The 288,358-nt window shown below is 40.6% G+C and overlaps 8 protein-coding genes and 2 pseudogenes across 16 annotated transcripts; 5 read left to right on the forward strand and 5 right to left on the reverse strand.

Moving 5' to 3' along the window:
• Positions 1 to 3,251: 3,251 nt before the first annotated feature.
• Positions 3,252 to 11,853, reverse strand: wdr20a (WD repeat domain 20a). Its single transcript, XM_088354837.1, has 3 exons — positions 11,574 to 11,853; positions 5,945 to 6,127; positions 3,252 to 4,860 (listed from the first exon to the last, which is right to left on the reverse strand). Exons 1-3 carry the CDS (start codon positions 11,820 to 11,822, stop codon positions 3,556 to 3,558), a joined length of 1,737 nt encoding a protein of 578 aa, XP_088210963.1. The 5' UTR covers positions 11,823 to 11,853; the 3' UTR covers positions 3,252 to 3,555.
• Positions 11,854 to 15,205: 3,352 nt separating this feature from the next.
• Positions 15,206 to 19,508, forward strand: LOC148352015 (uncharacterized). The gene is made up of 5 exons (XM_088354524.1): positions 15,206 to 15,260; positions 15,383 to 15,426; positions 15,483 to 15,557; positions 17,436 to 17,513; positions 18,956 to 19,508. The coding sequence occupies exons 2-5, from the start codon at positions 15,400 to 15,402 to the stop codon at positions 19,355 to 19,357; spliced, it is 582 nt and encodes a 193-aa protein (XP_088210650.1). The 5' UTR covers positions 15,206 to 15,260; positions 15,383 to 15,399; the 3' UTR covers positions 19,358 to 19,508.
• Positions 19,509 to 23,337: 3,829 nt separating this feature from the next.
• dync1h1 (dynein, cytoplasmic 1, heavy chain 1) lies at positions 23,338 to 58,776 on the reverse strand. The gene is made up of 77 exons (XM_088355179.1): positions 58,453 to 58,776; positions 56,500 to 56,587; positions 56,213 to 56,386; positions 55,858 to 56,113; positions 55,473 to 55,659; positions 54,982 to 55,253; positions 54,414 to 54,641; positions 52,204 to 52,857; positions 51,029 to 51,451; positions 50,772 to 50,951; positions 50,014 to 50,163; positions 49,792 to 49,938; positions 49,572 to 49,712; positions 49,315 to 49,491; positions 49,122 to 49,232; positions 48,914 to 49,033; positions 48,592 to 48,831; positions 48,358 to 48,513; positions 48,175 to 48,288; positions 47,983 to 48,093; positions 47,697 to 47,906; positions 47,227 to 47,373; positions 46,978 to 47,144; positions 46,723 to 46,896; positions 45,795 to 46,149; positions 45,500 to 45,694; positions 44,541 to 44,823; positions 44,358 to 44,458; positions 43,090 to 43,249; positions 42,762 to 43,002; positions 42,508 to 42,691; positions 42,208 to 42,420; positions 41,408 to 41,646; positions 40,934 to 41,090; positions 40,632 to 40,856; positions 40,306 to 40,536; positions 39,771 to 39,911; positions 39,431 to 39,664; positions 39,114 to 39,320; positions 38,899 to 39,020; positions 38,656 to 38,821; positions 38,332 to 38,495; positions 38,110 to 38,239; positions 37,910 to 38,043; positions 37,699 to 37,813; positions 37,449 to 37,610; positions 37,159 to 37,373; positions 36,884 to 37,088; positions 36,629 to 36,802; positions 36,432 to 36,551; positions 36,234 to 36,354; positions 35,805 to 36,000; positions 34,993 to 35,110; positions 34,695 to 34,910; positions 33,717 to 33,929; positions 33,433 to 33,560; positions 33,153 to 33,306; positions 32,899 to 33,045; positions 32,556 to 32,706; positions 32,228 to 32,481; positions 32,019 to 32,153; positions 31,862 to 31,956; positions 31,572 to 31,746; positions 31,418 to 31,493; positions 31,183 to 31,343; positions 30,769 to 30,880; positions 30,347 to 30,531; positions 30,044 to 30,157; positions 29,516 to 29,686; positions 29,217 to 29,434; positions 29,020 to 29,123; positions 26,395 to 26,603; positions 26,126 to 26,279; positions 24,846 to 24,988; positions 24,607 to 24,775; positions 23,827 to 23,951; positions 23,338 to 23,765 (listed from the first exon to the last, which is right to left on the reverse strand). The coding sequence occupies exons 1-77, from the start codon at positions 58,697 to 58,699 to the stop codon at positions 23,637 to 23,639; spliced, it is 13,920 nt and encodes a 4,639-aa protein (XP_088211305.1). The 5' UTR covers positions 58,700 to 58,776; the 3' UTR covers positions 23,338 to 23,636.
• A 3,184-nt stretch (positions 58,777 to 61,960) lies between these two features.
• Positions 61,961 to 70,324, reverse strand: tmem30b (transmembrane protein 30B). 3 transcript variants are annotated; one of them, XM_088354075.1, is made up of 8 exons: positions 70,240 to 70,324; positions 69,777 to 69,969; positions 68,488 to 68,595; positions 68,048 to 68,155; positions 67,881 to 67,971; positions 67,664 to 67,801; positions 66,118 to 66,324; positions 61,961 to 62,573 (listed from the first exon to the last, which is right to left on the reverse strand). In XM_088354075.1, the coding sequence occupies exons 2-8, from the start codon at positions 69,963 to 69,965 to the stop codon at positions 62,395 to 62,397; spliced, it is 1,020 nt and encodes a 339-aa protein (XP_088210201.1). In that variant the 5' UTR covers positions 69,966 to 69,969; positions 70,240 to 70,324; the 3' UTR covers positions 61,961 to 62,394. The 3 variants fall into 3 exon arrangements, with proteins under 3 accessions (XP_088210201.1, XP_088210203.1, XP_088210200.1); XM_088354077.1 differs by having other exon boundaries at positions 70,246 to 70,266; XM_088354074.1 differs by having other exon boundaries at positions 70,175 to 70,266.
• Positions 65,312 to 65,458, forward strand: LOC148352018 (U2 spliceosomal RNA; annotated as a pseudogene).
• Positions 70,325 to 70,892: 568 nt separating the features above from the next.
• kdm1a (lysine (K)-specific demethylase 1a) lies at positions 70,893 to 91,840 on the forward strand. 4 transcript variants are annotated; one of them, XM_088354657.1, is made up of 22 exons: positions 70,893 to 70,966; positions 71,465 to 71,501; positions 73,478 to 73,774; positions 73,883 to 74,048; positions 74,822 to 74,955; positions 75,960 to 76,038; positions 76,117 to 76,209; positions 76,953 to 77,059; positions 77,129 to 77,210; positions 77,306 to 77,400; positions 77,916 to 77,933; positions 79,122 to 79,264; positions 79,681 to 79,771; positions 79,874 to 80,008; positions 82,423 to 82,496; positions 83,998 to 84,109; positions 84,162 to 84,294; positions 84,364 to 84,551; positions 86,970 to 87,084; positions 89,200 to 89,327; positions 89,392 to 89,538; positions 91,388 to 91,840. In XM_088354657.1, the coding sequence occupies exons 2-22, from the start codon at positions 71,472 to 71,474 to the stop codon at positions 91,589 to 91,591; spliced, it is 2,571 nt and encodes an 856-aa protein (XP_088210783.1). In that variant the 5' UTR covers positions 70,893 to 70,966; positions 71,465 to 71,471; the 3' UTR covers positions 91,592 to 91,840. The 4 variants fall into 4 exon arrangements, with proteins under 4 accessions (XP_088210783.1, XP_088210782.1, XP_088210784.1 ...); XM_088354656.1 differs by having other exon boundaries at positions 73,478 to 73,773; positions 73,879 to 74,048; XM_088354658.1 differs by having other exon boundaries at positions 73,478 to 73,773; positions 73,879 to 74,048; positions 74,831 to 74,955.
• Positions 91,841 to 96,992: 5,152 nt separating this feature from the next.
• Positions 96,993 to 206,021, reverse strand: luzp1 (leucine zipper protein 1). Of its 2 annotated transcripts, none has more exons than XM_088354446.1 (8): positions 205,709 to 206,021; positions 154,760 to 154,817; positions 121,133 to 121,452; positions 117,527 to 119,627; positions 114,861 to 115,381; positions 114,640 to 114,786; positions 100,030 to 100,229; positions 96,993 to 97,833 (listed from the first exon to the last, which is right to left on the reverse strand). In XM_088354446.1, the coding sequence occupies exons 3-7, from the start codon at positions 121,253 to 121,255 to the stop codon at positions 100,038 to 100,040; spliced, it is 3,084 nt and encodes a 1,027-aa protein (XP_088210572.1). In that variant the 5' UTR covers positions 121,256 to 121,452; positions 154,760 to 154,817; positions 205,709 to 206,021; the 3' UTR covers positions 96,993 to 97,833; positions 100,030 to 100,037. The 2 variants fall into 2 exon arrangements, with proteins under 2 accessions (XP_088210572.1, XP_088210571.1); XM_088354445.1 differs by having other exon boundaries at positions 96,993 to 97,836; positions 205,709 to 206,020.
• On the forward strand, positions 188,319 to 188,464 carry LOC148352021 (U2 spliceosomal RNA; annotated as a pseudogene).
• Positions 205,247 to 220,586, forward strand: ptafr (platelet-activating factor receptor). 3 transcript variants are annotated; one of them, XM_088354448.1, is made up of 5 exons: positions 205,247 to 205,430; positions 207,829 to 207,914; positions 216,046 to 216,204; positions 216,552 to 216,597; positions 219,069 to 220,586. In XM_088354448.1, the coding sequence occupies exons 4-5, from the start codon at positions 216,583 to 216,585 to the stop codon at positions 220,221 to 220,223; spliced, it is 1,170 nt and encodes a 389-aa protein (XP_088210574.1). In that variant the 5' UTR covers positions 205,247 to 205,430; positions 207,829 to 207,914; positions 216,046 to 216,204; positions 216,552 to 216,582; the 3' UTR covers positions 220,224 to 220,586. The 3 variants fall into 3 exon arrangements, with proteins under 3 accessions (XP_088210574.1, XP_088210573.1, XP_088210575.1); XM_088354447.1 differs by having other exon boundaries at positions 216,056 to 216,204; XM_088354449.1 differs by lacking the exon at positions 216,046 to 216,204.
• Positions 220,587 to 222,150: 1,564 nt separating this feature from the next.
• On the reverse strand, positions 222,151 to 226,873 carry LOC148352023 (uncharacterized). The gene is made up of 5 exons (XM_088354450.1): positions 226,758 to 226,873; positions 226,643 to 226,696; positions 223,804 to 223,932; positions 223,684 to 223,714; positions 222,151 to 222,295 (listed from the first exon to the last, which is right to left on the reverse strand). Exons 1-5 carry the CDS (start codon positions 226,801 to 226,803, stop codon positions 222,169 to 222,171), a joined length of 387 nt encoding a protein of 128 aa, XP_088210576.1. The 5' UTR covers positions 226,804 to 226,873; the 3' UTR covers positions 222,151 to 222,168.
• Between the last annotated feature and the right edge of the window lie 61,485 nt (positions 226,874 to 288,358).

A 288,358-nucleotide genomic window follows, 5' to 3' on the forward strand; every position in this document is an offset into this window, starting at 1 on the left:
GGACCAAAAACTATTTTTTCGGGGTGCGCCCTATAACCCGGCGCGCCTTATAGTGCGGAAAATACGGTATTTATATCCAATTGTATCTATTTAGGAATCAAATTTCATGGACCAATAACTGCACTAGAAACATTCATGTATCCGTACATATTTTTAATTATTTTTCAATCTCCATAGATAATCTGCAAAATTAAAATATTAAATATCCAATTTTAATATTCTGAAACATATAACCCCGACGCTCTGAACCCCAACTCTTAACCATCACTTTTTAACCCAAATTCTCAAACCTTAATTGTCTTAACCTTCTTACCATGACCCTACTGTCTAACACAAACCTAAACTAGTTAACCCTAATTCTTTAAACCCTATCCCTATTAACACTCACGCTTAACCCGACCCTTTTACCCAAACCTAAACAAGTTAACACTAATTCTTTAAACCCTATACCTATTAACACTCACGCTTAACCCCACCCTCTTACCCTAACCCAAAACTAAACTAGTTAACCCTAATTCTTTAAACCTGAACCCCATTAACAGTCACACTTAGCCCCACCTTCTTACCCTAACCCAAACTAGTTAACCCTAATTTTTTAAACCCTATCCCTGTTAACACTCACGCTTAACCCCACCCTCTTACCCTAACCTAAACTAGTCACCCCTAATTCTTTGAACCCTAACCCTATTAACACTCCTACTTAACCCCACCCTCTTACCCTAACCATTTAAACCTAACCCTATAAATTGTAACCCGAACCCATTTAACCCGAATTCTCAACCTCTTAACTTCAAGCCTTAACTTCAACCCTCTAAAACCTAAACACATTAACTGTAACCCGTACCCAAACCATTTAACCCTAATCCTCTAAACCCTAGTACCTCTAAACCATAACCTTCTAACACAAAACTTGAACCCTCGCACTCTTAACCCTAATGCATAACTCTCTAAACCCTCCGACCCAAACCTCGAATCCTAACCCTCTAACACTCAGCCTAAACCTAACCCTAAAATGTACAGGCTTGAGTGCTTTTATAATGTTTTACAAAATAAATTAATGTTGAAAATAATCATCGAATGAGCAAAATTATCGTCTGATCACTGACTCCCCCAAAAATTCAGGAAACTGCAGTCAATAATTACGCTGACTGATAAATCGCCACTCTCCTAACGAATTACAATGGTACTTTTGTTCCAATCCAAGACTCAAGGTTGGGAAACATTGCTCTTATTGAGTCCCGTAATGAAAACCATGTGAAATAAACAAAACTAAACCTGCAGAGGAAGTGAAGAGCAGCATCAAACTGTGGCTTGCGCAGATTTTTTTCTTTAGCAGCAGGTATTTTGTCTTTATTTTGGCGTATAAAACGGTTCCACAGTCTTTGTTTAGGGAGGACAAAAAACCCTGGGAAAAGAGAAACAAAAACGCATTTTGGAGACAAAAAAAAAATGATGAGACCTCCAACGCCAAATTAAAAGACTGTACCTTGATTTACTGTGGCGGGGGTTCACCGTACGACTCGATTGCAAAGGACCGATTGTCGGATGTCTTAGAATCACCTGAGCGATTATTTTTGCGGCGAGGAGCGGGATTTTGTTTTCAAGCCGGGAAAATCTTTAACACAGTGATGGACTTAATAAGGTTTCGCTACCACAGGAACGAAGATTTGAGGGAAGAAAAGTGATTTCAGCTTGACTTGAAGACACTTATGGGCCTCTTTTTTTCCCTGCTTAAAGAAAAAACAGGATGGCACGTGAACTCCATTCGCCTTTCACAAAGTGACAATCCTTTCATTTGCGCAATGTCATCAGATAAAATAAACTGCATTTTTATGTGAATGGTATGTCATTATCTGTGCCATGAGAAATTATGTTTTCAATGTGAAAAAAAGAAAGAATTGACCTTCCCTTTGATCTGTTTGATGGAATGATGGGAGTACTTTTTTAAACTTGGAGAAAATATGATTGAAATGAGCAAAGAGAATGATGAAGCAGTGATTCCCAAACACAAAGTGGATATTTTTGGACTAAGAGAAGAGTTGAAGCTGCCTTACCTTGAAAGTAAATGGCTTAAACACGAATGAAACTGTTAAAGTATCTTTAAAGCTTTACCAACCTCAGGAGTTCAAGCACCTGTACAATTTTAACTCGCAGGTTAAACACCTTCAAAGCTCTAACTCAGGAGTTTAGCATCTATGTGCAGCAGCTTTACTTACCTCATGAGGTAAAGCACCGGTAAAGCTTTAACTTAGGTGTTAAGTATCTTTATTACCCTCATGAGTTAAAGCACATTTAAATATTTAATATTTAAAGAGAGAACACCTTAAAGTTAAAGCTTTATCCTCAAGAGATAAAGCACCTTTAGAGCTTTAACTCAGACGTCAAGTGTATTTAACTCAGGATTGACAGCTTTAACATTGACAGCACTCAAATTTAAGACTTCTGGTTCCGTTAAGGGTCGTCACTGTACTTCGATTTGATTCAAAAAAAATACTTGACAGTTTGTGTTAAAGTGATTCTGAAATGTATGTATGTATCGGTCCATTAATTCATACATCGGACAATTCATCCCCGCCGATTTCCTTAACTGGAGGATCTTGCATATCATGTTGTTTTTTTGTATATAAAAATCGGAATGAAGGACTTTTTGAAGGATTTGTGAATGGCAGGAAGATAGTTCTAACGTAAATTTACGAACTTGAGGATCATACTTTAAACCAGTGGTCCGCAAGCTTTTCTGTACGACAGACCGATTTAAAGACCATATTCTCGTGGCCTGGCTTAATAATTAGTAATAATAATATAAATATTAAGCCAAAATCTGCTATTTAATTACTATACCACCAGGGATTCAGATGGTATTAGTAAAGGCATTTGATTTCATCTAATCTGAACACTTTTACTCACGGTACCACGTTGTACGTTGTTTTGGCTGAACTCTCTCCCATAATACTCTATTACAACGTTGTGAAACGTGTCACCGAGTAAGAATAGTGTGATGAGAGAAAATCTAATGCTTTTCCCATTGTCATCTTCAATCCTAATGGTCTATGATTAGGTTTTGCCACTCTGCTGTTTCAGTTCCCGTTGCATCCACCGCTTGGCAAATTAGGTCGGGGAACTTTGTTGACGGATCAATCATGGCTCAATTACGGTGATGTACTAACGTATAATCTCAGGGTAACGTGCACACAAACCTTGAAGATTTTTTGGGGTGGTGAAAAATGAATGAATCCAGTATAAGCAAAACATAAGGCAACTTATTTTTCATTCTGTGCGTCCCAATACCAAACACCCACAGCCCAATGGTTGCAGACCACTGCTTTACACTATGATAGCAAAATAAAGCAATTATTTCAAACATGTTTAAAGTGTGGGAGTGGTCCATGGTCTGCTGATATAAAATAGTTGGGAAGCACTGCACAGACAGAAAATAACAAAACATCTTTCATGATTTGGCATAAGAGCAGCTGCAGGGAGGCCTTAGTGATATGCGACTCGTATTCGAAATTTGCTACACGCTCGTCAGTCTGACCCGCCGGGACGTGCCCCGGGTTAAAATGAACTCACCACTTTTCCCGGCCTGGCCCACGTGCAAATAAACCCCTCCTGACAAGCGGTCACTAAACAATCCTCTAAAAAAATGAGCACAGTCAGCCTTTCGTGCGCTATCTTTTTACAAATGAGCGGCTCCAGCAGCGGGACGTCCTCCATGCGCGGGCACAGCGCCGTGCCGAGCGTTTTGGCGGCGTCCGCTTTACTCTTGCTCAGCACGTTGAGCTTGTCGCTGCTCTTGCTGCTGATGTGGCCCATGCTGTGATTGCGCTTGTGGTCCTTTTCCTGATGGCGCTCCTTGCGCTCGTGCAGCGATAGCGTGGCGAACTTGCTGACACCGGACGCTAGCGCGCCGTCCATGATGCCGGGTTTGTTGGAGTTATTCGTCGCTGTGTTGATGCCGCTGGAAGTCGTGGAATGGGGGAGGCTGTTGGAACGAGGCAGGGAGACGGGATTCGCGCCGGTGGTGCCGTTAGTGTTGGAAGAGAGGATGGTGGAACCCTGCGGCGGCACAGCGGCGTTCATTACGTTTGTGTGCGTCCGTGTCCGTGAAAGGGGCAGATGCGGGAAGAGGATGTCCTCTGTGAGGTCCCACAAGCAGAGTTGAGTGTCCTGGCCCACCGAACTGAAGCGGTACGTGACGCTTACGGGCCGGCTTTCGGCAGAGTTGCGTTTGGAAAGGCGAGATTGCGTGCTATTGGCGCGATCCCGCCCCGGCTCGCCCGCCGGCTCCTGAAAATCCTCGTCGCTTCCGCTGAACTCCAGCGGCTCGCTCTCCTCCACGCTGGTGGTATAGTGGTCAAACGCCACCACGCTGACCCACGACTTGTGGCCGTGGCCGCGGGCGATCACCCGGCAGTCCAAGAAGGACCAGACGGTCACCAAATCGTCCTCGCCGCCCGCCACGATGTACTTGCCGTCGGGGCTCCAGCACACGCACAGCAAACCGCCAAAGTAACTTTTCATGGTGCCGTGCAGCTCCACCGCGTCAAAGTTAAAGACACGCAGGAAGCCGTCCTGGCTGGCGCACGCCAGGAACTTTCCGTCGGGCGAGAAGGCGAACTCGTTGAGGGCCCCCTCGCCCACAGTCCATTTGAGCAGGGGGTTGCGCGTGGATTTGCTTTTGCATGTGTGCACAGAGTAGCTGTCCCCTTGCTTAAGGATTTGGTAGTGTGGCGCTGCAGTGCCGCAGGCGTGCTCCACGTTGTAAAGGTACATATTGCCGCTAGCGTGCGACACCAGGAAGAGGCTATCAGAGCCCGGCACCCATTTGACACACGTCACCCGGGACTTGTCGATTAGTCTCTGTTGGGACATACAACAAAGACAACACCGAAACATCACAAATCTTTTGTTTTATTTTATAAGCTGCGATTCAACACCACACCAACAATATATGTTACAATAGGCTCGCTTGCTGACATTCACGTCTATTCCCTTCAATGGGAGTGAGTTACGGGGTTCATACAACTTTTTCATGGCCATTCAAGCACTTTTTAAGCACTTTCAAAGACAATATTCCAATTTCTCCTGTACCTTTAAAGGAATAAATTAGGTGTGAATCGAGTATTTTACAGGGCCACAAATATATCTGCAATTTACATAAGTGATTTTAATTCTTGCGTGGGCATTTATCAAGACATATGATTTTTAGATATTGAGTAAATTGTGATTTTTTTTTTTAGATAAAATCTTTCACCATATAGGTTTTGGGTAAAAATGACAGGAATACATAGCTTAAATTTTCAGGTGCAAGAAGTTCTTCCCATTACAATTTACCACTAAGAAATGATACCTTAAATTTTTTGCATGGCCCATAATAAATGTCCATAATTTGTAATCCTTGCACAAATACACACTTCACAGGGCACTATGAAGTTGTAGCCTTCATCTGTACTTTTAGGCGCGAGCAGTAGTGGGCGCTAATGCCTCATAGGATAATGCCATGCACACTAATGATTTGATTTATTTCACATCAGACCCAGGCCACTTTAAATGTGGTCATAAATCCGATTTATTTATATATATATATATATATATATATATATGATTTTTTGGGATGCAACTCCCGTGTGAACACTCAAGACGGATTAATGCTACCTGCATGTCATATGCATTGCTAGATACGCTCTGTTGTTAACATCCATGAGTACTTCCGCAAACACTGAGCGCATTGCGTGTGACATCACGCGGCTTCTTCCGCGCATGCAGGACACTTGCGGCGTTTACACAGGAGATCGCATACAAGTCGCATTTAGTAAGAAATGTGGACAATCTGACTAAAAAAAACAGATTTTACAAAAACACCAGAATTGAACATTAAGCTCTGAAATGTGAACCTAGCATTTGTCATCATAGAACTAAACGTGACAAAATTGATTTTTCCCACCTCCTCATTGAAGAGCTTGCTGGTCTCCTTCTTGATTGGGTCAATGAGCTGGACCTGCCCGGCGGAGAAGCCCACGAGTAGTGAAACGCTCTCGGCCGTGGCCGTCAGGTGGTTAAAGTCGTGGCAGGTGGGCTGTGTCCCCTTGTAGATGCGCTTGTCGATGGGCTTGCTCAGGTCCGCTGCCTACACAGGGAAAATGAAAGCAATACTCGTCACAGGGAAAAGCTGAACCTGATCAATGAATAAATAAGTCAAGTCATGTTTATTTGTATAGCCCTTAATGATAAAAAGTCTCAAAGAGCTGCAAAGATCACCATTACAACATCCCCTGATCTGAAACATACATGGGGGCAATAAAAAACTCAAAGACCTCAGGACGAGAAAAATGAAGAAACCTTGAGAAGGGGCGTCACATGAGGTAATCCCCTTCCAGAATGACCAGGCTGCAATGGAGGTTGCAAGTGTATCAACAGACAATGCAGAGACATCTAATCAACATCAAATATAGGTAATAACAGAATGTCCAGTTGACTGCTTTCTGACACAAAATCTAGACTGATGCAGCAGGTTCTATATGCTGGCGTACATCAGGTCCAACTGCCAGTATGATAGCTTGAAATGCATACCAGGCTCAACCTTTTCCTTCAAAGACAAGACGACCAGAGTATGAGGTCAAACATCACTCATAAGCTATAGAATGTAAATATAAGTGTGTCTTAAGCATTATTTAAACACTTCTACCGAGGTTGCAGAATGAATCTTAAATGGCAAAGCATTCCACAGCAGTGGGGCCCGAATGCAGAACGCCTGTTAACCTGAGGATTTCTTCTCTTAAAGTCACTAGTAGACCAGAATTTGAGCAAAGGCTCATCACAGGAACATAGGGGAGCAATCCATCCATCCATAATCTACAGCGCTTATCCTCAGTAGGGTCACGGGGGTGCTGGAGCCCATCCCAGCTATCTTCTGGCAGTGGCCAGGGACACCCTGAACTGGTTGCCAGCCAGTTGCAGAGCCATAGGGAGCAATGAAATCAGAAAGATATGGGAGGGCAAGTCCATGTAAAATTATGCGTGTTACCAACAGAACCTTCCTTTGGCAGTAATAACTGTAATGACAAAATATTGTTATGAGCACCAGAACGACAAAATATAGACATCGCAGAAAGTGAATATGATTTTGGGTGTGTTTATTATAGGAAATTACGTCACTTCCAAACATACAAGTGCTCCAATACTGAACGGCACACATGCCTTGGCTAAGAAACAGACATCACTCATTCTTATCAAGTGCCATTATCTTAGCTGTATACACTATTAATGATAAGAAATCCAAATAATCCTAAAACTACTGATGCAACTACATTGGGCAAACATAACGCCATTTATGACCGAAGAGGTCTCTTAGTAGCACGTGTAAAACAAATTCTTGGCAGTGATCATCTTCTAAAGTAGTACCTTACATTAAAATACACTTTGTATATGCATAATACAGAAAAATAGCACATTGGGTCTTGATTAGGACACTCGTTTGCCAACTTGTTTGGGCATCTTTTAATCTTAATTAACAAACACCAAAGCTGTCAATCTTGATGAAACCATCATTCAAACCCGAGCAGGAGTGGGACAAAAAACAAAAATAACAAAACAAATCTCAAATCTGATCGCTAAAGTTCAGAAGTCCGTACAATCACAACAGCCTGAGCCATGTGACCAGTGATGGCCAAGATCTCCAGTGGCTCATAGTTAGGAGACATAATCAAGTTGTTCCATTACTTCTATAGAAAATCTAAATACAGTAATTTCCATGAGGAACGTAAATGCTTAGAATCGTTTTAACAAGTAGTGCCAACTGATTGAATGTGATTTTATTTTTTTCTATCGGGTCGATGATGTCTAATACGGCCATTATCGTATAACATTATGGAAAATAAAACTATCACAGATTGATAGTCATGTTTCAAGGCACCCACAGGTTTGACCTTTCTGTGAGGTATGGCAAACAGGCTGGATCAATAATGCTTAAGAATCTCTGTGACCTTTAAGTTCAAAGTTTATCAGCCACATGTTGCAGTAGGAATTTACGCAAGAGCTGTGGAGTCGCAGACAATGCTTAAGACTGTTTCAAACTCCCCCAAGAACGCTTCATCCGAAATCACTGAGAGTGATCAAGGCGGACAAGCCTTTTTTTTTTAACACGAAATTTAAATGCAAATGTAAAAGCCAACATTTATCGGAATTTAATTACAAGAATTTAAACTGGAAATACTTGTTAGACTTAAATGAAAATTGTTGCAGTATTAGTATTGTTCACATGTCGCTGCCCGTCAATCCTGAGCTCAGCCCGCACAGAAAATAAACGACGACTAAATGATGAAGGTGCTGTATCTGAGTCAGATCAGGAGGCTTCTCCTGCTACTGGTAACCATGCAAACCAGTACTATCAGTTTCATGTGGGGAGGGAAGAGAAACTACCCCAAAAAACGGGCCTGGAGAGAAATGGGCCCCGCCAGGCTGTACTTGCTCAAGACACACCACAGGAAGTGGTGCCCCTACGACCCACTTTAAGGGATCGCTCAACTTTGTAAGAGATACAATAAGTGCTTATCAAAGCTGAATTGAAAGTTGTTTTTTTAGTGATAGCTAACTGCAGTCAAATTAATAAATACCTTATCGTTGCTGTGATGCAAAAAGGAAACATTTTTTTGTAATTATGGAATTCTTATGAAACGTATAAGTTGAAAAAAAAAATGTATAAAGACCAAAAAAAATTAAGTTATGTATTTTTCACGACATCGACAATATTAAATAAATGACCTGGATAGAGGTATCGATTATTTTGAGTAATAGTCAACTTAAAAAGTATAGCTAGAGCTTAAATTAAAAATGCAAATTTATACTATTTTGCATGAATATGCGGGTCTAAAACAATGATTTTAAACTATGTGAACTCGTCTGGTGTGTTTTAGATAGATAGATAGATAGATAGATAGATAGATAGATAGATAGATAGATAGATACTTTGTTCATCCCCGAAGGGAAATTCACATTTCCAGCAGCATCCCTGAGCTGAGAACAATCGAGAACAATCGAAAATAACACGGGAGCTGCTGGAGTGGCTGCCATTCGTGACGGCGCCGGAAGAAAAGATTCAATTTGAATCATGTACAAACAAACAAACAATTGAATCATGTACAAACAAACAAACAAACAAAATATTCATGTTTCAATAAGTGGAGTGTTAATAAAATGGGGGGAAAATAATTTCTGATACTGATATAACCAGGTAAAACTAATTTTAAGTTACCTGTCATAAAATTAGTGATAATTTTTGCCAGACAGATCATTGTTATAGAGTATCTGGGCGGTTTTCTGGAAAACTGCAGAATACTTTTTTTCCCCTGCCCACTGCCCGGAGATGGCTGGGATGGGCTCCAGCCCCCCCGCGACCCTAATGAGGATAAGCGGTACGGCTGATGAAATGAGATGAGACTTTTTTTCCCATATGCAGTGGGAAGCAGTAGATAGTTATTTTTGATAATGATCTGATGCAGAGATAGATATAAAAAAACGAAGGGAACCTATTTTGTTTGGAGATTACATCTGAGTGTACTGTTCCAGCCCATAACTTTGTCCTATTAAAAGTAATTTTTTTCAGGGTCGTTTTATATAGGAGGAAAAAAACTAAACATGTATTTTTAAAAATAATAATTCTGGCAGACGATTGAAGTGTATCTTTTCCAATTTTACTATAACACAAATTTTAAAAAATCTAATAAAACTAGAAAAACGCTAAAATTGAACAAAATTAGTTGCCAACATTTTTTCTTTGTACTCAAACTTAAAGAGTTAATTTAGCCCACCCCATTTCCAACATGGCGACTAAATTAAAGAAAGGAAAAAGGAAAGTTGACCGTGCAGGCACCCGCTTCCAGGACAAGTGGAAATCCAAAACTACTGCGTCTGCTTAATTTGCCAATGAACTTTGGCTGTTTTCAAAGAATACATTATCAAGAGCCACTGCCAGACAAAACCTGCAGGTTGCGACAAACTAACTGAAAACGGGCGGCAGTAGCTCAGGAGGTAAAACGTTCGTCTTGGGATGAAGAGGCCGAAGTTCGATTCCTGGCTCCTCTGAGTTATATGTCAAAGTGTCCTTGGGCAAGACACTGAATTCCCCCGTTGAGCAGGTAGTTGCTATCAGTCAGTTAGTGAGTGTAAAAGGGAAAGTGTGAAGCACATTGTTAAGTGCTTTGGGAGGTCTTCATTGACATGAAAAGCGCTATATAAATGCAGAACAAATGCAAAAAATACAAATGCTGAATGCCGTGAAAAGGTGAAGCAACTGGAATATGTTTTAACGACACACCAGCGTTTGTTTTTTTTACACAAAACCCTGCGAGTCAAATGAAAACGCTACAAGAGCGAGCTAACGGAAACGGAAGAGCAGCTTCAGCGACAGACTGCTGTCACAGTCTTGTTCCACGGACAGACTGAGATCATTTCTTCCTCATGCCATGAAGTTCTTTAACTCCACCCGAGGGAGTAAAAGCCCACATTAAACCCCACCTCCACATTTGCATATTAGCCTTTTTTGATTACAGTGTGTATTTTATGTAGCACTATTTAAATACTCTATATCAACACGTGGGCAGCACGGCGGCGCAGTGGTTATCGCGCGTGCGGCACAGTTCTAAGGTCTCGGGAACCTCGTGTGTGGGTTCAAATCCAGCTACCGGACCTCCTGTGCGGAGTTTGTTTGTTCTCCCCGTGCTTGCGTGGTTTTCCTCCGGGCACTCCAGTTTCCTCCCACATTCCAAAGACATGCATTTCAGGTGGATTGGCCGGTCCAAATTGTCCCATGGTGTGAATGAGCGAGCGAGTTGTCTATCCCTGTGTGCCCTGCGATTGGCTGGCAACCAGTTCAGGGTGTCCCCTGCCAACTGCCCGATGATTGCTGGGATGGGCTAGGGCACCCCCGCGACCCTACTGGATAAGCGGTGCAGCTGATGAGACGAGATGAGATATCAACACGTTATATTGGGTATTTCTGTATTCGATTTATTTCATTTTATTATTAGTGTGAATTTCCCTACGGGGATGAATAAAGTAATTATCTATGAGGGTGCGACACTGCTCGCCAACGTTTTACGGAGGGGGGGGGGTGAACTTATTAAAGATTGTTCAAAGAAGGACAAGCTGAAAACCAAATCTGGCCCGCTTTTCTGAAAAGTTGGATACCCCTGACCCATTTAGCAGAGACGTCAAAGCGTCTTTAGACGTATTTTAGACGTCTTTTATACCTAAAAACTCCCATGACAGCTAATTTGACACCTGTCAGAATATGGAGCGTAGACAGGTGGTACAGAACCGCTCAGTCTCGTACGAACCCACAAACATCTCACAGATACTTTAAATACTAAATTCGAATGTTTATAGCAACATAAGGGTTTTTAAAGCGTAATTGACCTCGAAATAGGCAAAGTCAGACGAATTGCTAAGTTGCTAGCTTCGAGCTAAGAAACCCTCTCGGTTCCGTTCCAAAGTCCCACAAGCCCACCAGAGTGGAGCATAGAGTCCGGGTGAAGGAGCCCGGGGTTCGGATTGAAGTGACCGTATAGGAAGCGAACCTTTCGGACGCCTTTGTAGATGTAGAAGTAGAGCTCCCGGCCCACATTGAAGCAGATGCGGTCGCCGTTGCCCGACTGGTCGTTGACGTTGACGAAGGAGACCTTGACGGGGTTGGAGCCCTGCGAGTTGAAAGGCACTCTGTTGGGGCGGCTGTATTCGGAATGCGTGAGGAGCTTGTAGACGCCTTCCCGGGTGGTGAACTGAGTTTTGATTTCGTTCATCTCCTTCCCTCCTCCCTCCGCCGCCATCTTTGAAAGGAGCCTTCATCCCTTTCCTCTTGGCCGGATGTGACGTCACGAGGAGGGTGGAACGCTGGACTTTACATATAAATGGGAAGTAATCCCTCGACTTTTGCGGTGAACCGTTCCAAAATCACCCGTGTTAAGTGAATATCCGTGAAGTATAAACCATACTCAACTTTATCGGAAAATTACAATACTCAGGGTTGGGTAGGGTTACTTTAACTGGATTACTTTCAATTACTATTGGATTACTCCAATACCAAATATGCTAATAAAAGAGAAAAGAAACTAAATATGAATAAAATGACTAACTTTTGTGCAGGCTTGGGGAGTAACGGAATACATGGAACGGCAAAAATGATGTGGGCAAGCTGTTTGGATTTATTTTCATTTTGTTTCTGTCGCATTTTATGTTAGTTTTGCCGGAGATCAAAGAGATCAGAGCCAGGAGAGAAAGCTTACCACGTGTTGTGAGTCATAATTTTATTCATATTTAGTTTCTTTTGTCTTTTATTAGCATATTTGGTATTGGAGTAATCCAAAAGTAATTGAAAGTAATCCAGTTAAAGTAACCCTACCCAACCCTGAGAATACTTTGCTAAAGTTTTTTATTTATTTGTGATGCAATTAAAAAAGGACAAAAGTGTCATACATTTATAAATCTATAGAGAACAATCCTGTCATATGGAGAAATATAAGTATTGAAGGATTTCATACATTTGACTATAAAGGATTTTATACGATCGAATACAAATTACATTTCAAGTCAAGTTAAGTCAAATTTATTTATATAGCCCTTAATCACAAAAATGTCTCAAAGGACTGCACAGGATTATAATGACACAATTACCTGATTTAATGCAAAAGATGTTGTTTACAGGGACGGTGGGATCGGGACGTAAGGCTGATAAGATAATCAGCACATCCAGACGCAGAAAGGCCCTGATGACGTAGAACCACTCGGTGTTGTTTTGAGTATTCCAGACATCGCGACGCTTTTTGACGAGATGGTGAAGCCCAGGGGGGCTTCCTTGGCACTCCCATGGGAGGAGTCGGCACGCCATTATGAGGGGAGAAGATGGCCAATAGGAGAGAGCTAAAGGACTTGAGAAAAAGGCTTCCCACAGACGCCAACGACACTAATTCGGCCGTTTTCGATGGAGTACACTTAGTTAAATTGTTAATGAAATTAAATCTGCCCCCGTGTGAAAATGTCGGCTGTATTGTTCATCTTTTCCCTAAAGAAGCGAGCGCGCATAAACTGTTGGGTGAATGTAGGTTGTGTTTGGTTAATGGAGTCAGATAACTTTCTTTCTTCCGCTCCCTTTCTTTCCCCCTCTCTCACGACTTCTCTTTTTATCTCTTTTGTTTCTCACACTCTCTCCCTCTTTCTCTTCGTCCCGACTTCTCTCCTTTTCCCTGCCTCTTTCTCTTATATCTTTATCTCTCTTTTTCTTTCTCTTTAATCTACTAGTCCGGCCCCTGACAGAATGTTTGTTCTATCGTGTGGCCCCCGAGTTAAAATGAGTTTGACACCCCTGCCCTAGTGGGAGGTGGCTAGAGTCAAGAGCACACTCATATTCACCAAACATTCTTCCCCCTTTGCTCATCCCAAACTGACACCGAACATAAGCCCACAGAACAACAAAGAGTGAGTTGCTGTGCCATGCAACCCTTCATCAGCAGAGAGGCCCGACAGCACACATTGGTTTACCCCCTCCGCATTATATGCGTCATTCTTAAGTAATCTTCGCCATTCACAACTATCCCTAGTACGCACTCTTGCATCCATTATTTTAACCTACATCGCATCCAGAGCACGTTTCACCCCATCCATCCAACTATATTTGGGCCTTCCTCTCCTTCTATTTCCCACCCTTTCTACACTACATACTCTTTTAGTGAAACAGCCTTCATCCATTCTTTCCATATGTCCAAAACATCTCAAAACATTTTCATCAACCCTCTCAGCAAACTCTCACCACACCAATCTTTCTCACTTCGTCGTGTCACGCCACACATACTACACAAACATATGGTTTCAAAGACAGTAATCCAATTTACTCTAAAACTCTGGGCTATACATAACTGTCCACACTTTCATACAATCATCATTTGCATCCATTCGCAGATCTCTACATCATACCTGTCAACCTGTACGTTTTTGCCGTACAAAGTATGTTTATTATGCATTTTAAGACGTGTACTACGTAAAAGGAAATCTGTACGAAAAAACGCAAATTTGTCAAAGATTGGTACCATCCGGTATACACCGACTATCACGAAACAGCAAATCAATCAAGTCAAACGAGTTCGAGTTGTGTAGTGAAAGGAAGTCTGTCTTTTTAGAGAACCAGCTTTTTCGGCTCAACTCATTAAAGAGAACCGGCTCTCAAACGGCTCACTGGCAATGGGGCGGCAGTAGCTCAGGAGGTAGAGCGCTCGTCTTGGGATCAAGGGATCCCAGTACGAATCCCGGCTCGTCCTTGTTACATGTTGAAGTGTCCTTGGGTAAGACACTGAACCCCTAATACCCCCAATAAGCAGGTTAGCGCCTTACATGGCTGCAAGGCCGCTATTGGGAAATGTGGAGCACATTGTAAAGCGCTAGAGACAATATAAATGCAGATCATTTCATTTTTCATTTCATATCATTTCATGATGCATTATGTTACGAATGTTTATGTTGTATAAAGAAGTTAAGAAAAAAAAGGAAGTATAAAAGGAGAAAATGAAAAAAGACAGGTTTGTGGTTATCCCTTTAATCAGTACATTACCAACAATAATTGAATGCAGAAAATGATTTCATAATTTGAATAAGAAAATTTATTATTCTACTTAAATAAATTTGCATGTATTTTTTCCTTCTACAGTGAACGTCCAAGCTACTTCATTTTTGAACTTTTTTTAAGAATACACCTCAGTCTTGTCGAGCACAACAAAATGTGAATTAATAATATATATGATATAACGAAACACATGTACAACACAACATGTGAAACTACATAAATAAACACGTTTGAAAAAAAGATGGTGTAAGATTATTTTGTATTTTGTAAGGGAAAATATGACAGTTTGTATGGGCATGGAGCCCTGAAGTTTGACAGGTACGCTACATTGAAACAATCCGCTCAGCACTCCTGTTGCCTTGCACCTAGTCTGTTAATGCAATGTATAAAAAAATGCCAATTATCAAACAAACAATCAAACAAATAAAATCAGGAACTAAAGGTGTATGTTGTGTAATGTATTAAAAAAGATTTGGTGGCATTTGTAATCAGGAAAAGGAAAATAATTACCCGTTAGAAAAGGCGTAAGTGAATTGGTGACGTCATGTTTTACGACACTTTCGAAATTACGGCTTAATTTTCAAACGAGTTTCCCGGCAAAGCATTAACACTTTCCGCGTGGTTTACAGACGAAAACGAACACTTTTAAATCCAGGTAAAACTTTTTAACACCTGTGATTATTTTTAGTTTTACGACCCTGCCATTTTTTAAAAGACTTTTGAAACTCTGATATATTTTCAATTTTTTTTAATTATTATTATTTGTACTTGATTTAGACCTCAGCGAAATCATCATGGAGCAGCTTGCCTTCAAATACAAGGTCAATACTTTTAATTAAAATGTATTTTTATAGTAACAAACTCTTTGTGATTTCAGGAAATGTGTAAAGTGGAATCCAGCACCGATTCCGAATCTGAAATTAGTCCAAGGTGGTCCGACACAAGCACGATGGTACTTTTTATGTCACACTAAATGTTTATAAATAATGTCTGTCTTTGACAATAATGATATATATTTCATAATTCATAATTCATATTTTTTTACACAGCGTTTTCATTTTTTTAAAATTTATTCGTTTAGAAATAAAAAGATAAGCTCGTTTGTTTCCGTGTTTTGCATCAGAACGCTAGCATCACAACTCATGTAGGCTATAAAAGAACATTTATGAAGACAATCAAAAAAAAATACAATAGTTTGCACAATGGAAACAATGCTGAAAAGAGCAAGAGGAAAATGAGCTGCAGTTTTAAATATGTCCTCTCGATGTCGCCAGAGCCAGGCGCCACTCACAGAGACACTCTAGCTGTGATTATTTTCCCCTTTCTCTCTCGTCTGACCTTTTCTCGTTCTTTGTCTCTTCCCCTTCTTTTTATCTCCCTTTCCCTCATTTTTTTTCTTATCTTTCTGTCTTTCTCTTTTTCTTTCCCTTTCTTCTCCCTTTCTCTTTTTCAATGTCTTTCTCTCATTGTCTCCCCTTCTCTCCCTTTGTTCTCTCTCTTCTCCCTTTCGCTCTTTGGTGTCTTCTCCTTTGCTCTCTGCTTTCTCCCTTTCTTTTCTCTTTTGTTGTGTCTTTTTCCCTCATTCTCCCTCCTCATCTCCCTCATTCTCGCTCTCTCTTTCGCTTTTTCTATCTTCCCCTCTAATTTTTTCTTTCCCTTTCTTTCTCTGTACTTTTATTTGTTTCATTCTTTGTCTTTTTTATTCTTTTTCTTTTCCTTTCTTTTTCTCTCTCTTTCAATCACTTTCGCTCTCCCCTTTTCTGTTTCTCTCTTTTCTCTCTTTCAGTCTTTCTCTCATTGCCTCTTTCTCTCCCTTTCTCTGTTTTCTCCGTTCCGTTATTTCTTTTTTCTATTTTGGTCCCTTTCTCTGTCTTTGCCCCTCTTTCTCTATCTTTTTCTCTCCATCTTACTCTCTGTCTCTCCTTCTCTGTGGCTCTCCTCTTTCTCTAAATATTTCTTTCTTTCCCTGTCTTTCTCTTTATTTACCCTTTTTCTCTTTCTTTTTCTCTTTTATTCTCTGTCTTTTTCCTTTTCTCTTTTTATCCTCCCTTTCTTTCTCTCTTTCTCTCCCTTTTTGTCTCCACTTCTCACACTTTCTTTCTCTTCCTTTACCTTTAATTATTTCTCTTTCTTTTTTTTCTCTTCCTCTCCCTTGCTTTCTTTCTCTCACTCCCTCTCTCTTTCTTTGATCTACTCGTCTGGCCCCTGTGAGACTGGTTTTCCCACCACGTGGCCCCCAAGCTCAAAATAAGTTTGACACCCCTGTTTTATACCATGATAACAGCCATTTGTTAGAAATGCTAGTTATGATCAAGTGCTTTAAATCAGGAAATACATTTTCTGTTTCTGAGGGTCCCCCATATAAACCCCTCCCTCCTTTCTGGCAAGATTACAGTCCAGGAATCCATGAAACCTTGGAAAAAATGCATTTGAAATTTATGAGATCGGATCGGAAGTAACACAACCTAACAAACATCTCTCCCATTCTTCTTTGTTATAAAAATACTAAAAGGTAAAATGGTCTGCATTTATATAGCGCTTTTCAAGTCAATGAGGACCTCCCAAAGCGCTTTACAATGTGCTTCACACTTACCCATTCACACACACACTCACACACCGATAGCGACCATATAGCCATGCAAGGCGGCTATTGGTGTGTGAGTGCTTATTGGGGGCGTCAGGGATACAGTGTCTTGCCCAAGGACACTTCGACATAATACACGGAGGAGCCGGGAATCGAACCTGCGACCTCTTGATCCCAAGACGAGCGCTCTACCTCCTGAGGTAATGCCGTACTAAATACGTACTAAGTATGCACATTTTGTGGCAGGAATGTGTAAGCAGTGCACCCGAGAGTGGAACCTCAAGACGGGCCTTGCCGAATGGACGCCGGGATTGTTACGCTTTGGTAAGCAAAATGCCTTTAAAGGGGCAGTGTGTATTATTTGTCACTTACATGTTGTTGTATGGGGTGGGCAAACTACAGCCCGCCAGGCTTTTTCATCTGGATGATCAAAATTTAATCATGGTAAATGAAACAGTAATTGAAGTAGGTTATTAGCAATATTTGTGTGTCTACAATAAAAATACAACAGAAATGCAATAAAAGTACTGTACATCCCCCCAAAAAATAATACTGCAAATATATGACAAAAATCTACGATGGAAATACTAAAGAAATACTCCAGAAAAAATCTACATAAGTACTACAGGAATACTATTATCAAAGTACTTCAAAAATTCTATTGCATAAATACCACTACAGTTAAACTGTAATGCAAAGTACTACTACATAAATATTAGGACAGACATACTACAAATACACTGACGAAAAAAATATCATGACAGAAACACTACAAAAATAGGACGACAGTAATACTACAAAATACTGCAGGTATACCACAAAAATCTATCGAATAACTACAAAAAAAAACTATTGTGAAAGTACTTTAAAAATACTACTACATACATACCACTGTAGTAATACTATAATGCAAAAATGATACTACAAAAATATGACAGAAATAGTACAAAAATATTACTGCAGAAATATTACAACAGAAACACTAACAAAATACAACTACAGTAATACTACAAAATACAATAGATATACATCAGAAAAATCTGATATGAAAATACTAAATACGACAAAAATACTACTATGGAAATACTTCAAACATAATTCTACAGAAATACGACAACAATACCACTACAGTTATACTACTACTACATTAATATTAGGACAGATATACTACAAATATACTGGTGAAAAAATGTTATGACAGAAACACTACAAAAATACAACGACAGTAATACTGCAAAAATACCACAAAAAATCTACTATGGAATAACTACAAAAATACTCCAGAAGAAAACTACAGGAATACTATTATGAAAGACCATTGTTGTTTGATGCAGGGATTCCAGTTGTTTTTTTAATTTTTAAAGTTGAGCGGTATAAGGTTTGAATTTTAAATGAGTTAAAAGTTCACTGGAAATTAAAAATAAATGATAATAAATGAAAAAATATTCAAAATTACAGTATATTAACAAAAAATTTTATTAATTGTTTGCTTATCACATTATTGTTGGTTATAAACTCAAACCTGTCTTTTCCTGATTATTTTCGTCCTTATTTTTTTTTCCTTATCTTTTGTTTTTTCTTCTAATTTGACATTTGTTTCCAGCCTTTTTTTCATTTTCCATTTTTGTCCCCTGGTGACGCCCCTGATAAAGCCTCTTTGAACTCAGTCGGGCGTCGTAAACACATATTTCATAAAGAAAATATTCAGCTTTTTAAAGACACCTCAAACGACGCACCCCACCTTTAAAGTTTTATCCCAATTGCAGTTTTTGGATCCGTACGACGGGAGCTCCGAGGATTCCGACGAGACCAACACGGATCCCGGTCTTCGGAACGGGCGGGCCAGGATGAGAGGAAAACCGGGACGGGGCCGGTTCTTTTTTCGCAGCGGGCACTCGATCCTTCAACCTCCCGCAACCGCGGAAGAAGCCGGAGTGACGCCTGAAAACGTGGGGAACCCCGACTTTTGGTTGTACGAGTTGAGTAGTGGCCAAGCAGCATCTGCAGCAAGCGTTCAGGACTACCAAGTTCCTGAAGGAGGTCCAAAGACCTCCACCGCCCCGTGTAATCTCCACCTGGTGGTCAAAAGAAAGCTTGCCGCCGTGGCGATTGACGGTTTGGACCTGGGACCAAGAAAGAGGCAGTACGTGGTCAGCACGGAAGGCTAATCGAGAGGTTCTGCGACAGAAGCGTATATTTGACATTTGCACCAAACTTTATTGCACTTCATCACTTTTTTGTTGTTTTTCCAAAAATACATCATTGTTTGACATGCAAAACACTGTATTCTTTGTAAACTGTTGGGTCGCGGTCCTCCGCCTCGGCAAAAAATAAATGCCGGTCATTTACACTCCTCGACAGTAGGTGGCGATAATGCCCTCAAATGCGAGTGGACATCCGCTATATCGCACCGCAGGAAAATGCTGGTAAAGTTTGAGCAGAGCCAAAGCTGAGAACATGTAAGATATGTATTTTTCTGTGAAGACAAAGCTACCTATGTCAAGAGTTTTTGATTTCATTAAAAATCTATTATTTAACCACTAGCTGTCACTGTATTGCATAGTGCAACTGATAAGTGTTAAAAAGCACAAGGAAGAATTCAAACTTCAAACATACAGTAATTCTAGGCAAGGCATATTTATTTGTATAGCCCACAAAAAGTCTCAAAGGGCTGTACAGAGCACGACAGTACTCACTTTATATTGTACTGTTGAGAAGAAAAGACTTGAAGTCCATGTTGCCTATTTGACCAGTTATCTCAAGTTGTGAGTTGTATTTATTTTTTATCTATTTTCACTGCAGTGTTAAATGCAATTTACATTGTTTAGAACTGTTTACTTTTGTTGTCAAAATAATTGAAGTACAGTGGAATATGTCTACTTGAGCAGTTGTCAGACTACAGAAATACTACAAAAAATACCACCAGTTGTATCATGTTATTGTATTACGACATAAATATTAGGATGGACATACTTTACTACATACTGCTGAAAATTTTATGAAAAAAATAACAAACACAGTAGTACTGCAAATATACCACAAAAATCTATCAAATAACCCCCCCCCCCCAAAAAAAATCCAGGAATACTATTATAAAAGTACTACAAAAATACCTGAGACATGTTTTGGTATTTTGGGTAGGCCTATACAAAATGTCAAGAGAAGAAAAAAATAGAGTTAAAAACAAAGGAATGAAACGAGAGAAAAAAACGCCTTTTTCGTCATTAAATTAAAAGCTGCCCTATATAATGCACATATACACATACAATCTAAAGTGACATAGAATTTTAAAGTAGTGCAATTACGAATATGCGGAAAAAAAGATGAAAGACAAAGAAGACAGGCTTGTGTGTTGCTGCAGCAAGATGACAATTTGAAGATCGTTTTCTTCTTTATGTTGTGTCTTTTACAGGGATCAGAATTTTCCGCGGATCCGCGGATTTCCGCTGTTTTTGAACCCCAAAGGTCATTCCCGTAAATCGTCTAAATTCGATGAGAAAATATTTTGGGGGGGTGAGGTATGATACGTGACTGTTTCATCACCCCAAGTTAGCAGTTAGAGATCGCGAGAAAAATCGACAAAAAGAAGCGCAGCGCATTAGATCTATAACACAAAACAAATAGATCGACTCCTACCATTGGTCGATAGGTTCGCTGATAACCAATCAGCGGAGCTTTTGTTCAGAGCATTGGCTTTCTCAAACATGGCGCTCCTTCCGGTCTTTTCAAACGGTGAAATGAGTGTTTGAAAAAGTAAATATGAAAATACTAAGAAAATAAGACGAGGCTTTTGTCTCCGAGATTGATAAAGGAATCAATAAATTTAAGTGGTCATGGCTGGAGAAGACTGTCACAGTAAACGGTAAAATCGGCGCAAAGATCGAGGAAGTTACAGAAACTTTGAGCCAGTTCATCGCAAAGTGTGATGTTCCAGGGAAAGCAAAGTGTCTATACTGTGTCGATCTGATCAATTATGGTACGCGATGTTGTGTGGCACTGATCGATCATGCTAAAATGAACAAGCACAAAGCAAATATAGCTTGCCGGCGATCACATTATGCACTCAGATCCGCATTTAAAATCGGCAGTGAAACTAACAGTAACACCACCGGTTCAACATTATTGGCCGTTCCAAATCCTTCCACTTCAAATACTAGCAGCAGTCAACCACTGGTTCCCCTGTGTGACAGAAAATCCCAATCTGAGGTATTTATAAAATTTGTTATAAACATGATTAAAATAAATTATTTTGTATCATCATGATCATGTTCAATATTACAAATGCTTTTAATGTCAATATATTATTATTATTTAAATTTATATATATATAAAATACATGGTTTCTGTTTTGTTGGATTTAATTCTTTCTAGTGTAATTTTCATATAGCAAATAAGATAAATGCTGTTGGCTTCAGGGGGGCTTCGCCCCCCACCAGGCTCCGCCCTGGACCTGGCCGGGGCCTGCGGCCCCTGGCTATTTCACCTGAAAATGAAAATCTCCATTCTGATCCCTGCTTTTAGAGTTTGAATTAAAATGTAAAATCTATATTAAAATATATAAGAAATTATAGAATGTTGAATGTAAGGTCTTGGGAACCTTCTGTGTGAGTTCAAATCCAGCTACCGGACTTACTGCGGAGTTAGTATGTTCTCCCCGTGCTTGCGTGGGTTTCCTCCGGGCACTCCGGTTTCCTCCCACATTCCAAAGACATGCATTTCAGGTGGATTGGCCGGTCCAAATTGTCCCTAGGTGTGAATGAGCGAGTGAGTTGTCTTTCCCTGTGTGTCCTGCGATTGGCTGGCAACCAGTTCAGGGTGTGCCCTGACCACTGCCCGATGATTGCTGGGATGGGCTCCAGCACCCCCGCGACCCTACTCAGGATAAGCGGTGCAGCTAATGAGATGAGAATATTTCCTCGATTGCAGTCATACAAGACTGCAGAATAACCTAGCGTTTCTTTTAAAGTAACAGTGTGCACACCACTAGAAAGGAGCAGAGTTGTGTTCTTTAGAAGACTCGCAACCGAAGCTGGATATATACCACTTGGCAAAATTACTTACATCCAGATTTTCTCGCGTGAGCAAGGATAAATTTCAGCCAGCAACAGGACATAAAAGTGGGTGGTAATCCTCACCAGCAATGACAAAAGACAGCAAGCTGGATACACCCGGAGCAGCTGATAAGAGCATATAGCTGGAGTTGGATAGAGCTGGTGTAGGTGGCTAACTTAAGCGTCTTGTGTGAGAAGCTACTTCAAAGGACAAAGCAAGCTTTACCTAAAAGAAGCCGTTAACAATTGCTGTCAACAGAAAGCCATAGTCTGCAGCTGAGTGGCTAGAGAAGGAACCTGTGGAAAATGCCTTCATTATGGGAATCTTCGACCATCACATACAGGGATAAGCAGTGGAAATTGGCCTTTAGGTGCTTAAAACACCGCAGGGACAAGCTACCTTTGCAAAATGGCCTTTCGGGCTAATGTAATCATAATAAATTTGACTTCAAAGCGCCTTTCAATACACCCAGGGTGGCTGTAAACAGAATATCAAACAACAAAAAGCACGCAAGTAATACCAAATAAAGTTAAAAAACAGGGACGGCATGTGAAGCAAATAATTATGAATAGACCTCTCTAAAGAGGTGTTCGAGTCTGGATTCATACGCGGAAAGGGTGACTGAATTCCAGAGGTCAGGTGGTAATGAGTTCCAGAGCTGGTGGGCAGAGCAGCTGAAAGCTCTGCTCCCCATGGACCTGAAACGGTAGATACAGTGAGATGGAGGGAGGAGGAATATCTGAATATGCGGGGTAGCGTAGTAGTAAATGACTGCCAAAAGGGTCAGCTTCAAGTTGTGCAATACAATTACAAACTTATAAGTCTGTCTGTGAAGCAGTACATTGGTTTTGCCTATTAGAATCAATATTGTAATTTTACACTACTAAAGGTTACTATATTCTACTCCCTGGTCCCTTGCATACATACATACATACATTATTTCAACCATTAGTAAAGCTCATGAAAGAGTATAGAATTGGAATATTTTACAATAGCTTTTTCTGTTTGAGATACAAAAACACCAATTCAAATTAAGAATCACAACTGGAGCATGAATTGAGTAGTCTCTTTAAAAAAATAATTGCAGAATCCCACACATTTTTGCACTTCTCATTTTAATCAAGCAAGCTTTCTTCATTTCCAAATACAACATACCTGTTCGTTCATATAAAACTTGTTCCTTCAGCCAAAATATCCTCTTTTCAAGCGTCACATACCAACTAACAACTTCCTCCGAACCTTCTCAAGTACTTGCAAAGTAATGTATACATTATCTACGATTACTCCTGGTTCACAATTGATTCTGAGCTAACTAAATAGGTTGTTAAGAAGTGCATACACATGATTAAATGTTAGGTTAAATAGCGGGTGATTTCAGACATCTTGTAGGATCGATTAATCTGTACACAAGACGGCCACGCCGCGCTCATAGAAGCTGTGAGGGTCCTCCTTGGTGGCGATGTCGAAGTCCACCGTGAAGATGAGGTCGGACCTGGTGAAGTTCAGGTAAACGGGCAGCGTGACCTGAGAGAAGGAAAAACACAGAAGTGTCAGCACAGGGATAGATAGACGGCATTTTTCTCACCGTGTGTCTCTTTTCTCCATCGCCTTGCTTGATCCAGCGGAGCTGTGTGAGGGGCAGCTCGGTAGAGATGGACGTGGACAGGGACAGCTTGTTATTGCCGCATGTCGCCCCCTGCAGTTTGAGCCCTACGGTGCACAATATGTTGGTGTTAGGTTAAACTAGTAAAGCAAAAATGCTCATGTAAATTGATATAAACCACTCTGAATGGAGCAACTGGATTCTCAAGGTTAAGGTTGTAACACTTTTGGCACCATCTTAAGCCACAGTATGAGTCATTTTTCGCAAAAAGATAAAAAATAGAAACCCAAACTACGGCCTGCTGTTTTTCAAAGCAATGAATCTATTTATTAAGATACTTTTAGTGACCCTGTTGTTGGTGATAGGAATGAGTGGAGAGGTGTTGTGAATGGATAGTGGGATGTTGGACGCATTCTCAGGGATGGGCAGGGCACCCGTATGATGCGGCAGGGGTAAACCAGTGAAAGCTGTCAGGCCCTGCTGTTGAACAGAAGAGTGTGTTGCGTCACTCTGACCCGAGTGACATGGCCGCTTTCTTTTGTCTGGAGGGACGAAAGCATGACCAGCTTGGGTGCCGATGTGCTTATCTTGTTTGGGTGTTTGGACATTTGGGTTATCCATGGTCAAATTTTTGGTGTTTTTTCCTTTTTTCTGGTTTTTGTATATGTGTGTGTCCTGCTGTCAGTCTCCCTCTCGAGTAATATGACCAAGGTAGATTGATAGAAAGTTTCTTTATGCAAATGAAAAAAAAAAAAGTCAGACCTTTAATGCCGAAGCTGCAAGCGTCGAGTGTGGCGCCCTGGGCGTTGGTGACGTTGACCTCCAGACAAAGCTCCTCTAGAGACCAGCTGTTGGCTTGGGCAACATACTGCCGGGTGGCAGTGATGTAGGCCTCGGGCACAAACAGGCTCCCCAGGCAAACGTGGATGTTCTGGGAAGCGTTTATGTTGGGTTGATAACTCTTGTGGTTTAGAATCTTAACTTGTGACACGACATCATACCTTCAGTTCCTTAGCGCCTCCGCTAGCCGCGCCTTGCGAGATTTGCTGCAGCTGTTTGATGCGCTCGCTGAAGTCGGCCACCCACTGGATGACGGTCATCGAAACCGGCACGGTGTAGCGGCACCAGCTGCGAGGGAGGATGCCTGCAGTCAGGAAACAAGACAAAGATTGTTTAGAGGAGATCTTAGATTAACAAAAGAAAAAAAACTAAAGATCAAGGGAAAAAAATTACCAAAATCTTGCCTATGCATTTTTTTGTCATTTGTTCAGATGATACTCTGTACTCTGTATACAGGCAGTCACATATGTCCTTGATATTTGTCCACATTTCACATGCAGGAAAGTATTTAAAATTAAACCAGGGGTGGGCAAACTACTGCCTGTGGACAACATACAGCCCCGTATGACTTTTTAATCCCGCCTGCTGAACAAAAACCTTTTAAAAAAAGTTAAAACAAATACAAATATGATTTGGTTCCAGTGTGTCTTTGTGGTTCCCTCCTCCATAAACTTTCTTTTCATAAAATGAAAACAAACAACACTAATGTATATGTAATTTTTAATATCAATTTTTTTTATCGTGCATTTATCTGTATTTGCAATTGTTTTTTTATGCATTTATTTATCAAGATATTTGTCAAATGTCATGGAAAAGAAAAACAATGAATTTTATAACATTTGGTGCTTAAAGGGGCCATGATATTATCAAATGGTCTTAATAAACAAATGTAACGTAGATATAAACATATGCATGTTTATTTTTCGATAACACATTATAAAAATAGGATATCTATTCTCCCAATGTATTAACATCGTATCAAATTGAGACTATAGGAAGATAAAAAAAAAAAAACAATCTAATCACTTCATTTTTTGTCTTCAACTGGCTGCTCTGCCAAATATTTTAAAAGAAAATAAAAACAATATTTTATCCATATTCCAAATAACTAAAAACCTTAATTGAGTTTCGTTTTAATTGAATTTTTAATGCCGACTCAGAATTTCTGTCACTTAAAAATCAGTTATTTGCACATTTGAATGAAACCTCAATCGACAGGCACACTCTAGTTTGGATACCACTTTCACTCATAGCAATATTAATTTATATTCATTTATTTCAATTATTGCATGGGTATGATCACCTTTGAGTAATGTTTTTATAATAAATCATATTTGTAATAATTTTGAGTTATACCTGTGACAGTTTATAACTAATTCAACTTGTATTCTCTTATTTTGAATGGTGTGTGTGTGTCTAAGGGAAAAACCATGTAGATTACCTTTGACCAAGTCACTGATCAGAGTGCGCAAGTAGTTAGTCTGCTTCTTCTTGCCCTGGCACACTAGCACCACATCAGACAGATCCTGACGCACCTCCTGAAGCATCTTGCCGCCCATCTTCACCTCACGCTCAAAGAAGCGGAAAAGCGGGTCCTAGCGAGCGGGATTAGAACCAAGTTGTAAGAAACACCTCAGGGACAATTCCTTCAGGAGCTTTACCTCGTTGCCCTACGAGTGAAAACCAAAACTGCGAGTTGCGTTCTTTTACCTTGATGTTCTCCACCGTGCGTTTGAGGGGATTGACGGTTTGAGGCATGAGCTGCAGCCAGTTGGCGGCAGTGGAATGGAGTGTCCTCATCCAGGCTGGCTGTGCGTCGGTGGTGGACGAAGTGCGTTCCTTCTTCTCCGTCTCGTAGGCGAGGTCATCCTCATCCTCCAACATCTGCATTTTCAGCATCTTACCCATCATGTCAGTGCCTGCGCAGCCCAGCCAGGAAAAGGAGGTGGAAGTGAGCAGGGGGGAAAGGGGGGACACAAGAGCACGGGTGGGGGGGATAAATTAATAAGTGGAAAACAAAGCTCTTCTCCGTGATGGCTCCGGGGTAGCTTCAGTTTTGACAACAAACAAATAAGGATTACATGACAAGGCTTCAGGCAAGACATTTATTTTGTGTAACATTGAAAAGTGATTCTTCCATTTTCTGTGACTGACACAAAATAAAGTGACAGTGTCTAATAGTTAGCCACTAGAGGTTGTTGATGCTTGGAATACAGCAAAAGCGTGTGCATTGGAACAAAAAACTACAGAAGCTTGAAAGATATCAAATGGCAAAATTTAGAAGCCTGCTTCCATAATTTCCTGCATGAGGATTAATTTCAACCAATGATATGACATTAATTCAGTGTTAATATACCGAATGGTAAAAATAAACCTGGAGCAGCTCAAAAGAGCTAGTAGCTGGAGTTGTTCAGCGCTAGTGTATGCAGCTAACTACTTTGAGGGCAATTCAACTAAAAAAAGCCAGTAAAAAGATTGTAAGAGTGAACTGTATTTACAGCTAACAATCGCGTCTAGTGAGCCATAGCTTAAAGCCCAGTGGTAACATATTTTACTCCATCCCTTTTAAACTTTATAAACATTGTACGCCATGATTGCAAAGAAAACTTCATTGGCATGTTATGTTAAAGACAATAAAGACAATCTTGAAACATGAGTGGCTAGAGAAGGAAACAGAGATAAGTGGAATATGCTTGAATGACAGAACTCTGCAAACATCATATGCAGGGCTCAGCTGTGGAAGACAAGTGGCCGTTAAGTGCTAAAAGCACCACCGGGATAAGCTATCTTTGCAAAATTCAGGCTTCCACAGTAGAAGGATGTCAACTTTTTCAAGTCTAGAACTGTAATTACAAATCTCTAATCCTCAAAGAGTTTGACTACAAAAAAGCTTATTTATGAGAAGTATTTTGATTATTTGAATTCATTTTATTATTAGGCAGCACGGCAGCGCAGTGGTTAGCGCGTCCGCACCACAGTTCTGAGGTTATGAGATCAACCCTTCCTGTGTGGAGTTTACATGTTCTCCCTGTGCTTGTGTGAGTTTCCCCCAGGCACTACGGTTTCCTCCCACATTCCAAAAACATGCATGTCAGGTTAATTGGCCGGTCCAAATTGTCCCTAGGTGTGAATGAGCGAGCAAATTGTCTGTCTGTCTGCTCTGGACTGGCTGGCACCCAGTCCAGGGTGTCCCCTGCCAACTGCCTGAACATGGCTGGGATGGGCTCCAGATCTCCCGTGACCCTACTGAGGATAAGCGGTGCAGATAATATTATTTTTTTCAACGAATTAAGTGTTTTTGCACCATTTGGGGCTGCTACATTATACACACTGAGGCTTTAATATTAAAATACAAGTTGTACACAGAGTCAGGTATTACCTTAAAAAAGGAGGGTTGGGGGAAAGCATTTGCAGTGCGAGAAGGGGAGCTCACTTAATTATGAGGCACACCGATTTCGTAATTTCGAATTTGAATGAGATTGAAAGAGTGCAGAAAACCTGTCATACTTTCCAGCACCTCATTCAATGTGTACCAGTTCAACCCGCTTTTAACTCACTGCTAGAAATGTCTACCTAATAACAAGTGAGCTTATATTGAGGGTAGGTGAGGGGATGATTACTCAGCAAAGCGACATGTTGGCTCTGAAAAAACAGCTGCTGGAGGGTGAGGATACACACTCCTTTAAACTTGTAAATAAGATTAGAGGGGAACAAACTGCGCGACGACAATATAAAAGAGCTGCCGGATGGCTACAACACGATGACAGGACGCTGTTAAGTGCAATCATCCCTCCTGCTTGGATTATGAAGTAGTCAGTGAATATTAATACACTGGAAATAGAAAGGAGATGGTTAATGAATTGTTGTGTGAAAATGGTAGAAATTAGGGATGCACTGAATTCGCTGCCAAAAGTGACCAAATGTACATTTTTAGTTTTGGCCGAAAGACACAAATCTAACAAAAAAAAAGATAAGAGTTTATGTATCAATTTGTTGTCTAAATGTCTTTTTTGTGTTTTATGAGAATATAATATGTGAAAAACTTTAAAAAAGCATCCAGTGATATACCCGTAAGTAAATAGATAACTTAACTTGGATAGATTTCTATGTTTAATATTTGGTTTTGGTCCCAAATCTTCCTTTCAGTGCATCCCTAGCAGAAATGCAATTCAAGTTTTCATATTAGCAACAGATCAAATGAGGGCCCTAGACAAAAATGATTCAACTCATTGTTTTCTAAACTGTGTTAACAAGGCACAGCAAAATGTTAGAAAAGTGCATTTGTGGCATCCTAGTGTCGTTATTAGATCAAATGAATAGAGTGCTGCAGCATACCCTGAGTGGTGAGCAAGACTTTTTCTGCATTGCTGGGCAATCCCAGCCAAGAAGGAGTCTGAGTGTCTGGAAGCATCTCTACCCAGTGCATAAACTCCTCACGCCTACAGGAAAAAAAATGGAGAAAAATACCCCATCACATACGGGCAACGGCAAACATGCAGAGACGGTTCAGAAATGTGTGCACAATGACTGACCGAATGCCATCAGGCATCTTGATGTCTTTGTGACCATCCACCTTAAGCGCCAGTTTGAATTCGCTGTCGAAGCTTCCCTTGGTGAAGATGCGATCCAGGAAAGTGTTGAGCAGACGCTGGTCGAATTCGTTGTCGATGCGGCCACCGTAGATGGATTGCGCCATCAGGGTCTTTAGCGCAGCCCAAGGGATCTTGTCTGGGGCGATGTTTTGACGACCCTGCAGATGTAACGGTGAGGTTTTAGATCCTGTACGAAGAGATAATCTTACGGAGAAAGCCCTTCATGCATCTCCACCAACTTTTGCTGTGTCATCGAGCCAGGTATCGACAGTATCACAGGCAGAGCGAAGGTCCGACTCCCCAAACTCGTACTTCTTGGACCATCCAAGTGGTGCGTAGCGCAAACGTTCTTGGATAACGGCGTGGAACCAGGCTAGCAAGAAGTACAGCCGGGCACGCTCATTGGGAGCCTGTGGAAAAATAAAGGGAAAAAAATTTAATGAATACAAATGAAATCAGATTTAATGGTCATTTGTACCAATACTCGATAGCTGTTTTTTTACTGATACTGATAAAATACAGCCTCTGGAGAACTACTCAAGGACTATATTTTTTTATTGCGCGCTATAGTTAGGGGGGAAAAAGGCAAAACACATGCAAAAACACAATTAATTTGTTGTTGTTGTATTTACAATTACAACAACATGATATAGCTAACAGGCAATAACTGTGACTCTAAGTTGTCTGTTATCAGTTCAATTATCTACCCGATAATAAGCATGCATCCCAAGAAATTAGGAAGTGTTTAAAATGTGTGAATGTGGTACCTTGCACATGCGAGCAACTGGGATGCTGCTGAAGGTGCGCAACATGTTGGCCTTGACACCAGGAGGGGGCTCGAACACAAAGATACGACCGGCACGTAGCAGATTCACAGGAACCTAACAGAGGAGAAATATGGATGTAATGGATAAATCTTAAGTTGCTTGCACCGTCTTCTGTTCAAATCTATGAGAAGGCAGAAATCACTGTTGACTGTAAAAGCCAAATAGCTAGATTGAGATATCCAGTAAGCTTAAACATTTCACTTCCATGTATATTTCATAGTCAACAGTGGCTGAGTGTGATACCTTGGGATTGATCTCCATGGTCAAGAAAAGCCTAAAGCTGGCATGAGGCTGCATGGAATGAAGCTTCTTCTCCAGCTGCATCAGCCAGCCAGGGGCAAGGTGGACGTTCTCCAACATCACCCACCTGCCCGATTTGACGGCAGTGTTGATGTCTCTGTCGGCCTTGTTAAAGCCCTCGGCCGAACCTGATGAAACGTGGCAATCGGCGTCAATTCATTCAAAAAAGGACAATATTGACTTCTTTCAAATCTGATTTGCTTTGATAAAAAGCAATCAAGTGTGAAGTCAGAAGACTACGCTGGGTGAAGATCGCGAGCAACTTTTGAGTGATAGGTGTAAATGACAAGAATTCAAATGCTTGATGCAAGATGTGTTTTTTCAATCAGTGAAACACCACAAAGCGTGTACAGTATAGCCCTTACCAATAGAAATGGAAGTGATTTGCTTGTTCTGCTCGGCAGCCAAATCTCGAACCAGGCCGCTGGCATCGTAACCCGGGACAGAGCACATGAGCACTGGTGTGCTAGGCTTCACCTGTACAAAAAAAACATCCCAAAAATCAACACGATAGACATAGTACAACTATTATTGAGCGGTGTTCTAGCTTTCAAACCTAATATATTCCAGGTTGACGGTCGAGGTCTGAAACTATTTTTCCAAAAGAAATAATGGTAAACTCATTAATCTGTTATCATAGGCTCTACTTGGTCGCATTCTTGGCTGGATGCGGGTCGTTCAAAATCTGAAGTTTTATCAAAAGCAATTGTTCGCGAACATTTTGGAGGGTGAAGGCATTCGAAAGCTGAAGCACTATTGTCCTTGGAAAGTATGAGTACCTCAGTATCCACGATGTTAGCCAGGTCAATAGGCTGCTCGATGATGCTCATGAAAGCTTCTCCCAGCACCTTTGCCACAAAGATGTGTGACATAGCCAGCAGACGGTCTGGACGGAAGGTCTGGATCAACAGCAACTGATGCACTGCTTGGCCAATAGGAGCTGGGAATGAAGGGAGAATTTTAAGTACACACAAAGTAACTCATTTGAACAAGAGCTTGTGTTGCAATATTTACTGGATTGCTTCTCCTCCGCCCACAGGTAGGGAACAGCAAGTTCTGGAGTGTTACTCTCCAACCACATAAAGATTTGCTGAGGTGACAAAAACCAGAAACCATCACTTAAAAACACAGAATAAATTCCACAAGAGAAATGAAACTTCTTCCTCACCTCATCAGACTGAATTTTAGTCACTAAGTCCTTGAATGCTGGGACGCGACCCAAGCGGACCATGGCCTCACTCTGCTCTGTGGTCAGACCCTTTACTTTGGGCAGGGATGTGCCAGTAAGCACAATTTCATTGCCACGAAGGAAGTGTTGGAACTCTGCATCGTACGAGGGCTCGCTGAGAAGAAGAGATTAGCACCATCAGGGGATATTTAGCTTTTAAATTGAAACAGCAGAAAGCTATAGCATGCTAGTGTTATTACCGTTATTAATTGTATATTAGTAGTACTGACCTGGTCATTCCCTTGAGGCTGATCTTAGCCAGAAGCATAGCAAATGTGATGTGGTCTTGGTGAAGCATTCCTCTTGCAATCCTGTTGAATGCCACCTAGAAATACAAACATTCCATGTATTTTGGAAACAAGAAGTTGGATTCTTTTAACGCTGTACCTGGAAGAGGTCTTTAGTGATGACAGCGAGTCTTTGCGTATGATCACTGATGTTCTTGAGGTTAGTGTTTTCATACAGTACGGTGTGGTATGTGTCCAGGAAAAAGTGCAAGGAATATTGGTAGAGGAAGTGGATCTGGAAAAACAAAACACCACAGTTGTATCTAGGATGCGTTAAATGTTAGTAAGAGACTGAGGCCATGTTCAGACCTGGTTGAGAGCTTCCATGGTGAAATAGATGCTGCTGCAAGCTGAAGACAAGGACAGATACTGCTGCGACACTGCCTCCACCTCAGCCATGATTATATCTGTCTCCTCCACCTTCCTGGTCACCTCTGCAGCTTCCTTCTTTAAGTTTTCTAGCGTGGTGATGATGGTGTCGTCGTCCAAGATCCGTCCCTTTACCTCGTTGAGGGCCTGCAGGAGGGATTTCTCCAGCTGTCGCAGACGAAGCTGGAACTCACCTAAATGACCAAAACAGAAGTATGTTTGTATATTTTTCGAAAGCCCATGTTTGCTACTTGATGCAGTCGTGTACCCTGCAGTTTAAGGAGGTCTGAGCGTTTCTCGTCCACGTCGGGCCTTTCTGCTTTGAGCACCTCGTTGAGACACTGGCTCTGCAGGCTGCTGCGAGTCACCGTGAAATTGACAAATGTCACACGGGAACATAAGTCCGGTGGGAACTCGACCTGTTTTGGGGGTAAAAAAACTGATAAGAATCATGTTTGGAGAAACCCTGCAGAAAAACAGGATTTTATGAGATAAATAATTAGCTAAAGACAGCGATAGCTAGCGAGACTCATAAGCAGAGCAATAGCCAGGTAGAGAGCACGATCGTAAAGGAGCTATGATTTTGTCATGACTGTATTAAGCATCCTTACTGTTGGATCTCGCGTGGAGAGGAAGATGACAAATGAAGGTGACAGATCGATATCCTGGTCTCCTAAAGTAATAAGGACGCGGCCGCCGGTTCGGCGAACTTCCCGGTTCAACACTGGGTTCAGGATTGGGTCATAACTTTCAACGTCCTTCAAAAACAATAATAACACAAATTAAAAGATAAAATGAATTAAAATTATGATGCCAGCATCAACCTAACCAAAAACACCTACAATTAATCCCTCAATGGTAATACCTGAACCAGCAGCGGGTTTCCAAAACGCAGAGCACTCTCCAAGTTCTTCCTGAATGCGTCGTCCAAGAAGCTGGTGCGGGTAATCTTGCGGTCTTTATACTCATTCATAATGAACTCCGTGGCTTGGCCAGATGGGTCAATGATCAACGGGTACCTGGTGAAAGATATTAGGATTATATTTTTTTCAATTGTGGTGGGTACACACACACACACACACACACACACACACACACACACACACACACACACACACAAACAGATTTCAATTTTTGAAACTGACCTGTTGAATCTCTTGAGCATGATGGCATTTTCTGTACAGAGATCATCCGCTGGAAGAGAGTTGGCCTGCCAGCGGAGTCTCTCGTCCGCATTGGAGAGGTACTCAGTTCTGGCAATGTCGGTACGGAACTGAGAAACAAAAATGTATGTGATAGGGCATGTTTACTACAACCCATATTTGAAGACATCAAGTTAAGAGAAATACAAACGTTCAATTGTTTTAAATAAGGTAATTACTTCAAGTTTCTCAAATGATATCACCTCGTGCATGTTCCAAGACCATACCTGTATATTGGCTTGCTGCAAGTGATGAGACCAAGTCGTGAACAAGTTCTGCCTCATCTGTTGCTCAAAGTAGCCAGCGTACGTGATGAAGGCCGCCGAAAGCAGACAATCTCCGGCAATGGTAGACATCTGGTTCTTGAATGTCTCGCTCGTCTTTTCCCAGCGCTCCCTTTCTGCTGAGAGACTCTTTAGGAGGGCCGTGCTGCGGTTCACCTAAAGGATTTTAAAAATTACAATTAATAAAAGAACGGGCAGACCAGGAAGGGGGCTGACACATATTTAGGGGGATGCGCCATATTTCTGGTTTCGTCCAAAAGAGAAAGTAATACTGAAACGATGATATGATACATCACTTCTAAGGAGAGGCGAGCCATCTGAAGCTGGCTTTTATTTAGGGGTGAGCGCGTGCACGATGCGGCTGCTTATCTTTTAATTTTGCACACAGAAAGGAAAGATGGAGGTAAAAAAATGAGCTCTTTCAAGCTTTAACCAATAAGATACTATCCACAAAGTTTTTGTCTCTCTAGGTTAATGTTTACATGCCAACACTACAGGGCTAACTTACTTTTTTTGCATTAGACTGCTCTTACTTCTGCAGAGTCATCACCATCATTGTCAATTCCCTGATACTCCTGTTTTCTTGTCAATATCACTCCCTCCTGTTAATTGAAATCTAAATTACCCAAAAAGAGATTTTTTTCTTTTCTGTTCCACTTTGTTGTCTGCCTGGATTTTATTTAAATACTTAACTGCCTCATTTTTTTAATATTATAATTTAAGAAGTGAGATACCTAAAATTGTTATCCAGTAATATGCCTGTTTTGTCAAATAAAATTATGTACCTTTTATAGCAAGTCAGAGCAAACAATTTTTCTTACCAGTGTTTCCTTTTTGTTTTTTAGCCGAGCGTGTGACATTTTCGAATCTGGCCGCATATTTTGATTTTGGTGGGTTGTTAAAATTAAATATATACATCACCTTGGCCTCAACAGCAGCCAGGTCAGCCTTGATAGCCTGGGCCTCAGAGATAAGGACGGCATACTCCTCCTTGTAGCGGGCGATGCTAGCCTCCAGGTCGCGGATCATCTGCTCCACCTCTTCTGCTTTTGTCTTGTTGTCCGTGGCGTCGTCTTCCAGCTTCTGGAGTTCGTTACGAAGGGGCTCCACACGTTTCAGCATGTCGGCATAGTTGAGCTAAAGAAAGACAGTGATCTTATATTAAGGACACATTTCTTTAAGCCGGTCTTGTTAAAATCAATACTTTTGTTTTTATTACCTGAGCAATGGCCCATTTCACCATAGGCCCACAAGCAAGCGAGGCACGGTTGACTTGGTCGTAATTATAGCCTGGGTTGGACATGTAGTTCTTCTTCATCTTTTCACGGATGGAGTCACTAAACAAAAAAATAAAACAGTGGGTTTGAGACCAACTTATCACAAAATAAAGTAAGTAACATCTCCATAAATAGTAGCCGTTCGTGTTTAACAACTCAACCACAGAAGGTACTTTCATTTATTGAAACATATTTACCATAACTTTAAGAGTAGAAACCACTATTTGAAGATAGTCTATAGAAATCACAAACTATTGGAAAAGTACGCAAATTAGCGTAATATTCTTAGGAGGATGAGCACATGAAATAAAATACTGAGGTGGATTATCTCAGTTTTTCATTCATAATTTCCCACATTTTTATTTGAATGATATCACTTGATTTGGGTGCTGATTGACTGATTGTGTTCATCTGAGAAGAGCTGGACAGACGCAAGGACACCGATCTGTACCTCATTTCCTCAGAGGAAAAGTTGACTATGCTGCTGATGAAATTATCCCTGATAATAACTTGTCTGATTTTTTTCCAATCACTCGTCTCCTCGCCAAGCAAAAGACAGATGGACTCCAGGGCCAGTTTGACTGCTGCAGGGGGATTGGTCATAGTCCGCATTTCTACTAGATGTTGTCGTTTAATTGAGCTCACAGCTAGATAGATGAAATGTGCGTGTGTGTTTGGAAAGGAAGGGAGGGGAACAAGGGGAGAAATAAAAGAGATAACAGTTTAGGGAAGTTTCAATAAAATCTTTTTTCACCTGATCTCATCAGCAGAAAAGTTAACAATCGTGGGAATGAAGTTCTCCTTCATGATGATGGAGCGGATTTGCTTCCAGTCTGTAGTGCTCTCGCCCAGGAGCAAGCAGATGGACTCCAGGGCCAGTTTGACTGCCGCAGGGGGGTTGGCCATGGAACGCACCTCCACCAGGTGCTGCTTCTTAATGGACTTAACGGCTAATGATATCACATGTACAGTAATGTGAATTAAAATAAAATAAAAAGTGAGGATGGAGATAACCATTAGAACAGTGATTACCAACCACAGATTTTACTTTAGGGAATTAACCATATTTTACTCAATTGAAACAAAAAATAATATTACCCACAAATAGTTCAACTTTAGTTCATACCCACCCTCGCCTATGTGCTTGAAGTGTAAGTGCAATGACAAGGTGAACTACACATACCATTCTGTGCCTCAATGACAGCTGGCTCCACCTGGTCTAAGTCTTGTTTAACGCTCAGCTGTTTATCCTTTATCACTTCCTGCTGCTTGTACACAGCTTCCTGGATCTCCTGGCTCATCACCTAGAATCAAGAGGAGTCAAGATATCAGATATTGACCATTTATTACACAGATTAACATTAGAGTTTCTTAATTTGACCTTTTTCTTCTCAGCCTCCTGCTGGTCTTTAATCATTTTTTTCAGTTTATCATTGGCAGCGTCGTTCTTGGCTTCAAGCTCCTGGCTCTTGATTCGAAGGTCTCGACGAAGCTCCTCGACCTTCAAATGAAAACATGCCATTAACATTGCACAGACAAGAACAATAACTAACTTGTAAATTTGAAGAGACTTCTTACCTGATCGACCGTTTCCTTGATTTTACGGAGACCGACGTTGAGATGCATCTGTTGCTCCTCCAGCTCACTGCGTTTCTCGTTGAACAAGTTAGCATACTGGTTGATGAAGTCCAAGTAGTGACGGGGAGTGATGGCCATTGTGTGACCACCTCGCTTAGCCAGACGGTTGTTGGCCTGTGTCAAGTGTAATGCAGTAAAGTAACTCCTTTTGCCTGCTCGTGTATGTAGTAGGAGACAAATTAAGCTATTGCTTACCTGGTGAAGTGTCTGGTGTACAAATACACAGCCATTGACTATGGCCTCCCTGTGAGACGGTGGCTGGGGAAGTTTGTCATAGACAATGGGCATGTAGTCCGGGACCTTGTAGTTGGGTTTCTCCAGGTCCATTTTGCTGGTAAACTCCTTGCCCACCTGGTAAAGAGCCTCAGTGGACCAGTCTCCAAACCAGTTCAGCACACACCTAAGGCAAGTATTTATCATTATACATGAATCACCAAAGTGCATTTATTAACATATTTAAATCAGTATACCTGTTGAAGAGGGCTGGAGATGTGGCAGCCCTGTCCTTCAGACCCTCTGATGAGGGGTTCATGGTGAAAACAACATGGAGGTTTCTTATAACCTGGCTGGTAAACCACTTGTAGAGCTCCTCGTGGGTGTCCAGCATCAGCCCCTCCTTCTGAGCACCCTCTTTACACTGTGTCATTAGGGTGGCATACTCGTCTCCCTCAAACAAACCAGGAACCTGTGGATTTCATCTCGTTAGGTAATCAAAAATAAAACACAAAGAAATGTCATCAGTGTTGCAAATGGATGTTACCTCTCCATTAGCCAGCAGGGTGTTCATTCTCTCAAGGAAGCCAGAATCCAACACATTGGACTCGTCCATGATAAAGGCGATCTTTTCATTTTTACAACCGGAGCGACGCAGGACAGTACGTAAATCCTCGTCAAAGTCCTCGCCAGTATATTTCCTATGCACCTGAATTCACAAAACATTTTATATGAACACAATCATACATATATATATTATTATACAACTTCTGAAAAAAAAGTAATCTTGTGTAAACCTTGATTTGGTAAACGCTAAGTCCGTTCATCCAGGCAACAAAGCGAGACAGAGTCGTCTTCCCTGCTCCACTCACACCAATAAGTAGGAGATGTCCCTGTGGCTGGCGGAAGATTCTGGAAAATAAAAGTTAAATAGTCCAAAGTGGATTCTATTGCACTTTGGTGAAATGAAGGCCTTTCTAATAAATTATAAAAAGGTAGCTCACTCACCTATCAATTCTCAAAACATGGTCTAACACCTCATTGAACAGGACAAGCGGAACATCCAGCTCCTCCTCATAGAAGACCTTGAGACGGGCCTTCACATAGTCCCTCAGTTCCTCTTGCTCCACTGGGATATAGTCCTAAATTTCCCCAAAAGATATTTCTGTTGCCGTGTCTCATTCCCAAAAATATATCAACCTGTTTACCTTTGAAAGCCAGTTGCTGTAGAGGATGGGTCTATTGAGAGCCTTTTCTTTGTCAATGTTGGGGAAGTGTTTGAGAGCAACTATATCAATATTTTCATCCGTCCACCTTCTCTCATCATCACCAACCAGCCTAAAAACAAATGGGTTAAGAAATGTGAAGAGTTCAAAAACTGACTTAAGGAGAAAAACAAACGCATGGAATACATTTTTACGACAACTAACCTATCCTGGAAGAGGCGCAGAGCCTCATGAGCCCATATGCGGATAAGTCCCTCCACTGGGAGGGTCTCAAGTGGTCGCAAGGCCTCGAAAATACCCCTAACCCAGCGGGTCATCTCTCTTGGAGAGTAGATATAGTGAGGTTGTGTGTCCTGGGTGAAGCGCTCCTGAAAACAGACACATTAAAAAAGTGAGTATTTTGGGTTCTATCGTTTGCTGGTTAAACAGACAATAAAGTAGACCCTCAAAATATGCCCTTAATTTGTTTTGAAGTTTTTAAGGCAGGGTTGCCACATCCCCAGAGGTCGATTGTACTTTGTAGCTTACCTGAGACATGGTGTAGAACTCAACCATGGCAGCTGTTAGAGGCTCTGCATAGGTGCGTAAAGATGGGATGAGGCGCAGCATTGCACGGTTGAATGTGCCATAAATCTGAGTAAGAGAAGCTGGGCCAGGGTAATCGACATATACCACAGGAACATGACGGAGGAACCTATAAACAATGGAGACTTTTTGCTTTAAAATTTTGTTCAGGTGGCAAAGTACAGGGAAAAAAACCCTTATTAATACCTATGTGTGAGAGGTTTTCGGCCAGGATCTGTGGGCGGGTTACAAGCACCCACGAACTGAATCCTCTCGAGTTTGACCCAAGTCTGGTCTGAGGTGCGGTAAAACCCTCCATGTTCCACCATCTTCAAAAATTACCATGACACCAGGGCCGTTAACAGTGGGATAAATATGAATTGTTCTTCTACCTTGCTTTAATAGCAAATTTATTTTTGTACCTGTCTTAAGAAGGAAATGACTCGTTGTGTGCCGTATTTGTCCATGTCCGGAAGATTGATCTCGTCACAGAACAACACCAACCATTTGCCGAGCTGCACGGGCGCAAGGACCACGCCATTGGGAGTACGACGGTATTCACAGTAGTGGTCAAAGGTTTTGAGCAGCAGTTCTGGTGTAGTGGCGCTGGAGAAGTTCAAACCAACAACCTGGAAAATAAATAAAAATGTTCATTACGGTTACGGGTCCATTGGAAAATGTATGTGCATCACCAAGGAATGTGTGCACATTTCTTCACTGTAATAGGACAGACTCTCACCTCCATATCGGGCAGGGCCCTGAGGGCGCTGAAAAGTGTCATGGTCTTTCCAGAGCCGGGGGGTCCACACAGAACAAGTGGTTTGTGTTCAGCAAGCCAAGTGTAGAGCAAAGCTTCATGGCGAACGGTGTCCAAGGTTGGAACCACCACATCCGGGGAGGCCACTTTGTGGGTTTCTACCTCGATCTGGGGAACCTTGCCCTGCCAAGACTGCCACTCACCCGTGATAGAAACCTGAACAGAAAGAAAAGCGAGTGAATATTCATCTATGAATAGGGAACACTTAACATTGATTTGATGTGATAGGGGTGGACCTCAAAAGGGATTTTTGCATCTTTACCTCATAGTCAATGATGGGGATGTTAGGAGCAGTGGGAAGGGGCACTGTAGTAATACGACGGATGTATTCTCCAAGCTCGGCTCTCATCTTGAGACGGCCGTCGCCGGAGAACGACCAGAGAATGGCGTAGATCAAATATTTCTGTCAATAAAAATCCATATTTAGTGTTAAATCACGGTTGTATCAATCCATATATAGTGCAAGTCTATGCTTCTTGTAAACTGACAAAACAACGCAATGGAGCACGCCTTTGAAGCAAGGAGCAAACAAGCACAGTATTTGAATTAATGTCAAAAGTTAAATGCAGAAACAACGTCCATTTGCGTATCGACGTCGCTAGTGCTTGCTCCCTTGATGGGATTGCTCGCAAATAGCATGTATACAGGGTTATTTGTTTTTATACTGAACATGTTAACAATTCTTTTGGATGTTCTAATGAGAACCCAGGAAACAGAGGCAGTTTTCCGATTGGTTCGACTTTACAAATCACGGTATGAAAAAGAAACACTATTTTTCAAATTGATGGATAACAAACCTGCATATATCTCTCAAGCTGATCAATCGGCATTGGGAAGTCAGGGTGGTTGTTGTTGTAGAGTGCCACGTTACGACAAGCCTGGTGTAGCATGGAACACAGAGATCCCAAGCAACGCAAACGGGTAAAATCCATGATGTGCTCAATCTTGGAAGCATGCTCCAAAGCCTTGATGACCAGGCCGGTGGAGGTGAAGTACGGCTGCAGGATAGTGGCAGCATCACGCTGGATCTGTCAGTCAAGGGAGGCGTCAGTGAAAGCTTATATTGGACAAGGAAAATTTAGTAAAAGTAACCATCAAAAATATCGTAAAATCACAGAATTACCTGCAACATTGGTGATGCAGTCTCCTCTTCCTCCTCCGTGCCTATCCTATTTCTCTGAGCTTCATCCTCTCCCTCGTCCAGGGGGATGCTGCGGAAGCGTGCCAGGAAGTTGTTGAAGATCATATCTGTGCTGAGCACATCCTCGCTGAACCACACCATACCACAGCGGGAGACTGTGGCTAGTGTGGCATACTTTAGGTCCTGGACCTCAAACATCACGCGCACCTTGAGAGAATGCAGGACGATTAAAATCAGCTTCAAATGGCAGTGAAAAAAGAAAAGCCAAAAAGAATCTCTGTTACATTTGGTGGCAGGCTCAGACGTTCTCCGTTGGGCAGTGTGAGCAGCTTATTGTCGTCCAAGACTGAGTTGAGATTTTCAACCCACTCGGGGTCAACGTCTCCGTCAAAGATGATCCACTGGCGCTTCTGCAACTCTCCTCTTACGTTGTCAATGATCCTAGATTAAAAGACGCAGAAAATCCCTTAGATCTGATCATCACTTACAAATGACAAGCATAAATTTAGGTCTACGAGTGTGCCTATCTCTCTTACTCTTGAATTGCATTTGACTAAGGCAGAGGTAGTGAGAAAACAGGGCTAATCCATTGAGACCATGATGGCCATAATAATGATCATTATTGACATGATCATCAAGCGACTGGCTGCAAACTTAAGTGAAGATTTGTGCATCAAATATGTTCCACCAGGCTAGTCATTGTTTTGCGGACTTCCTGCAACCTAACCAAACATTTGATTATGAACACACACACTCACTTTCGGAGGATGTGCGTAAACAAGCCGTCCGTCCATTCACGTGTGTTGGGATCCAGAGTTCCATACAAGTGGTCCTTACTTATGGCTTTGGGGTCAATGATGTGAGCCACGCCCTCAACACCCTCCAATCTTTCTAGTGCCTTGAGGAGCACCCTCCACGCCATGGTCTTTCCGCTCCCTGAAGGTCCCACCATCATGAGACCATGGTTGATCTGTGTGATCTGGTACAGCTGCAGTACCTAAAAAAAAATTTAAATTACATAATTTCAGAATACAACCACCAAGGATTTTAATACAGTTATTATAAATTTATTCGATTAAAATATTTTTCAGTCGCTAGTATTTATTTAATTTGGGACTTTTGGATGCCAATAGCCGTCTTTGCAAGAAACCGTTGAAAACGCGGACAGTGTCCGACCATAATTGTGATTAGAATTTATTTTTACTTCCCCTAAGTGTTTGTTTTATGATGGTTACACAACAGACAGTGTCATTATATTAAAATATACTGCTTCCCATTAAACCACTGTGAGGCTAGATGTCTGTTGCATATGAGGGTAACTTTGGCAAACAATGTGATAGGATCTGCCAAACGGACAAGAGAGTAAGTACAGTTACCGCTCCCCCCACATGCATTAATCAAACTTGAGTTGTGTGGTCTTTGTTGGTTCTGAATTGAAGAGGGGACGACCGCAGGCATTTCTCTGAGAATTGCTCTGTTTTGACCCAAGTTTGTGCATTGATTCCCTAATACCAAGGCTAGAACACTAACAAAGTACAGCCAATAGTTCTGCACTTACCTTCTCCACCCACATGCTGCCCACATCGTCACCGTCACCATAGGTGAGATACATCTCCCTGCAGACCTTTTTCAACTCCTCCCTCAGTGCAGTCATCTCGCCACGCATGTATTGAACACCAGGGAAGACGTCAGACAGAAGGCTGAACAGAAGAGGAATGTCTTCTGCCACCAGTTTGGGAACCATGGTCTCACACACACTCTGAATGAGAATCTACAAGAGAAGCAAAGAGACTGACATCAACACTGATATCATAATTGGTACTTTAGCTGGAAAAGCTGGGAAAAATAACACCCTCACCTCTTGTTCAGGGAGGTTCTCTGCAATATCATTCTCGTCAACAACCTCCCCGCGTTCAAGCTTCTCCCTTTTGATTCTCTGGATACGTTCACGCTTGACATTACCAGCGCTTATAAGCACGCTTTTCAGAGCTCGGAGCCCGAAATCATAGTGACTCTGGGATGACAGTTGCTCATCACAAAGCCTGAAATGCAAGGGGGAAATTAATAACAGAGTTCTTTGGAATGGGATTTGAAAAAAAAAGCTTTTCTTACTTGAAGAAGGGAACGATCTTCTTGGCGAGGATTTCGGCTGTGCGAAAGCCTTGGGAATAGAGCATGACCTGGGCGATGAGCTGGCGATCTGGCTTGGTCATGGCCAAGCTACGGAAAAGCTTTTTCAAGTTGTCGGGCAGGTTTGAGCGCCCTGCGTAGCCGGGATTCATGGTGATGAAGACGGCCATGTCTGGGCTCACCTTCACCTGCTTATTGAGGAGTTCAGTGGTGACAGGCACACCTAGAATGAAGACAAGAAATAGGCTTTATAGCTGTCCGAATTCAAGCTGTCTCCATTCTTCATTATGAGTTATGGATTTTTACATACTCCTGTCTCTGTTGGGGTTGCTGTGTTCCCTCAAGGCCACTTGGATGTATTGGACTTGCTGGGAGACGGCAGACAGCATTCTCTCTTCCAGACGATTGAACTCGTCAAAGCAGCCCCAAGCACCAACCTGACATAATCCCACAAAGATACGACCCATGGCCTAAAAAGAAGAAGAGGAAAAAAGTTTGTGTTTAATACCATATACATTTACCATATTTCCGCACTATAAGGCGCACCGGGTTATAGGGCGCAACCCCAAAAAAATAGTTTTTAGTCCTATATTTTCCATACATAAGGCGCACCGGATATTAAGGCGCTACAATGGGAACGTCGACAAAACAGTCCGATAGTTCAGTCAAACTTATTACGCCCTTAACATTCCGAAAGCTTGCAAAAAAGCAAATACGTGTCTCAGACATGTACGGAAACAGTGTCTGTACGATGTCACCAATCACTCAAATGCATCGTTCCAAATATCATTCGGAAGGTTAAAGTCTTGGGATTCAAGAAATGCCAAACATTTCTTAGTTTCCATTTTATTTTTTGCTGGCAACTGTGTGGACAGCAAAGTAAGAATTTTATTGTGCAGGGAAACGGGGTTCTTTACTGTGCATATGACAATAAACACTGTGAATTGAATTTAGTTTAAAAATAGACTCATCACAGAAACATCAAGATCGTTCCAAAACAAGATACCAGGAAAATATAAAGCCGCATAGCTCACCTAAATTCTCTTGCAGCCATCACGTTCAATAATGATACGTAACCATGGTCTTCTTACAACCGTGAGTGTAGTAAATCCAGGAGAGTAAAATATTTACAAATACAGATTAGTAAAAAATGTTTTCTCTATGCCGTAGTGCAACCCAACGTGTGATTCACATTTCACCCCTTTAGCCTATGCGAGCCTGTAAATGATAAAAAGGATACGCCCCCTTTACCTCCGAATAACTTTAGCCAATAGTGACTGATTCAAATGATGATTGACACATTGGTTAGGAAATGAAACGCCGGTATATAAATCACAGCATACACCGCGGGCTTCTTCGCCTTCGGGGGAAAATCTAGTCGGCGGCTGCTTGCCTTAGTTGCAAGACCTTGCGACCTAATATTGATCCATATATAAGGCGCACTATATTATAAGGCACATGGTCAGCTTTTGAAAAAAATAAAGGCTTTTAGGTGCGCCTTATAGTGCGGAAAATACGGTAAGTAAAAAAACTAATGCTTTATTAATTTTCATGTTAGTTAAACAGTTCGGAACATACCTGGAAGTCAAACGTCTCATCGCAGTTGAAGACCAAGACAAAGCGACCAAGCTGGTGTCCCAAAGCTTTCACAGACTCTGTCTTTCCTGTACCAGCAGGACCTACAAAAGAACAGATCAATTGAGATCAGTTGAATTTCAGCTGTAAATAAATGCATTTCATCAAAATAAAAGGAAAACAAACCAAAGGGTGAGCCTCCGAGGCGAGCCTCCAGCGCTTGTGTCATGGTCAGGTAGCAACGGTCCGTCAGCGGTGTCTGGACCAGCTTATCCTGGACTCCCAAGTATTCGAAACCGTAGTTGAACTTGGCGTTGGCCATCTGGATGGACAGCTGCTGCAAAGCATCTGTTTGCTTGGGGTCGAAGTAGAAGCGCATTTGGCTGAGCCACTCAAAGGACTTGGGGTTGTCGATCTTGTTCTTGATCATGGCCCTGGTTACGTCACGTTGGTGCACCAGCTCGGTGATCTGAGGGAAGCAAAAGGGGGCAGGAAATAAATCCATTTCCATTATAAATTTGTTACCATAGTAGCTCCTAGGGATAATGCGACCCCACCTTAAAACCTTCTTACTATATGGTTGGGATTAAGATGGTTTCAGCCCCTTGTTACAGCATTTTCCCTTACTATAAGACATTAACGACTACTTATTTTGTGTGCTCAAATGAGTTGAAAAAATTCAAACATTTAGCTGTTCCTGTGTAGGACAAGTTATGTCTCCAAGATGCCAGTCTGCTATTGGTTGATGTCGTAAGATGCTGGTCTGCCATTGGTTTGTGTCACGACATTAAAAAAAGCTACTGAAAAAATTCTCACAATACTGTTTGGCTTTCTTAATTTTGAAATCTCGTGTGCTTTGTAAAGAGGTTGCAACGTTTTCTTTACATGTTATTTAAATCATTAACACTTGGAAGTAAGTTGTGTTTACTATACCTCATTTTGTTATTTTAACATTTTTATCTGGGGTACCGGGTGCCAAGATCACACCAAAATATGGCAATTTCCCATTGTAATACAATCCCCACCTCACGATGGATTCATGTTGTATCACGTGAGGCTACTGTATATGGATTTTGTAAAAGGTATGCGACAGAAATTTAGAAATGTCAAAGTCAATTTTTTTTTAATGTGTATTAATTGCTCACCAGATGTTCTAGTTTTCTCCTGCGAAGTGGTGGTTGCTCCATCAGCACAGTGTCAGCCAGCACGTTAAGCGTGGCCTCCACATTCGACAGCACACCCTGAACAGGGCTCATATCCCCACCACCCGAAACTGTGGTCAAGGCTGACTCGATATTTTCAGACCAGGCAATCTGAGTGGACAGCACAACCAACTGGGCCTGTGGAGATCAAAAAATACAGACGCATAAAATATTTGACAATCCATTAATGTCGAAAATTCTATTTCTAACAAATCATTCAAACAGAACAATATCGAACCTGATAACGATCAATCCAAGTGATATACTGGTTGAGGTCAATAGCTGTTCCCTTGTTGAATCCCGTGACCTCTGTGACGGACTCAGCCAGCAGTTTGGCAAGCGTCACCCTCATTTCCTTTTCCACCAGTGTGAGCCATTCATTAATTTTGGGGTGCTCGGTGATGGAGACGGGCGTCTTGTAGACTACTTCCTCGCCCTCGCGGGATGATATTCCCAACACTTCTGTGTTGTCATCATTCAGCAAGATGCTGGAGACGCCGGCAAACATCTTCTTGAAATGCTTTTGCAGTTTGGCCACGTTTTTGCTGTTGCCAATGATCTCCAGCAAATCCTCATCTCCCACAAAGTAGAATCTGCAATGGACATTACATTTAAGCAAAACTGAGGCATGTCAGTAAAAGGTTTAACAGGTCAAATTATATTTTGTCGTCATCTTTTTTATTTAGTCGTCACGCGGGTTGGACTTGTGGGTTTATACAATTTGTGAAAAAAATTGAATGCACTTATTGACTACAAACAGAAGAGGTGCTGTTGATACAGTCAACTGGTTTGCTATGTGAAGAAGTGCTACATGGCATCAATTTGGAAAAATAACCATTAAAATAATACTGCTAAATTGTATTTTCCAATCTATGATCCATTTTTCCATCTCTTCACCTATCTAAAAATGCTAACCTACTTGCTAAACTCATGCTAAACTCAGTTAAGCAAAACATATTGCTTTGGTCTGTGTTGTTTTTAGCATAATCTTTTTACCTACTGGATGTAGGTGAAATTGCAGGAACTATTTAATCAACAGCCTAGCCAGATTCACACTAATCGATTAAAAAATGTTAGTTCCCATTTGTAGCTCTGCCATTTGTATGGTGCTTCATTATGATAAAAGACGACTTACACCTGATCAAAGACCAGTAGAGTGAGTTTACCTTGGAAACGAGGATCTTTCCCTCTCCAAGTATTCTCCAAGTGCTTTCTGGATTTTTCCAAGAAGGTCAGCAAGTCTTTCCAATGACCTTTGTACCCCTTGGATGTTCAGCACATCCATCACCAGAGGAGACTTGGTCACTTTCTTCATCAGAGCCAAGAACTCAGTGCTGATACTGTAAAATCAAACTTACACGAGTCAGCCTTCATTTATGCTGGTAGCCATGGGTATGAAATGAAGGTGGTGAATCAAAAACCTCTGGAATCTCTGCGTTTCGACAGGAAGCAGGTGTTTGATGTCGGCACTGCCTGTGAAGATGCCCTCAAGGTAAACCCATCGACGTTGGACGTCGATCCAAACGTCGAACAGAGCCATAATGCGATTCAGTTTGTCTTCCCAGCTCAGCGCGTCTTCCTCAAACACCTGAGGTGGGAGGAATAAAACAACAAAAAAGAATAATAATGTTATGTTAGAAGTTTAGGAGACAGAATAACTAAAATATTACCTTGTAGTATGGAGACAACTTCATTGCAGACACGCTATTGATGTGTTCTTTGACTTTGTTAAAGAGGTCATCCCAGCCTCTTATCAGTCGACACTTGTTCTGGTAATTAACCAAGTCAAGCTCATAGGAGTTCCACACCTCGCGGATCTGCAGACAAGCCAAAGCAAGTCAAACCCAACAAACCTCAAAGTACAGTAAACCCCCAGGTAACAGTGTCCCCACCTTATGAGACTTATTTTTCTAAAATGTTATTTAATCATATGCATTTATATGCAGATATTTTACACATAAGTAGTACTTACTATACATCATTTTGAATCTAGTAATTTTATCTGTGGTTCAGACCTAAATACCATAGGTTTTTATCCACTCCTATACGGCAATTTGACTTTGCAATCCCCACCTCATAACAGATTTCAACTATATACCAGGGGTATTTTGTACTGAACAATTGACAAATGCAGGTTCACCTGTTTGAGGAACTCTTCCAGAGCCATCTCTCCCTGGGCCACCAGGAGCACATCTTTCACAACCATCTCATTCTTCTGCAAATCCACATCCCAAATCTGACCCAAGGTCAATTCCGACAGCACCCAGTTGACGTGAAGACGCTTCATCAGCTGCTTCCAGTGGCGGTCTTTCAGAGCCTCAGACTTCAGCTCTATCACCAACATGTTAACCTGTTAAAAACAACTAGGTTAAATATGTAATTGTATTTTTCATAGTGTAAATTTAAGGTGGAAGAACTTTTTTGACCTTGAGATATCCCTTCAGAAGCCTCTGGACAAACTCATAGGAAGCATACTGTCGAAGTCTTGCTTGGAAATTCTTCAGTTGGTTCAGAAGCCCATCTAGATTCTGACGTAGCTACAAACACGTATCAATGAACTTGTCAGTGCTACGATGTTCTTTGTTTACAGGGCTTTTGAATTAAAATTTATTTATTACCTTGCGAGGTTGAACAGACACCCATGGCTGCTCCTTCATCTGGTCAATTTGCTCCCACACCTTGGAGAGCTCAGACCACACCTCCTTCAGGTCATGCAACTCTTCCAGTGCAACCTGCAACAGAAAGAACAATTTAGCTGGTCACCAAAAAAAAGGTGCTTTTGGAGATTTTCTTTTTCTTACTTGAACCCTCTCCTCACTGCCGCTTAGCAGACCGGTGTCAGTGAGCTCCAGGGCTTCTTTTGCACGGGCACACTTCTCTCGTTCAACCTTTAGACGACCGAAGTTACCTTCATAGATGGTTAGAGACTGAAGAGCCTCCTCAGGGCGGAGGTTACCCTGGGACAGACAGAGAGTAAATTAATTAAAAAAAAAAAAGACTGTTGGGTGTCGTCTCAATAGTCAATAAAATCTTACAGCGACTGGTTTTGTCTTTTCCCAGTCATTGAGCAGATCAGTAGTGCGGTTTTCCACAGCTTTGTCCTCCTGGACGATCTTCATCTGCAGGTTGGCCACCTGTTGCTGGATTGCAGTGTCTTTGCGCTTCATGATGTCACTGAAAGCTCCCCATTCACCCTCAATGTTATCAATGTACAGCCATGATGGAGGGAACTGGAATCTCTGTTTTTCGAGCAAGCGCTGCCCATTGCGGAACAACTGCAAACCCACAAAGAACAACAATTGAAGCCAATCCCCATCAGGCTGTCACGACAAACCGTACGTTCAACTGTCTACTTACGTCCACATTTTTCTCAAACTGCTTGATTTTGCGTTTTAGAGTCTGGACATATGTGATGAAGTTGACTGCATCCGACGTACTCGCTGTGTCCACAGAATGTTGTTCCAGGTCTTGACGGGACTAAAAGGACAAAAGAAAACCCCGTTGTAAATATGGATATTGTAATTTCTGTCTTTGCAATCCAAACAAAGGTGTAATTTAGGGTTACCTTAGAGATTTGGGCATGGAAGTCCTGCATGTTTTGACCAAGCATCTGGCCAAACTTGCTGAGGACCTCTTTGTGCCATGAGTCATATTTCAAATTTACCTTTGACTGTACCTGTAAAGTGCATGAAAAAAACGGATTATATCTGGAATATTTAAGCATTTAAGAAAATGTCACACAAAACTGTTGTCCCTACTTTTCCATAGTCAATAACCGCTGGTCCAAACTCTTTTCGGGTTTCTGCATTGTCGAAGGTCCCACGTGCTTTACGTATCTGGACGAGAAGGGCTTGCCACTTGTTGAGGTCCTCACCCAAACGATTATAGATGTTCTCAGCTTGCATGTCCCACAAACACTGGTACTGGAGCCACACCTAGATAAATGTGAGCACAATTGAAAATGTGAATACAATTAGTTTGAGTTCTCACATGACTCAGGCCAAGGAACACTTACCTTCACGTACTGCTCAACCTCGCCAACTATGTCTTCAACTGCATTGTAGGCCTCTTCCAAGGCGACTGGCCCATCTGGCATCCTGGTCAGGGCATTGCGGTAGAATTTCTCCTCCTCGGATAACTCATAGTGTACCCCAACCTAGTGAAGATAAATTCAATTAATAATGTGAAATTTTTAACTGGCTTCAGTGGGGACATATATCAATAATGTTCCATGCCTGGTATCTCTGGCTTTGGATTCTTGGAAGAGAAAGAATAACCATCTTCCAAGAAAACATCTCTTGGTAGAGCTTGTAGCGGCAGTCTTCAATGGGTGGATTCAGGTAGATGACCTGGTTGGTGATCCTCAGCTCATGGACGACATTCTAGAGAAATTATTTTTTTATGTACGCCGACCTTAACAACAATTTTAGAATGAAATAACTGTTTGTGATACAGACCTTGATTTTGGGCTCACCACCTGGTTTATGACTGACTTGAGGAGCCTCTGTGTCCATGTCGACGTCAGCTTTGTCCTCCACTTGGCCACGGAGAACCTGGGTCCAGGCTTTGAGTCCGGCTTGCAGACGTACACCCAGGATACGCTCAATCTTAAAAAAATAAATTCAGAAGTTAAATTAAGGAGCAATGAAATGTAATTTCTCCCTGAACCTGCATGGGCTTTGTCTAAGTACAGTACACCCCTGGGGTATGGTGTCCTCGCCTCACAGGGTTTTCATTTTACAGGGTGGAATAAGATGCTTTCTCAGCCCCTCTTTATGGCATCAACAAGAAATCAATTCGGTTTCATGCTTAATCTGCTGTTACCATCTCCTCCCCCTCATTGCATCCGCCCGTTACTCCACTCAACAAGGTCAAATAACACTAGATGTAAAGAAAAATATGTTTTCTTTTCAGGTATATTTATTATTTTTTTTAAGTATATGCATGTATATTTTACATAAGTAGTACTTATGAAATATTGTTTGGTCTATTTATTGTTTTCATCAGGTGCACAGGGGGTCCAGACCTACCTAACATAGCTTTCTATCCCCCAGATGTGCAATTTCACATTGCAAACCCCACCTAATAACAGATTTGTGTTGTATCACAGGGGTCTACTGTACTCCATTTAAAATCTTAATTCCCAAAAAATGCATGTAACACTTTTGAGATGCAAGTTCCTCTGTATTAGCCTGCATTAATAGAATCAACCTACCTCAATGTCGAGCTTATTGACCCAGATTGGTAAATTGGAGTAGGAGTGTAAGTTAAGATCATCAACGGCTTTTTGGACACGGTTGAGAATGTCCGAGAAGGTCTTGTGGTCAAACATACATGTATCCAGGGAACGGACCTCTAGATCTATTTTTTCTTCAATCAGCAAAAGGTCATCCACCTAGAAACAACGGATGGTAAATATTAATAACTCAATCAATCTGATTGTTTTTTTATATATCAAAAACTAGTCTGAACCTTCTCCTGAAAGTTGAAGACAGTCTCAGCCAGCCTCTGGACATAGGGATCGAGCTTGTAGGACTCCCAGACCAGAGTGATACCCTCTGTAATGAGGGCTTGGACCTCTTTCTTCAACCCTGCCACTAGTAAAGAGATGGAGGATCTTTCCTCAACTTTCTCGCAAGTGCGCTCATATGTGCGCACGCTTTCGATCAAGGAGATGGCGAATGGGTAAAGCTGGTTAGCTTGATGGGCTTTGTTGACAATAGCCAGGGGCACACGGAAGCTCAGCCACTTGAGGTTGCGCACTTCTTTGGACAGAGTGATGATCTCTGGGAGGAAGTTGACTTTGAGTTTCAGCATGTTTCCCGTGCGACCTCGAGCGCGGGTGCTTTCGATGGTAAAGATGCGGCCGGACACTCCAAGATTACGCTGTTGCACCTAGAGAGAGAGAGAGAGAGAGAAAGGTAAAAAGAATGATTTAGAAAAAAGGGAAAAGTTGAGCTCCGACTACCAGATGTGGCTTACTATTTTAGCTTCAATCCTCGAGGCTATTTTTAAGAGTAGTAGATTTCAATTTTTAAGTGCCTGAACATTTTTAAAAAAACTTTGTTAGCATTTTTTGGATCAGTGTTCTTTTAATTAACATACAATAATTTAAAAAAAACAAAAACATGCATGACTTAATTTATTTATTTACTAATACCCAAAAGTATAATAAATTATTTAAGTAACGTTTGGGATCAATCTTTTTACTTTCCCGATTTAACCAATTGCAGATCACAGAATTTAGTTTTGCTTGAAAAACCATGTGTAATATTTAGTGTCTTCTAGTGGTACAAAAAACCTGTAGTCAAAATAAAATATTGATTTCAATAATAGGCAACTATACCTAGACTACCATACCAATGTTCATTGCAATATATATAACAGGTGGAGAAATTTGTATTTCTTTCACATAGCGGAATCCATACATAATAGTTGCCGCCATGTTTGTCTGGCATCCTGCTGTTAAGCTGTGCTCATTTGGAACTACTTTTCGTTCACATTAGACAATGCAGTGCCATCTAGCGGTCAGATATTACATAATGTACCATTATGGTTAGGTTGAATTTACATTCTGTTAGTGGCTGGAAGTATTTTTGTTTTGTTTTTTAATCATATGTATGCAATATCACACACTGACTCTGTACCTTCCGTGCCCAGTCGTCAAAAATCTCTTGAGTGTTGAGCTTGGCCCTGAAGCTATCCCCGTCCTGCTTCAGCTTGAGTCCCTCCACGTGGTTTTCCCAGCCCTTGCCAAGAACATCTTCTACTCTCTTCATGTAGGCCGTCAACTGGCGGTCGATCTGCTTGGCCCATATAATGGAGCCCGACACGGGAGGCAAGTCTCGCACGTGGCTCATCTTGCATGCCTGGCTCTGCGGGTATTGCACCTTGAACTTGTCATGCAACGACTCTATGTCATCCTTTACGCGCTGAATAAGCTGCGTCTGGTACTCTCGGATGGCGCCGCGGATGTGTGGGCGCACAAAAAGCGCATTGAAGCGGGAGAAGATGCGGAACATCTCATTAGCGTTCTTGGCGGTACCCAGCTGGTCGCGCAGGCGGGCGGTGATGCGGGTCTCCACGCGGTCAATGCGCTCGTCATAGCGCTTCATGGCGGCTTCCCAAGCTTCCGTGCCCTCCTTCGACACATCCAGGCCGTCCACTTCTTTCACGTTCTCGTAGGCCAGGTTGACCTCCTCGATGGCGTTGGCGTCGGCTGCGTCAAAAAGAACTCCCGCTACCTTCATGTCTTGAGGCTCCACTGTCTCTCCCGGGGCATGTTGGGGCACTGCGGAGATCTGGAGATGCACAGTGTAACATAAAGTTATATCATTCAATGATCAATGTCAATTCACAGGAGTCAAAATTTAAGAGCTTGACCACCACTACAACCTCAGAAATTAGGTGCATAATTAACTCTTAGTGCCATAACGTATAAATACGTTTCCAGAAGCATTGTCCATGATGGGCAAAACATGAAAAAAATGTGTTTTATTTACAAAAAAGTATTATAAAAGCTTTGGTCCTGCTCATCAGAAATTACTAAGACTCTGTAAATGATTACTGTATGATAAATTGCCACAAGATAGCTGGAGTGCCTTTGATTTTTGTAAACAAATCGAGACGAACCAATTCCTCGTGTTGCTTTGCTTCCTCTAGCCAGAGATTGAGAGTGTGCGGTCAGTCTCGAGTGACTCAAAACATGTGATCACGTCATTGGAAACATTGGGGGCTAAAAAGTTCATGCATCGTTTAGTGTTCCTGTAATAAATTGTTATTTTGCAAGCACTGTGCACTTTTGTTTATGGAAAGAATTGTTTAGGTATCGGAGGTATCACAAATGCAAAAAAAGCACTGAAGTGAAAGTTCTGCTTGAAATGCATCCTTTCACAAAAAGCTGTTTTCCTCAGAAGTTTTCTGGAAAACGAGTAATTTCAAGAACTTAGCAACTGTTGTTTACTTAAGAATGGTAAAATCTAGAAAAACATTTTTTATCTAATGAAAGATGGTTCTCGCTTTCTCTCGATGTAAAGTATATACCTATATAGCTACAGGACACAATTTTCTGTAGCCCTTTAAAACTCAGTCAAAATGGCAAAGATTGGCTGGCTACAGCACTTCCCATTTAAGAAAAACGTCTGCGATTGAATGAATTAATACTAACAAACTGCGTCACAGTGGGGAATGCTTAGTGTACCACAACACACAAAAGAGCCTTAATGTAATCAACACAGCCCCAGAATATCAATGGCTGCTCTCTGCCCAGTCTAGAGTACATTACTGGGTTGCACTACCGCACAAAGCCAACATTATTAAAGACTCCTCCCCGCGCTAAACAAGCACACATGACTAAGAAAATATCTTGCATATGTTGGGGAAAACGTAAATTTATAACTTAATCTTTATCCTTATTTTTGCACTCTTTGGTTCATCTGATGGTGCATCAGACTATGAAGGACATTAAGTAAATTGTATAGGGTAATGTGTTCATGGTTTATGTCGTCAATAAATGATTTTAATCATGGCCGTACATATTCAACTATGTTTGTCACTTACAATGCTTAGTTTGAGCTGAGAAAAGTTAAAGAACATTTTTGTTTTTTTTTACAAAATGTCAATAAACAATTAGGTGCGCACTATACACGAATACTGTACTTTGTATATATTAACTTGAATCCTAATATGCTTTTTATAAATCTCATTTTTTAAAATTTTCTTTTTTACAGGTTTATCCTGGAACGCCACGTTTAATCATCTCTTAAACAATGTGAACCATGTTGTAATCAACGACAATAAAGAGAATTCCAACCTTAATTCCGATTTTCTTGGGGAAAAATAACCAGAAAACGCTTACCTGAGGTCTCAGGACACGGACAATGACGGCCCTCAGCTGCTCATGCTGCCTCCTGAAACGCCTCATGTGATCCAGACGCGAATAGAGCTTCTTGTGGGCGGGACTAAGGCGCCACACCATCTTCAAGTTTTCCTCTCGCTTCCTCTTTACTATGTCCCTCAGGAGAACCTGGAGTTTCTCATACTCATCTTCCCAGGTCTGGAATACTTCGAAGCAAGCCACCATCACCTGGAGAAGAAGACAACAATGAGCTCTTGTGTGTAAACCATTTGTTTTGCCTTCATAAAATATTATTTATTATATTCAAGCTTAAGCAACAAATATGTTAGTGACACCATGTGCTATGTTGGTGTTTTTTAAGATTAGTTACTCGGTGTTTCTTTTTTTTAATTTGAGTGTTTTGCTTACAGTGCTTCAAAAAATATGTGCGCAACCAAAGTGAAAAGGATCCAAGCTAGAAATTCTGCTTTGCCGAAATACATTAGTATAGTCAGGATTAATGCCTTTGCTATTCGGGTAAAATGAGAAGTGCAGACTTGGTCTCCATTTATATAGTTCTGTTCAATACCTTTTCAAATTCTTCATAGGCAACATGCATGAGTTTTCTGGTGCCCAACACTTTCAAAAGCTGCAAGCTCAAATCCCTGGAGATTGCTTCGACCAGACGCAGGGCTCTCTGGATGGGGTACTTGGTGTTTCGGATCTTCTTCAGGTGGGTGAAAATGGCCATCAGGGCTTGGCGAATCTTGTCCAGTTCAGAAGCGGAAAGCAGGTCATTGAGTGGGAAATCTTTCATGAGAGGGTTGTAGTCATTGACAGTTTCTACTGCCTGTTTCAGACCTGCAAATGAAGGACAAATATGATGAGCATAAGAGGAAAAGGTAAATTTGAAGTACATTGTTCACTGCTCCTGGAACCTTATTAAAAGTATGGCTTTCCTATATTTGCTTTTATTTGACTTTTTCCTTTATTTTCTTCATCATCTTCTTTGGCCTCCATATACCAATACAAAGCAATCATTGGAACCAATCTAATCCATGTAACTGGTTATCAACTCACCGGTGTCCGTGTCAAAACTAACGGTAGCGTGGAAACGTTTGCCATGCTTAAGGATGTCTAGCGTGAGCAGAACTTCTGGGCTCTCCCTCTTTTCCTGGATCCTGTTTAGAGCACGCTCCAGATTGAGCCAGAAACTAATTTCCTGCAGAGCTGTACCTGATGCTGGGTCACGGTCAAGCTTTGTCACCTGGTGCAAATGGCAAAGAAATGAGGGAAACTTAGTTTAGCAGGTAGATAAAATATTCCTTGTATGTTTCGCTGTTAAATTGTAAAAAACCCCAAATACAGTGAGACACTTTTAGCTAGCATCAACACCAATTTTGCCTATGTTTTTCTAATGAAAAGTATAATGGATTTTCTGTACATTGCCTGGTTAGTGTCTTACTTTCTGAATCTCCCTGATCCAGCGGTTGACTCCAGATTGCAGCTGGTTCAAAAAGGTAGGGTCCTCTACTTTATCCCCAAAGTCAGTGACTTTCGGCTTCTCCCCACGTTCATAACACTGCTTGGCAATGTTGGTGATGATGGGGTGGATGAGTAGACTGATCTCTGGAATCTCAATGTTCTGCTGCAAGTGTAGGAGGCCCATCTCCAGCTCAGCGATCTTTTTCTCTACGGATGGCGCCATTTTATCCCCGTCCCTGCATAGGAACCAAAGCAAGAGTGTGGAAAACGTCAGCTGAAGCTTCGTCAAACGCAATTAGGAGGATTTCTTTTCTTTCTTTTTTTTTTTTTTTTACCTGTCTGCCTTTCCAGACTCGCGGATGTAAGATTTGAAGAAGGGAGCAACAGCATTGCTGATGAATGAGTGAAGAGTCTCATAGGGTGAATCCTCGCTCAAGGTCAGGACCCTGACTTGGGTCGATATTGGTTTGTCGGCATCAATGACACCTGTCCTCTTGATGAGGGCCAAGCTGGAGGAGGGACATATTAGGTTACATATTTAGTATATTTTCTCTTTATGATTTATGTATAACCACAGCGTGAAACACTTATAATCCTGTTTCTGGTCGAAATTGGGCTTTACCTATTGGACTTAAGCCCATAGTGTATGTCAATGCTGATGTTGTAAGTGATGCATTCCTTATCTTCCTCTCCTTCATCACCAACATCCTCTGAGGAAAAAAAAGAACCGCTGTAAACTATTTATAGGCTTTCATTTTGAATATACAGGGATCAGAATGGAGATTTTCATTTTCAGCTGAAATAGCCAGCGTCCAGGAATAAACCAGGGCGGAGCCCCCCCCCACCGCCACCCCCCCCCCCCCCCCAAAAAAAACCTGGGTTTTAGGCAATTTACTTGTCCAAAACCATGCTTATATTTATCATTTAAGTAACATTTTTAGAAGATTAAAATAATTTGCCCACATAACTGATTTTTTTGTAAATACTGCAAGATAAGTTCAAATGCAGTGCAGTCCCTGCAGCTTGTGCGACGATGCGGCCAATTTTTCTAACGGCCGCCAGGGTGCGCCAGAGCAATAAAGGAAAGAGTGAGACAGTCGGATTTTGAATTTGTTTGCTACGCAAGAGAAAAAGTGAAAAAGTCGGAATGCCTTTGGGGTTCAAAAACAGCGGAAATCCGCGGATCCGCGGAAAATTCTGATCCCTGAATATAACAACAACCTAGCCGGAAGGAAATTGAATATAATGTCTTCATTGATCGATGTTTACTCACACGGTAGAAGCATGACTTGCATGAAGCAAAGATGATTTTTTTCATTTCTACTAGATGCAGGGTTTTAAAGTTAAATTTAAAGGGCAGTTGTGCAGATATATTTTGCTTATGGATGCAAACTCGTTTCTGACACACCCCAAGAGAGAGAACAATGATGTCCATTTAAAATAAATCCATCATTTTCTGTTTATCTGGGGTTGCAACCTCAGCAGGGAAACCCAGTCCTTCCTGTCCCCAGCCATTTCAGTCTTGCTCATTTGACAGAATCCTGTGAGTTTCCCAAGCTAGCCAAAAGACATAGCCTTTCGAGCATGGCCTGGGTCATCCCTGCAGCATCCTAGCAGGGTGGTTATTGTCCGGGCCTGTAACAGCTCTACACCCTCTGCAGGGTCCTGAAGGGTTATCTGATCCAGGTTGTTCAGACCCTGGATGGAGATAGTTTTGGCATGGATGGCCAAATTAGAGCAATGTTTTTTTCTCCCCACCAATATAACGTGACCACTTAAAAAAATGCACCGTGTCCCCTCCAATGCCAAGACCAAACCTCTGCCCTTGGGTCCTTTTAAGACTGGAATTTGGTCTGCATTGCCGTACTTAAAAAAAAACGCTGTTGGTGAAACTGTTGACTCACCATGTTGTCTTCACTACAAGACATTGGCTCACAATTAATTTGCAATGAATGCAATGTGCGATAGAATTTCCATTGTTTTTTTCTCACATGATAGCCTGCTTGTCCTGGAAAGGGAATTACCTCATGGGTGGTTCTTTTTCAGGGTTTCTCTTTTTTTTTTTTCATACTGTTTTTTTGTTTCCATGCCCAGGATTGAGATCAGGAGATGTTCTAACTACAATTCAGTGGGTCTGTACATCTCTTTGGTATTCTCTGGGAATAAGGGCTTTAAAAAAAATCGACTTAACTTGGTAGAAGACACGAGCATGGTTTGCATAAAGCAAAATTATTTTCACATTTCTATTTCGTGCAGGGTTTTATATTCACATTTAAAGGGCGGGGATTGCAGATCAAGTGGATGCAAACGTATTGCTGGCACGCCCCAAGCAAGGGAACGGATGACCAATCAAATCAACACCGTTGACTCATTTTTGTTTTCACTGCATGAAAATGGCTCAAAATCTAGGCAGGATGCTCTAAAATTTGCATTGTTGCGCCTCAAATAGTGAATGCATGACAATCCGATTTTTTTCCCCCATAAAAACATTATGCATGCTGACGCCTGCTTGCTGTAGCATGGCTAACAGGTTTAGCCGCCCAGGGATGACGATTTTGATATATATTTGTTTTACCTTTAAGTGCGCTTCTCTCCACCAAAATAGTGTGGACTTGAGGGTCGGCCAAAAATTTCCGCATCTGCTCCACGGTGCTTTTCTCCTCCAGCGAGTTTTCCAGAGAGGCCGGGGCCTCGCCGCCATCTTCCAGGAGGAGCGGGACCAGCTTGCGGATGTGTTTCTGGAGAACCGAGGCGTCCGCCACTGTTTGGACGGCGGATACCTCCATGGAGCCGCTGTTATCCTCGCCACCGCCGTCTGACATCCTGCGAAGCGGTCTGCGACCACCGGTAAAACGCCAAACGCAGAACAAAAGAAATTCGCCCGGCTGGAATAGAGTCCAGCGAGAAACTGGGTGCTGCCGCTGTCAAATCACCCCACCTCGGATGTCTTATTTCAGAGTGATGGATTGTGGTACTTGTAGTTCAAAAAGGCAATCTTTACAAATATCTTTTACCTCTAAAACTAAATTACCCAGAATGCAACAAAGCGACACCGCTGTCTTCGTAGACGCGTATGACCGCTAGAGGGAAGAAGGGAGATGCCTCGTTTTTTATTTAGCGCAAATACTGTAACTGTGTCATCACTTTTTTATTTATATAACTATCAAAATCTTTTTAGTTGTATGTAACGTATCCGTTTGCCCCCTGTCATTTTTATTTATAATTCATTTTTTTCCAGATTGTTGGTGAAATTTGATTTAGTTATCAACGCCACATTGCAGTGACATATTTGTATGTTAGGGTCAATGTTCCCTGTAATTTTACTTACGGGTCTGAGCATTCACACAAAGTCGGTGAGCAACGCTTGAAACAACAGTGAGCAACCATAATCCCAAGTGTGGCAAGATAATTAATTATCAAACATGTCCAAAACTTGACATCAAGTTACATTTTGCTGAGTTTCCGGCGATGCAAAATTATTTTTCTCTTTTGAATGAATTGAGTCGTGTACTATTGCAAAGGTTGTACGGCCTACAAACGTCGTTTGTTCTTACAATTCTTTCACAAGATATCCATTTCTTTTTATTTCCTGACATATTTTGTCACATAATATTAACATTTTTGGGGGCTTATTTAGTCAGTTGTAAAATACAGAATTGTACTTAATCACATTTTTTCTTAGAGCACAGGTGTCAAACAGGCGGCCCGTGGGCCAGATCAGGCCCGCTAAGGGATTGAATCCGGCCCGCGAGACAACACTCAGAGAAGCGCAAGAGAAAAACAAGCTGCAGGTTGAAATATGTCCACTTGATGTTGCCAAAGAAAGGTGCCTCAAACAAAGACACTACTAGTATTTCTTTTTCTCTCCCTCCCTCTCTCTCTCCCTCTTTTCCACCCCTTTTCTCCCACTCTCTGTCTCTTTCTCTCTCTGTGTATCTCTTTTTGTCTTCCTTTGTTGCTCTTTGTTTTTTTCTCTCTGTGTGTCTTTTTAACTTCTTTTGCTCTCACTTCCTTTTTTCCTTTTCTCTCTTTTCCCTTTCTCTCTTCCTACCCTTCTCGCTTTCTTTTCTCTTTTCTCTCCTTCCGTCTTTCTATTTCTCTTTGGATTTCTTTCTTCCGCTCCCTTTCTTTCCCCCTCTCTCACAACTTCTCTTTTTATCTATTTTGTTTCTCACGCTCTCTCCCTCTCTCTGATTGTCCCGCCCTCTCTCCTTTTCCCTCCCTCTTTCTCTTATTTCTTTATCTCTCTCTTTCTTTCTCTTTAATCTACTAGTCCGGCCCCCGACAGAATGTTTGTTCTATCGTGTGGCCCCCGAGTTAAATTGAGTTTGACACCCCTGTCTTAGAGGGAACACTGGTTAGGGTACCTGTATACTGTATGCGCTTTGTTCAATAAAGCATAAAAAACCTTATATTACTTTTTCTTCTTTTTTCCGTGTTTTTTTCTACTTTTTTTTTATTCCTTTAAAAAAAATCTTATTGTGTTTATTTTTTCCGAGCTGTTACTTTTTTCTTTTTGTTCTTACCTTTTTCCTACATTTCTTTCTTTTCATTTTTTATGGCTTTTTTTCTAAATTTGTCCTTCTTTTTTTCTCTTCCTTTTGTTTCTTTTTTTCTCAGCTTTTCACTACTTTTTCATTTTGGTATTTTTTTCTTTTTTGTTCTATTCCCCCCTTCCTTTAAGTCATTTTGTGCATAATTTTACGTAATATTTGGTCATGTTGGGATTAAAGAAGCAAAAACAACCTGAAGAGCCGTTTAGGACCCGAAAGAGCCGGTTCCTTTTAGTGAGCCGAGCCGAAGAAGCCGGTTCTCGACAAACTTTACTGACTTTATTTTTCAACTTCGTTCGACATTGACTTCAAAATACCGCATTTAGGACACAACGTCAGAAGAACCCATGTATTTTTACCTTCATGTACTGTAACTTGGACTTAAGTCGCTTCTTAATTAGTAATTTTGAGCCCTCATTTTTGTGCGCTGGCTAGATTTTCTTGTGCGCTGAGAATGTGCGAGCAATGCGCAATTACGCACGGGCGCAGCTTAGAGGGACCACTGGTTAGGGTACCTGTATACTGTATGCGCTTTGTTCAATAAAGCATAAAAAACATTACATTATATGTACTTCATAGTTTTTTTTTTATATCAATGACTCTACAAGACTGTCTCGTAGCATTAGAATATTAAGATAAAGTTCTTTATTTTCTAAAACACAATTAAAAAATAAAAGTGTCATACATTCTGGTAGCTTTTATGGAGTATTTTACATATTGAATTTAGCTTATTAAGGCTTATAGCTGACTAATATTCATTTTTATGAAAGAGTAATATTTTTAGAAATTATATCAGTTTTTGGCATCGTTAATCCGAATTTTGTGTTCAGACTAGAGAAGGAACAAGTGATAAAATTACTATTTCGGCTTGACTTCCCCTTTAACACATTTGGTTGAATAATACACATTTTAACTTCAAGTGCTCTGAAGAAAATGCTATTGAACATCCCAAATCTTTACAGAATATATGTGTATATATTGATGTGTATTATATTGAAAATCTCTACCTGGGATGCAGTTAACATTATCAAAACAATAAAAGACTTGCAATTTTTCAGTTGATCTATAATGAATCGAGAATTTGTGATTTCCCTTCAATTACAGTAAATAAAGGACTTTACCCTAATTTTTTGAGACAGTCCTCTAGAATTTACAGAAAATGCTAAGAGAAAAACAGTGTCAAAACAAGAATGAGAGAAACACAAAACAGAAATACAAAATACAAAGAGATAAAAAAATACAGAAAGACAAGAGACATTAAAAAAGACAAAAAGACATTGAGAAAAAGACGGCAAGACAGATAAGAAACAAAAAAGACAAAACGACAAAAACAAAATAGTAAAAATACAAAAATGAAAGACACAAAAACAAGAAGAGTCAAAAAGACACTATGGCAGCAAAAAAAGAGAAATATGAAAAAGACGGAAAAAAAATATAGTCAAACACAGACAGAAGTAAAACAAAATTTAGATCTAAACTGTGCATTTTTTGTGAAATTATACAAGTACACACATCAGATTTCTTTTGCAATTTTTATTTTACAAAACACAAAAAAATATATGTTAACAAACCTTGCAAGTCCCAAGTAATATTGGATTCAATATATTTTATTACCAGTGGACCGCATGGAATTAAATTTTTCAGTACATTTTGATAATGAAGAATTCTATGGTGTAAAAATGAACTACAAAAAAAAAAAAAGTCAAGAAAAACAAAATTCAAAAAACAGCGCAAGGCAAATACATTGTCCCTAGATGCAAATCGTTCATGTGCAATTTATGTGACTTTCGTAATTTTACTTCCTTTGGTCGCTTTGTTTCTATAAAGTACAATTAGATGCTGCTCCTAAACACTTTTAAAAATATCATGAAGGGCTTCCTAAAATTTTCCTCACGCAGAGCCACACCTTAACGTCTCTCACATGTCCAATTCTTTAAAATATTTTACTCAAAAGCAGGCCTGGCTCAGTCCTCCTCTGGGAACTTGAATTTAGCATAAACGATGAGCATGACCACCGACATCACCACGCAGAGCGTCCCGATCACCAGGTAGGCGATACCAAGGAACTCGTTCTTGCCCCCCATCCACGACACGTTGCTGAACACCGCCTTCTTTCTGCCGTCGAAGGCCAGCACTGGGTAATCTGTGAGAAATAATGGTTAAGGAAATACAGAAGACCCCCGGGATACGACAGGAATTTGTTGTGAAGTGGGGATTGCAAAGCGAAATTGATGTATAGCGGGGAATAGAAACCTATGGTAATGCATTCCAAACCCTAAGTGCCCTAGGTAAAAATATCTAAAAAACAAAATGGTGGTTCATGTGTCCACTTTGTATTTCTTTAAAATTGCAAGCTTCGTTTCCACAGTTATTATGTATTTGCTTCTTCCTTTAGCATCACTTGCAATAAATAAGGAAGAGCTTCTTCTCAAGAACCATAACCACCTACAGCGTCCTTGTGCAGAGTTTACCATACATCATTAATATATTGTTGCAGCACCGCGGCGCAGTTCTGAGGTCATGAGATCGAACCTCATGTGTGGAGTTTGCATGTTCTCCCCGTGCTTGTGTGGGTTTCCTCCGGGCACTGCGGTTTTCTCCCACATTCCAAGAACATGCATGTTAGGTTAATTGGCTGGTCCAAATTGTCCCTAGGTGTGAATGGGCGTGCAAATTGTCTGTCCCTGTGTGCCCTGCGACTGGCTGGGAAACCAGTCCAGGGTGTCCCCTGCCCACTGCCCGAGGAATGGGTGCGATGGGCTCCAGCACCCCCACGACCCTACTGAGGATAAGCGGTGCGGATAATGGATGGATAATATATTGTTTTAAAAAGGTGCTGTCCGGAGTTTGAAACTGTTTTACTCTCTACCGCCATCTCCTGGCTTAAAGTCATGACAGCAGCTTATTCATCAAGTACAGTGGGACCTCGCTACTTCGCACTTCGACGTTCGCGGATTCAGAGCTTTGTGGGCCTAAAAAAATAATAATAATAAAATAAAATAATAATAAAAAATAAAAAAATATATTTTTAAATTTTTTTTAAGCATTTTTGAATGGGCGGCGCTACTTCGTGGTTCCACGTTTGCGGGTTCAGAGCTTCGCAGGTCTAAAAAAATAATAATAATAGAATAAAATAATTAAACGAAATTTTTTTTTTTTAAGGTGCGCTGCTACTTCGCGGATTTTCACTTATCGCGGGTGGTTTTGGTCCCCATTAACCGCGATAACCGAGGTCCCGCTGTACTTGCATTTCTTAGACGCGCTCGAATAAAGTATTTTTTGTTCCTCTTTTTGGGGGTTTAAGTTGGTGTTCGGATTGCATATGGAACAAACCTTTTCTTACTTTTACTCCATAGTTTTATGACTTCTTATCAAGTATTTGGGAATGCAATAGAATTTGCGGTTGGTGTTGTATAGTGGGGAAAATGCCTTAAAGAAGGTCAGAAAAAAATTCTTATTCCAAACCATGAAGTCAAAATGTATAAGGCACAGATGCCATATCCCTAGTGTATTTAATTATATCAAGATGGAAAAAAATAATATAAATGTTTCTACTTCAAGGACTTCACAGCTTTCATTTGGGGGCGCTGAATCCTGGGCCTCTACTGTACTATGAGGGGGGGGAACACAGCTTATAAACTAGAATAAAATTGCTTATATCATCTATACATTTAGTTGTTCCATTTGAAATAAATTGTAATTGCACTTCCACTGAATTAGGGGGCAGTACCAAAAAAAGATTTCAGAATACTCTCCGTCATAAAAAAACAAATTTGTATGAGCTCAACAGATTTCCGTAATTATTCAATGAGTGTTTAAAAACGAAAAAAAACAGCATTGACTATCTTGTCAGACAGGTTAGGCTCACCTGTTTGCTACTCTGACAAATCACGTGATACTTCCAGGCTTCTGTCTATTTTGGGTATCAATAAATACCCTGATCTATATGACCACTTTTATTACAAACTTACCCTTTTGAAGCTGAGAACTACATTTTGTTCCTGATTAGCACAAAGTGCAATAGAAATGTAAGTAACTACTATGTTACGACTATGTTATTACCATGTTATTGTTAGAAGTAAGGTTGAATTAGGCCCAGTCAACCACTAAAACAACTGCCTTGTATAAAGGACACAGAGTTATTTACCTTTATAAAAAGTAGGCCATTTTTAAAATAATTTGGAAATAAGAATCTAATTCAAGACACTGAATGTGTTCATGATTTCTCATGCCAGTTATAGATCAAATTTCCCAAAAAATCACAATGACCCATGACTGGTGAGCTATTTTCAGAACCAGTCTGCGGGCTGCTCCGATACTCTTGAGGGAGGGCTACCTGGAGCCCCCAGGCCCCACATTGGTGACCCCTGTTATACAACTATTGTACTGTACTCACTCAAGTCTACGTGTGATTTAGGCAAGTGGTCAGCAACCTTTTCTGTGCCATGGTTTAATGTCTGATTTTACTCCCGCAGCCAGGCCCACCAAGAACATAAGTAGTAATAATAATACTACTAATAATAATGCTGCTAACCACATCCACGATAGTGATAATAAGTCTAAATCCACTATGTTAGCACTAAATCCCCACAGATCTAAATGACATGGGAAAAGGCACTAGATTTGATCCCATAGTCACACTATTTTTACTCACAGTACAATATTTTCTCGTCTTTTTATGTTGAAGAGGCATGTGATTGGTCAATTGTTGTATAATAGTTGTTTAGGCTCAACTCATTCCCATAATGCTCCATTACGGTGCCACATTATAGAGCGTTGTAATGGAGAAAAAAGGGTTACATACACCTTTTTCATGGCCAAATTCAAGCACATTTTAAGGACTTGTAAAGCCATTTTTTCCCAGTACCATTAAACGAAAACATTAATTGTGAATCATGTGTCTGAATATAGAACAATAAACCTTAGAGTTCTAGCATTTTTGCAATTCGGAGATGGAATAAGAGCTTGCTCTATCCACTCCACGCATCGGCCCGGTATTGCAGTACTTCCGGGAACAGTGCTTTCGCACTGATCGCTTCATGGCTCTGTGGCTAGGACCTTGACTCGGTCTCTTGGCTGAGAACAAGTGTCTCGGCCCGTGGCTTTGTAGTGAATTATGAATAGACAGATAATGGATAATTGATAACGAATATAGAACAATAACCCTTACAAAATGAATAAAATGACTAAATTTTGTGCAGGCTTGGGGAGTAACGGAATACATGAAACAGCAAAAATGATGTTGGCAAGCTGTTTGGATTTATTTTCATTTTGTTTCTGTCGCATTTTATGTTCGTTTTGCCGGAGATCAAAGAGATCAAAGCCAGGAGAGAAAGCTTACCACGTGTTGTGAGTCATAATTTTATTCATATTTAGTTTCTTTTGTCTTTTATTAGCATATTTGGTATTGGAGTAATCCAAAAGTAAATGAAAGTAATCAAGTTAAAGTAACCCTACCCAACCCTGTTCGTGTCGCATGATTCAAATGCTATAATTTACCAAGACAAAACCGCAAATTTTAAAGTTATTACTCGTAAAAAAAAAAAAGATATTGAGTTTATACACAAATAAATAAGGAATAAAGCAAGGGGCCACTTTTTTCCCTTTCTGTGCAACCCGGCACCGGTCCAGGCCCCGGTGGTTGCCGACCACTAATTTAGGCAAAAATTTGAAATGCAAAAGGATACTGTAAGAGATTTCAAGAGTGTAGTTTCCCGCCGGTAGTCCATTGGAGTAGTCCCCTTCGGTGATTCGCCGGTAGAGTTTGCGGAAATCCGGCAAGGCCGCCCTTCTCATCCACACCAAAAAGTCTTGGTTGATGAAGCCGTTGTTGGCCGGGTCCGAGGTATCCAGCTCGTAAGCTGGTCTCGGCCAGAACGGAGGCTTCACAGTGTCTGAATGCCCAAAGAAAAACAAAAAAAAAACAACTTTTTGATCACAAAGATTATTCCTCGAAAAAAATGGAGCTAAAAGTGCAGAGGATGCCCAGGTTACAGCGTGCCTAACTTACGATGTTTTTGCGTTATGATATGGAATATGGTGTTTTTTTCTGCATTCTCTCCGCCAAAGGACAAGGCAATCGACAAGTCATAATGGCGGTTTATTTCTCGAAAAAACGTATACAGTAATCCCTCGTTATGTTCCAAAAAGATAGATAGATAGATAGATAGATCCAGTTAGAAAAAGAACCAGTTCTAGGTGTAATCCATCAAGTACAAACCTTTATCTTTTACAATTAGTCAAGAATTAAATATTAAACACTAAAACCAAAGAACAAACCCTTTTTCCAGGCTCAAGCATGTTTTTAACAAGAGTCCTGTATAAGCGTTTTTTATTGATTTTCAAAAACGCCGACTGTACCGTCAAGTAATAAACAGGGATCCTGTTTAGCCAATCAGAATGCAGACACAACGGATGAAACTGTGAAAAATAAAGCGCGTTATAGCAAGGGATTACTGTATATACATTTTTCAATTTGAGACACCCGGGTCATGGTATTCCTTGTTTCACGATCACAATAAGAAATCGGATATTTTTGGACCCTTTGTTTTAACATTTTTCCACGCTGTTAAAAACTGTAAAAATGTAAACTTTGCAGTGTACATGCATATGACTGTGCAAATCACATGCCTCATACGTCACTGAGATGCCTGTCTGCTATTGATCAACTTCATTTTAGATTCTAGTGTGCTATTAATCTGCAGCGTCATGAAAATACCAATAGGCTGTTGGCTGAACAACCTCCCACAATACCTTTCTAACCGTTCAGTTCAGAATCTCATTTAACAAACGTCGATTTGTTCAGCTATGGGTCCAAAAACTTACAGTGAGGTTAACGGAGAAGAAAAAAGATGGTAACAATAAAAACAAAGCTTGTGATTATAAAGAAATACAAACAAGGCACACAAATAGCTACCCTCACTCAGAAATATGGTCGTAACCAATCGTCAATTATTAAGAATCCGGAAGCAATTAAAGCAATACAGTCGTCTAAGGGAAATCCTTGCAAGTCAAAGTTTTAAAATTAGTTTAAATGTTCCAGCTGTCTCCTACCTCTTTTGCGTCCACCCACTACTCCACTGTACCAGCTCAAGTCACATCCCACTAAAGGTAAATACATGTATTTTTTCCCTTTACCTTTGTATTAATTCATTGATTCACTTTACAATCGCCACCCTAGAATGGATTCACATCATATCCCGGGAGTCTACTTTTACATGTCGGCGCACTAACCATTAAATGCATTCCTCAGTGGCGTGACACCTGGGTTCCTAAACTTAATGTTGTAATCAGTCCACCAAGAGATCCCCTTCCCATCCAAGGGAACCTCCTTTCTCTGGCCGTTCACGATCTGAAACAATGTGAATGTGTCTAAGGGGAACAAAAGGAAAATCAGAACGTAAAAGAAAGCTTTAAACAAAAATTAGTAAATGAGATGAAACGCTCGTACCGTTGAACATGCTGTTTGCTATGGAGCCACATGGCACAACCGGTTTGTTGTTGCCGTCAAATCGATAGGGGGCGCATTGGTCAAAGGGTTCCTTCAGGGAAAAAAAACACCTAAATTATAAAACAAAAACATGACATATAGAATTGCTAACTGGACATTAACCTGACCTTGAAGTAGGACACATCTCCATATAGCTGGCCATCGTCTCTAGAGACTCCATATCTTCTGTAGTTCTGAAAGTAGTTGCTCAAGCCATAATAAAAGAACACCGGCCCCTTTAAAACAGCACAAAAATGGGTGCGAAGGAGATTTTAGACATGGTGTAAATGTAATCCTGTGCAGTCTTTTGAGACATCTTGTAATTGACTTTACTTGACTTGTTTATGTCATTTACTTTTCACATAATATTTCATTTAGCAGTATTTGCGTAGTACTTTTCAGACACTGAAATGCAGACCAAATTGCTGTGCAAAACATTCAATGTACAATACAAAAACTTGCAAAAGCGGCAGGCTTGTAATAATCCTCTTTTATGGGGAATCCCAGAGAGCAGGGAATTACAGTTATCTAAAAGAGAGGAGATGGGTTGTATGTCACATTAAGGCACCTCAAAAAGGCTGCTGATTGAGAACTGCAGTGTGCAAACACAATCCTTAATGTTAGGATCCGAACACCTGAAACAAGGCGAATTCTGTTCCACACCCGTGTAGTCAAGCTAGAGGGGGAGAGAAAAAAAAATCTCAATTATTGATGTCTGGAAAGGTCAAGAAGGGTTTTATCTTCAAAGCATGTGCTGGGTCCATGTCGACGTTTTGAGTATGGTATATAGGAAGTACTACTTATGATTAGATGACATTATAAATTAATATACTTGGAAAGTAAAAGTAAATTTGTATTTTCTATTTCTTGTGACATGTGTTGAGCTGGTAAAGTGGAGTTAATGGGTGAATGCAAAGGGGAAGAAAAGGCAGATTAAAATTAAAACTGATTTTAAACCATATTTCATGCCCTTAGAACATTTCTTTGCTTTAATCATCTCTTCATTTTTAATAGTCCAGATTGTCAATTGATTACAGCCATGCAACTTATTTCTTGATGATAGCAAGCTAGGTTCACCTAGTTATCATGTTTTGATTCTCCTTTAGCACCACTCCAAGCTTTGGACTCATGGTGAATAATTACGATACAAAAAAAATATATTTGTGAAGCACACAAGTTTCTGAACTGAATGAGGAAAAGAATAGCATTGTGGGAGGTAGTTTAGCCAAAATATCTGTGTTATCATGATGCCGTGAAACAAAGCAATAGCACTCCAGAATTTTATACAATGTCAATCAATAGAAGACAGGCATCTTACAGGTAATTAGACACGAACACCACAAAGTTTTTGGGTCACGAAAAATCTTTTTTTGTGATGTCGTATAGTCGAGAAAAATGCCCTAAAGAAGGGCTGAGAATTTCTTTTTTATTTATTCCGCAAGGTAAAGTGAAAACATCATGAGGAAGGTAAGTTGTGACCTGGGGGTCTACTGTATTGTGTGTTCAAACATTTTTTGAGCAATCGCACAATTTCGAGATCAGACAAACTGATTATATGCTCCAGGGCTTTTACAGAAAGGGTATATCAAGTAGTTTACGGTGTCTAGGTACGAAAGGTGAAACACCTGATCGGATGACAACTTGTTGTTTTTCATTAAATACAGGTCTATATTATTTATTGCCCTTAACCTTTTCCATTTATCTATTCGTCAAAATGCCGTCAAAACTAAAGTTCACGAATCAATTTTGTATTTGCATCCTCTTCAAATGTCGCCTGTAATCCAACATGGCCGCCAATTTAAACTCACATGACTATTGGAAGCTTCTGTTATTACAAGAATAAAAATTCTAGCGTACCTCAAGTACTTTGATGCTGCGTGAGGTAATTAAAAGGGCAACACCGATTCCAATAAATGCCAAACCGATGAGGACAAAACCAGGGATGACAATACCAGCAGACAACATGGGCTGCCAAGCAGGTAGTCTTTGCTGAGTGAAGGCGGTGTTGTCAGGCCGGTTGGCCTGATCATTCTCTTCCTTGACCATTTTTCTACAAGAAAAGACATTCGTTTTCTTTTGTGATTTCAAATAATACGTGGTTTCGTCTTTTAGTATTATTATTATTTTAGTTCAGTCTAAGGATCCGCAACTGAAGAACAGCGACTTCCTGTACCTGTGCCAATAATTCAATGAACCAAGCAATAAACATTTCAGGAGACAATATGTTGATGGAAAAAATGTTGGAGGTTACTTACAGTGATGTCTGAAACAGCAAAAATAACCCGACTTTTTTGTAGCAAGCGTTTTACACACGTCTCACCTTTACCTGTCTTCTTCCTTCTTGTTTTCCGCCCCTCCTGTTATTTCCGAGTTATGACGTCACGCTAGCTGGTATGCGCATGCGCAGTGTTTGAAAGAAAAGGAAAAAACATTAAAGTAGAATATAATTTATTATATTGTATCATAACATTGTATGCAACAAAATTCGACATGGCACTCTCGGGTAGAACAAGTAATATAAAGGCTTTTAAAGAGAACAAAGATAAAAGATGAATAGGCAAAAAAATAATGATTATTACAACATAGTGCTCAGAAAAACGGGCCTAAGTTATAATAATAATAATAATGCTAATAATAATAATACAATGAAGAAGAATGGTGCACTGTAACTACAGTGCAATGAAAATAAGTGCAATAACATTTAGCAGCAGCGATTAAACAACATATATAATTCACAAGGTATATACTGTATACAGTGTTTATATATATATATAAAGAGAGAGAGGGAAAGCCTATAAATGAGTGTGTATTTTAACAGTAAAAGTAATTGGAATAATAGTAGTAAAAAGTGAAACTATTAATAAAAGCTGTCACGTTCAACACATAGCAAAATTCCAGATTCATTTTTGATTGATCAAAAATTTGGCCAATCAAATCAATGAAAACGACCGGCATTGTCCATTCAGCGTACAGTTTTTTTTTCCTGAAAGCAGGTTGGGTTGAAGTGCACTGCAGTCTTTGTGTTGACATCTGCGGAGGACCGTGAGGTATTTTTTTTTAGATATTTACAATATTTTTATTCTCAAATTAAAACCAATATGTGATATTTAATGTGTTTTAAAAGAGCCAACATGTTATTTGTAGAACTTAGTTCTCATTTTTGAAAATCACACCTGCTACTACGTGATGATAGCCGGGGCTCATTGTTAGCAGCTAATGTAGCATGCTAATATACTTGGGAACGTAATTATCCTCGTTTTATGAACTTTAAGCTATTTAATGAAGTGGTTGATTTTACACATTTAATTTCGTAATTATTAATTTAATGTCAACGAGGTGATGAAGGTGGGTTTTGGGATACGTTACGTATGTCTATCTAAAATACATTATGCAAGCAATGCCTGCAGTGATCGCTAGCTAGCTTACTGGCTGTAATGGACACTTGGACTTAAATGCATTCAAATGAGTCCATTTTTCAGCAGAATCATGAATGCTTTGTGAGGCAACATATGTTTGTAACTGTTATTCTGTCCTTATTTCTTCAGTGTTTGAATGGATATAACCAGGTGCACGGAGAAATGGGTAAAACAAGACAATGTTATTGTGCCATCGTGCATTCATTTTTCACAAGCTCATGACACCCACGCACGATTAACGCCACTAAATTCATCCAGTCTTATTGGGAATGTTTGGTGGCACCCTTGGTTGGTTGTTAGCATGTAATAACATGAGAATTGACAGGATCTTAAAAGTTTATTCTGATGACACTGGAGCATATGCATCCCTTCACGATGTAGATGTTGCGCGTGCAATAGTGTGTTATTTTATCTTAGCCGATCACGCAGTCACAAGTTATCATCTTCATTTTTTTGTTTTATTGTGCAGTGAACCCATATTAAATCAAGTAAAAAATGCTTGTAAGTCCTGTAGTGTTTCACTCCCGTGGTAACGTTCTGAGTTTTAAACAATTTCTGATCTTCTATGACCACTTAAATCTAGAAAATCTGGAAGTCCGTCGCCTAGTTTCCTCCTGCCTACTTTAGTTTATGAACGCCTATTATATTGTGATCAAACTACTTTGATATAAAACATACTACAGTTGTCCGTATTGTCATTGACTGCAAGGTGTCATACATAGTTTATGCCAAAATTAAACGTCTAACTGTGTGATCAACATGTAATAAAAGTCTTAAAAAGGATGAAAGAAGAATATTAGGATTGATTTATACAATTTACAATGTAGTAGTTGTAGACTGGCCTAAAATATATGTACATCAAGAAATAGTGCCATTTTTTAAGCAGCAACATTGTGCAAAAAATGAATAAAGAAATATTACTATAAACATTTCGATACTTTCGAGGCTTCACGGGTTCTTTGGGGCACCAATGAGGACACAACTTCCTTCACTGTTGAGGGATCCTGGCCTGTTTTTAGGTTGTTGGCACCAGTCCATTCCTTTATGTTGTCCAACTGTTTCTTTTTTGGTCTTCCTCTCTTTCTGCCCCCCTGGACTGTACCTTGGAGAATTATCTTGGCCAGTCCTGATGATCTTCTTGTGTGATTATACCACTAACGTCTTTTTCTGTCTACAGTTGACAACAGTTCTTTATAGGGTCCAATGTGCCCCCTGATTGTGTTGCGCACCGTTTCATTTGTCTCATGGGCTATGTAGCTGGTGTCTTAAAATTTCCTATTGCATTGCATCACCATGGCCTGGATTTCCTTTTCCAGTTTTGCTGTGAGAGTTCATGTCTCGTAGAGGGATATGGCAGTAACCAGCACTTGCATTAGTCTGACCTGTGATTTCACTGCTGTTGTTGTCCCTCCAGATGGGTTTAAGTCTGGCAAATTCGGCTTTGGTTTGAGCTATCCTGGCTAGGATATCTGGATTTGACCCTTTTTCTGATATGATAGCTCCAAGGTACTTAAAATTGGAGACAGGTTCAAGCTGTTGATGGTGATGTTTGTGGTAATACCTTGGGGGTTGTTGGTCATTACTTTTGTTTATTTTTTATGTGCTGAATTCCATCCCATACTAGGTTGATACTTTGTCCAGGTGATTGATCAGATCTCCGAGTTCCCTTTCTTCTCCTGCCAGTCTGGCAATGGCATCAGCAAAACGGAGTTTAGTAACATTGTGTCCCCTGACTGTACCTTCAGGTTGTTGGTCCAGGGGCTTCGTTGATGATCCTTTCCAGAAGGATGTTGAACAAAGTTGCAGAGAGAATGTCTCACACGACTGTGGTTTGAAACAACGCTCCAATTGTTCCATCAATCAGTACCTTACTGTTGGAATTAGGAGACAGCTGTTCAACGGTCTGAATTAGTCAGGCCCGGGGTGATCCAAGTCGTTAAAAATGTTGTTCTGACTGGGCAGATGGCATCCAAAGATTTTCTCGGCTGTGTCGATGACTCTCTGTAAAGTTCTTTTGTAACAATATTTGTCTACCTCAATTGAGAATGACAAACGGCTGGGGTTCACTGCACAACCACTTGGTGCATTTAAACTTTGATAAAAAAATGAAACTCAGGAATCAAAGGCTATCTTTAACACCAGGAGAGGCCTCCAACATCCTCCATCATGTTGTCAAGTAAGAAATCAGACGCCGGGTCGTCGTCATCCTCTTCATCTTCCGCGGGTGCGGCCGGAGGAGATCGGGCCCCGGGTTCTGAATCCCAGGGAGCTGCTTCCGCTTCAGCCGCGGGTCCAATGGACATAAAAAAGAAAGAGAGGTCATCTCCAAGCGGTGAGTCGGGGGGAGCCCCTCCGCCTCACCAGGGCGGAGGAGGCCCTGGTGCGCTGGACCCAGACTCGGCCGAAGTCCGGCGGACGAGCCGACGCAAGCGGCATAAGGTAAACATCTTAGAATTTTACTGGTGGGCTTCAACAATGGCGTTTTGGAAGCGGCGTGTTTCAGAATGGCGGGTTTTAATGATGCTTTTATTGTGCCTACTGTTGCAGGTGGAGTACCGCGAGATGGACGAGAGCCTGGCCAATCTGTCTGAGGACGAATATTACTCTGAGGAGGAGAGGAACGCCAAGGCGGAGAAGGAGCGCAAGCAGGTCGTTCCACCACCGGCCCCTCCGCCTGAAGAGGAGAATGACAGCGAACCTGAGGAACCATCTGGTGAGTTTCTGCTAATATCGCACTGCAGAAACAAGGAATTAGAGTGCAGCAAGTGGTAGCATTTCAACCAGTTTTTTTCTCTTGGGGTCACATAATGACAAATCAATATTTATTTCTGTAGCACTTTTCATGGAACAAATTTTAACCCATAGAGTTCTACAAGAACATGTAATGTACAAAATAAAAATCCAACAACCACAAACACATACACAGAATGGCTAAACAAATTAATAACTATATATAGGATACACGTGTCACTAGATGACATTATTTGTATGTATTGTATAAATTAAACTATTTTAATTGTTTTATTGTTTAAAGGTTATTTGAAAAAAACTTGAATCTACAAACTTAGTTTCAAGTATTTTACAAAAATGGCCAATTATGTGAAATAAAAGTTTATTTAAAAAAGGTGTAAATGTGTAATTGGAAAACATGGACATATTCATTTATTGTAAGTCAACAAGGACAGCAAATATATTGTTCGCATCGATCATTTTTGCAAAATGCTGAAACTATGTAAAGAAAAAAGTTGCCTCAAAATTGTAACCATTAACATGCCTATTAGAATATATAAAAATGTACATTTAGTCTATAAAATGCCTTTTTTTGGGAGCAAACAACCTTTTTAGTTCTTACTTGTGGCCATATATGATTCCCAGGCCATAGTTTTGACACCCGTGATGTAACCCTTTTTTAAAACCAGAAAAAAACATGTGCTGTCAATATTCTCGTAAAGATAATAAGCATTAACAGACTATGTCTATAATCAGGTGTGGAAGGCGCTGCTTTTCAGAGTCGCCTCCCCCACGACCGCATGACCTCCCAGGAGGCTGCCTGCTTCCCTGACATCATCAGCGGACCACAGCAGACACAGAAGGTTTTTCTCTACATCCGCAACCGGACAGTAAGTAATCACTATTGTGACACTTGCTGTGTGTGCCATAGAATTTCGTGAGACCCTGGTGGGTGCACAGAAGAAATTGTTGTACATTTCAAGATCAAACACATCGATCTGGTGCATTTTTAGAGCAAAATCAAGAATCTAGATCAGATTAATGTGTGCCCTTGTAAACTATTGAATCATAAATACACTAGTTATGAAAGGCAATGACACAGCAAACAATTCATACCCACAAAGCACGGTAAACAAGACAGGTGTTTAAATCTGCTCTTCTTCTAATAAGCCTAAAAATAATTAGTGTTGTCCGATGCCTCACTATTTTAAGGTATTGTATCGGCGAGTAAACAGACCAAATCACTGATATGAGTTTTAAATTTAACTAAAGTTCATACCTGTATTGGTGATTTGAAAGCAATAAATACCAGTACCGCTGCTTTTGTGATTGCTGCTATGACAGGTTACTGATTCTTCTTCGATGGCGGATGTTATTGTAACACGCAATGTATGAGCTACAGATAAAGCCCGTGTCCACCAAAGTGTTTTTCTGCTCTGAGCAAATTTTTCAATGGCAGCGCCACATTTTTACTCTCGATTTAAAACGCTGTCTGTGCATCGGGGCGCTGGGTAGGTTTGGTATGCAGTAGGCTCTGCGCTGTTATTTTTTTCTAGTCACAGAGAGTTAAAAAAGGTTCAACTTGGGGAAAACGCGACACTCGTCAATGTCACATTTTACCCAGCCGTCTAATCATCGTGCAGACGGGGCGGGACAAACACTGGAACAACCAAATGTCATCACAGGGAGAAGGGCTAACTGACCAACCATGACGTTTGGAATCATTTGTATAATGAGAAATTTTAAAAATTATTTTGATTAATTTCACATTAATATATCTTTTTTAATACGCATTTCTGAGACCCTGGCAGGACCAGTTAAATGCTAACGGGCAGCCAGAATCTACCTATGTATAGGAAACACTGACTTGAAAACGTTGCTGTGTTCAACCCAGCTCCAACTGTGGCTGGACAACCCCAAGATCCAACTAACTTTCGAAACCACCGCACAGCAGCTTGAAGCCCCGTACAACAGTAAGACACCTCAAAAATAAAACCTATTCATTATGTGACGCTATCAGTTTTGAATAAAGCTTTTTTGTCAACTCACAGGCGACGCCGTGCTGGTCCACAGAATACACAGCTACCTCGAACGGCACGGACTTATCAACTTTGGCATTTACAAGAGGGTCAAGCCTTTGCCAAGTGAGTTGAAAAATAATAATTGTAAACAATACAATCTTTACAATAAAGAGAACAAAATGATTTTTCGGTAAGTTCTTTCAATGTATTTTTTTAGCTAAATGTCCGGGACTCAAGTGAAGCTATTTTGCAACGAAATATGAGAAAAAAGAATGATTTTTTTTTTTAGCTAATTTATTAGGCTTTGTAGGCTTATTTTGCATAGGAAAAAATATTTAACAAAAATTAATTTTAGCTGAAAATAGTATACAGTGCTAGAAGTCCGTTTGGAAATATATTTAGAATTTAAAATCATATCTCATTAGTTTATATGGTAAAACGAATACAAAAACACTGTCCCAAATAAATACAGTATTTTCTGGAATATATGGCGCACACAAAGACCATAAATTTTCCAGACATTCGAATGTGTGCCTTTAAAACTGAAAGTACAGTAAATAAAATTGGAACTGCTTCTACAAATGGTGACTATTTATGAATGAATCAAGCTAGCTTAATTGTGAAATTTTATCTTTTTGTACATATACTTATATATGAAACAGATATATATTTAGGGTGCGCCTTGTAGTCCGGAAAATACAGTATCTATGCAGCATTAAGTTACTTAACAAAAATAACAAAGAGTTTTTACACCTACACATTTCAAATTGCACATGTTTGGATTCTAGGAGAAACACTTTAACTTAAATATTACTATATTTTACATTGTTATGCCCCACCCATCTATTATCTGTACTTCTTTACAGCCAAAAAGACTGGAAAGGTGATTGTGATCGGCGGAGGCGTGTCCGGCCTGGGTGCCGCCCGCCAACTGCAAAGCTTCGGAATGGATGTCACCGTATTAGAAGCCAGGGTGTGTTTGCCACTCAATGAATCTGATGTTTTGGGTTTGTATTTTATTTGTTTGCTATCTTGTTGGTAGGACCGTGTCGGAGGCAGGGTGGCCACATTTAGGAAGGGAAACTATGTTGCAGATCTGGGCGCCATGGTGGTAACGGGCTTGGGTATGTGTTTCTTCAACCACATTTTTTTCCACCTGTAGAGTGTGCTTTTTAACTGTTTTAAAAAATTGCGCCACGTGGTCTGTGCACTTGTTCAGGGGGAAATCCCATGGCCGTGGTCAGTAAACAGGTTAACATGGAGCTGGCCAAAATCAAACAGAAGTGTCCGCTGTATGAAGCCAATGGCCAGGCTGTGAGTACTATGTGAAAAGTGACTAGAAATGCATACGTGCAATCAATTACCATGATTTGCATTTCCTTGTACAGTGGCATTTGTTTCTAAAGCATTGTGTGCAGTCATTAAATCTGTAAAGCCCTAGAGTGCATTGTACAGAGACCCCTAGTGGGGTAAAAATAAGACATTAATTTAAATAGGCATGTACACTACACACATGATTTCTTTTAAGACTGATAGTTTTAGAAATTTGGAATTATTCTGTTACACAATTTGAGACGCCATTAGGCCCCTGACTTGCTATTTCTTAAGCACATCTATGAAAAAAATCAAGGGTTTTATTTCACTTCCAGAGCAGAAGCAAAAACATCTGTCTAATATTATCAAGTCTTCTCTAAGACGACAGTAATGGGATGTCTAGGTCAAAGGCTTTTGAGCTTTCACAAATGAAATAAATGCATGTTTTCCTTATGTTGACTTAATATTTTTTCTTTCCTCCCCTCTCTCTTTGGACCACCACTGACCAACTGAAGGGAGAACGGTGCACTAGTGTATGTATTAGTTTACTTGCATAATTATTTCATGTCCTGAATATCATTGGGGAAGCAAAAACATTTTCTTTCTCATTCTGCTGGCTTTTTTTTAGAATTATTAGCCCAATTAAATGGGAATACCAGTTACTGATTGTTATTGTGTTGGTTGAAAGTAAAATATCTTTGTTGTGACCATCTGCGGAGCGGGGCTCTGTCCCTGCAGTGTTTATGTTAAAAATGACTTTGCATGTTCCTATTTGAGTAGACCTCCGGGATTCGACAATAATGCGTTCACGGGGATCGTACTTTAAAATTCTCTTATAGTGGAGGATAGAAACCTGACGTAATTTGCTAATGCGAGCAAACGTCGTTTCTATGGTATCGTGTTGTTGCTTTTCCCCTTGGCATCACTGCAAGTCTTGGATGATCCTGATATTCACAAATGGAAAGGCTTCGTGGGAGGTAGTTCAGCTAATAGCATTTAGGCTTTTCGTGATACCGTGACGCAACACAATAGAAGACTAGCATTTTATATGACGTCGACCATTAGCAGAGAGGGATGTTAGTGACGTAAATTACTATCCTACGCAAGAACACAAGCTTGAATTTTATAACGTTTTTGGGCATGCCAAATAATTGGTTGCTGATGTCGTATAGCGGGAAAATGCAGTAAAGAGGAGCTGAAAAAACATCTCATTCCACACCGTAAAGAGAAAATGTTGTACGATGGGGATTCCGTATCCCGGGGGTAAACCGTATTTATAATTACATTTTGAATGATTATCTACATGGCCGCACGGCGCGCAGTGGTTGGCGTACGTGCGGCACAGTATTGAGGTCATGAGATCAAACCTTTGCATGTTCTCCCCGTGCTTGAGTGGGTTTGCTCCGGGCACTCCAGTTTCCTTCCACATTCCAAAAACATGCATGTCAGGTTAATATGCCGGTCCAAATTGTCCCTAGGTGTGAATGAGCGAGTGAGTTGTCTGTCTCTGTGTGCCCTGTGACTGTCTGGCAACCAGTTCAGTGTGTCCCCTGCCCACTGCCCGATGGCTGGGATGGGCTCCAGCTCCCCCGCGACCCTACTGAGGATTAGCGGTTCAGATAATGGATGGATGGATGAATATCTACATCCCTTTAAAATTATATCATGTTTGGCAACGGTTACCAACCATGCTGTTATTTATAACTATTTTGCATGTTTAGGTGCCCAAAGAGAAAGACGAGATGGTGGAACAGGAATTCAACAGACTGCTGGAAGCCACCTCTTTTCTTAGCCACCAGCTGGACTTTAATTTCCTCAACAACAAGCCCGTCTCCCTGGGGCAGGCCCTGGAGGTGGTCATACAGTGAGTACAGCCAAATTGATTTGATTTCAAACTAGATTGGATTAAAGTAGCTGAGACTGGGAACAGAGGGAGTTCTATGACCTTGCTACTTTTTGAAAATGTCTAATCTTTTAAATCTCTTGGAATATTTTTTGTATTATCACATCAAAGTAAAAAACGGGTGTATTTCATTCTAAAGTAGACACTGGGAGAAAAGAAAAAACTGATGACGATTTTCATCTCTTGGACTTGGAAACTACTTCTATGACACGCGATGAAAATTCTTGTGGCTGGGTGCAAAAAGGCTTTATAAGAGATGGATATCATTACAGCCTTGGTAACAAGCAGACAATTGACAGCATACGTGTTCTAATTTGTCAACCTCATAAAATTAACGTTTTCCAAATACTAATAGATATCAAATGATTTTTCTGTAGGCTGCAAGAGAAGCATGTCAAAGATGAGCAAATCGAACACTGGAACAAGATCGTGAAGACACAAGAAGAGCTCAGAGATCTTCTCAATAAAGTGGGCAGCTTCCCCGCAAATACACCTTGAAATCATTTCAAGAACTGAAATACGACGCTTACCTTATTTATTTACGTATTCATTTCTTTTTCTCCTGTCCAGATGGTGTCCACCAAGGAACGCGTGAAGGAGCTCCATCAGCAGTTTAAAGAGGCCAGTGAAGTCAAACCTCCACGGGACATCACTGCGGAGTTCCTGGTGAAGAGCAAGCACAGAGACTTGACGACGCTTTGCAAAGTGAGACGACAAAAACATTTTACTCTTAAACTTCAAAAAGATTTCATTCTTATAGCCCTGGTGTGAATTCTATAGTGACCTCTAGTGTTGTAAAAATACTACGTTATTGATTAAGATAATAGTCAAAAACCCATGTACACTGGAGATTAGAGAACATTTTAGAAACAATTGTGATTCTGGGAGAAAAAAAAGCCATCTTCACTGCTCAACAGTTTAAGTACATTTTGTAGTGTGTATCCCATGCTACTACAATGCTTTGTCACAAAATGGTTCAGGCACTTAAAAAATAACCCACATATTTTGCCAAAAATGCACTGATTAAAATTAGCGAACACTTTCAGGTGCCTCCCACTTAATGGCGCTAATCTAGAGCATGGTGCTTATATCTGCGATTATCTGCAGACCCCTATTTAACTGGCATTCTAACTACCAGTTTCACTGACTCTGCAAGATGGTGGGCCGTTTTAAAGTGACTGAAAGCCCTCGGCAGCAGGTTGTCCAGATGAAAACGAAAGGGATGACCCCATCAGCCATCGCAAGACAAGTTGATCATTCCAAATCTGTGATTTCAAGAATATTGAATGTCTACAAAACTACAAATTCATGCGAGTCGCCCAATAAGGCTGGTCATCCACGAAAGACAAATTTAAAAGAGGACAAATCATTGCAGCTGGATTGCTTGCTAGTTCAATGCTGAACATGGTAAGGATCTGTCTCGCTATACAGTGTCTCGCTGTTTAAGAGCATTTGGACTGAAGGCCCACACTGCAGTGATCAAATCTCTCATTAGCAAAAAAAAAAAAAAAAATCAAAAAACTAGACTGATCTTTGCTGAGGAGCATGTCGTCTAAACAAAGGAGAACTGGTTCAGCGTTTACCTTAGTAATGAAAGCAAATTTAATTTGTTTGGGTCTGATAGGAAGCATTAGTTTCGGCGACACATTGGAGAAAGACTAAACCCAAAGTTTGTAAAAAAAAAAAAAAAAGTCAGTAAAAGGTGGAGGAGGAGGTGTCATGGTTTGGGGCATATTTTTTGCAGCAGGCGTCGGGCCTTTTATACTAAACATGGCTGAGTGAATGCAAATGTATATCAGAACCGTCTTCAACAGCACATGGTTTCTTACCAATCAACCTGCAGTCTTCATGCAGGACAATGTTCCATGTCACACAGCAAAACGGGTAAAGAATTTCCTTAAAGTCCTGATCCTAACCCAATAGAGAACCAATGGAAAAAAATTATTGGTGACAAAGTTATGGTCAAGAAACTCGCTTCAATCACCGAACTGTGGAGGAGGCTGGAAGAAGAATACCCAAAATTACACCAGAGCAGTGTGAGAGACTAATGGCACATGTTAGATTAATAATAGCAGATGTAAATCACAGATATATTTGTGGCTCTGGAAAAATGCATGATTCTCATTGGATTTTTTTGTAATTTTGATATTACTCGATAAATAAGAAAATTGGTTTCGAAAATTCTTAGAGTGCTTGAATTTGGCCATGAACAAGGTGTAAGAACCTTACGCTTACACCAGCTCTTACCATTCCCAGCAATTGCCTCTTTCCAGCTTCTCTGGGTGAATCGGATGTCTTCTGTCATCACTAGCAAGGATTAACACCAGCTTTCATGTTGTCTGAAATTCATTTTTGCAAGAAATTATGAACATAGGCCTCCTGAACTTTGTCATCTGGTATCTTTAAGGCTTCCGTAGTTTTTCTTTATCAAACGCACATGCTTCAGCTCTGTTCTCAGCAAAACCGACATCTAGCGGTAAATTATTATACACTGTCACTTTAAATCATTTCAAAATTTACCTCCGTAGACCTCAAACATCCAGCGAAAGGGTTCATAAACTCACAGCAACTCAATATTGAGTTGCTACGGCAACTTGCACTTTTGACGGAAGACTTTGAGATGCGCCTGTGGGAATTTTTCGTCTGCTCGGCGCTTGTTAAAAAGCGGCGACGGATTCCTCAGCGAAATCCAAACTCAGACGTCTGAGCCAAGGCTTCAATTACATTGTTCCGGTCAAGGAGCGAACACGAGCTGGCTTTTCTAAGCGACCATTGTGGCTTTACATGCGTTGGAGGCTACTTTAAGGCCAAATTAGATTTGCTAAAGATTGTAATTGGTAGCAGTGGATATATTTACTGACCGGACATTATCTTACTAACTCAGGCGGACTATGTTTAAGTGGTTTTATCCTTTCAATGGATGTATTATTAGCAGCAGTAGTAGGAATTTTATTTTGGAGGCGTGTGCAGACAAATCACTTCTGCGGGTGTTTTAAAAGAAAGACCTTTTAGATGGTGTCTAAAACATTCCTATACTGGCCTGCAACTCATTTTTTTGGGTGTGTGATACAAAATATGGCAAACTAGGGGAACAAAAATGTTTTTTGTGCTTTGCGCAGGAGTACGATGAGCTGCAGGAGCAGCAGGGGAAGTTGGAGGAGAAGCTCCAGGAGTTGGAGGCCAACCCACCTAGGTATTTATGTGTGTTTTTCTTCCTCTCTGTTTTTGTTTGTCGGCTTATCAGTTTAAACGTGCACATTAAATATTGTTTCTTGACAAAACGATAATATCTAATGGGAAAAAATCCTTATACAGTAGTATAATTCTTAAAAACTTATTTTTCTAGCATCATTAATTATTATTTGATAAAAAGGAGGAATTCTGTTTTAAAAATTAGCTCAATTATCTGAGGAAAAAAGTTTTTTTATGAATTAAATGTGTTTTACAATAATTTTGATTTATTTTCCAATTTTTTTAAATAGATATAATTATTTATAATATTTCTTAATTTTGAGAATAATTTTCTTTTATAATTTAAATGAAAAGAGCATCTATAAATTATAAGTAAAAAAAATAATACAATGCTGATATAATCTTTTTTCAGAAACATGACCATTTAAAAAATAGTTTGATATTACAAGTATGTTATTTATTTTTCTTGTAAAATAGGATACATAATGCTTAAACTGAAAAATAAATGATCTGTTATAAAAATATATTTTTTTTACCAATTATATTTATTTGGCTATGGTTTTGGCTTTTCTCTTATTCGTTTTATTTTCAAAAATATATACTTATGAAATACTTAAAATTAGCTCAATTATCTGAGGAAAAAAGTTGGTTTTTATGAATTATATTTGTTTTACAATCATTTTGATTTATTTTCCAATATTTTACAATAAACAGAATTATTTATAATATTTCTTAATTTTAAGAAGAATTTTCTTTTATATTTCAAATGAAAAGAGCATCTATAAAATATAAATTAAAAAAATACTGAAATAATATATTTTTTCGAAATATAGATAGATAGATAGATAGATAGATAGATACTTTATTCATCCCCGAAGGGAAATTCATGACTATATTAACAAAAATAGTTTGGTATTAAAACTATGTTTATTATTTATTTTTCTTGTATAAAACTTTTTGTACAAATTGTATTTAATTGTTTATAGTTTTGGCTTTTCTCTCATTTTTATTTAAAAATACATATAAAATACTTAAAATTTAAAAAATGAAACGCCGCAGTTTGGTAAAAAATTCCATCGAAATAAATGACTTTTTTTTTTTTTTTTGCCTCATAAGACGTAAAATTTGTTCTATTTTAGTAAAAAAAATGTGACTAAACAGAAAATTAAGATTAAAATCTAAAATAGATTACATAAAATATGTAAAAAGTTAAAAAATCAAATATTCTGATTTTTCAGTGTTATTTTTCCAATTTTAAGGTGTAAAATAAAATATTCAGAAAACTAATCCTTGAATTTAGCAAAATAATCTGTGTGGGTACAAGATATACATACAGTATATACAGTAATATATAATGTATACATACAGTATATATTTGTTTTACACTCTCAAGTCAACGTTCATATAGAAATTGTATATTTAATTATAGATTTAATATTAGGAGAAGGAAAAAAAAATCTTTAAAAAATATTTTAAACCGTGTTCCTATCTTTGGCCTGCAGTGACGTCTACCTGTCGTCCAGAGATCGTCAAATCCTGGACTGGCACTTTGCCAATTTGGAGTTTGCCAATGCCACACCCCTCTCGACCCTTTCGCTCAAACACTGGGATCAGGTAGGCTTTTTGTTTCGGACCTCAAACAGCTTGGCTTACACCCCTTTTGCAGGACGACGACTTCGAGTTTACCGGCAGCCACCTGACTGTCCGAAACGGCTACTCGTGCGTGCCGGTGGCGCTTGCCGAAGGTTTGGACATCAAACTCAACACGGCCGTGCGGCAGGTTCGATACACGGCGTCCGGTAAGTGACCGACGCCTCCAAATATTTACAAAATGCCAACGTTTTTACATGCCAAATCCCACTCTGCAGGCTGCGAGGTGATTGCCGTAAACACTCGCTCGGCCACGCAGACCTTCATTTACAAGTGCGACGCCGTGCTGTGCACGTTGCCGCTGGGCGTGCTGAAGCAGCAGCCGCCCGCCGTGCAGTTTGTGCCGCCACTGCCTGAGTGGAAGACCTCCGCCATACAGAGGATGGGCTTCGGAAATCTCAATAAGGTAAGTGGAGAAAGTGCAGGGAGTTGGAAAGAGAGCGGACGTTGCGTTCCCTTTTTATTAAAACGGTTATACCCATCAATTTATGAGCTGGTAATATGTGACCTAGTTAAATCTAGTAGTGGAGCACAAGAAATGAAATCTCCATTGTTCTGAACAATTATCAATTCCGGACAATTAACCCAACCAGCAAATATTTAAATTAACTTGTAGTACTGTATTTTCCAGAGTGCAAGCTTCTCCGGAGTATAAGTGGCACCAGTCAAAAAAATGCATAATTAACCATTTATTGACCAAGTATCATAAATAAATAAATAATAATAATACAGGTCGCTTAGAATTTTTATTGTTATTTTGGCCATGATGGGTCAGAAATCAGAGTGATTAATTCTGGCCATTTTCTCCAGAACAACCCAAACTTTAAATATCTGGCAATATTGATCATAAATATCCGCAGGATATGATTATCTTTTTGGTGCCATTTTTTTCAGCCCCTCTTAGATGACCAGCATTGTTTAAATAATCAACACAGTCCTATAGCGCTCTCTTCCGTTTTTTTTTCTTGCAGTGAAGATAACTTGTGAAATAATATACCAGTAAGAACAATTTAAAACTCAATGATATAATAATGTGTTCATTTTACATATAAGTTGGCAGTTGTACCCCTGGCCTATGAAAAATTACAACTTCTAGTCCGGAAAATATGATTCATGCAAAATTTGCGGACAAGAATAAATCATTAAGTTATTTGACGGAAAAAAAAAAAGGTCACATAATAAACTGCTACCAGTAGTTTGTGATAGTTACCCTCCAAATTATGACAGGTCTATTGTTTGACAATGAGCACCAATTCAAACGTTCAAAATGAACCTAACTATAAAGTGACAGTGTGGAATCATTCATCACCAGAGGTCGATGTATCTTAGAATGGAGCTGTGTCATTTCGAAAAAAGATACCACTCTGCAAAATTCTGAAGCATACTTCCTTATTTTCATATGTGACCAACAACAAATTTCAGCCAGCAACAGTACATAAAAGCCGCTGTTACTCCTAGCCAGCAACAATAAAAGAAGAGTTTGCTGGATACACGCAGAGTAGCTGAAAACGTTTGCACCTAGCATAGGAGAAGCTACCAGAAAAGCCAGTAAAAGATTGCAAGAGACTCTTAATCATTAAACCCAGTGATGGAACATAGCCTGCAGCCGAGTGGCTAGAGAAGGAAACGGTGAGAAAAAAATCTGAAGATGCCTGGAAAACGGGGATTTGTGTCCATCACAAGCAGGGCTCAGTACTGGAAAGCAAGTGAGACTAAGGAACGAAGAAGGAGCAGCTAACCATAGCAGTGAGCCATAACCTGCAGCCAAGTGGTTAACATGAGTGGCTAGAGAATGAAACAGTGGGGAAAAGGTAGAAGATGCTTGAAAAATAAGGCTAGTGGCCTTTGCAAGCAGATCTCAGCACTGGAAAGCAAGTAAAATTGAAGGTCAAAGAAGTAGCAGCTAACAATTACAATAGCTGTGAGCCATTACCTGCAGCCAAGTGGTTAATATGAGTGGCTAGAGAAGGAAACAGCGGGAATAAAGTGAGAGATGTCTGCAAACGGGACTCCGCGACCATCAGAAGTAGGCCTCAGCACTGGAAAGCAAGTGACACTGAAGAATGAAGGGGGAGCAGCTAACAATAACTATAGCTGCAGCCAAGTGACTAACATAAGTGGCTAGAGAAGGAAATCGTTTTTTTTTTTTAAACAAAAGCCTAAATGGTGGGATTCTGTGACCATCACATGTAGGACTCGGCGGTTTGTTTGCTTATTTAAATCAATAATATTTTATGTAAATGATTAAAGAATTTTTACACCACTCGGAGTCTCTATATACACACTGGGGCTTTAAAGGGAAACCCAATTTAGGTTATCATTATTTACTTTACAGTGAGTATGTCGTGCCCCAATTAGTCCAAAAACTACATTGTGTTGTGTATTGCAAATGGTTTTAGCCTTCCTATAGATTGTAGGATTTAGACTGCAAAAGAAATACTTTGTATCCCATGTCATCACTTGAGCATCATTTTGCTGCAGTGTCCTTTTGACCTTGAAGGGCTGAATGTGTATACAGACCTATTTCATCCTTAGATTGCCATTTTTGTTGCACTAAATTTCTCCTTAATCTAAAAGTAAGAGAATAAGTGCATCACTACTGCAATAAGGGAAGTGGAGTGTCCTCTGCTGCCCTGCCGCAGTGCCCAATGACGCAGTGGACTGCAGAGTCACTTTCCTCCAGCAGAGGGCGCTTACACAAAACCTTCTTTTCTTTCCCTGGAGTGTGCCATGTCTGATCTTGTTACATATAATGTTTCAACAGATTGATATCAATGACAATAAAGACAATTGTATTCTATTTTATTCCTTAATGTGTCTGCAGGTGGTGCTGTGCTTTGACCGGGTCTTCTGGGACCCCAGCGTTAACCTCTTTGGTCATGTGGGCTCCACCACCGCCAGCCGGGGGGAGCTATTCCTTTTTTGGAACCTCTATAAAGGTAAAAACAAAAAATATGTATTTGTAATATATATATATATATTCATACATTAAAAAAAAAAAGTGGGGTAATCCATAATATTCAGCTTGTGCAATCACGACATCCTGTACACAAACTGAGCCATGCAACTGATCTTAAGCTCTCCCATTCCTTGCGCACGTAACAAAATGATGCAGAGGAGACTAAGTATTTCCACTACTACATCGAAAAATCATTATGCATAAAGGATATAAATCTTTATAACAAGTAGTGTCGGCTGATTGAATATTTTAGTATGGATGTAGGTGACTAATTAGCAGGTATATATTTCCTATCAGGACAAAAACTGATGTCAATTAAGGCTGTAGTCAGTCCAATAACTGTCATTGTGCACTCCAATTTAGTTAATAACTAGTGTAAGCATATGTAATAATTTTTTCATATGGTAACAGCAATCACTTTGTCGTTTGCGCAAGGGATGGGAGAGCTTAAGATCAGTCGTATAGCTCTGCCTGTGTACGAGCTGTTGCGATTGTATGGGCTTCTGAATTTTAGTCAGTAAAGTATATTGAGTTTTGTTTTGAGAATGCTTTAGTTGTACACCTGTGTATATGCCAATCAATATTGACTGATGCGCTAGTTGATCAAGAATCAGGACACAAAGTGTTACTTTCCTGTACTAGACATTTCCCCACTGGTTCTGCCAAGATCACAACCTTACTCTATAGGGACATCCATTTTGTCCGTCCATTTCAAGTCGAGGCACATTTATTTGTGACACCCTTAATCATAAAATGTTTCAGAGGTCCTCCCAGGCTACAATGACGCCATCCCCTGATCTGAAACCGACATGCGGGCAAGGGAAAATTCAAAAACCTCAGAATGAGGGGAAAATTAAAACCTTGAGAAGTGGTAATCCCCCCCCTCTAGGATGACCAGGCTGCAAGAGATGTTGCATTGGATAACAATACACAAAATGTAGTGAACATCAATACAAATAAAACATAGGTAATATTTAAAACAGTTCACAACGCAGCTTCCAATCTCAGCTGGCTGGTCGATGCAGATGATCACATGCTTCAGGTGCTGGTCCGCTGACTCATTCTTATTCATTCATTCATCTGCACATTTATGTGAGTCACTCATTGACTTTCAAATTGGTTATTTCACAGCCAGCCTACTTCAATGGAAAAAACATGGAGAATTGATGTCTCAAACTGTCAATGACAAAAAATTCAGAACAGACTTTTGACGTCTTTAGCCCAGGGTTCGTACGGGTGCTTGAAATCATCGAAAATGCTTGAGCTTTAATCTTTTCAAGGCCTGGAAAAAGTTTGAAATTTGGGTGAAGTCTTTAAAATTGTTGCCATTACCATGTTTCTCTGGAGCGTGACTCTACGGATCATGCTATAAACAGGGATCAGAATGGAGATTTTCATTTTCAGCTGAAATAGCCAGGGTCCAGGAATAAAGCAGGGCGGAAGTTACAAAGTGGTGAAAATTACAAGACACAGATGCTCTGGTGGCTTTGTCTTCTACCGGTCGAACCCAAGAGGACAGCTCTATTAAGAAAACGGGCTCTTTTGGCTTGGCTCACTGAGAAGAACCTTGGGCTCCTAAATGGCTCCTCAGGTTTTTGTATTTTTAACGTTATTTTGTTAATTATAGAAAAACATAATGCACCAAAATTATTTAATAATTAGCAATAACATTTTCCAGGGGATCCCTGCGAAACACATGAAATTTCATTTGAAATATTCACAATACAAATCAATTTGAGCTTTTTACGTACGAAAAGATTGAAAGTCTAACACTCAATCCTTCAGTCCTACAAAGGTTCAAATGCAGGGAAAAAACTATTTACAATTCTAGTTTGGCAATTTAGACACAGATCCTCTGAGAAACATGCAAAAAATAGAAGTGAAAATAAGTCCAACAAAAAAGCAAAAGATCAGTGGATTGAAAGATTAAACGCACTCCGGCATGAATCTGTAGTCGCCCCCGGCAACCTTGCGACCATCCACTTTGCAGAAACGAATTTAAAAAACGAATAGGTCGTGTCTGAAGTCGGCGTTTAGAATGTCATGAATTTCCGGTGTATATACAAAGGATCATTGGTTACCTTGTGCCCGTCAGCGCCCATCCTCTTGGCCCTGATGGCGGGCGAAGCGGCGGGCATCATGGAGAACATCAGCGACGACGTGATCGTGGGACGCTGCCTGGCCATCCTCAAAGGCATCTTCGGAAGCAGCGCCGTACCGCAGGTAAAACGGTTCCCGTCTCTCCCCCGCCGGTCGCCCCCGGTAACCGCCTCCGTTGCCGCGGCAGCCCAAGGAAACGGTGGTGACGCGTTGGCGAGCCGACCCCTGGGCCAGGGGTTCCTACTCGTACGTGGCGGCCGGATCCTCGGGAAACGACTACGACCTGATGGCGCAACCCATCACGCCCGGGCCCGCCATACCCGGAGCTTCGCAGGTGACTGCTCAATTTGATAATCATTTAGAGGATTTTATAAAGTACGGTATGGAATTTATATTATGTGAAATGACATACTTATACAACTTGCATACAAATAAAACTTCCTATGTTCATGTGTGCATATAAAATGCATCTACGTGCGTGTGCGTATACAAGAGTACTTGCGAGTAGGTGTGAGAATATAAAACTACCCGAGAGAACGTGTGAGTATACTAAAGTTCCAGGGAGAACGTGTGAGTATAAAAAACTACCAGCGAGCACTTGTGAGTTTACAAAAGAGCCTGCAAACATATGTCAGTATAAAAAAAGCACCCGAGACTGCGTGAGAGTATACAAATTACCTAAGAGAACATGCAAATTACCCGGTACAATGTGTGAGTATGCAAACTACCCAATACAATGTGTGAGTATACAAAACTACCCGAGAGTGCGTGAGAGTATACAAATTACCCGATACAATGTGTGAGTATACAAACTACCCGAGAACGAGTGAGAGTATGCAAATTGCCTGATACAATGTGTGAATATACAAAACTACGCAAGAGTGCGTGAGTGTATACAGAATTACCTGTTACAATGTGTGAGTATACAAACTACCCGAGAAGACGTGAGAGTATGCAAATTGCCCGATACAATGTGTGAGTATACAAAACTACCCGAGAGAACGTGAGTATACAAACTACCCGAGAAGACGTGAGAGTATGCAAATTGCCCGATACAATGTGTGAGTATACAAAACTACCCGAGAGAACGTGAGTATACAAACTACCCGCTAGCACGTGAGAGTATACAAAACTACCCAAGAGAACGTGTTAGTATGCAAGCTATCCGAGAGAACGTTTGAGTATACAAAACTACCCAAGAGCACGCGAGAGTATACAAAACTACCTGAGAGTGCGCGAGAGTATGCTAACTACCCGAAAATGCGTAAGAGTATGCAAACGACCCGAGAATTCGTGAGAGTATGCAAACTACCCGCTAGCTGGTGAGAGTATACAAAACTACCCGAAAGCGCGCCCGAGTGTAAAAAACTACCTGGGAGCAGGCGTGCGTGAGTATGCAAACTACCTGGGAGCGCACGCGACTATGCAAACTACAAGGGAGCGCGCGTGAGTTTGCAAACTACCTGGGAGCGCGCGTGAGTATGCAAACTACCCGAGAGAGCGTGTGAGTATTCAAAACTATCCGAGAGTATTTTGTTGTGTGTGTGTATATATATATATATATATATATATATATATAAATAAAACTACCCATGAGTTAATTTCTGTATATATAAAACTACCCCAGAATGTCTGCACATATAAAACTACGCTCTAGCACGTGTGAGTATACAAACTACCCGAGAGCACACGAGAGTATACAAAAATACCCGAGAGCACGTGTGAGTATACAAAACTATGTGTGAGTATACAAAACTACTCGAGAGTACTTGGTTGTGTCTATGTATATATATATATATATATATATATATATATATATATATATATAGGAAACTACCCTTGAGTTAATCTCTGTATATATGTAACTACCTCTGAATGTCTGCATATGTAAAACTACCCGAGAGTGTGAGAGTATACAAAACTACCCGCTAGCACGTGTGAGTATAGAAAACTACCCGAGAGTACTTCGTTGTGTGTTTGTATATAACTACTCCTGAATGTCTGCATATATAAAACTACCTGTATGTGCATGTATGAAACTTTGTAATTATGTATGTATGTGTGAACACGATAACTATATCTATATATCTATAATGAAATCTATACTACATCTACATAAATATATATATATATATATATATATATATATATATATATAAAACTCCATGTGTTTTCCCCTCCAGCCCGTGCCTCGCCTGTTTTTCGCGGGCGAGCACACCATCAGGAACTACCCGGCGACGGTGCACGGCGCCCTTCTGAGCGGCCTCCGCGAGGCCGGCCGGATCGCCGATCAGTTCCTGGGCGCCATGTACACCTTGCCCCGGCAGGCCACGCCCACCGCCCCCAGCAACCCGCCCCAAGCCACGCCCATCGCCCCCACCGTCTGAGACGCGGAGGTTTCTGGATTTTTTTGCTTCCCTCCTCGACATTCCGAATGAAATGTGGCCTGGATGATGTGAAATAAGACTTTATCGTGGAAGCACGGACTTTTTCTTTTTTGTCTGAAAACGAGCCGGTCAAGATTTGTAGACGGAGAAGTCCTAAATTAGGTGTAGTATAGTTTGTAAGGAAAGAAGATCTTCTAAATCGTGTTTGCCGTCATTTTGTTGTTATTAAAAGATCGAAACTCGTTTGAATTTGGAAGTCATCACTGTTGTCATAATCTTAAAGGGACAGTGTGTATTAAGTGCCTCCTACTGGTACAAAAGAGCATTGTTTATCTTTCCTAAAAATCATAATATTTCAAAAACAGTGAAATCCCCATTGAAGTCACCGCTATGTTTGTCTGGCATCCTGCTGTTCTCTGTGGCACTGGCCCTCGTTCGCACCAGACACCACAGTGCCATCTAGTGGTCAAATATTACACTGGGGCTTAACACTTTTCCCAAGAATGAGATTTTTTTTACATGAAAGTCACAGGACATATAATAACCAATTTACTCATCTTTGAGGAATGATTTAGTTAATGAACGAAATAACACATTTTGTGGATTTTTTGTTACATTTCAACATTGTTTATTCTAAAAGCTCATACAATTGTTTTGTGTGAAAAATGACGTGAAAATTGGGAAGATAAAATTTTAGCTTGAAAATGGTGCTGCAGAAAATGTTGCCAATGTCACTATAAATAAGAGAAAGAGGGAGAGAAAATGAGTGTGGGACAAGGAAAGAGAGAAAGAAGGGGAAAGCAAGAGAGAGAAAGATAACAAAAGAAGGTAAAAAGACAGAGAGAGAAAGAGACAAAGAGGAACAAAGAAAACGAAAAAGAGACAGCGATAGAGAGAAAAAGGGTGGAAGAGGGAGAGAAAGGTAAAGAGAGAGTGAGAGAGAGAGAGAGACAGAGAAAAAAAAAAAACAACTACAGCGTCTGTGAGAAGCACCTTACTTTGGCAACATCAAGTGGACATTTTTCAACCTGCAGCTCGTTTTTCTCTTGTGCTTCCCTCAGCGTTATCTCCTGGGCCTGATTTAATCCCTTTGCGAGCCTGATCCGCCTGTTTGACACCCCCTGTTCTAGATATTTTAATTTGTTTAACAGAGAAAAATGGTAAAAACTATACATAACATCTGCCATCTTTGAAATATTTTGTAAAATTTTATAAAAAAGTATGAGAAAATAAGGACATTTTTACCTAAACTGAACAAATTTATCTAAAATCAGCTACAATAGGAATAACAAAAAAATAGATTAAATAAGAATAAATATATTTAAACAAGGGTGCAGTGGTTAGCGCGTGTGCGGCACAGTTCTAAGGTCTTGGGAACCTTCTGTGTGGGTTCAAATCCAGCTACCGGACTTCCTGTGCGGAGTTTGTATGTTCTCCCCGTGCTTGCGTGGGTTTCCTCCGGGCACTCCGGTTTCCTCCCACATTCCAAAAACATGCATTTCAGGTGGATTGGCCGGTCCAAATTGTCCCTAGGTGTGAATGAGCGAGCGAGCTGTCTGTCCCCGTGCGCCCTGCGATTGGCTGGCAACCAGTTCAGGGTGTCCCCTGCCCACTGCCCGATGATTGCTGGGATGGACTCCAGCACCCCCGCGACCCTACTGAGGATAAGCGATGCAGCTAATGAGATGAGATATTTAAACAAGGGCAGCACGGCAGCGCAGTGGTTAGCGCGTGTGCGGCACAGTTCTGAGGTCATGAGATTGAACCTCCTGTGTGGAGTTTGCATGTTCTCTCCGTGCTTGTGTGTGTTTCCCTCCACATTCCAAAAACATGCATGTCAGGTTAATTGGCCGGTCCAAATTGTCCCTAGGTGTGAATGAGCGAGTGAATTGGCTGTCCCTGTGTGTCCTGCGATTGGCTGGCAACCAGTTCAGGGTGTCCCCTGCCCACTGCCTGAAGATAGCTGGGATGGGCTCCAGCTCCCCGGGACCCTAGTGTGAATAAGTGGCGGAAAATGGATGGATAGATATCTAAATGAGCCAAACTTTAGTGTATCCATCAACTTGCAGGAGGATTATAAAAAAAGAACACCTGCATTCCCCGGAAATGAACCGCTGATTTTCGCATTCCTCTCCCGCAAACCTGCCGAGCGAAGCGAAAACTCAAAAAGTATTAAAAAGAAAAAAAGAAAATCACACATTTAGCTCCCAGTCAGCGTGTTACAAATGGCTTGCCTTTTATTTTTTATTAGAATACATATGGTCTTGCTGTACACTTGGCAGCTTACCTACATGCCACACCAGAGTTAAAACATGCACAATGGATTAAGTCGAGAAAAGAAAGAAAAAAAAAAAGTCAGCAGCCGCCCCCTCCCCAGCTTTGGCAGCCCGTACAAACTCGTAAAAGCATTTTTACTGTGATTACAAGTCAATGAACATGGAAAAAAAAGCCCCTTCCCTCTTTCGCTATGGTCCTAAAAGTTTATTTGTGCGCTTGCTTCTTTCTTTGGCACCGCAAACGGCACAAGTCGCACAAAAAAGGGGAAAAAGTGACAAATGGACGACAAACGCACAAAAAATAACTCTCCAGGAGTGTGTCAACAAAAACAACAAAAATATATATATATACGTATACGGTTCTTAAAACCAAATATATTCCATTAATAAGGCCCACTTTACAAAAATTACACTATTTCTTTTTTTTTAAACCTTAAATAAAATCTTTCCAAAATAGTTTTTTCTTCTTCTAATAAAAGGAATAAAACAGGCTGGAACTACAAAGATGGCGGAATGATTTTGGCACATGCTCGATGGGTCGTTCCTCGCCCAATCACTGATGCGGGTACGTGAAGCGGGTTTTGACCAGCAAAAAAAAAAAAAAAATGAAGGGGAAGTGGGGAAGTATAATCGGTTAAGTGCTGGTTAAGTGCAGATTAGAAAACTACCCGGTAACACCGTGACCCACCAGAAACTTTTTTTTTTTTACGAACTGTGTGAGATCTTTTCTAGAGACGGTTTTAGACAACTGACCAATGTCGGGACGGCGTTTTCGGAAAAAGTTACAAATCGTGAAAACGAGGATGAAGGAATTGGTGAGGGTAAAATATTAGCAGCAATTAATTTGTGCTCTGCCTATTCGAATGTAGTTTGTGATGACGGATGTCTTCAGAAAATTATTTGATTCAACCAAGTTCCCAAAAATATTGTGATGTCTGTAGCTGTCTCTGGCAGGGAATGAGTGACTTTCACATCCGGATGACCATGGATACAATTTTTTTGTGGGTGAACCCTACCATAAATCCTAAACCTAGCCATACCCCTAAACCTTACTCTTAAAACCTATCCCTAGACTCTAAACTGAACCCCTACCTTACCCTTAAACCTAAACTGTCCAGAAATCCTAAACCGCACCCTGAAGCCTACCACTTAAACCTACCCCTAAACCCTAACCATACCCCTGAACCCATACTTTAAACCCAACCCTTTAGCTTTACCTCTAATCCCTTACCCCTATCCCTGAACCTGACCCTAACACTACCCATAAACCCTACTGAAATCCCAAACATACCCATCAACCTAACCCTAACTACACCCCTAGACCATGAATCTACCTCTAATCCCCTACCCCTTTCCTTGAACCCAACCCCTAATCATACCCTACTCCTAAACCATTCTGAAATCATAAACCTAGCCATACCCCTAAGCCTTACCCTAAACACTACTCCTAAAACCCTAACCATATCCCTAGACCCTTACTCTAAACCCGTAAATCAACTTCTAATTCCTTACCCCTGTCCCTGAACCCTAAACCATTCTGAAATCATAAACTGAGCCATACCCCTAAACCCACCATAACCCCTTTTTCTAAAACCTACACCTAAACCCTACTCCTAAAACCTATCCCAAAACCCTAAACCCTTACTCTAAACCTAACCCATGACTACCTCTAATCCCTTATCCCTAACCCAAACCGCTATCCTACTCCTAAACCATTCTGAAATCATAAAACTAGCCATACCCCTAAACCTTACCCAAAACACTACTCCTAAAACCCTAACCATACCCCTAGACCCTTACTCTATACCTGTAACTCAACTTCTAATTCCTTACCCCTATCCCTGAACCCTAAACCATTCTGAAATCATAAACTGAGCCATACCCCTAAACCCACCGTAACCCCTTTTTCTAAAACCTACACCTAAACCCTACTCCTAAACCCTAAACCCTTACTCTAAACCCAACCCATAACTCTACCTCTAATCCCTTATCCCTAACCCAAACCGCTATCCTACTCCTAAACCATTCTGAAATCATAAACCTAGGCATACCCCTAAACCTTACCCAAAACACTACTCCTAAAACCCTAACCCATGACTACCTCTAATCCCTTATCCCTAACCCAAACCGCTATCCTACTCCTAAACCATTCTGAAATCATAAACCTAGCCATACCCCTAAACCCTACCCTAAACACTACTCCTAAAACCCTAACCATACCCCTAGACCCTTACTCTAAACCCGTAACTCAACTTCTAATGCCTTACCCCTATCCCTGAACCCTAAACTATCCTGATATCATAAACTGAGCCAGAACCTAAACCTAGCCGTAACCCCTTTTTCTAAAACCTTCTCCTAAAACCTATCCCAAAACCCTTACTCTAAACCCAACCCATAACTCTACCTCTAATCCCTTATCCCTAACCCAAACCCCTACCCTACTCCTAAACCATTCTGAAATCATAAACCTAGCCAAACCCCTAAACCTTGCCCTAAACACTACTCCTAAAACCCTAACCATACCCCTAGACCCTTACTCTAAACCCGTAACTCAACTTCTAATGCCTTACCCCTATCCCTGAACCCTAAACTATCCTGATATCATAAACTGAGCCAGAACCTAAACCTAGCCGTAACCCCTTTTTCTAAAACCTACTCCTAAGACCTATCCCAAAACCCTTACTCTAAACCCAACCCATAACTCTACCTCTAATCCCTTATCCCTAACCCAAACCCCTACCCTACTCCTAAACCATTCTGAAATCATAAACCTAGCCAAACCCCTAAACCTTGCCCTAAACACTACTTCTAAAACCCTAACCATACCCCTAGACCCTTACTCTAAACCCGTAACTCAACTTCTAATGCCTTACCCCTATCCCTGAACCCTAAACCATCCTGATATCATAAACTGAGCCATACCCTAAACCTAGCCGTAACCCCTTTTTCTAAAACCTACACCTAAACCCTAGACCCTTACTCTAAACCCAACCCGTAACTCTACCTCTAATCCCTTATCCCTAACCCAAACCCCTACCCTTAAACCATTTTAAAATCATAAACCTAGCCATACCTAAAACTTACCCCCCTGAACGTCACCCCTAACCCCAACCCTAAATCTAAAACCTATCCCAAAAACCTGACCATACCCCTAGACCTTTACTCTAAACCCAACCCGTAACCCTACTATTGATCCTAACCACCTTCTCAACCCATGGCGAAACCCTAAAACCTACCCCAAACACTAAACCCTACATCTTATACAAACGCTGCATTCCAGGAAATTGGAAAATCGGATTTAGGTCCTAGTCGCAAAGTCGGACTAGGGTACAGTTTTAAGTGGCGGAGGTTGGAAAACTCTGACTTTCCATTTTTCTGGAATGCAACATACCCATAAACCCTGTCAACCCCTTAATACCTAACCCTACTCTAAAACCTTAACCCTACCTTTTATTATTTACTGTTCACCTTTATTGTACTGAAGAATCGCAGTGTGAATGAAAAAAATTCCCACACCCATTCTCCGATCCGAACTTCAAATTTAGCGCCCGTTTCCGCCCTAACTTTTTTGTCACTGCCCTTGAAAAGAAGATAAAGCACCGTAGGAAATCCAGTTGATGAACAATTCATAAAAGCAACGTCTTTAAATCCGCTTTTCAACCAGGAAGTGGAAAACAAAACGAAAAAAATAGCGAATATTTGTAAATTGAATTCGATGAATATATCGTAAGACGGTCTTCGAAGGAGTTTTGTGTCTGCCGTTGACTTCCTGTTTTTTTTTTCCTGAAACTTTATTGAGATGTCCATTGCGACGACGACGATGAGACGTGGCTCCTCCCCTTTTGTCGAGACGGCCAATCCTGTTCGTGCAACTCCAGCTTACAGTGATCCTTGGCTCTTTATTTTTTTCATTTTTTTGTCTTTTTCTTGATATGGAAGACGAAGGGACACCGTCCTCCGTCTGGTCTACTGCAAAAAAAGAGAAAAATATATATATTTTGTACCTTATTTTCTCCTATTATGTGTAAAAATACACAGAAAAAATTGTAGTTGTACGTATTACTTATTTTGTAAAATTATTATTAAAGAATATATTTCTACATATATTAAATATATATTTTTAATCATTATATTATGATTTGGGTAAAAGAATAAAAAAAAGTACAATAAATAAATAAAAACAAATACTATATTATTTTATAAATTTATTTTTTTTAAATCATGTAATTTTTGTGAATATTCTTTAATCAATTATTATAATTCCATGAATTATTTTAAAAATTATTTATTGGTAAATAAATAAAAGAACATTTTAAAGATCCCGAGAACATTTTTGTATTATTTTATAAAATATGTATAAATATTATTTTATACATTATTTCAGGTTTTTGGGGGGGAGGTTTACTATTATTTAAGAAATAATTCAATAATGTATCAATTTTAATTCGTGTTTTTAATTTTGAGGAATAAAAATCACATCACTTTATATGTATTTTGTAAACTATTTTTATAAATATTATTTTATAAAAAAATATGCCATAATCTTCTAGATTAGATAGAGCCAAGGAGTCATAATAATAATAACATATTCATGCTAACAAATATGTGTTAACAAGTAATGCTTACAGCTTCTTGCTAGCAAATTATGCTAATAACAGCTAAATGCCAAAGGCTACATGCTAGCAAATGCTAACGAGTCATACTAACAGATAAATGATAAATGCTTCATGCTAACAAATTAACAATGTTAACTGCTTCTTGCTTACAAAATTGCTACTTGCTAACAGAAAAATATTGACAATTTATGCTAACAGCTACTTGCTGAAAAATTATGATAATGTCTAATTATTATAGCTTCATGCATACAAATTATGGCTACATGCTAACTGCTACTTTCTTACAAATTATGCTAATTGATTCTTGCTAACAGTTAAATATTAAAGTATGCTAACAGCTAAATCCTGACAAATTATTCTAACAGCTATATGTTAACCGTTCATGCTAACGGCTACATGCTAACTGCTACATGTTAACTGCTTCATGCTAACAAATTATGCTGATTTGTCAATGTTAACTGCTTCTTGCTTACAAATCTGCTAGTTGCTAACAGAAAAATATTGACAATTTATGCTAACAGCTACATGCTGAAAAATTATGATAATGTCTAATTATTATTGCTTCATGCTAACTGCTTCATGCTTACAAATTATGCTAACGGCTACAGGCTAACTGCTACTTTCTTACAAATTATGCATATGGATTCTTGCTAACAGTTATATATTAACAAAGTATGCTAACAGCTACATCCTGACAAATTATTCTAACAGCTATATGTTAACGGTTCATGCTAACTGCTACATGCTAACTGCTTCATGCTAACAAATCATGCTAATTGATCAATGCTAACGGCTACATGTAAAAAAATTGTGATATAGGCTACATGCTAACAGCTTTTGCTAACACCTACATGATAACTGCTTCATGCTAACAATATATGCAAACAGCTGAAATTTAACAAGTCATGCTAACGGCTAAATGCTAACTGCTTAATGCTTACGAATTATGCCAACGGCTACATGTTAAGCAGTTATGCTAAAGGAAACATGCTAACTGCTTCATGCTAACAAATTATACTAATTCGTCAATGCTACGGCTAAATGTCCCTCCACCGAACCAAGTTAAAAATTACAAATACAGCTCTCTGAGTAAATTACATTCATCCATCACAACTCTCACAATTGCCTCGGGAATTGTCTAGTTTTATTTATTTTTCTTATTTGGGGGAATATAACAAAACAATTATTTAGTATTTATGAATTTATTATTATTTGAAGTACTATTCAAAATATGTTTGTATTATTTAGTGTAAAAGATTTACATGTATTTTTACATTTTATTTGATCATAGTTTTCATGTTTTTCGAACAAAAATAGAAGAAAAAATAATATGATAAAGAACAAAATTATTTTCAAAAAACATATGACAAAATATTGATAACATTAATAAATTATTCGAAAAATAAAGTATATTTTTGTTGTGATGACAGGTTTATTAACAATAAAAGATTGTAAAATTGGAACAAGGGTTTCCCTCACAACTTCATGGGCCAGGCGAATCTGCATTTTTCGTTTGATTAAAATTCCCAGCATGCTCTCCTCTTACCGGTTTGGCTAACGATGTTCGGTTTGGCGATGGGTCCACGGCCGACTTCCAGCGCCGCTTTTGGCCGCTGCTTGCCCTCGATTGGTCCATTGCTCCCCTCTGGGCGACGCCCCCGACGTCTTACCGTATGAACTTCCTGGCGGGACGGAGTTTGTGGGCGCTAGGTGTTGTTTCCACGATGCCTGCTCTGCGTTTGCCACCTGGCCAATACAACAAGTCAGTCGAAATAAAGAAAAATATTATCGGGACGAAATATTGTTTGACCACTTGATATCGTTGTATTGTGCCGTGCAACCAAAAACGAGTGCTAAAATGCGCAGGAAAAATACCAACTATCGAGACACTGAGACCAAACCATACAATTTTTAAGTATTTGAACCCCCACTATTTTTTCCATTTCTCCCACTTAGAAATCATGGAGGGGTCTGAAATTTTCATCATAGGTGCGTGTCCACTATGAGAGAGATAAACTAAAAAGAAAAATCCAGAAATCACAATGCATGATTTTTTAAATAATTTATTTGTGTAATACAGCTGGAAATGAGTATTTGAACACCTGTGTATCATCTAGGATTCTGACCCTGAAAGACCTTATAGTCCGCCCATTAGAAGTGCACCTTCACTACATGTATTATCCTGGATCAGATGCACCTTTTTGATGTCCTTAGCTGCATAAAGACACCTGTCCACCCTATAATATCTGTAAGACATGGCGAAGACCAGAGTTGTCCAAAGACACCACGGACAAAATTGTACGACCTCCAAAAGGCTGGAAAGGGCTATGGCGCAGTTGCAAAGCAGCTTGGTGACAAAAGGTCCACTGTTGGAGCAATCATTAGAAAATGGAAGAAGCTAAACATGATGCTCTATCTCAATCAGAGTGAGGCCCCATGCAAGATATCACCTCGTGGGACCTCAATGATTCTAAGAAAGGTGAGGAATCAGCCCAGAACTACACGACAGGAGTTGGTCACTGACCTGAAAAGAGCTGGGACCACCGTTTCCAAGGTTAGTGGAGGTCATACGCTAAGACGTCATGATTTGAAATCATGCATGGCACGAAAGCTTCCTCTGCCTAAACTAGCACATACCAAAGCCCGTGTTAAGTGTGCCTATGACCATTTGGAGGATACAGAGAAGTCATGGGAGCAAGTTTTGTGGTCAGATGAGACCAAAACAGAACTTTTTGGTCATAATTCCACTAAGCGTGTTTGGAAGAAGAAGAATGAAGAGTACAATCCGAAGAACACCATCCCTACTGTGAAGCATGGGTGTGGTAGCATCATGCTTTGGGGGTGTTTTTCTGCACATGGACAAGTGCACTGCATTAAAGAGAGGATGCTCAAATACTTATTTGCAGGTATATCACACAAATAAAATCTCATCTCATTAGCTGCTCCGCTTATCCTTAGTAGGGTCGCGGGGGTGCTGGAGCCCATCCCAGCAATCATTGGGCAGTGGGCAGGGGACACCCTGAACTGGTTGCCAGCCAATCGCAGGGCACACAGGGACAGACAACTCGCTCGCTCATTCACACCTAGGTACAATTTGGACCGGCCAATCCACCTGAAATGCATGTCTTTGGAATGTGGGAGGAAACCGGAGTGCAAGCACGGGGAGAACATACAAACTCCGCACAGGAAGTCCGGTAGCTGGATTTGAACCCACACAGGAGGTTCCCAAGACCTTAGAACTGTGCCGTACACGCGCTAACCACTGCGCCGCCATGCTGCTCCACAGATAAAGTGTTAAAAAAAATCATGCATTGTGATTTCAGGATTTTTCTTTTTAGTTTATCTCTCTCACAGTGGACATGCACCTAAAATTTTAGATCTCTTCATGATTTCTAAGTGGGTGAAATAGCAAAATAGCAGGGGGTTCAAATACTTGTTTCTTTCGCTGTACAGTTATAACTCTACTTGCAAATGTCTCTACATATGAATTTTTTTTCAGGATACAAATAAACAGACCAGTAACTCTGCGGTATTGTACCTGGCAACCCGATTCGTATGCGTGAGCACCGACATGCTCTTATGTCTACCGCTTATTCTTTGTGTCCATTTCCCGTCCCATTCCCGCTCCGTAAACAGTACTATACTCAACTATATGCTAGCGATACGGAACATAAACGATGGACCCCAAGAACGACATTCGGAAAAGTGAGCAACAGGGAGAAAAGAAACAGAAAAGAGTTTTTCTGGACATTGCAACAAAGCAGGAAATAATTTATCGGTATGTGAAGGGGATGCGTATTTGTGATGGCCAAAATTAAAGACATCTGGGCAAAATTCCATGAAGTCTCGGAATTCATCACCCGGAAAAAGTTTTGACCGGTCGGGCTATTGCTTGTTAAGATGACGGCTGCGTCGCGCGTTTCCGAGGGATTGTCAAAAGCGGACGTCATTGGATCAGTTCTTCAAGAAACAGGTAGACCAGTAAACAAAGAGGGCCAGTTAAAAAGTAAGAGAATATATTTATATTATTTCCTTCATTCTTTGATTTTTTTTACATTGTGTGCCTCTCGTTTTAAGTTTTTTTGTGTGTGGTATTTTAATTTTATGATTTATGATACGTTTACATTTCTTGGAACGGATTAGCGATTTTTCATTGAAAAGGCGCCTCTACTTACAAATTTTTCAGCTTACAAATCTACTCTCGGGATGAATTAAATTCGTAAGTAGAGGTAATTTTTGAGATTCAAATTTTGAGTTCTTCCTTGCCCTCATGTAGGTTTTAGATCAGGGGATGGTGTGATAATAGTCTGTAGTTTGCAATAGTCTATGCGCCCTTGTGATTAAGGGTGTCACACATAAAATTGACTTGACAATTCGCAAGGTAAATATTCTCACAGTTTTGTGCAATACTATATATTCTCACAACAAAAATCAGGAAAATAATAATAATAATAAGTCGCAAGCTATGTTTTCAAACTAAGTACAACGGGGCGTTCTTTTAAGAATAAATTCTGGTGCAGGAAAGTGAAGTAGGCGTGCAAGTGTGAGAAATCCCGGTGCTGCTTTTGTGTCAATATTTGTGTAAGAAAAACGTCAAGGCTAGAAATTCTGTTCATGTGTCCCACCAAATGGCAGCGTTTCCACAGGAAATTGCGTCTGGAAACTGGATTCTCTCTCTGACTCTCGCTGTCTTTTTTTTTTTGCTTGCTATTATCCCGCAGCTCTTTGGCGCTGTGAGTCACTCCCTAGCACTTTACCAAAATAAGGTGCGTGTAAGAGCAAGGAGAGCAGGTATTGCAGGGTTCCATATAGGTCAGCTGTTGTTTGCAGATGACACTGCTTTGGTGGCTGACTATGCAGCAGGACTGAGTATTTGGTAGTATAGTTTGATCAAGTGTCTAAGAGAAGGAAGCTTGAGGTGAAAGCAGACAAGACTAAGGTAATGAGGTGTTCGAGAGGTGGTGAGCAGAGTTGGGTAGGGTTACTTGAACTGGATTACTTTCGATTACTTTTGGATTACTCCAATACCAAATATGCTAAGAAAAGACAAAAGAAACTAAATATGAATACAATTATGACTCACAACATGTGGTAAGCTTTCTCTCCTGGCTTTGATCTCTTTAATCTCCGGCAAAACGAACATAAAATGTGACAGAAACCAAATGAAAATAAATCCAAACAGCTTGCCAACATCATTTTTGCCGTTCCATGTGTTCAGTTACTCCCCAAGCCTGCACAAAATTTAGTCATTTTATTCATATTTAGTTTCTTTTGTCTTTTATTAGCATATTTGGTATTGGAGTAATCCAAAAGTAATTGAAAGTAATCAAGGTAAAGTAACCCTACCCCACCCTGGAGGTGAGGTAGGTGGATTGGAGATTTTGTTGAATGGTGTGGAGTTACAAATGGTTTGAAGGATTTGATCTCGTATGTGGGAGCAGGTGGTGGTTTGTGAAGGACAGGGTGGGTGCAAGGCAACAGGTGTGCTGAGCGGATTGTTTCAATGCATAGATCTACGAATGGATGCAAAGCAAGGATTGTATGAAGTTGTGGTGGTACCAACGGTTATGTAAGGCATGGGGTTTGAGAGTAAATAAGCGGAATCGGTTAAATGTCTTTGAAATGAGATGTTTGCGTAGTATGTGTGGAGTGACACGACTGGATAGGTTAAGGAATAAGGAAGTGAAGAGAAAAACTGGTGTGGTGGGAGAGCTTGCTAAGAGGGTTGATGAAAATGTTTGGACATATGGAAAGAATGGATGAAGGCTGTTTGAATAAAAGAATATGTAGTGCAGAAGTGGTGGGAAATAGAATGAGAGGAAGGCCCAAATATGATTGGATGGATGGGGTGAAGCGTGTTCTGGATGTAAGGTGGGTTAATTTAATGATACAAGAGTGTGTGCAAGGAATAGATGCGAATGGGGAAGGATAATTAAGAATGACTGACATTAACATGATGCAGAGGGGGTAAACCAGTGTATAGACGCTCCCCCTACTTACGACTATTCGACTTACGTCAAACGGTAGAAACAAACCATTTTTTCGGGATGTCGACAAATATCCGGACATTGCTGTAAGTTACATTTTGTGTTGTGTGCACCTTTTTCCAAGTACAAGACAGTACTGTAGTGCTTCTGGATGCTAGGTGAGCATCCACCCGGAAGAAGGAATTTGGCTTCTACTTCCTAGTTTGTCTGTAAACACATTGCACTGTATCTCTAGCGCACTAAAACTTTGACATTTTTATTGTTTAATATCTCAGGCATCCATTCAATACGGTTGGTGTAAAGTGTAAAGAAGAGACGAGCCGTTTCTTTTTAAATGAAAGTGGAATAAGAAAGCTTGATGCGGTTGAGAAAATGGTCGGATCGCTTTTTTTTTTAGCTGAAATTAAAAATCACATGGTTAATGTTTTCGAGTTTATTACTTTATAAAAAAATATTCATATTGTTCAATACATCATTTATTCTGAATTAATATATCATTTATTAATGTATTCATTTTAGTCTACGTTTTTATGCATTTTCTGTTTCTTTTTGAGGGGAATAACAATCAAATAGTAAATGCTTTTGTGTTTATTATTCTATCAATTATAGTTATTCATATTATTCTATAATTTAGTGTAATTTAATAAAAAAAATAATCATTTATTTTATTTCAGGACGAAAAGATGGATTATGTTACTCATCATTTTTATAAATATTTTTAAATTAATAATTTATTTCCATTTTAATCATCCTGTACATTTTAATGTATTGTTTTGAATTTTGGTGCAATAGAAATAAATAAAACAAAATGACATAGTATATGTTTTTGTTCATATTAATTTCTATAAATATTTCATAGATTTGTTACAATTGTACACACGATGAATGTATTTATTTGATTTGCTGTTTATTTTTGGGTGAATGTTTTTCTATTCTTTTTAAAATTAATTTATGATTTTTGTTTATATTATTCTATGAATCACTATAATTGAAAGAATTATTAATTGTTTTTTTCCAGTGTATTTTATGTTTATTGGGAATAAAAATCAAATCGTACATACTTTTGTATTTCTAAATTTATAAAATATTTATTAATTTTATGTTTTTCAAGGGAAAGACAAGTGACATTTATTTGTATAGCCCTTAATCTCAAAGGACTGCACAAAATGTATTATTTTATAAATGATACTTCTGTTTTTTCCCCTTAATTATTGATTATAATGATCTCAGTTAGTCATAGGCTGAGTATCTGGGAGTAGTCATCACAGAAAATCCAATATTTTTGTTTCCTTTCCTTCTTTCGTTTATGATTGACAGATAAGTGGCCTAATTCAATTTAGGAAGCTCCATTTTGGAGACACCGGAGGCGAAACGTCCAAGCGCCGTCCCTCACGTAATCCGCGTCGCCTGCAGATCGAATAAAGCGTCTGCGGAAGCGATCGCCACTTAGAAGCCGTCCGGCCTTCTGTCTGGCTCGCCCGTGCCAAGAAAAACCATTCCCGAAAACGCGAATTTGCGAATTTCAGGTGAGAGCTTTCGCATAAGTGGTTCTCGCCGTCCATTAGCTTCAACAAACCCGGCGACCTTCAACCCTTTGAGCTCCGAAAGTGGTCCTTTTCCAGACGTACGCTAGACCTCTGTTTTTAGATATTTTAGGTGTCTTTCTCATTAAGAGTAATAAGGTAATTCCTTCGTTTGAGCCTGATGAGCTTTCCCGATGCCGACCGAAGCCACTGTGTGTCAAACATGCGGCCCGGGGGCCCGATCAGGCCCGCTAAGGGATTGAATCTGGCCCGCCAGACAACACTCAGAGAAGCGCAAGAGTAAAACGAGCTGCAGGTTTAAATATGTCCGCTTGATGTTGTCAAAGCCAGGTGCCTCTCACAAAGACGGTGTACCGGTACTTGAATTTATTTGTTTTTCTCTCTCTCTCTCGTGCTCTCTCTCTCTCTCTTTTCCTCTCACTCTCTGTGTCTCTCTCTCTTTCACCTTCTGTGTCTCTTTCTTTGTTTCTCTTTGTCTCTTTCTCTCTCTGTGTCTTTTTACCTTCTTTTGCTCTCTCTTCCATTTTTCCTTTTCTCTCTTTCGCTCTCTCCTGCTTTCCCCTTCTCTCCTTCTCCCCATTCTCTCTTTCTCTCCTTCTCTTTTCTCTCCTTCCCTCTTTCTCTCTTTCTATTTATCTTTGGATATCATTCTTTCTCTCTCTTTCTTCCCCCCTCTTTCATCATTTGTCTTTATATCTTTTTTTTTCTCACATTCTCTCTCCCTCTCTCTTCTCTCTCTCTCTTTCTCCCTTTCTCTCTTTCTATTTATCTTTGGATATCATTCTTTCTCTCTCTTTCTTCCCCCCTCTCTCACTATTTATCTTTATATCTTTTTTTTCTCACATTCTCTCTCCCTCTCTCTCTCTTTCTTTCCCCCTTTCTCATCATTTGTCTTTATATCTTTTTTTTTCTCACATTCTCTCTCCCTCTCTCTTCTCTCTCTCTCCCTTTCTCTCTTTCTATTTATCTTTGGATATCATTCTTTCTCTCTCTTTCTTCCCCCCTCTCTCACTATTTATCTTTATATCTTTTTTTTTCTCACATTCTCTCTCCCTCTCTCTCCTCTCTCTTTCTTTCCCCCTTTCTCGTCATTTGTCTTTATATCTTTTTTTTCTCACATTCTCTCTCCCTCTCTCTTCTCTCTCTCTCTCTTTCTCCCTTTCTCTCTTTCATTGTCCCACCCTCTCTCTTTTTCTCTCCTTCACTTTGTCTTATTTCTTTCTCTCTTTTTCTTTCTCTCTAATATACTAGTCCTGCCCCCGAAAGAATGTTTGTTCTATCGTGTGGCCCCCGAGGTAAAATGAGTTTGACACCCCTGGTCTAGTGAGTCCAATAAAAAGTGCAGCGAAGAGTGAAGAATTTGTAACTAAAAGCAGGTATGCATGAGAACTGTTTTGACTACCGGTTACCGTTACGATAACGTTTCATGTCTACTTTTGTTTCCAATTACCGTAAAATTCAGACCCTTTAGTGTTACCTGTGGTGTTCCGCAGGGTTCAGTACTCGGCCCCCTTCTTTTCAGCATTTACATGCTCCCATTGGGTGATATTATTCGCAAGTATAATATCAGTTTTCATTGCTACGCAGATGACACTCAACTATATCTTCACTTAACTCTGAAAAGACCTAAATGCTAGTTATCGGTTCATCTAAATGCTAATGCTAAATGCTAAATTGTTCTCAAAAATGGCTCTGAACATTGACGAATGTAATATCACCCAGAGTGACTAAGTCAGAAATTTAGGTGTCATATTTGATCCCCAAAAAGTCCCCATCCGGAATAATGGGTTTTGAGAATCTCCCATCCGGAATACATGGGCCCATTCATTTCTATTGGTAGTCATGGAAACGAGGGCTTTTCCAGGGGGTAGTAGGGACTAAGCAGGGACTGTCCAGGGTGGCTTGAGGGGGCCCGACCCACATTACCTTTAACCATGGGTAAATGGTGATTTCCAAATAGTGGATGCTAGCGACAGGATGCTAACAGCTATGTGTGCCGCTAGTTTTTGGGCTGGCGTACCAACTTCATATTTACAAATTATGCTAATGGTTCATGTTAATGAGTTATGCTAATGGGTACATACTAAAAAGTGATGCTAATGGCTAAATGCTAATTTCTTTATACTACTAATTTTGGTAATGGCAATATTTTAAAGACTTCATATTTACAAATTATGCTAATGGACTCATGTTGATGAGTTATGCTAATGGATACATGCTAACGTGTAATAACAGTGTTATTACTACGTTATTACCATGAATGTGTTTTTTTAGACCTCCACAAGGCATATATCTGTCCCTTCAAAAACATGTGAAGAGTATTACTAGAACAGCTTTCCTCCATCTTCGCAACATTGCTAAAATTCATCCTTTGCTGTCTCAGTCAGATGCGGAGATTATAATTCACGCGTTTGTTTCTCCCCATCTCAATTACTGTAATGCCCTACTCTCCGGTTTCCCGAAGTCCAAAATCAAGAGCCTTCAGCTAGTACAAAATGCTGCAGCAAGGTTTCAACTAAGACAAGAAAGTTGGATCACATTACCCTGATTTTAGCTAACCTGCATTGGCTCCCTGTTAGCTTAAGAGATTTTAAGGTTTTGCATGGACTTTCTGTGTATTATTTACCCTCATGCAGGTTTTAGATCAGGGGATGGTGTCATAATAGTCTGGGATTTGTGCAGCCCTTTGAGACTCTTTGTGAGTAAGGGCGTCACAAATAAACATGACTTGACTTTGACTATAAGCCGCGACTTTTTTCCCCAAGCTTTTAACCCTGCGGCTTATGCAATGATGCGGCCAATTTCTGCATTTCCCCTAACGGCCACCAGGGGGCAGTAAAGTTAAGAGCGAGACAGGTGGGATATTTGGGTCGAGTAAGACGTAAGTTTAATGTAAATTTGCGCCATGTGCGTGGATAAAATTAGCATGAATAGACCCTCATCATCTCAATTGAAAGAGGAGCGCTAACTAGCATATTGGAAAGATTATTACGAGTCTGTTTATTTGTAAACAGAAATAACGTCAAGCGAAGCAGAATGTTAAACACGGATTCCTATTCGCTGGGATTCTATGGATTGTCCTTAATGTAACGAAGCCATTTTCTTGGACATTCAAAGAAGTTGAAGACGGCCAGGGGACGTAGTAGTGAGTTACTTTGGCTTTATAGTTTCCGGGTATCTTGTTTCAGACAGATCGTGATGTTTCTCTGATGAGTTCATTTTGAAATGGTCATCATATCTCAAATCCCAGTATTCAATTTTTAAGTAGCGGTACCACTGTATAGGAAACTTGAGCTAATAAAGAAATATGACAAAGACAGACACATCGTTACCTTTGCTAAGGCATATGTCCATAACCAATCAACTGTCAGGATATTTGTTAAGAGTAAGGAGGAATTAAAGGCAATGAAGTCTTAATCCAAGTCATAAACACATATATGAGTTGAATTTACTATATATTATATACTATTTTTTTGTTGTTATTATTTTAAACATCCATTCATCCATTATCTGCACCGCTTATCACCAGTAGGGTCGCGGGGGGTGCTGGAGCCCATCCCAGCTATCTTCAGGCAGTGGACACAGAGAGGGACAATTTGGATTGGTCAGTTAACCTGAAATGCATGTTTTTGGAATGTGGGAGGAAACCAGAGTGCCCGGAGGAACCCCATGCAAGCATGGGGAGAACATGCAAACTCCACACAGGAGGTTCGATCTCATGACCTCAGAAATGTGCCGCACACGCGGCTGCCTTATTTTTATCATGTTTTTACCTAGGGCTTTTAACCCCTGCTACAAACCATGCAATGTATGTTCCCTACCTCAGAATGAAAGGAATAGGAAAAAGAAAAGAAAGCAAAATAAAAGAAAGCAAAAGGAAGAAAGAAAAAGGAAAAAAGGAGAAGGAAAAAAGGAAAAGGAAAAAAGGAAAAGGAAACAAGAAAAAGGAAACAAGGAAAAGGAAAAAAGGAAAAGGAAACAAGAAAAAGGAAACAAGGAAAAGGAAACAAGGAAAAGGAAACAAGGAAAAGGAAAAAAAGAAAAGGAAAAAAGGAAAAGGAAAAAAGGAAAAGGAAAAGGAAAAAAGGAAAAGGAAAAAAGGAAAAGGAAAAGATCAAAAAACAAAAGAAAAGAAAATAAAAAGTAAAAAGGAGAAAAGAAAGATAAAGAAAAAGAGAAAGAAAAGGGAAAAGTAATAAAAAAAGAAAAGAAAGCAAAAGGAAGAAAGAAAAAGGAAGAAAGGAAAAGGAAAAAAGGAAAAGGAAAAGGAAAAAAGGAAAAGATCGAAAAACAAAAGAAAACAAAAAGAAAAGAAAAAGTAAAAAGGAGAAAAGAAAGAAAAAGAAAATAAGAAAGAAAAGGGAAAATGAATAAAAAAAAGAAAAGAAAGGAAAGGGGAAAAGAAAAAATGTATTACTATTGTAACATGTCAAATGAAGAAAATTCAAAACAAGATAGAACACCACTGTGTAAAATCACCAATCCCTGTCCAAAACTGGTTAACAAGCGTTTTATTTTGGAACACTGATGCTCATTATTGCCTTTGGATGGAAGCTATTGTTTTGGGTTCAATAGTAAATGTTAAAAGAAAACCCAAGTACAAAAAAAAAATCCTTATAAAAGCCTAATCATCAATGCTAGCCAGGAGCTATTCCATTGATTTTGTAGACTCCGTCTGGCTTCCATTAGCAATTTTCTGCCTGCAAAATGAGAAACCTTTCTTACGTCTCTGCGTCGATTGGGACTGACTTCCTTTGAGCCAATCGACCGCTTTAGGATGCGCCACATCAGGGGGGTCAAACTCATTTGAGCTCAGGGGCCACAAGGGATTACAGAGAAAGAGAGAAAGGGAGAGAGAGAAAAAGGAACAAGAGAGAGAGACAGAGAGAGAAAGAAAGAAAAAGAGAACAAAAGATAAAAAGAGAAAGAAAAAGATCAAAAGGAAAGAGCGATACAGTCAGAGATAAAGAGAGGGTAAGAAGAGAGATTAATAAAAGAGAGAGAGGGAAAATAAAGATAAAAGACAGACAGAGATAAAAAGAGAGAGAAAAGAGAGGGAGGTGGCAGACAGATAAAGAGGAAAAGAGAAAGAGAGAAAGGGAGAGAGAGAAAAAGGAAAGAGAGAGAGAGGCAGAGAGAGAAAGAAAGAAAAAGATCAAAAGGAAAGAGCGATACAGTCAGAGATAAAGAGAGGGTAAGAAGAGAGATTAATAAAAGAGAGAGAGGGAAAATAAAGATAAAAGACAGACAGAGATAAAAAGAGAGAGAAAAGAGAGAGAGGTGGCAGACAGAGATAAAGAGGAAAAGAGAAAGAGAGAAAGGGAGAGAGAGAAAAAAGAAAGAGAGAGAGAGACAGAGAGAGAAAGAAAGAAAAAGAGAACAAGAGATGAAAAGAGAAAGAAAAAGATCAAAAGGAAAGAGCGATACAGTCGGAGATAAAGAGAGGGTAAGAAGAGAGATTAATAAAAGAGAGAGAGAGAAAATAAAGATAAAAGAGATAAAAAGAGAGAGAAAAGAGAAAGAGAGGTGGCAGACAGAGATAAAGAGGAAAAGAGAAAGAATGCAAGCAAGAAAAATAAAAATAAGAGAAAGACAGTGATTGAGAAAATGTAGAATGAAAGAGAGGAAACGAGAGGGGGGAGAAAGGAGAGACAGAAAGAAAAATATAACGATACAGCGAGGCAACAGAGAGAGAAAAAAAGAGTGAGCAACTGAGAAAAAGAAAGAAGAGATGGAGAGAGGAAAAAGAAAAAGAGAAATAAATATAGAGAAAAAGAAAGAAAGATAGTGAGAATGAAAGAAAGAAACAAAGACAGTAAGAAAGATGAAGTGACAAAATGAAAAAGAGAAAGGGAAAACAAGAAAGAAAAGAGAGAGGGAGAGAAAAAGAGAAAGATGGAGAAAGGTAACAGAAAGACAGAAGGAAAGAGAAAAAAGAGTGAGAACCTGAAAAAAAGAAAGAACAGCCAGAGGAAGGAAAGCGAAAAAGAGAAAGAAAGAAAATACAGAAAAAAAAGACAGAAAGAGGAAACAATTAAAGGTAGAGAGGAAAACGAGAGAGAGAAGAGAGGAGAGACAAGGAGACAAAAAGAGAAAGATAAAGAGAGGCAACAGAGACAGATCGAAAGAGAAAAAAAGCGAGAAAAAGAGTGAGAAACAGAGAGGAAAAAGAAAATAAATTACGAAAAAGAAAGGAGAAAGGAAAGAAAGAAAAACAAAGAAATAAAGAGAGAAAGAAAAAAAATCCAGCTATACTAGTAGTAGCGTCTCACTATTCCGAAATTATTGAAGTTTTTTGGCTGTTTTCCTAACGCACTTCTTTCAGTTATCTCGCGGGCCGGATTAAAACCCCTGGCGGGCCTCATCCGGCCCTCGAGCCTCACCTTTTTACCGGCCAGAATTTGTCCGTCAACCTTTTGACACCGCAATCACGACGTAATCCCCCTTTCCACCGTCCCCAACGCAGCGGCATTTATCCGAAACTCTCGGGAACGAACGGCTCGAAAATCATGTAGAAAAGAGGAGTACGAATCAAGCAAATGGCTTTAGGAAATGAGCTGAAATGTTTTCAGCGGCCCCTGGCATCTTTTTGGAAAGTACGATTTGATTGGTTGGGAAAAAGAAAAATGGAGGAGGGCTAAGTCAAGTCAATTTATTCAATTATTCTTTTTTTCACAGTATGCTTTCATGCTTTTTTTGCATATATATATGAATCCATTCATTTTAGTTGTGAAATCAGATTTTCTCATATTTATGATCTATTGAATATCTCTTTTTTATTTTCTGACCTTTTTTTAAAGCCCTAGTTTGTAATATTTTTTTTGTAACTTAAATTTTATTGTGCTTTTTTTTGGTCTTTTTTTGAACAAACAACAAAGAAAAAAAATCAATAAAGGTACCGTGACATTACGGACAATCTGGACAATTAAGAATAAGGAGGAGATTAAAACTCTTCTAAGAGCAGGTGGACATTTTAAAATCAGTTTCAATTTATTTCACCATTTCTTTCTCCTCTCTGCATCCACCCACTAACTCCACCGTACCAGCTCATGTCACACCAGAGGTGAAAAAAATGGCTTTTCTTTACATGTTTATGGTATAATGGAATCATATACATTAAGGATTTTAGACTCGCACTCTGGAGATGGAGGATAGTTTGAAGTCCCTGCCTCAATAAGGAAGTTAAGGAGATAGGGACTAAATGCTGTCGTGTTTTGTCGGAAAACGAGCGCTAAAAATCACAAGAGCGAAAATTCTGGAGACTCTGAGTGGTCCTTTGCCAAGCTTTTTGTCAGGTTTATATTACAGATTGATTTATTTTTATATAAAAGTGTATTTTTTTATTTTTTAGATCTTATTTTGTATAGGGAATTAAAATATACATATATATTTGAAAATTGTCAGGTTTTCATCCGAACTATTTTGCGGAAAAACGGATTTGGCCCACCCTCATCCAGACCTTAGCAACGGCTACCCCCAGGTTAATTGAGGTTGAGACCCTTAATATACACATACTGGTATTTATTATTAAATAGAGTACTATATTACTTGCGTTTAATATATTATGTACATATATTTGTGTAAGGTGGGCTTAGGGTACTTCTCTAAAAGTGTGTATCTCTAAACCTGATGGTATCTGTTTCAAATATTGGTACCGCCCAAAGGGGCGTCTCTTTCTTTTTCTTTCTTTGTTCTGCCTAAATAAAAGCAGTTTGGTGGGGGAAGGGCCCCCCAGAGTTAGGAGCGCGGCCAAGGAGATGGACGTAAGGTCCTCCTCTTCTGGCCCCTCCAACTGGCAGTTGTAAAAAAAATCGAATGCTTGGTGTATTTTTTTAGCGTTAGCCACTTGTGAATAGCTCTCCCACATGTAAGAGGTCGATTTAGACTTCATAATTTGTTGTTTTTTACCAAGGGTTTGAAACGCATAGGTTTTTAACCCCACTATATGGCAATTTCTCCTTGAAATCCTCAGAACAAATTCATGTGGGGTGTACTCAGTGTTCATTTTAACTGTGAAAAGTGATGGGTCTCGGGGACTCGTGTGCTCAAAAATCTATGGGTCCCAAAAGAGATCCATGGGGTTCAGTGTCTTACCCAAGGACACTGCGACATGTAACACGGACAAGCCGGGATTCGAACTGAGATCCCTTGATCCCAAGACGAGCGCTCTACCTCCTGAGCTACTGTCAGTTTTCCTCTTAAAATGTGGTGGGTGCGGCTTATAATCGGGTGCACTCTAGAGTCCGGAATTGACGGTACATAAATAAACACGTTTGAAAGAAAAAATATGGTGTAAGATTATTTTGTATTTTGTAAGGGAAAATACGACAGTTTGTAAGGGCATGGAGCCCTGGAGCTTGACAGGTCGGATAACGCTTTGTAGGACAATGCCAAACAAACTAATGCCAGGTGCCGTTAATCACAAAGGAAGAAGACACACAGTTGCATCGCAAGGTCACCAGAGAGCATTTGTGAAACATGGCAACAATTTTAAGTACTCAAAATTTCTGCACTTTTTGAACCTTGAGCACACAACATTAAAATTTCAGCATTTTCAAAGATTTCAAGCATCTGTACAAACCCCGACTAGCATTTATGTCACCTGTTTCATACGGAAACTCGTACCTGTGGTCGTTGCGAGTACGATCGGTTCCAGGATTGAGAGGTGACGGGCTCGTGAGGCACCGTCCTTCCCAGAGCCTCCACAGGAGACCTGGCGTTTCCATAGCGATGGGAAACCGTTTCTTCTTTTTCGACAGTCCGCATGTACATCTGGAACGATACGAAGACGGTTATGCCAAAAAAAAAAAAAAGGAACTCAATAAAGTCTTTTTATTCAGCTTTACGTTTGCGGGGGACGGCTTGGAACCCCTCAAAGAGGAAACGATCCCGCCCGTTCTCGGAGCGTCCTCGGAATCGACCGTCGTCGCCAGGTAAGCCCGACACACGGTGGAGGTCTCCGCCTCCTCGTCGGAAGCCCCGCCCCTAAACGCCCGTCCAATCAGCCGCGGGCCGGCTTTCTCCTCGGAAGTTCCGACTTTGTTCTTCCAGGTGCTTCTTACGGTGACATTCCTGGTGTCCGGAACTTTCTCTTCCTGCGAAAGACTTTGGTTTTGCCAGCCGGTAAAAGTGGTGGAGCTATTGGAGCTCTCCAAGGAGGAATCCTTGTCGTCGGAGTCGACCGAGGTGCCGTGTTGGTAGGTGGCGTACTTCAAGGAAGTTTCCACTCTGGAGGAGCTGTGGTGCCTGGACTTGGAGAAGGAGTCGTTGAGGTCCTGGTCGTGGCTGGAGCGCATGGTGAGCTCACTTTTGGGGATGGAGATCTCGTAAGGGACCGAGATGCTGCCTTGGTGTTCACCACTTGGGCCTGTTGGATGAACCAAGCGTGAATAAAGGATACATTGTATTATTATGGAAGGATGGTTGAGTGCATAGAAGGATTGAAGGAATAAAGGCTGGGTGAAGAAAAGAAGAGCTGGATGGATGGATTCAATTATTAATCGAAGGAATTTTTAACAAATGAATGGATGGATGAAATAGGATTATGAATGAGTAAATGCATGATGAATGAATGAAGGAAAATTTTAGTCAAACATTAAAATAAAAACAGAACAAAAACAATAACTCAACAACAAAATAATGTCACATAATATGTTCGAAAAGGGGAAGTAAGAAGCAGATGCTTATTTTCCCTACCCCTTCATCTTCCCTATTACATACACCAATGATATAACAACAATTGTAATAATATTATTAATAACAGTTATGATATAACAATAGCAACAATAACCCAAAGCTAACCATAGTTCTAGACGCACTTTTCCCAATCTCTCGTATCACTCATACCCCATCTTCTTCATCTCTGTATTCCGCCAGGAATGTTTTTTGTATTTAAATTTGAACGCGTGAATAGTTGGACATATTTTGATCCCTTCTTGTAAATTGTTCCAAAGTTTGACTCCACACACAGACACACACATACATTTCCTGGTGGTTCTCACCTTTGGGATTTTGAATTTACTACAGCCCCTCAAGTTATAATTTCCCTCTTTCCGAATGAATAATTTTTGGATGATTTCTAGCACTATGTTTTTGTTGACCTTAAATATAAATTTTACTAAATCATCTAATTTTAATAATTTGAATAATAATAATAATAATTTTCACTAATAATATTAGTGATGATAAGATGATTAAATGAATGGATGGATTGGTGAGATCTTAAATCAATGGAAGGAATAAATAGATAGAATTATTAATGATTGGATGAATGAAGGAATGTGGTTAATAAAGAAAAAATTCACAAGATTATACATGAATGATTGAGATCATAAATGAATGAATGTTTAAATGAATGAATGAATAAATTAATGATGGAATTATTCATGAATTAATGTATGGTCTGGTATTAATACTGGATGAATTTATTAATAAGTGGATGGAATTATAAATGTATGGATGAGATTATCAACGAATAAATGAATTGATGAAAGAAATTATGAATAAAGTAAATTATAAATTAATTATTGTATTGTAAATAAATGAATGGATTATAAATAAATGAATACATGAAATATGGTGAGATGTTACTACTAATTGAATGGTGGATACATTGAAGTATGAATTCATGAATAGAATGAGTAATAAATGAACGGACGGAATTATTAATCAATGGATGGAATTATAAATTAATGGAGGATATCATTATTGAATGAATGAATGAATAAATGAATGAATGAAAGAATGAGTGAATGAATTGATGGCATTTTATATTAATAGATAATATTTATTAATGAGTTGATGGAATTAAAAATTGATGGATGAGATTATTATTATTAACGAAAAACTGAATGGGTGAGATCATTAATGAACGGATGAATGCATGGACAGATAAATGGAATTACTTTAAATGGATGAGATAATCAACGAATAAATGAATTGATGAAAGAAATTATGAATAAAGTAAATTATAAATTAATTATTGTATTGTAAATAAATGAATGGATTATAAATAAATGAATCAATGAAATATGGTGAGATGGGACTTCTAATTGAATGGTGGATTAATTGAATTATGAATTCATGAATAGAATGAGTAATAAATGAATGGACGGAATTATTAATTAATGGATGGGATCATAAATTAATGGAGGATATCATTATTGAATGAATAAATGCATGAATGAATGAATTGATGGTATTTTAAATTAATGAGTTGATGGAATTAAAAATTGATGGATGATATTATTAATGAACAGAAAACTGAATGGATGAGATCATTAAAGAACGATTAAATGCATGGACAGATGAATGGAATTACTTTATTAATGAGTGATGGATGGAATTATTAATGAATGGATGGATGTATCGATTCCCTGGGACACTTCCATGGGGACATTTAGGGTCCAGAAGCATACAATTCCTATAAACCAACTTCAAAATAAACAAACACATTTAGAATTTATAAATAACTAATACTAAAACCTTCAGGATGTGTTTTCAACTGACTTACCTATGACAAAGTTGCTAGTGGAAGTGTGTCGTTCCTTAGAGGACAAAGGTTCACTGGAAACACTGCTGCTGCGACTGCTGGTTCTGGACGGGTTCTGGTCACTGGGATAGATAGTCAAACTACTGGTCATCTTGTTGGACAAAATCCTGGATCTGCCGTTGGCTGAGGAGGGCTCTGAAACCATCATTTCTTTCTTGTCGAACTCCAAAATGGCCGGTTTGATGACCGCTTTGGACCTCAGGGCCTCACGCGGACTGCAGACCCGCTGGGCTTGGATCCCGGATGAAGCGAGGCCACCTCCGTGGAGGTCTTCATCGAACGAGCTCCTGGTTGAGGAACCCTCAGAAGGAGAGTCCTTCATGTGGGAATACCTCATATATCTTGAAGTTGGAGACCTACCGCTCTGGGTGATAGTAGTTGTTTCATTCACGGTCTCTGGTTCTGAAGGCCTTGAACCAGTTGACTCGGTTTCTGAAGCAGAGGAATGACCCTCGGATCCCTGGTCGCTCGGCAGCAGTTGATTGACGTTGGATATGTAAGCTTTGTATGATCCATTGGCGTTGGACAGACTGGTTGAGTGTGGAACCGGTTCTATCGATTCCTGGTCCGAGAGGAGCTCCGTGACCTTCTGTGCTGGGTTTTCAGGCATGACATCCGAGTTGTTCGATTCACTGTCGCTGCCACCGTACAATTTCGACATTTTTTCGAGTCTGCTTTTTCTGCTGTCCCCGTCACTCTGCCTGTGAGTTGTCCTCAGGGGTTTGTGGTCATTTGCTGCTGGGGGGTAGCGACTCAGAACAGAGACTTTCTTAGTATCACCGTAAGGTGTATTTACAGAGTTATACATTGTTCCCTTGTAGATTTTTTCCTCAGTTCCTCTGTCCTTTATCCCATTATCAGATGGGGTTTTGGGTGTTCTCCTACTTTTGTGTGCAGGACTGGCGGCTCGGTTGAAGGACATGGAAGGACTTTCTTCGGAGTCTTTAATTCTAAGCTTGGTCTCTCTTTTGTGCTGAGGAGATAACTCCCTTGTTCTGTGTTTAGGCGAGCCGGGTTCTGTAATGGAAGCAGCGCTCCGATATTTCGGCTTCTCCTGCCTGAAACTCCCCTTCGCGATCTCCTCGTTCTCGGCTTTGCCGTTTTCCAGATGTTTAGCACTTCCGTTGCCCTGCTTTTCCGCATAATTGGTTTTGTAGCCTCCGATTCCACCTTTATTGCACAGCTGCGTCCTGAGTTGTTTCACCTGCTCGTTGAGTTGGCGAACTCGGTCGCGCTCCATTTGGAACTTCTCGTGAAGCTCGTTGTTTTTCGACTCGGAGCTCTTCAGGTCGCCCTCGACAATCTCCAGCTGTTTGAGACGATTCTTGAGCCGTTCCACTTCTTGGGTCAATTCCTTGACTTTGTTGTCCTCTTCGGGAGAGCCTGCCATGTTGCTGTTTTTCTGATTCTCGGATTTATTCAGTAAACCAATGTTGTAGTCCAGGCTTTTCTTGCGTCCACTGGTGTGGATCCCTGTGGAAGACAGCTCTTCTTCGATTCTCGACCTCATAAAATCCGCTCGACCAGGATCTACAGACATTCCCAGACGCTCCAGTTTCTCTGTGAGCCTTAGAATGATCTTCTCGTCTTCTTTTTGTTTCTCCCGTGTCCTCTTGTGTTCTTTCTCAAAAGTCTGACAAAATCCCTTCAGCTTGTCCAGGTCGGCCATTAAACTTTGCTCGGCTTTGTCCAGTCTGACCTCAGACCTTTCCATTTCTTTTAATCGCGCTTTGAGGGCCTCCAATTCAGTGGAGAGCTTCCTGGTGAGGTTTTTCTCCTCGTTGAGGCTGAGACAAAGCTGGCTACAGTCCGACTTGCTTTTCCCAAAAGCCTCTTCCAGTTTCTCCAGTTCGGCCATCCTCAGCTGAAGGTGTTCGATCTCGGACTTCAGCGCCATGGTCAGGTTTTCTTCCTCTTCCAGTTTTTCTCGCACCGTACGGCAAAGGTCTTCGGCTTTGCGTACCTCCTCGTCTTTACCCTGGATTTTCAAGAGGCGTTTCCTAAGGGCCTCTATGTCTTCGAGTAAGGACGAATTGCTGCCTTCTGCCTGAATGATCTTGTCCTAAAGGAGAGAAGTTTATCCGGTGATTAAAGATTTTCACTTATCTTTTTTTTTTTTTTTTTACGAATTTCATGACAGCAAACTCTTGATCATCACAGTCCAAAAAAAAACCTTGATAGGCGAATACTGTGAGCTATAAACCTTTTTTTTTTAAATGATCATGCTATCATTCACAGTAGAACCCCGGGATACAGCAATCCCGCCTTATGGCGTTTTCACTTTACAGTGTTTTCTGGCCCATCTGTATGGCATTTCTATTATTATTCCACATCAAAAATATTTTTTGTGACCAAAAACGAACAAGATTCAAACTTTGTGGTGCTCGTATAAGATGCCTATCTGCTACTGGTTGACATATGAAAAAATACGGGTCTGCTATTGGTTTTTGACACGCCATCATCAAAACACTGACATGCTATTGGCTAAATTACTTCCCACAATGATGTTCTCTTCATTCAGTTCAGAAACTCGCATGCTTCGTAAAAACTTACAATAATGTATTTTTTTACCCTTTTATTTCACTATGCACCCTGAGACATGGGGTTATGGGTGGAAACCAAGCTTTTCGATTATCAGGAAATACGAAGAAAGCACACAGATCAATACCCACGCTAAGTTGCATGGCTGTTACCAATCAATATCAGGGCTAATATTAAAAATATAAGAAGGGAATTAAAACATGAATGTCTATTAAGGGCAATCTTCATAAATTGAAACTTTAAAAACCAGTCGCTGTTTCCCCCACACCCTGCATCCACCCGATAACTCCACAGTACCAGCTCAAGTCAATAAAAAATATTTTTCCTTTACAGGTATATCAATTTATAATGTTATTTAATGATATACACTGATATTGCACATAAATAATATTTCCTATACAGTGGAACCTCGGTTTTTGAACGCCTCTCAGTTCGAACAAATCGGAGTCCGACCCAAAACTTCGAGAAATTCTTGCTTCGCTGTTCGGTCAAAAAAAATCGGAGTTCGAATGCCGCTAATGCGTGAGTGCGTACGCTAGGGTGCGATGCTGAGCGGCGTACGGGTGTACATCGCTCTTTTCAAGACCAACTGCGTGCGGACGTGCTTCGTTTCGCTTTTAATATAGGTGTACGAAGTGTTTTAGCCCTTTTTTTTAAATTTTACACGTTCATGTTAGCGTAATCTTTCGTACGGAAGATTACGATAACGCGAACGTACGATTAGCCTGGGTTAGCTTTATGTTTACGTTAAACATTCAAGGTAAACATTCAGGGTGTTGGAACGGATTAAAACGATTTACATTATTTTTAATGGGAAAAATGATTTCGGTGATCGAACAAATCGGTTTTCGAACAGGGTTCTGGAACGGATTATGGTCGAGAACTGAGGTTCCACTGTATAGTATTTTGTTATTTTAATGTTTGTATCAGGGGTAATTATTAGGGGTTACTATAAGTTTCTATACCCGCTATACGTCAATTTCGCTTTGCGATCCCCACCTCGTCTACTGTACTAATATCCCTTACCTGAATGTCGAGCAACTCATCCTCAGACTTCTGCAGCTTGTTGGTGGCTTCCTCCAGTTCATCGAGCCGCCGACCGAGACTTTGCAGCTTTTGCCGCAGGTGGCGATGTGTCATGTCAGACATGGCTGCAGTCTGTAATATTTCTACTGCCTTTCAATTACTTCAGGTTATTTGAGCGTGTGCAGGGGTCCACATTTGCCTCGTGTAGACATCAAGTCAATCTTAGAAGAATATGACCAATGTGAATGTGGCTGGCATCCGATTTGTTGAGATTTTTACAACTGATGCTTTCAATCCCGTCAGTTTGGTGTGAAGATAATCTGTGAAACAAAGAGGAAAAGCACTTTTGTCACCGGGTGCGTTTACATGCAGAGAATAATCTGATTGGAAACTGAATATATTATATATATATATAAAATCAGGGTTGGGTAGGGTTACTTTAACTGGATTACTTTCAATTACTTTTGGATTACTCCAATACCAAATATGCAAATAAAAGACAAAAGAAACTAAATATGAATAAAATGATGACTCACAACACGTGGTAAACTTTCTCTCCTGTCTTTGATCGCATTGATCTCCGGCAAAACATTAAATGCGACAGAAACAAAATGAAAGTCAGTCCAAACAGCTTGCCAACATCATTTTTGCAGTTCCATGTATTCCGTTACTCCCCAAGCCTGCACAAAATTTAGTCATTTTATTCATATTTAGTTTCTTTTGTCTTTTATTAGCATATTTGGTATTGGAGTAATCCAAAAGTAATTAAAAGTAATCCAGTTAAAGTAACCCTACCCAACCCTGTATATAACAATATAAATATATATTATATATATTATACAATTAAATAGTAAATTATACTGTACATTGAAACAAAACAACAAAAACATTTGCACATTCATAAAGTAAAACTGGGAACTTGTTTTAAACATATTAAACAGCAATGTTATTGAAGCACAGGTAACCAAAAAACAGAGATACTGTTCACCCAAACAGAATGCAAAACACAGTTCACGGTGAAAATCGGTGAAGTCTTAAATTGTGATAAGTGAAGGGTTCACTATATTGCCAATATTAGGGTTAGTTAAAGCTATGCAAACCCGCACGATAAATGGAGTAAGGTCTTAGTCTGACAGCGAGTATTCTATTTGCAATGGTTGGGTTAGTTCTTTCATTTTCTGATTACTCGTGCCTGTATACGGTCAGGACCGGTACAAGCAGGGGAACCAAATGCGTCACGTTTCACACAATGCTTTATTAAGGGATCGGGGAAGTCAGGGCGAGAGGAAAAGGAGGAGCGGGAAGCCCTCGCGAACGAAGCGTGGTCGGAGATCGGAACAAGTCGGGCAGCCGGGACGGGAGAACAGAGCGTCGTCGGAGATCGGAAACAAGTCAGGCAGCCGGGACGGGAGAGGGAGCGTTGATCGGAGATCGTAAAAAGTCAGGTAGCCGGGACGAGCGGAAAGCCAAGGATCGGGATCGATACAGGAAACGGAATTGGGCAGGATACGGGTAGCCAGGACAGGAGAACAGAGCTTGGATCGGGGATCGATACAGGAAACAGAATCGGGCAGGATACGGGAGCCCGAGTCAAGAGTGCTTGCCTTGCATGCGCTGAGGTTCGCTGACGGATTGACCAGGAGTGAACGAGAATCACGTGTTTAAATAGGAGGAGGACTAATTAGGGAACGAGTGGTAACTGGGGCTGAAAGGGTCAGTGCAGGTGAGGACAGTTGACAAATCATTAGAGTATACGGGTTATAGTAATATGATTGTTTGACGCCCCAAAGCGCTGTGGGACTTGTAGTACAGAGACAAATGGGCCGAGCAGACTCTGACTTACTCGCTAAAAGAGCCTCCATGTACTGGATGATTACTTCGGGATATTTCAGTTTTTTTTTTCTCCCGCTACAAAAATGTGACTTTATGAAATGAAATGATATGCATTTATAGAGCGCTTTTCAAGTCAATGAAGACTTCCCAAAGCGCTTTACAATGTGCTTCACATTTACCAATAGCGGCCGTGCAGCCATGTAAGGCGCTAACCTGCTTATTGGGGGCATTAGGGGTTCAGTGTCTTACCCAAGGACACTTCGACATGTAACACGGAGGAGCCGGGATTCGAACTGCAATCTCTTGATCCCAAGATGAGGGCTCTAACTCCTGAGCTACTGCCGCCCCTTTACAGAATACACTTTACAGGTGTATCCATCTATATATAATGGACGTCACAGTTGTATCTATCCGTATATAGTGCCAATCAATGCTTTTGGCAAATACAGGTAATGACCACACCTTTTAAACAGACAAAATGCAGCAATGGAGCAAACAAGCACGGTACTTGAAATCATTGTTTATTTAATGACAAAAGTAAATGTATACGGGGTTATTTATTCGTATACGAGCATGTAAGCGTTTCATTCTGAGAGCTCCGAAAATCCAATATTCCATTGCAAATTGAACTATTACCTGCATGTAAAGGTAGTCACTGACAGTAAGTCATTCCTCGAGATGACCTTGACCAAAAACACAAAACACCTTACTAAGCATATAAACAAAATGGATGAAAGTCCTTGAGAGACCCATACATATTTCCAGTTCTAAATGTGACTTTGCTACTCTCAACGATGTAACAGATTTTTTCCCTTTGGAACTGAGTCACCAGATTTACAGTTCACCTTGCTGTGTCCTTTCCTGCAACTGTGCTGGTGGTTCTGACATGATTAGTGTGACTGGGGGGTTAGACATGTCCGTACAGGTTCCTGCAAGTTCACACACATAATCTCTCGATAGCTTTCCCTAACATTGATTTTTGCTGCCCTGAGAGTTTCTGCTGACATTGGCTCTTTTCAATAACACGAAAACCCTATCCAATCACACAGGCATTTTGCTACAGCAACATCACAACACCCACTTCAAGCTCCTCTCAACAGACATAATCGATACGAAGATTATTATGCACGTTGAGTTGAATTAATCTTGGACTAAATGGCTGCAAGCTAGGCTAGTGGGTTGACATCGTTTACCCGAGTTTGGGGATTCATCATTTCAGATGTCGTATTTGTTGTGTTTTTTTAATGTCGCTATTGTTGGAGTTAAAGCTCAGTCAGTAAATATCTTTACTGAATACATGTAACTTGTAGTCAATCGTATAAAATCCTTTATAGTCAAATGTATAAAATCCTTTACTATTATCACTCATTCATTAAGCCAAATTAGAGCACAGTATCCCCTCGCCATTTCGTAGTCAGACTTTTGTGTCCTCGGTCATTAATGGATTTCTTTTTTTTTTAAATACCGTAAATTCCGGACTATAAGCCGCTACTTTTTTCCCAAATGTTCAGCCCTGCGGCTTATTCAGTGAAGCGGCCAATATATGTAATTTTTCTAACGGCCACCAGCGGCGCTGGAGTATAAAAGGTAAGATTAAGACCAGTAGAATATGTGCGCCAAGAAGGACTGCAACCTCTAAGTTTAAGCAAACATTGTCTGTAAAATTGAGGTACGTTTCGATAATGAGGAAGACGCCCTTGATGGCGATAGTTATGAGGAGGAAGTCGAGGACGATCTTTCGTGAATTTCACAATTACGGGATGCTTTTTTTTAACAGGCACGTTTGATACGTGGCAAGCGTGATCCTACTAGTGCGTTGGTACCTTTCAAAGGCACGGTTTGGGATGAAAGTTATATTATTATTATTAAAGCTTTGAAAACTCTCACTGTGAACTGTCTTTCTTCGTAAATATGTGTAACCATGTATAATATGTATTTGCAACTGTATATTTTTGTAATGTATTTATTTTAGAGATTTATTCTGTTATGTGTTCTACGAACGAATCAAAAAGAAGGGGCGGAGCAAACGCGGGCTGATAGGAATAGGGGTAAAGCTGAGTTAACGGTAGATCTGTCTGTTGTCGCAGCGGACAATAGTGCATATATATTTTTCCCACCTTTAACTTTGGAAATATACATTTTGTTTCCTTGGATTACTTTCAAAGGGACCCGGACTTTACAAGTCTTCATCATACGTTAATTACGGGTATCATTTTCCATTTATGATGCAAACTGTGGTTCTAGAATTGTGTACTGTCTATGCAGTTACAACTGTGGAGCATACAGCCTGGTCTAGGTTAAACTTGTAATTGTGTGTCAAGTGTTAATGCGGGCGCACGCAGCTTATACATGGGTGCGGCTTGTGTAAGTACAAAAGTGGCAAATCAACTTAAAAGTGGTGGGTGCGGCTTATAATCAGGTGCGCTCTATAGCCTGGAATTTACGGTAAAAGGTTCCATAGATAAATGCGTACATTGCCGAATTACAGCATTACCTTGCAAGGGCTTTTACACATAAACAAATCAGAGAACTGCCTTCTGGGCTCATTGCACGCTGCTCCAAAAGTATGCTCCATGTTTTCAGGTCATACAGTCGAACGTAGCTTACCCTGAAGCATGGATTTACACTATATATTGGTGGATACAACCGTGGTATTTACCGCTGTGGGAATATCACAGAAATGTCCTTGAAAAAAACAAACACGAATGAGACTTTTTAACGCGTATGCTGGAGTTTGCGTGTATCGTTCATATCTGTACTCCAATTCCACAGTGATTCGCAGCATCAAAATATGTAATAAACAAATTGTATTGTGCTATAGCACGGTTGTCAGGGTCAAATAGAGAGCCAAATAAAAAAATGGCTACACAATTGGCTACTAAACAAATATATTCCAATATGATCAAATAAAACAAGTAATGTTTTCTTCTGACTCTTGTCAGTAATCTTCAATTTTCAACAAACAAAAAAGATAAATATATTTTGTATGAAATAAGTTAAAAAAAAACATCAATAATTATTATGAAAATAAATAAGTCACAAATTAATCCATAATTTGCATGGACTTCACTGATATTAAACTTTCATACTGTATTTAGGCGGGGGACTACAACTATCACCTTGGACCCCTGCTTTATTCCATTTCTTTAATCTGGTTTGAAACGGCAGTAAGTCTTGGGATCAAGATGTCGCAGGTTCGATTGCCAAGTCCTCCGTGTTATATGTCGAATTGTCCTTGGGCAAGACACTGATAAGCAGGTAGTTGCTTTGCATGGCTGACGCTGCTATCGGTGTGTGAGTGTGTGTAAATGGGTAAGTGTGAAGCACATTGTATAGCGTAAAAGTGCTATATAAATGCAGACATTTACAATCCGCGTAATATTAATATTAAGTGAAAGAACCCGGTATTATTTAGAAGCCTTTAGTTAATATTGTAGCAAAAGTGGGCTAAATTTACATCAGTAGAAGTATACATATTATTCAAACGACTGAAATATATTTTTTGAATATAGTTAGGATTGGAATTTAATAAAGACCACTAATTTGTTAACCGAAAACAACACTTTCTTCAAGGAGAAGTAAAAAAACAATCACAACGAATGTTGGTGTAAAATACAAGAGTGAATCAAGACCATAAGAGGCTGTCGAAAACCTTCTCGCGGGCTTTTGACTTAGACCTATGTGTCCTGTAGTATATATGCTATATAAGGTTCAAACATCATGGACATTCACTTCTATTCTACAGCATATAAATAACCTATAATTTAATGTTGACAATATCTGTGTATTATTTGTTATTGCAACATCCATTGCAGCCTGGTCATCCCCTATGTGCAAGGTTTCTTCATTTTCCTCATGTTGAGGTTTTTGAGTTTTTCCTTGCCCTCATGTAGGTTTTAGATCATAGTCTGTGGTTTGCAATAATCTGTGGTCTGTGTAGCCCTTTGAGACTCTTTGTGATTAAGGGCTATACAAATAAACATGACTTGACATGTAGTTATGGAAATGATTAACTGCAAAAATCAAGTTAATACTGTATTATCCAAACAAATCCCAAATCTTCAAACGACCTTCGTAATTCCCATTCAAAACAATCCCCTGATCCCTGCTTTGCGCTAGCTAATTTTGTTGACGGAAAAGCATCGATAGCATACACAGAATACGGTATGCGGACCCAAGCAGGACACCGATTGGTAGCAGACAAAAGACGGCCTGTCAGCGTAGCCTCCATAAATCAAACAGTCCGAGCTTTTGTCTCATGCATGATTCAGGTGGTGGAATTTCCTGCTCCAATTACACCCCCCCTTTTTTTTCTTTCATTTTGCTAAGCAGGCGCCGCTATTGACCACGAGGGAGATCAGCCTGAGGGTTTCAACGGGAACATCTGCACACATCATCACATATCGACTACTCCCGAAATTCCCATTCATGTCTTCCCTCGTTCTTGTTCAAAGGGTGCACATCACTAGCAATAAAGACTGTTTGATGTTATTGTTAAAACAGGGGGAAAAAGACATTTAGCAAAGCGGTAAACACACATCACAGAACACGACACATCCCGAAATACTTTATATACTTTCCATTGTTCCGTTTTGGCGCGGAAAAAAGTACCGACTCGGCAATTTACGAAACATCTTGTTGAACACAAAACCGAGCACTTTGAAAAGGCAATCTGGCAGAGATTACGGTCCTGAAAGCACAATGGCCAGTTTTTTTCCAAGGATTCCGCACTTTCATGAGGTCTGGCGGTTCTAGAGGGCGGCACGCGGCGGAGGGCATGGTAGCAGTGTTCCCTCTAAGCAATTGCTCACTGCTCGCACATTTTCAGCGCACAAGAAAATCTAGCCAGCGCACAAAAATCAGGGCTCAAAATTACTAATTAAGAAGCGTCTTAAGTCAAAGTTACAGTGCATGATGGTCAAAATACACGGGTTCCCCTGACGTTGTGTCCTAAATGCGGTATTTTGAAGTCGAGTCGAAGGAGAACGAAGTTGAGTAAAGTTAGTAGAGTTTGTCGAGAACCGGCTTCTTCGGCTCAGCTCACTAAAAGGAACCGGCTCTTTCGGGTCCTAAACGGCTCTTCGGGTTGTTTTTGCTTCTTTCATCCCAACATGACCAAATATGATGTAAAATTATTCACAAAATGACTTAAAAGAAGGGGGGAATAGAACAAAAAAGAAAACAATACCAAAATGAAAAAGTGGTGAAAAGCTGAGAAAAAAAGAAACAAAAGGAAGGGAAAAAAAAAGAAGTTAAAATTTAGAAAAAAGACAGAAAAAAAGAAAGAAACGTAGGAAAAAAGTAAATGGAGAACAAAAAGAAAAAAGTAACAGCTCGGGAAAAAATAAACACAATGAGACTTTTTTTAAAGGAATTTTTAAAAAAGTAGAAAAAAAAAACACCGAAAAAAGAATAAAAAGTTTGTGTTGCATTCAAATAATTTCCAATTGTATCAAGTGAATCTTGTTGCCAACATTGTACTTCCACTTAAAAATGTGATTAAGTACAGTTCTGTATCTTGCAACCGACTAAATAAGCCCCCAAAAATGTTAATATTATGCGACAAAATATATCAGGAAATAAAAAGAAATGGATATCTTGTGAAAGAATTGTAAGAACAAACGACGTTTGTAGGCTGTACAAGCTTTGCAATAATACATGAGTCGATTCATTCAAAAGAGAAAAATCATTTTGCATTGCCGGAAACTCAGCAAAATGTGCCTTGATGTCAAATTTTGGACATGTTTAATAATGAATTATCTTGCCACACTTGGGATTACGGTTGCTCACTGTTGTTTCAAGCGTTGCTCACCGACTTTGTGTGAATGCTCAGACCCGTGGAAAATTAGAGGGAACATTGCATGGGAGGAAAGGACAGCGCATGTCCGATGTGAAGAGGGGGGAGGAAAAAAGACAAAAGGGGAAAAAGGTTGGACGGGCGTTTAGCCAGCTGACGTCAATAACGTCGCCGACTTTTCTAACACTGACGTGTGGACTGAGATGTATGCTTGCTTTGCCGCCGTTGCCTCGGTGACCAGCCGGCTGTTAAGTACTCTAAACTCCCTTTGAGTATTCTAAATACAGCCAGGGGTAAAACAAAAAAACTTTGAAATCTTAGTATAATATCCCCCCCTTCCCTGGTTTTGTGTGCCCCTTGGATTTTACACTGTACAAGCAGCTGGAGGTTTAGTTTTATTGCAGCTTGTGAGTGTTTCGAATCAGTCGCACACTTCATTTTAAGCTGCAAGTGAAAATAATTGTTTGCATATTGTCCTAATGTTAATAAAAGACAATTTGAAAATATAGGTGGGTTTTTCACAACATGGTGGTCTACCTTAGAGGGAGAATGAGCATGGCATGAATTCTTCATTTTCTATCTATCCATCTGTCTGCCAATCCATGCGTTTATCCATCTATCCATTGATATAGCTATTAATCCATTCATCAATGCATTTATCCATCTATCCATCCATCCATCTAAGCATGTTACCATCAATCCTTGCATATATATTTGTTTATCATACATATATCCATCCATTTATCTATCCATCCATGCATGCATGCATCATCTGTCCATCCATTCATTTATCTAGTTATTCATCCATTCATCCATGTATCTATGCATCTATGTATTTATCCAGCTATGCATTGCTCTATCCACCTATCATCCATCCATATATCTATCCACAATATATCTATCTATCCTAGCATCAATCAATCTATCCATGTATCTATGTATCTATCCAACCATTTAGCCATTCATGAATATATCTATGAATCTATCTTTCTAGCATCCATCCATACATCTATCCATCCATGCATCGATGTATCCATCCATCAATAAATCTATCAATCATCTTTCCATGTCTATCCAACCATCCATCCATAAATGCATCTATCATCCTCTATGCATATACACATACCAATCTATCATCGATCTATACACCTAACCATCTATCCATCCATGCATATACACAACCATTTATCTATCCTTCCATCAATTAATCTATGAATCTATGAATCTATCTATCTTTCTAGCATCCATCCACACATCTATCCATCCATTCATCGATGTATCTATCCATCAATAAATCTATCAATCATTCATCCATGTATCTATCCAACCATTCATCCATAAATGCATCCATCCATCCATTCATCCATCTATCCATGCAACTATGCAGATCAACATCTATCAATCTATCTATCCATCATCCATTAATACAGCTATCTATCTAACCATTCATGCATCCATACAACCATTTATCTATCAATGAATCCATCCATCTAGTATCTATCCATCGATGAACTTATCCATCTATCCATTTATCAATCTATGCATCTGTGCATGCATCCATCCCTCCGTCCATGCATCTATCCATTCATCCATCCATCCATGTTGCGGAAGATAGGCTTAAAAAAAAAGAAAATACAGTGGAACCTCGGTTCTCGACCATAATCCGTTCCAAAACCCTGTTCGAAAACCGATTTGTTCGATCACTGAAATCATTTTCCCCATTAAAAATAATGTAAATCGTTTTAATCCGTTCCAACACCCTGAATGTTTACCTTGAATGTTTAACGTAAACATAAAGCTAACCCAGACTAATCGTACGTTCGCGTTATCGTAATCTTCCGTACGAAAGATTATGCTAACATGAACGTGTGAAAATTAAAAAATCAGGTCGTTTACAAGTCATTTAGCACCCGGGTCTCCACAATGGTGAGCGGTTCATTGGAAAGGGGGCTCCGTTCCAACACCCTGAATGTTTACCTTGAATGTTTAACGTAAACATAAAGCTAACCCAGACTAATCGTACGTTCGCGTTATCGTAATCTTCCGTACGAAAGATTACGCTAACATGAACGTGTAAAAATTAAAAAAAAGGATAAAGAAAAGAATTATGAATAGGATTTCTTACCTTTGTGGTGGTCAGCAGAAGGCGCTCTCACACCTCCTTTATATTTTGCTATTATTTCTTTCTTAAATGCAATAGTTGTACGCACTACTTTGATTTTTTTCACCTGTAGCAACTTTGCTGCTTGCACTGACATCCTTCGGAGGCATAATAAGGGGCTAAAAATACTTCGTACAAAAGTGAAAGCAAAACGAAGCACGTCCGCAAGCGATAACAGTTGGTCACGAAAAGAGCGATCTACACTCGTACGCCGCTCAGCATCGCACCCTAGCGTACGCACTCACGCATTACCGGCGTTCGAACTCCGATTTTTTGACCGAACAGCAAAGCAAGAATTTCTCGAAATTTTTGGTCGGACTCCGATTTGTTCGAACTGAGAGGCGTTCGAAAACCCAGGTTCCACTGTATCGGGCTGTAGTAAAGCACTTTAAACAGGGGGTGATAATAAAGCATCAGCACAATGCTTGCTTGTACACGAGCATTGAATAACACACGTGACTATATATTATTCCCATTATATACAATATAAATTATACATGTGGAAAACAGAGGTACCAGTATGACTCCATATCTTGTGGCTGTCCCAACACCTTTTCTGCTTTGAATTGGCATTATAACAGTGTTATTACAGTATTGTTACTGCGTTATTACCCAGTTATAACAATGTATGAATATATATGGCAAGGGTCACAAAAAAAAACCCAGCTTCTGCACACCCCTGCTCTAAACCATCAAGTGCCCCTTCTCTCGCGTCATGAATGCAGCTAATGAGGGGCGAGCCCCCGTGCTAATCATGCTTCAGGTATGTTGATTGGTTTGGCAGAGGTGGGCCCTTGCCACAGTCGTTTTTGCACGCGCCGCTGCCCATAAAAAGCGCACCCCACACCACCGTGCTGGTGTGCGTGTCAGAGAGAGACGAGGGAGCGAGGGAGGGAACATTTTCCGAAATGAAAAGAAAAAGTCAGAATGAGGTGAGAGGGAGGCAGCACACGGCTAATTGCTGCAGATGTCTTCATCGACATCCTCCATTGAACGCTGAATTCGATTTAGTCTTTGATTGAAAACAAGTTAGTATAGATCAGGTACACACCCCGAGATGAGATGAATTTGTTCTGAGATGGGGGTCAAAAAGTGAAACTGCCATATAGTGGGGGATAGAAACATATCATAATGCCTAACTAATAAGCTCCCACTACCCATTTCTCCAGATAAAACAATAAAATAAAAAAAATAGTGCATAATATCTACTACTTTTTTGTGTAATATGTGTGCATAGTATTAAAGAAAATAATTTACAAGCGAAGGAAAAAATATATTTGTTTTCCCTTTTTTTGGGGACGTGACTTCAGTCGGTATAGTGGAGTGGCAGGTGGATGCAAAGGGGTGGAGTAGACGGCGACAACAGACTTCGAAACTCAATTGATCTTAAAAACTCCCACTTGCAAGGAATGCCACGTCTTTAGAAGAGTTAAGGAACTCTTCTAAACATCGTCAATTGGTTACGACCGTTATCTTCTTCATATTACTTGCTTATTTCAAGCTGTGTTGCCATTGTCATTGTGTTTTTGCTTCTCCTTTTAGATCAATGCTACTTCTGGACATATAGCAAATAAATACAGTACAAAAAATACGGGATTCTATTGTTTACTTAGTCTTTCCGAAGCACACAAGATTTGAACGGGACAAAGAGAAAAGCATTGTGGGAGCTAATTCAGCCAAAAGGATTTTCATGACGCTATGACACAAACTAATAGCAAACCAGCATATTATACAACGTTGACCGATAGCAGACTGGCAACTTAGAGACGTACTGTAGCTTCCTATAGATGCAAAAACAATGCGTGTTTTGAATTTTTAAAGTTTTTGGACACACAAAACACATTTTTGTTAATGTAATATAGTGGGAGAATACTGTAAACAGGGGCTATCTTTTTCCACCTTGTCAACTGTCTGGATCTTCCGATGTCTAGCATCAAAAGTTCGCAGCTGGTTCAGAATGCAGCAGCTAGACTTTTGACTAAGACCAAAAAGTTTGAGCATATTACTCCTGTATTGGCCAACTTGCACTGGCTCCCTGTCCACTTAAGATGTGACTTTAAGGTTCTCTTATTAACATAAATGTTTGCATGGACTTGCACCCTCTTATCTCTCTGATTTGATTTCCCCCTATGTTCCTGCACGGAGTCTGCGCTCGGAAAATGCCGGTCTACTTGTGACTCCGAGAGCCAAGAGCGTTCTCCATCCGGGCCCCGGTGCTATGGAACGCCCTGCCTCCGGAGATAAGATGTGCAACCTCAACGGAAGTTTTTAAATCGAGGCTTAAGACACACTTCTATTCCAAAGCTTATGATCGATGCACACCTCATATTCTGTATTGTCCTGTCTTTTTCCGACTGCCTGCCTGGTGGTGATTCGGAGGAGAAGGACGATTTGAGATGAGTCAGCGGACCGGCGTCTGACCTGAAGCATGTGAACGCCTGCATGGACCAGCTGGCAGAGATGGGAAGCTGCGTCGTGGCCGTCATAGACTTTCTGGACTAGTTTACAGGCTGCTGTCATGCTCTTTCCAGACAAATTTTCAAAAGGTTACCTAGTGTTTACTATGTTTGTGTACTGTAATGCTAAATGTAATTCACCCTGGTCGTCCTGGAAGGGGGATACCACTTGGGAGGTCCCTTCTCAAGGTTTCTCTTTTTCCTCACGCTGAGGTTTTGAGTTCTTCCTTGCCCGCATGTTGGTTTAAGATCAGGTCATTGTGTCATTGTAATCCTGCGCAGTCCTTTGAGACATTTTTGTGATTAAGGGCTAGATAAATAAATGTGACTTGACTTGACAGATGAAAACATAAGGTGGGGACGCCGTATCCCGGGGTTAACTGTATGATGAGTTTACAGGCCGACATAGTGTTTCATCATCATCAGCTGCACCGCTTATCCTCAGTAGGGTCGCTGGGGTGCTGGAGCCCATCCCAGCAATCATCGGGCAGTGGGCAGGGGACACCCTGAACTGGTTGCCAGCCAGACATAGTGTTTATGTTTTATTATTTTAGGGTTGACCCAACAGCAATGTCTCAATTTAGAGCAATTAGCTTCTAATTGTGTCTGTCGGTAAGGATGTTTCCTCCTCATTTTTTTTTTTAGTAACCAACCCCGTTTTGAAAATAGAACGTCTTTTTCTGTGTCTTCCGATTCAAAACTACTATGTATGTAATAATAGCTTTTACTGTATATGGTTTAGCAGTCATAATAACCCTCTGTGGGGAAAGGATAACTACTACGTGTCCTGAAACTATAATGAGTTTGACACCATTTGACATCATTTTTAGTGCTTATAGCAACAATTCCATTTTTCGCACCCAATCTTTTTTTTATTTACAACTATTTTCATTTCTTATTTTTCAATTTCGCCTGCCATGAATACAGCATCATGCATTTTTACTAGGAAGCGGTATAGACCAGTAGTTCTCAACAGGAGGGTCACGCATCAAAAGTGGGTCATGGGCCTTTGGCTTAGCAAAATATTGCTAAGAATTAAAAAAAAAATGGTGTTATTTACACTCCTTAAAGGGACAGTGTGTAATATATGGTACCTCCTGGCGGTACCAAAAAACTTTCATTCAGTATAAGAAAAATACTTGATTTGAATATGGGGAAAAAAATATATATATAATTTAAATTGTATTTCTTTTACATAGGAATCCAGACCTAGACCATGACCATATTTGTCTGGCATCTTTCGCTCGATGTGGCACTGGTTTTCATTTGCATTAGACAACAGTGCCATCTAGTGGTCAAATATTACACAGGTTTTTTTTTTTTCAAGGTCATCAGTGCATTTGAGAGGGATCACATCTCGTTTTATTGTGATTTTGGTCACAATAAAATGAGATGTGGCCTTAATAGCGCCATACTGTATATTTTAAGACAAAATTCATTAAAACCGCCAAACCTGACTTCCATGAGAAAAAATCTTCAGCTTATTTTATTTCTTTGTGAGACATTAGATGATTTAAGAAAAACTTATGAAATAAGAAGAATGCCAGAGAATGTGTCCCATACCAACAAATACACCACTTTAAACTTGTCTCTGCCCCACAGTTACTTGAGGCTCATTTTGACCTTCATTAATTTGCGTAAGAAATGGCTTTTAAACAAGGTGCAAGCAGAGTTCTTTAGTAAAAATGTCGCAAAAAAACTGCAAATGAAAAGAACATGGATGTATTTTCCTTCAGCTCAATGTGAGAGAGAGGGAAGCGTGCTGTGTGTGCTTGGCTGGGGTTTTGGGGTGTTTACACTTCTGGGGGTTTCATCATAAAAGATTCTTTAGCGATTTACAGCCATAACAGGGTCTGTTGGTGACACCTTGACTCTAAACTGTAGTTGAAACTCTTCCGTTAGTATACTGAATCAAACAATATGTGATCAGCCATGCTTCATCTGTGCACGCACCAAACTCGATTGTGAGTTTAGCAGATCTGGAATGCCACAGAAGAAATTTGTGCAAATAGTATTTGATCAGAGCCATATGCAATCATAAAAAGAGCCACATCTGGCTCACGAGCCGTAGGTTCCCGCCCCCTTGAGTCAAGTCAAGTCATGTTTATTTGTATAGCCCTTAATCACAAGGAGTCTCAAAGGGCTTCACAGACTACAGGATACTATTACGCTCTCAAACCTGCGGAGTTCTTCTTGGCTCTTGGGATCACCCCTAGATCAGCATTGTGTACATTTCCCAACCCTATTCTGTATTCTACTAAGCCTTAAAGTATGGTAGAGCATCAAATTCTAACAATACAGATTCACTGGGTCTGGCTCTTCACTGAAGACCGGGAAGTGGCTTAACACCTTAAAACAACGGCGATCAAATGATGAAGGTGCTGTATCTGAGTCAGAAGGCTTCTCCTGCTCCTGTTTACCATAGAAACCAGTATTATTTGTTTCATGTGAAGGAGCAAACCCCTATCCCCCAAAAAACGACCTGGAGAGGGATAGGTAACGCCAGGTGGTGGATCGTAGGGGCAACATGTCCTGTGGTGTGTCTTGAGCTACACAATTCACTTAAGTCACCCTTTCTCACTTCTAAACTGTGAATTTCTCCGAAAAGGTGAGAGATGTCATGTCTGAAACACAGTCAATGTCTTTCAGAAAAGCTCCAAAGATCAGATAGTGAAGTTCCCACAAGAAGGACGGAACGATAACGAAACAGATTGGAAAGTGGAGCGTTCCTGTCTTTCTCTCCCAGCCGCACCAAGGTTACAATCACACACCATATCATTAAAGCTCTCGCCACTCTTCCTGCCTGCCTGGCCCCTTTCTCAAACATTCTGTTCTCCCCACCGAAGGGAGAAAGGGGAAAAAAAAAATCTCTCTCTTGCACTTGACATGAGCAACTTATGGGTTCCCAAACGTCTCAGGCTAAAAGTCGGTGGTTAATAAAGAGTCCAAGTCAAATAACCTCGACCGCTTCTTCATGTGCGGGATGTTAGCCAGGGAGATGCTGGCGCAGCAACCCAAGCCACAAGCTGGTGCTTGGCCTGCATTTTTCGAAGAGAGCAAAACCGGCAGCCCATAATATTCGGCCTGTGCTGTCACGTAGGCCTTTGAAACGGAAAGGAAAATCAGCGGGGGTTACCAAGCTAAGGCCAGTGGGCTGGAAGAGGGCAGTCTTTACAAGTTGGCCTGGCCCATTAGAAAATAGCAAAGACCATCTAGACCACAGGTGTCAAACAGGCGGCCCACGGGCCGGATCAGGCCCGCTAAGGGATTGAATCCGGCCCGCGAGACAACACTCAGAGAAGCGCAAGAGATAAACAAGCTGCAGGTTGAAATATGTCAACTTGATGTTGCCAAAACCAGGTGCCTCGAACAAAGACACTGTACTTGTATTTCTCTCTCTCTCTTGCTCTCTCTCTCTCTCTCTCACCCTTCCTCACCCTTTCTCTCTCTCTCACGCTTCCTCTCTCTCTCACCCTTCCTCACCCTTCCTCTCTCTCTCACCCTTCCTCACCCTTCCTCTCTCTCTCACCCTTCCTCTCTCTCTCACCCTTCCTCTCTCTCTCACCCTTCCTCACTCTCTCTCTCTCTCACCCTTCCTCACCTTTTCTCTCTCTCTCTCTCACCCTTCCTCACCTTTTCTCTCTCTCTCTCTCACCCTTCCTCACCTTTTCTCTCTCTCTCTCTCTCTCTCTCTCTCTCTCTCTCTCTTCCTCACCTTCTCTCTCTCTCCCCCTCTCTCTCCCTCTCTCTCTCCCTCTCTCTCTCCTTCTCCCACTCCTTTTCTCCCACTCCCACTCCTTTTCTCCCACTCTGTCTCTTTCACTCTCCGAGTCTCTCTTTTTCTCTTCCTTTGTTGCTCTTTGTCTCTTTCTCTCTCTGTGTCTTTTAACCTCTAATGCTCTAACTTCCTTTTTTCCTTTTCTCTCTTTCTCTCTTCATACGCCTCACACTTTCTTTTCTCTTTTCTCTCCTTCTGTCTTTCTATTTCTCTTTGGATTTCTTTCTTCCTCTCCCTTTCTTTTCCCCCTCTCTCGCGACTTTTTATCTTTTGTTTCTCACGCTCTCTCCATCTCTCTCTTTTTCTTCCTTTGTCCCATCCTTTCCCTTTTTCCCTCCCTCTTTCTCTCATTTCTTTATCTCTCTTTTTCCTTTCTCTTTAATCTACTAGTCCGGCCCCCGACAGAATGTTTGTTCTATTGTGTGGCCCCTGAGTTAAAATGTGTTTGACACCCCTGGTCTAGACCTGGTTCGACTTCACCACTCAAATATATCCTGTAAAAGGAGTGTGCAGTTTGAAGCAGGGATAGTAGAATAAATTCACGTTTTTGTGAAAAAACAAAATGAACAGTAAAACCAAAACATCTCCAAGTACCATCAATAGTCACATATAAGTCTACATTGTGTATATGAGCAACCCAATAAAACTGATATAAAATTACCACATACAAAACGAATTTCTAAATACAAAGCCTGTACCTGAACATTAATAATTACTTAATGATGTAGTTAATTAATATTAATATACTGGTAAAAATCTAAAAATATAGCATTTTTAAACCGTTTACTGAACTTTCTAGCAGTGCTTCAATGGCAGAGACTCATACACCATTTTCATATTTCGCAGTCGTTTCCTTCTTCAGCTCAATCATTGTTCTCACCGTTTCCACTTTTTCTTCGTCTTTTCACTAACTTTCTTGGGACCCGTTGTTATGGCCAGAACAAGGAAATAAAACCAACAAAATCACAATAAAATGAGATGTGGTCCCTCTCAAACGAGGTGACTGACTGAACAGGAACAAGAGATCAATCAGGGCATTATCACCATCAACTGTTAAGGAGTGTATTTGACCCTCCGTTTTTTCTGTCTTCTGAACGACCCACTGAAAACAGGTCCACGACCCACTTTTGGGTCCTGACCCACCAGTTGAAAAACACTGCTCTCGTCAATTGTTACGTTGAGTTGTCTCCTCGCAGTAACATACGATCCTATTCTTCTACTGAATATGTTTGTACAGCAGCATGGGGAGAACATGCAAACTCCGCACAGGAAGGCTGGTAGCTGGATTTGAACGCATGACCTTAGAACTGTGCCGCGGCTGCGCTAACCACTCAGCTGCCGTGCCGCCCGGCATGGCTCATAATGTCCATAACTGCAATCCTTGCACAAATTTCCGTTTCAGATTGCTGTTTAAGTGTGGCATACACCTGTCCTCTTGGGCACGAACCGTAAGGGGGGGCGATGACCTACAAACTAATGCCAGCCGCAGTTAATCACGAGGGAAGAAGACTCTCAATGGCAAAGCGAAGCCACGCCGGCGTCATTTGAATGTTGATTAGTTGAGAAACACGGCAACAATTGAAAGCATTTGCAGGCACTTCACCCAAAATTCAAGCACTTTTCAATCATTTCAAACAGCCGCACGAACCCTGTTAGAATTCGGTAGCTCTGCATAATACATCACAAAAGGATAATACATTAAAAACAATATTTTTACGATGTAACACGCCCTAACTATTAAAACATTACTCCGTTGGTGTACTATTTAAAGCTAAAGTATATTTACAGCTGTTTAAGCACTCTCAACTCTCAGAGGATGTCTGCTAAACGAAGGCACAGATTCGAGCGTGAGGTGAAAATAAATTGTGCTGCAGTTTGATACCGACAACACGATGACACACAAAATGTCTGCACGATTTAACGCAGCGTCGATACGAGGACGGGAGCGCTCGTTTTAACCCAGGGGTGGGCAAAACTTTAGACTCGTATTGGGTTGCAAAATTTGGCAGAGTAGCTGAGTGATTGATTAATGTATATTTATCTGATTGGAATTATTAGCCAATAGAGTAGGGGCGGGCAAACTACAGCCCCATCTGGCCGGTCAAACAAAAATAAATCAAAATATAGTGACAATATACGTACAGTAATAGTACCGTATTTTCCGCACTATAAGGCGCACCTAAAAGCCTTTATTTTTTTCAAAAGCTGACCATGCGCCTTATAATACAGTGCGCCTTATTTATGGATCAATTTTGAAATTGCAAAGTTTTCCAACTAACTTGCAGCCGCCGACTAGATTTCCCCCCGAACGCCAAGTAGTACGCGGTGTATGCTGGGATTTATTTACCGGCGTTTCATTGGCTAACCAATGTGTCAATAATCATTTGAATCGATCACTATTGGCTAAAGTTATTCGGAGGTCAAGGGGCGGATCCTTTTTATCATTTACAGGCTGGCATTGGCTTAAACGGCAGACAAAGCCTGCAATTGGCCGAAAAAGATGTGTCAATCATCAGTTGAATCGATCACTATTGGCTAAAGTTATCCGGAGGTCAAGGGGCGGATCCTTTTTGTCATTTACAGGCTGCCATTGGCTTAAACGGCAACACAAAGCCTGCAATTGGCCCAAAAAAGATGAATGTTTATAGCACGTGGCTGACGGCATAGAGAAAGCAATTTTTTCTATTCTGTATTTGAAATTATTTTATTCTCCTGGATTTACTACCCTCACGGATATAAGAGGACATTGGCTGCACATTATTATGAACACAACGACTTCGGTGAGCTACTCCGGGTTTTATATTGTCCCTGTATCTTGTTTCAGACTGAACTCGATGTTTCTGTGATAAGCGGTGCAGATAATGGGTGGAATGGAGTGTCTATTTTTAAATTAAACTCAATTCCAAGTGTTTATTGTCATATGCACAGTAAAGTTGCGAGCGAAAAAGAAAATAGATACTAAGGAATGGTTAGCATTTCTTGAATCCCAAGACTTTAACCTTCCGAATGATGGAACGATGCATTTGAGTGACATCTTACGGACGCCGCATCCGCACGTGTTCTCGACACGTATTTGCGTCTTTGCAAGCTTTCGGAATGTTAAGGGGGTAATAAGTTGGACTGAACTATCTGTTTTGTCCACGTTCCCATTGTAGCGCCTTATAATCCGGTGCGTCTTATGTATGTCAAAAATAGGACCAAAAACTATTTTTTCGGGGTGCGCCCTATAACCCGGTGCGCCTTATAGTGCGGAAAATACGGTAAATTAAGTAATACTAATAAAAACATGTTTTTGATGCCCAACTTTGTGCCCATTCTTTCTTTGTGTGTCTACAGCAAAAATAACACTACAGAAATACTACAGAAATACTACAGAAATACTCCAAAAGTACTACAAAACTAAATATATCATTTGCTTTAAAAAAGAAAAACAGACCTATTGTATTATTTTTCTTTAATCTTGAAAAGAAAATAATACTATATGAATACTTAATACTACAATACAAAAATAGTACTCTGGAAATATTACACCAGAAATACTAAATAAACAAAACTACAGTAATATTACAAAAATACTATAGAAATACTATTATGAAAATACTTGAAAAACACCATTACAGTGATACTATAATAAAAAAATACTACTGCAGAAATAGTACAAAAAGAGTACTACAGAAATACTTCAAGATTACTACAAAACTAAATATCAAATTATTTGCTTAAAAACAGAGAAAAAGACCTAATATATTATTTTGCTTTCATTTTGAAAAGACAAAAAAATACTATAGAAACAATAATACTAATACAATAATACAAAAATACTAATACTGAAATATTACACCAGAAATACTACATAAATACAACTACAGTAATAAAAAAAAGTATGGAAATACTACAGAACTACAAAAATTCAAATATGGAAATACTGGAAAATACTTCAACAGAAATACTAGAAAAACAGCATTACAGTGATACTATAATACAAAAATACTACTGCAGAAATAGTACAAAACAAATACTACAGAAATACTCCAAAATTAATACAAAACTAAATATCAAATTATTTGCTTAAAAACAGAGAAAAAGACCAAATATATTATTTTGCTTTCATTTTGAAAAAACCCATAGAAATACAACAATAATGCGAATACAGTAATACTACAATACAAAAATACTACTACGAAAATATTACACCAGAAATACTTCATAAATACAACAACAGTAATATTAAAAAACTACCAGTATCGAAATCCGACAAAAATACAACAGAAATGCTACAAAAATACTATTATGGAAATACTTGAAAATACTTCAACAGAAATAATACAAAAACACTATTACAGTGATACTATAATACAAAAATACTACTGCAGAAATAGTACGGAAATAATACTAAAGAAATACTCCAAAAGTACTACAACACTAAATATGAAATTATTTGCTTAAAAACAAACGTAATATATTATTTTGCTTTCATTCAGAAAAAAATAAAAATAAATACTATCAAAATACAACAATAATACTAATATAGTAATACTGCAATACAAAAATACTGCTACTGAAGATTTGACATCACAAATAGTACATGAATACAACTACAGTAATATTAAAACAATACCAATATGGAAATAATACAATTATACTACAGCAATGCTACAAAAATACTATTATGGAAATACTTCAACAGAAACACAACAAAAACTCCATTGCAGTAATACTATATTACAAAAATATTACCGCAGAAATATCACGAAAAAAATACTACAGCAATTCTTCTACACATATATTCTGAAAGAAATACTTCAAAAATACTATTACGGTAATACTAAAATACAAAACACTACAGAAATAATACAAGTAAAATACTACACAAAAACAACTAGAGTAATATCACAAAGATACTACAAAATTAAATATCTAAATAACTAAATGTATGGTCTATTGAGTCAATTGCAGATTTGCTCAGAACCATGGCAACAATTTCAAGCATTTACTAGCACTTTACCCAAAACTCAAGCACTCCTTACACCTTGAAAACACAGCATTCAAATTCAAACAATTTCGAGGATTTCAAGCACCAGTACGAACCCTATAAATAGAATATATATTCATGGAGGGGTTCACAAGGGGACACCGGGGACAAGCTTGGTCTTATTACAAGTACTTTTACATATTTTAAATAAAGTTTAAATAGACAGTGTATAATATTTAGTGCCCCCTAGGCAAAAATACATGAAAGGTGTATACCAAGGAAAAGTCAATTATTCTAACGTTTAAAGAAGCTGTACAGAATTTGGAACTTTCTTACTCTCTGCTGCCATCCCCTGACTAGTGCCATTATTGCAGCCTCAGTCATCTCATTCATGATGAGTGTGCAAGTACATGCATTTTTAGACCCGCTCAATAACTCTTTTTGTTCTGTCTTTCATTTAAAAGCAAACGTTTTAATTTCATTCATTTAATGTGTGGTCTATCGAGTCAACGGCAGATTTGCTCCGAACCGTGGCAACAATTTCAAGCATTTACAAGCACTTCAACCAATACTCAAGCATTCTTCAAACCTTGAAAATAGAGCATTCAAATTCAAGCATTATTAAGGGTTTCAAGCACCTGTGCGAACCCTTTAGATCACAGGTGTCACACAGGCGGCCCGCGGGCCAGATCAGGCCCGCTAAGGGATTGAATCTGGCCCGCGAGACAACACTCAGAGAAGCGCAAGAGAAAAACAAGCTGCAGGTTGAAATATGTCAATTTGATGTGGCCAAAGCCATGTGCTTCTCACAAAGACAATGTACTTGTATCTCTCTCTCTCTCTCTCTCTCTCTCTCTCTCTCTCTCTCTCTCTCTCTCTCTCTCTCTCTCTCTCTCTCTCTCTCTCTCTCTCTCTCTCTCTCTCTCTCTCTCTCTCTCTCTCTCTCTCTCTCTCTCTCTCTCTCTCTCTCTCTCTCTCTCTCTCTCTCTCTCTCTCTGTTTCCACCGTTTTTATCCCACTCTGTCTCTGTCTCTTTCACTTTCTGTGTCTCTCTTTTTCTCTTCCTTTGTTGCTCTTTGTCTCTTTCTCTCTTTTGCTCTAACTTCCTTTTTTTCCTTTTCTCTCCTTCTGTCCTTCTATTTCTCTTTGGATTTCTTTCTTCCTCTCCCTTTCTTTTCGCCCTCTCTCACGACTTTTTATCTTTTGTTTCTCACGCTCTCTCCCTCTCTCCTTTTTTTTCTTTCTTAGTCCCGTTCTCCTTTTCCCTCCCTCTTTCTCTTATTTCTTTATCTCTCTTTTTCTTTCTCTTTAATCTACAAGTCCGGCCCCCGACAGAATGTTTGTTCTATCGTGTGGCCCCCCGAGTTCAAATGAGTTTGACACCCCTGCTTTAGATAGACTATATATTTATAAGGGGTGCAAAAGGGGGCACCGGGGGACAAGCTAGTCTCATTACTACTACTTTTAACATTTCTTTTTACTATTTTCATTGGGAGGGACGAACTAACAAACTTAAGGTGCCGTATTTAGCCCACAGGCCTATGCTTGTTCTCACCCAGCAGTGATTGGATAGCTCTCGCTTGTACTTTGATTTACAGACCAGGCCTGCGGAGTGTCAAGTGACATCTGCGAGGCGAAAAAGTAACCGGTTGCCACCGAGCGTAGAAATGCATTAGCAGGCTTATCGAAAAGGCTACAAGAGATTTACGGCCAGAGCGCTACCTCACATCCGTTTTAGCTAGCTCGGAGCGTTAGCGCCATCCAGATGTGCTCCAGGAAGATTGAGAGTGAGGGAACTGCTAGTAAATCAAGAATCAAGTGCTTGAACAACCTAAAAACGCCCAGTTTTTTTAAACTGCGCTACAGTACTTTCCGGACTATAAGCCGCACCCGATTGTAAAGGCGCATCAAAAATATCCTTCCACAAAACATGTTCTCATATATAAGGCGCACTGAACTATAGGGGGCATGAAATTAAAACTACAGTGAGAGTTGTATTTAACAAAAAAATACGTGTTTTCACAATGTCACCAGTCACGAAAATACGTCATGCTGCAAATCATTAAAGAAATGATGACCATTTCACGAAAACATCACCATCAGTATGAAACAAGATACCCCAAAACTATAGAGCTCACCCAAAAAGTGCTCTCGTATTCAGCTGATTCCTGCAAATATGGACATCTAGGACCATCCTGGGAACCCAACAGTGTAAATTATACACTCCAAAACACACTATAAGGCCGACAGTTTAAAAAAAAATCCACCTAAAAGCATTTCTGCATTGTTTGAAGTTCCTTGTTGTAATCTGTCTGTTTCGTTCAATAATTCTCTTTTCAAAAGTAAACTTGTGAGATGCTTTCCAATATGGCCGTTAGCCTCTATCCTTTTGATTTAGCTCAGGAGGTAGAGCGCTTGTCTTGGGACCAAGAGGTCGCAGGTTCGATTCCCGGCTCCTCCGTGTTATATGTCAAAGTGTCCTTGGGCAAGACACTGAATGCCTAAAGCCCCCAATAAGCAGGTAGGCGCCTTGCATGAATGACTCCCTATTGGTGTGTGAGTGTGTGTGTGAATGGGTAAGTGTGAAGCACATTGTAAAGCGCTTTGGGAGGTCTACATTGACTTGAAAAGCACTACATAAATGCAGAGCATTTACATCACTTTTTTTTTCATGATCCTTAAGCCTGCCATGAATGCCTGTATTGAGGAAACGGACATGACCTACTTTGGCCTCGAATATCTTCAGCCAGGAGTGACAGTTTCAAACGATGACACATTGAAACTCCAAACATATTTTTTTTCATATTTACAATGTGTATTCAGACCAGAGACGAAAAAAATCTACTTTTACCCGCAACTATTACGAGCATGTGTGCACAATCAGTGATTGACTTTTGGAAAGAGATCGTAAACATTTACAACTCTTTCACAATTTCTAAAAAATGGCCGAAGTAAAATACACAGCTGCAGGGGTTTTAGAGCTGTAAACTGGTCGTCTCAAAATGGCCACTTTTGGAAACTTTGACATACCTTTAGAACAATGTGTATAATACAATGTTTCGTTTTAAAGATTGTGATCAAATGTGACCCGTTGCGGTGAATCACAAGGGAACAAGAAATGCAATGGCAAAGCCATCAGATCAGGCATGTCAGCGTCATTTTTAGGCTGACTTATTTTTCTTCAGTTAATGCATGGTCTACTGCACAGGTGTCAAACATGTGGCCAGCGGGCCAGGTCAGGCTCTCCTAGAGTTTTAATCCGGCCCAAAGAAGCACAAGAGAAGAATTAGCTGCAATTGAAATAGTTCCACTTGATGTCGCCTAAACCAGGCGCCACTCTCATAGGACCTGGAGCCCCTTTTCTTTCTGTCTCATGCTCTCTCTCCCTCACTTTTCTTTTTCTCATTCTCTCATCCTCTATCCTTTTTTTCCTTTTCACTCTTTTTCTCACTTTCTCACTCTCTATTTCTATCACTTTCTTTCTCACTCTCTTTTTATTCTAGCCTTTTCTCCTTTTCCCCTTCTATATCCCCTTTTTCTAACTTGATCTCTCTTTCTCACTGTTTCTCTCTTTTTCGTGCTCACTTTCTTGCTCTCTCTCTCTTTACTTCTGTCATTCTTTTTCTTTATTTCTCTCTCTTTCGCTTTCTCACTTTCTTTCTCTCTTTATTTCTGTTTCTCGTTTTCCATTTCTTTCTTCTCTCTTTTATCTTCTTGTATTCATTGTTCTCCCTTTCTCTCTCTATTGTGCTCTCTCCATTTCTCCATTTAACTCTCTCTTTTCTTTCTTTTACTCCCTTGTTCTCTCTTGCTCTTGTTTTCTTTCTCCCTTTCCTGCTCTTTCTCTCTCTCTCTTTTTCACTCTCACTCCTTTTCTCCCTCTCTCTCTCTCTTTCTCACTCTTGTTCTCTTATATCTCCTAGTTTGGCCCACATTTTTTTTTCTTCTAGCATTTGGCCCCCAGCTAAAATGAGTTTGACACCCCATGGTCAACTGAGTCAGACTGCCAAGAAACATGGCCACAATTTCAAGCAATTACAAGCACTTGACCGAAAGTTCAAGCACTTTTCAAACCATGGAAATGTCAAGAGCCCGTAACAATCTCTACCATCATCTCTTTAAACCATGTCCATTAGATAATGGATTATCACCAGATGCTTGGATCGACACCGCTAATGTGCCAACACCCTTTAACACCCTGGCTTTCTACCTTCTGCTTGGCTGCCTTGCTCAATTCCCGTTTCCCCCTCCCCACAATTGGGCGTCAGATGTTTGTCGCAACTCCATGAGAAAAAGCAAACGCCGCCAAGCAGGCCGAGAAAGGAGAACAGCTAGAATGCGGAGTAGGAATCTGCCCGGGAGTGGATTACTGCGGCAAGAATGCGGAGAAGAGTAGCAGCAGGACAACGAGTGATGGCCGACACAGGTTCTGAAGAGAAGATGAAAATATTCTGCTACCACAGTAATCCCTCGCTGTATCACGGTTTTGCTACGTCGCCGATTTTATATTCTGCATTCTAATTGGCTAAACATTCGTTCCGGACCCTTTTCTGCCGGTGTCTGCCTGTGAGGCAATAACATGGCCGTATAAATTGTACACGGACAAAAAGGCAGAGGAAGAAGTTTTCTATCGCTCACAATGTTGGGCTTCTCTACATACCGTAAATTCCGGACTATAAGCCGCTACTTTTTTCCCAAACGTTCAACCCTGCGGCTTATTCAGTGATGCGGCCAATTTATGTATTTTTTTCTAACGGCCGCCAGCGGCGCTCGAGTACAAAAAGGAAGATTTATACCGCTGGAATATATGTGCCGAGGAAGACTGCAACTTCTTGGCTTGTGCATAAATTAAATTAGCGTAAACATACCCTCATCATGCAAAATGCAAAAAGAGACGCAGCTTTCAAGCTAAAAGCAATCGAGCAGTCTGGACAGTTTACCGTGATTTTTACAAGTACGGTATGTTTTTTTTAACCAGACCCGTTTACTGTGTTGCGAGCGTGTTGCTAGCGTGTTTTGGAATAAGGGAGCGTGGGACGACGTCTATATGACAACGTTTCTTTCCGACACTGAGGAAGACGACTTTGATGGCTTCACTTCTAAGGAGGAAGATGAGGACGGTTTACCGTGATTTTTACAAGTACGGTATGTTTTTTTTACCAGACTTGTTTACTGTGTTGCGAGCGTGTTGCTAGCGTGTTGCTACCATTAACTGCCCTGTCACAGGCACCGTTTGGGATGAGAGTTATATTATTATTATTAAAGCTTTGAAAACTCTCTCGGTGTACCGTCCTTTTTTGTAAATATGTGTAACCCATGTATAATATGTATTTGCAACTGTATATTTTTGTAATGTATTTATTTGTATTTATTTTAGACACTTATTCTGATATGTTTTGCACGGGCGAAAGAAAAAGAAGGGGCGGAACAAACACGGGGTGATGGGAAGTGGGGTAAAGGTGAGGAACAGGTTCATGGACGCGGCGGACCACCCTTACCTTTGGAAATATACACTTTTTTCCTTGGATTACTTTCAACGGGACCAGGACTCTGCAGGTCTCCATCAAACCTTAAGTACTGGTATCATTTTCCGTTCATTTTGCCGGCTGTGATTTTTGGACTGTGTACTTTTATGAAGGATATTTAGTTTCAATCGCGGGACTTAAAGTCGGGTTTTGGTTAATTTTGTGTTTGTGTTACATTTTTTAATGTGGGCGCATGAGTCTTATATACGGGTGCGGCTTGTGTAAATCCAAAATCGGATTTCCTCTTAAAATGTGGTTGGTGCGGCTTATAATCAGGTGCGCTCTTATAGTTCAGAATTTACGGTACTAAAGCACTTCATCTCAATTATTTTCCCACGCCCCCCCCTCGGAAGAAGAAATCCTCTCGCACCCCTCAAGATTGCTCAATAGTAATGGTAACACATCAATTCCGTCCACGCCTAATCTCCGCTTTTCAACACATTTTCGCTGGAGTTTTCTCACTAAAGCGTCTCGTCAGAGTGATTGAGTTGTAATGTTTTTAAAGTAACTAAGTAACCGCTTAACTTATTTGGCTTCAAGCTGTTTGCTGCCAACATTTTTAACATAGCAGGCAGACTGGTCTTTGGCTTTTTCCCTCCAAGATCGCAGTTAAGTGCTGCGGGAGGAGACTTTTGTTTGTCTCTTTACCCCTGTCTCCGCATCCATGCCAAAGCGGTGTTTTGTCCCCTGCCCACTACCCGAAGATAGCTGGGATAGGCTCCAGCAACCCCGCGACCCTACTGAGGATAAGGGGTGCAGATAATGGATGGATGGGGTCACTTGAAGGCCTGTTACACTTTGTGCCTACAATTTATATTCAATGCTTATATTCTGTGCTTACTGCACTGTGTAGAGGCTTAATGTGACCAGAACACTCTGTCACTGAGAACGCCACTGCACCCTAGTGTAGTGGAGTTGTAATTACACCTTATTCTGGGAAAGTTAAAAAAAAAAAAAAAGTCAAACGCGCCCGTGCCAGGGAGGGGGCACCATTTAAGAACCACTCTGAGCTAAAGGAATGTGAAAGCATTTTTACACCACGTTTGTGTTTTCCCAAAAAAGTCCACATGATGGCGACAAAATATCATCTGAAGTAAACAAGTAGTGTCCTAAAATTCTTTCCACTTTTCGGTATCAGTAGTAATATAGCGAGAAGATTATTTTTAAAATCATAATTTCATAGTTTTCATCCTCCGCATGTTAAAAAAGGAAGATGAAAACATTGTTACGTCACATTTTTGTTTTCCCACCAATGTCCACATGATGGCGACAAAATACTGTTTGAAGAAAAAAAGCAATCTTCCAAAATCACTTTCACTCCTTTTGGAATGAGCAGTGTAATAAAGAAATACTATTTTTGAAAAATAGGACAGTACAGAGGTTATTTGTAAAAAATAAAAATAACAATAAAATAATTTAAAAAGACAATATGTTTATAAAGTATGGTGCTTCCCTATTTTTTTATTTAAATATATATATAAATAAAAATGTCAAGTGCATTAAAAATTTCAACAGGTGTGGCGAATTGAAAAGTGTGGGAACTCCTGTTTTAGTGCCAGATTGACAAACTAATGTTATGGTAACAGCTAATCACTTAGCCTTCCACTTTAGCATGGGTTTTATGCTCTCTCTCAAACACAAACACACACATTTGATTGACAAACTAATGTTATGATAAGAGCATATAGATCAGTATCCACCTGAACGTGCTTCCATAAAACGAGTTAACTACACTTTTTACACAATCTCTTAAACACACACACACACATCTTTCGACCACGCAATTTTCCAAAATCTCAATATTATCCGCCGTCTTGGTTCACAAGTATGTCGGGACACAGAAGGCAGGAGAGGGAGAGAGGCTTGGCTACATCAGAGCCTAAATAACCCAGTTTCAAATATATTTATTCAGCCCGTCGAATAAATGCTGATACCGATATCCGTCATGTGCGGACAATCGACCCGCCCAATAACCGGTCAACCTCTTATTCCTTTCCACCGCCATATGCAATGTTCCCTCTAAGCAATCGCGCACTGCCCGCACATTCTCAGCGCACAAGAAAATCTATCCAGCGCAATGTTCCCTCTAAGCTGCGTGTGTGCACAATTGCGCACTACCCAGAGCTTTTCCACGCACAAGAAAATCTAGCCAGCTCACAAAAATCAGGGCTCAAAATTGCTAATTAAGAAGCGAATTAAGTCAAAGTTACAGTGCATGAAGGTAAAAATACACGGGTTCCCCTGACGTTGTCTTCCAAATGGGGTATTCTTAAGTCAAGGTCGAAGTAGAACGAAGTTGAGTAAAGTCAGTAGAGTTTTTCAAGAACCGGCTTCTTCGGCTCGGCTCACTAAAAGGAACCGGCTCTTTCAGGTCCCAAACGGCTCTTCGGGTTGTTTTTGCTTCTTTCATCCCTATATGACCAAATATTATGTAAAATTATGCACAAAATGACTTAAAGGAAGGGAGAATAGAACAAAAAAATACCAAAATGAAAAATTTGTGAAAAGCTGAGAAAAAAAGAAACAAAAGAAAGTGAAAAAAAGAAGGAAAAAATTAGAAAAAAGCCAGAAAAAAAGAAAAGACAGAAATGTAGGAAAAAAGTAAATAGAGAACAAAAAGAAAAAAGTAACAGCTAGGAAAAAATAAACACAATGAGACTTTTTTTAAAGGAATTAAAAAAAATAGAAAAAAACAGGGAAAAAGAGGAAAAAGTTTGTGTTGCATCAAATAAAATCCAATTATACCAAATCAATCTTGTTGCCAACATTGTACTTCCACTAAAAAATGTGATTAAATACAGTTGTGTATCGTGCAACCGACTAAATAAGCCCCCAAAAATGTTAATATTATGCGACAAAATATATCAGGAAATAAAAAGAAATGGAAATCCTGTGAAAGAATTGTTGTAAAAACAAATGACGTTTGTAGGCCGTACAACCTTTGCAATAATACATGAGTCAATTCATTCAAAAGTGAAAACAATTTTTGCATTGCCGGAAACTCAAAATGTAACTTGATGTCAAGTTTTGGACATGTTTGATAATGAATTATCTTGCCACACTTGGGATTTTGGTTGCTCACTGTTGTTTCAAGCGTTGCTCACCGACTTTGTGTGAACGCTCAGACCCGTAAGGAAAATTACAGGGATCATTGTCCATATGTCAATTTCACCATATGATCCCCACCTTAGAATTATCATGTCATATCCCGGGATCTACTGTACAAAATTCCAATCCATCTACATGAAATAGGATTCCTTATAGAAATAGTTCCACCCTGCAGTGGAATCCAAAAAGGTGCCACCCACTCATTTTTATTCTCCGTTGACCGGGAAACAAAAATTGCGTCGTTGAACCGTATCATCGAAGGAACTCCCTACTTTGTGAGTGACTGATTCAAACAACCGCTTGAAACGTAAACACTGTAATTATCCAGTCCCACAAAAACAATTGTATTTGCATGTTGACAGCTAACACGGCCGATACATAGCATGCTCTATTTACGACTAATGTGCTTGTGTGTGTGTTATTATCATGAATACTGCACGCTATTATATATGTGTAACGGGTGTAATAATAACTTTTGTTTTATTGAAATTCCTGCTGAAATATGTTGTATGGTTTTTGTGTAAGTGTCCAATGAGAGACAATTAATACATTATTTGCATTACTGACTTTATTTTTAAAATATTGTGCAGTAATTGTATTATCATTACATTGCTGCTTTTTTGGTTTGGCTCTTCGTTTTTGTTCAGAAACAGTTGTAATATAAATACTTCTATTTATTTCCTGAACTGTGATAGTTTGCAGAGTAGTTATTTGATAAAAATTGAAACATTTTAGTGCGTGCAAACATAATTGTAAACCAACTCATAGGGGGAGGGGTTTAATTATTCAACGATCATGACATTTCAAAGCAATATGTGTCTAGTGGATCGATATTGATCGATACTACCTTGTCTTTACTCGGATCAATACCAAAATTCAGACAAAAAGTATCACCCCTAGTGGAAAAGTACAGTAGAGCCTGTGCCACTCCTTTGCAACTCTAGGGGAAGGAAGTTTGGCGCCGGCGTTTGTGCCCGACAGGAAACACGCTCCCTCGAAATGTTAAGAGGATGTGCAGAAGAAGTAAGGAGAAAGAGGAAGGGGAAGGAGAAAGGGGGAGGTCGGAGCAACTATGTGGAATTTGGATACACTTGATTTGGGCAAGTTACACAAAAAAATATAACTCCGTGCTTTGTTTTTGTTCAAGCCTGGTAAATGTTATTGCTGACATTATCGTGGTAACTACTTCCTGATTTTTTTCACCAATGCCTTAAAGGGACAGTGTTTATTATTAAATATACGAAACAAAGAGCCTACAATATTTCACAAAAGCAGGTAGGTCGTCAACAAAGATATGAAAGCCACAAGTAATGCAATGTGTATTGTGCGATGTGGTACTCAGATTTTCAAAACAAAATAGTTTCTCGCCCAATGATTGAGTCAAGTCATGTTTTTGCTCGCTGTGGCACTGGTTTTCATTCGCATTAGACAACAGTGCCAACTAGTGGTCAAATATTACACACTGTTTTTTTTTTCAATGTCATCAGTGCATTTGAGAGGGACCAACATCTCGTTTTATTGTGATCTTGGTCACAATAAAATGAGATGTGGCCTTAATAGCGCCATACCGTATATTTTAAGACAAAATTCATTAAAACCGCCAAACCTGACTTCCATTAAAAAAATCTTCAGCGCATTTTATTTCTTTGTGAGACATTAGATGATTTAAGAAAAACTTATGAAATAAGAAGAATGCCAGAGAATGTGTCCCATACCAACAAATACACCACTTTAAACGTGTCTCTCCCCCACAGTTACTTGAGGCTCATTTTGACTTCATTAATTTGCGTAGGAAATGGCTTTTAAACAAGGTGCAAGCAGAGTTCTTTAGTAAAAATGTTGCAAGAAAACTGCAAACGAAAAGAACATGGATGTATTTTTCTTCAGCTCACTGTGAGAAAGAGGGAAGTGTGTTGTGTTTGCTTGGCTGGGGTTTTGGGGTGTTTACACTTCTGGGGGTTTTATCATAAAAGATTCTTTAGCGATTTACAGCCATAACAGGGTCTGTTGGTGACACCTTGACTCTAAACTGTAGTTGAAACTCTTCCCTTAGTATACTGAATTAAACAATATGTTATCAGCTCTGCTTCATCTGTGCAAGCACCAAACTCGATTGTGAGTTTAGCAGATCTGGAATGCCACAGAAGAAATTTGCACGAATAGTATTTTATCTCAGAGCCATATGTAATCATAAAAAGAGCCATATCTGGCTCACGAGCCGTAGGTTCCCGCCCCCTTGAGTCAAGTCAAGTCAAGTCATGTTTATTTGTATAGCCCTTAATCACAAGGAGTCTCAAAGGGCTTCACAGACTACAGGATACTACTACGCTCTCAAACCTGCGGAGTTCTCCTTGGCTCTTGGGATCACCCCTAGATCAGCATTGTGTACATTTTCCAACCCTATTCTGTATTCTACTAAGCTTTAAAGTATTTTAGAGCATCAAATTCTAATAATGCAGATTCACTGGGTCTGGCTCTTCACTGAAGAGCAGGATGAGGCTTTACACCTTAAAACAACGGCGACCAAATGATGAAGGTGCTGTATCTGAGTCAGAAGCCTTCTCCTGCTACTGTTTACCACAGAGACCAGTATTATTTGTTTCATGTGAAGGAGCAAACCCCTTGGTAACGTCAGGTGGTGGATCATAGGGGCAACATGTCCTGTGGTGTGTCTTGGGCAAGAACAGCCTGGTGGTGCTCATCCCTCTCCAGGCCAGCACATGTTAATTATAGTGTTTGTTTGTTTTCATTACTGCTGCTAAATGTTATTACACTTATTTTCATTGCACTATTATTACAATTTTCTCTTCTTTCAAACTCAGGCCAGTTTTTCTAAGCACTACTTATAATTATATATTTTTTGCCTATTTATCCTGATAGTATTTTCTCTTTTTTCTTCAATAAAGTATTTAGTACACGTTTTACCCTGGTGGGCCATGTTCAATCTCCTTGCATACAATGTTTCACAACGTTGATATAGATGACAATAAAGACGATCCTATTCTAATGCCTGTTGTTTTCCCCCGGTACAGTAAATTTACTTAAAGTGACCATTAAATTAAATCTTATCCAATTTTTACACCAACCAAGGGTTGCTGTATAAAATAAACCTATGCTTTAAGCAAATCTTGCAAATAAAAAAAAAAAAAGATAAAAACGAGGCCACATTTCCACATGCAACAAAAAGGACTGCAGTATCCATATACAGTGGAACCTCGGTTTTCGAACGCCTCTCAGTTCGATCAAATCGGTGTCTGACCCAAAATTTCGAGAAATTCTTGCTTCGCTGTTCGGTCAAAAAATCGGAGTTCGAACGCCGGTACGCTAGGGTGCGATGCTGAGCGGCATACGGGTGTTTTAGCCCCTAATTATGCCTCCGAAGAAGGTCGGTGCAAGCAGGACAGGTGAAAAAAGACAAGTTGTTCGTCCAACTATTGCCTTTAAGAAAGACATAATAGCTAAATATGAAAGAGGTGTACGAATTTCCGATCTTGCTAGTGAATACAGCATGGCTAAATCTACTATCAGTACGATAGTAAAGAATAAGGAGGCTGTGAAATTGAGTGATGCGGCTAAGGAAGTTAGCGCTATTAGCAAGCAACTGCCGCAAGTTTTGGAAGAGGTTGAAAAACTTTTGATGATTTTTCTTTCCCCACCGTCCACCACAAAGGTAAGAAATTCTATTCATAATCCTTTTTTTATTTTTACACGTTCATGTTAGCATTATCTTTCGTACGGAAGATTACGCTAACGCGAACGTACGATTAGCCTGGGTTAGCTCCATGTTTACGTTCATGGTAAACATTCAGGGTGTTGGAACGGATTAAAACGATTTTACATTACTTTTAATGGGAAAAACGATTTTGGTGATTGAACAAATCAGTTTTCGAACAGGGTTCTGGAACGGATTATGGTCGAGAACCGAGGTTCCACTGTAACTCGAAAGAGTAAAACATTTCTAATAAACAACAGATGACTGGAACAAGAATAAACTTACATTTCAGACACATCCGTCATTTTCGACACATTTAGCTCCTCTTCCCAAAGTCTCCATTCTGTGATTGGAGGGAGAAAAAAAGCAAACAAAGTGGTTAGCAAAAGTGTCATTACCAGTCAGTCAAAATGCTACCTTTTCCTTTAATCTAGCTTCTGGCAAATCTCAACTTGGACTACAGTCAATCTACCGCACGTGCAACGGAAAGTACCATCAACGTTTCTCTTTTTATTTTCTATTTATTTAAAGTTGACGTTCAAGCCCTTCATTAAGAACGAGCAGATGAAAGAAACTGATAAACGGACAGGGCACCGACAAGATTGGAGAGATGACAGAATGATCATGACGGTAGTTAGCTAATATACACACAGTTTAGATGAAGTTTTAAACAAGTGCTAATTGTTTGATGACAAGCAAAGCGTGGTCCACATCGGTGAAATTTACCAAGCTCATAAACAAGTTGTGCTTAGTTCTTGTTGAAAGAAGTCATTATAGAAGAGTAAATCCAAATTGGAGGGATTCTTTCAGTATAAGACAGCGGTTTAAAGAGCGACTGGCTAGCTGCCATTAGCATCGGTTGCCCTCAAATAGAGAGAGATCCCTGCGAAGATTAGAATAAAACCGGACCGAATGTAGCGATTTCCCACAAGTTGGTCCAGGTCATCCGTTTCATAGCTAATGGACCTGAGGTTGGCAAGATACATGGTTGTCAGCAGTGGCTTGGGACAGTTGTTAGCCTAGCCATTAGTAGTAGGCCAGACCGCTCTTTCCCGAGTCGCTTCTGGAACCCTATAATAATCCACGAAGCACTCACTGATGTCATCCCCCCCATCCCAGCAACCATCGGGCAGTGGGCAGGGGACACCCTGAACTGGTTGCCAGCCAATCGCAGTGCACACAGGGACGGACAACTCGCTCGCTCATTCACACCTAGGGACAATTTGGACCGGCCAATTCACCTGAAATGCATGTCTTTGGAATGTGGGAGGAAACCGGAGTGCCCAGAGGAAACCCACGCAAGCACGGGGAGAACATACAAACTCCGCACAGGAAGTCCTGTAGCTGGATTTGAACCCACACGCGCTAACCACCACGCTAACCACGCGCTAACCACTGCGCCGCCATGCTGCCCGAGCAGGGTTAGGTAGGGTTACTTTGACTTGATTACTTTCAATTACTTTTAGATTACTCAAATACCAAATATGCCAATAAAAGACAAAATAAACTAAATATGAATAAAATGACTACATTTTGTGCAGGCCTGGGGAGTAACGGAATACATGGAACGGCAAAAATGATGTTGGCAAGCTGTTTGGATTGATTTTCATTTTGTTTCTGTCGCATTTTATGTTCGTTTTGCCGGAGATCAAAGAAATCAAAGCCAGGAGAGAAAGCTTACCACGTGTTGCGAGTCATCATTTTATTCATATTTACTTTCTTTTGTCTTTTATTAGCATATTTGGTATTGGAGTCATCCAAAAGTAATTGAAAGTAATCCAGTTAAAGTAACCCTACCCAACCCTGTGCCCGAGTTTGGTAAATGGTGAATTATAATATTTAATTCCTTACAATATGAAAGTAAGGTTCAGCAAACCAACCTATAAAACTAGTGGAGTTTTTCAGACTCCAACAAGGTTAGCTGTGAGCAAGTGGAGCCAACATCCCGAGAGCGGATACATGTTTTGCGCGCTTTGCCGTGTACTCACGCATGAGCAGACAAGCCAAGTTTGGCCCCTGCAAAACACAAGGCCCCTATTCAGTACCGGGCTGAGGCGCGCACACACGAAAAGCCTGTTATCATAATCATCATCATCAACAAGGACCTAAGAAGCTCCCGAGCGCTTCCCAACACACAGAGAAGCATTCCACTACAGTAGCATTCCGTATGTTTGCTTAAGCGCAGAGAATCCGGACTTAAGACGGGCAGTCTGGACTCCATTAAAAGGAGGCGTGCGGAGAGAAAGGGCCAGGCGGACGCAGGAACTTCAAATTATAGCGTCGACGGAATTCTGAGCTGGAAAAGGAACAAAAAATGTCTGCGGAATTTTACAGTTGCTTTCAGAATTTGTCAAGTCAGGATATGAGTTGTCAGTGCATTTCATTATACAAGAGACCGCAGAGTTCCTTACTATGTTTTCGCCTTACTATATGGAATGCAATGTTTTTTACAGCCCCTAGTTAAGGCATTTTCCCCCACCATACAACAATGTAATCATAGGGTTAACGTGGCTGCTAATTTATTACCAACATTTACTGTATATACAATAAACCCCGGGTTACGGCGTCCCTAGCTTACAATGTTTTACGTTACGATAAGGAATGCAATGTTTTTTACAGCCCCTAGTTAAGGCATTTTCCCCACTATGCAACAAAGTGATCATAGATTTAAAGTGGCTGCTATTTATCACCAAAGTTTTGTATATACAATCGACCCCGGGTTATGGCGTCCCTAGCTTACAGTGTTTCATGTTACAATATGGAATACAATGTTGTTTACTAAGCCCCTAGTTAAGGCATTTTCCCCCACCATACAACAAGGTAATCATAGGGTTAAAGTGCCTGCTCATTTATTACCAACATTTACTGTATATACAATCGACCCCGGGTTATGGCGACCCTAGCTTACAATGTTTCATGTTACAATATGGAATATAATGTTTTTACAGCCACTAGTTAAGGTATTTTCCCCACCATACAACAAGGTAATCATATAGTCAAAGTGTCAAAATTTATTACCAACATTTATTGTATATATGTAACGGGTGTAATAATAACTTTTGTTTTATTGAAATTCCTGCTAAAATATGTGTATAGTTTTTGGTAAATGTCCTGCAATGATGAGTCCGACAGTGCTATCTGCTGGTATGGGGTGGGGTTTGGTTTTGGCTTCTGACATGTGACCGGGAGGCGGGGTTTGTTGGCAGTCTTACCAGAGAGAACTGCAACGGTAAGACACATCTTTTGGTGCTCCACAAAATAAGTTAATTTTAAACATTATAACCCCAGCTGACAAATCTCTCAACATGCACAGTAATGTGATTGATATTGTCAAGCTGTTTAGGTTTATTTTCGTTTTGTTTCTGTTTTACTAAACTGTAATTCCCCTTGTAGAGATCAAAGAGATCAAAGCCAACAGAAAAGCTAATGTTGTGACTCATCCATTTGCAGGTAACTTGTACCCGTTTTTATACTCATTATTGTTTTTATTTCTATTTTTTCATATACATTAAAAAGGGATGCTCTTGGTTAAAATTCAGACGAAAGAAAAATATGTTGAATCCATTGTAAACGTTAAAAATCCACTATACGATCTCTTGTTAAAAGTATCTTGTTAAAATGTAAAGATGTAAAAATGTATTGTGATATTCTAAAATGTATTCTGTAAAGTGAAAAGAAAGCTCTTTGATATGCTTTGTTGGCAGTCTTACCAGAGAGAACTGCAATGAGATCAAAGAGATCAAAGCCAACAGAAAAGCTAATGTTGTGACTCATCCATCTGCAGAAACTGTAATAATAAAAACCTCATCATCCAGTCCAGCGTGAATGTGGATCTTTGGTGGGACACGTACACCGCGGTTACATATACACAATAGACCCCCGGTTAGGGTGTCCCTCGCTTACAATATTTTAACGTTATGATGTGGAATACAATGTTTTGACGACCCCTCGTTACAGCATTTTCCCTACTATACGACAAAGTGATCAACAAGTCAAAATGGCTGTTAATTTATCCCCCCCCAAAATAATTTAAATACAGTAGACCCCCAGGTTACAGCATCCCTAGCTTCACATTACGATGCAGATATCTTTTCATCCCCTAGTTCCGGCATTTTCAACATTTTTTTTTTTCTGTGCGCTCAACAAAATTAAGAAATTCAAACTTTGAAGTATTTGTACATGAATGAGAGACATGTCTCTGGGATGCATTTCTGCTATTGGTCTGTGTTACATACATCAATAGGAAGAAGCTGATATGCTATTGGCTAAACTCTTTACAACAAGGCTCCCTTTTTCTCTCTTTGCTCGGTTCAGAATCTCGTGTAACGAACTTGAATTTGTTTAGCTATAGGTGCCAAGACTTGCAGTGATGCTAACGAGAGAAGCAAAAACAGTACATCATCGGAAGGAACCTTGTATCGATTGAAAAACCTGAAAAAAAGGCACACTCATTGTCACCCTCGCTAAGGAATATTGCTGTGACCAATCGACGATCTGAACATTTATTAGGAATGAGGGGTGGGAGGAATGCTGGGATTAAAGCAACAAATTATTCAAGTGGAATTTTTAAATTCAGTATAAATTTTAATCCGCCCCTTGGCATCCACCCACTATCTCCACCGTACCAGCATGTCAGAACAAAAGCTATATAAAACCATGTTCTTTCTTTACCTTACATTTATTTATGATGCTATTTAATCAGATACACATATTTTACATATAAATTGTTACTTACTATATACTATTCTGTTATTTTAATGTGTTTATCTGTGGTACCAGTGGTTCAAACTCATTACCATAAGTTTCTATACCCCACCATAAGGCAATCTCAGTTTACAATCCCCACCTCTGAACGGATTCACTGCTCATCCCGGGGGTCTACTGCAATTTTTTTTTCGAGCGATCCCACGATGATATTCAGTCGTCATGCGGATAACAGCATGTTTTCCCTTACTTTGTACTTTTTGGGTTTTCGTTTTCGGACCCACTTCCTGTTTTTTGTTCCCATTTGATTAAGTATTTAAACTTGACCACAATGTTTTTTTTTTTTTAATTTTCTTAGGTCAGCAGTGGTCCCTGGTATTATCACCACAAAATGGTTCATGGTAAGCCGCACAGAAAAAAAAGAAAATCTTCATGTAGAGCCCAAGTGTTAATATAATAATTACGGGTTTAGTTCACAACAAGAGCCACAAAATAAAAGCATTACATATGGTATGTAATTATTATATTTGTCATTCTTGATTTACCCAGGGTTCGTACATCTTATTCATGGCCAAATTCAATCACTTTTTAAGGACTTCCAAAGCCATTATCGCCAGTTTCTCTACCATTTAAAGTAGAAATCTGGTTTGAATCATGTATTTTTGCAGAGCAACAAATATATCCGCGATTTACATGTGCGGTTTTTAATCTTGCGTGTGTAAATATTTTGGAGAAAAAATCTATACCCATATAGGTGTTGGGTAAAATGACAGTAATATGTCGCTAACATTTTTAGTACTTATAACAATTTACCACTGGGAAAGGCTACCTTCATTTTTTTGCATGGCGCATAAAAAAGGTTCATAATTCATACGAAATCCTTGCACTAATACACATTATACAAACACTCCCCTACTTATGAACATTCGAGTTACAAACAACTGTACATACGAACATTATTTTCGGGATGTCGAAAAAAATCCGGACATTGCTGTACGTTAGATTTTGTATTTTGTGCACCTTTATCCGAGTACAGGACAGTACTGTAGTATTTCTTTCCGCCACTACCGGCGTGTGGCGCTGTGAGAGCTCACCCAGCATCCACCCCGAAGAAGAAATCCGCTTCCTCTTCCTAGTTCGTGGGTAAACATTCTATACTGTATCTCCAGCGTGCTAAGAACTTTGACATTTTTATTATTTAATATCTCGTGCATCCATTTAATATGGTTGGTGTAAAGTGTAGAGAAGAGGCGAGCCATTTCTTTAGAAATGAAAGTGGAATAAGGAAGCTTGATGCGGTTGAGAAAATGGTCGGAACGCCTTTTTCGGCCACTTTTTAACCACGGAGGAGGAAGGCGCCTAACTCTTGAAGCGCATCTTCCAAAAGTAAGTTGAACTCAACTTTATTCATCTTAATAAAGACTATTATTTTATGAAAGGTTACTTATGCAAGTCTTAAACATTCTTATATAAACCTTAAACATACAAAATATAGCACTAAAGCAACTTAAGAACAAATTCAACTTACGAACAATCTTCTTCATAAGTAGGGGAGCGTCGTTATAGTATATAGTGGCCTGCTTGGGTGTAACATGCATTTGTCCCATTATGGTGCAACCCTTAGGGGGGCGATGACGCTTCATAGGACAAAGGCATACAAACTAATAACAGCCGCCGTTAATTACAAGCAAAGAAATGCAATGGCAAAGTGATACCACCAGAGATTAGTGTCAATTTTAAGCGGACTTGTTTTAAAACAAGCATTTACAAGCTCTTCACCCAAAATTCAAGCACTTTTCAAGGATTTCAAGCACTAGGTTTACTCAACAACAAAAAAAAGCTACCTTCCTAGACTTGTGTATTTTCCTTCCCTAATTGGCAGGCTCGCTCGTATTTCTCTCCAAAAGACGCCTAACATGAATCAAGCAGTGACAGAAACTATTAGAGCCAACTGGGGGGGTTACGCTCTGCAAAGTACAGTTTTCGGTACCCAAAACCGCCGCCTCGGTCTTGCCGTCACACAAATTTCCGGCCTGCGTGGAAAACGGGATGCAAAATGTCATCGGATTGTTGAGAAACTCTGCCGCAAAATCCGATTTTCCGCACTGGGTGATAGAAACGCAGTAGTAGATTCATAAATTTGCCTCGAAAAAAACCATGGGCGCCAAAAGCGTGTTTATAAAAAGTCTGGTAGAACGCTTTAATGCAACCAAAGTTTTCCCATCTGCGGTATAATAACAATGTACTGAAATTGCCAAATATATTGATTATTAATCGTTCTACGTAAAATCAAAGGTATAACTGTTAAATATATACGATTAACTGTGGGAAAGGCTCAGCAGAATAAACACAGCTAACCGCTTTTGACTGTTTTTCATTTCCAATGCGCAAAAAATCATTTGCATCTGCCCGAAATAATGTTATTGTGGTTGAGTCCTGAGTAATACTCTGACAAATGTATCAAAACATTACAATGATCTGAGAGTACCGTATTTTCCGCACTATAAGGCGCACCTAAAAGCCTTTATTTTTTTCAAAAGCTGACCATGCGCCTTATAATATAGTGCGCCTTATATATGGATCAATATTAAGTCGCAAAGTCTTGCAACTAATCCAAGCAGCCGCCGACTAGATTTTCCCCCGAACGCCAAGTAGTCCGCGGTGTATGCTGGGATTTATTTACTGGCGTTTCATTGGCTAACCAATGTGTCAATCATCATTTGAATCAATCACTATTGGCTAAAGTTATTCGGAGGTAAAGGGGGAGGATCCTTTTTATCATTTACAGGCTCGCATAGGCTAAGGGGCAAAACAAAGCCTGCAATTGGCCGAAAAAGATGTGTCAATCATCAGTTGAATCGATCACTATTGGCTAAAGTTATTCGGAGGTAAAGGAGGCGGATCCTTTTTATCATTTACTGGCTCGCATAGGCTAAAGGAACAAAACAAAGCCTGCAATTGGCCGAAAAAGATGACTGTGAATAGCATGTTGGGTAGAACTACGCCATAGAGATAACAGTATTTCACTATTCTGTACTGTATTTGTAAATATTTTACTCTCCTGGATTTACTACACTCACGGATATAAGAGGACCATGGTTGCACATTAATATTGAACACAACGACTTCGGTGAGCTACTCCGGCTATATATTTTCCCAGTATCTTGTTTCAGACTGAACTCGAAGTTTCTGTGATAAGCGGTGCAGATAATGGATGGAATGGAGTGTCTATTTTGAAATTAAACTCAATTCCAAGTGTTTATTGTCATATGCACAGTAAAGTTGCGAGCAAAAAAGAAGATAGAAACTAAGGAATGGTTGGCATTCCTTGAATCCCAAGATGTTAACCTTCCGAATGATATTTGGAACGATGCATTTGAGTGACATCGTACGGACACCGCATCCGCACGTGTTTACGACACGTATATGCTTCTTTGCAAGCTTTGGGGGTAATAAGTTTGACTGAACTATCCGACTGTTTTGTCGACGTTCCCATTGTAGCGCCTTATAATCCGGTGCGCCTTATGTATGTCAAATATAGGACCAAAAACTATTTTTTCGGGGTGCGCCCTGTAACCCAGTGCGCCTTATAGTGTGGAAAATACGGTAACTTCAAAGACTTGAATGTCCATGCTATTATACAACTCTTGTTTTGTTTGCTAATTCATCCCCGGTTTTATGGTTTGTTTTGTTGGTAGAGAGTAAGAAGAAGAATGAGAGGGAAGAAAGAAAAAAAAATGAAGGGGCTGGCTACGGGTTTTCACTGGTGTTTGTCGGGTCCTTGTGACTTGCTCGTTAGATCATCGAACTGAAGCTGCAAGGACCAAGTCAATTTGAAGCAAAATATTTGCGTGAAATTATGTGCCAAGATAAGCATCACAGTGGATGTTTAACACTATATTTTCTTGCAACTTGTAAGTAGTTTTAACCAAACATCGAACTGAAGCTGCAAGGACCCAGTGAATTTGAAGTGAAATATTTGCGTGAAATGATGTGCCAAGATGGGCATCACAGTGGATGTTTAACACTATAATTTCTTGCCACTTGTAAGTGGGTTTAACCTATCATCGAACTGAAGCTGCAAGGACCCAGTGAATTTGAAGTGAAATATTTGCGTGAAATAATGTGCCAAGATGGGCATCACAGTGGATTTTTATCACTATAATTTCTTGTAACTTGTAAGTAGGTTTAACCTATCATCGAACTGAAGCTGCAAGGACCCAGTCAATTTGAAGCAAAATATTTGCGTAAAATGATGTGCCAAGATGGGCATCACAGTGGATGTTTAACACTATATTTTCTTGCAACTTGTAAGTAGTTTTAACCAAACATCGAACTGAAGCTGCAAGGACCCAGTGAATTTGAAGTGAAATATTTGCGTGAAATGATGTGCCAAGATGGGAATTACAGTGGATTTTTATCACTATAATTTCTTGCCACTTGTAAGTGGGTTTAACCTATCATCGAACTGAAGCTGCAAGGACCCAGTGAATTTGAAGTGAAATATTTGCGTGAAATGATGTGCAAAGAGGAGCATCACAGTTGATTTTTATCACAATAATTTCTTGCAACTTGTAAGTAGGTTTAACCTAACATCGAACTGAAGCTGCAAGGACCCAGTCAATTTATAGTGGAATGCTTGTGTGAAATAATGTGCCAAGATGAGCATCACAGTGGATGTTTATCCAGAGAATTTCTTGCCACTTGTAAGTGGGTTTAATATATAATCGAATTGAAGCTGCAAAGACCCGGTCAATTCGTGTAACTTGTAATTGGGTACGCCTCTCGTCGAACTGATGCTGCAAGGACCCATTGAATTTGAAGTGAAATATTTGTGTGAAATACTGTGCCAAGATGAGGATCACAGTGGATTTTTATCACTATAATTTCTTGCAACTTGTAAGTGGGTTTAACCTATCACCGAACTGAAGCTGCAAAGACCCGGTCAATTTCTTATAACTTGTAAGTGGGTATACTCTCTCGTCTAACAGATGTTGCAAGGAGAACACACAAATTATGCATAGGAAGGGTTTGAACCCATGAACTCAGAACTGTGCGGCGGAAGCGCTTGCCACTCAGGTGCCGTGCAGCAAGTAGAAATAACGTCATTCATTTAAAAAAAACAAAAAAAAACAATATTGATTCATACAACAAGCAAAAATAAATGAACTATCATATCAATAGCAATTTTCTTAGACATTTGCATTTATATACATGACCCTCACCAAAAAGGGAGCATACATAATTATCCGACATCTTGCTGCTACGGGTAACAAAAATCCTTAAAAAAGCTGGACTTAAAAATGACAACTTTTGAGTCTTCGTAGTTTGTATTCTGCCTTGTGCTTTGTAACAGTCGTTTTCGGTTGCACTACAGCACAGGTGTCAAACAGGCGGCCCGCAGGCCAGATCAGGCCCACCAACGGTTTAAATCCGGCCCGCAAGACAACAGTGAGAGAAGCGCAAGAGGAAAATGAGCTGTAGTTTTAAATATTTCCACCGGATGTCACCAAAGCCAGTTAACACTTGCAAAACAATTGTGGTAGTTTTCTCCATTTCACTTTATTTATTTCTCCCTCTTTTTCTTTCTCCTGTTCTCTCTCTCTCTCTCTCTCTCTCTCTCTCTCTCTCTCTCTCTCTCTCTCTCTCTCTCTCTCTCTCTCTCTCTCTCTCTCTCTCTCTCTCTCTCTCTCTCTCTCTCTCTCTCTCTCTCTCTCTCTCTCTCTCTCTCTCTCTCTCTCTCTCTCTCTCTCTCTCTCTCTCTCTCTCTCTCACCTCACTTTGTCTCTTTCTTTTTCTCCTGCTGACTCTTTTTCTTTCGGTCGTTTCACTTCTCTTATTCTTTTTATCTTTTTTTTTTCACGTTCTTTTTCCCTCTATATTAATGTCCCCCTTCTTCTCCATTCATATCTCTATTCTGCTCTCTCTTTTTCTCTCACCGTTACTCTGTCCCCCTTGTTCTCCCTATAATGTATAATGTTTATCGCTCCCTCTTTCCCACCCTCTCTTTCTCTGTCTTTTTCTCCCTCTTTCCTTCTCTTAAACTTACTAGTCCGGCCCCCGTTTTTTTTTTTTATAGCATTTGTGGCCCCCAGCTAAAACGAGTTTGACACCCCTGCACTACAGCATACAGCTACATCAAGTGGTCAAATAATACACCCTGTCCCTTAAAATGAAGTGATAAGATGAGAATCCCGAAAACAAAAGAGGAACTAAAAGAATCGGCAAAATGCGGATCATGTTCAAGTTCCTTGACTGGAGAAACTTCTGCAGCCTGCAACTCCCTGCAGGTTTCCACTGGCCAGGCGTTTGTATGGGCACCCATTTCCTGAGTGATTAACAGGATATGTGTGTGAGAGCCGACTCGTAGAGGTCTATGGTTGTTTTGTCTGCTCGGGTAGGAAAGGAATGCTAAAGTCAAACAAAGCGGACAGGACGCATAGCAAGAGGTGAGGACGTGGGTGAGGAGAAGCAACCGCCGTGGAGAGAAAGACTGCCAAAGATGGGGAAAACCAGGTCCAGAATTTGGCAGACAGAAAAGAAAAGTCACTGAGAGTTTATTATGTATGTGTTATACCGCTGGTTCTCAACTGGTCTGATTTGGGGAACACAGAAATCGGCCGGATATTTAGGTCTTCAGGAGAAGGATTTAACTGTTTATTGGTATCGGTTGGAAAAAAAACAGTTATAGAGCATCCCTAGTGTTAAGTTTATAGTTTAGTACAGTGTTTCTCAACTGGTCTGACCTGAGGACCCACCATTCCATCTTAATGACAAGCTGCAACCCAAAGTCCGTTTGAAGCAGAGAAAGTAGAATATATTCACCTTTTGCTTCCCAAAGAACAAAATGACCAGAAAAAAAAACCCAAAACAACCTGAAGTACAGTAGAACCTCGGTTTTCCAACGCCTCTCAGTTCGAATAAATCGGAGTCCGACCAAAAATTTAGAGAAATTCTTGCTTCGCTGTTCGGTCAAAAAAATCGGAGTTCGAACACCGGTAACGCGTGAGTGCGTACGCTAGGGTGCCATGCTGAGCGGCGTACGGGTGTAGTTATTGCGTGCGGACGTGCTTGGTTTTGCTTTCGCTTTTAATATAGGTGTACGAAGTGTTTTAGCCCCTAATATGCCTCCGAAGAAAGTCAATGCAAGCAGGAAAATTGCTACAGGTGAAAAAAAGAAAAGTAGTGCGTACAACTATTGCATTTAAGAAAGAAATAATAGCAAAATATGAAGGAGGTGTGCGAGTGTCTGATATTGCAAGGGATCTTGCCGTCCACCTGCGCTTTCTGCTGACCACCACAAAGGTAAGAAATCCTATGCATAATTCTTTTCTTTATCCTTTTTTTTTATTTTTACACGTGCATGTTAGCGTAATCTTTCGTACGGAAGATCACGATAACGCCAACGTACGATTAGCCTGGGTTAGCTTCATGTTTACGTTAAACATTCAGGGTGTTGGAACGGAGCCCAACATTCAGGGTGTTGGAACGCAGCCCCCTTTCCATTGAACCGCTCACCACTTGTTGTGGAGACCCGGGTGCTAAATGACTTGTAAACGACCTGATTTTTTTATTTTTGCACATTCATGTTAGCGTAATCTTTCGTACGGAAGATTACGATAACGCGAACGTACGATTAGCCTGGGTTAGCTTTGTGTTTACGTTAAACATTCAAGGTAAACATTCAGGGTGTTGGAACGGATTAAAACGATTTACATTATTTTTAATGGGAAAAATGATTTCGGTGATCGAACAAATCGGTTTACGAACAGGGTTCTGGAACGGATTATGGTCGAGAACCGAAGTTCCACTGTACCATAAATACTCGCATCTAAGCCTTCATCGCATATCAAATACCCCGCTAAAACTGCTTTAAAATACAACATACTAAAAGAAATACAAAATATGAATAAAGCGTGGACCTAAACATTGGTGATCATTTGTTCATGTATGTAATAAAGATTAATATATTGGTAAAAAACTAAACATACAACATTTCTAAACCAGTCACTGTAGCTTCCAGCAGCGCTTCAATAGCAGACATTCAAACACTATTCTCATATTGTGCAACAGTTTCCTTGTTCGACTCAATGGTTTTTGTGCCCGTTTTCCACTTTTCCTAACCCTTATCACTATCTTTCATGGGACCCAAAATTATGGGTAGATAAGGGAAATATAACCAACAAAACCACAATAAAATGAAATATGGTCCCTCTCAAATGTGCTGATTGACTAAACAGGAAGAAGAGATGAAGTAGGGCGTAATCGTCATCTACTGACCCTCAGTTAATTTTCCTTAGAATTATTTTGCCAAGGCAAAGACCTGCAACCCGCTTAAAACGGGTCCATGACCCATTTAGCTTCCGTGACCATCCAGTTGAAAAACACTGGGCTTGATGATGATCGCTTTAAGTAATATACTTGAAAAGTCAATAGATTCTACTTTAGTTTGTGGTGTAATGAAAGATGAGAAACATACCATTCTAACCTACAACCCAATTGACTGAACGCAGTAGAAGAGATTAAGGGGCGGCAGTAGCTCAGGAGGTAGAGTGCTCGTCTTGGGATCAAGGGATCCCAGTTCGAATCCCGGCTCGTCCGTGTTACATGCCGAAGTGTCCTTGGGTAAGACACTGAACCCCTAATACCCCCAATAAGCAGGTTAGCGTCTTACATGGCTGCAAGGCCGCTATTGGGAAATGTGGAGCACACTGTAAAGCGCAAAAGTTATTGACCTTAAAAGCGCTATAAAAATGCAGATCATTTCATTTCATTTCATTGAGCAGGGAAATATCTCCATCTCCGGTTAAAGAGTGGAATTGACCCTCATTTTTGTTCATAATCATTTGCAGTGATTATTTCAGTTTGGGACAAAACTTCAGGGCATTACCTTTCAAAAGAGACCAAAACCGCTCAGATTCTCGAAACAGTCCAACAACAGCATTCCATTTACTTCCAGTTCATCTTGTATTAGGATTTTAGGTCAATTTTACAGGATTATTAAGAAGTGAAATTTAAGCAAACAGCGCCCTCTTCTGGGGAGCTTTGTTAGAATTTGCCGTCTATAAATCCTAAAAAAAAAAAAAAACCCGCAGTGTTCTGCGATGACACAATCGCACTACGTCACATCGCAACTTCGATTAGATTTCGGTTAATCGTGCAGCCCTAGTCCCGACCCACCAGTTGAGAAACACTGCGTTAGACAACATTCCTCCCGCCTCTGCTATTTGCATTCCGGCACGGCGGAGAGGTGGAGCGAACAATTTCGTAAACGATCTGCTAGAGAAAAACCATTCAGCGCTTCTACCCGGACTGTAAACTCGTAGAACCAGTCTAAATATCTAATGACTTAGAGCCTTCGGGCTTTTGTCCTTCTGCAAAAACAAATGAGGATCTATGCTCTTGCGCTTCTTGGATCGTTTGGTTTGTTTTTTTCTCAGTGATTCAATTCCAAAATCCAATTACAGTATTGATTAGTTTATAACGCACTTTTTCGTTTTTTAACCCTTGAACCAAGGTTTGTAAACCTTTTTTTATGGCCAAATTCAAGTACCTTTTAAGGCCTTTAACGCCAGTTTTTCCAATTTCTCCAGTACCCTTAAAATAAAATATCTGCGTGAATCATGTATTCTGCAGAGCCACAAATCTGCAATTTACATATGCAATTTGAGTTTTGAGTGTGAATTTACCAAGATATATTATTTTTAGATCTTAGTAAATTGAGAGTATAATTGTTTTTGAGACAAATCTCCCCCATACAGGTGTTGGGTAAAAATGACGGTAATATGTAGTTTGGATTTTCAGTTGCAGGAAGTTCTTCCTATTACCTACCACCTGGAAACGCTACCTTAATTTTTTTGCATGGCACATAATAAATACGTAATCCTTGCACTAATACACATGTCATACAGTCCTGTTTAAGTGTAGCATGCACCTGCCCCCTTGGTGGCGATCACGCCTCATCGGAAAATGCCGTACATACTATTGCCAGCTGCCGTTTCGCAAAAGAAGAACGGATGCAATATCAAAGCAAAGCAACCAGAGAGCAGGGTTGGCTTCATTTTTAAACAGACTTTACATGATACTTTGCCGCCATCATGCGGACGTTACGGAAAACTGCCTTTACCTTACGGTTCTGTCCTGCTGAAACCTTAAATACTGTATTTCTATTATCAAACATTTTTGAAAAAGCGCCAGTAAGCTAGCAGGGAGCACCAAATGAGGCTCTAGAACACATTTATGGGGTGAGAAGTCCATGTTTGTTGGCGATAAAAAGCTTCTTCCGCTGTTTTCAGCCAATCAGAATGCAGAACACAAAGCACGTTGAAAATTCGTGTTGCAAATTTTGATAAGTAAACCGCGAGGGATTATTATCTATCTATGAAATGATCTGAAATGAAATGATCTGCATTTTAATAGCGCTTTTCAAGTCAATGACTTTCGCTTTACAGTGTGCTTCACATTTCCCAATAGCAGCCTTGTATTGCAGCCATGTAAGACGCTAACCTGCTTATTGGGAGTATTAGGGGTTCAGTGTCTTACCCAAGGACACTTTGACATGTAACACGGATGAGCCGGGATTCGAACTGGGATCCCTTGATCCCAAGACGAGCGCTCTACCTCCTGAGCTACTGCCGCCTCTATCTACCTTGGTCATATCCTTCAAGAGGGGTGACCGACAGCAAGACAAACAAAGGGAAAAAAATAGCAAAAAACACACACAAAAATATTTGGACCATGGCCGACCCAAATGCCCAAGCACACAAACAAGTTAGGCACCTAGGCACCAAAGTTGGTCATGCTTTCGTCCCTCCAGATGAAACGGGACACGAGACAGCGGCCATGTCACTCGGGTCAGGGTGACACAACACACTCTTCTGTTCAACAGCAGGGCCCGACAACTTACACTGGTTTACCCCTGCCGCATCATACGGGTGCCCTGCCCATCCCTTACAACGCGTCCAACCATCCCACTATCCTTTTACAACACCTCTCCACTCATTCCTTGAGAGGTCTAAATTCAGTGGAAGCTAGAGCTCTTGTTGGTGATCTGAATGAGGGATTACTGCAAACGCCAAGAATTTGGTGTGTCTCACGATGAATCAGACTTTACATTGTACATTTTATGTTGGTATTGCGTTTGTAGTTTATATTGTCAATAAAATGATTTTTATTCAACAACTTAGTTTGAGCTTAGAAAAAGTGATAGAAATTTGATACCGATTATTGATTAAAAAAATAAATGGTGCGCGTCATACACGAGGGCACGCTACACACTCATAAAAATGGTATGTTAGTAACAGCAAGAACTGATAAGGAATCAACTTGACTTATAAAAAGAGAAAGCAGCAGAGGCGCTCAACTGTGAAGGTAGGATTATTTCAGCTCAATTAAACATCATCATTTCAAAAAATCATTGACATGCTGCAATCACATTATGAAATACCATAATAAGATCAGGGGAGTGTTAATGGTTTTGCTACATGTAGGCTTAAACCTAGCCTGGTTGTTTTTGGCAAGCAATACACCCTATATTGTCGGCATCTTGCACTTTAACTTTAACATTCTCAGTGCATTTTCTAAGCTATTAACAGGTTCAAGAGATAAATACTTTGCGGAATTACGGCATCATTTTAAAAGCAACTTTACCCGAAAACCAATCCAAAAATACAATTCTGTTTCTTGGGGGCAGATTGGAATCAGTGACTCAATCTCATGTCCATAAAGGCCGTTCCGTGTCCTCATTCTCCCCCCTCGCCCGATCTCTTCTTCTTCTTCAGTCAAATGGCACGATCTCAATTGTGTTCAATAGGGACCACATCTCATTTTATTGTGATTTAGTGTGTTTTGTTGCCTTTTTTGCTGATAATAATGAGTCCCGAGATCTCATCTCATCTCATTAGCCGTACCGCTTATCCTCATTAGGGTCGCGGGGGGGCTGGAGCCCATCCCAGCCATCTCCGAGCAGTGGGCAGGGGACACCCTGAACTGGTTGCCAGCCAATCGCAGGGCATACAGGGACAATTTTGACCGGCCAATTCACCTGAAATGCATGTTTTTTTGGAACGTGGGAGGAAACCGGAGTGCCTGGAGGAAACCCACGCAAGCAAGGGGAGAACATACAAACTCCGCACAGGAAGTCTGAAGCTGGATGTGAAGCCACGACAGGTTCCCATGACATGAACTGTGCCGCACAAGCGCTAACCACTGCGCCGCCGTGCTGCCCGAGTCCCGAGATATTTATTGGAAAAAAGTGGAACACGGAGACAACAACGATCGAGTCGAAAAAGGAAATGATTGTGGAATACAAAAATGTGTACAGTGGGACCTCGCTACTCGCGGTTCGACGTTCGCGGGTTCAGAGCTTCGCAGGTCTAAAAAAGAATAATAATAAAATAAAAAAATTAAAATAAAAAATACAAATTTAAGCATTTTTGAAGGGGCGTCGCTACTTTGCGGATTTTCACTTTCACGGGTGGTTTTGGTCCCCATTAACCGCGATAACCGAGGGATTACTGTACATATGTCTGCCATTAAAGCGCTGCTTAAACGTACAGTCAATATATATTTTTTTATTAAATCTTTTCAGTCAATTGGCACTGTGTTTGAAATGCACCACATTTCATTTTATTGTGATTAAGTGCGTTTTATTGCCTTTTTCGCCGATGATGATAAGAGGTCCTAAGAAAGTTAGTGGGAAGGGGAGAGAAAAGTGTAGGACAGTGACAACAATGATTGATTCGAAGATTGAAATACAAAAATGTGTACAAGGGTCTTCTATAGAAGCACTGCTTATAGGTACAGTAAATGGTTTAAAAATGTTTTATTTTCACCTTCACTACCAGTATATTATCTTTATCATCTACACATTTAAATAAGTGCTGCTGTTTAGCTACACAGTTTATAATCTTATATATATATATATATATATATATATATATATATACAGGGGGGCAGCACGGCGGCACAGTGGTAAGCGCGTGTGCAGCACAGTTCTAAGGTCTTGGGAACCTCCTGTGTGGGTTCAAATCCAGCTACTAGCCTACCTGTGCGGAGTTTGTATGTTCTCCCCGTGCTTGCGTGGGTTTCCTCCGGGCACTCCGGTTTCCTCCCACATTCCAAAGACATGCATTTCAGGTGGATTGGCCGGTCCAAATTGTCCCTAGGTGTGAATGAGCGAGGGAGTTGTCTTCCCCGTGTGCCCAGCGATTGGCTGGCAACCAGTTCAGGATGTTCCCTGCCCACTGCCCGATGATTGCTGGGATGGGCTCCAGCACCCCCGCGACCCTACTGAGGATAAGCGGTGCAGCTAATGAGATGAGATGAGATGAGATATATAGATAGAGATAGATAGATAGATAGATAGATACTTAATTCATCCCCGCAGGGAAATTCACATTCAATATATACAGGGTTGGGTAGGGTTACTTTAACTTGATTACTTTCAATTACTTTTGGATTACTCCAATACCAAATATGCTAATAAAAGACAAAAGAAACTAAATATGAATAAAATTATTAAAATTTGTGCAGGCTTGGAGATTAACGGAATACATGGAACGGCAAAAATGATGTTGGCAAGCTGTTTGGATTGATTTTCATTTTGTTTCTGTCGCATTTTATGTTAGTTTTGCCGGAGATCAAAGCCAGGAGAGAAAGCTTACCACGTGTTGTGAGTCATCATTTTATTCAAATTTAGTTTCTTTTGTCTTTTATTAGGATATTTGGTATTGGAGTAATCCAAAAGTAATTGAAAGTAATCCAGTTAAAGTAACCCTACCCAACCTTGTATATATATGCTCACTGCTCTCCATAAATGTTCTTAATACAGGAATTTATGGAGCGGATTCACTGTGAAAATCGAGGAATACAGTATATACTGACACTTTTGGAAAATCTTGATAAATCCTAAAAATAACGCTGGGTATTTTTTTATACCTTGGTTCAGGTCTACGCCTGCAAAATAAACCATCAGCAACCACTTCAACAGGAGTTCTGCTACTTCTCTTCAGTTTCAAAGTTCAGCTGCCAAGCACTTCCTGGTGCTGCTGCCGTTTTGTGAACCGGACCCTGCCCATTCTTTGACTGGCAGGGCAGAATTGATAGGCCGCTATTGTTTCCTTTTAAGGTCAATTGTGTCTGAAATGCCTGGCATGGCTGGGAGAGCAGACGCAGTAATTTAGCGGCATTCTTTAGCACGGTGGCACACCTGAAGGAAGAAATGACTGGAATCTTCTATGGAATGGGACAGCGCAGAGGGTAAAACGAAATTAGAATACAGTCAAAAGATTTTCTAAAAACAAAGTTAGATTTTCAGATGAAATAAAAAAAAAACATTACAATGGATCTCCATAAAATGTTAAAACTGACACTTGACGATCGTCAAGCACTTAGAAGACTTTGTTGCTTTAATCGCCGCCTTATCTTTAATAATTGTCCTCACTTTCAATTGTTTAGGCCATATTCCTTAGCGTGGGTAGTGACATGTATGCCTTTTTTTGTATTTCTTTATTATGTCAAGCTTCGTTTCCATGGTTATCATGGTTTTGCTTCACCCTTTAAAATCACTGCAAGTCTTGGGACTCTAAACTAATACATATATATATTATATATATACCACAGCCATATCCCCCTAGTGGGAGGTGGCTAGAGTCATTTCTGACTCTTTTTGGGAGATTGATTTAGAGGAGGGGATTCCCAGCCCCCTCGATCAACCCAACTGAGGTGTTGGGAGTCATTGGGTGACCAAACCTCCCAATTCCAACCCCTAATGCTGAACGCCAAGCAGGGAGGCAACGGGTACCAATGTTTAAGTCTTAGGTATGACTCGGCCGAGGCTTGAACCACAACCTCCTAGTCTCGGGGCAGGCGCCATACCCCCAAGGCCACAGAGCTGGTACAAAGTAATACATACAGTTCGAAAATAAAGTATTGGACCCAAAGCTAAACAAAATCAAGTTCATAGCACTAGATTCTGAACAAAGTTTGAATTTAGTACATTTTGTGGAATGCGAAATATTTGTTGTTAATGTTGAATACTGGGGAAAATGCTGTACCAAGAAGCGGAAAAAGCATCTTATTGCACGTTGTAACGTGAAAACATTGGAAGGTAGGGAGGGATACCATAACCCAGGGGTCTATTGCATTTGAGAAAAGTATTGTATTCACCGCTTTCGACCAATCTTTTTTGTTCAGCTTTGGATCTGCTGACAGATCTGAATGTTTGCAAAACACACAAAATATATTTTGTGAGTCAGTTATGTCACACAGAAGAAAATATATGACTAGCCTAGATGTATTACTGAACTATGAGCTACCAATTTACTGGTAATTCATAAGTTATAGCATTTACAACAGAATATTTAAAAGGCTCAAAAATCAGTCATGCTAAATAAATACGTCACACATGTGAGACACATTCAGCCTAAGCAGATTCATGCCCATATTTTAGGCCTGCAGGAAGAACGAAGAAGATAGACAGATACTTTATTCATCCCCGCAGGGAAATTCACAAATTAAACACCTGGTTTCACGATCAGAAGCCGTTTTTTGTTCATGTGACCGACGACATTGTCTCTTGTTGGGGTATATAGATATTAAGATACATCAAAATGAAAATTTGGGTCGGAATACCAAATATGGGAAACGAAAAAAAAAAAATAAATCCATCCATCCATAAATTTTCTGGCCCTTAAATCCTCACAATGGTGGCAGGGGGTACATACATTCAATGCTTATATTGCACTGACTTGCTAAAAAAAAAAAAGTACAAAATAAAATGATAAAAAGTTGACAGGCTTAATCCAATATCCATCCATTATCTGCACAGCTTATCCTCAGTAGGGTTGCGGGGGTGCTGGAGCCCATCCCAGCTGTCCTCGGGCAATGGCCAGGGGACACCCTGAACTGGTTGCCAGCCAGTTGTCGGGCACACAGAGACAGACAACTCACTTGCTCATTCACACGTAGTAACAATTTGGACCGGCCAATTCACCTGACATGCATGTTTTGGCAATGTGGCCGGAAACCGGAGTGCCCGGAGTAAACCCACGCAAGTACGGGGAGAACATGCAAACTTCACACAAGAAGGTTCGATCTCATGAGCTCAGAACTGTGCTGCAGACGCGCTAACCACTCAGACGCAGTGCTGCCCCACAGGCATAGTATTAGAGGTTAATTTCAAATGTTTCTTTTATTAATTCATCTCAAAACAACCACAAAAGATATTTAAGTGCATCCAGTGGTGAAAACACCAACTTTTGAGAATTTTTTTTTTTTTGTTGTTAAAACTTGGCAGGGCTCTTGTTTTCATGACGCTCCCATCATCCTTTTGTGTACAAAATGAAAAATGAGCTGCCAAGTCCTGCACAAACCTGTCCCCAAATGAAGGCCAGCTTCACATGGCTCTCTTCACCTTAGATGTGAGCTCTTCACGACAGTAGAATTAATATTGTGTTCATCATCGTTGCTAGTGACGTAGTGAACTTTGGTTGCAATGAGATTAGACGTGGCACTCTAGGCTAAACATGTAATAAAGATCAAAAAAGAAAAAATAAGATGCAAAAAGAATAGTAGGATAAACAGGCAAGATATTGCTTGGAGATTGGCCTAAGTGCATTAGAACGGTAGTGCAGAGAAAAATAATGCAATGACAATAGCCGTAATAATATTTCCAAAACAGGAGTCAAAAGTAAAAAAAGACAAATATTCATTTTTCTATACTTAGGCAATCTTTCAGAAGCCTTCTTTTGGTTTTATTTTTTTCTTTCGTCCGAAATCGAAAATGCACATTTCGGCAGAAAGATTTTTTAAAAATTCGGTGCATCACTTATTATCATGTCAAGTTTAATATGACTAGAAAATCGAAACACAACAGGAACTCTATACAGTGGAACCTCGGTTTTCGAACGCCTCTCAGTTCGAAGAAATCGGTTCTTGAACAAAAATTTGGAGAAATTCCTGCTACGCTTTTCGTTCAAAAAATCGGAGTTCGAACGCCGGTACGCTAGGGGCGATGCTGAGCGGCATACCGGTGTAGATTGCCCCCACCCCTCGTGAAGAACTGTTGTCACGGCAACGCGCACTCCTTTTCTGTTTTTGTTTTTCAAAAGCGGTGAAGGGAGTGTTTTAACCCCTAATTATGCCTCGGAAGAAGTTCGGTGCAAGCAGCAAAGTTGCTACAGGTGAAAAAAAGAGGAGTAGTGCGTACAAATATTGCATTCAAGAAAGAAATAATAGCAAAATATGAAGAAGGTGTGCGAGTTTCCCTTCTTTCAGGAATACAGCATGGCTTCTGCCGACCGGTAAGAAATCCTATTCCTAATTCTTTTCTTTATCCTTTAACCGCTCACCACTTGTTGTGGAGACCCGGGTGCTAAATGACGTGTAAACGACCCAATTTTTTTATTTTTACACGTTCACGTTAGCGAACGTACGATTAGCCTGGGTTAGCTTCATGTTTACGTTCATGGTAAGCCTTCAAGGATTTGGAACGGATTAAAACAATTTTACATTACTTTTAATGGGAAAAAACGGCTTCGGTGATCGTACAAATCGGTTTTCGTACAAAGAAATGGAACGGATTATGGTCGAGAACCGAGGTTCCACTGTACTAGCTTATCCAGATCACCAGACCAACCACATCCATTAAAATATCCCTCTATCGAAATGATGATGTCAGCAATTTTATAAAATGTTACCAATATGAATCTCGGTATACGTAAAGTCAGAAAGTAAATAAATACATTCAAATGTAAGAGAGAAGGCAAATGGAAGGGGGTCCAACCTGGCTGGGCTTGACAAATAAACACAGACGCTCTGAGAAAGGGAGGAAACGGGCCGAGGTTGGATCATAAAATATGCCTGGTATTCAACAATGTTCCACAGTGCACAAATGAGCCTCTCGGGGACCTGGGAGGGTTACAGGATTCCAGTGAGGCTCCAGGGATTGAACATGTCCACATGAACGCGCATTCCTTTAGCAGCTCCAAAAATGTTATCTCATGCACCCTAAACTGTAACTCGTGACTATTTTAGGTCAATGATTAACATGTTTTACCCAAACATATCAGCCTTGTTTCTCTTTGTGCATGTCCCAACAGTCAAGCTTATAAACACTGGGAGCTTCTGCTATGAAAGTTAATGAAGTTCCTCAACATCTCATCACTTCTCTTGGAGCAACTCAGAGAATAAAAGGTTCACGTCGCCAATGTTACCCTCTAAATTTCCACGGGTCTGAGCGTTCACACAAAGTCGGTGAGCAACGCTTGAAACAACAGTGAGCCACCATAATCCCAAATGTGGCAAGATAATTACCGTATTTTCCGCACTATAAGGCGCACCGGGTTATAGGGCGCACTCCGAAAAAATAGTTTTTGGTCCCATTTTTGACATACATAAGACGCACCGGATTATAAGGCGCTACAATGGGAACGTGGACAAACAGTCAGATAGTTCAGTCCAACTTATTACCCCCTTAACATTCCGAAAGCTTGCAAAGACGCAAATACGTGTAGAGAACATGTGCGGATGCGGTGTCCGTAAGATGTCACTCAAATGCATCGTTCCATCATTCGGAAGGTTAAAGTCTTGGGATTCAAGAAATGCTAACCATTCCTTAGTATCTATTTTCTTTTTCGCTCGCAACTTTACTGTGCATATGACAATAAACACTTGGAATTGAGTTTAATTTAAAAATAGACACTCCATTCATCTGCACCGCTTATCACAGAAACATCGAGTTCAGTCTGAAACAAGATACAGGGACAATATAAAACCCGGAATAGCTCACCGAAGTCGTTGCGTTCATAATAATGTGCAGGCAATGTCCTCTTATATCCGTGAGGGTAGTAAATCCAGGAGAATACAATATTTACAAATACAGAATAGAAAAAAATGCTTTCTCTATGCCGTCAGCCACATGCTATACGCATTCATCTTTTTCGACCAATTGCAGGCTTTGTTTTGCCGTTTAAGCCAATAGCAGCCTGTAAATGATAAAAAGGATCCGCCCCTTGACCTCCGAATAACTTTAGCCAATAGTGATCAATTCAACTGATGATTGACACATCTTTTTCGGCCAATTGCAGGCTTTGTTTGCCGTTTAAGCCAATGCCAGCCTGTAAATGATAAAAAGGATCCGCCCCTTGACCTCCGAATAACTTTAGCCAATAGTGATCGATTCAAATGAAGTTTGACACATTGGTTAGCCAATGAAACGCCGGTAAATAAATCCCAGCATACACCGCGTACTACTTGGCGTTCGAGGGAAAATCTAGTCGGCGGCTGCAAGTTAGTTGGAAAACTTTGCAATTTTAAAATCGATCCATCAATAAGGCGCATGGTCAGCTTTTGAAAAAAATAAAGGCTTTTAGGTGCGCCTTATAGTGCGGAAAATACGGTAATTATCGAACATGTCCAAAACTTGACATCAAGTTACATTTTGCTGAGTTTCCAGCAATGCAAAATTTTGTTTATCTTTTGAATGAATTGACTCATGTACTATTGCAAAGCTTGTACGGCCTACAAACGTCGTTTGTTCTTACAATTCTTTCACAAGATATCCATTTCTTTTTATTTCCTGATATATTTTGTCGCATAATATTAACATTTTTGGGGGCTTATTTAGTCGGTTGTAAGATACAGAACTGTACTTAATCACATTTTTTACTGGAAGTACAATGTTGGCAACAAGATTCACTTGATATCATTGGAAATTATTTGAATGCAACACAAACTTTTTCTTCTTTTTTCCGTGTTTTTTTCCTACTTTTTTTAAATTCCCTTAAACAAATCTCATTGTGTTTATTTTTTCCGAGCTGTTACTTTTTTCTTTTTGTTCTCTATCGGGGGCGGCAGTAGCTCAGGAGGTAGAGCGATCGTCTTAGGATTAAGGGATCCCAATTCGAATCCCGGCTTGTCCGTGTTACATGTCGAAGTGTCCTTGGGTAAGACATTGAACCCCCAATAAGCAGGTTAGCGCCTTACATGGCTGCACAGATCACGGCCGCTATTGGGAAATGTGAAGCACAATGTAAAGCGCTTTGGGAAGTAATTGACTTGAAAAGCGCTATAGAAATGCAGATCATTTCAGATCATTTCATATTTACTTTTTTCCTACATTTCTTTCTTTTCTTTTTTTCTGGCTTTTTTCTAAATTTTTCTTTCTTGTTTTCTATTCCTTTTTTCTTAGCCTTTCACTGCTTTTTCATTATGGAATTTTTTTCTTTTTTGTTCTATTTCCCCCCTTCCTTTAAGTCATTTTGTGCATAATTTTACATAAAATTTGGTCATGTTGGGATTACAGAAGCAAAAACAACCTGAAGAGCCGTTTAGGACCCTTGTGCGCTGGCTAGATTTTCTTGTGCGCTGCTCGCAGCTTAGAGGGAACAATGCACGTCGCTAAAATCGATACCCTACATATGAAGATCATCCGCTTGGTTTCCCTGCAATCAACCGGTACGTACCTCCGCAATAAATGAGGGTTCACTGTACTGCTACTTAGGTGGACAAAGAAGCAGTGTTGAGACTGTGATTGCCGATTCTGGCTTCACGACAGAAACAGTAACTATATAATGGTCTCATTTTCATTATTTCAAAGTTCACCTAGGGCCTCCAAAGTCAGCCTGCACCTCCTACCAATACCAAATGCAAAACTGAGGAGACCACTTAATTTTATAGTATAGTCCTACCAGCCAGTCGTAGATCAAACTAAGTTTAGAAACGCCATTAAAATGAAAAAAAACACACACACATTCTTGAGCTACTGTAGCCAAGGATTGTTCAGCTTCAGCGGTTATATCGAGAGATTCAAAAGCACTGCTGGCATGTTAAGAAACACAACCCGCTGTTGAAAGAAAGCAAAATAAAACATTAATTGAAAAATAACAAAGCAGAGAAAAGGATGTGCTGGAAATAGCCATGGTTGCCAAGCATCTGCACCACGGTGATTAAAAGCCCTAAATCAAAATAATTCCGATATATAGACAAAGGGGATGAAAATCTACTTTTTATGACATCAATTGACATCTGAAACCAAATGGTACTGGTAGTCACGTTATTCCATTGCTTTTTTTTGACCAATGTTAACTGCTCGAGGCTGCTGTCTGAAGATCTATTGATGAGCTGTTTGTGTTGTGGTTTTGGGTCAGACAGAGCTCCTTTTTTGAGCTTATCCAATACTTTTCAAGATAAACTGTTACTGGAACAAACAGTCCTCAGACACACGCCGTTATTATGGTTTGCGCAAGACTGTCGTTTTGGCTTCTAGAAGTGACAATCCTGCAGGCTATGCGATGAACCCTACCCGATGTGTAAAGGTTGCCAATTCATTATCACTCCTATAGTCAGACAGAAAAGAAAATTATTTTTCAAAACAAAAACAATCAAAGACTCTGATTAGGTTTACATGCAGGCAATAGTCCAACATGGATCAGAATTTGGATTTTTGAAACAATAAAAATGATTTGTTAGCATGCTTACAGACAAACTACCGTGAATTCCGGACTATAGAGCGCACCTGATTATAAGCCGCACCCACCACATTCTAAGAGGATAAACGCTTTTGTACTAACACAAGCCGCACCTGTACATAAGCCGCAAATGCCCACATTAAAACATGTAACACAATCACAAAATTAACCCATACCCGACTTTGAGTCCCACGATTGTAGCTGAATATAAAGTACACAGTCCAATAACACAGCCGGCAAAATGAACGGAAAATGATACCGGTACCTAACGTTTGATGCAGACCTGCAGAGTCCGGGTCCCGTTGAAAATAATCCAAGGAAAAAAAAAGTATATTTCCAAAGGTAAGGGTGGGAAAAATATATATCCACTATTGTCCGCTGCGTCCACAAACACGTCTCACCTTTACTCCACTTCCCATCAGCCCCCGTTGTTTTCGCCCCTCCTTTTTGATTAACCCGTGGAAAACATATCAGAGTAAGTCTCTCTCTTATTGTCCGCCGCGTCCACAAAACAGGTCCGTCTGTTCCTCACCTTTACCCCACCTCCCGTCACCCCCTGTTTGTTCCGCCCCTCCTTTTTCATTCGCCCGTGGAAAACATATCAGAATAAGCCTCTAAAATAAATACATTACAAAAATATACAGTTGCAAATACATATTAGACATGGTTACACATATTTACAAAGAAAGACGGTACACCGAGAGAGTTTTCAAAGCTTTAATAATAATAATAATAACTTTCATCCCAAACCGTGCCTGTGACAGGGCAGTTAATGGTAGCAACACGCTAGCAACACGCTCGCAACACAGTAAACAGGTCTGGTAAAAAAAACTACCGTACTTGTAAAAATCACGGTAAACCGTCCTCATCTTCCTCCTGAGAACTGAAGCCATCAAAGTCGTCTTCCCCAGTATGGGAAAGAGACTTTGTCATATAGACGTCGTCCCACGCTTTTACGTGCAGTAGCTCTGTTTCCTTCTTTATCGGACTGCTCGATTGCTTTTAGCTTGAAAGCTGCGTCATGTGCCTTTCTTATTGCAATTTACATGGTGAGGATATGTCTACGCTAATTTAAATTGTGCACAAGCTAAGAAGTTGCAGTCTTCCTCGGCGCATATATTCCACCGGTCTAAATCTTACCTTTTGTACTCGAGCGCAGCTGGCGGCTGTTAGAAAAATTACATAAATTGGCTGCATCACTGAATAAGCCACAGGGTTGAACGTTTGGGAAAAAAGTAGCGGCTTATAGTCCGGAATTTACAGTAATAACCCTGATATATATATACACCGTTAGCGAGTATTACAATTAAAAGGGACGTTGTTTCCAAATGTAACTTTTGACATTAAATTACAGAAGATTTTGTTTATATCACTCACCAAATTCAACAAAATACCCTTGCCAATTCCTCCATAAGTGACCTCCCTTGCTACATCTAGTGTGTTTACAAAATAAGCTTGTATGTGGCTTTCCAGAAGCATAGACTCACACTCTATATGGATGGATACAACTGCAGCATACACCGATGGCATTTTAGCCGCAGGGGTAGAAAAAAAAAGGGAAATGTTCTAGAAAAATATAGCAATACCCAAAAGGCTATTTTAGCAAGTAAACCAGAAATGGCTTGTATTATTTACTACAATTCCCACAGTGTTTGGCGGCACGAAAACGTCCTGAATGAGGGAAAGTGTGCATTCGCATATACAATTGGATTACTAAAATGAGTATATATGCAGAAGTAATGGATAATTAAAGGACTAACCCACAGGTGTCGAACAGGCGGCCCGCGAGCCAGATCAGGCCCGCTAAGGGATTGAATCCGGCCCGCGAGACAACACTCAGAGAAGCGCAAGAGAAAAAGAAGCTGCAGGTTGAAATATGTCAACTTGATGTTGCCAAAGAAAGGTGCCTCAAACAAAGACTGTACTTGTATTTATTTCTCTCTTTCTCTCTCTCTCTCTCTCTCTCTCTCTCTTTCTTTTCCACCCCTTTTCTCCCACTCTCTCTTTCACACTCTGTGACTCTCTTTTTCTCTTCCTTTGTTGCTCTTTGTCTCTCTCCCTGTGTCTTTTAACCTCTTTTGCTCTAACTTCCTTTTTTCCTTTTCTTTCTTTTCTCTTTCTCTCTTCATACCCCTCGCGCTTTCCTTTCTCTTTTTCTCCTTCTGTCTTTCTATTTCTCTTTGGATTTCTTTCTTCCTCTCCCTTTCTTTCCCCCCTCTCTCACGACTTTTTATCTTTTGTTTCTCACGCTCTCCCTCTCTCTCTTTATCTTTCTTTGTCCCGCCCTCTCTCCTTTCCCTCCCCGTTTCTCTTATTTCTATATCTCTCTTTTTCTTTCTCTTTAATCTGCTAGTCCGGCCCCCTGACAGAATGTTTGTTCTATCGTTTGGCCCCCGAGTTAAAATGAGTTTGACACCCCTGGACCAACCCAACTAACGCAATCAGAATACTTGCAATCAAGCTAACACCAAACCGGATTTATACCAGTGTTTACATGGCTTTACATAAATAGATTACGGCCAATAATCTGTTTCCAGATTATTGCCTGCATGTAAATAATACCCACTGTTGTATGGCAGGTTTCAAAAAGACGTTTTAGAATGCAACCCAAAAAACCCTTCAAAAATGATCCACCTTGATTGAGAACCACAGGAAATGTCCCTTGACATTTCGGTGTCTCTGTTCCATCCATAACCTTCGGATGTCAGCAGTCAAGTTAAAGTCGCCACGCTCATCTCCAGCCAGGCCTTCAACGCTGATTCATGTCCTCTGGATGAACCCAACTTCTGCTGAGCCCTGCACCGGTTCTGACTTCCATAACAAACTTCTGCCAACCACTGTCGCGTCACTCAGTGCCCAACTGACTACAAATAACAGACTAAAGCCTCGTAAATCCTCAAAGAGCTAAACAGTAACTGTAGTTGCGAGAGAAGATGTTGAAAGACAGATATTAAAGTCGTGCTTGGTATAAAAACAATCGAAATGGGGAAGTCGATATCCGAGACATAGTAAATTAGCTGCTGGGTGAAAAACATTGGGTCAACTTTTTGCCTTTTATGGATGTTGCTGGGGTTTACGGCGAGAAAGGCCAATGTGGGTGGCCCTCCATTGCCCAACTGATTTAGTTGTGTTGACAGATGGCACCCAACTGCAAACTTGAGGTTCTGAAAAGACTATTAGAGGAAAATGTCTAAAAATATGATGGAGCTGTCTGTCCTGGCAGGGTGTTTTCGGTGTCTAGGGCTGGTTCTCCGGCTTCGTGTGGGAATGGTATACCCTGGTCCTGCCGAGCCCTTAGGGAATGGGTTGGTTCGGGGTGTGGGAAGTGATTTCGTCTGTCGGGTACTGGGTTATAGCTTCTTGCATGCTATGCTCTTCTACCACACCAGCACCTACCAAAATTCGGGAATGTAATCCCCACCCCGATTTTTTAGATAATGGATGCTGGTGTCTGTAGTTATCACACCGTCTTTGTTATTCTAACTCTCATTTCAGTTTTAGTTTCTGAAGATACACTCAGATCTTTGTGCCACTTTGTCTCTCGTACGGTTCACAGATGCTTACAGGCCTTTTTTTATCCTTTCCTCTCCTTGGACGACAATATCGAAATCCTTACCACTTGCTTTTCAGAGACAATGAGGAAAGCAGCAAATGAAATTGCAGGAAAACACAGGAAGAAGATTAAGCCATGGGTTACAGAACAATTCTCCCACGGTTCGAACTTGGACTGGCAAACTGGGGAAGACCTCATGCATGCCAGACCACCGCCTCAGACCCTCAATTCATATTTTGCGTGTGTTCCTTATTGAGAATTCTGAGTCGACAGCACATAGCTACATCTGTCTTTCACCCTTTCTGTTTTTCTGGCTACATGAGTCTTCTGGGAGTCGATAATATGTGGGGATTAACATAGATCTATAAAGATACTGAATATATATGTAGACTGAAGTGTGTACACTAAGGGGTAATGATAATGGATACTATGAGAAGAGGATCATTAATCAGAAACATTTTACTACAATTTAAAAATAACCAAATCCCGCTAAATTTATTATTTTGTATCTATTTTATATTTATTTCAAAGCAGTATGACAAATGATGCAAACATATTTGTGTTCAGAGTTCCCACTTGATTTTATGTTTGTGATGAGTTGGTTCAGATGTAAAGCTGTTGGTTTTCTTTCTTTTTTCTGCCCATACTCATGTGTCCCAAGAAAGTTATTGAAAAGGGGAAGGAACAGTGGAAAAAAGTACAAAAAACAAAGAAAATGATTGAAAAATATAAAAGGTGTATGAGTGTCTGCCATTGAAGCACTAATGGAGGTTACAGTAAATAGTTTAAAAATGTTATATTTTAATTTTTTACAAGTATATTAATCTTTATTATCTACATAATTAAGTAATTATCAATGTTTACAAACTCTATGTGATGTAGGCTTATACGAGAGTATATACGGTACAGACGCTCCCCCTGCTTACGACCATTCTACTTACGCAAAACGGTAGGTATGATAATTTTTTTCGAGATGTCGAAAAATATCCGGACATTGCTGTAAGTTTGATTTTGTGTGCACCTTTTTCTGAGTAGAGGACATTACTGTAGTGCTTCTTTCCGCCGTGTGGCGCTGTGAGAGGTCACTCAGCATCCACCCCGAAGAAGAAATCCGGATTCTACTTCCTAGTTTGTCTGTAAACACATTGCACTGTATCTCTAGCGCACTAAAAACTTGCATCTATTCGATATGGTTGGTGTAAAGTGTAAAGAGGAGGTGAGCCGTTTCTTTCGAAATGAAAGTGGAATAAGAAAGCTTGATGCGGTTGAGAAAATGGTTGGATTACTTTTTTTTCGTCCACTTTTTACCACGGAGGAGGAAGTCGCCTGAATCTTCCAAAAGTAAGTTAAACTTAATTTTATTCATCTTTATAGTCAAGTCATGTTTACTTGCATAGCCCTTAATCACAAGGAGTCTCAAAGGGGTTCACAGACCACAGAATGTCAACGCCTAATGTGTAGCTTTGTTTTTCAGTACTATGCTTTATCATTCAGCCTGCTTTGTAACATTATAGAGCATATTATTTTATTAAATGTATTTTTTTCGGTTTCAAGACGCCTTTTTGAACGCCTCTCAGTTCAAACAAATCGGAGTCCGACCAAAAATTTCGAGAAATTCTTGTTTCGCTGTTCGGTCAAAAAACCGGAGTTCGAACGCCCGTAATGCGTGAGTGCGTACGCTAGGGTGCGATGCTGAGCGGCGTACGGGTGTAGATCGCTCTTTTCGTGACTAACTTATCACGTGCGGAAGTGCTTCGTTTTGCTTTCGCTTTTACTATAGGTGTACGAAGTGTTTTAGCCCTTTTTTTTATTTTACACGTTCATGTTAGCGTAATCTTTCGTACGGAAGATTACGATAACGCGAACGTACGATTATCCTGGGTTAGCTTTATGTTTACGTTAAACATTCAAGGTAAACATTCAGGGTGTTGGAACGGAGCCCAACATTCAGGGTGTTGGAACCGAGCCCCCTTTTCAATAAACCGCTCAACACTTGTTGTGGAGACCCGGGTGCTAAATGACTTGTAAACGACCTGATTTTTTTATTTTTGCACGTTCATGTTGGCGTAATCTTTCGTACGGAAGATTATGATAACGCAAATGTGTGATTAGCCTGGGTTAGCTTCATGTTTACGTTAAACATTCAAGGTAAACATTCAGGGTGTTGGAACGGATTAAAACGATTTACATTATTTCTAATGGGAAAAATGATTTCGGTGATCGAACAAATCGGTTTTCGAACAGGGTTCTGGAACGGATTATGGTCGAGAACCGAGCTTCCACTGTAGCACTGAAGCAACTTACGAGAAAATTCAACTTACGAACGATCGTCCGGAACCCATCTTGTTCGTAAGTAGAGCAGCGTCTGTACGTGAATTTGTTTCGGTTTTGCTGGTCATTTTAATTTGGAAAAAGTCGATTCTACTTTTACTGCTTTAACTGTACAATCTTTTCATTCGGTACATTTTGGAATTGGAAATGTTTTCTTGATTTGGGTTGCAGCTTGTCACTAAGGTGGAACGGTTGGTGCGGCAGTAGCTCAGGAGGTAGAGCGCTCGTCTTGGGATCAAGGGATCCCAGTTCGAATCCCGGCTCGTCCGTGTTACATGTCGAAGTGTCCTTGGGTAAGACACTGAACCCCTAATACCCCCAATAAGCAGGTTAGCGTCTTACATGGCTGCAATACAAGGCTGCTATTGGGAAATGTGGAGCACATTGTAAAGCGCTTTGGGAAGTCATTGACTTGAAAAGCGCTATATAAATGCAGATCATGTCCTGAAGTCAGACCAGTTGAGAGCCGGTGGTCTAGCCTATGTCAGACTTCTCATCTTAGCAATACAGTCTGAATCCTCATCACTCTGATCACAAGGCAAGCACGACCTTCACCTTCTCATGTCAGCTTGGTCAATCTCCCAAAGAATGCATCTTGAACCAGACTGGAATGGCTCCTGAAATATGCCAAATATGCCCCTAAAGCCCCCACCCCTACTCCTCACCTCTCTTCCAGGGAAGATATATCCCACCCCGTTTCCCCCTCTACAAGCCGCAACATTCCAGCGCTGTACACTTGACTGAAAGCACGCACATTTACAACACACGGATCACACAAACGATGTTAAGAACATTAGTAACGCAAGTTTCCACCTAGCTGACCCAGACGTTGCTTTCCAGGGTAGACAGATCAGATTTCTTTTCATTAATGTCCCGAAATACTCCCAGGCCAAGTAGGCGAACAGAAACAGGAGTGGGCAGGATAAATGGAGGCTTGGTTTATGTAAGGCCCATTGCAAGATATTCGAGCACACCTAAAAAAGGGAGATTCAGTGAAAGGAATTTTGTGAAATTGCTGGCTTGGTGTGCCTTCTACATGCCTTTGAAAAAACATGTCCTCCTTTTCCTCCACACTCAGCAAGGAAGCGCGTCCATTGTCAGAACAAAAAACGTATAAATCAAAGTGAGACGATCAAGGTCGTTTTACTTAACAGGAAAAGTTCATTTGGGGACAAAACACACAGAAAAAGGTTTTCTGCTGCTGCTTTCTCTTAGATGGGCTCACCTCAAGTTAGCATGAGAAGACACAATAGACCCCACCTGGGTGTCCCCACCTTATGAGGTTGACGCTATAGGGTTTGGAATAAGATGTTTTTTCAGTCCTTCTTCACAGCATCAAATTATTATGTGTGCCAAAAAACTTGAAAATCTGAGGTGTTGATGAATATGACTGTTCGAGCTAAGTCTCTGAGATGCCTGTCTGCTATAGGTCATTGTCATACAAGTTGCTGGTCTGCTATTGGTTTGCGTCATGGCATCATGGAAATGCTGATATGCTATTGGCTGAAGTCCCTCCCACAATGCCTTTCTCTCTTTTTTCAGTTCTTAATTTCGTGCAACAAACTTTTTTTCGCAATGGGTCCCAAGACTTGCAGTTCCGACTGAACCCTCGATCAGTTGGTAAGGTCTTGGTTCTCTCACAAGCGTTAATTGGCTACCCAAGTAACAATTGCGCTAAATGTATTTTTATTTCCGAGCCATATTCACTCATAAAAAGAGCCATGAATGGCTCGAGAGCCAAAGGTAGTTATAATCGTGGAACTTGTCAATTGTGGTTCTGGTATTGAGTACTATCTCAAAATATAGCAAAGAATGGATTAGTGTAGTATCCAGAAGTTGATTTTTGCAATTGGGAGATGGAATAAGAGCTTGCTCTGTCCACTCCACGCATCGGCCCGGAATTGCAGTACCTCCGGGATCGGTGCATTCGCCCTGTGGCTAGGACCTTGACTCAGCCTCTTGGCTGGGAACAAGTGTCTCGGCCTCTTGGCTTTGCAGTGTATTATGATTTGACCGATAACGGATAATGGATAATTGATAAAGAATATAGAACAATAACCCTCTACAAACCCCTCCCCTGCATTACACAATGTCTTTCTCTTATTATTCAGTTCAGAATCGTGTGTGCTTTGTTAAGACATTGTGAGTCGACAAAACAATACGGTATGTTTTGTACTGTATTTATTTGCTATGGGTCCCAAGGCTTGCACTGGCCCTGATGCTAAATCTAGATCCATAAACTGGATAGCCAAGAAAAAGAACCTTGCGATTATCAAGAAATATGAGGAAGGCATGCGAGTGGCAACCCATGCATGGGTGTAACGGATCGACGTTCCGGACAGTGTTTAAAAATAAGGATGTTAATTAAAATAAAGAAATCTCCCAAGGGAATTACAATCTTTCCAAGTCAAATTTTTAAAATCTGTTTTTGTATCCGCTGTTGCCGAACCCTCCTCTGCATCCACCAGGTACCTCACTCCACCAGGTCGAGTCTAATCACACTAAAGGTAAACACAGTTTAAGTGTCCCTTTATATTTATATGTATTCAAAATATCATGTAATCAAAATGTCTCCGTAGTGCAGTGGTTAGCACATTTGCCTAGCACATAAAAGGTCCCAGGTTCAAGACCGGGTGGAAACATATGTTGGCCTGGAGAGGGATGTGCCCCATCAGGCTGTACTTGCCCAAGACACACTACAGGAAATGGTGCCCCTATTACCCGTGTGGTTAAGGGATTCAACCAACCAACCAACCAACATATAGTACACATAAGTAAAACTTACTATATACTATTATGTTAGTTCAATGTTTTTATCTCAGGTCCGGGGGGTTCGGAACATATTAGCGAACAGGGTTGGGTAGGGTTACTTTAACTGGATTACTTTCAATTACTTTTGGATTACTCCAATACCAAATATGCTAATAAAAGACAAAAGAAACTAAATATGAATAAAATGACTACATTTTGTGCAGGCTTGCGGAGTAACGGAATACATGGAACGGCAAAAATGATGTTGGCAAGCTGTTTGGATTTATTTTCATTTTGTTTCTGTCACATTTTATGTTCGTTTTGCCGGAGATCAAAGAGATCAAAGCCAGGAGAGAAAGCTTACCACGTGTTGTGAGTCATCATTTTATTCATATTTAGTTTATTTTGTCTTTTATTAGCATATTTGGTCTTGGAGTAATCCAAAAGTAATTGAAAGTAATCCAGTTAAAGTAACCCTACCCAACCCTGTTAGCGAATTAAAACAGCTTTCTATCCCCAACCGTACCATTTCATGTTGGGATCCCCGCTTTACAGCGGATTAGCGTCGTGTCCCGGGGTCAGTCTACTGTCTCTACAAGGAATGCCTTCATTTTTTTACATGTTGCCGTGGGAAATAAAAGAGTAGCAATAATGTTCTTTGTCACAGCTCAAATTCCAACCATAAAAATGATGACTGTATAAATTCAACTTCTTATCACCTCTTCAATGATAACCTGAATGGGCAGTTTGAATTTAAAGCATTGACCTCGTTTACTTTCTCAGAGTGTTTGCTCATGCCCTATGACTGTTTGCTGATCCATAGAGGCGAGACTTCCTACCTTGACTCATTTCCAAGTTTTTTTTTCCCCAGCAAAGACAGATCAAAACTGTTCAAAAGACATAACAACAGAAGCTAACCCGAGGACTGGACACCTCAGGAAGCAGAGAAACAGCTGGGGAAAATGTGCTACACATGCTTATGATCAGCCAATGCAACCACAAATAATGAAAAACATTCTAGCCTGGCATCCTTGGACTTGACTAGTGTATCTCTGTTCTCTTGCGATAGAGAAAATGATGGACGGTATGGAAGCTAAAGCAAGACCAGATGATGATGTTCTTAGGTTACATGGTATAGTTCACAAAGCTTCACGTAGACCACAGTAGGAACGGAGTTTGTAGGTTTGTGGACGACAACAAGAGGAACTGATGTTCATAAATAAGATGAAATATGGCTTTAGGAAGCAGGAATGGATATCAAAGGGATGGAAGACATCCGTTTAGTGCTAGCTTGTATGAAAACTGATGTGAAATACACGCTCCCTTGCACCCATGAAGTTGCTGTCATGCTAAAGTTACTTTTGTAATATACAACGGGCCCCCGAGATAAGACATTATTCCATAAAATTGCCCTATGGCGGGGGAGAGAAACCTATGGTAATTAGCGAATATGATCCAAAACCCCGGTACCCCAGATAGTTATTTAAATAACCAAAAGGTTTGTAATAATTGTATGTAATTTACAAAAATATGGTTGAATTATATATTACTAATAATATGAAGTAAAATATATATATTTTTTTGTTTGTGACTGGTATAGTGGAGTTAGTGGGTGGATGCTAAGAAGGGAGGAGACGGCAGATGAAATAAAAAAAGATGTGCAAAATTTCCACTAGTGATTATTGTTATGCCTTAAGAAGATCCTTTTGCTTAAATCGCCTCCTCGTTCTTAGTATTTGTCACACTGGTCAATTGGTTAGAGCCATGTTCCTTAACTTCTTTGTATTTCTTAGAATTTCTTAGAATCTAAAGAGTCATCATATGAGATGCTCGTCTGTAAAGTGAACCATTACATAACATCCACAAAGCTTTCCCAGAACCAGAAGGCCATTAAAACAAATAATATTTGCAAACATTTTGGCATGTTTTATTTTACTGTTGTTTTTTTTTTTAATCATTTTCTGGTATTTTGGTTTGTTGTCAAGTTTTAATGTACTGTTTATGCAACACTGTGGTAAGATGTTTGTATGGTAATGTATATCCGAATAATCAATAAGGCAAAAAACAAAACAAAAAAAAGCTTCCATCATTATCATGGTTTAGCCTCTCCCTTTAGCATGCATGCCTTGGGACCCAGAGCAAATAAATGCAGGAAGAAATACAGTCATTTATTGCCAAGTCTCTGCGAATGAAAAAATATTCTGAACTGAAAAAAAAAGAGAGAAAGGTATTATGGGCGGGAGTTCACCCAAAACATTTTCGTAATATTGTGATGCAAATAAATAGCAGACAAGCATTAAAGATTACAATAGACGGGCATCTAAGAGACATCTGAGGCATATTTAAGTTTTTCATGGCAAGTTTCTTTGTCACGCGAAATCATTTGATGATGAATCAATAATGCCCCCAATAAGCAGGTCGGCTCCTTGCATGGCTGCATGGCCGCTATTGGTGTGTGAGTGTGTGTGTGTGAATGGGTAAGTGTGAAACACATTGCGAAGCGCTTTGGGAGGTCATTGACTTGAAAAGTGCTATATAAATACAGGCAATTTACCATATTGTGTAGTGGGGGAAATTCCATATAGAGGGACTGAGAAAACATCTTATTCCACTTCATATTGCGGCTTTGGCAAATGCCTGAGATATACTGTTGTCAAGAACCGGAACAGGATCAGGACCCAAACGCGTGACGTTCTCACACAAGCCTTTTTTTTTATTGGGAAATTGGGAGTCATGCACGTTGGGCAGCGTTCTGGCGTGGAAAGACAGGAAGCCAGAGACAGACGAGATCGATTCCAGGCAGGACGGGACTGACAGGATTGATAATGAAACAGGATATTGAAATAAACAGGAGAAACAGGAGACGGGAACGAAAACTGGAGAGAATAATAAACAGGACAAAAATAGACGGGAACGAAACTGGAAACAGATATTTAACAGGACAAAATAAACGGGAACAATACCGGACAGGAAATCTCATCTCATCTCATCTCATTAGCTACACCGCTTATCCTCAGTAGGGTCGCGGGGGTGCTGGAGCCCATCCCAGCAATCATTGGGCAGTGGGCAGGGGACACCCTGAACTGGTTGCCAGCCAATCGCAGGGCACACAGGGACAGACAACTCACTCGCTCATTCACACCTGGGGACAATTTGGACCGGCCAATTCACCGGAGCGCCCGGAGGAAACCCACGCAAGCACGGGGAGAACATACAAACTCCGCACAGGAAGTCTGGAGCTGAATTTGAACCCAAGCAGGAGGTTCCCAAGACATGAACTGTGCCGCACATGCGCTAACCACTGCGCCGCCGTGCTGCCCACCGGACAGGAAACACCAAAAGGAAAACAGGACCGAGTCGGAACCCACGTCTTGCGGAGCAGAGGTTCGTTGACGGACTGACAAAGGAAAAATGAGAGCACTGAGCTTGAAAAGATGGAAAGCCAATCTGTCAATGAGCCGCAGCTGGCGCCACACGGGCGGGGCCAATTGGGTGCCATGGCAACCGTGGCAACTGTAAATAGTTTTTAATCTAGTTTACGAATACCTTCACTTATAATCATGTATATCGAATCAAAATCTTGAGTATTTTTTTAACTAAAATAGAGAGAACATGGATTTCAAATAATTGCCAAGTTAGGAATCAAACCTATGTGTCAACCAGACAAACGCAAGGATTTTCCCCTTAAGCAGCAACCGAGGCAGCGTGCGAGTTGGTTCAAGTTTCAAATGATTTTCCTTCAACTTGATGAGTCAGAATAGTAAGCATGTTTGTAGAAGAGGTCTGGAGAGTGCAACCAATAATTAGCCTGCCATAAAATCTTTAGCTGCTTCGGTTAAATCAATCCCAAAAAGGGGAATTACGGATTAAAAAATATTTGTACTTGCTGGAATTTGGGTTGGTATTCCTCTGGACTAGATGACCAGTATGATCAACACATCCGAGAAAATCATTGGGTGCTCTCTGCTCAGCCTGGTGAAAATTACCACCGACATTGTTAAGAACTCGTCTCATAATTTACACAACGTTATAATCATTGACTACTAAGAAAATTCGGTTTGATTAGTTTCAGGTTTCAAATACATTTCTTTCAACTTGATGAGTAGGAATAGTAAGCATGTTTGTGGAAGAGGTTTGGAGAGTGCAACCAATAATTAGCCAGCAATAAAATTTTCAGCAGCTTCTGTTAAATCAATCCCAAAATATGTATTACAGAATACTATGTTTTATTTGCAGGATTTTCTGGAATAGTTTGTATTTCTCAGGGGAAAATTCCTCCAACGTGGAGCCCTTGGGCACCAGGTAGCTCCCTAAGATCACTGCGTAGCCTGCAGACAATTTCTGAAGACAACTCACCAGTGATGGGTCTTTGTAATTTTCTAGTGATCTGGATTTCCAACTAGCATGATGTTTGAGTGGTTGATAAGGCCTATTTGACTAATAATAACAACAGTGTAACAACACAAATTTCGACTTTAGGAATGCGCATCAAACTGGTATCCCTTCAAGCTAATCAACGACAAAGAGTATCCCTCAGCTTCAACAAGGTTAGTGAGACTTTTCATAGTGTGACCTTAAAATGAGTCATCAATACAGCCTAGAAAATTATTAGATGCCCTCTACCCAGTCTGAAGTCAAACACAATTGCAAGAAAAAATATGGGATTCAAAGAAGGCAGTCAGTGAGAAGTAAAAACACATCCATCCATCCATTTTCTGTGCCGCTTATCTCTTCGGGCAGTGGGCAAGGGCCCCCCGTAACTGGTTGCCAGTCACAGGGGACACGGAGACATACAACCATTTACCCACTAAGTCACACCTAGAGAAAATTTGGACCATCCTATTAACCTGACATGCATGTTTTTGGAATGTGGGAAAAAAAAAAAGTTCCCAGTGCTCAGGACTAGATGACCTCCTAAATGACCAGTATGATCTCACAGTCATCAACACAGCCAAGAAAATCATTGAATGTCCTCTACCCAGTCTGAAAACAAACACAATTGTAAGAAAAAAATATGGGCTCCAAAGAAAGCAATCAGTGAGAAGTAAAATGACATCCATCCAACCATTTTCTGCACCGCTTATCCTCTATAGGGTCGCGGGTGTGCTGGAGCTAATCCCAGCTATCTTTGGGCAGTGGACAGGGGATACCCTGCAATGGTTGCCAGACAGTCGCACATAAAGACAGACAGCTCACTCGCTCATTTACACCTCGGTACTATTTGGACCGGCCAATTAAGCTGATATGCATGTTTTGGGGAATGTGGGAGAAAACCCACACAAGCACAGGGAGAACATGCAAACTCCACACAGGAAGGTTTGATCTCACGACCTCAGAATTGACATACATGTTTTTGGAATTGGGGGAGAAAACCGGAGTTCCCGGTGCTTGGGACAAAATGACTTGCCAGATGACCCGTATGATCTTACAAAGCGTCATCAACACAGCCTAGAAAATCATTGGGTGCTCATTCTGAAGAACATTGCCCACAGACAGACATTTTCCTTTAATCTTTTGAGGGGAGTGAGCTATTGCTGAGTGACTGACATATGAACTTCTAGGGCCCGATGACAGAAGTACATGCCTGAAAGCAACGCCTTTCAAAAGTGCTTCTGCACAGACACTCTTGCACTCATACGCAGAGTTCAAGTACTTTGAACTCCAGCTGAAAAAACAAGAGCGTGATTGGCCAAATGCTGATAAAGTACACTGGTAGAAGGAAAAAATGAGGGAGTATGCATGTGCGGGACTTAAGACGAGGACAAAAAATGTACGTAGGTCATTTGTTGGATGGTTAAAAGAACAGTTGGTTGTCAAAACAAACAGTGCTTCATCAGTAGTCTGCTGCTATAACAAGTTTAAACACATCGGTCAATGAAATTACCATCGAAAAGCGACACAAAAAAATAGCTGCGTCATCCGTTAAGAGTAGACGATCGGATTGCTCGGAATTTAAGGCAGATATGGTTATAAGTAGCTTCAAGTTATGGCATTTTCCCCTTTGTACAACACCAAAAACGAAATGTTTGATATGCTCTTAAACTGCAAAATTCAAACGTGACGGCGTATTTAGAGTTATATCTCGAAGATGCCCGTCTGCTATTGGTCGATATCATGTAAAATGCTTATCAGCAATTGGATTGCTTCACGGCATCAAGAAGATGCTGATATGCTATTATCTGAAGTCCCTCCCACAATGCCTTTCTCTCTTTTTTCAGTTCTTAATCTCGTGCAACAAACTTATTTTCTAGTTCTGACTGAACCCTCGATCAGTTGGTAAGGTCTTGGTTCTCTCACAAGCGTTAATTGGCTCCCTAAGTAACAATTGCGCTAAATGTATTTTTATTTCCGAGCCGTATTCACTCATAAAAAAGGGCCATATATGGCTCGTGTGCCAAAGGTTCCAGACCCCTGCATTACAGCATTATCAAATACATTTCACTGGGTGCTACTACTACTACTACTACTACACAGCATTATCTCCAGACAGAAGAGCAGCTTCAGCGACAGACTGCTGTCACAGTCTTGTTCCACGAACAGAACGAAGAGATCTTTTCTTCCTCATGCCATGAGGCTCTTTAACTCCACCCGGCGGAGTAAAGGCCCACATTAAACCACACCCCCTACATTGCATATTACCGTACTTTTATTGCAGTGTGTATTTTATGTAGCACTATTTAAATACTCTATACAACACGCTACAGTGGGTATTAGCACGTCACATTGGGTATTTGTATAATGTATTCCTTTTGCTTTATTATTGTATTGTTCTCAGCGAAGGGTTGCTGCTGGAAATGTGAATTTCGGGGATGAATAAAGTATCTATCTATCTACTTCTACTAAGGACTGACCAATATGGGTTTTTCAGGGCTGATACCTATACCAATTATTAGTATAAAGAGGAGGCCGATAACCGATATTTGGAGCCGATACTAATTTGCTGTGAAAGCTTAAAAATTGGAATAAGACATTTTTTAAAATGCAAAAAGAATCAAATAACATTTGTTATAAATTCAAATAAAAACCTTTAAAGTAATTACATTAAAATTTCAACACAACTAACATGACAAATCTTTCACTTAAACAAAAATCTGTGCAGTGAATAAAATTAGGCTTAGCCGCAACTCGTATAAAGGCACATGAAAACTTTAAATAGCTCCCTGTTTTTTTACCATTAATAAATAACAATGTCGATACAACAGACATGACTTTCACTGACAACAAAAAGTGCATCGAAATTTTAACGGAACTCGCAAATTGAAAAGTGTGGGCACTCTTGTTTTAGAGCCAGTTTGACAAACTAATGTTATGGTAACAACTAATCACTGAGCCTTCCATTTGGCATTCTTTTTATGCTCTCTCTCTAACTCACACACACTTGATTGATGAACTAATGTTATGACAAAAGGTATTTTATCAGTCTTCACCGGAGCGTGCTTCACTAAAACAAGTTAACAACACTTTTTACACTATCTCACGTTTTTCTTCCACTGGCTTTTTAAAATCCCAATATTTTAAGCCGTTTGATTCACAAGCATTTCGGGAGTTAGCCGAGGTGCCGCTGTTTTCTCCGCTCTGACGTCATTCTACTTACTTCAGGGGTTCTGCCCCCCGGTCGTTTATCCAATCAGAAGGTGTTGGGTGGCAGGAGAGGCTTGGCTGCATCTGAACCTAAATAATCCCTATGTGTTTAATCGGCCTGTCAAATAAATAAAAACGCAGATACCGATATCCGATAAATTCCCAAATATCAGTCCAGATAATCGATCAACCAATATTTCAATTATTTTCCCCTGCAATTTCTATATTGAGGTTCGTCTTTGAGAATCTTTAACAAACAAGAATGAATAAACCTCTTTTTCTGACACCTCAGCTTGTTTTATAAAACATTCCCAGCAGTTTGATCCTTCAAGCAGAAAGCCTCAATGCTTTAAATATAATCCCAAGGAACAGTCATTTAGCCACTTTGTAATCCTTGAGTCGAGCGCCTAGTCCGATAATTACCCGTATTGGAAACCAGTAACCATTAGTTTTTGGTTTCAACCAAAGTAGGACATGCTAGTTTTAGTGGGTGAGTGGAAAACCAATCATGCAAGAGATGGTTTTGATCAGCAATGATGAGAGAGAAATAATATGATTACTTTATGAGGACAGGAAATACTGCTTAACCAGGATGTGGTCAATATTTATATTCCTGGTTAAACACCAAGATAGCATGATCCTTGAAGGCATCTACAGCTGTTGAAGGCCAAAGTCTCTTAACACAGAGTTGAAATGTAACCCTAGATTCGGTTCACATGAGGACAGATTGAATGTAAATTTAGTTACTACAGATTGGGGTCAGGTGGGGTGATAATTGATTCTGTATTTAAAGGGATGATGTGTAATCTTTGACCACTAGATCTCACTGTATTGTGTTGTGCAACATAAACAAGGGCTACAAAGCACAAGGCGGATACCAAATTACAGCCACTCAAAGTGACCAAATCTTAACATTTTGCTCTCATTTTTGTGCCAGTCCTTTTGCAAAAAAGAAAAAAAATAAGTAAAAGGGGATAGAAAAAGGGATAAAATGGAAAAAAGGAAGGAAATAAAAACAGAATGAGAAAAAATAAGAAAAAAAAGAATAGCAATACAGGACAAGTTAAAAAAACAAAGAAAGGGGCATAAAACAAAATCAATGAAAAGGGGATAAGAAAGATGAAAGACAGAAAAAGGAAAAATAAATGAATAGGTAAAAAGCTGGAAAATAACAAAAGAGAAAAAAAGAAGAAAAAGGAGAAAAACAAAGAAAAAAGACAACAAGAAAGAAGAAGAATGAGGAAAAAACAAGACAAGAATAAAGAGAAAGAAAAAAGAAAAAAAGGAGAAAAAACTAAAAAAGGGGGGGAAAAGAATGAAAAAAAGCAAAAAAGAAAGATTTAAAAGTAAAATAAATAAAAGGGAAAAAGAGAACGAAACAAACATTAATATACAACTCAATATACTACCATACACTGAAACCAAAGGACAGTTTTGCACAGTTTCTGGAATATTTTTTTGCCGCAAAGTACTGTGCGAAATGTAATACAGAAACGAAAGATCCATGTAAATTCTGACTTACTCGCTAAAAATCCTCATAAGTATTGGTTGAAACTTCCACAGGTCTATCCATCCATATAGAGTGTTAGTCTGTTCTTCCAGCAAACCACGTACAAACACACCTTGTAAATACACGGGACGCAGCAATGGAGCCCACAAACAAGCACGATATTTCGAAAATTTTGCTGAGTGATATGAAGGAAATGATTCATTATTTCATGTCAAAAATATAACACGAAAATTACGTCAATTTGTAGAATGATTGCAGCATGGTGGCGCATTGGTTAGCGCGTGTTCTGAGGTCGTGAGATCAAACCTTCCTGTGTGGAGTTTGCATGTTCTCCCTGTGCTTGCATGGGTTTCCTCCCACATTCCCAAAAACATGCATGTCAGCTTAATTGGCCGGTCCAAATAGTCCCTAGGTGTGAATAAGCGAGTGAGTTGTCTGTCCCTGTGTGCCCTGCGACTGTCTGGCAACCAGTTCAGGGTGTCCCCTGCACACTTTTTCCGAAGATAGCTGGGATGGGCTCCAGCACCTCCGCGACCCCACTGAGGATAAGCGGTCCAGATAATGGATGGATGGATGGATGGATTTATAATGATTTTGCTCGTGCCGCTACCGCCACCCGGGTTCAATTCCCAATCCACCCAATGTTTTGTGATTGTGGTCACTGACTGATCAATCATTGCACAAATCTGGTAATATACTACAGTAAAACCTTATGTATAATGTGCTCCCAAACTTTTTTTAGGTTAAAGAAAAAAGTGTGTTATTCTTGAATAGAATAGTTTGCCTACGTTGTATACAATTAGATAGATGCTCATTGCATATGTTAATTTCCAAATCAAACCACAAATTGAAGACACATGGTCCGTTTTGCTAGCTGTTGATTTGCCCTTTTACAGTGCATGCCAACATTTTGACTTTAAAACCTCAAGACCTGTTAGCAGCCATACCACTCTGACAACGCCCAATTATCGGGGCAAGCTGAGGTCGGGCCTGGTAAATACTCTGAGTGGAGACCGCCTGGGAATACCAGGTACTGTAAAATCGGTCATTTGGAGCATGCTCTGCTGTGACAGTACTGACTGTACCCCCTGTAAATTCTGTGAAAAAGAATTTCCCTAATAGGGCAGCACGGCGGCGCAGTGGTTAGCGCATGTGCGGCACAGTTCATGTCTCGGGAACCTCCTGCGTGGGTTCAAATCCAGCTAACGGACTTCCTGTGCAGAGTTTGTATGTTCTCCCCGTGCTTGCGTGGGTTTCCTCCGGGCACTCCGGTTTCCTCCCACATTCCAAAAACATGCATTTCAGGTGAATTGGCCGGTCCAAATTGTCCCTACGTGTGAATGAGCGAGTGAGTTGTCTGTCCCCGTGTGCCCAGCGATTGGCTGGCAACCAGTTCAGGATGTCCCCTGCCCACTGCCCGATGATTGCTGGGATGGGCTCCAGCACCCCCGCGACCCTACTGAGGATAAGCGGTGTAGCTAATGAGATGAGAATTTCCCTAAAAAGGACCATATAAACTGATTTGAACAACTGGAAAAAAAAACATAGATTTTATCGCGCACTCTATTTTTACGTGCCAAACACGATCCATCCACCGAAAATAAAATAGAGAAACCACATTCGCTTGTTTAAAACCGGAAGTGGCAAACTTTTACCAAAAGGAAAATATAATGTGGTCTTTGGAGCAGTTTATTCCCGCACATAGACAAAATAAAGCAGCCGCAGACAAAAATACTAGTCTTGAGAGAAATTTTTCAGTTCACATTTAAATTTTGACGACGATATTGGTGTGCCTTAGCTGGAGGACTGGGGTCTTTTTGGAGGCTCACAATCAAATTATGATTAGAATGTAGTATACCATATTTTCCGCACTATAAGGCGCACCTAAAAGCCTTTATTTTTTTTCAAAAGCTGACTATGCGCCTTATAATACAGTGCGCCTTATATATGGATCAATATTAAGTCGCAAAGTCGTGCAACTAAGGCAAGCAGCCGGCGACTCGATTTTCCCCCGAAGGCCAAGTCGTCCGCGGTGTATGCTGGGATTTATATACCGGCGTTTCATTTCCTAACCAATGTGTCAATCATCATTTGAATCAGTCACTATTGGCTAAAGTTATTCGGAGGTAAAGGGGGCGGATCCTTTTTATCATTTACAGGCTCGCATAGGCTAAAGGGGCGAAACAAAGCCTGTAATTGGCCGAAAAAGATGAATGTGAGTCACAGGTTGGGTTGTACTACAGCATAGAGAAAACATGTTTTACTAATCTGTATTTGTAAATATTTTACTCTCCTGGATTTACGACACTCACGGTTGTAAGAAGACCATGGTTACGTATCATTATTGAACGTGATGGCTGCAAGAGAACTTAGGTGAGCTATGCGGCTTTCTATTTTCCCGGTATCTTGTTGTAGAACGATCTTGATGTTTCTGTGATGAGTCTATTTTTAAACTAAATTCAATTCAAAGTGTTTATTGTCATATGCAGAGTAAAGAACCCAATTTCCCTGCAGAATAAAATTCTTACTTTGCTGTCCACACAGTTGCCAGCAAAAAATAAAATGGAAAATAAGAAATGTTTGTTTGGTGACATCGTACGGACGCCGCATCCGCACGTGTCTACGACACGAATTTGCTTCTTTGCAAGCTTTGGGAATGTTAAGGGGGTAATAAGTTTGACTGAACTAGCTGACTGTTTTGTCGACGTTCCCATTGTAGCGCCTTATAATCCGGTGCGCCTTATGTATGGAAAATATAGGACCAAAAACTATTTTTTGGGGGTGCGCCCTATAACCCGATGCGCCTTATAGTGCGGAAAATACGGTACATTGTTTTCAACAGAATTTAACATGGCAGGCAAGCAATAGAAGGGGTTTCTATGGACAGTGCAACTCCTTCAATACACAAGTGCAGATTTTCTGGCCTTCAAAGCCTTTTAGAAGGTGTGATGATCAACAGCCTCCTTTCCAGAAAGTCATGGACCTTAATAATGTTTTTTTCTTCTTCTTGCTCACAATCAAGCTGCTAACAGGTCAAGGCAGGTTTTCACCTTCTCCGTCGCTCCTTGTGCTGCCTTTTTATGAGCCCCACCTGGCAGATTATTTTTCCAAACGGGACAACTACCTATTCTATTACTGACAAACACGTCTATTGGTAGCGCAGGACACACGCTGCACTGTTTTGACTTTAATCACCTCGGGTCAGTGCATGCACAACACATGCAATAACCACAAACATTGGTGTTGTGTGTATGAGTGAGTTCAAGCATAAACTGAACCCACAGATAAGAAAGACTGATTATAACTAGGCATAGACTGACATTTCGGCACCAGAATGTATCTATTTTTTTTCAAGAAAATAAACTAAAGTGCATTTACCGTTTTGGTCGAAACAAAAAATGAAACCGGAAACAGACTTCTGAAATAATGATGTGAGGATGTCAAATCTAAGGTGAGGCGAGCCATGCGAAGCTGTCTTTCACATGGGGGAAGAGTTGGCACGCTATACTGCAACTTATTTTTTAAATTTTGCATAAAAGAAGATAAGGTCAAAACGGAAAATTTTCCAATTTTTAACCAACGTGATGCTTGATTAAAAGTTTGTATAGCCTTCTGCGCACGGGATTGTGCAGATAAGCAGCTACAGGCTATTCATTTATCATTACAACCAGCCACAAAGTAAAACGAACTTACTTGTATTATTTGCAGTTTCGATCTCTCCCCAAAAGAATTATAAGGTTCACTTCTGTATCACGTTTTTCTCCAACTGGATTTTTTTGAAGCACGTTGCTTTTTTGTGTTGTTAATGGAAATTTCATGAATCAAGCACCTAAAATTAGCACTTAGTAATATGCCAGTAGGTTATTTAATCTTTTACAGCAAGGTCTGTGCAAAATAAGTCTTGATTTATTGTTGGGTGTTTCATATACAGACGCTGCCCTACTTACGAAGGAGATGGGTTCCGGATGATTGTTTTTTTTAAGCTGAATTTGTTCGTAAGTTGCTTCGGTACTATATTTTGAATGTTAAAGGTTTATACAAGTATGTTTAAGGCTTGTATAGGTACCCTGTATTGTTTTGTACTAAAAAAAGAAACATTTCATAAAATAATATGATCTATAAAAATAAATAAAGTTGAGTTTAACTTACTTTTGGAAGATGCGCTTCAAGAGGTCTTCCTCCCTGGTAAAAAGTGGCCGAATAAAGCGTTCCGACCATTTTCTCAACCGCATCAAGCTTTTTTTATACAGTGGAACCTCGGTTTTCGAACGCCTCTCAGTCCGGACAAATCGGTGTTCGACCAAAAATTTTGAGAAATTCTTGCTTCGCTGTTCGGTCAAAAAAATCGGAGTTCGAATGCCGGTACGCTAGGGTGCGATGCTGAGCGGCGTACGGGTGTTTTAGCCCCTAATTATGCCTCCGAAGAAGGTCGGTGCAAGTAGGACAGGTGAAAAAAGACAAGTTGTTCGTCCAACTATTGCCTTTAAGAAAGACATAATAGCTAAATATGAAAGAGGTGTACGAATTTCCGATCTTGCTAGTGAATACAGCGTGGCTAAATCTACTATCAGTACGATAGTAAAGAATAAGGAGGCTGTGAAATCGAGTGATGCGGCTAAGGAAGTTAGCGCTATAAGCAAGCAACTGCCGCAAGTTTTGGAAGAGGTTGAAAAACTTTTGATGATTTTTCTCTCCCCACTGTCCACCACAAAGGTAAGAAATCCTATTCATAATCTTTTTTTTATTTTTACACGTTCATCTTAGCGTAATCTTTCGTACGGAAGATTACGCTAACGCGAACGTACGATTAGCCTGGGTTAGCTTCATGTTTACGTTCATGGTAAACATGCAGGGTGTTGGAACGGATTAAAACGATTTTACATGACTTTTAATGGGAAAAACGATTTTCTGTGATCGACCAAATCGGTTTTCGAACAGGGTTCTGGAACGGATTATGGTCGAGAACCGAGGTTCCACTGTACCACTTTCATTTCAAAAGAAACGGCTCACCTCTTCTTTACACTTTACAACAACCATATTGATTGGCTGCATGAAATATTAAACAATAAAAATGTGAAAGTTCTTAGTGCGCTAGAGCTACAGTGCAATGTGTTTACAAACAAACTAGGAAGTAGAAGCCGGATTTCTTCTACGGGGTGGATGCTGGGTGATCTCAGTAATGTCCTGTACTCTGAAAAGGGTGCACACAATACAAAATCTAACTTACAGCAATATCCGGAAATTTTTCGGTATCCCGAAAAAAATGTTCGTATCTACCGTTTCACGTAAGTCGAATGGTCATAAGTAGGGGAGCTTATATAATGTTTTTGGCCAACGTTTCACATTTTCAGTTGACAGTTCAAGAAACAAAATTATAATCTACTATAAATAATTCTATTAAATCCACCTCAGTCTCGCTGAATAAAAAGGAAGTTTCATGGGCAAGAGGCAAGACTTCCAAAGTGAAAAATTATTTTAAATTTCATTATTTTAATTATTAAATTTAATTATTGCTTACAATGTTTTAATTGGCTGAGTTCAACAATATGCAATTACCAGAGAGCTTTATTTGTTCCTCTTTATTTTTTCACCCGGTTATTAGCTGCCGTGCATCTTTATATTCTCAACAGAAGTACGAACTACTGTTTAATTAGTTCTGCGACAAAGCTTGTTATTGAAAATACTCAAATTTTAAACTATTGAAATTACTACAAATGCAGTTTTGTACCTATAGAGTTACAACACTGAAAAGTTTATGCTTAGTCTTTAGCATTTATCATAGTATTTTTTATATTGTTAGCCAAGAACTCAAGCAAAGTAATTTGGTTGTTTGTCTTTGTGTTTACTTTGACAGTAACCTCTAATTAAGGACTATTTGGTAAACTGCTGCTTTTTAAGATGGGAATTGAGTTTGCAAACATTCTTGCTTGTGAGTCAAAGCAAAATAAAAGTGAGAGGAGAAAATAAATGGGACCAAAATAGTGGGTATCTTGAAAAACATGTTTATCGGGTCACTCACTAGTCAAGGTACCATTGTAGTTGTACTCTTACATGGTGTCTGATTAAAACACTTGTCATGGTTGTCCAAAAATTTAAAAGGTGGAATGTATGAGAAATTGAAGATCTGTTGAGTACTTTTTGTTGAAATTTTGGAGGACTCGATGTTAATAAGTCATCATCTTCCCACCCAGCATAAATAGCTGAAAATGTGTTAAAAAAAGACTCAAATATTCCATCAAAAAGACAAAAAATGAAAGTTAAATAAAAGCCTTTTTCAAGACGTTGAAAAGTTGACTTTTGGGTGGTATATTTTGGACCTTATTACACAAAGTAAACACAACAACAACTCGTTTTGGATTACATTTGGTCCATGTTTGCTGGGCTAAACACAAACCAATTCTAGATGTCTATTTTGGGACTTAATTGTGTCTAAAAAAAGAATATAATATATAGATGATTTATTGGACTTTAATATTCAAGTTAATGGCTTTACGTTTAAATGTAGGTCTTTTAAAATGTGACGTCATCCTTGACAAAATATCTCACAAAAATCCAGTTTGAAAAATAAAATGAATACATTAAATTAAGACAAACAACTTGCCAAATTCAACCAAATAAAAATACAGTAATAAAATTAAAACGTAATTAATACCTTGTTGTTGTCCAACATGATGGGACTACCTTGACAGCTTCCTGTTAGGCTGTGATTTTTTTATTTATTTTTTTAGCCTTTTTTTTAAATATAGAAGCCAAAAAAAAATTTGTAAATTAGGTTAAGTGTTTTGAACACTTTGTAAAAAATTAAAAATAAATTTAAAAATTGTTTAGGTGCCCTTGTCCCGAACGGAAGAGGACTCCAAACAAACACTTGGTCCGGGTACAAAGTCTCGCCGCTGATAGCTTAACTTCGTTTCCACCACAATAAATGTAGATTTTTAAAATCTATATTTCTAAAAAGTAAAACAATAAAAAAAACTCAATTTGTTTGGTAATAGCATGCTTTTGTAGGCATAATTTGACTCAACTTCGACTAAAACCTGTCGTCGTCCTGGCACGGTGAGTTCGCCATAAAAGACATACACGACACCAGGAGCTTAAAAAAAATGGGGTTGGCAACTGTTGAGTAGTGATATTTAATGATGCTTTATGAATATATATTGATTTAAATATAATTATATATATTTTTTGGGGGGTTAGTTTAAAAAAAAAAGCCAACCGAGGTAGAGGTGGAGATGGGGGACGGGGGGTAGTCATCAAACTTGCCGCAGTTAAACACTTGTCCCGCCCCGGTTCATGTTAGCAAACATAAATCATTTAAATGAATGTGATTTTACCTTTTAAATGTTCTCAAAAAGAAGTTATTACATCCACATCGGGGGAAAAAAAAAGGATCCGCCGGCGACTGGAGTCTTCCTCACGCGGCTCCGGTCGTCTCGTCGTCCGACAAGTTCATCCCAGTCGCCCTTCCACTTTTTCCCCTGAAATCGGCCTCTTTTCTCTCGAATATCCCGTTCGAGATCAAACCATCACATTCCACCGCGTCGCTAACAATGAAAAAGGTGGCCTTTTTCTTTTTTTCCCCTCTCTCTCTCACTCGCCTCCTGTTGCCGGAGCAGGACCCACCCCTCGGGATGGCTCTGACCGCAAAGAGAACGCCCTTCCTCGGCTGTGAGGCCCCGCCTCCTCGCTTCCGCCCGGTTCCTCCGCAGTGCACACACGCCGGAGCGAGTTGGGCTGGTGTATCCAGCCAATGTTGCATATTTTCTCTCGTACTAATAAAATGCAAGTTGCAGCACGATATATTTGGCTTTGTGGGTGGTGGTGTGGCACTATGAAACCACGAGGGTGTTTGCAAGTGCATTAAAGACCCGTTTGGGCATGCTGATGTTGCTGCAAAATGAATAACAAGTCACTTGGTAAACTCGTCTGGTGTATGCAGTTAATGCTGCATATTTCCTCTCGCCACCATCAATTTGGCCTTTTCGACAGTGCTCTTTCACTGCAAGACCACCAGGGCATTTGCAACTGCATTAAAGCAGCAGTCGACCAAGCAGATGTTGCTGCAAGATTAAGAACTAACTCCTGTGGTGTATGCAGCTAGTGTTGCATATTTGCTCCCGTACTAACAAAATGCTAACCTAGCAAGTTACAGCACAATAAATTTGGCTTTTATCGGGTCGTTGTTGCATTGTGAAGCCATCAAGGCATATGCTACTGCATTTAGGCAGCGCTTCCTCATGTATATGTTGCTGCAAGATTAAGACTATCTGCAACGTCCCCTTGTGTGTGTTGCATATTTTCTCTCGTGCTAACAAATGCATGCGTGGAACAAGTTAGGCTATAGCAAGATCTATTTGGCTTTTATTGGGTTTTGTTACTCGTAAAAGCATCGGGGTATTTGCAACTGCATTAAAGCAGCATTTGGGCATGCAGATTTTACTGCAAGATTAAGAACAAACTCCCCTGGTGAATGCAGCTAATGGTGCCTATTTCCTCTCAGAGTAGCAAAATGCTAGTTGCAGCACAATCAATCCAGCTTTTTTTAGGGTTTTGTTGCACATTGAAGCCATCAGGGCATTTGAAAATGCATTAAAGCAGCATTTGGACATGAGGAAGTTGCAGCAAGATTCAGAACAAACTCTTGTGCTGTATGCAGCTAATGTTGCATATTTCCTCTCACACTAAATAAATGTATACACCCAACAAGTCAGAGTACAATAATTTGTTTTTTATTATTGTGTTGTCACATTGTGAAGCCAATCGGGACATTTGCAACTGCATTAAAGCAGCATTTGGGCATGCAGATGTTGATGCATTAAGAACAATCTCTTTGGAAACTCCCTGGTCTATGCAGTCAATGGTGCGTAATTCCTCTCGTGCTAAAACAATGCATGCAATTAGCAAGTTGCAGCTCAATCATTTTGTTTTTTTGGGTGTTATTACACACTGAAGCCATCAGAGCATTTGAAAGTGCATTAAAGCAGCATTTGGGCATGCAGATGTCGCTGCAAGATTAAGAACAATCTCTTTGTAAGCTCCCAACTCGATTTTAAATCTTCTGTTATGAGGAATAACAGGGCTGCAGGAATATAATGATAGACTGTCATTGCATGCACTCGTGTTTGGTTGTAAGCAGTCAGGGACAGAGATGTTTTGTTTCTGCTGGCCCAATCTCAGAAGCATTGCCCTTTTTAATATTTGTTTCATTGTATTGTTTTCATTTATGCCCTAAGGTTAGATTTCTTCTCTTTGTAAAATATCTGATAATATTTTTCAGATTGCTGCTATGGCTCTTTCGCTTTTGGAGTCAGACATTTAGTCCAAGTTTGTTGGTACAGTTGTTTAACTTTTGCAAAATATGTGATATAATAAACTAACAAAAACCCCAAAATATTTCCTTTGAAGCTTTTCCATGATGTTTGGGGAAATATAATGCCAACACTCTGTTTTACAGCTGGGAAAGATGACGAAAGGATTCAACACACAAGTGCAACCTTTCAAACTGTGAACAACCAAGCAGTTTGGAAAGCACGACAAAGTGTGAGTCTGCGTGTACATTTTTTTTTCACATTAAAAAAAAATAAAAAAAATCAGGGTCTTTCTTTCCCTCTTTTTATAAATACATATTTCGGGGGAATTTGAGCTTTTAATGGACAGGAGAGTGAATACTGTAGTGACGAGTGAGCGGGAGTAGGATGGAATTGAAGATGATGGTGGTGCGATGGTCGTCGCAATCTAACGCAACAAAACTCCCCAAAGCAAAACAATAGTAAATTAAACTCTTGCCACAGGTAGCCTAGCGCCAGCTATTCATCTTTAGGGACAAACTAATTTAATTTTGTGCACAGAGTTTGAGTTTACGAATCAAAACTGGCAAAATGTAGAAATCTGACTTCTGTAGTGTTAGCATGTAGCTCAGCAGGTAGAGCGCTCGTCTTGGGATCACAAGATCGCAGTTCGAATCCCGGCTCCTCCGTGTTACATGTCGAAGTGTCCTTGGGTAAGACACTGAACCCCTAATACCCCCAATAAGCAGGTTAGCACCTTGCATGGCTGCACGGCCGCTATTGGTGTATGAGTGTGTGTGAATGGGTAAATGTGAAGCACATTGTAAAGCGCTTTGGGAAGTCATTGACTTGAAAAGCGCTATATAAATGCAGATCATTTCATTTCATTTCATTTACATTAGCCAAAGTCCAGCAAGGGACTAACAAAAACAGAAGTAAAAGGACTCACCAACTTTTAAGAAAATGTGTTCTCGGTAAAAGCTTGGCAGAACTCCCGTTTTGATTTCCATCTCCTTCCTTCTAGTGTGCAAATTGAAAAAACAAGGCTGCGTCGTGCACAAACTCCCCCTCGAATGAAAGCCAGCTTCACACGGCTCGCCTCACTTTAAACGTGACGTTATCACAACGTCGTTCTCTCGGAGTCTGTTTTTTTGTTTTATTGTTCATTCTGAACTGGAAAATGCATTTTGAAGTGGAAATATTTTTCGTGCCCCTTATAAAAATCCTCAATTTCAACGAAAGCAAAGATTTTCCCATAGTTAGAAGATTAAACTCATCAGGATCCTGCTCGTTTTCTTTCATTTGAAATGTCCGACTGTGGCGTCTTTCAGCAGTTGGACTCTAATAAGTTAAGACGGACTCAGATATTTTCGGACGGCTGTTCTTATCTCTCATAATCCTGGGAATGTTCACACACATGTTTCTGTCATGTGGGAAAGTGGCTTCTATATATCAAATGACATCAATGCAAATGCGCCAACACATGTTTTCCAAGGAACGTATTCGGCCTTGCGTCGTTTACTGTACGGACCACCTGAATCAGGAAGAGCTCGTATTCGAGCCAACATCCTTCCTAATTGCAAACATCCCTCACCACCCAACAGAATCTAGTCTCTGCCAAAAACAGTTTGTCAATAGCACGCCCTCTCCCTCCCCTTTCTTGGGTTTTGCGCCAAAGGCATTTTTATTCTATCCAGGGGTACTTACAAACACTGCAGCTACACGCTAATCTACATAACCCCGTGCCCATCCCGAAAACCACATATTCCACAGTACGTACATTAGACCCCGGGATGCGACAATGATCTGTTCTGCGGTGGTGACTGGCCCAAAAAATGCTGCATAGCGGGATATAGAAGCCTATGGGAATTAGCTTATGTGTTCTGAACCCCCAGCACCCCAGATAAAAACATTTAGATTACAAAATAGCATGTAATAAGTAGTCAAGTCAAGTCATGTTTATTTGTGACGCCCTAAATCCCAAAGAGTCTCAAACGGCTGCACAGACCACAGATTACTGCAAACCAAAGACTATGATCTAAAACCTATATGAGGGCAAGTAAAAACTCAAAAACCTCAACATGAGGAAAATGAAGAAACCATGAGAGGGACCACACATGAGGCAATCCTTCTTCTAGGATGACCAGGCTGCAATGGATGTTGCAATAACAAATAATATACATATAATGTCAACATAAAATATAGGTTATTCATCTCATCTCATCTCATCTCATTAGCTACACCGCTTATCCTCAGTAGGGTCACGGGGGTGCTGGAGCCCATCCCAGCAATCAACGGGCATTGGGCAAGGACACCCTGAACTGGTTGCCAGCCAATCGCAGGGCACACGGGGACAGACAACTCACTCGCTCATTCACACCTAGGGACAATTTGGACCGGCCAATTCACCTGAAATGCATGTTTTTGGAATGTGGGAGGAAACCGGAGTGCCCGGAGGAAACCCACGCAAGCACGGGGAGAACATACAAACTCCGCACAGGAAGTCTGGAGTTGGATTTGAACCCACGCAGGAGGTTCCCAAGACATGAACTGTGCCGCACTTGCGCTAACCACTGCCCCACCGTGCTGCCCCTAGGTTATTCATATGCTATAAAATAGAATTGTGTTTTAAGCTTAGATTTAAACACTTCCACTGAGGTTGCAGATCAAATCTCAGGGGTAAGAGCATTCCAAGCATTGGGGCCCGAATGGAAAACACTGTCAAACCTGCGGATCTCTTCTTGGCTCTTGGGATCACTAGTTGACCAGCATTTTCAGAGCGAAGGCTCCGGACCGAAACATAGGGGGAAATTAAATCCGAAAGATATGAGGGAGCAAGTACTAGTTATTCGTAATCTACAGGCTAACTAAAATTATAAATAAACAGAAATTTAAAGGAAAATATAATTTTATTTAGATGTGGTGTGACTTGAGCTGGCACAGTGGAGTAAGTGGGTGGATGTAGAAGGGTAGGAGACAGCAGATTAAAATTAAAATTGATTTTAAAACTTCCACTTCTGAGGATTGTCATGCCCTCAGAATACTTTGTTGCTTGGATCGCTTTCTTATTTTTAATAATAGTCTTGATTGCCTTGCATTTTAGTGATCCATGTGCCTTCTTTGTATAACGTAATAATCTTTTTCCATGGTTATTATGTTTTTGCTTCCCCCTTTAGCGTTACTGCAAGTCTTTGGACCACAGCAAATAAATACAATACAAAAAAAATATTATTGAAGAGACAGAAAGGTATTGTTGGAGGTAGTCCAGCCAATAGCATACCGGCAGATTCTTGATGCTCTTACCCAAACAAATACCAGACCAGCATTTTATATGACATAAGCCAATAGCAGACAGGCATCTTAAAGACAAAACACATCATATGTCCGGACCAATGTTCCCTCTAAGCTGCGCACGTGCGCAATCGCGCACTGCCTGCACATTCTCAGCGCACAAGAAAATCTAGCCAGCGCAATGTTCCCTCTAAGCTGCGTGTGTGCGCAATTGTTCACTACCCAGAGCTTTTCCGTGCACCAGAAAATCTTGCCAGCTCACAAAAATCAGGGCTCGAAATTGCTAATTAAAAAGCAAATTCAGTCAAAGTTACAGTGCATGAAGGTAAAAATACAAGGGTTCCCCTGACGTTGTGTTCTAAATGCGGTATTTTGAAGTCAAGGTCGAAGTAGAACGAAGTTGAGTAAAGTCAGTAGAGTTTTTCGAGAACCGGCTTCTTCGGCTGGGCTCACTAAAAGGAACCGGCTCTTTCGGGTCCTAAATGGCTCTTCAGGTTGTTTTTGCTTCTTTTATCCCTATATGACCAAATATTATATAAAAGTATGCACAAAATGACGTAAAGGAAGGGGGAATATAACAGTAAATAAAAAATACCAAAATGAAAAAGTAGTGAAAAGCTGAGAAAAAAGAAACAAAAGGAAGAGAAAAAAAGAAGGAAAAATTCTGAAAAAAAAGCCAGAAAAAAGGCAAGAAAGAAACAAAGGGGAAAAAAGTAAGTAGAACACAAATTAACAGCTTGGAAAAAAATAAACACAATGAGATTTTTTTAAAGGAATTTAAAAAAATAGAGAAAAAAAAAACAGAGGAAAAAGAAGAAAAAGTTTGTGTTGCATTCAAATAATTTCCAATTATACCAAGTCAATCTTGTTGCCAACATTGTACTTCCACTAAAAAATGTGATTAAATACAGTTGTGTATCGTACTACTAATGACTTCGTTGCCACACTTGGGATTGCTGTTGCTCACCGACTTTGTGTGAACGCTCAGACCCGTGGAAAATTAGAGGGAACATTGGTCCGGACACCACAAAGTTTGAAAATGCCCAAGCATCTTATTGCTTAGTGAAAACGTCATGAGGTGGGGTCGCTGTATCCAGGGGTTTTCTATCCGAGGTTTTAGCGACGGGGGTCAATAAGAGTCTCCTAAAAACAAAAAACGCATTATAATAAAACCAACCGAGCGTCGTAACAAATGAATGAATTTCATCACAAAACATTGCACTTTATGTAGCTTTACCACTTAGTGTGTTTTTTTACAGCGATGATGAGGATTAATGTGCTTAATTCACTGTCCTCCCCGAGTGGGTTATGACCGGTATTTAAACACATATAACCCAGATGAGTCCAAATGTGGGGCAGCAGCATGTCGTGTTGGGAAACATGCACTTACACAAAGACATCCAGCTCTTACAGCGTTTGTTGGTGTCTATGCATTGTTTCTCACATGCTACTCCCCCATTATGTCGATGCCTTTTTTGCCTATTTTTAAACAGCCTAGTTGTGGATCAGCCTACTTTGTTTTTGTTTTTTGACCGAAACCTTTTTAGATTGGCGAGTATTCTCATGCAAAACTACGCCTATTAGACTTCATGGTCATTTTCTTTGGGACTGGCTCCGGGAGTCTCATGGACATCTACGTCAAGGATACCTCGATTAACAGAAAAAAAGAAGAAAAAACTCTTGTCAAGTCTCATCTTATTTAGCAGTGCTGATGTCCTTGCTTTTGCTGCTCAGTCTCCCATGCTCAGCAATTTCTCACTGTAGGGGGACATTCCTCCAAACCGCTGTAAATCATCCCGAGAGAGAGCTCACACTTGATTCCCAGGTGATACATACGCAGGGTTGGGTAGGGTTACCTTAACTGGATTACTTTCAATTACTTTTGGATTACTCCAATACAGAATATGCAAATAAAAGACAAAAGAAACTCAATATGAATAAAATGATGACTCACAACACGTGGTAAGCTTTCTCTCCTGGCTTTGATCTCCGGCAAAACTAACATAAAATGCGACAGAAACTAAATGAAAATAAATCCAAACAGCTTGCCAACATCATTTTTGCCGTTCCATGTATTCCGTTACTCCACAAGCCTGCACAAAATTTAGTCATGTTATTCATATTTAGTTTGCTTTTATTAGCATATTTGGTATTGGAGTAATCCAAAAGTAATTGAAAGTAATCCAGTTAAAGTAACCATACCCAACCCTGTTAACATACACATGTTCAGAACATATATATTTCTCTCACTCTATTGCTCTTTCTTTCACTCCGTCTCTTTTTCTCTTTGTCTCTTTCTCTCTCTTTTTACCTTATTTTGCTCTTCTTTTTTCCTTCTCTCTTTTCTCTTTCTCCCTCTCCTTCTCTCCCCTCCTCTCCTCTCTTTCTCTTTCGCTTTGGATTTCTTTCTCTTTCCCCTTCTCTCCCACTATTTCTCTTTTTATCTCTTTTGTTTCTCTTGTTCCCTTTCTCTTTCTCTCTATATGTCTTTCTTTGTCCCACCCTTTCTTTTTCTCTCCCTCTCTTCCTCTTATTTTTTTCTCTCCAATCTTCTAGTCCGGCCCTTGAGGAAATGTTTGTTCTATCCTGTGGCCCCCGAGTTAAAATGAGTTTGACACCGCTGTGCTATCTGAACAAAATGTCATATCTTTGAGACATCTAAGTGCAAAATTCCACTTGAAACACCAAAACACTGAACATGACATTAGTTGACTCGAATGGTAAACAGAGGTTTGACGCCTTTAACCGTCAGTAGAAATGGATGCGTTCAAATACCACAGTTTGCCACCATAAAGAGGTATTTTTTGTACTGGTTGGTTTGTCAAACTAATTGCACCAATAAAGCTTTACATTGTGGTTCAGTAAAGAGAAGACTGCAGAGATTCTGTTTATGCAACACCGGGAAAACGACTTTTATAAAACTCTTCTGACCCCTAGTGGTTACTAAGCAGTAACATTTGGAAGGCATACATTTAGTGCATTGGCTCATGATAAATCGACACATAAAATTAAAAACCAAGAAAAGAAAATCTAAAAATACAAATCAAACACACAGTAAAATGCAACAAACCATACTTAATACTCGAGATTCTGGTAAAAATAACGTTTACTTGAGCAATACATATCAGCCAACGGAACATAAAATATGTTTCCAGATTGTTTTTAAATATTCAAGATTAACAGCATTTTCACTAATTGACCACATGTTTTGAAATTCATTTGTTTATAATTTTTAATCCATCTGTGTATGTAATCTTATTTATACTTGTATCCCTTTTCTTAGCTTTGCACTGTTAAGCATTTAGTTTTCCCTTAATTATCAAAAAATATATCCCTATACTTACTTACCTACCTACCTACCAATCCATCTGTGTATGTAATCTTATTTATTACTTGTATTCATTTTCTTAGCTTTGCACTGATAAGCATTTAGTTTTCCCTTAATTATTAAAAAATATATCCTTATCCTTACCTACCTACCTACCTACCTACCTACCTACCTACCTACCTACCTACCTACCTACCTACCAATCCATCTGTGTATGCAATCTTTTTTATACTTGTATTACTGTTTTTTAGCTTTGCACTAATAAGTATTTAAATTTCCCCTAATTATTAAAAAATATATCTTGATCCTTACCTACCGACTGACCTACCTACCTACCAATCCATCTGTGTATGTAATCTTATTTATACCTGTATTCTTTTTCTTAGCTTTGCACTGATAAGCATTTAGTTTTCCCTTAATTATTAAAAAAATATCCTTATCCTTACCTACCTACCTACCTACCTACCTACCTACCTACCTACCAATCCATCTGTGTATGTAATCTTATTTATACTTGTATTCCTTTTCTTAGCTTTGCACTGATAAGCATTTAGTTTTCCCTTAATTATCAAAAAATATATCCTTATATATTACAATATAATGTAATATATTAAAATTCATAATTCATTGTGAGTCAGCGTGAAAAATCCTTACCAACCTACCTACCTACCTACCTACCAATCCATCTGTGTATATAATCTTATTTATACTTATATTATTTTTTTAGCTTTGCACTGATAAGCATTTAGTTTTCCCTTAATTATTAAAAAATATATCCTTATCCCCTGCCCACTGCCCGGAGATGGCTGGGATGGGCTCCAGCCCCCCCCGCGACCCTGATGAGGATAAGCGGTACGGCTGATGAGATGAGATGAGATATCCTTATCCTTACTTACCTACCTACTTACCTACCTACCTACCTACCAATCCATCTGTGTATGTAGTGTTTTTTTATATCTGTATTCCTTTTCTTAGCTTTGCACTGATAAGCATTTAGTTTTCTCTTAATTATTAAAAAAATATCCTTATCCTTACCTACCTACCTACCTACCTACCTACCAATCCATCTGTGTATGTAATCTTATGTATACCTGTATTCTTTTTCTTAGCTTTGCACTGATAAGCATTTACTTTTCCCTTAATTATTAAAAAAATATCCTTATCCTTACCTACCGACTGACCTACCTACCTACCTACCTACCTACCTACCTACCTACCTACCTACCTACCTACCTACCTACCTAGCTACCTACCAATCCATCTGTGTATGTAATCTTATTTATACTTGTATTCCTTTTTTAGCTTTGCACTGATAAGCATTTAGTTTTCCCTTAATTATTAAAAAATATATCTTTATCCTTACTTACCTATCTACCTACCTACCTACCTACCTACCTACCTACCTACCTACCTACCTACCTACCTACCTACCTACCTACCTACCTACCTACCTACCTACCTACCAATCCATCTGTGTATGTAATCTAATTTATACGTGTATTCCTTTTCTTAGCTTTGCACTGATAGGCATTTAGTTTTCCCTTAATTATTAAAAAATATCCTTATTGTATTAATTTCTTATGAGCTTTCATCACACAGTCTATCTTTGCTATTGTAAGATTAACTTGATTTTTTTCTCATTATTTCGCTTCCTGCTTAAAGATCACATGTTATCACATCCGGGAAGCGTCTCATTTTTAGTGCAGTAAAAAAACAACTTTATTAAAAGTCATAATTCAATGTGAGTCAGCCTGAAAAATCCCAGATTTCTTCAGTGGGGGCGTGTCCTCTTCCGCTGGGCTGCGGATGTCGTTGCACCATGTGGGATTTCCCTAGCACCGCCTTCTTGACGATGCTCAACTCCTTCCTTCACTTTTTGACTTCTGGCTTCTGGCAGATAACACACAGACAAGAAAGCAGCTTGGTAAGTCATCAGCCTTGCAAAATTGTATGTATTATTTCTATTAAAGCACAATATTTGAGAAGGGACTTCCCTTATGTTGGGATGAGTTGTTAAAAGTTTGAAGTTGGGTTAGAGTCGTTAGATAGTTGTTAGGTTTAACATCCAACATCTGGCAGTTTTTAGGACAGTTGGAAAACATGTAAAAGGAAGGAAATTCTTTGGGTCATAAAACCTTTTGATCTTAAATCAGAAGCAGACCAAATAAATGTGCTAGGGTTTTATTTTTTTGCGATTTTGAAGTCCGATATTTGCGCTTTGACTGCAAAGACGCCAACTTCCGCTTAATATGTCCTCACTTTCTTTCACAGATAGAACACAAGTGGACACAAGGGCCGCCAAATGCAAGGGAAAATGGTAAAACTTCCTTTTTATGGGTGATTCACTTCTTTTTAAGTCTCACCGGTGACGTTCTCAAGGGCCCCATTTACGTAACATAAGATACAAGTCATTTATTGGGAAATTGTGTACGTGACACATTGAGGTTTTCTTTCATTTTATACTCGAAATAGCCGGTAGTAAAATGGCAAAATTTCATTTGTGTCAAGAACCGGAAAAGGAGGAGAACCCAAATGCGTGACGTCTGGCGTGGAATGACCGGAAGCCAGAGGCCGACGAGATCGATACCAATTGCACGAGCAGATATAGGACAGATGGGGTCGATACCGGACAGGACGGGACAGACAGGATTGATATCAAAACTGGATATCGAAATTAAACAGGACAAACTAGATGGGAACGAAACTGGAGATCGATATTAAATACGACAAAATAGACGGGAACAATACCGGACAGGAAACACAAGCAGGAAACCAGACAGAGTCTAAACCCATGTCTTGCCGGTGCAGAGGTTCGTTGACGGACTGACAAAGGGTGAGTGAGAGCACTGAGCTTAAATAGAAGGGAAGCCAATCTGTCAACGAGCCGCAGCTGGCGCCACACAGGCGGGGCTAATTGGGCGCCTTGGCAACCGTGACAGTTTGTGAACACATCTATTCTTTCGTTTACCTATATTGGTCTTATATATTTTTTAATGAATAATGTACAGGAGGCCCGTGGGATATGAGGTGGGAATTGAAGTCTTAAATTCTCATGTAGCAGGGATTATAAACCTATTGTAATTAGAAAATGTGGTCGAAACCACCATTATCCCAAAATAAAATATTTAAGTAACAATGTAGTAAATGGTAAATATTACTGTAATATATGGTAAATACTATTTATATGTAATAAACGTGTATATGATCAAATAACAGGTAGGAAACATGAAATTGTATTTACCTTTGATATGACGCGACTCACGCTGGTACGGTGGAGTTAATGGGTGGATGCATCGGGGGGAGGAGATGGCGGATTAGAAATGAAACAAATTTTAAAACTTGCGAGAATTTTCATGCCCTTAGAAGATTTCCCTGCTTTAATTGCCTCCTTATCTTGATTAATACTCTCAATCGTCGATTGGTTACGGTCATGCAACCCTGCAAGTATTGCAATCCGTGCGGCTTCTTTGTATTCCTTGTTAAACGCAAGCTAAGTCTACATTGTTATGTTTATGCTTTTCCCTTTAGGATCACTGCATGTCTTGGGACGTGTAGCTGATAAATACTGTACAAAAAAACAATTTTTTTTGTCTTAAGCTTTGTTTCCATGGTTATCAACTATGTTGTAACAACTTATTTCGTAATAAATTATCAAATTTATACATTTTTGATTGTCAGTCGATATTTTAGATAATTATTTTTTTTAATTCCAAGAGTTTCAGTTTATCAGTTGTAAATATCTTTATCTTCTTTCATGACAGAAGACTGTTTTTCTTTGTGTTAGTAACCACTAGGGGTCAGAAGAGTTTTATAAAAGTCGTTTTCCGGGTGTTGCATAAACAGAACTTTGATTAATTTCTAATTAAAATAAAAAACTAGGCGTTTGGGTGTTGTTAATACAAATTATTTTTGAATTATTGATAGTGTTTGGGGCAGCACGGCGGTGCCGTGGTTAGCGCGTGTGCGGCACAGTTCTGAGGTAATGAGATCGAACCTCCTTTGTGGAGTTTGCATGTTGTCCCTGTGCTTGCGTGGGTTTCCGAAAACATGCACGTCCGGTTAATTGGCCGGTCCAAATTTTGAATGAGCGAGCGGATTGTCTGTCTCTGTGTGACCTGCGACTGGCTGGCAACTAATTCAAGGTGTTCCCTGCCCACTGTCCGAAGATAGCTGGGATGGGCTCCAGCACCCCTGCGACCCTACTGAGGATAAGCGGTGCAGATAATGGGTGGATAGATGATAGTTTTTGAAGTCTTTGTTTTATTTTATTTACTCATTTGTTCAGGGAACTGATCCCAGTGTTTTGCTTCCTATTTGGGTAGTATTGATTAGCATTTAGATCATTTTGACATTGATGCCCATTGGGTCATTTTTCGTTTATATTTCTTAATGATAGTGTAAACTACTATTTACTTTTGCAATACAGGGGTTGAAATAATATTATTATCGATTGGGGGCGGAAGTAGCTCAGGAGGTAGAGCGCTCGTCTTGGGATCAAGGGATCCCAGTTCGAATCCCGGCTCGTCCGTGTTACATGTCGAAGTGTCCTTGGGTAAGACACTGAACCCCTAACACCCCCAATAAGCAGGTTAGCGTCTTACATGGCTGCAATACAAGGCCGCTATTGGGAAATGTGGAGCACATTGTGAAGCGCTTTGGGAAGTCATTGACTTGAAAAGCGCTATATAAATGCAAATCATTTCATTTCATTAATCGACAAAATCTTCCATTAAATGTTATTGTTTCGACTGCTTTCACATTCCTCTCCGTATCTGTTTTCCTCCGTAGACAGAAATACGTCATTCCACAACGGAAAGCCCAACAGGATTCACAACATTTGCAGCCGGCAATGACTCAAACTTCCTGGACTCGCCTTTCCGTTATCACCTTTTCCCAGTGGCTTACAGCATCATCTTCATCGTGGGCCTTTTTGCCAACATCTACGTGCTATTTGTGCTGCGCCGCCTCCGAGAAGCTAAGGCCATGGGCGAAATTCGGATCTACATGACCAACCTTACCATCGCCGATCTCCTTTTCGTGTGCGCCCTCCCCTTCTGGATCGGTTACTACAGCCGGCAAGGAACATGGGTCTACAAAGACTTCCTGTGCCGCCTGACCGGATCCTTGTTCTTCATCAACACTTACTGCTCCATCCTGTTCCTCGGGGCTATTAGCGTCAACCGTTACTGGGCGGTAACCCGGCCACTGGACGCGGCCTCGTCGGACCACCGAAGGCGCGGTATTACAGTCTGTGTTTTCATCTGGTTGACTACCGTGGCGATGGCGATCCCATTCCTCGCCAACCCAGGCACCAACCAGGACGGGAACGTCACCCGTTGCTTTGAGGGCTACCAGGATGGGGATGATGCTTCCAAAAGAGTGGTGGCTGCAATGCATTTCGCGATCATCGGGATGTTTTTTGTGGTTTTTGCACTGGTGGTGGTCTGCAACCTCCTCATCGCCCGGGCATTGTTTTCTCAAAGTGCACCTCTAACCGAGTTGAAGGCCGGAACTGCTTTATCCAGGAAGTCCAACATGACGATCTCCTCAACCAGGAGACCCACGGGGGTGAAACGCAGGGCAGTGCAGATGCTCATCGCCGTAGTGGGCGTGTTCGTCTTGTGTTTTCTACCTCACCACATAGTCCAGGGTTTCTGGACGCTGGCGGTGCTAAAGATCCAAAAAGGATGGGGCAACGTGGATTGGGACGAGGAGACCGTGCAGGCGCTCAATGACATCCATCAGGTCACGTTGCTTCTTATGGGCCTCAACTGCGTCCTGGACCCGGTCGTGTACTGTTTCGCCACCAGAAAGTTTCGACGCTTCATCACGGCTCATCTCAAAAAGTGGTTGAGAGGCGAGGGTTGTTCCCACACCGTTACCTCGCAGGTATCTTTAGACAGCCGGCATCAAAGCCAGAGACTTCCGAACGAAATCCATTGAGATATCTTCAGACAGCCGGCAACAGAGCCAGAGACTTTTTGATGAGATTCACTGACTTCAACTTGAACTTTGAAGTCAGAAGAGCTCAAATGTTCTATGACTGGATTCTGGATCGGCGGATTTTGGCTCAGAATTGCACATTCGCGTTCATATTGACACTGTGAAACCATAACTCAACCAACTGTGCCAGTGTGCTTGCGTCCAACTTGGATTTCTGACATCTAAACTAGAAACTGGCAGTGATTGATTTATTGAGTGAATATGAATAACTGCATGACTTCATAAGACTGCTCAAATACTGTATATGTGTTTCTCCTTTTATTGACTAACATTTACTCGCCACAATTAAAGACAATATCAAGAGTCAGGTGCTGAAGCCCTGGTAAAACGTCTAAAATATATTTGTTTTCAGAAATTCTTCATTTGATAATATGGTTTAATCGTGGTGCAATGTTAATTCGCCAATCCCCGTGGAGATTCCAATGACATGGCAACAAAAGAGTATAGAAAAAATGCACAGCTCAGCCAAGAGAAACAATCAAACTAAGAGATCAGAAACCTGTGAGAAAATATACAAAGAATAGAATTCAGCTTGTACAAAAAATGGTTTATTCCAGCAGTCTTGACAACCAACCACTGTTTTTTCCCTTTTTCTTTAAATATATGTGTAGACTGAATTGCATCAATCCAGCTTCCTGTGTCAAGTACACTTGAAAAGCAGAAGTTTTGCTTGCAGAAGTTTGTGAGACTCTTTGTATTCATTATCTGATGAGAATAATGCATTGACTAAAATTGACAAGCATTTTACAAACATACATATATACAATATATATATATATATATATATATATATATATATATATATATATATATATATATATATATATATGAGAGAGGGTGAAAGGGAAAAATGGAGGAAGAGACAGAGAGCGACAGAGTGAACGAAAGAGCGATAGAGTGAGAGAAAAGGGAAGGAAGAGAGAGCGCGACAGAGTGAAAGAAAGAGCAATAGAGTCAGAGAAAAGGGGAGGGAGAGAGAGGGGGAGAGAGAGAGAAAGAGGGATAGAGTGTGAGAAAAGAGGAGGAAGAGAGAGAGAGCGCGACAGAGTGAAAAAAGCAATGGAGTGAGAGAAAAATGGAGGAGGACAGAGAGAGAAAGAGAGAGAGCAACAGAGTGAAAGAAAGAGCAATAGAGTAAAAGAAAATGGGAGGAAGAGAGAGAAAGAGAAAGAAAGAGGGATAGAGTGTGAGAAAAGGGGAGGAAGAGAGAGAGAGAGCGTGACAGAGTGAAAGAAAGAGCGATAGAGTGAGAGAAAAGGGAAAGAAGAGAGAGAAAGAGAGTGAGAGCGACAGAGTGAAGGAAAGAGCGATAGAGTGAGAGAAAAGGGGAGGAAGAAAGAGAGAGAGAGAGAAAGAAAGAGGGATAGAGTGTGAGAAAAGGGGAGAATGAGAGCGAGAGCGCGACAGAGTGAAATAAAGAGTGAGAGAAAAGGGCAGGAAGAGAGAGCGAGAGAAAGAGAGAGAGAAGAGAGAGAGTGAAAGAAAGAGCGATAGAATTCGAGAAAATGGCAGGGAGAGAGACAGAGACAGAAAGCAACAGAGTGAAAGAAAGAGCGATAGAGTGAGAGAAAAGGGGAGGAAGAGAGAGAGAGATGCAGATAAAGAGAGAAAGAAAGAGTGATAGAGTGAGAGAAAAGGTGAGAAAGAGAGAGAGAGAGAGAGAGACAGATATTTTTAAAGGAAGGAAACACATACTGTATATATATATATCTATATTTATCCGAGAATGTTAAGCGTGTGTCCTGTTTGTTCTCCCGCAAAAAACATTTTCTTTTTCCATCATCAAACATTTTCGAAAAAGCACCAAGGTGTCACTAGGGAGCGCCAAAGCGCCACCATTCTGGGTTCTCATTCAGTTGATCTTTGTGTGAAATCGAATGGAAGCTCACGGTAGAACCGAGTATGTGCTATCCGCAGGCTTGTTTTCCAGATCCAGATCCGTGTAGGTTAGGTTGGTGCTTGAGTAATTCATGTACACTTGTCCGTCGTTCTCGGCCTGGGGAAGACGTCCCCTGTCATGCAAAAAAATTCAACAAATACGTATAAAATATATATTTTTTATGTAGTAAGTAAGTAAAGTCGGGTATCTCATCTCATCTCATCAGCCGTACCGCTTATCCTCATTAGGGTCGCGGGGGGGGCTGGAGCCCATCCCAGCCATCTCCGGGCAGTGGGCAGGGGACACCCTGAACTGGTTGCCAGCCAATCGCAGGGCACACAGGGACAGACAACTCATCCGCTCATTCACACCTAGGGACAATTTGGACCCGGCCAATTCACCTGAAATGCATGTTTTTGGAATGTGGGAGGAAACCGGAGTGCCCGGAGGAAACCCACGCAAGCACGGGGAGAACATACAAACTCCGCACAGGAAGTCTGGAGCTGGATTTGAACCCACGACAGGTTCCCATGACATGAACTGTGCCGCACAAGCGCTAACCACTGCGCCGCCGTGCTGCCCCAAAGTCGGGTATTTTCATTTAATTTAAGTGAAATAAGAAAATAATTTTGAATATTATGGTTATGTGATTTATAAATGCAGTCATGTGTCTTCTTTGTGAATCATTACGTATTAGTGGTGTTCTGATACAAGGTGTGCTCTTTTCATACAATGCCAATATTGCCAACCATAGTATATTCCGGTTTATGTACTTCACTGAAATACTCAGAGGGTAATTTATAAATGAGCGTAAGATTTTAGATGGAATCCGATACTGTTTTGGTGGCGCCGATATCGCCCTGATATCAATATCAGATCAGGACCCTATGTCACGGTTGCCATGGCGCCCAATTGGCCCCGCCCGTGTGGCGCCAGCTGCAGTTTGTTGACAAATTGGCTCCCTGTCAGTATTTAAACTCGGTCCTGGCAGTCCCATTTTGTCGGTCCGTCTGCGAATCTTTTTTTACACGGCAAGCCCTTTTTTGCCTGTCCTGTTTTTTGCTCCTGTTAGTCACCCGTTACGATCTGTTTTGAGCTAGACCACGTCTGCTCTCCCGTCCCGAGTTAGGACCTGTTTTGATCTCGACCACGTCTGTTCTCCCGCCCCGAATAACGATCCATTTTTTTATCTCGGCCACGTCTACTCTCCTCTCCTGGCTTTCATCTTGTTTCCGATCCCAATCACGTTTTTGCTCTTCTATCCCGGCTACTGACCCGTTTTTTTTCGGTTCCCGACACCGCCATCGCTTGCTACGGAAGTCCCACTTCCGCGTCTGAGCAACCTACTCCCCGCGACCAGCGATCTCCTGTTCGTGTGTGCGCTCCTTTCCCTTCTTCCCAATAAAACTGTGAGAAACGTTACGCGAGTGGGTCCTGTCTCCGTTCTGGTCTTGACACCCTAATACTAACATACACACGCAGACATTTATGTGTATAATATATAAACATTTTGCTTCTTACTTTAGATCCTTTTCAGCCTTTGGAAAACCTTCTAAAATGTAACAAAAAAAAACAGAACCATATCAATGAAAATCAAAGATTTGACTTTTTAAAAACTGCTTTTGTGCTGCTATCCTGTACCTTTATCTCCCGTGTTGCTGGCAGTGCCCGTCCTGTCTCCAAGAATTTGCCGACCCATCCAAAACATGACAGCGCAATTCATGATCAAGGCCAGAAGAGAGAGAGCCAAGGCTGTTATTCCAAAAACCTCTGTAAAAGAAAGAAATCAAGGGGAAAAAGGGAGGTGAGATGTTTTTTAATGTATAAGTTGATTGTGTCGCTGTTGCCAAGGCGCCCAATTGGCCCTGCCTGTGTGGCGCCAGATGTGGCTCATTGACAGAATGGCTTTCGTTCTCTTTGAGCTCAGTGTTAGTATTCTTCCTTTGTCAGTCGGTCAATGAACCTCTGCCCCGCAAAACGTGGGTTTTGTTCCCGTTTATTTTTGTCCTGTTTAATATCGGTTTTCAGTTTCCTTCCCGTCTATTTTTGTCCTGTCTATTATTCTCTCCAGTTTTCGTTCCCGTCTAGTTTGTCCTGTTTATTTTCAATATCCTGTTTCATTATCAATCCTGTCTGTCCGTCCTGTCTGGTATCGATCCCAGCTGTACGATATCTACTCGGGCAATTGGTACCGATATCGTCGGCCTCTGGCTTCCTATCATTACACGCCAACTGCTGCCTAACGTGCATGACTCCCGTAAAATAAAAGGCTTGTGTGAGAACGTCACACGTTTGGGTCCTGATCCTGTTCTGGTTCATGATTGGTTGGGATCAAGGCTAAGGCCACTTAGCAAAAACATCATATATCACTGATAAATGTTTAGTGTTATCGACCAGTTCCACTCTACTCCAAAACAAATGAGATAAAAAGGAAATTTTAAGCCCAAGCGGAAAGGGATCCTGAGTAAAAAACACTCAAAAATTGAGCTGTTCCGGTTCACAAGCGAGGATTGAATCGGGTGTTCCTCCACACGGAACACAGACGACTCCTGGTGGAACAAAGCGGCTCCCTGATTTAAATATAATTGCAAAGCAGATATACTATAGATGTCATGATTGCCTGATTGATTTCCCTCCTATTTATACCCAGTACTCCAGTCACTCCTGGTGAGTCCGTCAGCGACCCTCCGCATACGCAAGGCAAGCTCTTTGACTCTGGCTCCCGTCTGTTCCCGTCTTCATCCGTTTCCCACTTGTCTCTTCCTGATTTCCTGTCTCCGGCTATGTTTCGGTCCTTTGGTTCGTTGATTGGTCCGGTCGTTTGGTCGCTCGTCGGTTCATTGGGTCGTTGGTTAGTTCGTTTGGTTGTTCGTTTGGTTGTTCCTTGGTTTGTTCATTGGTTCGTTGATTGGTTGGTTTGTTGGTTGATTGGTTGGTTCGCTAATTGGTTGGTTCGCTGGTTGGTTGGTTCGCTGGTTGGTTGGTTCGCTGGTTGGTTGGTTCGCTGGTTGGTTGGTTCGCTGGTTGGTTGGTTCGCTGGTTGGTTTGTTGGTTGGTCCGTTGTTTAGTCCGTTGGTTGGTTTACTGGTTGGTTTGTTGGTGTGTTCGTTGTTTAATTTCTTGGTTGGTTGGTTCGTTTGTTGGTCCGTTGAGTGGTCCGGTCGTTGGTACGCTCGTTGGTTCATTGGGTCGTTGGATGGTTTGTTTGTTGGTTGGTTGGTTGGTTCCTTGGTCCGTTCGTTGGTTCGTTGATTGGTTGGTTGGTTGGTTGGTTGGTTGGTTCGCTGGTTAGTTTGTTGGGTGGTTAGTTTACTGGTTGGTTTGTTGGTGGGTTCGTTGTTTAGTTTGTTGGTTGGTTGGTTCGTTTGTTGGTTCGTTGAGTGGTCTGGTCATTGGTACGCTCGTTGGTTCATTGGGTCGTTGGTTGGTTGGTTGGTTGGTTGGTTGGTTCCTTGGTCCGTTCGTTGGTTCGTTGATTGGTTCGTTGGTTCGCTGGTTGGTTGGTTGGTTGGTTTGCTGGTGTGTTTGTTGGTTGGTCCGTTGTTTTGTTCGTTGGTTGGTTGTTTTACTGGTTGGTTTGTTGGTGGGTTCGTTGAGTGGTCCGTTGAGTGGTCCATTGAGTGGTCCGGTCGTTGGTACGCTCGTTGGTTCATTGGGTCGTTGGATTGTTTGTTTTTTGGTTGGTTGGTTGGTTGGTTCCTTGGTTCCTTGGTCCGTTCGTTGGCTCCTTGGTTGGTTTGTCGGTTGGTTCGTTAATTGATAAAGTCAACCTCCAGTCTCTCCTATTTTACTAATATTAACAATTTGTTTTTTTCTATAGAAGTAGTAGCACAACATGGTTATGTCCCCTCTCTGCCTCTATCTACCTTTAAAATGTTTTTTTGTATGTTTTCAAATTCCGAGAGTAAGGTAAAAAAAATTCCAAATCAGAATGAAAAACGTACAAAACTTTTCGATTTTTGCTTACAACACAAAGATTAGGAACAATATTTTTTTGCGAGTCATTATCTCCTCACTACCTTTACAATAATGTGTGGGTGGCACTGGAGCGCTCGCCCATTATAGTTACTATCGTAAAGGAACTATTGATCAAATGATCAACCTCTAGTCTCTCCGATTTTACTAATATTAGCAATTTGTTGTTGTTTCTTTCTATGGAAGTAGTCGTGTTTATCTGTATAGCCCTTAATCACAAGAAGTATCAATGAGCTGTACAAAATTTGGTTGTGTCTCCTCTCTACCTTGTCTTCATGTGTGTGAGGCACTGGACAGCTCACTCAATATAGTTATTTTGACAAAAAAATAAGTATTAGCCAATTGATTTATTGATAAAGTCAAGCTCTTGTCTCTCTGATACTACTAATATTTATTTAACATATTTTGCTTATAATAATCTATTCAGTATTTGAAAAAGTATCGTTTCTTTCACAGCCTATAGCAATGCTATTTAAATGAATAAATGAGAATAAATTCGATTTACCGATCCCAGTGGCGGCAGTCGAGTTGTCGGCTGTCCGTACCTGCTGGATGTCGACTGCCAAACGAAGTCCAAAAATCACAAACAACTCACGTTTTGACCATAAATTTAACCTTACCTGCTAAGAAAATGCAACCAAAGAAGATTCCGCGTGAGAGGGCCATTTTATGGAAAGAACTTCAATCACACATAAGTCAGATCTCAGTTGTGGATGGAGGAAGTGAGACAGGTAAAGGGACGAGATGGGGAAGTGTCCAGTTCCCTTTGTGATGCATAAAACAGGGGCGATTTTAGGTTTAGCGATCAGGGGTGGGCAAACTACTGCCTGCCAACTATATATATATATATATATATATATATATATATATATATATATATATATATATATATATATATATATATATATATATAATGTGTGTATATATGTGTAACGGGTGTAATAATAACTTTTGTTTTATTGAAATTCCTGTATAGTTTTTGGTAAGTGTCCTGCAATGATGAGTCTAACAGTGCCACCTACTGGTATGGGGGAGGGTTTGTTTTGGCTTTTGACATGTGACCGGAAGGCGGGGTTTTGTTGGCAGTCTACAGAGCGAGCTGCCAACGGTAAGACACATCTTTTGGTGCTCCACAAAAAAAGTTAATTTTAAACATTATAACCACAGCTGACAAATCTCTCAACATGCACAGTAATGTGATTGATGTTGTCAAGCTGTTTGGATTTATTTTCGTTTTGTTTCTGTTGTGCTAAAATGTTAATTCCCCTTGTAGGGATCAAAGAGATCAAAGCCAGCAGAGAAGCTACTCCCGTGTTGTGACTCATTTCATTTGCAGGTAAATTGCACCCGTTTTTATACTCATTATTGTTCTTATTTCTATTTTTGCATATATATAAAAAGGATGATGTTGGTTAAAATTCAGACTAAAGAAAAAGATGTTGAATTCATTGTAAACGTTACAAAACCACTATATGATCTCTTGTTAAAAGTATCTTGTTAAAATGGATATAAAAATGTTTGTGATATTCTAAAATGTATTTCATGTAAATTGAAAAGAAAGCTCTTTGATATGCTTTGAGCAGTCTACAGAGCAAGCTGCCAATGAGATCAAAGAGATCAAAGCCAGCTGAGAAGCTAATCACGTGTTGTGACTCATTTCATTTGCAGAAACTGTAATAAAAACCTCATCATTCAGTCCAGCATGAATGTGGATCTTTGGTGGGACAGGTACACCGCGGTTACATATATATGTATATATACTTATATATATATACCGTATTTTCCGCACTATAAGGCGCAACTAAAAGCATTTATATTTTTCAAAAGCTGACCATGCGCCTTATAATACAGTGCGCCTTATTTATGGATCAATATTAAGTCGCAAAGTCTTTCAACTAACTTGCAGCCGCCGACTAGATTTTCCCCCCAACGCCAAGTAGTCCGCGTTGTATGCTGGTATTTATTTACCGGCGTTTCATTGGCTAACCAATGTGTCAATCATCATTTGAATCGATCACTATTGGCTAAAGTTATTCGGAGGTCAAGGGGCGGGTCCTTTTTATCATTTACAGGCTGGCATAGGCTTAAGCGGCAAAACAAAGCCTGCAATTGGCCAAAAAAGATGAATGTGAATAGCACGTGGTTGACGGCATAGAGAAAGCATTTTTTTACTATTCTGTATTTGTAAATATTTTATTCTCCTGGATTTACTACACTCACGGATATAAGAGGACCATGGCTGCACATTATTATTGAACACAACGACTTCGGTGAGCTACTCCGGCTATATATTTTCCCTGTATCTTGTTTCAGACTGAACTCGATGTTTCTGTGAAAAGCGGTGCAGATAATGGATGGAATGGAGTGTCTATTTTTAAATTAAACTCAATTCCAAGTGTTTATTATCATATGCACAGTAAAGTTGCGAGCGAAAAAGAAAATAGAAACTAAGGAATGGTTGGCATTACTTGAATCCCAAGACTTTAACCTTCCGATTGATGGAACGATGCATTTGAGTGACATCGTACGGACACCGCATCCGCACGTGTTCTCGACACGTATTTGCTTCTTTGCAAGCTTTCGGAATGTTAAGGGGGTAATAAGTTGGACTGAGCTATCCGACTGTTTTGTCCACGTTCCCATTGTAGCGCCTTATAATCCGGTGCGCCTTATGTATGGGAAATATAGGACCAAAAACTATTTTTTCGGGGTGCGCCCTATAACACGGTACGCCTTATAGTGCGGAAAATACGGTATATTATGTGTGTGTATATATGTATGCAGAAATACCTACAATGATTTCCTCCTGCTGAATTTATTTAGACAAGTAAACATATTACAAGATGAATTTAAGAAAAATACTCGTGTTTGTGTGCAACCCCTCCTGCAACCGTCTTCAAATGTTCAGTCAATCATCATGATTATTTCCTCTTCATTCTTTCATTATTCTGCCTGTCACACATGTGACATAATTGTGTGGCGCAACAAAGGTTGCTGACAAGTTAAAATGTCGTACTTTGGGATTCATGTTGTGTAATTTCGTATTTGTTAGGGGAAGTTTATTATTTTTTTAAGGGTATTGAGTTTTTTATTGCAGAAAAGGTAAGAAGTACCAGTATATCGTCGCTTGCCGGTAGTCAATGTTGACATAAAAAAGCTCGTTATTGTACTATATTGCCACACCCATTTGGTCCACTGTTTTAAAGGGTGCACTCCCCTTGGTTCGAATTTTTTTTTTTTGTGGGTTCATATGGCGCACTGGCCTATTGGATGCGACCGCTCCGGCACACCGGCCTATTACCGTAAATTCCGGACTATAAGCCGCAACCTTTTTCCCTAACTTTCAACCCCGCGGCTTATTCAGTGATGCGGCCAATTTATGTCATTTTTCTAACAGCCGCTAGCGGCGCTCAAGTGTTGCTACCATTAACTGCCCTGTCAAAGCTATATTATTATTATTAAAGCTTTGAAAACTCTCTCGGTGTACCGTCTTTCTTTGTAAATATGTGTAACCCATGTATAATATGTATTTGCAACTGTATACTTTTGTAATGTATTTATTTGTATTTATTTTTGACACTTATTCTGATATGTTTTGAACGGGTGAACGAAAAAGGAGGGGCGGAACAAACGCGGGGTGCCGAGTTTAAGTGGGGACCGCTAAAGGTGAGGGACAGACAAGGAAAGAAGAGGGGGTAAAAAGTTGGTTAAAGAAAAAGGAGTTGCCTGAGTAAATGTGTTCATCTGATATATTTTTCCCACCCTTACCTTTGGAAATATACACTTTTTTCCTTGGATTACTTTCAACGGGACCCAGACTCTGCAGGTCTGCATCAAACCTTAAGTACCGGTATCATTTTCCGTTCATTTTGCCGGCTGTGTTATTGGACTGTGTACTTTATATTCAGCTACAATCGTGGGACTCAAAGTCGGGTATGGGTTAATTTTGTGTTTGTGTTACATGTTTAAATGTGGGCGCATGCGGCTTATATACAGGTGCGGCTTGTGTGTGTACAAAATCGGTTTTCCTCTTAAAATGTGGTGGGCGCGGCTTATAATCAGGTGCGCTCTATAGTCCGGAATTTACGGTAGATGTAAGTCTCATATGACCACCTTTTATACCAAAAGAAGTCTGCGTCTTTAAAAAAAAAAAACAGGAACAAAACTGAGTTTTATTGTTGTTTAATCAAATATTCATGTTAAAGTAAAACACCAGAGTACAAAAAAATTGTAAATAAAATAAAATAACATTTAAAAAAAAAGACATAACAGTTTGGTAATCACATATTTTCAAACAAAGCCCTCAAACTCAAGAGACAGACAACTAACTCGCTCATTCACACCTAGGACCAATTTGAGTGCCCGTAGGAAACCCACACAGGCACGGGGAGAACATGCAAACTCCTGCGGTAGCTGGACTTGAACCCTGAGCCTCTGCACTGTGTCTTCACTTTATTAATCCAAAAGAAAAGGACTTATTTAGTTCTCATATTTGTTTACAGTGTTATGTAAATAATCACATGGCACTGAGAAATTAATTATTTGTTTTGTGGTGGTGTTGGTGGGGGCACCATACCGTTTGTGCACCCAAATGGCTAGGAACGGCCCTGCGTAGAACAATATTTTCAGGGTTGGGTAGGGTTACTTTAACTGGATTACTTTCAATTACTTTTGGATTACTCCAATACCAAATATGCCAACTAAAGACAAAAGAAACTAAATATAAATAAAATGACTACATTTTGTGCAGGCTTGGGGAGTAACTGAACACATGGGACGGCAAAAATGATGTTGGCAAGCTGTTTGGATTTATTTTCATTTTGTTTCTGTCACATTTTATGTTCGTTTTGGTCAAAGAGATCAAAGCCAGGAGAGAAAGCTTACCACGTGTTGTGAGTCATAATTGTATTCATATTTAGTTTCTTTTGTCTTTTATTAGCATATTTGGTATTGGAATAATCCAAAAGTAATTGAAAGTAATCAAGTTAAAGTAACCCTAACCAACCCCTGGTAATTTCATTTTACATTTCAAAAACCACGCAAGGACTTAGTTGACTTGTTTCAAGCACTTTCAAGGCCGATTTTTCAATCCAGCGCTGATCAAAATACTTTTTTGTTGACTTTAATAACTAAAATGAAGTCACTATCTTGCTGTAAGCAAATACTTTGAGCTGATGCTATCAATGATCATCGATCATTTTGTGTCAATGGGCTGCTGTAAACTGACATGAATTCTGCCATTCTGCTTTGACAATGCACGTTCAGCTTCAATACCGCACACTTGTGTACAAACACGGTAAGAGGAGTATAGGAAGTAATGGAGTTCAATACAAAAGCAGGGTTGGGTAGGGTTACTTTAACTGGATTACTTTCAATTACTTTTGGATTACTCCAATACCAAATATGCTAATAAAAGACAAAAGTAACTAAATATGAATAAAATTACAAAATTTTGCGCAGGCTTGGGGAGTAATGGAATACATGGAACGGCCAACAGAGATCAAAGCCAGGAGAGAAAGCTTACCACGTGTTGTGAGTCATCATTTTATTCATATTTAGTTTCTTTTGTCCTTTATGAGCATATTTGCTATTCGAATAATCCAAAAGTAATTGAAAGTAATCCAGTTAAAGTAACCCTACCCAACCCTGTTCATATCATAATCCACACGAGGACAAATTATGACAGTTACAAGGAGCGTTATCAGTGAGTTTATATATTTCTGACCACCAGAGGGCGCACACGACCTTTCATAAAGCTTTCATTTCTCTTGCTGAAAGGAATAATGGGGAATAATACTGATAAGAGTATGGAAGGTTAAAGAACGAAACAAAAAAGAAAACAACAAGAAATAGGTAATATGGCTATTTATATTTAAAATAGGCTGTTATTATTATTAAATATTGTTGGAATATTGAATTGTGTCACTGCATATATATAGTCATGATTGTATGAGTTCTTTATTGATCACCTTTTAATTTTATTTTTATCTCTTAGTATTGAGTGCACTTTATGATTATTCATGTATTTGTGTGCAAATATTTATGTTTTGGTATAATGACTTTTTGCTAAATCTATTCATTCGGTTGTTATGCATTATCTATATGGTTTTAAGTGGTGTTTTTAGTTTGAGGTAATGGAGACAGCCTTGAGATTTATCAGTACTTGCCAGACACAGTCTGCACAAGAGGGGGTGTAAAGTAAGGATTTTTCTATTACCTATACAAATTCTGGTTTTAAGTAATAGCCCGCCCACGTAGTTTAAAATAGATTGGCAAACATTTTGACTGCACAGTTGTGAATCAAACAGCTCTTGTTATCTATACGTGTGTATGATCAATATATATAAATGTACAGTAATCCTTGTTTTTCACAGGGGATTCTAGAATTGTCAAATCCCAGGAAGTAGAAACTTTTATTTATTCGTTTCTTGATTAAATATTCTCTATAATACATTAAAACCAAAGAACAAACCCTATTTACAGGTTCAAATATTTGTACTTTAATTTAAAATATAATCTAGTTGCTTTATTGCACAACTTTATTAAGGACATAATACTATGTTGTTGTCATCATGTGGATGTTCTGGAAAACTGCATTTTACTTTTGTTTATATATATATATATATATATATATATATATATATATATATACATACAGTAATCCCTCGGCTATCGCAGTTAAAACCACCCGCGAAAAGTGAAAATGTCAGGGCGGACCAGAACAGAGCAGGAGACCCCAGAGCGTTCATTACAAGTCTTTTATTTGGGGAAGCGTACAGGGTTAGCGGGAGACGCGATGACCGTCGAACGTCAGCAGCAACGCCGTGAAGACAACTTCGGAACAGGTAGCCAATCGTAGCGTGGGACGGAAGCAGGTCGAGTTTACCGGGACTGGAGAGAAGATCGTAGCGTGGAACGGAAGCAGGTCGGATCGGAGGCAGGCAGAATCAGGTAAATAAGTCAAAAAGACACAGGAAAATCAGGCGAGTCAAACGGGGTAAAAAGGCATCCTCAGACCAAGAGGTCTCTGCGTAACATGCTTAAAAAGGGAACATAAACCAATCAGGAAGCGCATTTCAGCGCGTCAGATGATTACCCCAGGTGGCTCCACTTGGGTAATCATGACAGAAAATCCGCGAAGTAGCGACGCCCCTTTAAAAATGCTTAGAATTTTTTATTTTTTTTTTATTTTTTAAGCATTTTATTTTATTATTATTATTTTTTAGACCTGCGAAGCTCTGAACCCGCGAATGTGGAACCAAGAAGTAGCGACGCCCCTTCAAAAATGCTTAAAAAAAAAATACATAAAAAAAATAATATATATATATTTTTTTAAGCATTTTATTTTATTATTATTATTATTTAGACCCGCGAAGCTCTGAACCCGCGAACGTGGAACCGCGAAGTAGCGAGGTCCCACTGAATATATATATATATATATATATATATATATATATATATATATATATATATATATATATATAATCTCTTCTCATCTCATTAGCTGCACCGCATATCCTCAGTAGGGTCGCAGGGGTGCTGGAGCCCATCCCAGCAATCATCGGGCTGTGGGCAGGGGACACCCTGAACTGGTTGCCAGCCAATCGCAGGGCACATAGGGACAGACAACTCATTCGCTCATTCACACCTAGCGACAATTTGGACTGGCCAATCCACCTGAAATTCATGTCTTTGGATTGTGGGAGGAAACCGGAGTGCCCGGAGGAAACCCACACAATCACGGGGAGAACATACAAACTCCGCACAGGTAGGCTGGTAGCTGGATTTGAACCCACACAGGAGGTTCCCAAGACCTTAGAACTGTGCCGCACATGCGCTGGTGGTAAGACTTGGAGAAGGGGATCGTCACGGGGTGCACCATCTCCCCCATCCTGTTTGTTATGGGCATGAATCTACTCATCACTGCCGCGGTGAAGGAGACCAGAGGGCCAATGACGAGGTCTGGCATATGCCAACCTCCGTTAAGATGCTTTATGGACGACCTCACTATTACAACAGTGACCCATGTGCAAGCAAGATGGATCCTAAAGGCACCTGACGAGGTAGCAACCTGGGCTCGGATGAGATACAAATCTAGAAAGTCAAGAAGCATGGTGATCAGGAGCGGGAAGGTCATAAGCAGGTTTCAACTTCGAATCCAAGGAGAAAACATACCATCAATCAAAGATAACCCAATAAAATGCTTCAGAAAGTGGTACGATTCATCTCTGGGCGAGAGGGACAGCGTTCTCAGGACAGTGGAGCAGGCTAATGAGTGGCTGCAAAGGATTGAGCGATCAGGACTACCAGGCAAGTTCAAGACTTGGTTGTTCCAGTACGGTCTGCTACCAAGACTGCTGTGGCTGCTAACGATCTATGAAATCTCTATGACTGCGGTCGAAGAAATAGAGAGGAGGGCAAATAAACATCTCCTCAGGTGGCTTGGTGTTCCACCAAGCTTCACATCATTAGGGCTTTACATCAGGTCGGGGCAGCTACAGTTTCCCCTGTCTTCGGTAGTGGAAGAGTTCAAGGTGGCCAAGTGTAGGGCGGTCATGATGCTCAAAGATTCTAGCGACGAGATGGTTAGGGGCGCGGGCGTGATTACAAGATCGGGGCGTAAATGGGCAGCAGACAGCCAAGTCCATCAGGCAGAAGGCAGGCTGAGGTTGAAAGATCTCATCGGAAATGCATGCGTAGGGCGTCAGGGATTAGGGTCTACTCATTTCCAGCAATGGTCAAAAGCTGATCCAAAGCAGAGGAGAGACATGGTGCAGGCTGAGGTCCGTCAACTGGAGGAGGAAGGCAGGTGGTCCAGGGCGGTGGAGCTTGGAGTCCAAGGAGCCTGGACAAAGTGGGACCTACCAAAGCGAAGGATCACCTGGCCAGAACTCTGAGGTTGGAACCGTTCCGGATCTCTTTCTTGCTCCGGTCAGTGTACGATACTCTTCCAACACCAACCAACCTGTACAGGTGGGGGTTGAGGGAGGACCCAACGTGCAGGCTATGTGGTGGGAGAGGGACACTGGCGCATATTCTGGCAGGATGCCAGATTGCTCTTAGCCAGGGCAGATACCGCTGGCGCCATGACAAGGTCTTCGGTGCACTGGCTTACATCTTGGAGCAGGAAAGGCGGAAGAAGCACCAACCTCAACCCGGTCCAACACATTCCATCCAGTTTGTCAGGGAAGGGGAGAAACCAGCATCCTCCAAGAAGACCAAAAAGAGCCTCCTGCAGACAGCACCAGTGTAGGAGATGAGGGTAGACCTGGGAAGGAAATTACACTTTCCCCAGGTCGTCCAAACTTCCTCGAGGCCAGACATTGTGATTTGGTCAGAAGAGGCTAAGAAAATCATCCTGATTGAGCTAACTGTACCATGGGAGGAAGGATGCAGCAAAGCCCTTGGAAGGAAAAACACTATATATCAAGAGCTGGTCCAACAGTGCAGGGACAAGGGATGGCAGACCTAGCTATTCCCAGTGGAGGTCGGGTGCAGGGGCTTCCCAGCACAGTCTGTATGGGACACATTAACATCTCTGGGAATAAGTGGAAGGGAGAGGAAGGCAGCTGCCAAAAGGGTCGGGGAAGCCACGGAGAGAGCCTCTTGCTGGCTCTGGAGTAGGAGAGAGGAGTTTAGCTGGGGACCAGGGGAAGATGGGCAGTGACTGGCCATCACTGCCGGCCCGCCAACTCGAGGGCGTTGTGGTTAAGGGTCGAAACGCCCAGTGACTGTTGGACACCACCTGACGACATCTTCTCCTGGTTGAAGGCTACAGTCACTGTTTGAGTGACTGCAGAAGTTGCATTGATTAGAAGTGTATGTAATAGTATATATATATATATATATATATATATATATATATATATATATATATATATATATACTGGACTGTCTCAGAAAATGAGAATATTGTGATAAAGTTCTTTATTTTCTGTAATGCAATTAAAAAAACAAAAATGTCATACATTCTGGATTCATTACACATCAACTGAACTATTTCAAGCCTTTTATTATTTGAATATTGCTGATTTTGGCTTACAGCTGAAAAAAACTCAAAAATCCTATCTCAAAATATTAGAATACTTCCTCAGACCAAGTACAAAAAATAATTTTATAACAGCAAAACTAAATCAAACATTTGAAAATGTCCATTGATGCACTCAGTACTTGGTTGGGAATCCTTTTGCACGGATTACTGCATCAATCCGGCGTGGCATGGAGGCAATCAGCCTGTGGCATTGCTGAGGTGTTATTGATGCCCAGGATGCTTCGATAGCGGCCTTCAGCTCATTTGCATTTGTAGGTCTGGTGTCTTTCATCTTCTTCTTAACTATACCCCGCAAATTCTCGATGGGGTTCAGGTCAGGGGAATTAGCGGGCCAATCAAGGACAGTGATGCCATGGTCAGTGCACCAGTTACTGGTGGTTTTGGCACTGTGGGCAGGTGCCAGATCATGCTGGAAAATGAAATACTCATCTCCATAGAGCTTTTCAGCAGATGGAAGCATGTAGTGCTCTAAAATCTCTTGGTACACAGTTGCATTTACTCTGGACTTGATGAAACACAGTGGACCAACACCAGCAGCTGACATGGCTCCCCAAACCATTGCCGACTGTGGGAACTTCACACTGGATTTCAAGCAACTTGGATTTTGCTCTTCTCCAGCCTTTCTCCAGACTCTGGCGCCTTGACTTCCAAATGAAATGCAAAACTTGCTTTCGTCTGAAAAGAGGACTTTGGACCACTCTGCAACTGTCCAGTGCTTCTTCTCCATAGCCCAAGTCAGACGCTTCTTCCGTTGTCTTGAGTTCAGAAGTGGCTTGACCATGGGAATACGGCTATTGTAGCCCATTTCCCGGACACGTCTGTGAACTGTGGCTTTTGATACCTGGACTCCAGCTTCAGCCCACTGTCTTTGAAGCTCCCTCAAATTCTGGAAGCGGCTCTTCTTCACAATTTTGTTAAGGCTGCGGTCATCTCTCTTGGTTGTGCAGCGTTTCCGGCCACATTTTTCCCTTCCAACAGACTTTTTGTGGATATGCTTTGAAACTGCACTCTGTGCAGAGCCTGCTCTTTGAGAAATTTCTTTTTGTGTCTTACCCTCCTGATGGAGGGTATCAATGATGGTCCTCTGGACAGCAGTCAGATCAGCAGTGATTTAGTTTACTGAACTGAGTGTTTTTAAGGCTCAGGAAACCCTCGCAAGGTGTTTCGAGTTAATTAGATGATTCAGGTGATTAGTTGAATAGCCTACTTGTATACTTTTTCATGATATTCTAATATTTTGAGATAGAGATTTTTGAGTTTTCTTAAGCTGTAAGCCAAATTCGGCAATATTAAAATAATAAAAGGCTTGAAATAGTTCAGTTGATGTGTAATGAATCCAGAATGTATGAGATTTTTGTTTTTTTAATTGCATTACAGAAAATAAAGAAGTTTATCACAATATTCTAATTTTCTGAGACAGTCCAGTATATATATATATATATATATATATATATATATATATATATATATATATATATATATATATATATATATATTTATTCATACACGGTGAAGAAAATAAGTATTTGAACTGCTATTTTGCTATTTCTCCCACTTAGAAATCATGGATGGGTGTGAAATTTTCATCATAGGTTGATGTCCACTGTGAGAGAGATACACTAAAAAGAGAAATCCAGAACTCACATATAAAATTAAAGCTTTATATGAAAGGAAACACAGTCTGTATCCATCTATATTTATCTGAGAATGTTAAGTGTGTCCTGTTTGTTCCTCTGCAGAAACCATTTTCTTTTTCCATCGAAAAACATTTTCGAAAAAGCACCGAGCAACAATAGGGAGCGGCAAAGCGCCACATATGTGCAACTTTGTTGGGGATATAAAGCATCTTCCTCTGCCTTTCGGGCCCGGCCGCCAGTGCTTTAGCCATAGTTTTGTGAGTGTTTTGTTAACATGATAGCTTTTACAGGCAGGCAGATGCAAGCGGAATAGAGGCGGTGCCACTGTTTAGCCAAACAGAACGCAGAACACAATACACCATCAATGAAACACGATACAACAAGGGATTACTGTGTGTATGTCAGAGCTTAACCAGCGTATTCAAAATACCAAAACACGGGAGATGACCTTTGTGAAATTTTCCGACGACAACCCAATTGAGGGAGTGCAGAAGCCAATTGGTTTTTGCAGCAGACCTCCTTCGCATGCGGGATGGTGTCATGAAATATGACCTGGAGCGCCGTGCCATTTCCTGCCTGGCACAGGAAAAGCCCATCTGGACGTGAGGGCTGTCCGCTCCCTTGTTATGGTTGCGCTCGGCATCACGCGCTGTTGCAATATCTGCTATCGCACCAGTTCGTTTCCCGGGCTGTTATTTTTCGGGATGCTCCGCATGGGGGGGAACGTAGGGACAAAGCGGGAAATGGAAAGGTAACAAGTTGCTGGGTGTTTAATAGTGGAAAGAGAATAAAACATGTGAATAAAAACCCCAATCAAATGAATACTAGGGAAACCTGCTGACTGTTTTTTCCTACCTATACGGATTACCAATAAAATATTGCAACCCACTTAATATCACACACGCCTTGGCTAAGAAGAAATGACAAATTATTGGGAAGTGGTATTTCCGTGGCGAGCGAAGGCAATGTCGAGAGCGGGGAAAAAACAGATCGATGGCCGGGACGGGGAGCAAAAACGTAATAGAGTTCAGAAAAGGGGTCGAAGCCAGGAATCAAACAAGAATCATTCAGGGTGTTGGAACGGAGCTCCCTTTTCAATGAAGCGCTAGCCACTTGTGGTGCTAAATGACGTGTAAACGACCTGATTTTTTTATTTTTACACGTTCACGTCAGCGTACGATTAGCCTGGGTTAGCTTCATGTTTACGTTCATGGTAAACATTCAGGGTGTTGGAACGGATTAAAACGATTTTACATTACTTTTAATGGGAAAAACGATTTTCGGTGATTGACCAAATCGGTTTTCGAACAGGGTTCTGGAACCGATTATGGTCGAGAACCGAGCTTCCACTGTACCTGTATACGTTTTTTTAAGCATTTTTGAAGGGGCGCCGCTACTTCGCGGATTTTCAGGTTTTGCGGGTGGTCTCGGTCCTCATTAACCGCGATAACCGAGGGATTACTGTACTGAAAAGTACACCCCCCACACCAAGGTGAGTTTAAAAGCACCGCATGGATATGATCGAGTTAAATCGAGTTACTTCGCCGGCCCGCTTCCTTCCCCCCCGTGCAGATGCTGCCCTCGTGTCGAACAGATGTCCCGGCTAGCATGAAACCGTCCCACCGCTGAGCGGGGACAAATTACCGAATGTGCACAAACGCGCACCCACACTGGCAAATATAACCTTCAGATTACAGATGGCCGCTATCAGAAGCCGCCGGCTGGATTTGCGCAGGGGTAAATACCGCGGGGGTAATCCAACATGGGAGCCCGAGGGCCGAGCGACGGGTAGCAGATGGTACTCGTGTATATAGATCTGCCTTCGCTCGTGTCGGGGAAAGCCAGATCTGACGTTGGGATTATGTTTCGCCTGGCGCAGATTGAATTTACCCGATCTCGCTGGATAATAACTTCACCATACAGACTATAATTCAAACAGACAAAGTACATATTACACGTCGGAAGAGTCTTATAGCTCACTAGCAGACTGAAGTGTAGCATATAGAAAGCTACCAAAATTGAAAATAGAATAGAATAGAATAGAATATACCTTTATTGTCGATGTTACAACATGGGATATATTGTGACAACGAAATTGGAAGTGGCACTCCAGGTCCACATTTTACAGCGAGGATAAGGAAAACAAAGAGATAAAGGAACAAAGAAGATGTTTGTTAACTGTCTTTGTTGTATAGGCTTTCTTTTCCCCTGGAGGGGAGGTGTATGAGGGGGTGAGGGACAGACAGAGATGGATGGATCCAACTAGATGTTTGATCTTACTGTACACACGGTGTTTTTCCCTAATTGCTCAGTCCACATGTTGAATGGATTTGGGAAGTACAGTCCTTAAACATGCCCGATTAAAGTCGCCGGCGATGATAAAAGCTCCGTCGGGGTGTGCAAGCTGCTGTTTATTGATAGCAGCGGGCAGGAGATTTAGCGCTATGCTAACGTTAGCATCCGGTGGAACGTTAGCGACTGGCAGCCTTTTTCTTTTGCTCTGTCGTTGTCGGCGGGCAGATCACCCAGGGAGATCCGGTGGTCTCTGTATATCCCTCGGGATGTTGTGGATGTTATTGTAGTTGCGAAAGGAGTCGAAGGGAAAATATGAGGGATAAAAGAACACCGAAAAACAAAAGACGAACTGGAGCCCGTGAAGCCGCTGCACTTGCGCGCGCCGCCATCTTGGATCTTATCATACATAAGAAGGGGTCATTTTCAGTATTTGACTTTTTTTTTTCATAGTAGCGTTGGAGAGCACTATTTTTGAGTTCAAAAAGGTTCGTAGATACAGAAGCTCCCCTACTTACGAACATTTGTTCCAAAAACATGCATATGAGGTTAATTGGCCGGTCCAAATTGTCCCTAGGTGTGAGTAGGCGAGTGAGTTGTCAGTCTCTGTGTGCCCCTGTTCATTGCCTGAAGATAGCTGGGATGGGCCCCAGCACCCCCGCGACCCTGCTGAGGATAAGCGGTGCAGATAATGGATGGATGGATTTATATATGTCACGAACCAGAATGGAATCTCGGACCCAATTGCGTTTGTTTTAAAGGAATCTTTATTGGGTTGAGCTGACAGAGCTTGCTTTGGAAGCCGATGGTTGTCGGTCGCTAGCAGCGTTCGACGGAATGGCAGTTCTGTGACAGGTAGGCAGAATTGATACGGCTTAGCAGGCAGGTCGATGGCCAGGGAAGGATAGCAGGTCGTAAACGTGGGACAGAAACAGGTACTGGAATCTGGCAAAACACACAGAGAGACACAAGTACGGTCTGACACTCTCCTCTGGGCGCTGACAGCTTAAGAGGAGAGTGCCAGCCAATCAGAGAGCGCGCTCCTGCGCGCCAAACGATTGCCCCAGGTGTCTTCATTTTGGCAATCATGACAATATATAGCATTTGGTAGCATTGCATATGTAAAATGCCCAATTGCATTAGTGAGTTGTCTGAATTTACATTGCAAAAATCTATTTTCGTTCCACTAGTAGATAATGAAATATAGGTCATTCATAAGCGATAGAATAGAAGTGTGTTTTAAGCTTAGATTTCACATGGACATTTCCACCATGGTTGCAGATCGAATCTCAAAGAATCTCAAAGAGCAGAGCATTCCACAGCACCAGGGCCCAAATGGGGTATGCTCTTGAACCTGCGGTTCTCTTCTCAGCTCTGGGGATCACCGATGTAGTTATAGGCTAAACTACCTCCCATTATGCCTCTCTCTTTCTTCATTCCGTTTAGAATCTTAAGTGCTTCATAAAGACTTTGCAAGTCCGCGATATCATACTGTTTTCTCTGTATTTATTTGTTTTGGGTCTCTAGGCTTGCAGTGATGCTAAAGGTAAAGGCAAAAACATGATAACCAGTTACTTTCCAATGGGGTGAAGATTTTTTTTTTGATCGATTCTTTATGAAGAGTCTGGACACATTTATTTTTACAAATGCTTAGCTTTAATTTGAAAACGGGGCTCGTAATACAGCATAAAAAACTCTGAAGAGTAAAACAACACCAAAAAACACACAATAATGAATATATTACATCCTGTGCTTAAAGAAACACACTTGTAAAAACATTCATATAAACCCGACCTTATTAAAAGTTTTATAAAGGTCTCCACTTTTTACTCTTGACTGCCTCCTTTGGCATGAAGTGTAACTGCAATCTCTGGGTGAGTTTTTGCATGGAGCTCCTCCACACTCCACAGTTAATCTGTTTACGTGTTTCTCTCAACTAACGCTGCAAAGCACTGTGGGATTTGTATTTCTTCGTGTCATTCACTGTAAATAATTATTACAGCTAAACGCTTTTACACATGGTAACCATTTATGAAGGAATTTATTCATTTTGGTTGTGAATGCGGTGTCATGATTACTGATACTTACTATTTGAACCCTGTCCTGTCAGTCCCCTGTTGTCAGTCCGTCTGCAAACCTCAGTGAATACTAGGCAAGCCTTTTTTCGACCCTGACTCCCACCTGTCCCGTTTTTACTCCCGTCTGTTTCCGGCTACGACCCGTTTTTTCCTGACCACGTCTGCTCTCCCGTCCCGACTTACGACCCGTTTCTGACCCCGACCACGTTTTTGCTCTCCTGTCCCGGCTATCGACCTGTTTTTTTGTCCTTGACGCCGGCATCGCTCGCTACAGAAGATCCACTTCAATGTTCGGATCACAATCCGAGGACGAGAGTGACTTGCTTCCCGCGCCTAGTGAACTCCGGATCGTGGGCACAGCCCTTCCTCTTTAATAAAACTTGTGAGAAACGTAACGCAATTGGGTCTGGTTTCCGTTCTGGTCCTGTCATGCGGGGGTGGGTGGATCGATCCAAACATCCTTATTATCAATACTGAGCAAGTACTTGGATCAAATCGATACCAATGTCCCGGGATCGATACTGGCTAACTGTTTTGCTAGCATAATAATAGATAGATAGATAGATAGATGGAAATCTTTTCTTTGTGAAAATCCAGGGATACACCACCTCGTGTTAGCAAGTCCGCCTCCTCTCCGATTCCCCCCGGCTTTCGTGTCTCTGTTTAGCGGCGTTGAAGCCGGATAGCTCCGGGTAGCTCCGGGTGGCTACACGTTAGCGTCCGGAATGCTAAACGTGAGCCACGTTTCCGCAAAACACAGCAACTGCGCTCCCTGTGCGCTCCGATGTTTTCCACCAGCACTCGATGATCTTATTTGGTCGTGAATTCGCATTTACCATGATTACGGATGGTACCGAAGATTTATAATGCCGCTAGCCGCTTAGCTAGCTCCGGCTCTTCTTCCACGATAGGCCCCTTCATCACGCCGGCACGAGAATTCTTCAGGGCAAGGAGTTGATTCCTTGAATAGACGCATTTTTGTGGGCTAAAACCCATGTCCATAGGATAGAAGTAATCCATAGTGTAGTTGTCAAAACGGGAAGAAAAAACACCGAAGATAGGAGCAGACAATAAAACAATAGGGCAGCTGCTGGAAAAGGCAGCCGCTCGTGGCAGCGCCGCTTTGATACTATGACGCTATTAGTGTATTGGACGATTATGCCGACTACATTCTAACGTTCAATTTGGATCAATTGTGTTTAAACTTGTTTTGTCATTATTTCCGATGTGAATCACCTGTGCCCGCTCTTTTGGCGCCAACCGCTGCAGGCTCTGATTGGCTCCCTGCTTAAACCCAGTCCAGACACTCTCCTGCTGTCAGTCCGTCTGCGAACCTCTCTTGATACAAGGCAAGCCGTTTTTGTTGCCGGGTACGACCTATTTTGATCCTGGACACTTCTGCTCCCCCGCCCCGGCTTACGACCCATTTTTGATCCCGACTACGTCTACTCTCGTTTCTGACCCTGACCACGTTTTTGCTCTCCCTGTCCCGGCTACCGACCTGTTTTTCTGTCCCTGACACCGCCATCGCGCGCCATGGAAGATCCACTTCCGCGTTCAGAGCGACCTGCTTCCTGCGTCCAGCGAACACCGGATCGTGGGCGCGACCCTTCCTCTTTCTTTCAATAAAACTGGTGGTGAACGTTACGCAATTGGGTCCTGATTCTGTTTTGGACGTCACATGTTTTGCACTGCTGACTGTTTATATTTATTATTAAATGTCAGTGTGTATAATTTGACCACTAGATGTTGCTGTACTGTGTAGCGCAAAAAAAAGTATGCTAAAAAGCACAATGAAGAATACCAACTACAGAGGCTCAAAGTGACCAAAATTCACCTTGTTTCTTCCATTTTTGGCCTAGTCTTTTTAAAGTTGTCGGGTATTCCTAGCAGGAAAATGGCCGACAAATTTCTCAACCTAATGGTATTTAAAAAAATGCACATTTGTACGGCAGTTCATGTATTTTTGCTTTTAATTTTAAACCAATATTGTTTTTTTTCTTTGAGATACAAAGCCACTGTCACAAGGAGGCGCTAAATTGATATTTCATAAAAAGAAAACCCATCCATCCATCCATTATCTGCACCGTTTATCCTCAGTAGGGTCGCGGGGGAGCTGGAGCCCATCCCAGCCATCTCCGGGCAGTGGGCAGGGGAAAACATTTTAAAAAGAAAACATGTTACTTATTTATTTATTTACTTACATCTTTGTGTTGTGCTAATAGTAAATATGAGCTAATTTGAGTGTCGGGGTTTAATTATTCAACGATCATGACATTTACAAGCGAAAAGTATCGATATCGGATCGGTGTCGATTAATATCACTATGTATTTTCTTGTATTGGATTGCTCCCAACATTCCCAATTTCGACCACCTCTACTTGTGAACCAAACCAGCTCAGTAGCCTAGATGGTAGTGTGCCCGCTTTGAGACTGGGAGGTCGCTGGTTCGCGCCTCGGCCGAGTCATACCTAATTGGTAAAATGGCGGCGCCCTCTGTTGGCTGCGGCTGCATCGGCTCGCTACAACGGGTCAGGTGTATCGACATTTCGTTCTGTGTAAATTGTTACAAAGAATGACAATACAAAGGAAATTATTATAAATGTCCTACTTTTTATATCCTGTGAAATAAGTTATTCTTATTTCTTGATGATTTTTTTTAACAAAATTCGTATTTTCTGTAGTTTTATTCAAATGCGCCTTATAAACCTTCTAAACCATCTCATCTCATCTCATTAGCTGCACCGCTTATCCTCAGTAGGGTCGCGGGGGGGCTGGAGCCCATCCCAGCAATCATCGGGCAATGGGCAGGGGACACCCTGAACTGGTTGCCAACACACAGGGACAGACAACTCGCTCGCTCATTCACACCTAGGGGACAATTTGGACCGGCCATGTCTTTGGAATGTGGGAGGAAACCGGAGTGCCCGCAAGAAACCCACGCAAGCACGGGGAGAACATGCAAACTCCACACAGTAAGTTTCGATCTCATGACCTCAGAACTGTGCTGCGCACGCGCTAACCACTGCCCCGCCGTGCTGCCCTCCTCTAAACCATGAATCTGAAAAATGTTTCTCAAAAGAATATTTTTTATAGTCCCCACGGTGAAAGTGCAACAGTTGTATCCATCCATGTATAGTGTAAGTCAATGCCACATACGAGCACAACTTGTGAACAGAGAGGGCCCCCCTGATGATCTTCCACGAGGTAATGTTCCGAGTCGTCGGAAATAACAAAATCGAGTCGCATGCTCAGAGTGACCTCGGGCCAATCGAAATCGGGCGTGCACCAACACCTTTCAACCTCCATTTCCTCACTGCGGGAAATATCGGACGGACAGGAGCAAAGAAGATGGAGACGGGAAAACAAAGGCGAAGAGACAAGCGTGTTGACAAAGCGACCGAGACCCGCTTTCAATCTCGGGGTCCGGTAGGTCGCCCAAACCCGATGGAGTTTTTATTTTTTTGAATGCTTTATTGAACAAAACGCAGAAACACTTCCATACTAATATTGCATGGCAATGTAGCGGAACATTATAACAGACTGTACAGCAAAACAAATATTGAGAAAAATAAATAAAAATTCAAGGGGAGATAACATAAATCACGTAAAAATACTAAAATGTTTACAAATATTATTACAGTAAATTCCGGACTATAAGCCGCTACTTTTTTCCCTAACTTTCAACCCTGCGGCTTATTCAGTGATGCGGCCAATTTATGTAATTTTTCTAACGGCCACTAGCGGCGCTCGAGTGTTGCTACCATTAACTGCCCTGTCAAAGCTATATTGTTATTATTATTAAAGCTTTGAAAACTCTCTCGGTGTACCGTCTTTCTTTGTAAATATGTGTAACCCATGTATGATATGTATTTGCAACTGCATATTTTTGCAATGTATTTATTTGTATTTATTCTAGACACTTATTCTGATATGTTTTGCACGGGCGAATGAAAAAGAAGGGGCGGAACAAACGCTGGGTGACGGGAAGTGGGGTAAAGGTGAGACCTGTTTGTGGACGCGGCGGACAATAGTGGCTATATATTTTTCCCACCCTTCCATTTGGAAATATACACTTTTTTCCTTGGATTACTTTCAACGGGACCCGGACTCTGCAGGTCTACATCAAACCTTAAGTACCGAAATCATTTTCCGTTCATTTTGCCGGCTGTGATTTTTGGACTGTGGACTTTAATGAAGGACATTTAGTTTCAATCGCGGGACTTGAAGTCGGGTTTGGGTTAATTTTGTGTTTGTCTTACATGTTTAAATGTGGGCGCATGGGGCTTATATACAGGTGCGGCTTGTGTATGTACAAAATCGGTTTTCCTCTTAAAATGTGGTGAGTGCGGCTTATAATCAGGTGGGCTCTATAGTCCGGAATTTACGGTAGTTTTAACTATGGGCCCATTAACCAGCTCGTTTTTATTGGTCCTAAAGCACCAAAGGCTTAAATATGATGAAAAACGCTAGGTTGAAAAAAAAACAGGAAAACAAAACAAAAATGAGAGCGACGCATTTCAGTCTATTTGATTCCGAGCACCGCTCTGCCCTCCTCCCTGTCCAATGTCATTTGCGGCATAGTGGCAGAATCTGTGGAAGCTCTTTGTTATGTTATACTAAAACAATAAGTATATGCAGTATATAAAGTGTTAAATCAAATGCATTATTGCCTAATAAGTTCCCTGCTTCTTCTTCTGTATGTGTATGTGTGTACAGACGCTGCCCTACTTATGAACGAGATTATTCCGGACGATCGTTCGTAAATTGAATTTGTTCGAAAGTTGCTTCAGTGCTATATTTTGTATGTTTAAGGTTTGTATAGGTAACCTGTTGTGTTTTGTCCTCGAAAATAAACATTTCATAAAATAATATGTTCTATAAACATAAATAATGACAAGTTTAACTTACTTTTGGAAGATGAGCTTCAAGAGTTAGGCGAATTCCTTCTCCGTGGTAGAAAGTGGCAAAAACAAAGCGATCTGACCATTTTCTCAACCGCATCGAGCTTTCTTATTTCACTTTCATTTCAAGAGAAACGGCTCGCCTCTTCTTTACAATTTACACCAAACATATTGATTGGATGCACGAGATATTAAACAATAAAAAATTCTTAGTGCGCTAGAGATACAGTGCAATGTATTTACAAACAAACTAGGAAGTAGAAGCCGTATTTTTCTTTGGAGTGGATGCTGGGTAACCGCTCACAGCGTCACACGTCCAAAAGAAGCACCACAGTACTGTCCTGTACTCGGAAAAAGGTGCACAATACAAAATCTAACTTACAGCAATGTCCGGATATTGAATGATCTTATATCACTTTAACCCTTTATTGACCAAATATCCAACAGGCCTCTTGAAACATTTTTGTTAGTTTGGCTTTAAAAGACTCAGAAATCATGTTAAGAGTGATACCTTTTGTCCCCTTTTTTCAGAATAACCCAAACTCTCAATATCTGGTAATATTTACCATAATCATGTCTTAAGACAATGTAATAACAGTTAAAAATGAAAAACTAAACAAAAAAACTGACTTTGATTTTTCAAGATTATTATGACGTAGAGACTGGAACTGAACATGAATAGGACAGGAGACAACATAAACTCGAAATATTAACTGTTATAAATAGATATAAAAATGTCATGATTGCCAATTTGGAGCACCTGCGGCGGCTTGATTGACGCCAACAGCCCGGACAGCTGATTGGTGGAAACTCCCTTTTCAAACCCCCGGCTTCCTCTCAGCGATTGTCAGATCGTTGCGAACTGTTGCGTTCCACTCAGTGAGCATTCTCGTCCGACTCCGTTTCTGCTAAGCCTTTTTCCTGCCTGATCTTCGTTATTGACCCGTTTCTGGACCTGATTACGCCCGTTCTGCCTGCCTCCTGTTATCTGACCCGTTTTGCCCCGTTACCTGCTTGCCTCCTGCCTACGACCCCGCTTACGAACACGCCTTTGATCTCCAGCCCCGGCCAACGACTCACTATTCCCGCCTGTCTCCGCCCGACACGGAAGTGTCACTCAAGCCTCGCTCGCTCCTGTTTTCCGTCAGTCCTCGGATCAAGCAAGCAAGCCTTACTCTTCCTCTCTTTTCAAATAAAAATGGAGAAACGTACGCTATTGAGTCCTGTGTCCGTTCTGGTCTGTGACACAAAACGGTTTTTGAGTCTTGCTCTCTCAGTTCTCCATATATTGTCAAATATTTTTCAACATAACCTGGTGTTTTATGGGCCTGGATGATAGAAGGTGATGCAATTCCTGGAGACAAAGACCCACATCATACATAACCCATCAGTACCCCAATTCATTGCCTCTTTGAAAAATCAAAACTACCGTATTTTCCGCACTATAAGGCGCACCTAAAAGCCTTTATTTTTTTCAAAAGCTGACCATGCGCCTTATAATACAGTGCGCCTTATATATGCATCAATATTAAATCGCAAAGTCTTGCAACTGAGGCAAGCAGCCGCCGACTAGATTTTCCCCCGAAGGCGAAGCGTTTCATTTCCTAACCAATGTGTCAATCATCATGTGAACTGATCACTATTGGCTAAAGTTATTCGGAGGTAAAGGGGGCGGATCCTTTTTATCATTTACAGGCTCGCATAGGCTAAAGGGGCTAAACAAAGCCTGCAATTGGCCCAAAAAGATGAATGTGAATCACACGTTGGGTTGCACTACGGCATAGAGAAAACATTTTTTACGATTCTGTATTTGTAAATATTTTACTCTCTTGGATTTAATACACTCAAGGTTTTAAGAAGACCATGGTTACGTATCATTATTGAATGTGATGGCTGCAAGAGAACTTTGGTGAGCTATGCTTCTTTATATTTTCCCGGTATCTTGTTTTAGGACGATCTTGATGTTTCTGTGATGAGTCTATTTTTAAACTAAATTCAATTCAAAGTGTTTATTGTCATATGCACAGTAAGAACCCCATTTCCCTGCACAATAAAATTCTCACTTTTCTGTCCAGTTGCCAGCAAAAAATAAAATGGAAACTAAGAAATGTTTGGCATTTCTTGAATCCCAAGACTTTAACCTTCCGAATGATAAGGGGGTAATACGTTTGACTGAACTATCTGACTGTTTTGTCGACGTTCCCATTGTAGCGCCTCATAATCCGGTGCGCCTTATGTATGGGAAATATAGGACCAAAAACTATTTTTTGGGGGTGCGCCCTATAACCCGGTGCGCCTTATAGTGCGGAAAATACGGTAATAAAGTAATGTTTCGAAGGCGTGGAGAAGAATGGGCGCTGCCAGGCTGTACTTGCCCAAGACACACACCAGGAAATGGTGACCCGACGACCCTAGTGGTTAAGGGATTAAGGATTCAAATGCTTTACAAAATGCATTATTTAATATGCCCTCTCTGTGTCATTTATTGCCTGTGATTGGTCCGTTGTCACACATGGATGCCTGTGAGATACGATTGTGGGAAGTTGCTGCCACCTTGTAGGTCTTCTAGAGAACTACTTTGATATATATATTTTTTAATATCGGTATTGGTCATTTAAATGGCGCTTTTAAAACTGGGGCGCCGTTGCCCCCATGGTAATAAGAGGGTCAAGTGAAGATGTTTTTTTTTTCACCAGACGAGTATTCTTAACCTAAAATCGCCTCTGGTTTTAATGGCCTTTTGAAAAGCTTGATGGAAAAAATATATTGTTTTATTTCAGGTTGAAAAGTGATGAAAAGGAATTTTCCACATGTTCATTTGCACGTATGAATGTAAAATTTTGCGAACAACTGTCAGGTCGGTGGTTCGCGCCCCGGCCGAGTCATTCCTAAGACTTAAAAAGTGGTCGGCGGCGCCCTCTGTTGGCTGCGGCTGCATCGTCTCGCTACAACGGGTCAGGTGCAATCGACATTTCGTTCTGTGTACATTGTTACACAGAATGACAATACAAGGAAATTATTATTATTATTATTATGTCCAGCATGGTCGCCGTGGCGACCGGCTGGCCCCGCCCCCTGGGCACCGGCTGTAGCAGATCGCCTAATTTGCGTGTGTGCTTCTTAAGGGGGGTTTGGGGTATTGCCGGTTGCTGGTTCATTGCGTTTTCTGTTCTGTATTAATCTGTTCTGTTCGACTTGAGGAAACCTGCACTTGCCCGTTCTGAGTAAAAGCCTGTTTTGTGAGTATTCCCAGTCTGAATTCCTGTTTGCCTGTAAGCCTGTTTTTGTTTGTTTTGTCCCTGAGTGTTGGACGACTTTTATTTCCTTAATAAAAGTAACTGATCGTTAACGCGAATGAGTTTACCCTTCCTGCCTCCTGCCTCCGATCTGGTCCGGTCCCGTGACAACAACAAATTTTCTTTTGGCTTTGATTTCAATTTCTCAGGGTCATACATACATCCCAAACGGTGGGTTCAAATCCAGCTACCGGACTTCCTGTGCGGAGTTTGTATGTTCTCCCCGTTTTCCTCCCACATTCCAAAGACATGCATTTCAGGTGGATTGGCCGGTCCAAATTGTCCCTAGGTGTGACTGAGCGAGCGAGTTGTCTGTCCCTGTGTGCCCTGCGATTGGCTGGCAACCAGTTCAGGGTGTCCCCTGCCCACTGCCCGATGATTGCTGGGATGGGCTCCAGCACCCCCGCGACCCTACTGAGGATAAGCGGTGCAGCTAATGAGATGAGATGAGATGAGATATATCCCAAACACATTATCCTCCCAAGTTCAGACCAGAATTGTTTCCACCAGTACCAAAATGTGTTACAGTTTCAAAGTCGGAGTTTGCACGCACACGATTGATACTTCCTTTCTCTCTTGTTTTTTGTCGCTCGTCTTTTTTCCGTAATTTCATCTTCGTCATTAGCAAGCGAGCGCCTAATGAATTTTCTTATCTCTGTTAATTCAGCGGCTGGTGCGATAACGCTCATTGTTTTGAATTCTTCTCTTACTCGAGACGGAAGGAAAGACGCAGTAGAATCTCTCATTTTTACCGTTTACAATAAAGGACGGCTTTTCTGATGAAACTTTTAAGCGAGTTTAGAAAGAAAGTATGTAATATTTATTGATGAAACATTGATTTAAATACTAGGCAAAAATACATGACGCTGCTCAACTTATGAACGAGATTTCGGACGATCGTTCGTAAGTTAAATTCGTTCGTAAGTTGCTCCAGTGCTATATTTTGTATGTTAAAGCTTTGTATAAGTAACCTGAATTATTTTGTACTAAAAAAATAAACATTTCATAAAAAAATATGCTCTATATGTCACGGTTGCCATGGCGTCCAATTGGCCCCGCCCATGGACAACAGCTGAGACGCATAGACTGATTGCTCCTTGGCAGTACTTAAACGCGCTCCTTTGAGCCGTTAGTTTTCTGAGCATTGTTGAAGATAAGACCAATTTGTTGAATCGTCTCATATGTGTTCAAAGAAATGCAGGAATCAAAATGACATAAGAGGGAGTTCTTTTTATTGATACACAATTTCAACAAGAGACTCAGCAAATCAAAGATATGCGTGTGTCTTTATAGTTTTCAACATAGCACGTGTACCCGGTTTGGCCCCGTCCCTTTTCACGCCTGAAGGCGTACATGCCCAGGATTCCGTCCTTATTTGGAAGTGTTTTTAAGTTTATGCCAGTTTATGTCACCTTGCCCTTTGCCGTTATCTCTTATCCTCCCTTGAGGAGGATTGTTTATACTAATTCGTCCGCAGAGACCTTCGCGAGATGTAAACAACATTTCTCCCAACTGTAAGCAAGTCTTTCTACATTTCTTTCTAAATGTATGCAAATCTATTCTACAAATGCAAGTTTATTTTCTACAACAGCATCTGTGAGACTTCTGTGATACTTCTGTGAAACTTCTGCAAAACGTCTGTTAAACTCTGTGTTAAATGCCTAGTTGCCTAGAATCTGCCTGTGTTTGATCCTATTTTATTTTTGGCCTGATCCGTTTGTTTTTTGACAGCTTTTCTTTTTCAGATTTGAATCTACTTCCGCGACCATCGATCCCCGGATCGAGTGTGCGCGCATTCCTCCTCTCCCCAATAAATTGTGAGTACGTTACGCGAGTGGGTTCTAAATTCTGTTTCCTGCCCCGGTCCGTGACACTATAAAGATAAATAAAGTTAAGTTTAACTTACTTTTGGAAGATACTATTCAAGATGTTCTCCTCCATGTTAGAGATTGGCCGAAACAAGCGATCCAACCATTTTTTCAACCACATCAAGCTTTCTTATTCCACTTTCATTTCAAAAGAAATGGCTCGCCTCTTCTTCACACTTTACACCAACCATATTGAATGGATGCCCGAAATATTAAACAATCAAAATGTCAAAGTTCTTAGTGCGCTACAGATATAATATAGGTTGTTTACACACGAACTAGGAAGAGGAAGCCGGATTACGGGTGGAATCTTGTGGTCAGATGAGACCAAAATAGAACTTTTTGGTCATAATTCCACAAAGTGTGTTTGGAGGAAGAAGAATAAGGAGTACTATCCGAAGAACACCATTCCTACAGTAAAGCATGGGGTTGGTAGCATCATACTTTGGGGGTGTCATTCTGCCCATGGGACAGGACGATTGCACTGCATTAAAGAGAGGATGACTGGAGCCGTGTATTGTGAGACTTTGAGGAACAACCTCCTTCCCTCAGTCAGACCATTGAAGATGGGCCGTGGCCTGGTCTTCCAACCAAAACCAAGGAGTGGCTCCGTAAAAAGCTTATCAAGGTTCTAGCATGCCCCAGCCAGTCTCCAGAAATGAACCCAATCGAAAATCTTAGGAGGGAGCTCAAACTCCGTGGTTCTCAGCGCCAGCCCGGAAACCTGTCTGATCTAGAGAAGATCTGTGTGGAGGAGTGGCCCAAGATCCCTCCTACAGTGTGTGCAAACCTGGTGAAAGACTACAGGAAGCATTTGACCCATATAGAAAAGACTCGGATACAAAGAAATCACATCAATATAGGTTTTACCTCCTGGCCTGGTCTCCCTACTCAAATCCCAAATGCCGTATTAGTCTATCCTAGATCCGAAGGCAGTGTACAAGGTACGTGGCCAAGGTCTTGGCATGGAAATTTTTACAGCGACTTGAGATGATTAGCGACTTTGTGATCCGTGTTGCCCTTCCAATACCGATCCAAAGTCCCAGTAGTAGCACGTGTCACCCCGCTAAAAGCTGGCTTATGAGTTTCCTGTATCGATCCCAGATCCAAGCTTCGTTCTCCTGTCCCGGCTACCCGTATCCTGATTCCGTTTCCTGTATCGTTCCCCGATCCAAGCTCCGTTCTCCTGTCCCGGCTACCCGTTTCCTTATTCAGTTTCCTGTATCGATCCCCGATCCAAGCTCCGTTCTCCTGTCCCGGCTACCCGTATCCTGATTCAGTTTCCTGTATCGATCCCTGATCCAAGCTCCGTTCTCCTGTCCCGGCTACCCGTTTCCTTATTCAGTTTCCTGTATCGATCCCCGATCCAAGCTCCGTTCTCCTGTCCCGGCTACCCGTTTCCTTATTCAGTTTCCTGTATCGATCCCCGATCCAAGCTCCGTTCTCCTGTCCCGGCTACCCGTTTCCTTATTCAATTTCCTGTATCGATCCCCGATCCAAGCTCCGTTCTCCTGTCCCGGCTACCTGTATCCTGATTTAGTTTCCCGTATCAATCCCCGATCCAAGCTCCGTTCTCCTGTCCCGGGTACCCGTTTCCTTATTCAGTTTCCTGTATCGATCCCCGATCCAAGCTCCGTTCTCCTGTCCCGGCTACCTGTATCCTGATTCAGGTTCCTGTATCGATCCCAGATCCAAGCTTCGTTCTCCTGTCCCGGCTACCCATATCCTTATTCAGTTTCCTGTATCGATCCCCGATCCAAGCTCCGTTCTCCTGTCCCGGCTACCCATATCCTTATTCAGTTTCCTGTATCGATCCCCGATCCAAGCTCCGTTCTCCTGTCCCGGCTACCCGTTTCCTTATTCAGTTTCCTGTATCGATCCCCGATCCAAGCTCCGTTCTCCTGTCCCGGCTACCCGTATCCTGATTCAGTTTCCTGTATCGATCCCCGATCCAAGCTCCGTTCTCCTGTCCCGGGTACCCGTTTCCTTATTCAGTTTCCTGTATCGATCCCCGATCCAAGATCTGTTCTCCTGTCCCGGCTACCTGTATCCTGATTCAGTTTCCTGTATCAATCCCCGATCCAAGCTCCGTTCTCCTGTCCCGGCTACCCGTATCCTGATTCTGTTTCCTGTATCGATCTTCAATCCCTGGCTTCCCACTTGTCCCGGCTGCCCGACTTGTTCCGATCCCCGACAACACTTCGTTTACGTTTGTCTCCTTCCTCTCGCCCTAACTTCCCTGATCACTTAAAAAAGCATTGTGTAAACGTTACGCATTTGGGTCCCCTGCTTGTGCCGGTTGTGACAATTTTAACATATTTAAGAAAAAATATTATTAAAATTAGCAAAATATATCTCAGAAAGGACGGAATGTTTCTAACTTAAGAAATAAAAATGAAAAAACATATTTAAAATATTAAAATAGGACAAAATACAATAAATATGTGTATTCAAAAAAGAAAAAAACTATCAATCATTATAGTCTCTGTGAAGCTCCTTTTGTTGCGCGTGCAAGTATGTGAAATTATTGTATGCGCTCGAACAAACGCTTACTTTTTTATGTTTTTGGGGGATAGGGTTAGCCTTCGGACTATATTTGAAACAGTCCTTTTCTTCCTTTCACCATTTTCATCCTAGAATAAAGGAAAACTGCTAGCACGCGCGTAACATCAAACCCCCTTATAAAAATTACTGATTCGGTTCACCGATCTGATTGGCTGTTGAACTCTTTTTAAACTCCCGTCTTCCGAAAGGAAGCCGTCAGACTGTCAGCAAACCTATGCTCTCGGCTAGGCAAGCTTTTGTACTCTCCGACATTATCCTGCCCTGTTTTTCCGCCTGATACCTGTTGCCGACCTTTTTCTGGACCCGTTTCTGCTTTTGCTCCTCTGTCCCGGCCATCGACCTGTTTTGCCCCGTTTCCTGCCTGATACCGGTTGCCGACCTTTTTCTGGACCCGTTTCTGTTTTGCTCCCCCGTCCTGGACATCGACCTGTTTTCTCGCTGTCAACGACTACTCTTGCTTGACACGGAAGTGCCACTTCCGCGTTCCTATTGGGTTCTGTCTCCGTTCCTGGCTTGTGCCCCCGGCCCCCTATTCTCCAGCGTGATGGGCTCCATGGCTGGAACCCCAAAGCAGATAGATGGTGTGGATGTTTTATTTAAAACTCTTGAAGGGCATCTCAAACTATGCACCCTTACCCTTAAAATAAGCATGTTTTTCTTTCTTTTTTGATTTTTTTGGCGAAGAATTGTGCTTGGACTTCATCGTGGCGCCTTGTTTAGTTCCTTGCCTCATTACTCTTCTGTTTGGGTCCAACTCTCCCACCGCCATTCTGGCCTGGCATCTTCTCCTCACGCATATGGCCTTGTTTTTTTTGTTGCTTCAATTTTGGGGGAAGCGGCCAGCTTTAGAACACACGAGCGCTAAATGACTGAAAGACAAAACAAAGGAAAAAAAACAAGAACAAAATGAGTCATTTGATCCAATCTAATTTAGTTTTATAACACTTTTTGGACGCCATAATAAGAAACCAATGTTTATGACCTCCACCTGTCATAAAACTCTCAAAGGCAATAGATTTATGATGCATGACTGCAGAGGTGAGTAGTAATTAGTTACATTTACTCCTCCACACTTACTTGAATACGTTTAAGGACTTTTTGCACTCGCGGGTGTCAGAACCAGAACAGATACAGGACCCAATCGCGTGACGTTCTCACCCAAGCCTTTATTTTACGGGAAATGGGGAGTCATGCATGTTAGGTAGCCGGTCTAGCGTGGAAAGACAGGAAGCCAGAGACCGACGAGATCAATAACAAATCAGGATAACGAAAATAAACAGGAGAAACTAGACGGGAACAAAAACTGAAGTAACTAACAAACAGGACAAAAACAGACGGAAACAAAAAAGTAACCCGAAATTAAACAGTACAAAAATAAACGGGAACAATACCAGACTGGAGATATCCCAGGAAAACAGGACCAAGTCAGAACCCACCTCTTGTGGGGCAGAAGTTCGTTTGACGGGCTGACAAAAACGCCAGAGAGCGCTGAGCTTAATATAGAAAGAAATCCAATCTCTCAACGAGTTGTAGCTGGCATCCCACGGGCGGGGCCAATTGGGCACCATGGCAACCATGAAACACAGGAGCGGGGCCAATTGGGCGCCATGGCAACCATGACAATGGGAGTATTTTTAAATCACTATACTTTTTACTTTGACTTAAGTAGATTTGTGATTAAGAAACAGTACTCTTACTCCGCTACATTATGCTACATCGAAGCCGTTACTAAGTAACTTAAATCCCCCAAAAGTATTCGCATTACTCTGAGTCCTTCGCTTCCCTTTTAAAGGGGCAGCGTCACATACCAGGCAGGTGGCTGTTTTCAAACAAACCCGCAGGTGTGTGATCGGTGTTAGATTATTAAAGGTCACTGAGTATGTTGTCACCATAACATGAGTTTTCCAGCTTTACTACCACAAATCTATGACAGTTTAGGAAGTACACATTCATATATACTGGTATATGAATTTGAAAATTAATTTCAGGAAACAGCAGTCCTAAACAAAATAAAAAAACAGCAGTCCTAAATCTTGGCTTAAATGCTCCTTTGACATTTTCATGATGGGTCATGAATCTATCAGGATTCACAAAATAATTTCAGGACTGTAATAACAAAATCCGTAAATCGTGACCTGAATGCTTCTTTGACAGTTTGACAATGGGTCACAAATCCATGATTTTTTGGGAAGGAATTTCAGGAATGATTAAACAGCAGTCTTAAATCTTGGATTAAATGCTCCTTTGACATTTTCATGATGGGTCATGAATCTATCACGATTCGCAGAAGAATTTCAGGACTGTAATAACCAAATCCATAAATTGTGACTTGAATGCTTCTTTGACAGTTCTACTATTGGTCAACAATCTATGAGGATTTGGAAAGGAATTGCAAGAATGATAAAACAGCAGTCCTAAATCTTGCTTTGATTGCTCCTTTGACAGTTTTATGATGAGTCTCGATTCAATCGTGATTCACAAAATAATTTCAGCACGGTTAAAAGCAAATCCATAAATCATGACTTGAATGCTCCTTTGACAGTTCTACGACTGGTCACAAATCTATGAGGATTTGGAAAGGAATTGCAGGAATGATAAAACATCTGTCCTAAATCTTGCTTTGATTGCTCCTTTGACAGTTTTATGATGAGTCTGGAATCAATCGTGATTCACAAAATAATATCAGGACGCTTATAACCAAATCCACAAATCTTGGCTTGAATGCTCCTTTGACATTTTCATGACAGGTCATGAATCTATCACGATTCACAAAAGAATTTCAGGACTGTAATAACCAAATCCATAAATCGTGACTTGAATGCTTCTTTGAAAGTTTGACAATGGGTCACAAATCTATGATTATTTGGGAAGGAATTTCAGGAATGATAAAACAGCAGTCCTAAATCTTGGATTGATTGCTCTTTTGACAGTTTTATGATGAGTCTCGAATCAATCATGATTCACAAAGTAATTTCAGGACCGTTATAACCAAATCCATAAATCTTGGCTTGAATGCTCCTTTGACATTTTCATGATGGGTCATGAATCTATCACGATTCACAAAATAATTTCAGGACTGTAATAACCAAATCCATAAATTGGGACTTGAATGCTCCTTTGACAGTTCTACAATTTGTCACAAATCTATGAGAATTTGGAAAGGAATTTCAGGAATGATAAAACAGCAGTCCTAAATCTTGGCTTGAATGCTCCTTTGACATTTTCATGATGGGTCATGAATCTATCATAATTCACAAAAGAATTTCAGGACTGTAAGAACCAAATCCATAAATCGTGACTTGAATGCTCCTTTGAAAGTTTGACAATGGGTCACAAATCCATGATTATTTGGAAAGGAATTGCAGGAATGATAAAACAGCAGTCCTAAATCTTGGATTGATTGCTCTTTTGACAGTTTTATGATGAGTCTCCAATCAGTCACGATTCACAAAATAATTTCAGGACGCTTATAACCGAATCCATAAATCTTGGCTTGAATGCTCCTTTGACATTTTCATGATGGGTCATGAATCTATCATGATTCACAAAAGAATTTCAGAACTGTAATAAACAAATCCATAAATCGTGACTTGAATTCTCCTTTGACAGTTTGACATTGGGTCACAAATCCATGAATATTTGGGAAGGAATTTCAGGATAGATTAAACAGCAGTCCTAAATCTTGGATTGATTGCTCTTTTGACAGTTTTATGATGAGTCTCGAATCAATCATGATTCACAAAGTAATTTCAGGACCGTTATAACCAAATCCATAAATCTTGGCTTGAATGCTCCTTTGACATTTTCATGATGGGTCATGAATCTATCACGATTCACAAAATAATTTCAGGACTGTAATAACCAAATCCATAAATTGGGACTTGAATGCTCCTTTGACAGTTCTACAATTTGTCACAAATCTATGAGAATTTGGAAAGGAATTTCAGGAATGATAAAACAGCAGTCCTAAATCTTGGCTTGAATGCTCCTTTGACATTTTCATGATGGGTCATGAATCTATCATAATTCACAAAAGAATTTCAGGACTGTAAGAACCAAATCCATAAATCGTGACTTGAATGCTCCTTTGAAAGTTTGACAATGGGTCACAAATCCATGATTATTTGGAAAGGAATTGCAGGAATGATAAAACAGCAGTCCTAAATCTTGGATTGATTGCTCTTTTGACAGTTTTATGATGAGTCTCGAATCAATCATGATTCACAAAATAATTTCAGGACGGTTATAACCAAATCCATAAATCGTGACTTCAATGCTCCATTGACAGTTCGACGATGGGTCACAAATCGACAACGATTTTGAAAGGAATTTCAGGAATGTTATAACAGCTGTCCTAAAGCATGGCTTGAATGATCCTTTGACATTTTAATGATGAGTCATGAATCCATCACAATTCACAAAATAATTTCAGGACTGTAATAACCACAGCCATAAATCATGGCTTGACTGCTTTGACCGTTTGACGATGGGTCACAAATCGACAATGATTTTGAAAGAAATTTCAAGAATGTTATAACAGCTGTCCTAAAGCATGGCTTGAAAGCTCCTTTGACATTTTAATGATGAGTCATGAATCAATCACAATTCACAAAATAATTTCAGGACTGTAATAACCACAGCCATAAATCATGACTTGACTGCATCTTTGACAGTTCGACTCAAAAGCGGGTCATAAATTGAGAATGATTTTCAAAGGAATTTCAGCAATGCTATAACAGTGGTGTCACAATCCTGATTGCCTTCACCCTAGCTTTCCTAATCATTCCTCTCCCTATTCAAACGCTTCCTTTCCGGTCACTCTTGGTCAGTCCGTCAGCAAACCCCAGCACATGCAAGGCAATCACTTTTGACTCTGGTTCCCGTTTTGATTCCCACCTATTCCTGCATCCGGCGACCTGCCTGCCCACCTCCTCGTCCTGCCTGATTCCTTCTTCCGATTCCTGCTATCGTTCCCCTGACCCTGGCTTCCGGATCCTCTCCGGTTCCCTGACTTGCTCCCGATCCCCGACCACGTTTCGTTCTCCTATCCCGGCTACCCAACTTGTTCTGATCCACAAAGGAATGCCAAGAATGCATCCGACCAAAATCACAAATCGTAACCCGGGGCTCTTTCGGCAGTTTTATGACATGTCCTGAAACGGAACGGGGTGGTGAGAACAGGGCGGGGCGAGTGTGAAACGAGAGAAGAAGCGAAGTTTGTTTTTTTTCCGAGCGGTTGCAGAAATGTGTTTACCAGCCCCTGCCTGGTCATTAGTGCCACTCGGTTGCTCCTGTAGGAGAAAGCAAATAGCTGGATAACTGCCTCATGTATCCTCCAAATGCTCACATTGCTCTCCGTCTGTTGGACTGTGTTGCTCCGTATGGCTCTCTTGTAATCAGATTACTTTTTTTCGGTTTGGTCTGTCCTTCCCGGCCTTTTAGCTCTTTCCTACTACATTTGGAATGAAAGCCTCTGTATGGAATAAATAGTGATCCATCTCTCTCTCTCTCTCTCTCTCTCTCTCTCTCTCTCTCTCTCTCTCTCTCTCTCTCTCTCTCTCTCTCTCTCTCTCTCTCTCTCTCTCTCTCTCTCTCTCTCTCTCTCTTCTTTCTCTGTATCTCTCTCTCTGTCTCTCTCTGTCTTTCTTTGTATCTCTCCCTGTCTCTCTCTCTGTCTCACTCTCTCTGACTCTCTTACTTTGTCTTTCTCTCTCCCCTCTCTCTCTCTCTCTTTTGCTCTCTCTCTCTTTCTTTTTCCCTTGGACTTTCTCTGTCTCCCCTATTTTTTCTTCTCTCTTCTCCATCTCTCTTCCTCTCTTTATCCCTCCCGTTTTGTCTCTCATTTTCTTTCTCTCCTTGACTCATTCACTCTTTCTCATCTTCTTTCTCTCTTTTTCTTTTTCCATCTCTCTTTCTCTCTCTCTCCCTTTCTCTTTCTCTATTGTGTTCTCTCTATTGCTCTCTCCTTTTATTTTTCTATTGCTCTTTCTCTTTCTCTTTCTCTCACTTGTTCTCTCTCTCTCTTTCCTCCTCTCTTTTTCTCCCTCCCTCCCTCTCTTTCTTTTTTTCTTTACCTCTTCTTTTCTGTCTCTCTCTCACTTTCTTTCTCGCTTTCTCCTTATCTTTCTCTCTCTTTCTCAATCTTTCTCTCTCTTTCTCTATCTTTCTCTTTCCATATTTCTCTTTCTGTCTTTTCTCTCTCTTTTTTATTTCTCTCTCTCTCTCTTATACCGCATCTCTCTTTCTCTCTTTTCTTTATTTTTCTCTCTCTTTTTCTCTCTCTGTTTCTCTCCATTTCTCTGTTTTCTCTCCCTTTTTCTATTTTGCCCTTTCTCTCTCTCTCTCTCTCTCTCTCTCTCTCTCTCTCTCTCTCTCTATTGTGTTCTCCCTATTCCTCTCACTCTTTTCTTTTCTCTTGCTCTTTTTCTCCTTCTCTTTCTTTTCTTTCTTCTGTTCTTTCTTTCTTTCTTTCTTTCTTTCTTTCTTTCTTTCTTTCTTTCTTTCTCTTTAATCTTCTAACCTGGCCCCCGTGAGATTTTTTTTACCATGTTTCCCACAGCTAAAATAAATTTGACACCCCTGGCTTAGAAAGAGATAAATAGATGATCTAAAGATCTCACATCGTCCTATCACCCACCCCTAAATCAAATCATCGATCACCATTTTGTACTTCTTGTACTTCTTGAGAGTTTCTCTAAGATAAATAAAAGGAGGAAAACGCTCCCAAAGTAGAGTGCCGGCACTTTCTCGAGTCAACATTGACTCGGGGGTTGTTGACCTAAAGCTGTTGACTTAGGGCGGACCTGGAGGAAATCAAGAAGAGACAAATAACGGGCAGATATGGCGAGGCAAAAGAGAAAAACAATTGCGCCGACTGTCAATCAGCATCTGGATGAGTTGTGTGACGCTCATTGTGTACTTGTGAGTCCGGGGAGGATTTAAGAAGAGGGAACTGCGGACCCGGTAAACTCGCCTGATTTCAGCTTTCCACCTGGAGACTCTCAACATCATCAATCCAGAATACATCCTTTGCTGAGGAGGCTAGCGTTCGTTTCTGACTTCGATTTCACACAAAAACGCTCGTCTTTGTATTTCACCGTATTCATATTGAACCTCGGTGGAAAGGATTAAACCGGAAGGAGGATGAATGGATTATAAAGGGCCGAGAGCAAACACAATCAGTCAGATTTAATAACCAAGTAAATATGAAAAAAAAACTCCCAAATCCTGCAGGGAGGGGAACCGAACCAGTCGGATTTCCCTACAAAATGTGAGATTGCAAAGTCGTCTTGATTTAAAAAGCAATACTGGATTGCAATCGGTTTCAAACCTGGTTCTTTATTTGGTCACACACAGGGTTGGGTAGGGTTACTTTAACTGGATTACTTTCAATTACTTTTGGATTACTCCAATACCAAATATGGTAAAAAAAAAACAAATGAAACTAAATATGAATAAAATGATGACTCACAACTGTCATGGCCAGCATGGTCGCCGTGGCGACCGGTCTGCCCCGCCCCCTGGGCACCAGCTGAAGCAGATCAGCTAATTGCGTGTGTGCTACTTAAGGTTGTGTTGTGGGTATTGCGGGTGTTGGCTCATTACACATTTTCCGTTCTGTTATGCCCTGTCCTGTTTAGTTTGAGTCGGAGGAAACCTGTACCTGCCCATTCTGAGTGTAAGAATGTTTTTGTTCTGTTTTGTCCCGGAGTTTTGGACGACTTTTATTTTGTTGAATAAAAGTTATGATTGTCACCGCAAATGAGTTCTCCCTTCCTGCCTCCTGCCTCCGTTCTGGTCCGGTCTCCCTCGTGACAACAACACGTGGTAAGCTTTCTCTCCTGGCTTTGATCTCTTTGATCTCCGGCAAAACGAACATAAAATGCGACGGAAAAAAAATGAAAATAAATCCAAACAGCTTGCCAACATCATTTTTGCCGTTCCACGTGTTTCGTTACTCCCCAAGCCTGCACAAAATTGAGTCATTTTATTCATATTTAGTTTCTTTTGTCTTTTATTAGCATATTTGGTATTGGAGTCATTCAAAAGTAATTGAAAGTAATCCAGTTAAAGTAACCCTACCCAACCCTGGTCGCACACAGTGAACTTCTAACTTAAGGAAGCTCAGTCGAGGCCAAAGCAGTGTACAGACGCTGCCCTACTTACCAACGAGATCGTTCGTAAGTTGCTTCAGTGCTATATTTTGTATGTTTAAGGTTTATAGATTTATATTTAAGGCTTGTTTGAGTAACCTGTATTGTTTTGTACTAAAAACTAAACATTTCATAAAATAATTTGCTCGACAAAGATGAATAAAGTTCAACTTACTTTTGGAAGATAAGCTTCAAAAGTTAAACAACTTCCTCCTCCGTGTGCCATGGTTCCCATGGCGCCCAATTGGCCGCGCCCGTGTGTGTCGTGGTTGCCATGGTGCCCAATTGGCCCCGCCCATGTGGCGCCAGCTGCGGCCCGTTGAGAGATTGACTTTCTGTCTATATAAAGCTCACTGCTCTCTTGCTTCAGGGTCAGCCCGTCAAACGAACTTATATATAATATTCTGTGTCAAACATATGAAAGGAATGATGACACAGATGCGGGATGGGTTACAACGCAAACTAGCTCTAACGGAACAAAACATGAAACAGAGACAAATATATAATATAATATATATATAATATATGCAGAATATGTCGGTACACTAAGTAGCTTTAACTGAACAAAATCTGAAAGAAAGACAATAGAGGATATGTTGGAACACTAACGCTAACAGAACAAAAACACAGAGCAAGTAGGGACACTAACTAGCTTTAACATAACCAAACTTGAAAGATGGATAACCACCAGGATATGTTGAAACACTAACTAGCTCTAACCAAACATGAAAGAAAACAACACAGTATATGTAGAGATGCACAGTTTAACTGGGAAAAAAAAAGAAAAAATGAAAGAAGACGGTCCAAGTTATGTTGAAACACTAACTAGCTGTCACTGAACAAAACATAAAGGGAACATACAGGGACCACTAACTAGGTTTAACATAACAAAACTTAAAAAGAGGATAACCGAATTATGTTGGAATACTAACCACTGTAGTTCAAACCAAACATGAAAGGGAGGCAATGAAGTATATGTAAAGACAAAACATGAAAGGAGACGACGCGGGATATGTTGGACCATTAACTATCTGTCACTGAACATTAAAGAAAACATACAGGGGGAATTAGAACACTAACTTGCTTTAACATAGCAAAACTTGAAATTAGGATAACAAGAATGTGTTGAAGCTTTAACTACCTCTAACCAAACATGAAAGGAAGAAAACCACTGGATATGAAAAGACAAAAAGTTTAACTGGACAAAACATGAAAGAAGACGGTTCAGGATACGTTGAATCACTAACTAGCTGTCGCTGAACAAAACATTAAACATACAGGGACCACTAACTAGCTTTAACATCACAAAACTTAAAAGGAGGATCACCGGATTATGTTGAAACACTAACTAGTTCTAACAAAACATGAAAGGAAGACAACGAAGTATATGTAAAGACACAACGTATAACTGGACAAACAACGCGGGATCTGATGGAACATTAACTGTCACTGAACATTAAAGAAAACATACAGGGTGAGTTAGAAGACCAACTTGCTTTAACATAACAAAACTTGTAATTGGGATACCACAAATGTGTTGAACCTGTAATTACCTCTAAACCAAACTCGAAAGAAAGAAACCCACAGGATATGAAAAGACAAAAAGTTTAACTGGACAAAACATGAAAGAAGGATAACAAGAAAGTGTTAAAGCTTTAACTACCTCTAACCAAACATGAAAGGAAGACAACACAGAGTATGTAAAGACACTGAGATTAACTGGACAAAACACGAAAGGAGGATAACAAGAATGCGTTTAAGCTTTAACTACCTCTAACCAAACATGAAAGGAAGAAACCCACAGGATATGAAAAGACAAAAAGTTTAACTGGACAAAACATGAAAGGAGACGACGCGCGATATGTTAGGACACTAACTATCTGTCACTGAACATTAAAGGAAACATGCAGGACGTGTTGGAACACTAACTACCGTTAACATAACAAAACTTGAAAGGAGGATAACCAGGATATGCTGAAACACTAACTAGCTCTAACCAAACATGAAAGGAAAACAACACAGGATATGTAGAGACGCACAGTTTAACTGGACAAGACATGAAAGGAGACGACGCTGGTATGTTGAAACACTAACTAGCTATCACTGAACAAAACATTAAAGGAAGCATACAGGGACCACTAACTAACTTTAACATATCAAAACTTAAAAGGAGGATCAGCAGAATATGTTGAAACACTAACTAGTTCTAAACAAACATGAAAGGAAGACAACGAAGTATATGTAAAGACAAAAAGTTTAACTGGACAAAACATGAAAGAGGACGACGCTGGATATGTTGGGACATTAACTATCTGTCACTGAACATTAAAGCAAACATACAGCGTGAGTCAGAACACTAACTTGCTTTAACATAACAAAACTTAAAAGGGGATAACCAGGATACGTTGAAACACTAAGTAGCTCTAACCAAACATGAAAGGAAGACAACACAGAGTATGTAAAGACACTTAGATTAACTGGACAAAACATGAAAGAGGATAACAAGAATGCGTTGAAGCTTTAACTACCTCTAACCAAACATGAAAGGAAGAAGCCCACAGGATATGAAAAGACAAAAAGTGTAACTGGACAGAACATGAAAGAGGACGACATGGGACTTGTTGGAACTATCTGTCACTGAACATTAAAGAAACATGCAGGACTTATACTACCTTTAGTATAACAGAACTTGAAAGGAGGATAACCAGGATATGTTGAAACACTAACTAGCTGTAACCAAACATGAAGGGAAGACAACACAGGGTATGTGAAGACACTGAGTTTAACTGAACAAAACATGAAAGGTATATTTTGAAACACTAACTAACTGTCACAGAACAAAACATTAAAGTAAACACAAAGGATATGTTGGAACACTGACTCGCTGTAATTGAAAACTTAAAGAAATATTGAAATACCGTAAATTCCGGACTATAAGCCGCTACTTTTTTCCCTAACTTTCAACCCTGCGGCTTATTCAGTGATGCGGCCAATTTATGTAATTTCTCTCGGTGTATCGTCTTTCTTTGTAAATATGTGTAACCCATGTATCATTTGTATTTGCAACTGTATATTTTTGTAATGTATTTATTTGTATTTATTTTAGACACTTATTCTGATATGTTTTGCACGGGTGAACGAAAAAGGAGGGGCGGAACAAACGCGGGGTGCCGAGTTTAAGTGGGGACCGCTAAAGGTGAGGGACAGACAAGGAAAGAAGAGTGGGTAAAAAGTTGCTTGAAGAACCCTTACCTTTGGAGATATACACTTTTTTCCTTGGATTACTTTCAACGGGACCCGGACTCTGCAGGTCTGCATCAAACCTTAAGTACCGGTATCATTTTCCGTTCATTTTGCCGGCTGTGATTTTTGGACTGTGGACTTTAATGAAGGACATTTAGTTTCAATCGCGGGACTTGAAGTCGGGTTTGGGTTGATTTTGCGTTTGTGTTACATGTTTAAATGTGGGCGCATGCGGCTTATATACAGGTGCGGCTTGTGTATGTACAAAAATCGGTTTTCCTCTTCAATTGCGGTGGGTGCGACTTATAATCAGGTGCGCTCTATAGTCCGGAATTTACGGTACTAACAAGGTTTATCTGACAAAAAAACAACAAGGTACGGAACAGAACATGAAAGGCATTCCACAGCCTTTTCATCTAGATTTTCAGCAGTAGAAATGTTTTTTTTCCCCAAAGCATGAAGCCAATTCCATTTTCTCACGGCGCCACCGGAATCCATCATTCTGACAAGAAAAGGAACATGCCCATGATGTCATAACGAAGGCAAAACTCCCAATTTGCATTTTCTTTATGGTTTTGTGACCCCTCCCTCACCTAGGAAGATTGCTTTGCTTTGGCATCACTTGCATGTCTGTCAAGGTAAAGGGGGGGCGCTCTGGGTACCCTCTAGGGGGCGCTGTGTATCCAAACAAACCTCGGAGCCTGTCTACTGTGTTTTTTGACTTCACACGTATAATTCATGTGTAAATACACAGGGTTGGGTAGGGTTACTTTAACTGGATTACTTTCAATTACTTTTGGATTACTCCATTACCAAAATATGCTGATAAAAGACAAAAGAAACTAAATAGGAATAAAATTATTAAATTTTGTGCAGGCTTGGGGAGTAACGGAATACATGGAAGGGCAAAAATGATGTTGGCAAGCTGTTTGGATTTATTTTCATTTTGTTTCTGTCACATTTTATGTTAGTTTTGCCGGAGATCAAAGAGATCAAAGCCAGGAGAGAAAGCTTACCACGTGTTGTGAGTCATCATTTCATTCATATTTAGTTTCTTTTTTGTTTAGTGACGATCGGTTCCAATTGCTCTTTCAGTCTCCTTAGAACACAAGTGTCAAACAGGCGGCCCGCGGGCCAAATCAGGCCCGCTACGGGACTGAATCCGGCCCGCGAGACAACACTCAGAGAAGCGCAAGAGAAAAACAAGCTGCAGGTTGAAATTTGTCAACTTGATGTTGCCAAAGCCATGTTCCTCTCACAAAGACACTGTACTTGTATTTATTTCTCTCTGTTTGTCTCTCTATTTCTCTCTTTCTCTCTCTCTCTCTCTCTCTCTCTCTTTTCCACCCCTTTTCTCACACTCTGTCTCTGTCTCTTTCACTCTCTGTGTCTCTCATTTTCTCTTCCTTTGTTGCTCTTTGTCTCTTTCTCTCTCTGTGTCTTTTAACCTCTTTTGCTCTAACTTCCTTTTTTCCTTTTGTCTTTCTCTCTTCCTACCCTTCGCGCTTTCTTTTCTCTTTTCTCTCCTTCTGTCTTTCTATTTCTCTTTGGATTTCTTCCTCTCCCTCTCCCTTTCTTTTCCCCCTCTCTCATTACTTTTTACCTTTTGTTTCTCACACTCTCTCCCTCTCTCTTTTCTTTCTTTGTCCCGCCCTCTATCCTCTTCCCTCCTCTTTCTCTTATTTCTTTACCTCTCTTTTTTTCTTTCTCTTTAATCCACTGTGGCCCCTGAGTTCAAATGAGTTTGACACCCCTGCCTTAGAAAGAAGATTCAGTTAGTTATTCCTCCCCCTACTGTCACGGTTTTGCCTGTGTTGGGCACGTGACTCACTACTTCCAAAAACGAACTGATTTAGTAATTGAATTACTCCGTAGTAAAAGTATTTCGTTGACAGGGAAAGTAACTATTACTTTAAAAATAAGTTGTATGTCAAAGAAATTTTCGGAGCAGTATTTGAGACACTTGAATACAGAAGAACAGATCGTACTATTTATTGCACCTCACCAGTAACAGCAACAGATTTATCCTACACAGGATTTTGTACATATCACTATAGAGAATTTTGTACAATTGAATACAAGTTACATTTATCGAGTGCAATGAAGATTTTCACTGAGTGAGCTTCAGGTCACGCCGTTCCAAAAGCGGAATGTTTTGGCTAGGGAATTTTGACAACAGGACTCAGTTAAGGCCAGACGCACGAGGGCAGACATCGCGACGCTCTTCTCCGGGATGGTGGAGCCCATGTGGGGGGCTTTCCGGGCGCGCCCATGGGAGGAGCCGGCACACCAGCTTATGGAAAGAAACGTGGGCCGGGAGATCGAGAAGGAGAATCGAGAGAGAAGGCTTGACAGAGACTCGAGCGACACTAATTCGGCTAATTCGATGGAGTTCACTTAGTTAAATTATTTAAGAAATGAAATCTCCCCCCGTGTGGAAAGGCCGGTCTCTTGTCTATCTTTTCACATCAAGAAACGAGCACGCATTGTTAGGTGAATGAAGGTTGTGTTTGGTTAATGGAGTCAGATAACTCATTCGAACAATTTGGTAAACGGTACATTTTTATATTTAATTCCTAACAACTTGAAATGCTAAACAACAAACAAAAAAAGAAAACAATAGAAAGTGAGTTGAATAAAATGAATTAAATTCTCACAACCTGAAACAACCGGTCAAGTAGACATAGTCTACTGAGCGCTAAAACAGCCTCTCGCCATTGGTGGGCCCGCATCAAGCCTGATTACAATTCAAGGCCGGCGGTAAATAATACGACCATGTCCCGGTGCTTATCACGAAGTTATACGACAGGTGGAGGAAAGCAAAGAGTGGCTAATCTTGGCCAGAGAGCATGCTGGGAAAAAAATCACAAGGCGAGGATGAGCTGGGTCCGATCGGCCATTGTTGGCTTTGAAAAGGAGAATCTCGGAAGGTATTGTTTCTTGTTCTCCGCAGGTAGTCCTAGACTAATCCAGGCTTTGAATTTGAGTGGAACATTTCCAGTTGTGAAGCTGACACTGAGAGAAAGAACAATTTTCACCAAACGATTGAAGTTGGGTTATGTTCGGGGAAGGGGGAGGAATAAGTAAGTGTCATGAACCAGGACAAGAAACAGGAAGGAGAACCCAATCGCGTAACATTATTCACGGTTTATTGGGGAGAAGAGGAATGAGCGCACACTCGACCCGGCGATCGGAACCAGGAAGTGGTCAAAATCGAACAGATCGGGCCGAAAACAAAACAGGATCAAAACACAGGCAAAAACGGAAATTCACAGGGCTTGGGAAAAAAAGAGCAAAAAACATAGGAAAAAAACGGGGATTCAAAGGGCAAAACAGGTCGATGGCCGGGACGGAGGAGCAAGGCAGAAACGGGTCCAGAAACAGGTCGGCAACAGGTACAGAGCTTGCCTAGCTGAAAGCATAGGTTCGCAGACGGTCTGACAGCTTCCACTTGGAAGACTGATGTTAAAAAAGACTCAGGGAACCAATCAGCGATCAGGGCTTTTGGTGCCAACGGGGCAGCCACAGGTGCCCTGATTCAGTAATCATGACAGTAGGGGAACCATCTCCATATACAATGTTCCCTCTAAGCTGCGCGCTTGCGCAATCGCGCACTGCCAGCGCACAAGAAAATCTAGCCAGCTCACAAAAATCAGGGCTCCAAATTGCTAATTAAGAAGCGAATTAAGTCAAAGTTACAGTGGATGGAGGTAAAAATACAAGGGTTCCCCTGACGTTGTCTTCTAAATGCTGTATTTTGAAGTCAGGGTCGAAGTCGAACGAAGTTGAGTAAAGTCAGTAGAATTTTTCGAGAGCCGGCTTCTTCGGCTCTGCTCACTAAAAGGAACCGGCTCTTTCGGGTCCTAAACGGCTCCTCGGGTTGTTTTTGCTTCTTTCATCCCAACATGACCAAATATTATGTATAACTATGCACAAAATGACTTAAAAGAAGGGGGGAATCGAAACAAAAAGAAAAAAATACCAAAATGAAAAAGTAGTGAAAAGCTGAGAAAAAAGAAACAAAAGGAAGAGAAAAAAGAAGGAAAAATTCAGGAAAAAGCCAGAAAAAAAAGAAAAGAGAAAGAAACAAAGAAAAAAAAGTAAATAGAGAACAAAAAGAAAAAAGTAACAGCTCGGAAAAAATAAACACAATGAGATTTTTTTAAAAGGAATAAAAAAAAAACAGGGAAAAAGAAGAAAAAGTTCGTGTTGCATTCAAATAATTTCCAATTATACCAAGTCAATCTTGTTGCCAACATTGTACTTCCACTAAAAAAATGTGATTAAATACAGTTCTGTACCTTGCAACCGACTAAATGAGCCCCCCAAAATGTTAGTATTATGCGTCAAAAGATACCAGGAAAAAAAATAAAAATCTTGTGAAAGAATTGTAAAAACAAATGACGGTTGTAGGCCCTGCAACCTTTGCAATAATACATGAGTCAATTCATTCAAAAGTGAATTTTTTTTTGCAATGCCGGAAACTCAGCAAAATGGAACGTGATGTCAAGTTTTGGACATGTTTGATAATGACTTAGTTGCCACGCTTGGGATCGCCGTTGCTCGCTGTTGTTTCAAGCGTTGCTCACCGACTTTGTGTAAACGCTCAGACCCGTGGAAAATGACAGGGAACATTGTCCATATATAACCGCACCCCCTTTGTGTTTTTGTAAACAATCCCCTCTGTGTAAATAATCCCATTAAAGACCTCATTCTGGGTAATGTTTCCTACCCATGTTGCCCCCCCCCCATATTTTGAAGACCCTCGGAGTCTATTAAAAGGCGCAAAGGAGCATCCCGGAGCACGGCGGGTATCAGCTCCTGGCTCGCAGGTTATTACATGCTGTGGTTGTTTAATTCCCGCTCATTAAACGCTGCAGACAATGAAAAAGTGCCTCCGTCTTCTGACAGCCTCTTTGTTAAGCTTCTTATCGCCTCCACGCCTCCTTTTCTTCTTCTCTCCTTTCTTCCTTTATTCATTCAGTTTGAATCGTCGCACTTAGTTGGTAATACAAAGCAGTTATCGCTTCAGATTTTTCAGTTCACAAAAATATTGTACATTAGACAAAATAATATTGCTGGAATATTAGTCTATGCATTCAGGTAGTTTTAATCACTTCAGATTTTTCAGTTCATATATTCTTCGTGGTTTGCTGTCGTCCAATTGCAGCAAGGGAATTTCCATAGCTAGTTTGTGGTTTTCATTGTCGTTGTACCGATCCAGTGTGTTTTTCTGAAAGTTCGTATTGCGAAATGATTTATGCAATCCAGTTTTTTTGTCACGCTGGGTGCACGCATCACAGAATATGTAGCCTCCATTATCATCCTCCTCATAGCGTCACCAGGAATATAATTGAGTCCATTTTGGCAGAAAAGTCCTTTTCTTGCTAGGAGTATTCTTTTGTTTATCTTTCGTCGAATCGTTCGCTTCAAAACGCGTGTTTTCCTTGCCTTCGCGGTCTTCTGAAGAATTTCTCCGCCGTTTTTTCGTGCCGGAATGATTGCCGTTGTTACCACTTTCTGTATTAAGTTTCGACTTATTACCGACACTGAAGAAATGACCAATGTTTTTGTTGATATGCATCTAATACCAACTGTTTTTTTGGAGGGATACTTCTCTTTCACTCGACAACCACCAAAACAATGACGTCATCTCGAAGCAACGAGATCTCCTTTGCCGAGATGGGCGCGAGACCAAGACAACAATGGCAGATCTGCCTGACGAAAAGTTTGGAGTGCGGTAAATCTTTGTTGATAAAAAAAGTAATCGGATAATAATTTGACCCAATGCGTCCCCAGCAAAAATGATGCGTCTAGGACGCAGGGACGCGGGCAAACCAGAACACTGCATCAGGGGGCTGTCTAACTTTCATGTTTTGTCCAGTTAGAGCCAGTTGGTCTCATCGTCATGGCGTTTTTATTATCTGTCAATCAACATGTGAGTACAACACAATCCTGTCAGTTGCACTCTTTCAGCCCCAGCTGCCACTCGTTTCCTAATTATCCCTCTCCCTATTCAAGCGCTTCCTTTCCAGTCACTCTTGGTCAGTCCGTCAGCAAACCTCAGCACATGCAAGGCAAGCACCTTTAAGTCTGGCTCCTGTTTTGATTTCCACCTGTTCCTGCATCCAGCGACCCTGCCTGCCCACCTGCCTCATTCCTTCCACGCCCATGTGTGTTACGGTTGCTGTGGTGCCCAATTGGCCTTACCCGTGTGTGTCACGGTTGACATGGTGCCCAATTGGCCCCGCCCGTGTTGTGCCAGCTGCGGCCCGTTTAGAGGTTGACTTTCTGTGTATATAAAGCTCAGCGCTCTTTTGCTTCAGTGTCAGCCCGTCAATGAACTTCTGCCCCATGACGTGGGTTCTGTCCTGGTTTTCTGTGATATCTGCAGTCAGGTATTGTTCCTTTTTATTTTTGTAATGTTTAATTTCGGGTTCCAGTTTTGTTTTCCGTATATTCTTGTCCTGTTGGTTAGTTTCTCCAGTTTTGGTTCCCGTCTAGTTTCTCCTGTTTATTTTCATTACCCTGATTCGTTATCGATCTCGTTGGTCTCTGGCGTCACGTCATGACTCCCCATTTCCCATAAAATAAAAAGCTTGTGTGAGAACGTCACGCGATTGGGTCCTGTATCTGTTTTGGTTCTGACATCCCCTAATTTCTGCTATCGATCCCCTGCCGCCGGCTTCCCGATTGTCTCTGGTTCCCTGACTTGCTTCCGATCCCCGATCACGCTCTTCTCTCTGGCCCCGACCTCTGTTTTTTCCTCTCTCCCTGATTCCCCCGATCCCTTAATGACATGTTGTATGAAACGTTACGCATTTGGGTCCACTGTTTGATATGGTCGTAACACCTGGTTCCTTTTCGCTTTCTTTTTTTGTTCAGGTATCGTTAGCTATTCAGTGTTCCATGATTATATTTCATGGTGTCGTTGTTCTGTCCACGTGTAGGGATGTTTCTTGTGTCGCACCTATTTCATGTTTTGTTCAGTTAGAGCCAGTTACTGCTCCAGCATTGTATTTCATGATCTCGTCATCATGGCGTTTTTGTTATTGGTCAATCAACATGTGAGTACATACCCTACTTTCTTGTTTTGTTCAGGTATCCTGTGTCATTAGCTAATCAGTGTTCCAGCATTATATTTCATGGTGTTGTTGTTCTGTCCACGTGTAGGGATGTTTCTTGTGTCGCCCTTATTTCATGTTTTGTTCAGTTACTGCTCCAGCATCATATTTCATGATTTCATCGTCATGGCGTTTTTGTGAATGTCAATCAACATGTGAGTGCATATCCTGCTTCCTTTTCTTTATATTTTTGTTCAGGTATCCTGATTCGTTAGTTATTCAGTCTTCCAGCATTATATTTCCTGGTGTCGTTGTTCTGTCCACATGTAGGGATGTTTCTTGTGTCGCCCTTATTTCATGTTTTGTTCAGTTACTGCTCCAGCATCATATTTCACGATTTCATCGTCATGGCGTTTTTGTGAATGTCAATCAACATGTGAGTGCATATCCTGCTTCCTTTTCTTTATGTTTTGTACATACCCTACTTTCTTGTTTTGTTCAGGTATCCTGTGTCATTAGCTATTCAGTGTTCCAGCATTATATATCGTAGTGGCGTTGTTCTGTCCACGTGTAGGGATGTTTCTTGTGTCGCCCTTATTTCATGTTTAGTTCAGTTACTGCTCCAGCATCATATTTCACGATTTCATCGTCATGGCGTTTTTGTGAATGTCAATCAACATGTGAGTGCATATCCTGCTTCCTTTTCTTTATGTTTTGTACATACCCTACTTTCTTGTTTTGTTCAGGTATCCTGTGTCATTAGCTATTCAGTGTTCCAGCATTATATATCGTAGTGGCGTTGTTCTGTCCACGTGTAGGGATGTTTCCTGTGTCGCCCCAGTTTCATGTTTTGTTCAGTTACTGCTCCAGCATCGTATTTCACGATCTCATCGTCATGGCGTTTTCGTGAATGTCAATCAACATGTGAGCGCATACTCACCTTCCTTTTCTTTATGTTTTGGTTCAGGTATCCTGTGTCATTAGCTTTTCAGTGTTCCAGCATTATATTTTGTAGTGGCGTTGTTCTGTCCACATGTCGGGATGTTTCTCGTGTCGCCCCTATTTCATGTTTTGTTCTGTTAGAGCCAGTTACTGCTCCAGCATCGTATTTCATGATCTCGTCATCATGGCGTTTTTGTTATTGGTCAATCAACATGTGAGTACATACCCTACTTTCTTGTTTTGTTCAGGTATCCTGTGTCATTAGCTAATCAGTGTTCCAGCATTATATTTCATGGTGTTGTTGTTCTGTCCACGTGTAGGGATGTTTCTTGTGTCGCCCTTATTTCATGTTTTGTTCAGTTACTGCTCCAGCATCATATTTCATGATTTCATCGTCATGGCGTTTTTGTGAATGTCAATCAACATGTGAGTGCATATCCTGCTTCCTTTTCTTTATATTTTTGTTCAGGTATCCTGATTCGTTAGTTATTCAGTCTTCCAGCATTATATTTCCTGGTGTCGTTGTTCTGTCCACATGTAGGGATGTTTCTTGTGTCGCCCTTATTTCATGTTTTGTTCAGTTACTGCTCCAGCATCATATTTCACGATTTCATCGTCATGGCGTTTTTGTGAATGTCAATCAACATGTGAGTGCATATCCTGCTTCCTTTTCTTTATGTTTTGTACATACCCTACTTTCTTGTTTTGTTCAGGTATCCTGTGTCATTAGCTATTCAGTGTTCCAGCATTATATATCGTAGTGGCGTTGTTCTGTCCACGTGTAGGGATGTTTCTTGTGTCGCCCTTATTTCATGTTTAGTTCAGTTACTGCTCCAGCATCATATTTCACGATTTCATCGTCATGGCGTTTTTGTGAATGTCAATCAACATGTGAGTGCATATCCTGCTTCCTTTTCTTTATGTTTTGTACATACCCTACTTTCTTGTTTTGTTCAGGTATCCTGTGTCATTAGCTATTCAGTGTTCCAGCATTATATATCGTAGTGGCGTTGTTCTGTCCACGTGTAGGGATGTTTCCTGTGTCGCCCCAGTTTCATGTTTTGTTCAGTTACTGCTCCAGCATCGTATTTCACGATCTCATCGTCATGGCGTTTTCGTGAATGTCAATCAACATGTGAGCGCATACTCACCTTCCTTTTCTTTATGTTTTGGTTCAGGTATCCTGTGTCATTAGCTTTTCAGTGTTCCAGCATTATATTTTGTAGTGGCGTTGTTCTGTCCACATGTCGGGATGTTTCTCGTGTCGCCCCTATTTCATGTTTTGTTCTGTTAGAGCCAGTTACTGCTCCAGCATTGTATTTCATGATCTCGTCATCATGGCGTTTTTGTTATTGGTCAATCAACATGTGAGTACATACCCTACTTTCTTGTTTTGTTCAGGTATCCTGTGTCATTAGCTAATCAGTGTTCCAGCATTATATTTCATGGTGTTGTTGTTCTGTCCACGTGTAGGGATGTTTCTTGTGTCGCCCTTATTTCATGTTTTGTTCAGTTACTGCTCCAGCATCATATTTCATGATTTCATCGTCATGGCGTTTTTGTGAATGTCAATCAACATGTGAGTGCATATCCTGCTTCCTTTTCTTTATATTTTTGTTCAGGTATCCTGATTCGTTAGTTATTCAGTCTTCCAGCATTATATTTCCTGGTGTCGTTGTTCTGTCCACATGTAGGGATGTTTCTTGTGTCGCCCTTATTTCATGTTTTGTTCAGTTACTGCTCCAGCATCATATTTCACGATTTCATCGTCATGGCGTTTTTGTGAATGTCAATCAACATGTGAGTGCATATCCTGCTTCCTTTTCTTTATGTTTTGTACATACCCTACTTTCTTGTTTTGTTCAGGTATCCTGTGTCATTAGCTATTCAGTGTTCCAGCATTATATATCGTAGTGGCGTTGTTCTGTCCACGTGTAGGGATGTTTCTTGTGTCGCCCTTATTTCATGTTTAGTTCAGTTACTGCTCCAGCATCATATTTCACGATTTCATCGTCATGGCGTTTTTGTGAATGTCAATCAACATGTGAGTGCATATCCTGCTTCCTTTTCTTTATGTTTTGTACATACCCTACTTTCTTGTTTTGTTCAGGTATCCTGTGTCATTAGCTATTCAGTGTTCCAGCATTATATATCGTAGTGGCGTTGTTCTGTCCACGTGTAGGGATGTTTCCTGTGTCGCCCCAGTTTCATGTTTTGTTCAGTTACTGCTCCAGCATCGTATTTCACGATCTCATCGTCATGGCGTTTTCGTGAATGTCAATCAACATGTGAGCGCATACTCACCTTCCTTTTCTTTATGTTTTGGTTCAGGTATCCTGTGTCATTAGCTTTTCAGTGTTCCAGCATTATATTTTGTAGTGGCGTTGTTCTGTCCACATGTCGGGATGTTTCTCGTGTCGCCCCTATTTCATGTTTTGTTCTGTTAGAGCCAGTTACTGCTCCAGCATTGTATTTCATGATCTCGTCATCATGGCGTTTTTGTTATTGGTCAATCAACATGTGAGTACATACCCTACTTTCTTGTTTTGTTCAGGTATCCTGTGTCATTAGCTAATCAGTGTTCCAGCATTATATTTCATGGTGTTGTTGTTCTGTCCACGTGTAGGGATGTTTCTTGTGTCGCCCTTATTTCATGTTTTGTTCAGTTACTGCTCCAGCATCATATTTCATGATTTCATCGTCATGGCGTTTTTGTGAATGTCAATCAACATGTGAGTGCATATCCTGCTTCCTTTTCTTTATATTTTTGTTCAGGTATCCTGATTCGTTAGTTATTCAGTCTTCCAGCATTATATTTCCTGGTGTCGTTGTTCTGTCCACATGTAGGGATGTTTCTTGTGTCGCCCTTATTTCATGTTTTGTTCAGTTACTGCTCCAGCATCATATTTCACGATTTCATCGTCATGGCGTTTTTGTGAATGTCAATCAACATGTGAGTGCATATCCTGCTTCCTTTTCTTTATGTTTTGTACATACCCTACTTTCTTGTTTTGTTCAGGTATCCTGTGTCATTAGCTATTCAGTGTTCCAGCATTATATATCGTAGTGGCGTTGTTCTGTCCACGTGTAGGGATGTTTCTTGTGTCGCCCTTATTTCATGTTTAGTTCAGTTACTGCTCCAGCATCATATTTCACGATTTCATCGTCATGGCGTTTTTGTGAATGTCAATCAACATGTGAGTGCATATCCTGCTTCCTTTTCTTTATGTTTTGTACATACCCTACTTTCTTGTTTTGTTCAGGTATCCTGTGTCATTAGCTATTCAGTGTTCCAGCATTATATATCGTAGTGGCGTTGTTCTGTCCACGTGTAGGGATGTTTCCTGTGTCGCCCCAGTTTCATGTTTTGTTCAGTTACTGCTCCAGCATCGTATTTCACGATCTCATCGTCATGGCGTTTTCGTGAATGTCAATCAACATGTGAGCGCATACTCACCTTCCTTTTCTTTATGTTTTGGTTCAGGTATCCTGTGTCATTAGCTTTTCAGTGTTCCAGCATTATATTTTGTAGTGGCGTTGTTCTGTCCACATGTCGGGATGTTTCTCGTGTCGCCCCTATTTCATGTTTTGTTCTGTTAGAGCCAGTTACTGCTCCAGCATCGTATTTCATGATCTCATCGTCAACGTTTGAATTGTGTATTTGGGGGTCGACTCGCCTCGGCGCGTCACATACTGCCAAGTGAATGGCCTTCGTGCCAACAGTGATATAAGGAGCCATAACGTTGCCGTCCTCGCAGTGTTTTAGGAATCAGCAATCATTGTAAGCTTCTGCTTACTGGACAAAAAATGACGTCAAATCGTATGAGGAATGGCAACAAATTCCGTGCAAAGACTAAATCGATTCATTGACAAATAAGAGATGATCAAACTCACAGTCAACTGTTCTTTTTGTATTACTGTATAAGGTCATTAAATTATTTCGTTATGCCTATAAAAGGATTTTCTCCAGGTTTTTCTAGGCACACTAGACCCCCAGTTTATGGCATAACGATGTGCCATACAATTTTTTTCAGACTCTCGTTAAGACATTTGCCCCACTTTATGAAATAAGCAAAACATTTGTTCTTATGTTCCACCCCAAAAATTATCTTCACAGTGTTAGTGTGTATGTATTTCTAGCTACTTTTGCCCAATGTCACATAAGATGCTAGTCTGGTATTGGTTTGCAGGATGGCGTTATGAAGATGCCAATATGCTATTGGCCGAACACCTTCCCACAATGCCTTTTCGCTCTTTTTCTTCAGAATACTACAAAAATACACATTAGCCTATTAGCATATGTTTCTTAAAAGTCTCTCGATGTCCAGATTGTAATATTTGGTACAGTAGCCTTTGTAGCTGGTTCAAAATGCGGTAGCGAGACTTTTTACTAAGACCAAAAAGTTTGACCATGTAACTCTAATATTAGTTAACCTGCATTTGTTCCCAGTCGGCTTAAGATGTGACTTTAAGGTTTTCTTGCTAACATACAAATATTAGCATGGACTTTCCCCCTCTTTTCTCTCTGATTTGATTTTCACCCAATGTTCTCCGCTCGGAAAATGCCGGTCTACTTGTGACTCCAAGAGCCAAGAAGAAATCTTCTGTGGAATGCTTTGCCTTTGGAAATTATATCTGCAACCTCAGTGGGAGTTTTTTTTAATCTAGACCTAAGGCACATTTCTTGTGAGCTCATACTCTTCTTTTCCGTATTGTTACCCAATGCAACATCTATTGCAGCCTGGTCATCCTGGAAGAGGGGTTACCTTATGTGCAGTCCCTTCTCAAGGTTTCTTCATTCTCCTCATGTTGAGGTTGTGTAATTTCCCTTGCCCTCATGTGGGTTTCAGATCAGGGGTTGGTGTATTTGTGGCCTGTGCAATCCTTTGAGACATTTTATGATTAAGCATGTGTCATGATTACGGATATGCATCACCTGGGCCCGCTCCTTTGGCGCCAACTGCCTCGGACTCTGATTGGCTCTCTGTCCCTATTTTAACGCAATCCTATCTGTTCCCTTTTGTCAGTACGTCTGTGAACCTCAGTTTACACTAGGCAAGCCTTTTTCGACCCTGACTCCCACCTGTTTTTTCCTCCCTTTGACCCATTTTTGATCCTGACCACGTCTACTCTTTTCTCTTGGCTTACGACTTGTTTTCGACCCTGACCACGTTTTTGCTCTCCTGTCCCGGCTACTCACCCGTTTTTCCGTCCCCGACACCGCCATCGCTCGCCACGGAAATCCCACTTCCGCGTTCAGAGCGACCTGCTTCCCGAGCCTAGCAATCACCGGACCGTGGGCGCAACCCTTTCTCTTTCTTCTAATAAAACCTGTGAGAAAAGCAACGCAAGCGGGTCCTGTCTCCGTTCTGGTCCTGACAGTACGGACTGACCAGAAAAAGACCCAGCGAAAGCTCACACAAGAGACAAGACATGCAGCGTTCACGGTGACGTGTCCGCAACGCAAGTGGGTCCTGTCTCCGTTCTGGTCTTGACAGGATGTCACAAATAAACGTGACTCGACTATACTCCGCCATAAGACTATTTCACGTTACTACCCCTGCCTCATCAGGAATCAATGCCGTAACCCGGGGTCTACCGAATCACCGACAGCGTCTCAATTTAGTGCGATTCTCCCGACGAGTTTATTTTCGCTTCCCTCTCGGCAGACCCAATCCATCCGTGGCGAGCGGCCTTAGCGGAATTAGACGAGCGCTCGGCGTTCCGACAAAGATCAAGCGCCGCCGAAGCGCTCGGGGCTTCCGTTAGGGCTCCGCGTCAAGTCAGACGTACCTTGATGAAAAAAGTAAAAAGCCGTTTCCTGCTGTAATTACTTTCATTTCATGGCCTCTCGCACGCGGCGAAGGGGAGTCATTAAAGTTCTCTCTCGTATTGCTCGTGGAGAGCTCAGGTGTGCGCGGAGACGCCATTCAATTCACTTTTCATCGTTTTCTTAAATTTTGTTACCAGGGAAGTAATCGGGCGAATACTACACACGGCGCCCAAATAGTTGCCTTGAGGCAGAAGCGAGCTAAGCTGCTGCTTAGAACCCCGCTCCACTAGGGGGCCCCCAAGAGGAGTTCACTTTTTTGGTGCCACCACTATCACTTTGTGTGTCAACTCATAAATACTACAGAAATACAACAAAAATACTAGACAATAACTAGAAAACTAAATATTAAATATCGTGCTTAAAAACAGAGACCTCATATATTAATTTGCTTCCATTCTGAAAATGAAAACATAATATAGAAATACTACAAAAATATTACGACAGTAATAGTCTATAACAAAGTACTATTACAGACATATTTACTCCAAAATACTACCAAAAAACCCAACTACAGTTATGTTACATAGATAATAAAGGCAAAAATACTCCTATGGAAATACTACAAAAATTCGACTGAAATACTACTAAAATACTGCTTTGGAAATATATCGATTATACTTCTACTGAAGTACTAAAAAAAAATCCAAGTACATAATACTATAATATAAAAACACTAGAGAAATATTTCTACATAAATACTACTACAAGAGGTTTACAACAGAAATACTGTAAATTACACCTATAGCGATACTACAAAAATTCTCCTATGGAAATATCACAAAAATACTACAAAAATAAAACTACAGTAACACTGTACTAGAAAAATACTACAGAAATACTGGAAATATACAACAAACATTCCAATATGGAAATACTACATAATACAAAAATACTAGAAAATAAAACTCCAGTAATACTCCAAAAATTCTCTAATCATAAAAGTACTGTAATAATAAAAAAAATAGTCCTAAAATAGTACAGATATACAACAAAAATCTACTTTTGAAACACAACAAAAGTACTACAGAAATATTAAAAAATACTACTATGGGAATGCTTAAAAAATACTTCAGAAAATAGTAAAAAAACATAGTCCAAAAATAAAACTATAGTAACGCTACAAAAAACTACTGAACTTCAATAAAAATCAGACTTCAGAGATACAAAAAAAAATATAGTAAAACTATAGTAATACTTCAAAACTAAATAACAAATGAAGTGCTTAAAACAGGGACCCAATATGCTATTTCGCTCTAATTGTGGTTGTTTCAAAATCAATTTGTTGGAACAAATTGATTTCAAAAGAAGTATAACATGTGTAGCGAATATGGGTGGTAAATAAATTATTCTAATAAACGTTCAATATACTTTAATCAAGACAGACACACACTCTTGGATTGATGGTCTTTTCTTGTGCTAATCATCTACTGAAGAAGCTTGAATAGAACACAAAACAATAATAAGAAAAATAAAACAAAACGAGAAGTTGAGAACTTAAACTGGCACCATTTGGATAGACATTGGCTTGATTATTACGTTATTGTATTTTGATAGAGTTCCCTATATTACGTCACACCAATAGCAATACCTAGCAACAACGAGATGTTCTGCGAAGTTCTGCGTCGATGAAGATGATGTCCTCGGCTGGTAGGCTTGAGAGCCGGTTGGGACGAGGACCACAGGATGCATGGTGTTGAAGCAGAGGTTGACTGCTGGTGACTTCAGGCTTCTCCGAAGTTGCTGGCTTGTCCCACCGGTTTGGGTGCTAGCATGATCAAGCGTGGCTGCTGACCTTGCAAGGTTCTCTGGCTACTTGTTGAGCTGAGACTTGGCCAGGACCGGCCAGAGTTTTGGTCCAGCATCTCCTGTCAGGACATCCCGTCCTACCTCGTGGCTGGCCAAATTCAGACTGCCCTTGCGAGGTGAGACCTGCACCAGCTCTCAGTTCCGATCTCCTGGGAGGGGCGGACCCCCTGTGGTGGAGTGGTCATGGAAACCTTTCATGCAGAAATGAAGCCCACATTTCCAACCTCATATTCCAGCAGTAACAGTCGGAACATATCTATGTGATTGACTTCAAACACAGTATTCACCTCAGTTTTGACATTGTTAGATCATTTTCTGACATTGCAAAACAAAATTCTGACCAAACGTTCAATACTCTACACATGTCACATTTGGGGAGACGACTCTGTTTAGCCTCTGATAGCACATCTCATCTCATCTCATTAGCTACACCGCTTATCCTCAGTAGGGTCGCGGGGGTGCTGGAGCCCATCCCAGCAATCATCGGGCAATGGGCAGGGGACACCCTGAACTGGCCAGCCAATCGCAGGGCACACAGGGACAGACAACTCGCTCGCTCATTCACACCTAGGGACAATTTGGATAGGCCAATTCACCTGAAATGCATGTTTTTGGAATGTGGGAGGAAACTGGAGTGCCCGGAGAAAACCCACGCCAGCACGGGGAGAACATACAAACTCCGCACAGGAAGTCTGGAGTTGGATTTGAACCCACGCAGGAGGTTCCCAAGACATAAACTGTGCCGCACATGCGCTAACCACTGCGCCGCCGTCTGGTAGCACAATACATTTCAAATTACTTGATACGCTACGGCGTCAGCATCCATGAGTCCTTCCGCGAACAATGTCCGCATTGCGTTTGATGTCACGTGTCTTCTTCTGCGGAAGCTGGACACTTGTGGCGTTCACACAGGAGACACCTAGAAGTCACAGGAGATCGCGTACAAGTCACATTTCGGTGGAAATGTGAACAGTCGCGAAAAAACATCGGATAAGTGCGATTTATGGTCGTGAAAATACGGAAATAGCAATGAAACCCAAAATAAAAACCAAACCTGACAAAGTTTAAATTAAAAACAACGTTCAATACTGGAAATGGAAACAGCAATGAGCAAAGAATCACCAGAAACAAAACAAACCTGAAGTGAAAATGACAACCAGGATGACAATGGCCGAAGAACCCAAAACTGACGATGACCAAACAAACGCATGCAGCTCAAAACATCCTTTTTTAAACAGTGCAGGATAATTGGGCACCCCTGCCCAGTTCAAACCCCAGTTGGGGCCCTCTGTTTGTAGGAAGTGCATCAGCCCCTAACCCAAACAAGTTAAAACATACGAGATTGGTGGAGCTTCTGTAAAAGCAGAAAACAAAAGGAGTAGGCGAGTACATTAGCAAAGGCCCGCTAATGGAGTCCCCACTGCAGTAATGAGAGCAGAGATTTATCAACATTAGCATCGCGTTCCTCCGCAACGCTAGCTCACAAGAACGTGACGGGACTTACATTACCGTTATTTATCGCCGCTTCCGTCTCACCCCCAAAACCGCGCACTTAAAGTGACAGGTGACACTGTAAATTTTTCCTTGACGTCAATAATTTTGTATGTCTCCGTGGCTGGATCAATAAAGATGAGATGAGACAAGTATTTGGGTGCTGTGTTCAATATCAGTAGACCCCTAAGATCCGACATCGATCCTCTCTGAAGACGGTATCGTTAGGTGAAACTATAAAACCATGGAAATTAGCAAATGCATTCCATACACCTGGCACAGTGGAGTTAGTGGGTGGATGCAATGTAGGGAAGGGAAACAGTGGATTCAAATTAAAACTGATTTAAAGCTTACACGGTGAAGAATTTTATTATTTTGTGCAGACATGTAGTGCTATGCTAACTGTTTTTTAATCATTCAAGGCTGATTCAAGTAGAATAATGCTGTTTCAAAATTGTTTTTGAGGCTTAATCGCGAGAGAGAGATAACAGGAACCGAAGGAGGGGGGGGGGCCCAAGGTTGAGGGAAGAATCCCCGCCCCTGGGAATCCAGATGGTGAGGTGTTTCCACCCAGACAGTCACGTACGCTAGAACGGGCATCATTAAGTCAAAGTTTTAAGTGCATGAAGGTAAAAATACACGGGTTCCCCTGACGCTGTGTTCTAAATGCAGTATTTTGAAGTCAAGGTCGAAGTCGAACGAAGTTGAGTAAAGTCAATAGAGTTTTTCAAGAACCGGCTTCTTCGGCTCGGCTTACTAAAAGGATCCGGCTCTTTCGGGTCCTAAACGGTTCTTCAGGTTGTTTTTGCTTCTTTCATCCCTATATGACCAAATATTATGTAAAATTATGCACAAAATGACTTAAAGAAAGGGGGGAGGAAGTAGAATAAAAAAGAAAAAAATACCAAAATGAAAAAGTAGTGAGAAGCTGAGAAAAAAAAGAAACAAAAGGAAGAGAAAAAAGAAGGAAAAATTCAGACAAAAGCCAGAAAAAAGAAAAGAAAAAGAAACAAAGGAAAAAAAGTAAATAGAGAACCAAAATAAAAAAAAGTAACAGCTAGGAAAAAATAAACAAAATGAGAAGCACAGATTGTATTGAGAGACCCCAGCCCCCGATACTGTATTAGTTTTTTGCTGTTAGGAAAAAAATCTTGGGCGATTCAGCTGATTGGTTCCCTGGTCTTCTCTCTTTCAGAACGAGCATGCATAATTGTGAGGAAAGGTGAAGCTAAGGTTAATATCGGTTTGAATAGTAAATTGATGTTCAATAATTTGGAGTCAGATAATCAATTTGAGTATCGTGATAAAAACCTTCAACCTAACAACTTGAGACTGCCCTTATCATATACCTTCTCCCTACTTCTTCATTATCCCAAGCTTCATTTCCATTGTCATCATGTTTTTGCTTCGCCTCAATGAAAGCCTTGGGACCCATAGCTTAAAAACGGCAAAAAAAGAGAAAGGCATTGTGGGATGCTGAGACACAAACCAATAGCAAATAGCATCCTATATGACGTCGACTAATCTCATATAGAATAAAATAATAGCTTTTGTGGGTTGCAGCTACAACTTCTAGTTCAAAATTATGACGCAAGTATTAGCTGATAAATGTATTAGCATTGAAAGCTAAAGCGATGTTAGCGGCTAAACCGAAGCTATCCAAAAAAAGCGATGCTATTAGCTAATGCAGCTAGCGGCATAAACTCTCGCGGCGAACTATGACACACATTATCTATCTATCTATCTATCTATCTATCTATCTATCTATCTATCTATCTATCTATCTATCTATCTATCTATCTATCTATCTATCTATCTATCTATCTATCTATCTATCTATCTATCTATCTATCTATCTATCTATCTATCTATCTATCTATCTATCTATATATATATTGTCAAATCTCATATTTCTCCCACTTAGAAATCATAAAGGGGTCTGAAATTTTCATCCTAGGTGCAAGTCCACAGTGAGAGAGATAAACTAAAAAGAAAAATCCAGAAATCACAATGCATGATTTGTTAACAATTTATTGTATTACGATACCAAACTGTATGTAACATCCTACATGCCCACATTTCTTGTGTAAATATTGTGTAAATTATAACTATAACTGTATCCTCCTTGTTTTATAACCTTATCTTCTCTGTTCCTTTATCTTCTTGGCTTTTTTACCTCACTGGGAATGTGTGAAACTGGAGTGTCATGCCCAATTTCGTTGTCACAATATGTTAAACCATTTTGTAACAACGACAATAAAGGTATATTTTATTCTATTTGTGTGATACAACTGTAGATAAGTATTTGTGTTTTTCTGCACTTGGGACAGGATGGGTGCACTGCATTAAAGAGAGGATGACTGTGGCCGTGTACTGTAAGATTTTGGGGAACAACCTCCTTCTCTCAGTCAGAGCATTGAAGATGGGTCATGACTGGGTCTTCCAACACGACAACGACCCGAATCACACAGCCAGGAAAACCAAGGAGTGGCTACATAAGAAGCTTATCAAAGTTCTAGCATGGCCCAGCCAGTCTCCAGACCTGAATTGAAAATCTTTAAAGGGAAACAGCTAAATAGCAGGGTGTTCAAATACTGTACAGTGGAACCTCGGTTTTCGAACGCCTCTCAGTTCGGACAAATCGGTGTTCGACCAAAAATTTCGAGAAATTCTTGTTTCGCTGTTCGGTTAAAAAATCGGAGTTCGAACGGCGGTACGCTAGGGTGCGATGCTGAGCGGCGTACGCGTGTTTTAGCCCCTAATTATGCTATATCATATAATAGCTAAATATGAAAGAGGTGTATGAATTTCCGATCTTGCTAGTGAATACAGCATGGCTAAATCTACTATCAGTACGATAGTAAAGAATAAGGAGGCTGTGAAATCGAGTGATGCGGCTAAGGAAGTTAGCGCGATTAGCAAGCAACTGCCGCAAGTTTTGGAAGAGCTCGAAAAACTTTTGATGATTTTTCTCTCCCTACCGTCCACCACAAAGGTAAGAAATCCTATTCATAATCCTTTTTTTTTATTTTTGACACGTTCATGTTAGCGTAATCTTTCGTACGGAAGATTACGCTAATGCGAACGTACGATTAGCCTGGGTTAGCTTTGTTTACGTAAAACATTCAGGGAGTTGGAACGGAGCTCCCTTTCCAATGAAGCGCTAGCCACTTGTAGTGGAGACCCGGGTGCTAAATGACGTGTAAACGACCTGATTTTTTTAGTTTTACACGCTAACGCGAACGTACGATTAGCCTGGGTTAGCTTCATGTTTACGTTCATGGTAAACATTCAGGGTGTTGGAACGGATTAAAACGATTTTACATTTCTTTTAATGGGAAAAACGATTTTCGGTGATCGACCAAATCGGTTTTCGAACAGGGTTCTGGAACCGATTATGGTCGAGAACCGAGCTTCCACTGTACATCCAATTTGAAAGCTTCCACTTCAAAGACAACGCCCCAACTTTCCGAAATTTGAATATTCAAAGGCGCGCGTCGGAAACTTCACGCTGTTTGCACGCGCGCACCTCTGCTCACCTCGCTAGCACACATCAGTAACAATCTCATTTAGCGCCCCATTAATCTGCACAATTTTCCACAAAGCGTGTGTCTGTTGTGTAGCTAAGAGGGGGGGGTGGCGGGGGGATATTGACAGTAAACCTTCTCCTTCGCATTATAAAAGCACTCGAGCTGATGACTTGGAGCAAACGTACACATAAATTACGGCCTGCGCTTATTTCCATTAAGTATATGGATGTCGGCAATCAGCCGATGGACGATGTACTTCATTGATTGCCTTTATTAAATATAATTGCGTCGTAAAAGAGGACAGCGGGTTGTGAATCACTGGGGGGGGGGGGTTTAAAATGAAACTCTTTCCTTTTTTAAGGAACACAAAATACTATCTCATATCCAAGGTTGGGTAGGGTTACTTTAACTGGATTACTTTCAATGACTTACCAAATATGCTAATAAAAGACAAACTCATTTTAACTCGGGGGCCACACGATAGAACAAACATTCTGTCGGGGGCCGGACGAGTAGATTAAAGAGAAAGAAAAAGAGAGAAAGAAATAAGAGAAAGAAGGAGGGAAAAGGAGAGAGGGCGGGACAAAGAAAGAAAAGAGAGAGGGAGAGAGCGTGAGAAACAAAAGATAAAAAGTCGTGAGAGAGGGGGGAAAAAAAGGGAGGGGAAGAAAGAAATCCAAAGAGAAATAGAAAGACAGAAGGAGAGAAAAGAGAAAAGAAAGCGCAAAGGGTAGGAAGAGAGAAAAGAGAGAAAAGGAAAAAAAGAAGTTAGAGCAAATGAAGTTAAAAAGACACAGAGAAAGAGACAAAGAGCAACAATGGAAGAGAAAAAGAGACACAGGGGGTGAAAGAGACAGAGATAGAGAGTGGGAGAAAAGGGGTGGAAGAAAGAGAGAGAGAGAGAGAGAGGGAGGGAGAGAAATAAATACAAGTACAGTGTCTTTGTGAGAGGAACCTGGCTTTGACAACATCAAGTTGACAAATTTCAACCTGCAGCTTTTTTTTCTCTTGCGCTTCTCTGAGTGTTGTCTCGCGGGCTGGATTCAATCCCATAGCGGGCCTGATCTTGCCCGCGGGCCGCCTGTTTGACTAAGGAGACTGAAAGAGCAATTGGAACAATTTAAATGAAGTGTGTGTGGAAACGGTGACCGAAGGGGGAGGAATGAATAACGGGAGAGCAATTGAAAACAATTTCGCCTAAAAAGGAAAGTTAGTTATTTTTTGAGAATATATGTATGTATTTACAGGGTTGGGCAGGGTTACTTTAACTGGATTACTTTCAATGACTTTTGGATTACTCCAATTGCAAATATGCTAATAAAAGACAAAATAAACTAAATATGAATAAAATGATGACTCACAACACGTGGTAAGCGTTCTCTCCTGGCTTTGATCTTTTTGATCTCCGGCAACATAAAATGGACAGAAACAAAATGAAAAGAAATCCAAACAGCTTGCCAACATCCTT

Source organism: Urocampus carinirostris, chromosome 15 (genome assembly GCF_059441175.1).
Source record: "Urocampus carinirostris isolate Australia breed hairy pipefish chromosome 15, RoL_Ucar_1.0, whole genome shotgun sequence".
In the NCBI taxonomy this organism is placed as follows: domain Eukaryota; kingdom Metazoa; phylum Chordata; class Actinopteri; order Syngnathiformes; family Syngnathidae; genus Urocampus; species Urocampus carinirostris.

Excerpts from the sequence above, each read along its gene's own strand:
- wdr20a (XM_088354837.1), bottom strand. The coding sequence starts at position 11,822 with ATGGCGGCGGAGGGAGGAGGGAAGGAGATGAACGAAATCAAAACTCAG. Across the intron at positions 6,128-11,573 it reads TCTACAAAGGCGTCCGAAAG|GCAGCGGACCTGAGCAAGCC; the intron begins GTTCGCTTCCTA and ends TTCCCTGTGTAG. Across the intron at positions 4,861-5,944 it reads GCAAGCTCTTCAATGAGGAG|AGACTAATCGACAAGTCCCG; the intron begins GTGGGAAAAATC and ends ATGTCCCAACAG.
- LOC148352015 (XM_088354524.1), top strand. The coding sequence starts at position 15,400 with ATGGAGCAGCTTGCCTTCAAATACAAG. Across the intron at positions 15,427-15,482 it reads AGCTTGCCTTCAAATACAAG|GAAATGTGTAAAGTGGAATC; the intron begins GTCAATACTTTT and ends TTGTGATTTCAG. Across the intron at positions 17,514-18,955 it reads GCCGGGATTGTTACGCTTTG|TTTTTGGATCCGTACGACGG; the intron begins GTAAGCAAAATG and ends TCCCAATTGCAG.
- LOC148352023 (XM_088354450.1), bottom strand. The coding sequence starts at position 226,803 with ATGGCCCTCTCACGCGGAATCTTCTTTGGTTGCATTTTCTTAGCAG. Across the intron at positions 226,697-226,757 it reads TGGTTGCATTTTCTTAGCAG|TCGACATCCAGCAGGTACGG; the intron begins GTAAGGTTAAAT and ends TTCGTTTGGCAG. Across the intron at positions 223,715-223,803 it reads CAGCAACACGGGAGATAAAG|AAGGTTTTCCAAAGGCTGAA; the intron begins GTACAGGATAGC and ends GTTACATTTTAG.
- luzp1 (XM_088354446.1), bottom strand. The coding sequence starts at position 121,255 with ATGTCTGACATGACACATCGCCACCTGCGGCAAAAGCTGCAAAGTCTC. Across the intron at positions 119,628-121,132 it reads ATGAGTTGCTCGACATTCAG|GACAAGATCATTCAGGCAGA; the intron begins GTAAGGGATATT and ends TCTCTCCTTTAG. Across the intron at positions 100,230-114,639 it reads CGTACTCGCAACGACCACAG|GTGGCAAACGCAGAGCAGGC; the intron begins GTACGAGTTTCC and ends TGTATTGGCCAG.
- dync1h1 (XM_088355179.1), bottom strand. The coding sequence starts at position 58,699 with ATGTCAGACGGCGGTGGCGAGGATAACAGCGGCTCCATGGAGGTATCC. Across the intron at positions 49,713-49,791 it reads TCCAAAGCCAGAGATACCAG|GTTGGGGTACACTATGAGTT; the intron begins GCATGGAACATT and ends TATCTTCACTAG. Across the intron at positions 35,111-35,804 it reads TTTTCTGCTGATGAGATCAG|TGACTCCATCCGTGAAAAGA; the intron begins GTGAAAAAAGAT and ends TTTTTTGTTTAG.
- kdm1a (XM_088354656.1), top strand. The coding sequence starts at position 71,472 with ATGGATATAACCAGGTGCACGGAGAAATGG. Across the intron at positions 74,956-75,959 it reads TCTACATCCGCAACCGGACA|CTCCAACTGTGGCTGGACAA; the intron begins GTAAGTAATCAC and ends TGTTCAACCCAG. Across the intron at positions 84,295-84,363 it reads GGTTCGATACACGGCGTCCG|GCTGCGAGGTGATTGCCGTA; the intron begins GTAAGTGACCGA and ends CCCACTCTGCAG.
- tmem30b (XM_088354075.1), bottom strand. The coding sequence starts at position 69,965 with ATGGTCAAGGAAGAGAATGATCAGGCCAACCGGCCTGACAACACCGCC. Across the intron at positions 68,156-68,487 it reads CAATCAGCAGCCTTTTTGAG|GGGCCGGTGTTCTTTTATTA; the intron begins GTGCCTTAATGT and ends GCTGTTTTAAAG. Across the intron at positions 67,972-68,047 it reads GAGATGTGTCCTACTTCAAG|GAACCCTTTGACCAATGCGC; the intron begins GTCAGGTTAATG and ends TTTTCCCTGAAG.